This window comes from Buteo buteo, chromosome 3 (assembly GCF_964188355.1).
Source record: "Buteo buteo chromosome 3, bButBut1.hap1.1, whole genome shotgun sequence".
Classification (NCBI taxonomy): domain Eukaryota; kingdom Metazoa; phylum Chordata; class Aves; order Accipitriformes; family Accipitridae; genus Buteo; species Buteo buteo.
The window spans coordinates 53,961,879-54,250,236 of NC_134173.1; the positions used below are offsets into that span (position 1 = coordinate 53,961,879).

At 40.7% G+C, this 288,358-nt stretch overlaps 7 protein-coding genes, 1 long non-coding RNA gene and 1 other non-coding gene across 14 annotated transcripts; 5 read left to right on the top strand and 4 right to left on the bottom strand.

Annotated features, from left to right (window-relative positions):
- Window positions 1-9,821: 9,821 nt before the first annotated feature.
- Window positions 9,822-47,440, top strand: MTDH (metadherin). Its single transcript, XM_075023658.1, has 13 exons — window positions 9,822-10,523; window positions 17,317-17,421; window positions 21,756-21,837; window positions 22,309-22,488; window positions 23,981-24,049; window positions 27,710-27,961; window positions 29,879-29,965; window positions 31,979-32,077; window positions 34,450-34,574; window positions 35,139-35,258; window positions 37,622-37,741; window positions 42,280-42,436; window positions 44,137-47,440. Exons 1-13 carry the CDS (start codon window positions 10,119-10,121, stop codon window positions 44,205-44,207), a joined length of 1,872 nt encoding a protein of 623 aa, XP_074879759.1. The 5' UTR covers window positions 9,822-10,118; the 3' UTR covers window positions 44,208-47,440.
- A 17,641-nt stretch (window positions 47,441-65,081) lies between these two features.
- Window positions 65,082-127,934, top strand: LAPTM4B (lysosomal protein transmembrane 4 beta). The gene is made up of 7 exons (XM_075023659.1): window positions 65,082-65,344; window positions 81,803-81,914; window positions 89,047-89,120; window positions 89,717-89,839; window positions 98,567-98,665; window positions 106,372-106,467; window positions 125,794-127,934. Exons 1-7 carry the CDS (start codon window positions 65,249-65,251, stop codon window positions 125,866-125,868), a joined length of 675 nt encoding a protein of 224 aa, XP_074879760.1. The 5' UTR covers window positions 65,082-65,248; the 3' UTR covers window positions 125,869-127,934.
- Window positions 127,935-142,550: 14,616 nt separating this feature from the next.
- MATN2 (matrilin 2) lies at window positions 142,551-219,321 on the top strand. 4 transcript variants are annotated; one of them, XM_075023661.1, is made up of 27 exons: window positions 142,551-142,704; window positions 152,896-153,063; window positions 166,465-167,034; window positions 171,494-171,616; window positions 176,029-176,151; window positions 182,838-182,960; window positions 190,407-190,529; window positions 194,446-194,568; window positions 196,696-196,818; window positions 199,213-199,335; window positions 199,488-199,610; window positions 199,970-200,092; window positions 200,185-200,307; window positions 200,522-200,644; window positions 203,768-203,890; window positions 203,989-204,111; window positions 204,198-204,320; window positions 204,493-204,615; window positions 204,818-204,940; window positions 205,082-205,204; window positions 205,372-205,494; window positions 207,620-208,033; window positions 210,624-210,776; window positions 214,862-214,933; window positions 215,499-215,609; window positions 215,855-215,950; window positions 219,010-219,321. In XM_075023661.1, the coding sequence occupies exons 2-27, from the start codon at window positions 152,910-152,912 to the stop codon at window positions 219,060-219,062; spliced, it is 3,837 nt and encodes a 1,278-aa protein (XP_074879762.1). In that variant the 5' UTR covers window positions 142,551-142,704; window positions 152,896-152,909; the 3' UTR covers window positions 219,063-219,321. The 4 variants fall into 4 exon arrangements, with proteins under 4 accessions (XP_074879762.1, XP_074879763.1, XP_074879761.1 ...); XM_075023662.1 differs by lacking the exon at window positions 142,551-142,704 and adding an exon at window positions 143,143-143,159; XM_075023660.1 differs by lacking the exon at window positions 142,551-142,704 and adding an exon at window positions 143,363-143,436.
- On the bottom strand, window positions 204,942-215,492 carry LOC142029205 (uncharacterized). 2 transcript variants are annotated; one of them, XR_012649868.1, is made up of 2 exons: window positions 212,419-215,492; window positions 204,942-208,012 (listed from the first exon to the last, which is right to left on the bottom strand). It is a non-coding gene; the product is annotated as an uncharacterized LOC142029205 (long non-coding RNA). The 2 variants fall into 2 exon arrangements; XR_012649867.1 differs by having other exon boundaries at window positions 204,942-208,015.
- A 1,609-nt stretch (window positions 219,322-220,930) lies between the features above and the next one.
- Window positions 220,931-224,956, bottom strand: RPL30 (ribosomal protein L30). Its single transcript, XM_075023664.1, has 5 exons — window positions 224,846-224,956; window positions 224,693-224,743; window positions 223,590-223,735; window positions 222,321-222,451; window positions 220,931-221,098 (listed from the first exon to the last, which is right to left on the bottom strand). Exons 2-5 carry the CDS (start codon window positions 224,711-224,713, stop codon window positions 221,049-221,051), a joined length of 348 nt encoding a protein of 115 aa, XP_074879765.1. The 5' UTR covers window positions 224,714-224,743; window positions 224,846-224,956; the 3' UTR covers window positions 220,931-221,048.
- Window positions 221,326-221,460, bottom strand: LOC142029596 (small nucleolar RNA SNORA72). The gene has a single exon (XR_012649959.1). It is a non-coding gene; the product is annotated as a small nucleolar RNA SNORA72 (small nucleolar RNA).
- A 9,820-nt stretch (window positions 224,957-234,776) lies between the features above and the next one.
- LOC142029512 (uncharacterized) lies at window positions 234,777-244,434 on the top strand. Of its 2 annotated transcripts, XM_075024370.1 has the most exons (3): window positions 234,777-234,862; window positions 238,632-239,051; window positions 244,182-244,434. In XM_075024370.1, exons 1-3 carry the CDS (start codon window positions 234,787-234,789, stop codon window positions 244,202-244,204), a joined length of 519 nt encoding a protein of 172 aa, XP_074880471.1. In that variant the 5' UTR covers window positions 234,777-234,786; the 3' UTR covers window positions 244,205-244,434. The 2 variants fall into 2 exon arrangements, with proteins under 2 accessions (XP_074880471.1, XP_074880470.1); XM_075024369.1 differs by lacking the exon at window positions 244,182-244,434 and having other exon boundaries at window positions 238,632-239,251.
- Window positions 244,435-250,316: 5,882 nt separating this feature from the next.
- On the bottom strand, window positions 250,317-258,752 carry RIDA (reactive intermediate imine deaminase A). Its single transcript, XM_075023666.1, has 6 exons — window positions 258,609-258,752; window positions 254,761-254,866; window positions 254,154-254,208; window positions 253,210-253,278; window positions 251,571-251,626; window positions 250,317-251,139 (listed from the first exon to the last, which is right to left on the bottom strand). Exons 1-6 carry the CDS (start codon window positions 258,671-258,673, stop codon window positions 251,077-251,079), a joined length of 414 nt encoding a protein of 137 aa, XP_074879767.1. The 5' UTR covers window positions 258,674-258,752; the 3' UTR covers window positions 250,317-251,076.
- A 263-nt stretch (window positions 258,753-259,015) lies between these two features.
- POP1 (POP1 homolog, ribonuclease P/MRP subunit) lies at window positions 259,016-284,659 on the top strand. The gene is made up of 15 exons (XM_075023667.1): window positions 259,016-259,214; window positions 261,766-261,948; window positions 262,777-262,952; window positions 265,368-265,616; window positions 266,172-266,259; window positions 267,139-267,314; window positions 267,935-268,185; window positions 268,318-268,411; window positions 269,209-269,320; window positions 270,276-270,395; window positions 276,848-276,963; window positions 278,339-278,530; window positions 279,427-279,581; window positions 280,408-280,749; window positions 281,569-284,659. The coding sequence occupies exons 1-15, from the start codon at window positions 259,094-259,096 to the stop codon at window positions 282,227-282,229; spliced, it is 3,036 nt and encodes a 1,011-aa protein (XP_074879768.1). The 5' UTR covers window positions 259,016-259,093; the 3' UTR covers window positions 282,230-284,659.
- Window positions 284,660-288,358: the final 3,699 nt, after the last annotated feature.

Genomic DNA, 288,358 nt, shown 5'->3' on the forward strand with positions numbered 1-288,358 from the left:
TATATTGCAAGCAGTTACTACCACGGCTGATGAAGGGAGCACAGGGGACTAGGTGAAAGGTTTCTTTTTAAGTCATCCCAGGCAATTTCCTGACACTGTAAGTCTCTGTCTACCCTTCATTCTCTTGAACTGCCCTTCTCCAGCATGACAGCATCTTCTCCTTTTTCCTGAGAATTGAACTACTCTAGTTCTCCCTTTCTTTAGGAGAAGACAGTTCCAAAAGCTGATCTGATTTCTGCTGTAATTTTTTGAGGCTTGGATAGTTATCAGCCTAGACAGACAATTTAACCCGGCTGGCAATGTGCCAGGTGCTCTCTAGCAGCCAAGACAGATAAGAGATCTCTAAGGAAGAGCCAAAAATGGAGTACATGAAGTCAAATTCTCTTTATTTCAGGATGTTGTTCTTCTCTAACACATGTAGCACATGGAGCCTTTTCCATACTTTTCCCAGCCGGACTGATCCATTCAAGTGTTTGGGTCCTTACAGCAGTAACTAAAAGAAACATTGCAGAGATGCCCCAAGGCACATCATGAAGGGGATGCCAGTGTATCCGACCCCACAAAAAAATGATAATGATGCATCAAAAAAGGTATTGTCTTGCCTTGAACAGCTTGCACTATAACACAGACAGGATAAAAGCAAGATGTAACATACACGTGGAGTAACTGGAGTAAAGGCTAGCAAACTTTATATTATATTTTAGTTTCTATTTTTTGTTCAGTGATGTTATATATTATAGTGGCATATGTTTAATAAAAGTTAATAAAAAATTAAAGAATGAGTTACAGGGACTACGGAATTAGGAAAGGGCAAGAGTGCAGGCATAACTCTGGAATGAAAAACGTGGCAGGATCCAGGGGAAGAGGAAGGGCTAGGAGGAAGGTAAGTCAGAGGACAAAAAGATGAGGTTGCAGAAATGGCAATAAAAGAAACAGGGCCAACAAGAAGGGAAAAACACCTAACATCCACTCTGGAGCACACAGTATGTCATTTGTGCCCTCTTGAAGAACCATCTATTGGCCTTTTTAAAAGCCTCCTCTCTTCATTACTGTTTGAATGCTACTGCAAGAAATGCAGTATTTCAGAAGGATTTATCCCAGAGAACTTTGGGAAAAATGGTCACCATAAATAGAAATATTTTAAAAGATTATCCAGACATCAGCATTAGGAATTGCATGTAACTGTTGGGGGCACTTTGGCATCTGCATAATTGTATCACCTTAGATTTTAATAGGAGTCCATTGTCTTGTAAAGATTTTTAAACATCTGTTATTTCTTCCCTAATGCACACAGACTGCTGATATCCTGAGAATATTTTGTTATTGTTGTTCAGTATAATTCACCAAATAATATCTCACACTTCATGAGAGGATTTGAGAGTATGATTTTAATACAGGAAATAGAATGTCTATTTTAGACACTGTAAAAATGGAGCAGCAATTGTTGAATAGTCTCCATAAATTACATGTAATAAACCTAAGTATCATAAAAGTTAGTCCTTAGGATAGAGGACAGGTTTTGGATTTTTTTTTACTTCAGCCCTAGGGACTTTTCAAATAAAATGGAAAAAAGAAGACAAGGGGATGTGCAGAATTTTCTTGAAGTCAAAGGCCATAGGCCAGTAAGACATGCTGATAGCATGGAGACAGCATAGCTGCAGGTAGAAAGCTGAAATCTGCTCACAACTTTGGTGTGCGGTCTGCAGTGTTTGCATCATACTGGTTCATGATCATGAACATGCTTTGAAAAATTTGTGGAATTAAACACCTGTGACTTTTTAGGTCTTAATTTTTTTAATAAAACATTTAGGCCTATTCACCTTTTGGAAGCTATAAAATGCTTCTTAAAGTTCAACATACAGAAGAATCAATTAATAGGGAATATGGTAAAATGGAACTAAAGGGAAGTGTTTATGAATTTGAGTCAAACTGCTGACTCGCAGTTTTAGCTAGAAGACAGGGTGGAAAATCCATATAGGTTGAAACAGTTCAACTTCTTTGCAATAAAATATTTCTGTTCAGAAATGCCAAAAGCTTTAAAATACAAATTTTTGTTTCAAAAGAACATTTTCTCATTTTAAAAATAGCCTAAGTTAAACCAAAAAAGACTAAGCAAAAGACATAACTCTAAATGAAACAGGAAAAAAGGCATGTTTCCCATTTTGATTGGCCAAAATTGTTTCTGCCTTTTCAGAAAGGAATTTTTGCCATTGTCCCCATTGTTCTGGTTTAGCTTTCAGCCCAAAATATCTGTTTACTTCCCAGCTTTCTTTTTATTTGCATACTGATTTTCAGGCTCTATACTGTATTTTCTCAGTGTCAAATTCACTGTTTTCTCAGTATTTTTTCAATACTTAGAAGGCTGGAGCATATGACATAGAAGGAGAGTTGGCTTTGGTTTGCCTGGAGAAGAGAAGGCTAAGAGGAAATTAATTGCTGTCTTCAGTGAACTAAAGAAGAGTTATAGAGAAAACAGTGCCAGACTCTCCTCAGATGTGCACATGCAATGGCTGCAAGCCGCATCACAGGAAATTCCAGTTGGATAGAAAGATAGTATTTTTCACAAGAGTGTGGCCAAGCACTGAAACTTGAAACTAGAGAACCTGAAAAATCTCCAATCTTGGAGACTTTCAAAACCTGACTGGACAGGGCTGAGCACCCTGATCAAACTTCAAAGTTAGCCCTGCTTTGAAAGTGCAGGATGGGAATAGACAGGTCACTCCAACTTAATTTACTCTGTAATTCTAAATGTGAATGTTTTGCATAGTAGTGCTCTGGTTTAGATCAAAACCATACACAGAATGATTAGGTAACAACTACAGGATTACCAGAAAGCATTGGCCTGGCAGCTAATGCACAAAACTTCATAGAAATCTAGGTGGTCTTTCATGCTCTACTTCACTTTCACGTTGAGCTTGGCTAATGTCTAGGAGGAAATGTTCAAAAGCGAACACTTCTTTTCATTACCCATGTTAGACATTTTAGATAGGTCTACTTATATAAATAAAAGAGGACAAAAAGTACATTTGAATCATTTACTCTGAGCATTCAGAGTCCTTAACCATTAGTTTGCATCCTGGGTTTGTTCTGGACCACTCCAGCTAACTTTCCATCCAAAATTCAGGCAGTGTGCTCAGGATAGTTGACTGTAAGCACTGTTGACACTGTTTGGCTTTGTCTGACCTACACAGTCTTCATGTGTTGAAACATCTTCACAGATCCTTAAGGCGCACAGCAAAGCATACACCCCTTAATTTCATTCTATCAAAACCTTGCTCTGGTAAACTGCAACACAGCCCTCACATTGTTTCAGACAGTTTGACCTAAAAAAAACTACCAAAAAATAGCAGTTATCTCTTAGGGTCATAGGAACCTAGACCATGGTCACATGGTACCCAGACGAAACCCAGAAGCACAACCTATTCAGTATGAACACAACCCATCAGCTATAGCAGTGTGGGTGTGAGCCAGTGTGTGCCACCCCGGGGCCAGGAACTGAAACAATCCCTGGGATTACTTTATTGAGCACTCTGGACATACACACTATAGACAGTGTGATCTTCCAGGGAGTCAAGTTTCAGTGAGTTTTAAATGATGCTGAGGTTTTTACTCTTTATAGGAATAATTTCAATCTGAAGTAGAGTTTCAAATCGGGAAAACTTTTTTCCTATTTGGTTTTCTAAAAAGTCTAATCGGTATGTAAATTGTCATATTAAGAATAACTAAGAATGCCAAATCAAGTACCCAAAAGTTAGGAAATGCCATCTCTAGCATTGACGGTGCAGACTGAATTCACATATGCTTTATGTATTATTCATAGTTTCATGACTGACTGGTGTTGGGGTTTTTTTCCTCCTCCCATGGGACTATACAGCTTTCTACCTACTAAAAAAGGGACTGAAAAACCATGACATCCTAGCTCAGGCAAGGGTTTGGGTTTTCTGGGTTTCCAAGAGTACAACTGCCCACAACAGGTCTTCTCTGTGGTAGACATCACAGCCAAGGGTGCTCAGGCTTCACAGCACCACGGTATCTGAGCCATCAGGAGAACAAGACTGGATTAGGCTTCCTGTGGGGGCCCCAGTTGTGCTGCATCAAAAGCTCACTGAAACGGAGACATTTCCCTCCATGACTGTCATTCCCCTGAACTGGAGTTTTCTGGTAACATTTGGTATTTTGGAATATTCCCACCTACCTCTGGGTCAGGATGACAGAAACCAGTCCAAGCCTATAACAAAATTATTTAGAGTAGAACATATAGGAATAACTAAAAGAGCTTGACTATGTCTACACTGATGTCCCTACTGCTTCTGTCACTAGCTAGCTCAGGTGCTGATAGCGCAGAAGAGTCAGCAAAGTAGACTGCAATGCAAAAGCCTGAACGCATAAATGAGCCTGCACGCGTGGATTCTGTAATTGTATTGCTAATAAATGAACCACATGGTTTCAAGTTAACTTGGTGCCATCTGTATGAACAGCAACCACCTCTTGATTAAAATGCTGTATTAGGAAAACTGTCTTGCCTGTAAAATAAAGCTGTGAAAACTCTCCAAAGATAAATGTTAGAAGACATATTGCAGGAGATATTTAATGTACACTTGAAAAAATACAGAAAACAATTACGTATAACCAGTAATATGAGCTAATAGGCCTATAATTTGGTGTTTGCTTTCCATTAATTCGAAGAGGTTTTTTCTCAGCTGGATAGCAAGTCTTTGCATATTTATTTTTCTCAGTGCTTAGGGCTGATTGATAGAAATTTGAATGTGAACAGTCTGCCAAAGTGTTCTTCACCTCCAAAGACACTCATGAGCTCTATCTGTCATAATGACAACTTAGCTTTGATGACTAAACACTATTTATGTCAAAGGTTTAATGAGAACAGACTTATCCTTTGTAGAGAGAATTAAGTTTATGATTTTTGTCAGAATGTTTCTATATTTGAATGATATAGTTATGCACAAGAATGTGAACTATAATGAAAAATAATGTAAAATTAAGAAAGATTTTGAAGAACACAGCACTCCTTAACAGTGAACTTTGATTTAAGATTTGGTATCAGCTCAAAAAGCTGATCGTGTCAACAGGAAAAATAAATAGCGTGAACTTCCGAGGTCAAAGCGGGACATGGATTACTCCTCTAACTGAACTGTCCTCTTCCTCTCCCCTTAGCTGGGAAAGAAATCCTTCCTGAAGCACTACATCAGAAAACCTGAAATTGTTCAAAGATTTGCTGAAGTCATTCACTACTCTGAGAACAGGAGGTCACTGAGCATTAGCCCATGTCCTCCAGTCATAGCCCAGATGTACAAGTTCTCAGGGGACAATTTTTTTTTTTTTTGCAACCTACACCTTCCTTCAGCAACCTCCTTCGAGTCTCCCTCCAAATGAGTTCTGTGCTTTGTCCTTCTCCAAACCCCAAGTCTATGTGTTGGTGGAGACTTAGCCCCAAATACCCCAGATGTTGACAAAATATCCTAGCCATGACTCAGATAAATATGTCCTCATGTCAGCTGAAGCTCAGCACAAGATCACAGCCATGGCCCAGGTGGAAAAGATCTCAAAAGACAATTCTTTTGACACTCCACTCTTCCCTTTGGCAGCCCCTTTCCAGACCACTAAACTGGAGCTCCCACTCTTTGTGTCTCTTCTAAACCTTACCTCAAACTAGGTGTAAGGTAAGCTCTAGCCCAACATCCCCAGCCATAGCCCAGGTGAACATGTCCTCAGGGGACAATTACTTTTGTCCCCTGTCCCTTCCTTTGGCAATCCCTTTCCAATCCCAGTCCAAATGGAGATCTAGGCTTTCTCTCTTCTCCCAAACCTGAACATAACCAGATCCCTAACCATAGGTTTGGGCTGAGACTTAGCCCAAAGCCCCTAACCATCAACCAGATGAGAAACTTCTCAGAGGATAATTCTTTTTACAGCCCCTTTCCTGCCCTGCTCCAAATGGGGATCCAAACTTTGCCTGTTCCCTGTCCCTAAGCCGAACTGTAGCCCCAACTCTAACAACTGATATGAACAGAGACTAGCCCAAAACCCCAAGCCATAGCCATGATGATCAAGTTCTCAGAAGATAATTCCTTCAGCAACCCTTTCTTAGGTTGACTCAAAGTGGAGCTCTAGGCTCTGCCCTGTTAAAACTCTAACTTAGTCTGAATGCAGAGGATGGGCTGAGCCTTAGCTCCAGACCCTGAGCTAGCACTCAGATTAAAAAGATCTCAGGGAAGAATTTTTTTTGCAGTCTACCCCTTACTCTGGCTGCTCTTTTTCTGCCCCACTCCAACTGCAGCTCTAGGCTTCATCTTTCTCCCAACCATATCTGTAACATTAACACTCACCCTAACCCCAGACATCAGCTGAGCCTCCTGCAACATGCCCAGCCATGGCCTGGATGAAAAATATCTCATGGAAGAATTCTTTTCATGTCCTACCTGTCTTTGCCCCCCCTCCTTGGTAGCTCCAAGTGCATCTCTAGGCATGGTGACTCTCCTGCTCCTAATCCAATCCTTAACTCTAACCCCAGTCCTCACCCTGGGCTGAGTCTTAGCCCAAGGCACCCAGCCACAACCCAGATGAGTAATTTCTCAAGGAAAACTCTGTCTGCAGACTGCTCATCCCTTTCATGGCTATTTGTTAACATTGCCAAGGATGGTGATTGTTAGATAGGGGATTTTTTGTTGTTGTTCCCCGCTTCAGGATAAATAATGAGTATCTGCCTTAGTATTTTCAATGAATTATGTACTGAGTTCACCTTAAGGCAATTTGGAGTCATGATCTATGTGAGATAGTATAATTGCCTGTTGTTCAAGATCTCAACTTCCTGACACAAGAGAAACTTTGAATGTGTTTTGTTGGGATTTTGCTTATTTAACTGCTGAGAGACTTAATTTGCTTCTGCTGTATCCATCTGACTTCTAGTCTAAAGAATATCTACAAGACACGTGGCTTCAATATTGTTTGAGATAATCATAAAAACCAGATGGAACAGGTATTTTGAGTTCTATGAAGCAATAGTTCCTTTTTCCTCATGCCATGCCAAACGGCAGGTGCTAATTTTTAAATATGGTTGTGGAAAGGTATTATATAGGGTATGTCTAATAGCAGTTGCGGTAAAACAAGGAGTGTTTGCAGGGACAAGAGAGATTACATTTAGAAAAATTAAAATTAAGCTTTGTCTTCATTCTTTTTTGTTTTGTCATTATTTTCTCTTTTGTAATGTGTCATTCAACCTTCTGCTGTGATCCTTCAGAGAAAGGACAGCTTGAGAAAGATGTTTTATGTTCAGCACTGCCAGAAAGAGTCCTTGGGGTATCTATTTAAGGCATCTGAAGATTAATGCTAGACTTATAACAGTATCGAAATTAGTATGAAATAGAACGTTTGCTTTATTTGATGAGTACTGTGAGACTGATACGTTTCTTCCTGCCATTTTTAATGAGTCACACAAACTTTCCTCAAAATATTTCAATTCGCTGCAAATTGCACGCCTATTTATGGCTGTATCTCATTAGTTCAGAATAAAAAGACATTTATTAGTTTCACATTAACTTGCTCGACCTGCCGAATCAAACCGAAAGTGGCTATTTTCAAGTTAGGATCTGCCACCTTTCCCCCCGGCCCCCAAATGTTTCCTCTGACTGCTCGGCTATTCACGATGCTGCCACTCGGTGGTGCCACGGTGCTGCGTTTAAAAAGTTTCAGTGGGTCTTAAAGTCAATTGCTTGCATTGTGGAATACAATCTCACCGGGTTCTTGCAGCGCTTCCTTTAAAATGAACAATAGCTACTGTTCTGTAGCCTCGGTTTAAACAAAACTAAACAAAACATCCACTGTAGCTGAATGATGCTTTCAAATTTGTTAGGTGTATTTTTTCAGCTAATGTATTTAATACTAAAACTATGTGACCACTGTTCTGTCGCCTCTATCTATATAGGGCAACATCTTAAACAAAAATAACTACTTATAGAATAATTTATTTGGGATGTTAGGGTGGCTGAATTGTGCAACAACCAGCACAATGATAGTTAATATTTTCTGATAAATGTGCACGGTCTGTGCTAAAGCATAAAGGGCTTATAAAAAAAAAAGTATTATGGCTATGAATAAAAAAAATTAAAATCTTCTAAAAGCATATAAATGTCTACCAGTAAAATGTTCTGCCTGCGATTGTGGCTACCACTAATTCCAGCAATATCCTTTGTTCCAACTGAAATCAATTAGAAAAGCAGTACTTGACAGGCTGGTGGTATCATAAAAATAAAAAAAAAAGTAGGACTTAGAAGCAATTTGGGAGTACTTTACTAAAAAACTTTGAGAGCAGTAAAAACACATAAAATACTTGTATGTGAAAGATATATTCACTTTACAAAATAAAGCAAAGTTATGATTATATGAAAGCAGTGTAAGCGATCACTGTGTTGTTTAAACAAATGAATTTTATTTTACTACATTTTAAATTTCAATTATCCCATGCAGATTTCAATGCACTAAACCCAGATATTTTCTTAGCAGGCTGTGAGAGAGGAACACTTTTTATAAGTAGAATTGCAAGTGGAAAGAATGGGACACAACATTGCTTTCCAGCAACACACCACTGCAGAAGACTATAGTCACTGTAAAGCCACTCAACAATGCCAGCTCTGAGGTTCTGAGAGCTCAAATTCTGCAGGAACTCTGGATGCTGTGAGACCGGATTTCTGAAAAAAAATCAAGACATGCATTTGGGGTCAAATTTTTTAGGGCTCATTTTTAAAGTATGTGGAGAAATGCACTTTTGCAGTTCCTAATGACAAAACAACTCCCACTGTGATACACACTGCTGTATTTTTCATAAAGCTATTTAATTCGGGTGTATTAAGCCAGTTTGTGGGAGTTTTTAGAAAACATGGCTCTTAAAAAACATCTATGTTGTTATAACACCTTGTCTAGCATATTTAGAAATAACTAAAAGCACAACGGTTTGGGGTTTTGGGGGAGTGGTGGGTTCGTTTGGTTTTTTTAGCAACGTTTTCAAATGCCTTTTCTGCAGGAGAGATGGCCGCTGCGGGGCCCTGATCCCGGCCTCCGAAGCCTGACAGGCAGGAGCATCTACCTGCAAAGCCCAGAGACCCCTGCCATGGCCCCAGGGCTGCTCCTGGAGTTCCAGCGGTGGTAACGGCACCCACAAACCGGCAGTTAACGTACCCGCACCGGAGCTGCGCCGCCTCTCTGGGGCAACCGCAAACTAAAAACAGAGCTGGTTAGTGACCGTTACCGTGGAAATGCACCCACGTTGCCGCGCGTGTGGGAAGGCCCTGCTGGGGCCGGGACACGAGCGCCGCGGCCGTCCCTCACCCGCTGCCTCAGCACCGCGCCACCGGGGGCGGTCCGCTCCGCGCAGCGCTGCACGTACCACAGCACGGGCACGTTTCGGGGGTGGGGGAGAGGCCCACGGGGGAAGGCGCACGGCCCGCCGAAACGGCGCGAGAGGCCGACAAGCGCCCACCTCAGGCCGCCGTCCCCGGGCGCAGCCTCCCGCCCCGGACCCCTGCGAAGCGCCGCGGGGTTTCCCGCCCCGGCCGCAGGGGCGGCGCGGCCCCTCCGCTGGGCGGCTCCAAGCAGTCCCGCGGCCCCGGCCGCTGCCCGCCCCTGCCCCGCTCGCTGGCTGCCACGTCGAGGTTGCTCTCCGCGCCGCCCCCTGCCTTGCCCACGGCCGGCGCCGCCCTGAGCCGGGCAGGGCAGGGCAGGGCGGAGCGGAGGAGGGCGAGGGCGCCCGGCGGCCGCTGAGGGGGCGGGAGGCGGGGAGCTCCGCGCCCGCCCTTCAGGCGTCACCCTCCGCCCCGCGCGCGGCGGTGATGGCGGCGGCGCGCTGCGGCAGCGGCGGGCCCTCGGCGGGGCGGTGACGTTGCGCGCGAGGCGGAGGGCGGGGAGGAAGAGGAGGAGACCCGGGCGCCTCCGGGGCTGAGGCAGCTGCGCCCCGCCGAGGTTCCGCTCGCGTCCCGTCCTCTCCCCACGCTCCCGGCGGCTCCGGCTCGGGCAGGCGAGCGCGGCTCTGCTGAGGCCGCGATGCGCTCGGCCTGAGCGCTCCCTCGCCGCCCCGCCCGGTTTGGGCCTCTGCGGGGCAGGGGGCCGCGATGGCTGCGGGGAGCTGGCAGGAGGCGGCGGCCCAGCAGGCCGAGGAGGCGGCGGCCCGGGTGCGGGACGTCCTGTCGGGCGGCCTGGGCCTGCTGCGTGCCGAGCTGGGCCTCGAGCTGGGCCTCGACCCGCAGGGCCTGCCCACCTGGCTCGCCCTGGTGGTCCCGGCCGCCCTGGGGCTGGGGCTGCTGGGGCTGCTGCTGGCCGTGGCCTGCGCAGGCGGCCTCCGAAAGAAGCCAGCGCGGAGCGCGGCGGAGAAGAAGGCTGACGAGGCGGCCGGCGCGGGCCTGACAGCCGGTGGAGGTCAGGGCAAGGCGGCGGGCCCGGGCCCCGGGCAGCTGCACCTGAAAGGCGACGAGCAGAAGAAGCGAAACAAGAAGAAGCTGCCGGAGAAAACGGCGCGGGTGAGGGGGGCTGCGAGGGCCGCGCCGCTCGGGAGGGAAGGGGTGAGGACACGGCGCGGCGGGGGAGGGGGGGATGAAAGGCTCATTGACAGCGGCGGGACGGGGACGGCGGCGGGGCGGGGGGGGGGGGGGGGGGGTCTGCAGTGGCACCCGGCCGGGCGCTGCGAGCCCCCTGCGGGAAGGCGACGGCGGGGGTGTGCGTGTGGGGGGTGGTCGCGTCTGGCCAGTGGCCCCGAGCGCGGCTGCCTCTCCCCAGCCCTCGTCCCCCGTGCCCCCTGCTCGGTAAAACGCCTGCCGCTCGGGTAGGCACCGGTGAGAAGATGGGGGGGACCGACCGTGGGGTCTGGAGGCCGCAGAGCTCCCCCCGAGCCGCCGTGCTATTCACCTGGGTGATGTTTGCCTGTGGAAGGGATTGGGGGGGGGATCCTGACTGCTCTGGAGCCGTCTCGTGTCGTCTGGGTTACTCGGTTGCTTTGAAAACCTGGAGGAGCAGCGCGCACGCACGGAAATTACACGTTAACAGTCCTGGGTGATGAGGAAAACGCTCGTTTCTTTTTAGAAGGTTTTTAATGGAAACAAGAATTATATGAAAGCATTATTTTTTATTATTCATCAAATGCTTGCGGGGTTAGGAACCAGTAGTGGAGACCTTAGTATGGCTTAGAATTTCAAGCCAGGAGTTGCAGTCCAGGCAGGTATAGACTATTGGAAGCAGTACTGTAAGCTCCATAAATGCTGTGATGATTCAAACTTGAGTAAGGCTTTTTGCTGTGTCTTTTCAACAGAACATGTTAACATCAATCTTGTGGTGAGCTTGCCTCAGTAGGAATATGTCTAATTTAGTTGTTACAGTAAGGATCATCTCCTTTAATAAGGAAATCTGTGTCTTAGCAGCCCCTTAAAAACAGATCATTCCTGTCATCTTTTTTTTTTTAAATCCTCAGTATGTGGTGTGGGAACCTTCCATCTTTGACAGTGTGCGTGCACTTCATGAGAATATTAGTAGAATGCAGAAAATACCAACTGTCCTAAAGCTTCCAGTTATCGTAGTTTTGGGGCTTGAAGGGATTGCTTCTATAGCTTTTATATTGTTAGTGTGTTTGTAATCTTATTTTTGTCCAAATGGATTATAGGAACGAAAGTGCAGCAGATGTCCCCTGCCTGTTACAACTGTGATTTTAATTATATCTTTTTCTATAAAACCTGAATTTTTTACCTAATGATCAGAAAAAGGAGAGAAAATGGGTTTGTACCTTCATTTGAGTCTGTGGCAGTATTTAGACTTGAGAAGTTTGGGGTTTTTTTTTAATGAGAAGTTAAGGCTAGAATATCTTAAAAGAAAACAAAAAAAAGTCTGCATATGCCACCAACCTGTCTTTGAGCAGTGGACTACGGAAGTTGATTCTGGAAGTTGCAAGAGACCGAACACTGAGCACGGAGAAGAGGAAGCATTGTGATTCAGAATCTTTCCAGTGTAGCTAGGTCTCCATTTTGGAGGAGGCACATTAAAGATGCAATTCTTCTTTCCATCTTGAAAGCAAATCCTTCAAGATTTAGTAGACCTGTTATGCCTTCTTAAAAACAAAAACTAATCCTGGAAATAATTTAGATTTTGCTTGGTTTATTTTCTTTAAACTCCAATATAAAAACAAAGCATAAACTCTTGCAAGTCATCACTGAAGACATTAAAAAATGCCTCAACAGAAGATAGACTGAAGAGGTAAATACGCTGTTAACTTAACAATGCCCTGTAGTGCAGGGCTTCATAAAAGCAAGCTTTGTATTAATTGTGTATAAAACTTAACCAACTGACATATTTGGTGAATATAAATACTTGCCATGTTTCAAGCTTGGTTTACTCAGACACAAAATAATGAAAGTTAAGGCTATGTAAGAGCAAATATTTTCATAATCAAAAAAGTAAAAACAGTTTTTCAGCTGTCAGGCTGTCATTCTGTATTGTTAAGGTTTTTAAAGTTATTTTTCTAGTACTTTGTATTCATTATTTCCATGCAGAGGTGAAAAAAAAAAAAAAACCCACCCCACCTTTTCCACAAAGAAAATGCACAAACTGAATCATTAACTGTAGTGCAAATAAGTTCATACCAGTGGCAAAGTTTAAGAGGCCTGCCTCATGTTCTTTTTCCAAAATAAGTTCGTAGAAACCTGTATTAGCATGTCCCAGTATTTTCCAACTGTCACATGAAGAATTCCCAAAATAACATTGGAAATTTAAAGATGAAACAAAAATTCTTACTGATTGCTGCCTGGTCATTTTTGTCTTATGTTTTTGTATGCCGTGATGCTAATACTTATGTCTGTGAATGGAAAAAAGTAAGCCTATTATCAGTAGATTTACTACAGGGCTTGCTATGCCAGGGTCTAGATTTCCATTGTGGGCATTTCAGAAAGCTTAGAGCAACTGGTCTGTGGCATTAAAGAGCACGCTACAGATGTCTAATTAAAAGCTGTAGGGTTACTTTAATACAGGATTACTGAACTCATCATATGGCAGGTGATGCATAACTCTCATCAGTCAAGATCAGATGTGTTCTTCACTGTACACTTTCTGAGGAAGAGTATTATTGCTTTGTTTCTTGCACGTAGCTTTATTCAGTTCCTGTATAGGTAGGGTACAACTTACCTGATATTTTTAGTAGAATAAATTTAGTTGAATAGCACCGTGTTTACTGGATATGGTAGCAACTATGAGATTCTCTTTATTTACTTGCTTTGGGCAGGCTGAGAAAAAAGTGAAGCTGAAACGGTGTAGCATTCATTAATACTACGGTTTACAGAGCCAGTTCTGGCTTTCTCCAGCTGCTTGGAGCAAGGTAGTATCATGGTATCTTTCCTTTAGATTCTATGCAGTAAACCTGAAGCCCTTTTCTCGTGGTTTTTTTTTTTTTTTGTAGTTCCTGGCAGGGGCAGAGCTCTTTGTCTCCTGTCACAGAGTTCTTTGGCCCCAGTTAAGAATTTTTTTTCTCTCCAAAAATCTCTTGATCTTTACTTTTAATTCCTTTCCCTTCTGAGTAATTGCTGTGCCTCTCTCTTCTACTTTTTAAACCTTCAGCAGAAAAAAGGTGAAACTGTTCTTATGTGGTTTCTGTACAATTGGCAAAACACCATAGAAACTTGAGTAACAGTCTTCTGTGCTCTGCTACAGCTTTAGAAAGCAATTCATACTATCTATTTGTGGATGCAGAAAATACCAAATTGACTATGTACTTCCTATTATTTGTAGTACACCTGGACAGTAAATGCTACACATTTTAGTAAAAGCATTTGCATCGATCTGTCAAAGTTCCTACTTAGTCTGCTTGAAAGAACTTTTCAGGCTATGACTTATTGCACTTAGAAGTAGACTGCATAAAGACTTTTTCATACTTTCAACTGATACTCTGTCATGGTTTAAACCCAGCCAGCAATTAAGCACCATGTAGCCACTCACTTCCCCCCCACCCAGTGGAATGGGGGAGAGAACTGGGGGGGGGGGGGGCGGGGATAAAACTTGTGGATTGAGATGAGAACACTTTAATAGGACAGAAAGGAAGATAATAATAATAGCAACAATAATAAAATGACAAGAATAATAAAAGAATTGGAATATACAAAACAAGTGATGCATAATGCAGTTGCTTACAACTTGCCAACCGATGCCCAGTTAGTTCCTGAGCAGTGATCGCTGCCCAGGCCAACTCCCCCCAGTTTATATACTGGGCATGACATCATACGGTATGGAATACCCCTTTGGCCAGTTTGGGTCAGCTGCCCTGGCTGTGTCCCCTCCCAACTTCTTGTGCCCCTCCAGCCTTCTTGTTGGCTGGGCATGAGAAGCTGAAAAATCCTTGACTTGGTATAAATACTACTTAGCAACAACTGAAGACATTAGTGTGTTATCAATGTTCTTCTCATACTGAATCCAAGACATAACACTATACTGGCTATTAGAAAGAAAATAAACTCTATCCCGGCCAAAACCAGTACATACTCGCATGTTGGTTTTGTGTATATGTTAATTGTCAAATTGCAAGAGAAATAGGGCTGTAGGATTTGCCAGTGCTCAAAGAGAAAATGGCTTAGTTTATTTTCTCTTAAAAAAGAATATTGGTAAACATTGGCCAAAGATATTCTAAGTAGGCATATCTTTATAATGTGGAGCTAAGGGCTTTGGCTAATACAGCCTTGTAAAACTCAAATGATAGCAATTTCATTACTGTGATTTGAAGTGTGAAACTGAGTTATCCATTGCACTGGACCATATTTAAAGAACAATATTTTTTTTTATTTTAACAGCCTTAGTAAAACCTTTATTCTAATTTTGGATTATCTTAACGCCCTTAAATGAATGTGTGTGGAAAAAGGTTTCTTTAAATATTGGGATTTCAAGGTCAGCAGGCAAGAAATGCATTCAGAAATCAGTAGTGTTATTGACAGCACTATTTCTGCCTTGTTGCATCTTCCCTGTAGCTTTTAGGATGAGGAAAAAAAGATGGCAAATAATAAATTGCACAGTTTGAATGAATTAATATTGTCAGTGGATGTTTAATATATTACCATAAAGTTTTAAACTTAGGGGTTTTGGCTATAGTTGTCTTTTAAAAAAAAAAATTCTGAATACTATAGGAAAGCTTTTTTCTTTCCCGCTTCTGTTACTATCTTTGGTATACCCCAAAATGGTCACATGAATTTTGGTTAAAATTCTATGATTCATCTGTGGGCAGAAAATAAATGTGGAAAGCTTCCACTGAAAAGGAGACTGTTACAATTGAGGGATACATTCAGGGAGAAATGTATCAAAGTACAAGTTTTTAAACATATTTCTCATGGTTGTTGTTTACATGATCAGATGATCACACAGCATTTTAAAGTCATGTGGATTAATTTTTCCAGAGGGTTCTTAGTGGATATGAATTAGTTTATTACTTCAGAGAAACAGCTGATTTATTTTTTTTTTTAAATTAAAGATTAAAACTTTTATGTATTGAATTTTTGAGAGAGATTAAGAAAGTGGTTTTCACTTTCAGGTATATATGTAATAGCAAAGAAGCAAAGCGAAGTTCAGAACATTTTTTACACACATCCAATACTAGATGCAGCAAACCTGTTACCTAACTCGGCTGCTAAATAACTTAGAAATAGTGATTCTTTCTCCAACTTAAGATCTTAAACATCACGGGTACTGACATGGATTGAAAGACCTGACACCACTAATAACATGGCTGTGCAGTATCTGGAGAAAATAGAGGGGTTCAAGAACTGATTTTTGGCAATGGGTTATTTTCAAGATTGAGTATCAGGTCTTTGGTATCCCTGTGGAATCGAGTACTGTGAGCTTTGTTGAGAGGAATGTTTAGAGAGAGTGTTGAGACACAGATCTGTAAAATATATTTCTTTTTCAGAATGCTGAGGAAAGTGTACAGCATCTTAGATATGAAAAGTCTAGTTTAAAGCTGGTTGTTGTAGGAGAAGAGGTGACCTGATCTTTCAGTTTCTATTAATAGTTACAAAATAAGAAGTTGGCATGCTGGCTAACTACAGTAAGCAATACTATGTTATGCACTGGTGAAATTATGTCAAGGGTGATTTGTAAGTGTAATATAACATGGCAAGACTTAAATACCTGTACCAGTTAAATTGAGGATCAGACCTGATATTTGAAGGAAGAGGTCACACTAAGTTGTAATATGGCCTTTGTTTTAAAGCAGTCAGGGTCCTGTGATGCAGAGGTAAAACATCTTTTGGTTTTTTAATAACAAAAATAACTAAAGATAATATAGTTTGAACTTTATTTTAAAAGAAATTGTGGAAATTAAAGCACCTATGAAGTAGTTATTTATGCTTAATGTCTTCTTTAATTTTCAGTCTTTAATTTATCTGAATCATTATGAATGTGAATCAGTATGAAATTTGACAATTGTTTTTCACTGAGTGAAATTAAGGGCTAACAATAGTATAATGCTTTGTTTATTTTCATCTTTTCTGCTGTCAAGTGCAGTAACTTCAGTCAGAGCTTTTTGTTAACAATGAACATGACTTAAAAATTACTACATTTTTGCATAGGGAATATGTAGGCTAAGGTGTATGCCTTCGCTGTCAAAGGTGATGATAAAGACTAATTTAATGACTGTCCAGAGTTTTAACTTTATATGTTAAATAGCACATGCTAATTTTGTTTCCTTTATTATGTGAGGAGAAAATGGTAGACTAACATAATGCCTATAATCAAGTCTGTCTGAAAAGAACAATGGGATGTCATGCTTAGTCATGCTTCGTGTTTGACTTCTAATTTCTGTTCTACTATGAATTTTAACTTGTGAAGGAAATGAGCTGTGAGGGATATGCATAGGTAGATATTGCAGAAATTTGGTCAAGGTAGAAATAATTTTAAAAATTCAGCCCATTGCTGAACTGCTACAAAGTGGTAAATGGGTTCTTTTAATTAGATAATTTATGGCACACACAACTGTATGTTCTGAATCAGTCTCTGTAGCTGTTCTGAAAGCTGGTAACTTTGAGAAATTTACCTTTTGATAAGCAGTTCCTGTGTTGAGTAGGACTGAGGTGAAATGAGGAGACCTGGTTTCTTTCCTTTCTCCTTTCTATGTTTGGTAAATAAAGAATTGCAGTGGGCATTTTGAGCACCAATCCACAATTCTGTCTGCTTTACTTGATAATCTTGCAAGCATTTTTCAGTCAACAAATAGTTGCATTTCAGTTGATACTGTAATTTGAACATTGCTTCATCTGCTTTCTCCAAATTTTTTATTATTCACATTTATTGTTTACACAGCCTAATGGACGGTCTTTCCTTGATGTATCTGAGGATGAAGTAATACAAACTGTGCGTAAAGAAAATATAAAGCAGCCTGTGGACACAGAAAAGAAGAATGAAAAGGTCAGTTATGGATATGAAATGGCAATGTCAAAGTTTATTGCACGTTATTTCAATTTCTAATAACTGTGATTTGAAATCCTGTTACTTACAAGAGTGGAGAGGCATATTTCTTACTATGAAGAGTACTAACCTGATTTGGTGTTGGAAAGAGCTAAAGTAGTATTTTCTTAACTTCTGAGATCATGCCTTATCACAGAATGCTTGCATCAAGCAAACCCCCCTCCCCGCCACCCACCCCCTCCCCCCAAACACTGATATCTCTGTTCACCACTTGAAAATGTTAAGCCTACAGAAATTAAGTTTGCATTTCATCTTTGCTGGCTTCTATGGAGATGCAACATAATGATAGTATTGCTAAGTGGCTTGTAAATGGTCTAACAGTTGGGGGAGTACTATTCAAAGGATTAAGACCATGTGCCTGATTATTTCTTTTGTCAGATGTATCCATTAGTGATTACAGTTCTTAATTTCTGATCACAAATATGGGCTTTGAAGTCTGGTGTGAGCTTTTTGTTGTGCAAATTGAACAGCTACATTAAAAACATCTTTTTAAAGCTTGGTCTGTAGCTTTATCTAAAAACGATACTAATGGCAATGTTATTTTTTGCACTGTGAGGACTGACATCTTCTAGCCTTATCATAAATGCTATCATTTGTAGGCAACATGGATATATTTATGATAGGCCTTTCATGATAATTTTTTGCTTGGTTCTTTTGCTAACATTGTACATGAAATTCTCCTGCTGTCATTGATTTCTGATTTATTTTCTTCAACAAAATGCATTTGTTCTAACTATACTAAGGAGTATTGGAAAAATAAATGATTATGTGTAAACAGTGAGAAACCAGTAGCTGATTATTGAAATTTGTTTAGCTTGTTCAAGCTTTAATTAACTTACTTGACTATCCTGTAATAACTTCTTTTGCAGTTAGTATGTTGGCTAAAAGACTGTGTCCTGTTAGTTGGCTAGAGGGCACTAAACATTTTTAGCATTGGCAAATAGAAAGACTTTTCTGTGAAATGGGTTTGCCTTAAAATTTCATGCTGTGCACTTCTTTCTCTTCTCCATGTGTCACATACCAGATTGACTTTGTGGGTTTGTTTTTTTTCAAGAACATAATAAAATTTGGTCCTGAAGGAACAACTATAATTTTCTTCTCAACTTTCACTTTATCTCAAGCAGGTTTTCAAGTAGGTAAGGTGTTTAAATGCTAAACTCGAGCTTTACCTTAAAATTGCAAACACAGTGATCTGAATTTTAAAATGTTAAGTTGAAGCTGCAGCTTCAGGAAATCAGTACCACTATATGGATATGGATGCTTATTCAGCTAATTATGTTTTCATGTCACTTTGGGGAGCCCTGGGCAAAGCATGATTGCCTCAGGAGTTAATTGTTACCCTTCAATTAAAAACATACCCAAGAACTTTCTTTAAACTACAGGTAACTTTACAGGCATGTAGTTATTTGATTAAGCCTCTCAGGGTATCTGTTACATTTGTAACATTATAAACCTGCTAAGAAGATTGTCAGGGGTCCTGCCTATTCTGTCTTTGTATAGCTTGGGATAGGTGGTAAAAGTCAATGAGTGGGGTTTAAGTAGTATGTGCATGTGTGTAGATATATGAATATATAGAATCTATGACCTGAAGGGTTTGATTTTTTTTGTGCGCTTGAATATATGCTTTCAGTGAAAATCGCACTCCCTTTGTGGTTCTGTACTTCTTAGCTGCTTCAGGGTTGTGAATTTTATGCATGTTTTTTCAGGATAGTCATTTAAGTTGTATCCTCTTGTTCTGCTTTGGGGGAGGGGAAGCTTTGGGTAATGCCTGGATTGTGGCTGTTCATAGGGTTTATGATTCTCTTGACACTTTGAATAGTTTCTTCCTTTTTTTTCCATTTTAGTGACTTGCACAGTACAGGGGATTTTTTTTTTAGTTTTTAGCATAAGTTACTGTATCTAAGAAGTGACTCTGTGGATGAGAGTTCAGGATGTTAAAACTTCATTGCCCATTCTGTTTGCAAACACACAACTGCCTTGTCTTGAATACTAGAAATAAACAGACCATTAGGGATGAGGAAGAAAGGTTTATTTTTCTATTGTTCTTGCATGGGTGACAGTACATCTTAAAGACTTAAAAAATTTTGGCAGGCCTGCGGAGTTCCTCATGTGCTCTTTGGCTGGTGGCAGAGCCAACATTGGCAGAAGGTGACACTTTGAATGAATAGGCTTCTGCAAAATGACCTGTTAGCTTGCTCAGTAACCTTTAATGTCTCTTGCTGTTTCAGTCAGTTTGTTACTGAGATAGTGACTTCTACAGCACTAAGTTTAGCAGGTGGTGAGTAAATTGGATAACTAATTATGGTTCTAGTTTCTCAGATCGGGTTCTAGTAACTCAGGTTAGGAAAGTGTATTTTCAAGATTTGAATTATTGTTTTTTTAAAAAACAGTGTTTGTTAGTAAGAAATTAATTTTTAGAACTGTTGAACTTTGATGTTTTCATGAGAAATGAAAAATCTGATGTCAGTACCTCTGTAGCAGCTAGTTATTTAAGAAACTGGAGTTATAACTTGGAGGTGCAGTCATCTTAAACTGCTGTCTGGGAGACTTCTGAAGTCATTTCAGGTGTTCTCTTAGTGGCAGAGGACAGTTGGGTAGTTACGGCTTTGTGGGTGGGAGGTTCGAAGACCTCAACTTCCATTCTCAGTGTAGCTGAAAATGGGAGACATAGGTACAAACTTACTAATCTTTCCTCTGCTTGAGCTCCAAAAAGCAATTCGCAACTGTTTCCTTTTTAATTCTTTCCTTAGAAGGTGCTCTGGCAAATTATTTGTCTTGTTCATGTTCTTAGAACCAATTCTTCTCGGGTTGCTTTTGAAACAGGCTCTTGTCTTTTTGAGACTTTTCAGAAGTTAGATAGCTGGTACGTGGGTAAAGGTAGTCTACTGAGCAAATAAGTGAGATAATTCAGTTTGGGTGCATCTGTATTGTGGGTCCTCTAGTGCAGTAAACAATGAGTTAACTGTTCAAGTCAGTTCCCTAAGTGTTATAGGTGTGTTGGCACAGCATTGCATATAGGCAGTGAAATTTTTATTATCTCTGGTGCTGCGTTAACAAGCTATACTGCTTTCAGTACCTATATTGAAGCTATGTGACACTTTTGGGGCATGCTAACTCAAAGGCATGTGGACTGCATGCCATTGTGGGCCCATAGGACGTCTGCTGCAGCTGAGGTGATAATTTAGCTGTTACCAATTCTGAATTCTAGAGAGATTGTTATACTCTTCTTGGACATCTAAGACTAGAAAATTATATAGTTTGAACTCGGGTATAAAGCTGACAAATACTAGTCTTATTCTGGCAGAAGCATGTATTCCAGAAAGATATCCAGCATTCTTAGCATATTCTTATTCGAATATTCCAGAGACAGTAAATCGGTGATTAGTTCCCCTTATAACATTTGAGTAGATAACCATCTTTCTTTAAAAAGTCTGGTTTTTTTCATTCAGGTTGCCTGGTAGTTTTCACACCTTTCTTCACTAGATTGAAAAGGTTTTCAGTACTGTATTTTCTTTCTAAGAAGGTAGTTAAGTCAATTTGCTATCACTTTAGCTTATCAAAAGATTAAACTCCAAAGCTTTCTGCAATATACTCTCTCCCAATATCTTGGGTCATTTTGCATCTTTTTTTCTCAATATTATCTTTTTAACACTTCATGTCGCTACCTGTTGCACCAAAACTGCTTGCAGAAGTAGTCATCTCTGTTCTTCTTTGTTTATCTCTGCTTGTATAGCCAAGAAGCCATAACTGGTGAAACATTGGGAAAAAACCCTGTACATCTGTTAAATGGGCTCTAATCACAGTTCCTGTTTTGAAGTCATTTTCCAAGCTGGAATTCTCTTACCCACTTTTTTTTAAAGGAGTCACTGGCATTATTTATTTCTCCCTGTATAACTTCATACTTGCTTCTGCACAAAACAAATTTTGCCAGAGTGGGATCTGCTTACCAAACAGTTCATTACTCCTCTGTGACTGTGATGCCATCAGCATAGCTTCTTCCACCAGGCTTTGTGCTCTGTAGCATAAGTAGTCATTCCCCCCACCTGCCATTTGTGTACTACGTAAGACTTTCATGTTACTTCAGTAGTCTTAACCTATATTTAGCAATTAGTAGTGTTTAGTACTTCTTTCAAGAGACTGTCCCTAGTGAAGGTTGTTCAGGAAAATCTGTTTCAGATTTACTCCTGTATTTCAGTGGGAGGGGTGGGATTCTAAATCACTATGACAAGTGATCACTAAGTAATTATTAAGATAATGTTTTATTTTTATTCTAGTCAAAGAAAAAAAAGAAATCAAAAGGAGATGCTAAAACGGTTCAGGATATGTCACGTCTAGATGGAAAGGAAGTTGATGAAGGTACTGAACACAAACACACACAAAAATGCAATTAGACATATTTTTGCTTAAATGCTGTTTAAGATTTACTTGTTTGTACTTCATAAAGGAATACAAGGAACTCATTTTGTCATAACTCCATAGTTGCATATTGTGTCTGGAAATCTGAAACAACGGTATTTAATAACTTCAACTGCCTTTTTTTTTTTTTTAAGTTAAACTTACAAAAAATGAGAAAAGCCCTGAATAGTAGGGCCCTCATGTTCTTCATGTTTTGCTCTGTGAAGCAAAATATTATTGCATTGCATCCAGAAAAACTTACCTTTGGCCTGTTGTCCATGTTTTCAAACTAATGTTGAAGTTGACTGCCATGTCTGTCATTTTTAAGCTGAACCTGTACTCAGACTTCAGCTTGATATGAAACAAGCTAAAACTCTTCCCTTTTTGCTCTCTGACTTATTTAGTGATGTTTTCATTTGGGGGATGTTTTAGGAACCTGGGAAACAAAAATCAGTAACAGAGAGAAGCGACAGCAGCGTAAGCGAGACAAGGTGCTGACCGACGGTGGCTCAGGAGAATCAAATCTCCAAGGAGTGGAAAATACAGTTACTGTATCCATTGAACAACTGATGCCTACATCATCCCTTCCGGTTGTTCTCAGAAAAAATAAAGGTATGATGGTCAATAGGTCTGTGAATGTGTTCTAGAAAGATAACTTTACTTGAATGCTTAAATAGTGACTCTGTTTTGGAAGTATGGTAGTTATATTTGGAGGTGTAACTCTTGAGGAAATTATTTCAAGCTGTGTAAAAGTACTTTTCATTGTGCAAAACTCCCTTTCTTTTGAGCCACACTGTCAGGGAAGCTCAGGAGAGAACATTCTGGAGTAAGTGGCTGAGACACTGGCATCCACACTGGTCCTCTGTCAGTAGCTGCACAGCTGCATAGGCATATGTCCCCATTCCTTCACTTGTGCTCTGCTGATTCTGCCACTTGTGTTTCTGGAAAATTCAAAGGCACCCTCAGCACTGCTGCAAGCAGCACCAACTCCTTAACTTTTTGAACGCTTGCTTGTAGGGAGGTTATGCCCATGAGTTCTCTTTACAGATCATTCACTGCTTAACATGTAGACATTTTAACATAGATTAAGCAGTACCTGTACAAAAGCTGTTCATAATGGTGGGACACACCTGGCTGAAATTAGTAATCAATTATTATAGCCAAGGATTCAATAAGCAAATGTAGACTTTACCTTCTATGGCTGCTACTGTTTCAGAAAAAAGTTGTATGGGCTGGTTTAAACTGTGTGTAGGCACAGGAATTCATATTTGGCTGCAACTGAGAAATGGTTTAAGAAGCTAAAAGAATCTGAAGACACAAACAGTTTAGTTTTCTGACATACTTTTAACCTACTGATACATTTGGTGCTTTAATTACATTAAATTTGATGTTCTAGCAAAGTGACAAAAAGACTGAGCTTAGCAACTGTCTGGTACATAGTAATGACTTACTGAAATTTGCATGCCTTACGTGGTGTGTTTATTGACACTTGTTTTCATCTTGACGGAGTGCATGATTCTTGTCCTTGAGGACTACATCAGTTGTTTCCTGTTTTCTTTTTTTCTGTCCATTTACATACAAACAGCTTAAAGAAATGGGGCTAGCCATAACTACTGTAACCTCTCTAGACAGAGTCCTTTATTGTATGTTCTTTGCATTGTATGATATCACCTTGCACCAAACTAATCTGAAAAGAATTGAGCTCTATCTAGTGTTTTCATGGTAAGGTAGAAGTTAGAAATAGCTATATATTTCTGAAATACTTAGAGCTGCCCTTTGCTTGAAAATGACAGCCTTTGTTTTAGGTTTCTCCTCTCTGTTCTTGGGGAAGCTAGCTAGAGTTCTTTGAAATCTGCAGTTACTTGGTTTATAGGCCCTAACTCAGTTTTGAGTTCATTCTGTCTGCAAAATAAACACAAATAATAAAAAATAGAGCATTTTAATTTTATTCTTAAGTTTTCTGGAAATGTCTTCGTTTACTTTGAGGTATTGATGTTGGGGTTTTTTCTTAAAGTATCAGTGATGGATACTCTTTTAGATTTTTACAGGTGTTGCTATTTGAAAAAACTTACTCTAGCTCTGTTTCCTCTTACTTCTTAATCAGGTGATATGCTTCTGAATGCGCAAGTTAGCAGCTCTAAACCTGCAAAGGGGGAGTCATCTATTCCACAAGGTAAAAGGCTTTCGTTATTAGGCATTCTAAGTAACTAGAAAAGTGTTCTACAGAAGTGAAAACACAAATTGTCAGTGCAGGATTTTGTGAAGTTACTGATCTGGAGCTTTATTATGCAGCTGGCTTTTTTGGCTATGCAAATGTTATATTTCTAAGTTGCGGTTACTTCTTAACAGGTTGAAAACGGTCTCTGTTACATGTAGAAAAAGGATTCAGTATCTAGAATTTTCAGACATTACCTATGGTACAAATTACTTATAGAACAATAAAGCTTATTCTCAGGCTCCACTTAAAAATCTTTATGCTAGCTTTTTGAACTTACTTTTTTGTGTTAATGAATCGATTATTTGCTCAAAGAAAAAATTAATACAGATAATAGCAGAGCTCAAAGATACCAATCCTGATTATTGCAAAGATTGCACTTGTTTCAGATTGTATACATGAGTTAATCAGTTCTTTACATTCATTTTGGAAGTACTTAAATAGAAGTATATGTTTATAAATAAATATGCATGATATTATATGTCATACATGTAATTATTAAAATATTTGGTGATTTTTAGACTGTGATTGACTAGTGAATCTTAGCAGTTTTCTAGTAAGAGATACTGCTATAGTAATACTTTAGTATATATGCTAAGTATACTTAGTGACTTAGTTTGGCACAATGAAATCAGGATGGTTGTTTCTTACTCATAGCCAACATTAGTGGTGTTGCTTTAACAAAAAGTAGTTAGTGTAATTAAACAAGTCAACAAATGAGTTATTAAAAGCACCCAGATCCAGAAAGTGAATCACTTTCTGCTAGATTTTGAGAGCTTTACTTCACATACAAACTTCCTGGAGCATAGCACAGAAGGAAGGAGCTGTATTCTTCAGAGGTGCATAATGGGAGGACAAGAGGCAATAATCAAGCTTCAGTAAGGGAAATTCTGACTGGCCATGAGGAAAAAAGCTCTTCATAAGATTGCCTAGAGATGCTTTGAACTGTCAGCCTTTATGATTTCCAGAATGTGAATAATGTGGTATAATTTTGAAGTTAGTTGTGCTTTGAGCAGAAGGTGGAACTAGGTGACTTCTGGAGGTCCCTTCCAATTTTAAGTTTTCTGTGATTCTGTGAAAACTTGCTGGTCATATAGAAGGTAAATGTTTGTGATGGGAGAATAGGATGATAAACACAGAATAATCAAGCTTCTGCTTCAGGACTTAAGCTGCCTTGCAGGTTTCCAAGTAGGTGAGGTTGCAAAAGAGTTTTTCTACCAGCTAGTTTGGTTTATGTGTCTCCGCTGTTTTTGTTGTTGCCTTCCCCTAAGACATCATATTACACTTAGAGGATGTTGACTGACATGAACAATGTTAGTGCTGTGGAGAAAGGGCAGTGGTTTTAGGTACAGCGATGGTGACCTTACAGACATCTGTGTTTGGAAGTGATTTGTCTGAGAAAATCTAGGCATGTCTCACCTAATCAATTCCTTGCCAGTGAGGCCACTTTGAATGTGGCATGTTCATGCTGCCTGAGGTATGAGTGCATTTGACGAATAAAATACTTGGTATGTAGTTTTTGTTGGCATGTGTCGTGGTTTAACTCTAGCCAGCGACTAAGCACGACGCAGCTGCTCTATCACTCCCTCTCCTCAACTGGACAGGGGAGAGAAAATATAACAAGAAGTTCATGAGTTGAGATAAAGGACAGGAAGAGATGACTCAACCAATTACTATCACAGGCAAAACAGACTTGACTTGGGGAAAATTAACTTAATTTATTGCCAATCAAACCAGAGTAGGGTAATGAGAAATAAACCCAAATCTTAAACACCTTCCCCCCCACCCATCCCTTCTTCCCGGGCACAGCTTCACTCCCAAATTCTCTACCTATCCCCCCAGCGGTGTAGGGGGGATGGGAAACGGGGGTTACGGTCAGTTCATCACACATTGTCTCTTCCGCTCCTTCCTCCTCAGGGGCAGGACTCCTCACACTCTTCCCCAGCTCTGGTGTGGGGTTCCTCCCACGGGAGACAGTCCTCCATGAACTTCTCCAATGTGGGTCCTTCCCACGGGCTGCAGTTCTTCACAAACTGCTCTGGCATGGGTCCCTTCCATGGGCTGCAGTCCTTCAGGCGCAGACTGCTCCAGTGTGGGTCCCCCACGGGGTCACAAGTCCTGCCAGCAAATGTGGTCCAGCGTGGGCTCCTCTCTCCACAGGTCCACAGGTCTTACTAGGAGCCTGCTCCAGCGCAGGCTTCCCACGGGGTCACAGCGTCCTTTGGGCATCCACCTGCTCCAGCATGGGGACCTCCATGGGCTGCAGGGGGACAGCCTGCCTCACCATGGTCTTCACTAGGGGCTGCAGGGGAATCTCTGCTCTGGCACCTGGAGCACCTCCTCCCCCTCCTTCTTCACTGACCTTGGGGTCTGCAGGGTTGTTTGTCTCACATGTTCTCACTCCTCTCTTCTGCTGCAGTTTCTGTGCCACAGCAACTTTTTTTTTCCCCTTCTTAAATCTGTTATCCCAGAGGCGCTACCACTGTCGCTGATGGGCTCAGCCTTGGCCAGCAGCGGGTCTGTTTTGGAGCTGGCTGGCATTGGCTCTATTGGACATAGGGGAAGCTTCTAGCAGCTTCTCACAGAAGCCACCCCTGTAACCCTGCCCCACTACCAAAACCTTGCCACACAAACCCAATACAGCATATGATATTGACTGACTTGTGCATCAGGTTTGGGCTGACTATTTAAGTGTTACACTTGCAATGTGCAGGTATTGTGTAATTGTTTGTAAATGAGCAGGTTTTCTGTTGTTTACACTGCATGTATAAAAAGAGAGAGAGAGGATTTGATATACAGAGCCCTTTGAGAAAAGTTTGTGATATATAGGTCAGGCTGGGTGCACCAGGTGACCATTAGCCTTTAAGTTTTATAGGGACATAAATTTCAAAAAAAAGTTTTATAATGATCTTTATGTCTCAGTGTACTACTGACTCAAAGTATATATTAAACTTGCTATGGCTAGTAATTTCTCATCGGGGTAGACTGTTGCAGTCTTGTGGTCTTTTACCTTAGTGTAATGCCAAATATATTGCTTATTATTTTGAAAGCGTTACCATGATTTTTTCCTCTAACCTTGATGGACACTATGGCCAATATGATAGCTATGCTCTTTGTAAATCCTGTGTAGTGTTTGGGAAGAATTTTCTAATCCTTGGTCACTTCTTCTACTTCCTGTTTAAAAAACTGCTTTATGCAGTTATGAAACAGAATTTATTCTCCATTTAGTGCGTGGGGTTTTCTACAAATCATCACCATACTCTGTAAGAGAAATTACATGGCAGTGTTGGAATCACCCCCACCCCATTTGTTTTTTAATCTAGAGGCACTGGTTCATCAAGATATCAGCCTTGTAAAGAAAGGGATGCAGGAAAGAGAGTGCAGTTGGTGCTGGTTTTCCCTCACTCTCAAGTTAGTAGACAGATGGTGCGTATCATCTGAACTGGAAAATCAGCTGAGACAGAGCAGCAGCTCTCCTGTATCACACCGGTGTAGCAAAGCTGCTGTTCATTTGTACTTTTTTTTTTTATTGTTAAGTGTATGTGCACATAAAGTAATATTTTAATTCTTCATCCAGTTCTTATTTTAAGTAATGCTTTCATTATGCTCGTATTTAAGTTTCTCCAGGATTGAGTGAAAGCCATACAGTAAATGGAGGAAGCTGGAATGAGAAGTCTGTAAAAATCTCCTCACAGATTGGTGTAGGGGAGGAGAAATGGACATCTGTTCCTTCAACTGCAGCTGGGAAGAGGAAGACTGAGACATCGGCTTGGGGCCAGGACACTGGCGACGCCAATGGAAATGGAAAGGACTGGGGTGTAACCCTGGTAGGCAGGCCCTGGAAAGAGCGTTCTTTGTTCACTCCTATTGGTAAGCTATTCTGAAGAAAACTTGCTTTACTTAAGCATTTATACATAAGTGTATTTTTTAGTAGTGAATTTCTTAAATAGCTTTATGTTTAATTATTAAAAAAATCTTGGAGTGGTCTAGTGAAATGCGAAGTAAGCAGTTTCTCTTTACTGTAAGTTCTGACGGCTTAACATCTATGTCTCTGTTTTTAGTTTAACTTTTTTCTTAGTTTATCTGAAATAAAATTATTTCTGTGAAGGAATAAAATTCTTTATGTCACTTTCGTAAAATTCTGAAAGTGATTACTAAGTCATTTTGAAGTGTAACTTCTTTTTTTAATAAATGTCTTTAAAACCCAGGCCATAAGTCTATTCTGTTGCTCCAACATGATCAAATCAACTATGTTTGGTTTTGGCAGACGTTTGTTTAGGCTCCAGGCATAAAGATTGTTCAGCTCTTGTGACATCTAGTGTTACACTGTTTTTCTCATTAGAAATTGTTTTTAGCCTTCTCCAGTACAATTTTTTGCCTTTATCACTTGTACTGTCCATAATAATAATAGAGAAGAGAATTCTTCATTTCTCTCTGGGCAACAATCTTCAACTTATTAGCAGATGCTGTAATATGATCCTTCCCACTGTTCAATCTAAGTTATCCTAGTCTCTTCTAGAAAGCAGCGTTCCTTTGTAGTCAGCAACGTTGCTTTAGTCTAGACCTGTTTTATTTGTCTCACATATTGTGAAACGTGGTTCCTGAGGCTGGACCTGCTGTACAATTGGAAGCTTTATTATTGCCAAGTAGAGGCAAAGGGCTTTTTGCATATTCCAGTTAAATGTATTCTGCTGTATATTCTAATAAGGTAGTTCTTCGTGACTGTGACCAGCTTGTTGTTTTTTTTTACCAAGAATATATCATGCCTCACCAGGCTGATTTGCTTCTGGTAAAATTACTAGTTTTGTGAGTGAGGGGAGAGCAATGGACGTCTTTTACGATGACTTTAGTAATGCTTTCAACACTGTCTCTCACAGTATTATTGTATCCAAGTTAGGATGATTGAAAAACTGGTCAGGCTCAAAGGTAGTGTTTACTGAGTCATCTTCTACCTGGAAGGTGGTAACAAGGGGGATATCACAGGGCTCTGTACTTAGAGCTGTCCTGTTTATCATTTTTATAAATGACCTGGAGGAGGCAACAGAATGTCATTCACATCAGATTCCCAGATTACACCAAACTTGAGGCAGGAGAGGGGAAACAGTAGATACAATGCAGATTAGGGGTGCCATCCAGAGGGACCAGCTGGAGGAATGGGCCAACAGGAAGCTGAGGAAGTTCAACAAGGACAAATATGAAGTGCTGCACCTGGGTAGGAAGCAACCCTGGCTGGGGACTGACTGGAGAGCAGGTCTGTGGATAAGGAGTCCTGGTGGACAGCAAGCTGGACATGAGCAGCAGCCCCAGCAGCAAAGGACACCGACAGTATTCTGGGCTGTATTAACAGGAGTCAATAGATTGGAGATAGTGATTATCCACTTCATGGACCACATCTGGAATACTCTGTCCAGTTTTGAGTGCCTACCCCCCCCCCAGTCAAATAAATGTAATTCTAAATAAAAGCTACAAGTAGTTGATTGGGGCTCAAAACATAATTTAGTTTTGTGAGAAGTTTATATATACAAAAGGCTGTTGAGGGAAGAAGACCTTAGAAAGCTTGAAAATTGTTTCAAGCTGAGTGTTCATACAGTCACATCTCTGTCAGCACTGATTGTCTGATCTAATAAGCAAAATAATGCCCTCAGTTGTGTGAAATGTTAACATGGCTGGAACGTCCACTGTTTTCCTGACCCTATTCGTAATTAAATAGCTAACTTTTTCAATGTGGCCAGCAATGTGAAGTTTGGTTGTTTTTTGTTTTGTTTTGTTTTGTTTTTTTCCCCACAGCTGCTTGGAATGTGGATGCAAGGATTAATACCTCTGAACAGAATTCTACTTCTTTCTCTTCATTTGGATTAACTCCTGGAGTTTCTGGTATGTATGCCCTTCCAAAGATTTTTCCACTCTCTGCTGCTCCACCAGCTGGAAATAGAATTTGCCAAGTCTTACTAATATGCATCTTTATCATTGTTCTTTGAAAATAGTACTGGAAACTGGAAACAGGTGGAAAACATGTTTGATGAAAGCCTAGAAAGCTTTTTTTTTATGCTGAAATTATGCAATAAAGTAACTGTTTTAAATTGAAAATCAAAATCTAGATCAATAAGAAGGTGATACTTCTTACTTAGCCTTCCTGTTTGTGTGTTGAGTAAATAATGGGCATAAGAGATTGCTCAGTGTTGCTGTGTCTCAACTTGGAGATCTGAAGATTGCTTTCTAGGAAAGTCTTTCTACCCTGATCTTCTGAGAGATTTGTTATTTGATGGTTACATTTTTCCCCTTCAAGGAACTGAAGCACTATTTTCAAAATATGTTCCATGGGCAGGATTTGAAGTCTTGAGTCTTTTCTCTGTATGACGGGTGGGAAAGCTGAGCTCTGGGGTTTTCTTGTTTTGAAGCGTGAAACTGCTGTAGAGTGCAAACCTGGCTTCATAACAAATCTTGTGTGTTAAACAACTGACATAAGTGCTACAGTGATTTATTATACAATAAAGGGATCATATGTCAGGTTTTCTGCTCTTGCTTGCTTATTCCAGTTATCTAATGAGCTTGGCTTGGCTATTTTCTTTTAGGAAGTAGCTGGCCAAGTGCTTACGCACTTGGGCTATGCTTACTTGTGTTGCAGTTTACTTGCATTGCAGTTTACAGTCTTTTAACTGTGGAACTCAAGCTCAGTGTTCTACAGCTCACGAGTGCTTCATTCTCTGGGCACGTCTGAGCCAGCATAACAAAGAAGTTAAAATGCCAAGGTCTAATTTATCAGACTTTCCAAAGAACAGTTCACTTAATAAAAACTTACAGAAACCTTGTCTTAAAGAAAAAGAAGAAACAAAGTCTTAATTGTATGGAGAGTTTTAATAAAATAACGTTTCCCAGGGAGCCACTTGAATTCAAGTTCAGTCTCTAGCCTAAAACTGAAAGTTTAGTTAATAAAGTGGGATGACAGACTGATCTAAGGTTAGTCTGCAATACCACCATTCCAACTTTAATCGAGAGAGAATTGTGAGGATAGTGAAGTATAGTCATCATCTTTGATGCACCTTAGCCAGCAATGTTGTAATGCAAAGTGACCACGTGAATAAGTATTTACTTCTTACTTGTAACTGGCTAGCAAAAAATGAGAATGTGTCAAGGTTGCCATCATCTGAGGTATCTTTTGCAGAGGTGTTTATAAAATAGAGAGACCCAGGTAGCTATGGTCCTATTTAAACTTCATTTAAAAAATGTCTCATCATAAAGTAATATAGTAATTTCTTTCAGTCTCACAGTTAAGGTTTTTTGGTTTTGTTTTCTTTATAAAATGGTTTCTGTTTGCTGATGCCTTATTTTTCTTAAAATAATGATGTTATGTGTCTAACACTTTGTGTTATCATGACTGGTATTGGCCTCACTGTTGTTTGTTGTGCTGCTTTTATGTTCCTGAAACCTTTTACTTGAAATGAGAATTGGATTCTTAGTAATGAATAATATAATTGTGATATCTGCAATGTAATTTATGAGGTTTTGTTCTAGTACTCTTTTCTTTTAAGCTTCTCCCTGTAAGACTTCTTACTGATATAGGGTAATAATTTCACTACCTGTAAATATTCATTGTATTTTTCAGTTTGAGGGGACTGCTCTAAGCCTTATAGACTGCTGTTATTCACCCTTCTTATCTTTTTTCCACATTCTTCTCTGGACTTAATTTTGTCTTCTTTCTTCAGTTCTGTTGTTTTATGAATATCTCATTTTCAAGAGCCTTGTAGTTTTCCTGTCCTGTGCAGTCCTTAGAATCAGACTTTTTTCTTTGAGCCTTCTGTCTTCCTTTCCTAGTTTGGAATTTCTTTACCCAAGAAAACTCAGGAAGTTTGTTAACTTACGAATACAATTCTATTTATTCCCTTTCAGGATCCAACAGTGAGTCCGTTTCTCAGGCTGGTACTTCTGATTTTCAGTGGGATTTAAGTCATGCTCAACCCCCTGTTGATGACGAATGGTCTGGGTTAAGTATGTTCCTCTAAAATGTTCATTAACAAAATTCTGTTAATTACTGTTACTTTAAAGTGTAGTTACTTATATTAGCTACTTGTATTAGCCAGCATTGAGCATCTGAAGAAAAACCTGGAATGTTTCACTTCTGTAAAGTTAATCAACAGTTTGAAGACAGCAAGAAAAAGTATTTTGACGAATGATAATAGAAAATGGTTAATTTTTAGGAAAAATACTTGGATATTAAACTCAGAAGTGAAAGAGAGCTCGTGCATTTTAAGGTAGTTCTGGTTTTTGCTAGAAAATTTTGGTAATCGACTTAAACAGTCAATGCAAATGTTGAGAAAAATGTGCTGCAAGTCTGCAAAAGATGCATTTAGCAGATTGTATTTGAGTCACAGAGTTTCCTTTTACATGTTTGTTTCTTCCTGAAAACTTAATGTGACATAAGACTCTGATATTTAGTATAACTTACTTTCTTATTTAGCAAACATTAGGAAGTTCTTATGTGTATAGAAAGCATATACATGATAGAAATCACTAAAGTTGCTTGGGAATTGTAGTAAAATTGTTGTTTACTATCCCTTTCCCCTCCCTGCCAATTTCACAATATTCTTGTAGTTCTTACCACAGTCTCTACCTAAGCAGGGCTGTAGTATAATAAAGTTACAGCCATTCCTAAGTATTTACTAGTGAAACTGTACCTGTGAAGAAAGCTTTCAGCCTTAAATTGACTTTTTGAACTGCCTTGTAATTGATAGTTTTATTCAGTCAGATGTAAGAATGTTTAAGAAAAACAGTTTAGTGCCTCTCATTAGGTCATTGACCCGAAAAATTGGTCAAGAAGTTGACTAGAAAAGCTGCCTTGCATGTTACCTTCTCTCTAAGAACAATTTCTCATTTAATGACTGCAGAAGTGGAATGGTTTGGTGCACTCCTTGATTCCACCAGTTGTAGCATGACTGTTCTGATACCAGATCATTTTGAAACTTATCTTTTGTCTTTATCTGGTTTAAGGATAAGGGAAGCACATTTCAGTTTTATCATTTGAAAGTAATCAATTTTACATATTATCAAAAGCATAATACATTCACGTTTCTAAGCATAAAATCTTTATGGCTATAGCTTGTGTTAATAGGGTAATTCGGTCATAGATATCAACTAATTGAAGTGTACACTAATAGAAGTGGGGAAATAATGGATGTTTAGACCAGTGTGATACACAGATACACATTACTGCTTTTTCAGGTTCAGGACAAGGAAATTAACTCTATGTAAAAATGCTACTAATTTTTACTATTAATAAAAAAGAATGAATTTTTTTTCTTAAAGCAACTAGTGAGAGGGCAGTAGATAAACTGCAAAGTGTTATGTTGGGCAGTAATTGTTTTTCCAAATCAGTAAATTTTAGTGTCCAAAGTAAGTGTAATTAAGGTAATATTTTTATATGAAAGCAAGAGCTGAAAAAGTATTGTAAGTAGTTGTAAGATCTCTTACTGTATTTTTGGTTTCATAATGTTTGCCAGTAAATTTAATCAGGTTTATTACTGCTTTTCATTTTTACTTAATTTTCAAATGTTTAAACTGAATCCCGCTGTAGTTTGCAGACCATGTTTGCCTCTTCTGCAGTTTGGCATAGACTGAGGGTGAGAAATATTTGTGATGTTAATATAAATGTGAAATGAAAGATGATCTTTTACAAGGTCTTCTGTTTTAAAATCGGCGTGCTGTAACTTTCTACTAAACAGACAGTCTTAAGGCTTAGTTCTTCCCTTCAGATATTTTTAATTTTTATATAACTGACCCTTTAAATCTGTCATTTCTGTGTGACAGCATAAATATGTGCCATCATAAATGAACAGTAGCAAAATGGAGTAGGGACTTAGAGTCTTGGAGAAAATAAGGTTATTAAAAAATGTCAGTGTTACAAGATGACTTTTGGCTCAGTAAGATTTACACTTTCAGATATATCACTTGTAAAGGATTCTTACTAAGGTAAGATTGATCAGTGTTACAGTTCATATTAATTTTTTAACAAACTAGGAAGGATGTTTAAGATAGAGAACAACTCTTAAATTTGTCCTTTACATAGTCTAGAAAAGTATCTCAAAGCAATTGCATCTAGCTAGCTGCTGCTGTGACTAGTTTGTAATCTGATTGCTCTGTAAAATAACCAAGTCTTACTCCTTACTCACAAAAGTCTTCCACCGATTTTTAAAATCTTTAAATTTTTTTCAGAAATACAGGAAATGAATATTTATATCTTGATATCAGGAAGTGGTTTTATGCATAGATTTTTGGGGTTTTTTTGTTTGTTTTTCATCTTTAAACTGTCAGAGAGCACCTGTAAAGTAAGGAGGCATTCCTGAAAATCTTTTTAATCTTTGTAGATGGACTTTCTTCAGCTGATCCCAGCTCTGATTGGAATGCACCAGCAGAGGAGTGGGGAAACTGGGTAGATGAAGAAAAAGTTGCTTCTGTTCCTCAGCCTGAAGAGATATCTGATGTTCAGAAGGTAAAAGGTGATATTTAATCCTTAGCTCCAAGATTTTGCCCTTACCAGTGCCATTTCTTAAAGTAACTTAATGGTGGTGATAAAGGTAATCTCTCATCTCTTTTACACTGATAAGAGTAGCACAATTGTGTTTAATGGGTACACAGAGAAGGAAAATGCTGAACATTGTTATTGAGAAAATAAAAGCCACTTCATTCCATGTCAGATCTTACTGTCTCACCATAATATAAGGATTACCTTCTCATTGTAGACTAATGGAGGATTTAGATTTGTTTTCGTAAATACTTCTTAACAATATTTAGTTCTCTGTATGGAAAACAGTATTTCCATGCCACCAGCACATGATGCCCTGTTGCCTTTTTCATTCCCAACTCCTGTACCTATATTACCAGATAGCACGTAAAGAATGTGGCCTTCCTGAAATGAACTGAACGGATAAGGTTGTGTTCATTTATACTTTTATATGCAATTAAATTCCTTACAGCTATTAATTTGTGTTTAGTCTATAGAAGGCATGTTTCATTGTCATTTGAAATGCTAAATACCTTATATTCCTGCATGAAGGCTTCAGATAATGAAAGAGAAAAAGCAGAGCCAATTCTTCAGAGTTCTACAAGTGGCAAATCCAAGAAAAAAAAGAAGAAAAAGAAGAAGCAGGGTGAAGACGCTAACTCTCCTGCGCAGGTAAATGGAACAAAATCTGGACAGTCTGAAAGGCAATTGTGAGCAATTCACAAAATCACCCTATTTTTGTATATTAGTGTCTTAAGCAAAAATTATTTTGGGGAAATTAATTTCCTTATGGTATTGGATTGTCTGCTATTTTTTCTGAAGAGTTAAAGTAATCCTTGTCTTACTCGTATTTCCTTTAATTTTAATTATTCCATGTTTGACTTGTGAATACAACGTAGTTTTGCTGGATTTATGGAAAGCATGAAATATGTGGAAAGTATTTATCCTGAATTACTTATTTTCTATCAAATCAGTATTCTGTACTGTAGGGATGCTTCAAGAGGAACTCTCCTCTGCATGGGAAGCCGCCTTCTCCTGTCCTTTGAAAGACAGCTGCCTTGGCAGATAGAGCTAGTTAGGAGAATGAGAGAAATTGAAGTTTTCTCTTAAGCTGTTTTAAAGTACAATTCTACGAGAATATAGTGGTTTTCTGAAGTACTTTCATAGCTTGATGTGAAAAAGCGAAGTATCAATGCCTCGAACTCAGTAGGTGGAGCTACATTGTGAGTCAGATTTGAATGAGTATTTGCACACTGAGGATGGTTGGAGTTTTCTCTGTTACTTGAATAGCTTTTGAAGAATTACATTGAAACAGATTTGTTGTAAAAAATAGCAAGAGCAGATTGCACTTCACTTGGCAATTGAATCATGTTTGAATAGATGAAAACAAGTACTTTTCTAATAGGAAAAAGCTTTAAATAGCTTATGCTTAGAATACATACTGCTTCTGCTCATAGTGACAGCCATTCATAAGTTACATTCTTTACAAAATGTTAAATGCTCAGTTGAATCTGACTAGGTGAATTGGAGAGAGGGGGAAAGCATTACTTCAGTCATTCTTGCTTTGGATTTGCTTTTTATGATTATCATGTTTTCAGTCTGAGATTTTATTAAAACAATTTTAAAAGGTTAAAGTCCTATTACGTAGAATTATTTTAAAATTGTCTGTGTGGAGGTGGATGCTTGTGTCAATTTACAGTGTTTTGTTTGAGGCAAATTCAAACTGACTGTACTAGGACTGCAGCTTTTTTGTAATTGAAATCTGTCATGTTCTGGTATCTGCAATGACTCCAAGTGTAAGTCAAGATTAATAGGTTATGGTTAACAGGCGTTTGCGGATATCTTGCATGGATCTTAAGGTCAGTGAATGCATTCTGAAATTATTTTTTTTCCGTGGCCTATGAGCTGCCTTTAAAGTTGTATATGTCAAATGCAATCTTACTGTCCATATTAACATAATCAGATTCATTTATTCTACCCATTGGTCTCCAACCATTCTGATTTTGTTACTTTTTCTTTCAATCTATCAGTCTATGAGATCATCAGTTTAAAGATGAGTATTTCTCTGTATTAAATTTTTATGGAAAATTGAGGGGTGTTGCTTGATAGGAGCAGACAGAACTGCTAATACATTCGCAGATAAGTTATCCTTGTTATAGCAGTTTAGTAATTTAACTTGCCAATCCTACTTCAAACTCACTTAAGCTTTCTATATTTATCCTCTGAAAATTGAGCATGTTCATTTAAACAGTATCATTTTTGTCATTGATTATACTTAAGTGTTCACACTCGTATTTGTTGACTTCAGTGTTTGTCAAGGCAGTGGAAGCTATCTTCAGAGCTAGATGTAAGGCAATATATATTCTTTCCTGTCAAGAATCAACAGACTTAGACTGTGACTGCGTTTTCACAAGGTTCCAGGGGAAACAGGTGAAGAAACAATGTCTCAAGAGGTACTTTCAGCTTAAAACCAGAGACCTGTATTCTGTTTACTGTTCACCACCACAGGATTCTTCTGGTGCTATAAAAAAATGTAACTACTCTAATTCCTCATGCAAAATGAAAACCTTCCACCATTAGAGTTTTTAAGGAGTAAAGGTTGAGACTCCTCGATACTTTGGATATATTTTCAGTTTCTATACCGAGAGGTTTGTTTTACAGGCATCATGACAGACTAAATTGTGTTGCAAAAATATTATTAGAGCTTAATATATGATAGAAGACTGAACATGATAATATGCAGAGCTTGCGTTTTAAAACATTTTACTTGTAGCAAACCACAGAAATGAGAGCAGTCAAGTCTTATCATGATACTTTTACAAGGTATTTTTGGATTATGTAGTTCTATAAATTTTGAGTGTTAGCATAGGCTAATATTAGCCTACTACTTTAATTTTTTTTAGATAGACTTTCTTAGTTATAGAAGCTGATTATGGCAACAAAATTGATGTGCAGGGAAGAAGAGTCAGAACTTCACTGCAAACACAGGCTCTTTTTTTCTTTTTTCTTTTTTTTTTCTCCCCCCACTTTTGTAGGACACTGAAGAACTGGATAGAGAAGCTGGAGAGGAATTTCAGGAGGATACCTCAAAAGTTCGACCACAGCAGGAAATAGCTTTTTCTCTGAAGACCATAAGTACTAGTGAACCAGCTAAGGTAGGGGTACAAAACTGGGTATATGTTATAATTTCTGATTTGGCAGTGCTCAAAGTCCATTGAAAAATTAATTTGTGTAGGTAAGGTTACAGTAGGAATACTGCTTCAGGGTATATGCTTATGAATATAAAGGTGATTGAGAGGTTGAGTTTTAGATAATAGGTCAGTTACAAGTTTTAGAAAGGTTGTCTACTCTGAAAAGCAGTATCTTCTAAATCAGTAGTCACTTTCATGACTGTCAAGTTATTTTCTTGTTTGAATATTCAAGCAATAAACTTCCAAAACTTTGAAATCAGGAAACCTAAGAACTAACAGGTCTGAGTGCAAGACTAATAGCATATTTTACTGATTCATTGCAACAGAATGAAATGTTACCAACTTATATTCTGACTTAATGCAGTCTAAATTTCATTTTTAATGGCTGTTCTGAGCTTAATGACTGAATATGGAAAGTTTTTATTTGAAGCAATTGTTGTGGTTTAACCCCAGCCAGCCACTGAGCACCATGCAGCTGCTCACTCGCTTCCCCACCCAGTGGGATGAGGGAGAGAATCAGAAGGAAAAAGGTAAAACTTGTGGGTTGAGATAAGAACAGTTCAATAGAACAGAAAGGAAGAAACTAATAATGATAATAATAACAATAATGAAATTACAATAATAATAAAATAATTGGAATATACAAAACAACTGATGCACAGTGCAATTGCTCACCACTCACCAACCGATGCCCAGTTAGTTCCCAAGCAGTGATCCCCCCTGCCCCACTCAGCCACCGCCCACCCCCACCCCCCCCTCCCCCGTTTATATACTAGGCATGTTGTCACATGGTATGGAATATCCCTCTAGCCAGTTTGGGTCAGCTGTCCTGGATGTGTCCCCTCCCAGCTTCTTGTGCCCCTCCAGCCTTCTTGCTGACTGGCCATGAGAAGCTGAAAAATCCTTGACTTGGTATAAACACTGCTTAGCAGCAACTGAAAACATCAGTGTGTCATCAACATTCTTCTCATACTTAGTCCAAGACACAGCACTATACCAGTTACTAAAAAGAACTTTATCCCAGCGGAAACCAGGACACCAATTCACGAACCAACTGTTTGCTTCAGCTCACAGTTGAAACAAATAATCTAGAGAGTACAAGTTCTCTCTAATCTTTCTCCAACTAGCAGCTTTTTTAGGTACTGTTGTCCTACAAGCATCACAATGTAGGAAGAAGGAAAGTATTTAATATTTCTAGTGGTATTGGTTTTGTGTTCCATAAAGAGTGAACAATACCAGTGAGACAGCAGTTTGGTACCACAGAATATCTGTCAGAATATTGAGTTTTACTTTTTAATTGCTAAGCATTTGTTTTATAAAGATAACAAGGTCTTAAGATTCAAATGAAAATATTAGAATGGAATCTTTTATGAGAGGCTGCAAGTCACCAAGGAAAAAGTACAGAAAGTGTTTACTGAGAACATGTGCCTTGAAAAGCATATTCTGACATACTTTTAGCTTATTCTAAATATCCTACATTGCAGTAGAGCTTTTACTATAATTATTTAGTTTAGGTTCAGTTCAACCTTTATTCAAGGTTAGCAACAGCTGCCTAGTCTATCTGACTAGTGCACAGTTGGGTTTTGTGGGGTTTTTTGAAGCTGTATCTAAAAAAAGACATCTGCCTATGTGCACAAGTGGCTTTATTCCTGGCTGCGTGTTTTTTAAAAGACTTAAAAGCAAATACATTGTTTTGTGTTGGAGGCCATAGTTGAAAATGTGTAGACAGAAAACTCATATTTGGATTGTGACATCAAGGTGGGTGTTTTGACACCTAGAAAGAGGTGTACTGGTGCATTCCAAAAGGCTAGCTTTTGCTTTTTAGAAATCTAAATTAATTTGAAAAATACTTTTAAGCTACATGTAATGATTCTTTTGATCTGCAGTTAGATATTTTTTTTTTCTCACAAGGTGTTGGCACTGCCAAAATATCAGCCCAGTTTCAGTAGACTTTGCTCAATTGTTTAGTCTTTAAAACCATACCCAACTTCTGAGGTGATTCGATCACATCAGCTCTGATGTAGACCTACGCTGTGAACTATTTTTGGGGGGCTTGAGTGCTCCTGTTACTCGAGTCTTAAATTCCATCTGTTCGTATGTGCCTGTGTATAGCTGTGAAACAAGACATAATCTGTATTAAACTTGGTCTGGGGCAAAGGACAAACAAAACTATTACTAACAACATTCTCTGGAAGTTAGTTGGGCTTTATAAAGGACAGTTTGTGAATTGTTGTATCTGACAATGCAGATGGTCTTTCAGTCTTTATCCAGTCTCCTTGCCATCAGATTTGGCTTCATTGTAATTTCACATATGCAAAGATGCCTTCTGATGTTGTTTGACTTAGCTGTTCCAAAAAGTTTTAGAACCAGTCTGTGACTGATGTGTGAAATGGATGACTTGGGTTTCCAAGATAGGTAATCTAGTCTTGAGCAAATGCTGCAAAACACAAGAACCAAGTATGAGGAAAAATAAACTGAGTACAAATAAGTTACTATCCAGAATATCCTCATAAAGACCAGAAACAGCTGAATGTTGAACACTTCTGGTTTTTATCTGGTGATATTTTTACATTATACATTGGGCTGCATGGAAACCTTTGGCATTTTATCAGCAGGCATAAGTTTTAAATGAAGAGATAGCTTTGGAAATCCTTTATTTGTAACAGTTTCACAAGTCACTACTTCATTAATAAATTGTAGAATTACACATATAACTATTTATATTATCAAATAGGCTTTATTAATTGTTTCAGATTTCCTTTCTGAACTGTTTTGTTAACACAGAATATGCTAGCAAAGAGTAGTACCCAATTCTTAATGTTTGGTATCGCTATCCAATTTCCCTCATCCAAAATTCAGACAGGAGTATGGTATTTGCAAAAACATCCAGATAATGCTGTATGTATCTGTATCATTACATTTACAGTAATACTGCATGCTTTAACTTTCAAGTTGCAACATGTTTGTTAGTCAACCTGAGACAGCTGTATGCCATTTAAATCTTAATTGAGTTGCTTTACCTGCAAGTGGAGAGTGACTCTATCCTAACAAAACTATGATACCAGTGACCTGAATCAATTACCTCACACAACTAGGAACTTTAAGTCCTCCTGTTTTAGAGGCCACATCCATTTTGTTAGAGTTCATGTACTTATGTAGCTAATGATTGCCAACCATTAAACAACATTAGAATTGGCTAAGCTTGGAAATCCTGTAGGATGAGAGTTCATTTTATCAGCATGGTTGATATTAAAAAAATTTTCGAGATTACCATATTTTCAGTAGATTAAAAGAAATACTCCAATTATAGTTATTAAAAAATTTGTTTCTGTTGATGTGTAAGGGCAAACTCCTCTATTCATGAAAGTTAGAGAACTGCTACCCTCTAAATTCATGTGTTGGGTTTTTTTAATTAAAGCTGTTTAACTTCTTACTCAGTATGATATGATTAAAAAGAAAAGTAAAAAAGTGTCTCTTTTTGCTCTTTTGTATGTTCTGACTAGATTTTTGAGATGCTTACATTACAGTAATGGAAATAGTACAAACTGGTGACTATAACGGAGGATCTGTGTACATCCACATCAAGGGCTGGATGTAGACTTCACTGTTTTGTTCCAATAGTTCCAGGTCCTGGCTGTTGTGGCCCAACTATAGCCATGACTTCTTTATAACATCCTAAAGTTTGGGGTTTATTGCTTGACTGAGGCACTGTTTTCTAATATACTCCTGTTTGAAGCCTCTTGTCAGTAGGTCACCTGCTGTGGGATCATATGATCTTTATGTTCTGACTTCCCTATTGGAATGTCAGAATGGTTTTTGCATTTTGACTTCTGTTTTACTCTACTGTAATTCCAGTAAGTGCTACACAGTAAGCTACAGTAACATCTTGTCTCCATTGTGGGAACCTTCAAAGTAGACCAGATAATTGGAAAATACTAGGTGTATCATTTACTTGGCAGTTACTCCTACAGTAGTTTCCACTGAAGTACTTTCTGACAGCTCTTGCAAATATCTGTTATTCTAATATAAGCATACAGAGTGTTTTGAGCAGTTGATAGGAATGACTGCAAATGCTTTCTAAGTATTATAAAAGTTTAATTATTTTGGCTTTTGAGTTGCATATTTGAACCTATACAGCTTGCTTGTTTGCTTTGCAACCAAATGCATGTGTCACTGTCTTGCATCTCTTCTGAATATGTATGCTAGAATCTTTTTAGGATCTTAGTGATTTTTAGATTGTTCTTTCTTTGCATGTCATGTATTTTAAGAATCCGTGTGGTTTATATTTGCTTGTGTGCAACTAAAAGTTTTGGCGCTAGATGGCAGTCATAGTCTTGCAGCCTTTATTTAAGATTTTGAAGGATTTTAATATTGGCTTAATTTTTCAATGCCATCTTTTCAGCAGCCGCTAAGTATAATGCCAAAATAACACTATATAAGAGTGTTTTACTGTTGTATGACTTAATGAACTTCTGGAAACTTTTTTTCTGTTTTTCAAATAGCCTGAGGAGGCTCCTTCGCTTGCTGTTTCTACTGAGCCATCTGTAATTGTATCAGAGAGCGATTCTGACAAGATCGCTTCCCAAGTGCCACAGATGCTGCAAGAGACAGATGTTTCTAGTCCCAATATTAAGCAAAACAGTGTGCCTCCTCCACAGAGTAAGTATCTCAGTACAATTCATTCATCTGAATTCAGGGTGTACTTTTTTCCTATAGAGCGTATATAGTCAGAATGCTTTGCCTTGAGGTTTGGGTTTAGAGTGCCATATCAGGTACTTATGTATTTCATTTGTATATCTTGACATATTTTAGCTTTCGTTGAAGTACTTTGACAAATGTGCTTTCACTGTGAGGAAAAACTGGCTTCATATGCTTGAATGACTGAAAATGTCTGTTGGCCTCGTCCAGTCCTTAACAGACATTTGGACATACTCTTCATCATCAGGACTGGAGCTCCATGCTGTGACTAAGTAGTTCTGCCAACACCGTTTCAAAGGGCTGCTTGCAAGTCTTCAGTGGAACAGATGGGTACTAACACAGCAGTTGACAGGATGTTTAGCTACCAAAAATTTGGTAAAAATACAAGCAATTCAATTTTCAACCTACTGGGGTTTTTTTGACTTCTCAACTTAGCTCATTAACATCTTTTCCATATGCTTCCATGAAATGTAGTAATCATGGAGGAAAACAGTTGCTAATATGGGAGTAGAAAGCTATTGGGAGATCAGCTTATTTTTGTTGTAGCCTAACAGTACATACATCAGGCTGAACTACTGCAGGTATATTGCTTTTTAAAAATACACCATGCCCAGAGGTGTCAGGCGTGTCCTCCGTTTCACTCGGCAAAAGTGCTTGTACTGAAGGACTCGCCCAATAAGACAGAAAAATTAGAAGGGAAGTCAAGGTGTGAAAGGCATTGCTTTTAAAAACAAACAAACAAACCAAAACCCCACAACCCCCCCAAAAAAACTAACAACAACAACAACAACAAAAAACCAAACCCCCAGTTGTTTCAGTTAGACTTTTTAATGAGATTAATAAATGCTGACATTTTGTAAGAAGTTCCTGGCTAAGTGTTAGAGTGCTAAACCAGTTTTTAATGACTGCAGAAGAAATTAGATGATTTCATAATATTAGTCTCATTCAGCTGCACTAATTGGCTTCTTGGGTTTGAATATATTAACAGTCTTTCAAGTCTATGTGTTAACTTACAACTTTTTTTTCTGGTTCTAAAATATGAAGGCTTTTGTGACTGATTCATGCCTCAGCAATTGAAAGAACATCTCTTATGTTCAGCATATAAAATGTTTTACCTGATTTACCACTTTCGGCAGCCAGCATGTTTTAAGGCAATCTGTTTTAATAAAATAACATAGTGCTTCTTTATTTGATTATGGATTCCATGTAACCACATCTTTACGTAGTTATTTTTGAAAATACTCTTCTGACATGTCACTTACATTTAGTGGTTAAAACCATTGCAATTTGATAAAAGTGAACATTTAATGTCAATTGTGTACATGTACATTACTTCCAGTTAGCCAGAAAATAATAGTGACTACTGTAAATAATAGATTTACAAAATGAATTCTTTTCATTGTGTATTACTATGTGTTTGTGGTGTAAAAAAGTAGCTGTGGTATAAAAAAGTAGTTTGAAATTAGCAAATGTTGGTTTAGATGCGCTTCAAATTAGACTATTTGGGAGAAGCAGGTAAATATAACTCTCCTTCAAAAATCATGCTGGTTGATTGTTCTGAATTACTTCATAACAATATGGGATGTACTGTCCAGGATTTTAAAAGTCAATTCTGTGTAAACTTTCTCAGTCCTAACACTGGAGTTATGTTTTGTTTTTAGCAAAGTCTGAAGAAAGCTGGGAATCCCCCAAACAAGTTAAAAAGAAGAAAAAAGCAAGAAGGGAAACGTGAATTTCCTGAGATGGACATGTGTTGCTGAATATTGTCATGAAGATTATGCTGTTTATGCAATAATTTGTGAACATGTACAGAATTTTATATAAATTTCAAACAATTTTTAAAAACAGAACTGCTGTGAACACAAACATCTTTAAAAAGGAATCAAAGGAAAGTAACTTTATGACATAGCAAACAGAACATGCTACATTTGAAAGACATTCTGAAGAGTCTGTTTTTCCAACTTTTGGAGAGAAATCTTAATTAAAAAAACTGGTTTTACAACACAGTGCCCTGTTTACAACAGATTATACTCTCATCTACAGCTGCGGATAAAAGATTAATTTCAAGGAAGGGTTTTCTGTAAAAATAATTGTCTGTACAATAGTGGGTGTTTCTTGCCTCTCTTATGAGTGATGCATTAGAAGCACAGAATGTCAACCATTTGAATTTGTTTCATGCCTAAATCAAAGTGCTTTGATTAAATACGTAATCTGCCATATCTTTACAGTAAGTTGGTTAGCAAGTCTGCTAGCTATTACAGGAATCACAAGTGCAAATCATTAACCATTTGTACAGTCAGACCTTCGTGGTTTATTATATGAAGTTAACACAATAAAACTGCTTTGGGTTAAAAGTTTGAGAATGTGATTTGAAACTTGAGTATGGTTCATGAAGTTATTTTTTATAATGTCTATTACCTTACTTGAATTATTGAAGATAACAGTATATTTTTAAGAATGCAGTAATGTGCATAAAATTGGTTTTCTCCTTCATTCCCTACAGTTCTTGATTGATTCAGACTCCCATCTAAAACTGTATTCTTTCAACTTTTAAACTCATGGAATGAATTGAAATCAAACGTTCCTTTCCCTTAACACTTTTTAACTTACCATACCCAATTCTATTCTGCCATACCCAATTCTGTTCTGTTCTCTATTACTAAAACTCTGAAGAAAGCAAAGTGAATTTTTTTTTTTCACTCACAAATTATTTGGGATTTCAAAGATCTGTTGGAGAACTGGAGTGGCTTCAGACAGCTTTAATTGACATTGTCAAGACCAGTTATCAGGAACACATTTTTTTACTGCCTTAACCTGTAGTATGTAGAATGTGTCTAGACTTCTGGACAGGAGTTAGTGTTTTTATATAAAAAAATAAAAATTCATGCAAGAATCGCAGTTGTAAAATAAAGACCATTTCCCGCTTGAAACTGTTAAGTAAAATGGTGTTTAAGATGTGTTGTCATTTTCAGGCACTGTGTAATTACATGGTATCAAACTGGCAGATGTGTTTGTGTCTGTAAGGTGCATGCTCAGCCATGTACACTGTAAATAGCCTTTACAAAAATTTGTTTGATAAGGATGGTAATTAACATCACCTGGTAAATTCAGTTCAAGAAGAGCCAAGATGTTTTTGGTTTTTTTTATAAATGATTGACTCCTGGTTTTGTGGCACAAACAGAATTGTTAACAGCTGTAACACATGGTACTCATCAACAACCTTGTACTCTTACTGTACTTGACTGCAGTTCAACAGTATTGCAGGGCAAGAATAGTTAATGCAGCAAGCTGGTTTTAATTGTACTGAAAATGCACCTTGCTAATGGAGAGCTTTCCTAATAAATGGATACTAACTTGCACAGGTATTAACCCCTGTGTATCCAGAACATGTGACACTCTATAAATTGATTTGTTAAAATAAATGGAGCATATTGACAGTATTGATTTATTTACTGGGAGGGAGTAATGCCTGAGACTGATACATGTCAAGATTAATGCAAAATAAATTTGGAACTGAAGTACAGCTTTTCAAGGAGTATCTTAAGGCAAAGACAAAAATAGGATATTACAAAATCATGCAGAGTCCCTTGCATGTAAATAATACTATAATTTTACTTGTCCTCTTCATAGTAAAGGTGAAGAAGAATACCCTTTTAATTCAGGTTTGTAATGTATGTCCAAAATGTCTGTTTCCAATCTGTATGTTGTGCTACAACCCTCGTTTGTAGAAAATACACAGATTTTGTGTAATGACAGAGACTGCCCCCAAGGGCTTTTACTGCATAAATTCTTTTTTTTTCCTCTTGAAGATAAAATTGGTGGTATTTCTGGGTTAGTAAGCTCTAGCTCTTGAATAGCTTGTCATTCTGGAAAAAAGAGATAAATTAGCTAACAACATAGGAACCCTGCTAATTAACTGCTACTACTAAGCAGGATCATATAAATACATAGCCTTCCTTTCAAAATGTTGTTACCTATTTAGCAGCACCTCTTACTGTTTTCTTAATGTGCAGTTTCAACGTCTTAGCAAGCGAAACTTGCTTTATTCGACATTCATTAAAGAGGTAGTAACTGTATAGCATATTGTCTATAAATAGAAACTTGGTTATCTATGTACTGTCATGTTTCTATGACTCAAGCAGTGGTTAGTCTTAACGATACACTGTATCCAGACTTTGGTACTTGGATAGAAAGAGAAAACACCATTTAAAGAAACTTGTTCATTTTTTCTTTTTCCCTTTTTTTTTTTTTTTTGTTGAATGCATGGAATGGTTTCATAAATCCAATATGTTGGGTTTTTCTAAATACTCTGGAATTATTTGTATGCGTAATTTAAACTTGTTGTGATGATGTGTAATTGGATAGTCATGGCATATTTTTATTTCTTTTGTGGGGAGGGAAAGGTGTACAGAGTTCATATGTGCTTGTTACGAAGGTAACAACTGTGCATTGGTTTGGAGGGGGGTGAAAACTGTATTTCTGATGCCCTTTTAGAAGTCTAAAGAAAAAAGTGCAGGAGAAAAGCACTACTTTAATATTTACTAAGAAAGAATGTACATATTAAAAACATTTCAAACTTTATAGAAATACTTGTAGTACTGTTGTGTTGTAACTGATGTATTTCATTGGAAACTGCCTTATTAATAGTTCCTAGCCATGGGATTGTCCTGTGAATAAGGCTTTTGAAAAGTGCAGATATCAGAATACATGGTTTTGCCTTTCAATGACTCAGGTTGGTTGTCAGTCAAGATTTCAGTTGTTAAAAAAATGCAGGTCTCTTGCAGCCACTTGTACCTGTGGGTCTCCTGGTGACCGCCGAGTACCACTGAATGACAGAGTTTCAGTTTTCCAGGCCAGTACTGAAAGATTTCTTCATTGTTCTACTGAAAATGGAAGAAAAAAAACAACTAAAAAAATGGAATTACATCTTCAAAGATACTTCTAAAATTATCTTACTGTTAAAAATCCGAGTGAGTTGCTTCATTTAAGAATGAAGAGCATAAACTGAGTCAATTTGGGTGGGGTGAAGGACCAGGAAGGGCTGCGTGGCCAGTAGTTCTTAACCTGAAAGTAGTGTGGTATCACCATGAATTTTATTCCCTGCAGGACTAACAGAACTGCTGTTAGTTGGGATGGATGTTGGGAACAAAGTGGGAGAACTCTTACTTTGTCAGATGGGGGGGGGGGAATTACTGTTTCCTGTACTCTGTAGCATGTTGCTATTAATGGCTCACAGGCTGTTCCTATTGATTGCTAAAATTGTCTAGTCTCCATATTGGGTCCCTTCAGTTTATGAAACTATTGAACTTCTGTTCTTTTAAATCTGGTTAGTTGTACCAAGCTGAAGGTTTCTGGTTTACTGAAAATCAGTTTCTTTACTGAAACTATGATGTCTTTAATTTTGGTGTATTCTGGAAGGGTAAACTGCATTTAAAACTCTTAACATGAAACTACTGGTTTCAGGGTTTCATACAATGCTCTTAAAAACATGCTTAGGAACATCTGCAGCTCAAGGCAAGTACATTTTCTATCCTAATCGTAGCATCAAGTGACCTCTTAACTCTACTCAGTATTTTTAATTCAGTCCATGGCAAAGGGTAAGTCATGGACTACTCAGAACCAGATCACCACAATAAACTCATAAAACTGACTAGTTCAAGATGGTTCCCTGTTTTTTTACAGATAGCCAGTCTTTTACACACACAGCGTTTCCACTTAGCTGTTCAATAGGCTCTGACTTGGAGTTAAGATTCCTTATTTCAAATATCTGATGAAGTAAGTATAAACCAAATACTTTGTTACTGAGAGCTTTGTTTTCAGAGGCCATTCTGACTAAGGCTTGTTTTTTCATGATTGTACTATTTCCTTGACCATCCTTATCTATGTAGCTAACAAACAAAGCCGTGCCTTGAGCTACGTCTGCAAGTGAAGCTCTGGATGGGAGATAACTCATCTCTGATGTGAGACCATAACTTGGACTCACTTACTCTTGGACAGCCAGGCTTTAATGTGTCTTTTGAAGAGGCCTTCTGGACTGGAGATGGCTGTCCTTCTGAGCCTTAGCCAGTTAGCTAAAAGAACAGGAGCTGTATCAACTGATGGTCTCTGCTGTTCAGGAGCTGAGGTGGCTGGGTGCGTATCCAAGGAGATGTACAAGCTTTGCTTCTGCTCTCAGAAGTCTTTGAAGGCAGCGTGAAAGATGGCTAACCTTGCATTTTCACCCTTACGTAGCCATTGTAGGTGAAAAGTATCTGTAGTTATTTCTGAAATTACTACAGAATTAGTTTTGTCAAGAAGTTGCCATTGTTGGAAGTTTCAATCTGACCTTATGTGAGCAGAGTGCAGTTGTATGTGAAATTAGTTTGATGGCCCCTTCTGATTCATAATCTGGTTACTAGAAACGAGGCAACATCTTTCTGAAGGGGGGAGAGATGATGCTGAAGCTGTCATTACAATTTATGAAAAGCTACAGCCTGGATTCTAGATTGTCTGCCACAGTTAAATCATCTTGATTCAAAGTTATTTATAGCTCAAACTAAATAACTAAAAGTGGAAAACTAATCAGTTTGCTAATGAACAGCTATGTTGAATTCCCTATTTGTATACACTGTGATTAGGTATTTCCTTAAACTTTTCATTGCCTTGAAAACTGAAAGAATTGCCTGACAAAAGGCTGAGAGGAGCTCAGGCTGTTTAATTTGCTCTCCCTTCTTCTGACCCCCCCTCACATTTTTATTGTCGTTTGATCTCCACGCATACGAATCCTGAAAGGCTTCCAAATATGCTTGTACCAGTGTCAACCACTATTGCCTTGTGCTTGCCTGGGAAAAGAAGAGCTGCATGAAATAGGTGTATCCATAATAATCCCTGCCTTGAGAGCTGAGCTATTTGGGGGATCTAGCACGTGCTGGAACTCTTTGTTTTCTTCATTCTTTGTTCATCTTTTAGTTCCTCATCTTGCTTATTCAAACCTGACAGGCAAGCTATGACTGGCAAGGTAATCTCTTCCTAACTGTAAGCTTGAAGTATCCCAACATCAAAAACTAATCGGCAAAACTTTTTGGAGCCAGAATCTTTTCCTTAAAGCTTCCCTTCCAGATCTTTATCCAATCTCGGGGGGGGGGAGGGGGAAGAAAACTTTTAAGATAAGTTTGTGGAGCTCTCATCCGGAAGAGTTGGAAGACCTCAAGTGTTCCTCATGCAGGCACCTGTTTTGGCAGGCAGCCCAGCGATGAGTCCTCCTCTGTGCCCAGTGACTTTGGAGATGTATATTGTGCCTTAACTGAGGGACTGTGAAATCAGAAGATATCTCAGACTAAACAAAAAAAAATGACGTTTGAATTAAAAAGGATTTCCTTTAAAAGAAAAAAAAAAGAAGCCATAGTTAAGCTGGCTGGTTATGCTTCTTTTTCTTCTTTATTGTTTGAACGTAGTAAAATTACAAACAGAAAACAGACTATTATAAAATTCCGTGTGACTGCTACCTGGCTTTCCATGTGTGTGTGGGAGGGTTCTGTGGTATGCATAAAACACATCTCAATAGTTGTATTTTCTGTCAGTCAAATCCTGCATGGACTTTTCAAGGTGGTTTTCTGCAGAGTTTTGGTTGAGAGTTGGGGAGGTCCATGTGTTCTCCTTCAAAGATTGTACTGCTTTAGACTAATGCAGTGTGAAACAGCGTCCTTTTCATAACCACCAAGCGTTTAGATACTTCTGAATTACAAAAGAATGTGATCCATCAGTTTTCACTTTTCGGGGAGGGGAAGGGGAACCCTAGAAATTCAGTGAAACAAAGGCTGTGGTCCTGGCCTAACTGAGTTTTGCCAGGCACAGTTTAGGATGGAGCAGCTACCTCAGGTGCTTATTTCAAGTGACCTGTTAAAAGTAACCCTGCCATGCCAGCATCATCTTTCATTTGACTTGAACTATTTTGTTCCAGTTTTGTGTCTTAGTTACACTGGCCTTTAGTTTGGCTGGAAAGCTAGAGTTTTTCAAGGTCTTTGAAACTTTTTCAGCTAAATGTCTTCCTCTGTGCTTGCCAGCAGGGTCCGAGTAGCCACTTCAAGAACCAAATCTGAGATTCTTATTCCAGCTGGCTCTCCAGTATTTCTGCTGTAAGTTGTGTCTATGGGCTGTGTACAGTAGGGTTAATATTGGCATTACTTTAAGCATGAGACTTTCACAGTTTATTTTAACGTGGGTTTTCCCCCCCCTCATAGATAACTTCCTTTTTTTTTTTCTGTCACAGTCATGCTTGACTGACTATTTTTAAAACTTTTGAAAGTCTTAATCATAGTAAAGATTTTAAATATTTTCTTCCTTTTTGGTGGAATTCTTTTCTGCAGGTTCCAGGGACAGAGATTCAAAAAGCTGTCTGCTCTGAACTAATGTGATGATTTAATTAAAAAAAAAAAAAAAAAAAAAAAAAAAGAAGAGAAGAAAACTTGCCTTTTAATAAGCAAAAATAATGTTACTTAGATTTGACCTAGGGATTGAACACTTTTGAACAGTAGTAGTAGTAAAATGTATTTAAGTGCTTTTCTGGAGTGGGCTCAGGATGCTCAGCACGTGGTAGAACTGGGCTGGAAAATCAATATTGTGCTATTTTATATTCATATACTCCAGAGATGCGGTTCAAAGTCATCCAAGTCACGCATCCTGCTGTTAACCGTGGAACTTCTTTATGGTGTTTCTGGAGTGTGTCTCTTACTGCAAGTCCTTTGTAGGCATGCAGAACAGCAGATTCAGTGATCAGTTTTGTAATGATTAAAGCACTTCATTTTTTACTGCCTTGAATATAAAAAGTACTTTGTAGACTGTGACAGAGACACATAATTGATGGGTTCCAGGGTCTGGCATGTTGGTGACTGAGAGGGGCAGGTTTTACATATTCGAGGATTTCCATGTGGTTTGAATTTCTGTAGTCACATCATCTAAGTCCTAGGCTATGGGAAACTTGAGGTCAGAAGTTGGGTGTGTCACATCAGAAAATAGCTTTTTTGCCTGCTTGCTTCCAGGCAGAATGTCTGTCGTGCAGTACAAGGTGAGCATGTGGAAGCAGGATTGCAAGTGCTTCATTTTGCATTAATAATTCCATCATTAAAAATCTTTACTTTGTGTTAGTGTGCCACTGGGATTCATCACCCTGTGCTGCCAGAGAACATCGTGCTGGAACACATTTTCTTATGTAAAGATTTAATGTAATGCTGACATCTCTTGAGATTACCTTACATTGTCTTTCAAAAAGTGTTTTACTTCTGCTTCGTGTTGCTACTGTTATGGAAGACATGATACAGTTTGAGACTTTAAACTCTTTAGACTTAATTGTTCCAAATATTTCTAGAGAGGTCCACCTCAAAGAAGGTATTTTGACAGGTTAACTGGGGAAAGAATTCTTAATTGCAAATTGTGTTCTGTAGGTATGGCAAACCAGTGGCTCATCCCTGCTCCAAATGAGCTATCAACAGGGTGTTCTGCTAAGGCTTTAAGGACATCTCCCTCGGCATGGTAAAAACTCTCAGCAAGGGGTGCTGACTAGCTTGCAAATATTAAGGTGCCCTGTGTGGCAGTTAAGTGGTTTAAGGGCTTATATACACTAAACATCAAAGGGGCAGGGGAAAAGGCGCAGATGTGCATTTTTCAAAATAAGTTTGGTTTTGGAGAATGTCATGTTGGTGATCAGGATTTTTTGTTAGAGTTGAAAAGGAAGTTGGATGCTGAGAAGCTGAGCAAACAGTGTTATGTACCTCAGTACAAGAGCGTGTGAGGAGGCTGAAGAATGTGTAGTAAGGGCACTGTACTGTTACATACCTACTGACTCGTCCCAACAAGTCTGACTTAATTTCAGAGCACTTACAGATTCAGAATCAGTTAAAACATTGACCAAATGTTCATCAGTTCACAAGCTGAGAGTGCACTGCTGTACACTCATTATAAACCTCAGGCTGAATTCAGCACTTGAAAACCCAAGTCCTTGCATGTTATCTGAGCTCTAGCAGGAGGACAGCATAAATCACAACCGAATGAGATGCTGAGTTAGTACAAAATAGGAGGTGCTGCTCTCCAAAGTGACAAATGTGTATCATTCTGCTCTGCAGAGACGGGGTTTCCATATGCCATGCCTAAGCCACTTGTGTTGCAAAGGTTTGTACATAGATGTTTGACGTTAAATGAGTTGCAACAGAGATGATGAGTTAGAATTGTGTGTTATTGCAATTAAACTTTCTCTGTGCTTTTACCAGTCCATTACTGAATACCAACGTGAGTTGGGAGATCTCTGCAGCATTGGGTCAATCAGGATTTCCCAAAGTTCCTTCAGACTGTAATCAAACACATTCAGATGTGCATGCCTATAAAATGTTTTATAGTCACAGTACAGGAATATACTTTATACTGATAACCTACATAAAGACAGACAGCAGAAAGCAGTATGAGTGCACGACATGCTTTTCTGAGTGATGTTTACTTTGCGATCAGTTGCCAAATAACGCTATCTCAGGAGAATTATATTGTTGTTTGTGATGCTATTTGCTATAAAGTGGAGGATTAAAGGTTAGGCTTATTATTTAAACTATCAATCTTTCTTCTGGCATGAGGGATCCTAAGGGGACATTTTGCACACTTGGAGGAGCCTGTGGTGAAGAGAAGCCAAGAGTATCTTTGGTTTCTATAATTAGAAGAACATTAGCAGCCTTGATCTGTCTTAGAAGAGACAGTATAAAATATACAGTACTAGAGAGCTTCAGTCCCACACACCCATACACCCGGTACTGGTGGCTCCATCTGATGTAGCTTTTAATCTAATTTTCCTAGCTGCATTTCCCAATACATACAGAAGATTTATAAATTGGGACAAACTTCATCCATTTAAATTTTCTGCACTACCAGCACCCAAAAGAAGTGTATATGAAAGGTGTTACATTGCATGTACAGTATTTGCAGTTTGCCTCTGCATGGGCTACAGAAAAAGGCAAATATTGGCCAACTGTGTTTGAATCACTACCGTGCCCAGCAGGTCAACCATCAAGGGGATTCAAGACAGACTGCTGAAGGGGGCAAACCCAGCTGGCATTTTCACAATATAAAGCCACCAGCTACTGTGGCATGTTCTTCAGGCTTGGCTGGCAAGCAAGTAATCTCCATTGGTGACTCCATATTAAGCAGTAGATGGGTAAATTGGCAGGGGATGTGACACTAAGAGGAAGTTGAGCATGGAAAAAAAAGAACGTGTGTGAGACTGGAAGTTTCTATAAAGCTCTGTGGCAAACCTCTGTCTGCAGTGAACACCGGTGAGAAGAACTGGATGGCATGTCTTGGCATTTGCTCCAGTCCAGCAAACTTGGAAGAGAGCAGGAAAAGAGGAATAATTCCACAGATTCTCAAAGTATTGATGGTGATGCTATTCAGTGGCTTTAAAGTTGGTGATAACTCAAAGCTCAGGTTTTTAATGCTTAATGTACTAAAGAACAAAATGGACCAGGGGAATATCTAAGAAGGCTCCCAAGTAAAGTGGTGAGTTACTGCTTGAAACCTGACTAGCATCTAAAAAGGTGAAGCTGGAAAGTGTTCGATCTGTAACTTACAGGTAGTAATAAATTACAATTATGGAAGATGTGTTGGTTTAATTCCTCTTGACTGTACTTAAAAAAAGTGTTGGTTCTCAATAGGATGGAAGACAATGATTGACATAGACTGAGATTGTTAATAAAAGACAAAATGATCATGACTTCTACTAGAGAGAAGGGAAAAAAAAAAAATCCAAACAAATATGTAAACAAAACATGCTTGATGAGCAAAACTGGAGGGGGAGGGGAGGAATATCTACATTCTTCTACGTTAAAAAAAACAGTGAGCTTTTAAAGAAAAAAGGGGAAAACCCATAACTGCATAATGAAAAAGGGAATAAAATCTGGCAACATTCCCAGTGTTGAGCCATACTCAAATGAATCCATAAATTAAACATTAACTAATCTAACTAATGGAACTAAAAGGAAGCAAATACTATTTGATGTATATTAGCTTTTCTTAGAAGGTCTGCCTCTCCTATCAATCAGAGACCTGTGACCTCCCTGACTGCAAATTCAACACAGCATTAAAAACTGTCACCAAGATTTCCTTTGCTCAAGCAATCTGGCAAGCAGTAAGACACTGCTGGCAACACAGCAACCTCTTTATCCAACAGCTCCATCCCATCCTTGTATGCTGTATTTCATGTTCTATAATTGGCTACAGACTATGGATAAAATGTACCCATCTGTACCAGTCAGTTTAATACTGTGTCCAGCATAAGCATTCAGGCCAAAAGAGCAAAAAACCTCCGAGCATGACCTTCCACTGGGTTGCTGTGGTGAAAAGTCAAGTGTAAATTCCGGGAAGTTTGAATCTGAGTAGTGAAGAGGAACAGGGGATACAATCCCAATACTGTGTTCATCGATTAAATAAATACTGTCGTGTCTGATGACTGCAGTTTTAAAGGTTTTTACAAAACTGACTAGATTCCCCACGCTAGCGAGAGAAGTAGTAAGCGTACTTAAAGGGCTGGAGGCAGTGTCTGATAAGTAGAGAATTAATTTATCAAAAAGACCTGGAGAAGACTTCATTGTAGAGTAGAAGTTACTAGGATGCGAGGTGCTAAAGGGCTCATTAGCCTTATGGAGGAAGAGAGGATGAGTTTGAGCTGGATACAAGACACCTGTTCTTACAAATTTGGTTGATAAGGGTTGGAACCAAGCTGCCAGGATTAGTGGTGCTGTCTCTACTCAGTATCTTCAGGCACACTGAGCCAGTGGAGGGGAAAAGCCAAAGCTCTTCCACCCCCCTGGATGTAAGTGGGGCATGAGGTTCACTGGCTCTGTTCAGCTGGGAGAACTAAAGTTATTGCAGAAATTCACGGACTTCCCGAGGCAAAAGGAGAGAGAATTGATGTTCTTTATTGCTAAGGTACTGGTTAGTGGTATAGAAACGCTGCAGGGTAGAAAGTTTCAAAGAATAAACATGCTTTTAACACAACACACTCTATTGTTAGATGTACTTTTCAGACTCTGTTTGACTTTATATACTTTACTTTCATGTATTCATCTTGTAAGCATTTTTACTAACATCAGTTATCTTCAGTTAAACTTGCATTAGCACTTTTAAAATTTCCACTGAACTTCCAAATTATTACTAACCAAAAATGACTGTCGTGAGTAACCCAAATGCTCAAAATTAGTAAACTTGTGCCTTTTAATCGATATCTAGATCAGTCCAACCTGCTTCTGTAACAAAATAGTTTTTGCGTACCATGTGGTAAGGTTCGCTTATGCTGCATGAATTTCTTTGGTCTATACCTTCTGTGTTTGGGTGTTTAAGAAGGAGAACACGCATGTGTCTCCCCATGATGAACACCAGAGCCAGACAGAGCTACAGGACACTTGAAATTTTCAGACCCGCTGTGACGTCTACTTTAGCAATGTCACTAGGCAGCAGCTGAGACTTGTGATTGTTCCTGTCTAACCCCAAGGGAGAAAACCTTCATTATGAGCCACAGCCAGGGTTTCTGGAGGTTAGTGACTGCAGGACCTGCTATCTACAGACACTCTTGTGTCCTGGCTGGCTGGCTAATTAGTATCCCTTATTTTTGTTTTAAGTAGTTGCTCCAGGGGAAGCCCTTGGGCATTGCTTTCCTTGGTGCCCCTGTGTGCTTTTATTAGAAACTACCCAGTGAGTTGAGCAGGTGACCCACGCGAGGCTGAGGAACATGCATAAGAAGGAAGGAGCGGCCAAAGGAGGCAGTTACGCACCGCCCCCAAACCTCTGGTGCTGCTGTGAAACCCCAGGAGATCAGTGTGCTCTGCTGCCACGGGGGGCCTGGGGCTTGCTGTATGCTTCTGGTGTGGCTCTGGAGGGACCAAGACCCCTTTGTAGCATGGGGGAATTGGGCTGATGGTCAGCTAATGGGTGGTGGCTCAAAAGAGCAGAGCTCAGGGGAGTCTGGGGCCTACGCCCCTTCTAAACACTGCCCTGCACAAGGGAGAAGGGCTTTGGGGTCTGCTGATGGAGGGAAATGTGGAGGAATGGTCCAGCTCTGCCAATCCCACAAATGAGATGCCCCAGTGAAGGGGCTGGGAAGGAGTTGCAGTTGCTTTGATTGCCAGAGGACCCCTTACAGGTAAGGGACCCTGAAACAGGGGTGAACACTAATGCCATGGCCCTAAAGCCCTGACAGCTAGACACGGTTACAAACCCCCCTGGGCTATCACCTGATGAGCTGCTGGGGCAGCCTGTTGGTCAAAGTGGGATCTATAGGTATCAGACTGGGCGAGCTCGCAGGAGGAACAACTCCATTAGCAGCATGGCCAAGAATAATACAGAAAATCCCGTAGTGCGGTTGACCTTGAAAAAAGTGTCAAGAAAGGCTGAAAACTCTCCATGCTCTCACCCTACAGGCTGGGACTTACAGATCTTCCAGAAAGCCAAGGGAGAGGCCATGGCAGAGTGGGGCAGAAGGTCCTTTGGAGATCTGGCACCATGAGGCAAAGACTTGTACAGGGAAAAGGTCAGAACTCAGCTGCTGGAGGAATTGGAGCAAGAGATCAAATCTGTGTGATGCATAATTTTACTCCCCAAAGAAGGAAATTCCCATACTGCATTAAGTGAACACTGTTTACTGCTCTCTTCAGGTCTGGATGAACTCCTACTGCTATAGGATTCATGAGCCTGTTGGTACCTTCTGTAGTAGTTTTAATTGTTGCTCGCACCATATGAATGATTTGCTTGTTTTTTAAAATCTAGTAAATGACTTAGACATTATATCCTTGGGTTTGTATTTTGCAGGGGCAAGAGGTGAAGTTTGTATTAGATACTTGTTCAGTCTGTTAGAGTGTTAACCCCTGTAGCCTGGTCAGCAGGGAGGAGGGATGGACTCTGTGGTAAGCATATGTTCAATTTGTAATAGTGCAGACCCCATCATCTAGTTCTAGGGATGGAACGTATTTGGCATGAATTGCAGGTTTATCGTAGCTGGGGGCTGCAGAAGTGCCCTGTGTGGGAGGATGCTGAGCCCTGTGCTGGTCACAGCCAGTGGCAGATGGCACTAACTCCAGTGTAAGTATCTTCTGCGCAGCAAAACTTCAGTGAGGGGAGCCTGTGGCAACCATGTGCAAGCGGGCTTAGGAAAGAACAGTAGGGGCAAGGAGAGGAGAAAGGGAGGGGACACAAAAGAGCCACCTGAGGACAAATGGAAGAGACATATGGAAGAAGACATTGCTGGGGACATGACAGGGCACCTACTTTTGGAAGGAGGTGCTCTATGGCTGGAGCAGATATGCCTCTGAGGAGACTGCACCCATGGATAGCATATTGTATCTGACACTGAAGAAAGACTTCCAGTACATGTTACCAAATTGCAAATCTGCTGCCAGGCAAATAATTAGATAATCGCCTAACCTATTTTTGAGGTTTCTAGTGAATGTAGCACAGATGGTTTCTTCTCATCCAAAATGTTAAAATTAATCTGCGAGGCTAGCATGAATGGAAAGGCCAGAAGGAAAAAGCAAGAGCTGGATCTCACTGTAGTCCAGAGCTCACCAGCCTTTCTGTGAGTCCTATATCTTCACAGCAAAACTGAGAGGCTTTCAAGTGGGAAAAGGGGAAAAGGAAGGAGGCAGTAAAGCAAGTTTTTCTTGGAGAACATTTGAGCTCTTGGCTTTTCTGATTTACACGGGCAACGTATCAAAATATTTTAATGATACGTTTTTTTAAATTAGCAACTTTAAAACAGAATTATGAAGACATGGCCCAAGGGAGATAGAGTTGCAAAAGCAGTTTACCATCGTGAAAGAGAATGTGTAAGTATATCAGTTGTCTAAGAGATTAGAGGCAAATTATGACAAAATATCCCAGAAGTGAGCTAAAAAGGTCCAGGCATTTCTCTCAACAATTTTTTAAAGGTCAAAAGAGAACTTAGAAAGAAAGAAAAAAAAAGAAAATCATTTGTTGTCCATTGTTTGGTACTGAAACATGAGAATTTAACTAGCTTTATGCAAGTGGTTGCACACCAAGCTGTGTCACTGCGATGGCTCTCTTATAGGCTTCTAAGATGTATTCTGAGTTGTAACATGCTGGAGAAAAATACTGTTCTCACTCTGATCTTTTTTACATGAACCAGGAGAATGAATGAGCTCTTGAACCCATTTTGAATTGTGGCAGCAGTCCTATTTTATTGCACATTGGCCAGTCTATGTGGCAGAGAGATGGTGTCAGACATTTATTGGAGGGTTACTTTTTTTAGAAAGCATGGGTGTTTTTTAAACTTTGTTTCATTAAATATTTCTGTAGCCCTGAATACTTGAATCATTTGCAGCCATCCTGAAACACAGGCTCTGAAGCAAGCCGAACAACAACTTGGACTCCTAAAATGACTCTTTACTACAATCACAGTCAATTTCCCAATGTTGTTACCGCCCTGTGCCCAAGGACAATACCCAGACCTTGGTTTCTGGACAATGTTTAACCCTTTTCTTATCTTGTCTTAACCTGGCCAAATACAAAACAATTAACTTCTTCACTCACTCTGGAGCACGTGGCTAATCCTGCAAGCAGAAGATGTGGTTCCCTTGAGCTGCTCTTTGGTGTATGTGCTGTAGGCAATGCTGGGCAACAGTGTAACCGAGTTATCCAAGGCAAACTGACCTATGTTCCACCATCTCTGTGGACTGCAAGTACAGACAGAAGGTAGGAATGATAGGCAGCTTCCAAGTCACCTCAAGCAATCTTACTCAGATAGGTACTAAAAAGGCTGGGAAGAGGAGTACTAGTTACCAATTTCAGAGAGCTCTAGAAAGCACAAGAAAATGCCAAATGGATCCGAGCATCCTCTGGCAGGAGGGAGAAGTTGTCCCCTGGAGTAAGAAGATCACGAGGGACACATGGGGGAGTACAGAGTAGAAGCAGGACACGAAATATACTGGTGTTTTTTAACAGCTTGCAGCACAGAGAAGAATTGGCAATGAACCGAAGCTGGGCTGGGTCCTTCCCAGCTGGCTAGCGTGGCTCTTGGGGTGCGCTGCGTGGAATGAGTGGCTGTAGAAAATGAGTTCAGCGACTTGCGGCTCTGCTGTGGTAAGGAGGGGGAGGTGGGAGCCATGAGTCTGCATTTCTCTTCTGGATACGTCCTGCAGCCTACACGCCAACCTGTGTCTGAGCAAGAGTGTGTCAGGTTTTGACCCTTGTGCAGTGTTTAATTTCAGAATCAAGTGTTCCCTTGGAAAAAATCTCTAACCATATCATGGATCCCACTGAAAAGTTTATCTCTTTTTTCAGCACAACTAAAAGAAGTGCTTGTGAGTAGGCTGTTGACTCACTTGAGTTTATATCCCTTTTTGAGCAAGGCAGCGATACTAGTCCTGTTCAAGGTTTGATGCATAAAGATGATAATCCAGAGTGTCTCTTGTACCTCTAGGAACCTTGACAAAACTCAGGTGTCATCCAGTTCAGAAGTTGTACCTGGTGCATCTTAAATGATCTTCCACCATTCTGGGTGTAAGATCAGATATGGTGGATTCACAGCCATCTCTGTAAGAAGTGTTTGTCTTTTCTTGTTTTATAAGGCAAAGTGAATGGCACGGAGACTCGAACTACTGAGTTGTGGTTATGGGTCTGTAACTGTGGCAATACTCAGGCTCTGAAACAAATTAGTAAATGCTGAGTTTTGTATGCTTGCGAGCGCTTAATTTCTGTTGAATTTCTCTCTTGATACACACTCGACAGCATACTTCTAAGGCCATTAAATGTTTGCTTAACAGTACCAGTAAGTGGGTTTCCTTCTGCTAAGTGGTGGCTGCTGAAGGCCGTTCAGCATCACTGTTAGCAGAGGGATTCACAGCAGCGGGGGGCTGTGTGTGTTGGTGGTCAGGACTGGAAGGAGGAGACCAACATGGTGCCAGCAACCGCCTCCGACAGTAACTGCCTCCGGGTGCCAGTGTCCCACCAGCCAGCCACCCTTCCACAGAGCTCGCTCAGAGCCGAGGCAGGAAAGCAAATTCTCCTCTGCATGAGGTTTTGCAGAGAAAGCTGCACGCTTGACTTCTCAAAGTCCATTTGCCTGCAAGAAAAAAGGATTGGTGTGCATTGGAGCCCAGTGACCTCATGCTGTAATCTGTGTTGTGACCACCCCTGCTTTTACTGAGCCTTGCATCTTTTTGTTTTAATTCAGTTTGCAGCTATGTCTTTGCCTCCACAGCTGGTAGCGAGGGGAATGAGATGGGATCCGTCGGTGGGTCTCCCCAGAGCTGGTGAGGCTCCACACAAGTCCACAGCAGTGCTTGTGCCTGTGCAGTCTGTTGCTGATGAAAGCTGAAGGCTGTAATTGCTGCAAGGCAGGGACTAGGTCTTCTATCTGCAAAGTACGTAGTATGCCACAGAAATAAAAATAGAAAGGAGCAGATAGGACCTCATTATTTCTCTAAACTCTGCCTGTGATTTATACTTCTCTGGACTTCTAGAGTCAGTGTGGTGGGTTGACCCTGGTGGGTGCCAGGTGCCCACCAAAGGCGCTCTATCACTCCCCCTCCTCAGCTGGACAGGAGAGAGAAAATATAACAAAAGGCTCATGGGTCAATATAAGGACAGGGAGAGTTCATTCACCAATTACCATCACAGGCAAAACAGACCCAACTCAGGAAAATTAATCTGATTTATTACCAGTCAATGAGAAATAAAGTCAAATCTTAAAATACTTCCCCCCCCCCCCCCTTCTCCCCAGACTCAACTTCACTCCCAATTTTCTCTACCTTGTTCCCTGCCAGTGGCACGGGGGGGGGCAGGGAATGGGAGTTGGGGTCAGTTCATCACACATTGTCTCTTCCGCTCCTTCCTCCTCAGGGGAGGACTCTTCACACTCTTCCCCTGCTCCAGCGTGGGGGTCCCTCCCACGGGAGACAGTCCTCCACAAACTTCTCCAATGTGGGTCCCTTCCATGGGCTGCAGTCCTTCGGGAGCGCACTGCTCCAGTGTGGGTCCCCCACGGGGTCACAAGTCCTGCCAGCAAACCTGCTCCAGCGTGGGCTCCTCTCTCCATGGGTCCACAGGTCTTGCCAGGAGCCTGCTCCAGCGCGGGCTTCCCACGGGGTCACAGCCTCCTTCGAGCACCTACCTGCTCCAGCGTGGGGTCCTCCACGGGCTGCAGGTGGAGATCTGCTCCACCGTGGACCTCCCTGGGCTGCAGGGGCACAGCCTGCCTCACCAGGGTCTTGCCCACGGGCTGCAGGGGAATCTCTGCTCTGGCGCCTGGAGCACCTCCTCCCCCTCCTTCTTCACTGACCTGGGGGTCTACAGGGTTGTTTCTCTCACATATTCTCACTCCTCTCTTCCGCTGCAGTTTCTGTGTGCCCTGCAACTTTTTTTTTTCCCTTCTTAAATCTGTTATCCCAGAGGCACTACCACTGTTGCTGATGGGCTCAGCCTTGGCCAGCAGCGGGTCCGTCTTGGAGCCGGCTGGCATTGGCTCTATTGGACACAGGGGAAGCTTCCAGCAGCTTCTCACAGAAGCCACCCCTGTAGCCCCCCTGCTACTAAAACCTTGCCACACAGACCCAACACAGTTGGCTATAAATCAGGAGTATGATATGAAGCCTGATGTTTCCTGATCTTTCCCATCAGGCTTTTTGAAGGGAAATTAATAATTATACAGGAAACTGCTCTGAAGTAATTAGTGTTCACCTTCTCATTCTTCCTTCCTTTTTCTTCCGCAGCTATCCAGATTAAGGCCATTGATGGGAAAGCAAAAGAAGACATGCTGTTAATTTCTCCTTACAGAGATGAAAGCTGTGCTGGGGCATGTTAGAAGCAGCTACTGCCTCCGGGAGCTCCAGAGCCTGGGGTTCCTCCTGCCCGGCTCCTGGAGCCCAGCTTGTTATGCCCATCCCAGGCTGATGGATGTGGCGGCTGCTTTCCCATTTGCAGGCACAGGACACTGACGGGGACGGCTACGCAAATGGTCACAGACGAGGTGCTGCCTTCAGCTGTGACTCCTACTTGTAGGACTTGCAGCAGACCTAAGTACAGACCAGCTGGTCCAGCGTGACATTTGCAAGCCAATAACACACACACACACATGCGGTTTGGGACAGGTACAGACTCTCACCCCCCCAGCAGCCAGCCCCAGGCACACAGGCTGTGACCCATGATCCCGCTGAAGCCTCCGGCACCGAGCCCCTCGCTCCCCTCACTCACACCGATCCCCCCAGTAGCTGGCACTTACTCCTTGCAGCCTCCGCACATGCTGTGTGGAGAGTGAGAGTACACAGAGAGACAGTTAAGAAAGGTTTTATAAGAAGAGAGGGTGATGGGGCACAAGGCTCAGTCAGACAAGTGTACATTACACACGACCAACCCCTTTTACACCCCTTTGTGCCTGATCCCCACTCTGCTCCTTCCCGACCCCCTTCCCCTAATCATTCCTTCCTAAATTTTGCAAAGTCCCCCTCAAATAACCCAAATCCTCACGGTCCTCTTGTTTGCCTTCCTATCAGTTACAAAGTGCAGGTGGCCCTCTCCAAAGCTGCGCCTGGAGCTCTTCAATGGCCCATCAATCAGTAACCGGAGAGTTTGGGTCTTTGGCATTGCCTCCATTGTCCCTTGTCTACCAGGTTTGCATCTGGGTGTCCTTGTTTATCACATCCCCCTTTACTTATTATCCCCTTTGCTTTGAAAAGGGCAGGTCCTTGGTCAGATAACCTTCATGAAGCAGATGCTTTTACCTTCCACGTACACTTACAAGGTGTACATACAAGGGTTTGCTCTATAGCTTGCTTACTTTCTGGTATTAAAGGACAAGGTCTCTCAAGGTTACCAGTGAGATAGTCCAGACCACATTGTTTGGGATTTTCCTTTGGTCGCTCAAATATTTGTTTAATCAATATGCATGTTTCATTTTACTAGCATTTTAGTGTTATTTTTTAATATGAATCTTGAAAATACAATATTTGGCTTATGCATGTAATCTAGTCAAAATTATAAATGCAGTGCCAAGTGGTTTTTCTCTTTATGCACAAAAAAATCCCCAACACCCCTGGAAGTTTTATAAGGACAAGCTAAGAACAGAGGTTATATAAAGGTCATACTTAAAGCATTTTTAATTTAATTTACTATAGTGGCTTTACAAGTAGGGATAAGGCATAGTTAGAAATGTTCCTCCATGCCAAGTTAGCTTTTATCTTGGAGTTCCCATTCTATGCAGATGTATGTATGAAATAAAGAAGAGCCCCAAAGCAACCATATAGGGAAACATTTGAGTACTTTCTTAGTGCTACGTTTTGATGATAAAATGTGGGATTTGGTAGGAAGCCAAGATAGATGGCAGTAAATAAATTATTCTTAGGGTCAGGCTAGGCATACAGAATTCCGGGTAGAATTTTCTTCGTTATTTCCTCTGGAGAATGATACAAGTCTCAAATAATAAAATATGAAAAAGTCAGCTGCTTGGTAGCAAGTTTAGCTTCTATGTGCATCAGTGCTTGAATACACAGATTTGAGTCCTTCCTCCTGATGCTGCTTCCCCTACCACCATCAGGGCATTAACTACAGGTAGTAACAATGAGGTTAATGTTAACTCGTGTATCAGTTACACAAGGCAATTCCAGCCTCCTTAGTAGCAGCAACTTTGGGAGTGGATTAGGAGGACACTGTGAAAGAAAATGAATGCTCATGGCTTCGGAATTTGGGGCAAATCCAAAGCATTCCATGATCTCCTCCAATATTATCTTTATAGTGAAATGGAGTTTTATTTCTACTGGTTTGCCAGTCAAGAATTGCTTGACTAGTGTGTGAGCCAGCACAGGCAGGATGCAGGAGCAACCACAAAACCACGGATGAAACGCCAAGAGTAAATTTATTTTCGTTACCTTGCCAACCGGGGGATCCCCAAAGCAGCACCCAGGCAGAGGCACACAAGCGGGGACGCAGACACCGTGGAGCTCGGTCCATGCTAGAGGGCTACTGAACCTGCTGGCTTTGCCTGTATTTCAGGGATTCATTCGCACAGGCGTAATTTACCACCGTGCTTTGATCTTTCCTGCAGCAGGGCAGGAATCTCAAGCATGTTCGATAGGGTGCCTCTAAGTCTATCCCAGGCCTATGTTATCTAAACACAGATGTTCCACCCGTCCAACACACGAGACCAAACAACAATTAGTAGGCTATATGTGCTTTTTGACAGCTCGGCTGCGAGTCACTTGAGCGTGCTTCCAATCCTCCTCGCCAGTCTTCCGTTATTTTCCCACAACGAGCTACAAGCTTTGCTAAGGAAGCACCGTCACGGCTTCGCTCTTATCCCTCTAATTCCAGGGGCAGCCCTGCCTGGGAAGGGGGGGTAGGACCACCAGCAGAATGGCACTTTTCCACCGCCCGTGACACGCTTGGGGAGACGCAGGCCAGGCTGCCAGCCCACAGAATTCCCTCAACTTAAGTATTTTAAAATCCTTCCGTGCTTTGCCGTGACTGCGCCAGCGCCCTGGGGTTTTGAAGCGGGTTGCTCGGTGTCGGTGCCCGCACGGCTACGGAGGGGCTTGACGGCGGCGCGGCGGTCTGCAGAGCGGCGCCCACCCCCCGCGGAGCCGGCGCGGACTTCATCCCCGCCCGCCGCCGCCTGGGCTGGCCCCCTCCGAGCTCGGTCCCGCCCGCCGGGAGGGGCGGCCCCGGCCCCGGCCCCGGCCCCGGCCCCGGTCCCGGTCCCGCCTCCGCGGAGCGGCGCGGCCAGAGGCGCGGAGCGGCGCGGAGCCCGGAGGAGCCGCGGAGATGCTGAGCTCGCCCTGGGCGCGCTTCTACTCCAACAGCTGCTGCCTCTGCTGCCATGTCCGCACCGGCACCATCATCCTCGGCATCTGGTACCTGGTAAGCGCTCCCCGGGTGTGCGTGTCCCCGGCGTCCCCCCCGCGGGTGTCTCCCCCCGGCCCGGCCGCTCGGCGCCGGCTGCAGGGGCAGCCCCAGCTGCTGCTCCGCGGAGGGGGATGCCCGTAGCAGCAGCTAAGGCTGCCTCTCGGAGCTCCGGCGTTTTTTTGGAGAAAACCCTGCGAGGAGTCATGTTATTATTAGCAGCGTAATGCTCGGCGAGCTCCGTCCGGCGCTTCCCCGCCGCTAAGGCACGGGCTACCCCCCGGTGAGGCGTTTAGACTCTGCCTAAATGGGGAAATGAAGCCTGAGTGTGTTTAGGGGCCGGGGGAGTGGGGGCAGGGGATGCAGAGCACGGGCAGGCTCAGCAGGGGCTCAAGCAAAAAGGCGTTCGGCAGATGAAAAGGTGATGAGGGAGGATCCCTGGAGTGGGGGGGTTTCCCCCAAACTTCGCAGTGGTGCTTCTCAGGCCGGGGTTGACTGCAGCACCGAGGCCCCACTGGCGCATGAGCTCCAGCGAGGCTGCCCGGACCCTGATCACATTGCGCAGAAAAATCTCGGGTTGTCATCTCTGGTCGCTGCCTCGTGAAGAAGTCGGGTGTTCTCGTCACTGCTGTTCCTTGTTTGTCAGATAACTGTTTGTCAGTAGTATCTTGGGCTGCCTGGCAGAGAGCTGAGAGCTTCCAGGCAGCTGCTCTCAGGTACTAGAAAGACTTTTTTTCCTCCACCAGGGTTATAGGACATGAGTGAGGAATTGACCGTCGAGGCACAGCTTTAATGGGTTATCATCAGACCCAGACGTTGTTCAACACCCGGTTCTTCAGCCAGGGGAAAGACTCGGTGAGGAGGAGGCGCATTAAGCCCTCGGTTCCTCTCCTGTCTTTGCCAATCTTTCCTCAATCCCTTGGGTAGCAATGCAGGAAAAGCAGCTTTCCCAGAGCCGGCCCTGCCATAGTCACAGGGTTTGCAAACATGTCACAAGAATAAAAAGAGCTGGTTCGTCACTTTGGGTTATGTAGATGCACTTCTCGGCCTGCTCAGTCTTCCCCGTCCCTTGGTGTGAGAAATCAGTCTCCGTCTGATGCCAAGGCCACGCAGAACTGTTTGCCAAGCATCATTTTTCAAATGACTGCAGACGGAAGCAGATTAGACCCAGGCTTATTTGCTAACTGCTGAAATTCCCTTCAGAAGCAAGTGAAAAATGCAGGGCTGGCCTCCATTGTAGGACAGCTCATTAAATAAATTCAATCAGCGTAATAAAAAGGCTAGGTTGACATTTATGTCCTAGAAATCATATAAAATTCTCTGGATCCTATAAAATACATATTTCACCTCTGAGAAAATGGCGCATTAGTTGAACTGTTTCTTGCTCCTGGTTTAATAAAATATAGTTAAATGCAATATCCACAGTCTGCAGTATCTGGAATACTGACAGTATTGAAAAAGATGCCCCTCTTTGCCTGGCTGCAATGAAGTTGCAATAAGTTTTCATATGACCTGAAAGCTTTTGAACATTTCTTCCAGGATGCTTATTTCTTTTTGCCTTCAGCTGAATGAAGCCTTTTCACATTGGCTCCACAAAGACAGAGATACAGATATTTTAGCTGTTCAGTGGACCTGAAGATATTTGAGGAAGAGGGAAGTAAGTGCATCAGCTGGCCTTAGCTACAAAGAAAAGCCTGACAGCCTTTTAGACTTCATTACCTATTGTGTTACTAACATTTAAATACCAGTGCCCCAATTCCACATAGTATTTTTCTGAAAAATCTGTTTTCAAATTTTCTTTTCTAACTAGCAGGTATTTCCTGATTTACACCTCTTTGTACTTCTTTTGCTTTCATAAATTTTTCAGGGCAGATTTCTGAATAACTTCAAAATGACAATACGTCATAACATGTCAAAGTGCACATTTCTTTCTGTGCTTTCTCCTCTATTGCAAATATTTAGATTTTTAAGGTTAACTATTAAGAATAGAAATTTAGATGCATGTTGATAATAAACACTAAACCTTTTGCTAGCTTATAAAGTTAGGAAGCAATAAGTAAGGGAGGGGTAGCTTGTTGAGTAAATAGCTACCCTGGTTGAAAGGTCTGGTTTACGAAGTCATATACAAAAATACTGTTTTATCTCAGAAGAACAATTATGATTTGTTATCATGTGCTATTGATGGTTTACATAAAAACAGATACTGTCCTGGTGGCAAATTTTTTCTCTGCATGCAGTTTGGGTGGTTGCATAGCTCACCACATGTGAGCTATGAGCATTACCTCAAATAAAGTTCAAACAAAAAACCCTTTGATTTTTCTCCACACCAACATGTATTCTGTAAACTGTTTGCCATTATGCTTTGCAGGAAATTATTTGAAGGAAAAACATGCCCCTAGAGAATGAATAGTTTTCCTGTTGCTTCTTCATATCTCGCTACCTGTGAAGTGTAAGTTTTATTAGTTCTGTGACTATGAATACAATGATTCAGTAGTAGAGGCTTCTGAAGGAGGGAAGAATAGTAGCTTAAAAGTTTTGGCAGGCTGTTAAAATAACATTTTTGCATGTTGAACCGGCTTTGAGTTAGTATAATTTCAGGAGGCAGAGTTTCATATCTGAGTAAATGTGGAAAAAAATAGTGCATTTCTCTGGGATGATGTTGTAGCTCTTTAGTTTTAATGTTTTAATCAGATGTTTGGGATGCTACAAAGAGTGGAGAGAGTGGAGAGCTGAGGGCACAGGGAGCCATGAGGGCTGCATGATGAGAGCACTTTCCATGTAGGTAAGGGGGAGGAATGCTGTGTGCATTTCCAACACACGCCCAGCAGCTGAGGACACTTACAATGGTCTCATAAAGTATCAATAGCTGGGAAATAAATATTTAACTTTGCTCTATTTTAGAACATAATGGATCTCAGAATGTTAATGTTTCTACAGCTATTGTGTTTCAGTAGTTTCTTCCTGGTAGAGCCATAGGTACTGCATCTAGAATAATATAACCTAATACAGCATTGCATGATGCTGCAATATAGCATACATAATAAAATATACATATGATCACAGAGCACTGAGGTACTTCAACGTAAAAAGTAACTTGTCATGGGTGGAGCAGCCAGAGGAAATTTCCTGAAAAAAATATCTAATCGGGTTGCAGAACAGCCTGCTCTTCAGGAACTAGTGTGCTGCCTTGGGGAGAAAAGCTTAAGAGGGGGTGCTGCAGTGCTGAATACAAACTTTGTGCTGAAGATTACAATGGCAGCAATATGACTGGCTGGGTGCTAATATTTATTTCAAAACCTGAGGACCAGTTTGGTTCAGCTGGTTATTGATCTTTTATCCCACTGGCATGGACTTCACACTTTTCTGTATTATAACATGAAATCAGAGGTCACAAGTAATAACACAGAGACATTTGGGGGCACAGGAGTCTTACAAGTGTCACACTTTGGAAAAAAAAAAAAATTGAGGAAAATGAGGAAGTCACTTCCAGCAGCTTAGTTTTGTTCCAGCCAGTTGTATCAGCGTGCTGTTCAAGGCAGTGACACTGCTGAAATGAGCCAGCTTCAGTTCTGATCTCCCCCAGGTGCCAGAGTCCAGGGGAAAGCCAGCATTTTTGTCAGTTCCAAGTGACCCAGTCGGTACCAGTGAGTCAGAATAACATCCCCATCAGTAACAGCATTTATAAACACAGCATGACTTCTTCCTGAGTAAATGGACTCCACTTTCTTTATCTAAAATACAGAGAAGCAACAACGTCAGATGTGCTGACAGTGTCACGGAAGGATTTTCCAGTGTCACGGAAGGATTTTCCACTCTCCCGGCACATGGCAGTGGGGTTTATGCACACGCCGAGGCTCCGCTGGCACCATCTGGGACAACGGGAATTATTTCCCATTGACTTGGGAGGGGAGAAGATGAAACTTTAAGGCATCAGTTCAGGAAAAAAAACCCCAAAACACCCCCCCCCCAAAAAAAAAAAAACCAAAATCAAAAAAACAAACAAAAAAACCACATTAAAAGCAGGAGCTCTCATTTTTGGGCTGCAGCAGTGCCCCGGCCACGGGCTGCTGCTCCCCGCTGTCCCCCGGGAGCCCCGGGAGCCGCTGGCGGCCGCGGGGTCGCGGCGGGAGCTGTCCAGCCCCGGCGGAGCTGCCCGCGGCTCAGCCCCCCAGAGAGGGGCGGAAATTAAGAACTAATGGAAGGCTGAGAAGCTTTTATAACGGCTGGTTATGGAGTTGTGCGGCTCCCTCGGAAGGACGCGCGGTAAGAAGGTGAATAGAGCGAGCCGAAGTTTTTAGCCCCGGTGGCTTCAGCGTTCGAGGTGCTATTTGTGGAAAGCTCAGAGTGAATTGCTAGTTCGTGACATTTCGGTTCTGGATTTTTCTGGTTATATAGTTGAAAGCGTGCATAATTTCTGCCTGCATCCCAGACGTTTTTTAATAAAAGGATTGAGTCCTAATGGGTGAAAAAGTGGCCTCTTTATATTGTAAAGCAAAAGAAAAGCACTGCTTGCTATGGCCTCATTGATTGACAGGTTGAACACCCTGCTGAGATCGGTAGAGTGCACTTGACCTGATGTCAAAAAGAGAATCAAGGTATATATTTTGCAACTGGGCCTCACTTATTTCCCTGTCTTTTTCAAGTCCCGTGCAAACAGTATGTATGGCAATGTGCTTAAATACCAGTTAGAAGATTACTGATATCTTGGCTTACTTGGCAGGGGGTTGAGATCAGCACTGGCTACTCATATAAACAAAATATACCTATGCTGGTGTCCTTCCAAGCTGCTCTGTCCTTACTCCTGCAACCTTTACGCTGTCTGAGAGTGCTCACATCAGCAAGGAGTTGTAAGCAGGGATCTCCTGAACAGGGTGGAAACACCCTTTCGGGGAAAATGAACCTGTGAGAATCGGGAGATTTTGAAAACTGAAAAAGATCTGACATTGTGAAAAGGGGCAAAGTGCACCATTAGAAAGCCTGATGTTACAGGGAGTTGGAAACTTTGTTATCCAGTGCCAGGTTGTGGGAATTTGCATGAATGCAAGTATGAGGCCCTGTGTTTTGCTTAAAAAAATAGCTTTCTTTTTGCCTTTATATGGAATGAAATTGGTTAAGTATAAAGGATCTCCAGCTTTATCTCCATATGAATGGTCATAGTATACCAGCCAGCTCACTGAAGGCTCTGCTCCTTCATATCAGCTAGGGATGTCACTTCCCGTGTCATGCCAGTGTCATATAGCTGGGATGTTGGGTCAGGTAATCCTGCAGGCAACGCTGCTTTTACCACCTCCACTAACAATCCAATACTGGTGGCACTGGGGAAAGAAGTCTTGCAGAATGGGGCTCGCTGTGGGTTCACCAGGTGATTGCCCCTCCATGGCCCCGACCTGGGCAGTGTATTCAGGGGGAAGAGCTGTGTGGTGCCAATGACATGGCTAACTCCCATCCCCTGGTAGGAGATGTAGTGGCAGCAGCAGGTGACATTTCTCCACTGGCAGGTGAAGGGGTCATGATATAATCTGAAATTACTTGAGATTCCCTATTCTTGCAGTGGGAATGGCTGCAGTGACTAAATATTTATGTCCCAAGTGCCATGTCTATAAAATTATCATTATTTTTTTTATTGACTGTACTTCCTTTCATAAAATAAAAGCTGAGATCTTGAAAATAACTAGTAACATTCCCAAGTAACTCATTGGAGACTCCCTGGGCACATGCTTGCTCTTGAGGAAAGTGGAGAGAAAACTTGGTATTCATCATGAATAAAGGAAAATATGAATCCTACTTTCAAAGGCTTCCCTGCATGATTGATGTACATGTTGAATATCCAATGGAGACTGCAATCAGAGGAGGTTTAGGGTATTTGCTCTTGGAGTGGATCACATCCATTTCATTATCTTTTTCAAGACCAGCGGGAAATAAATGACTGATCCTGCACACAAATATCTGCTTAGGGCCTGCATAGTATTTTCTTAGGAAACTGAAAACATATCTATTCATTTTAGACATGATAGAGCAAAGAATAAAGACCAGCACTGATCATTAGCATGAACAAGATATATCTTGTCAATAACCACATTCTGACTGTAACTTATCTAGAGAGACAGTGTTAAACAATATAATTGTTCAATTGCTTCAAGAATGGCTTCTGGAGAACTCCTTAAAGAGCTCCTCCCCACCATGCACAAACCCAGGTTGGTTTCTTCAGTGCAGGACCTTATCCCACCTCCTATCTCCAATTCATGCTTCAGACCCTCTTCAGTTCAATCACAAAATAAAGTACCATATGAGAGAAATTTAGATTGCATAATCAATAAAACAGCTTACAAAGACCCTAATCACTCACCTCTGGGTGACAGAATCAATCCATGAACAGGCCAGAATGATTATCTGGAAGAAGGATGGATACATCAGTACACCGTATCCCAGGTTACCTGGGCTTTCTGTTCCAAGTGAAAATAGCCAAGTTTGTGTGTTTGCTGTGTTGCAGAGAGTAGCAGAAACAGTATTTTGTCAGTCCTCCCCAGTCTCTGTCATACATCAGTGTGTTTATTAATGTTTTTTTTAAAAAACTTTTTAAGTCATCAGAGGGATAAGATTTCTTGTAAGCATCTTTTGGACAGTCCTTGTGTTTACTGAACTGTTTATTAGTCAGTAACACAACAGAAGGATTTCTTAAAACATCTTTAAGCTCTAATCCCCTTACATATGCAATTTTTCTTATATCCCAAAATACCACACTAGGATTTTTCACAGAGTATATGAATTATTGCAATGATAGCTGATAATCTGCATCAGTTGCCCAGGATAATGACACAATTCCCTCTTCTAATCAACGGAGTTACCAATTCAGAAAAAGCAAACCTTTGTAAAATGTCCTTTTTTCTTAGTAAGGCCTTCAATTGGATAATAAATTTTCTGGCATCACAAGGAACAGTTGTCTCCCTCCAGTGAAAAAACAGATGGTTGGTTGTAAGGGGAGCAAAGTTTACATAAATGCTTGTTAAAGGAAAGAAACCCATTAAGAGTTCAGTATGCTATAATTACATTTGGTTTTTATACAAAAATCATGAATGTATTTATGGAAAGGAGAGGAGGTATTACATTAATCAAGTAAAATATGTTTAGAAGTGCTGTTGAAGGTTAATATGTATCTCCTAGTGAGCCAGAAGAGAACACATTAGGCTTAGTAAACTGATCGTTGATTAGGCTGACGTCAGTGAAAATGCAATTAGTCTTATATATTCCTGGACATATGGAACGGATGTTGCAAAATAGCCAGGAATTAATTTCCTTGATTGCTTTCTTTTTCTCTGGTTTTACTGTGAGGCTCATACTTTGACTGTAAAACTCTGGAAGTTTAAACTGTCCATGGCTTGAAAATCTGCACAGGAGTTTCCGGGATGTTCTGCAGCTGGGCTGGAGGTTTAAAGCCCCAAATCCCCAAACAGCAGGATAGGAAAAGAAAAACCACACTCATTGCTGAAGGTGCAGAGTGTTCCTGGTCAATCTGTGGCAGTGAATCTGCCAGGAAGGCATCACTGAAGAAATAATGTGGACGTGAGCCTAGCGCACTGCTCCTGGACCTCCTGTGGGTCTGCTCTCTTTCGGATGTCTGCAGTCAGCTCTGACTACTGTCATCCTAGTCCTCTGCCTTAGAAGAGCTTTTTAAAGTGCTGTTGCTGTTTTTCATTTCATTGCTTGCTTGTGCTGAGCAAGGTCTTCTTCTGTCAGGAGATATATTAAGCTACTTAAAACAGACGGGACAAATGCTTTTGGCAGAAACACACGTTTGTGGGAGATTTTCACCTTGCAGAGGTGCATTTCCCAACTGTGAAACAGCTGTGCCTAGACAGATCGGATACGTGTGATCATGTTGTTTACTATTTCAGTAATTATCTGTACTGTACCATCCTTCGTGGTGTGCCCACTTCCTCCTTACATAACTAATTCCCTGCCTTGGGTTGCAGGGTGATGCAAGGATGCAGTTTCTGGCTGACAGCCCTGGTCCCTTGCATGGCTTCTGTGGATATTGCCTGTGGTGACTACATAAGAATAATTGATCAGAGTTTTAGTGTGTTTTGGTGGTTTTTTTTTAATTAAGTGGGCATATGTGGCTTGCTGTCAAAAGCTGGGGCACACTCCTCTCACCAGTGCAGAAACATGTGTCCAAAGAGGCTAGAGGTGAGTCCGAAGAGGCTAGAACTAGTTGTGGGCTGGTGTGGGTAAGACACACGAGCTGCCTTGGGCAATCCAGCCCAGGCGCTCGGTTACAGCTGCGTTGACTGGCCCATCCTCTGTGACGAGTCCACACTAAGGTTCAGACCCAAGGGAGCTGCCACAACTCACATCAACATTGACCCTTCAGCAAGTCTGCCCTCAACCTTTCACAGTCACCTGCAAGACTCAAAAATCCATTTTTGGAAGCCAAGGACAAATGCAGAAACCAAACAAATCCCAACTGGCCAGTTGAACAACTCATTTTCTATAAGGTTTTAATGCATACCAATTCTTTGCTAGCCCTCCATAGCATCCTGAACCAAGATGTGCTTTAGTAGAAATTGTGAGTTGGTCTGGCAACATTATAACTTGAACATGGGTGTATGATTATATTTCTCCAGGGCTGGGCAGAAGACCTCAGCAATCATTTTCGGGACTTTCCTCAGATACAGGTGCAACTTTCTTTAAATACAGTGTAAAAGTAGCAAAGAATCCACTGATAAACTTGCATACAAATATCCTATTTCCTTAAACCATGAAAGGACTAAGATTAAGTATGTAACAAATGAAACTCTATCTCTAGGGAGGAAGAAACCTCCAGTGTGCATTCTGCACAGCCTGTCTATCTGATTTTTTTTTTTTTAATAAGTTTAGCCATTACCATATTTCATTAATAACAGACCTCTTGTGGTTTGGGTTTTAGTAATGTTAAAAGGCTGACAGTAGGCAGTAGTTGAGTCATTTGTACAGAATAGTGCTGATAAATTATGCTGGACTTCCTATATCAATTTAATCAGCACAGCCTTTAAAGTTCAATGCTTAGTGTCATTATAATAATCAAAGTTGAAATTACATATAAAGTCTGATTAAAATATTTTACACAGCTTTCTATTATATGCTCCCTATAATATGCACTTTGTAATATGCTAGTCTGAGCCTGCCTAGCTCATTCTTTGACTTCTCATGAGTAATATGGAAAAATAAGCAACGAGATTTGCAGACTCTACTCTGTCTTCTCCAGATTAAAGAACATAAAAAGTTAATTGCTACTTCTGATCTCACTAATGGTCTCCCTATTCCAGTGCAGTATTTCAGGTAGCAGCCAGAAACACACACTTTGAGAAAACACACAGGGAAGTAAGAAAGAACAGCTTCTGCAGGAATAACATTTTCTTTTATTCTCCTATTATTTTAAGGTTGGGCAATAACCTGAAGCAGGAAGACTTATATTCTGGTTTTAAGATGCTTTGTAATACGACTAAGTACTTGCATTTCCTGAATAAACAGCTCATCCTTTTCTGTATTCCTCCAACCTTTTGTCTTCAGTAATAATGTCTGATAATGAGTTTCGCTGGTGAAAGGGTTGAAGGATTCCCTTTTAAGCCAAATTTATGTGGCCATGATAGTCTGTTTCCCTTCAGACTGTTATGTTTCATTGGATGAAAAGATAACTAAGTGTGGCTGGGTTTCCTTCCTTGGACCATTCATTAATTTGTATATTACTAACACATCTGCAGCTTGTCCCCCAGCACTGGAGAGTTGAAACATTTTCATTAGCACAAGGCGGAAGGCTTACACAGCAGAAAAAAGAGATATCTACTTTGACAGCCAGGATTCTCCCGCTCCTCCTCTCCTAAGGAGTTCAAGCCACTGACTGAGGTGTGCTCAGATGTAGCTCCTGGGTCCTGCGTGCCCTGGGGGGGAAGATGACTGGCTCTTTGCCATGAGATCTGTAAAGAAACTTGGGCACACAGGGGGACACCTCATTCCTGCTCACATTGTTTGCCTGCTCTCTGCAGCAGTCAGACAGCTGTAAAACCTTTATTGCTAAAATTGCCTCCTTGTTTCCTCTTTAATCAGAATTCAGAAAAAAAGTACACTTTACCTAACAGGGAGAGAGAGAGAACAGATAGAAAAATCTGCCTATACAGGGCAATAGATCATAAACCTGAACTCATCATCAGTGCTAACGAAGTTTGGGACAGGCACCCCAGATAGTGCAAATCTACCCTGAAATATAGAGTTAAATTCCAAACTTGATATATTTTTTTCCTTTTGTAGGGTTCTTGTGTCCTCTTAATAAACAAGTGTTCTTGCTTTTATTAATATCTTCTACACTAAAAGAAAAAAGCAAGAAAAATGCAAAGAACATGCCAAGTGGGAAGGCAAAGGTAGATGGGGAGAATTAAGGATGTTAACTTAGCTTAACTGTATATTTTCCATACATTCTTACTTTTTTTAATAGTAATACTGACTTCCAATATCCAAGTACTATAAAATATTCTGCTGTTGTTAGTTTAGTTTCAAGGAGCAAAAACTGGGGGTTAGTTTCTATAGAGAACAAGCACCTAGAGTCATAAACTTACCTTGAGTTTTCTGAAGAGAGATAGACGGTATGAGGGTTTTGCTTGAGGCTTTCTTCAGTTTTATTACAAACATTTAACATTTCTTACTAGTAAAATTAATGTCCTTGGTGACTTTGCTTCAATAGTATCTCTGTAGAGTGCAACAAACTAAACCCTGCCAGTTCTGTGGGGTATTAAAAATAAGCTAGTATTTTGTGTGCCAGTTCAAAACCTGGCCAAGGTGTAGGAGCCTTGGTCAGCAGCACCCTGCGACGGCTCACCATTCAAAGTCCTCAGAGAAATCTGCTGTTATTTGCTGCTCAGTCACAGCGATTTTTGTTCAGAAACATCATCTCCTCTTTCATCTGGTAGCTCATACTCTGCCAGATATGGGACTACAGAGTAAACTACAGCAATGTTTTTGGTAACTAGCTGCCCATATCAATCACGGTATTATAATTCACTAATACAGATTACAGAAAGTTGGGGGGTTAACCCAGAATGACTGTGTTTTCATTAAATCTATTTCTTCATTATTTCCTATATCATAAAAACAGAGTTTATCTTTGCAGTTTTCTGTTTTTCTCCCCTTATCTAAAAGTATTGAGGTTTTATACCTATGTCTTCCTGGGGTGTTCACTGTCATTTAACCAACTCTCTGGAACCATAAAGGGCCCTGGACAGGGAGCACAGGCAGTGAGTTAGTTCTCCACCAATGCAGAGATTTAAGGAGTGTGCTTAAATGGATCTCTCTTGAGTTCAGTGAGGCCAAGAACAGACACAGAGTTAAAGGTGTACATACATCTTTCACTGCACAGACAGCATCCAGACTATTACATGCATGGAGTCAGTTATAAATTGAATCCTCAATATAAATAAAGCTAGGGGGTTTGCCTCACCTTTTCCTGTAAATAAAAGGATCTCTCTTCACCACATTAGGGAGAACTGTAGTAGGATATTTGTAGAGGGGACCCTGTGGACTTCAATAGAAACATTGGTGTATTTTTAATGCAGTGTGTCATGTTAAAGTAAGCTTAATATTTCCTCTTCTAAACTCCTTTATCAAAGCAATTGTATTTCAACTCTTCACTGTAAGCAGGAGGAAGGCAAGGAAAAATTAAGCCATTGTAACTCTTGACAATTATTTTAGTATTTATGGACATCTGTGTAAGTTGCTGTCTTAAGCATTTCTCTGTCTGCTCAAGTTAGGAATTGGCAAAAGATCTGTGTTAATGGCATGCTCTTAGGGGCTACTGGAACTAATTTTATTTTAGATAAGCTGGGATAGATACCATGCAGCTGCACTTCTGTGAAGGGTCTGAAATTACTGTGGTACTCATTTTCTCATCACCTGTTGATGCAGTGGCTCCTGACACCTTCCCTCCCCTGCATTTTATCTCCACGGGTCACCACAGTTCACTGCTGATCTCTGGAACAAATGAAGTGCAGAAGAAGGCAAGTCACTCATTAGTGGCAGAGGTCTGAAATTTTGGGGCATTATATAGTTTCTGAAGGCTGGATACTGTCTGTGGAAGACATGAGGTGGTTTCCTTGCATCATAGACACTGCATGTTCCATAGACTGCTGGTTCTTTATCACAGTACAGATGGAAGCAGCAGCAGTGGCTGGCGGTGCCAGTCCTAGTCTCAGCACGTGCTGCCTTTCTCCCTCATGCCTGCATGCACCTTCTCTCACACAGTAGCTGCTGTTCAAAATATCTTCTACTCAAATCCAAAATTGTGTTTTGTAAGCCCAGAGCAGGAAATCCAAGTAATGCTCTAGTATTTGGACTAGCTATCTCCTCCATAATATTTCCTGTTTTGCCCTTTTCATTATACATTCTGGGGTCTCTACAAAGCAGGGTTATTTTCCTCCTCTACACAGATGAGAAGTTGGATGTACTCCATCTGGTTGCCAGAGAAGCAAGACTTGGGGATTTTTTTAATTATTATTTTATTTCTGCATCAGGATAAGGGGACAGTTGGGCATTTCTAGGACTTTCTGTGGGATCTTTGTCCAGTGTCTCATTAGGGCAGTCTGGGCACCATCCTGTAGGGGCTGAGCCCAGGTGCAGAACTGGGCGCTGGTAATGGAGTCCATCAACAGCCCCCAACATGGCAGGTGATGAACCCTGGCCAGGGGCCATCCCATCCAGGAGCAAAAGGGGATGAGACCGGCGGGACAGCTGGAGACAAGCTACAACATGCATTTAAGGGGTCCATCCAGGAAGCCTGGCTGGAGACCAGCACTCCTGTGGTGCCACTGGGGCAGGGACTGATGATCCCAGGCTGAACTGGAAAGGGGGTCCTGGGCCATGGGCAGGGGTGTGGGGAGGCCCAAGGTGGGGCTGGACAGGGCCAGTAAGGCCTGTTAGTGGCCCCGGGGCTCCTCTCCTCTAACTCTGGGTGGCACTAAGGCCGTAACCAGCAGCAGGACCCAGTGGTCACAGTTCGGACTTGATAGTGCAAAATCTTGCATTTTGTTCTTACTGCTGAACACCACCCCGTTGCATGTTCATGAACATGTTTCTGTTTCTCTATCCATAAAAGGAGGAAGACATATCTCATTGGGAAGGTATAGGGCTTAGTTGCTTACTGAAACTTTGCATAATGACAATGTTTTCTAAGCATTGTTAGTTAGTAGTTACATTATCTGTTGCTGAAGGAATGAAAAAACGACTTGAAGGAAATCTTAGCCCTATTGAGAGAGCAGAAAAATCTCCTTTGTTTTTCCTAGAACAGAGATTTCAACTCTCATACCAGCTGCATATATCAACAGGAAATCACTTTATGCTCTTGTCCTTGATTATGTGTCCTTGGAAGATGCTACATCAGTAAGTTTTTAGGCACATTAAATTTATGCATTAAAGCATTTTTCAAAATTCAATGGTCGCATCACTTTCAAAACAAAATAAAAACCCTAACAAATACAATACACCCAACTGTGCACACTTTTTTTTCCTCAGAGAAAGAAGGTGAGCAAATAAATACATGGTGTATTTCACTTGCACTGCTGACAGCACAGTTGGAAGGTGCTCAGAGATCACTGAGGATCTTAAAGGAACGACTTGATAGAACAGAAAAGTGATGCACTAAAGAGCATTAGAGAGATTCCTACTGACCACAGCAGACTTCAGATCAGGCAAACACAATGCGTCTTATATGGAGACTTAGAGGCAATGCTGACAAACATGTAATCTGAATCTGGACGTATCTATACAGAGAAAGTAAAGTGCCTAGGTCAGTATTTTATGAATCTTCCTGACTATATCTGTACAAAAGATTGAATTTGTGTGCCTCTAAAATAGCAACACTATATACATTTATAGTTTCTGATTGCTTGGTTATTTTGAGTACTCTCCTTAAGTAACATATTTATTACTGGCATATGTCCTCTAGCTTTCCACAAAGGAGTATAAAGCAAGAACTGTATTGCAGTATAAAGTTATACATAATGTTAAAATTTAATAGCGTTTTGAATCTTGACGGTCATCTGATCTGTCTTCAAAGTCAAGACAAGACCATCTATGGCTACAGCATTCCCAACACAAAGCTATTTAACTGTTCTATGAAAAAATGCTGTAAAGAAGATCTCTAACTTTCTCCAGACAATCTCTTCTGCTGTCTGATTGTTCTTACTGTTCAGCAAGCTGCCTAACCAAAATTTCCTTTTACTGTAATTTAAATCTGTTACTTTACTTATCTCCCAGAGGATCTGGAGAAAAGTCTATTGCCTCCTTCTTTTCCTTGCCTTTGTGCACATAAAAGACTAAGAGCATCTCCCTCCTCCTTCTCCTTGCTAAGCAACCCCAGTTTTTTTCCCTGTCAGTCACTCTTTCCAGGTGTCTGATCACGCTCTGTTCTGTTGCAGGATCCTCCCCAGGGTTTTTCTTGGTACATTTTAGAAGGACTTTGAACTGGACTCTTTCTGCAGAGGCCCTGTGGAGGACGAGTGGGAGGATGACTTGTGCATCTAATACCTGAGTTTCTGCAGTACTGCCCACCACCATGTAGCTGCAAAGATGAGCTCATGGGATGGCACTGAGTCACGTTCAGTTTATTCACTGTCATACCCAGACTCCTTTCTGAGGAACTGTTACCTACTCAGTTATTTCTCCTCTTGTTCTTCTGCAGTTTGTCACAAATGTGATGCTCTATGCTTGCTGGTACGGAATTGTTCTCTATTGTCTGAATTCTGCCATAGTTGATCAAAACCTTTTTAATCTTATCTCCTGAAGTCCTTACAGCTTGGCATTGTCTGCAAATTAAAGAAAGGTACAAGTCACAAGTGACTTGAAATACCAAGTCTTTCAACGATACTGGAAAACCCTAATCAATATACCTTCCACACTGGCTCTGAATCCTTGACAACTGTTCTTTCATTACAACTCTCCAGCTGGCCGTGCATTCACCTTTCAACCAAACCAGGTTTTCCTAGCTCATTTATGAGAATCTCATAATGTCAAAAGGCTTGCTAAGATGCAAAGAGATGATATATACTGCTTTTTCCCTGTCCACAAGGTCTCTTAGCCTGTCAGAGAAGGAAAAAAAGATGAATTAATTACAGTTTGTCCTTGACAAGCCCATGGTGATTGTTGGTTATAAACATGCAAATTTGAAGTGCTAATGGGGAGACTGCTTGATTGTCTGTTCTTAGGTTTATTTTATTCTTAAATCTCACAATCTAGCTAGAAATTCTTTACATGGCCTTCCTGCTTTGAAAAGGCATAAACTGTGCTTGCTCTTTCCCCGTCTTGTGAACTCAATCTATTGTCAGCAGTTTTTCAAAGATCATTGCTAGCAGAGCTGGTATCAGCTAAACATGACGGAATTTGCCCTTCACAAAGCATTTATCTTACCCAAGAAATTCTCTAGCCTGTTATGTCTTATAATAGCCTGTGTTCCTACACCTTTTTGTTGCTGTTAGTAACCTGTGATCAGATTAGGATGACTTCAAATTGAGAACCAAAGCAATAAAAATCCATCGTTCCCAGCATACTCTATTATCAGCTTTCTTCTCTCCATTTCCCTGTTCATCAGTTATCTTCCTAGTTCTGTAGAATAATCTTTTAGCCAGGCTGTGTTATTTCGTGCTGAGCAATCTTCTTTTCTGCAATTAGCCCTCTTCACTTCAAAGTGATATGAGCATTTTGTTCAGATTTGTTTTAAAATATCTCTTGGCTACCTCTGCATTCCTCTCATAGCTGATGCTTGACAATCCACTTCTACTGAATCACTTGACACTATATTCTTGCATTTTATTCACTTATTGCATTTCATAGCCAAGGCTTCAGTGTATGTGAATGTCTCTCTGTGCCATATGACACAGGAATGTGCGCATCAGACATTGGGCTCACATTGCCACCTAGTCCCATCCCCCCCAAGGCCTCCTGATTTAGCAGCTCATGTAATCAGCTCATCACTCATGGCCTCTTAAAATTCAGCCTCTTCCAGCAAATCAGCTCCTCTGATCATCTAGCAATTTCACAGGGCCTGTCCCAAATTCCAGCTCTACCATGCTAATAATCCTTGACTACAGCACTCATTTGTAATAATCTCAAAATGATTGGTTTTAATTGATTTTAGTTTTTGCAACAGAACAAACTGAAGTGGATGTGCTAATATGTTTTATAATCTGAAAGAGCAACAGCTTTTCTGATGGTGTGAGGGAGAGTCGGAACGAAAAGAGGTAATCCACATTTTGTTTCATTTTCCTGCCACCACTTGGGGAAAAAATAGGTCCTGCTTACACAAACCCAAAGAAATTAAGTGCAGTGTTAGTTAAATACTACAGTTGTACAGTTGGAAAACAGCCTCTGGCATAGCTGGCATAGACTGTGGTGGGTATATGCTGCCCAGAGGTTTTTAATGGATTACTTTCACAGACCCTTTTCCCTTTTTCCTCTCTGTAGATTATCAACTCGGTGGTATTGTTGATTCTGCTGAGCGCCCTGACTGATCCTGACCAGTACCACCTAACCAGTGCTGAGTTAGGGGGTGAATTTGAATTTATGGATGATGCCAGTAAGTACAAACTGCCTAAATACTAGCATTCATTGCCCCAGCATTTATGTAACTGTCCTATCATTTCAGTAATTACTGTCCTTTAATTATTGCTTCACCTTGGTATCTTACAGATGCATTTTTATTGTGAAAGGTGTATTCACGGCACAGTTCAAACTGGTTACAGAGTAGTAACCTTATCTGCTACCTATTAGTAATCCATCTGCTCTGCTGTGTCTTGGCTTGGCAGGGGCAGAGCCAGCCCTTGACATGGAGATGTTATCCCTGAGCATGATGCTGAAAGCCCCAGGGAGATTTTGCAAGACACAGGGAGTGTGTCCCTATGAGTCTCTGCACCTCCCAGCACCACGTTCCGCAGTGCCTGCACACGCATAAGAACCCATATTGCTATTTATGTAACTGGCTGAATGTGTTTATTCATGTTGTACATATTTACTCATCCCCCGTGTGCACATGGCATGACTTGCACAAACCTGTTGTAATAGATGCAAGTATAAATACTAACTGGATAGCCATAGGCATATTAGTGATAACACAGACCTGCTTCCTTCTCTCACCAAAAGGCATCGTAGAAAATCTTCCAACAGAGTTTCAGGGAGAGGTGAGCCAGGCCATGTATGCCTCCTGCAAAAACCTCCTGTCTTTCACAAATATTTCTTAATTCCATGGCTGTTTCAAATTATTTGGTGGTGTTTGGTTTGTTGATTTGCTTTAACCGTTTAATACATAGCTAGAAAAGTTTTCCCTCAATGTGATTTTCATAAAAATGTCTGTTTATTGTCATTTCTGCTCACAAGATTGTTACATTCAACATTTCTCACAGTAATCTGAAACAAGGTCTCCTGCTAGTTACACTGGTGTCTTGCTGCTCAGAATCACACTCATCCACAGCAAAAGGCTCTAAGTCCTTTCCTCATTCCTACTGAAGTCAATAAAAATATCAGTAGGAAAAGGAATAGCCCCACATGTGAGAAAAATAACTGCATCCATGGTGTTTCAGATCTGCTGGGTATCAGTTAAGAGATGCTTATTTCCACAAGGTCTTTAGTGCAAGTATGCCTTGAGGGTCTACATTTAATTAATAATAAGGGGCAACTGCTACTTTATTGTGTCTTCATTGGAAAACCACCTACAACTTCCAACTAAAAATCTTTTTATATAACTGGATTTAAGAAAGTAAGGACCATAGTACATACAGATGGGCTCCTGGCTGATTCTGACATATTAAAACTGACTGCCTTGTCCTAATTCTCAGAGATTAACCTTGGTAATGACTGTCTGTCAGTGTGGTTTTATATAGCCGACATCAGAGGCCTGCCAGTGCCCAAGGCTTTAAAATAGTAATTCTGTTTTGTAATGCAATAGCTGTCAGATCAAGTACATTGGGGATTTCCATCTACACTTTGAAAATTGTATTTTCTATATTTTTTTTATCGAGGCTTCTGAAGTGAACCATGCAAGACTGTAAAAGGATGGCTTGTGGGCCAAGCAACCTCATTTCCATTCGGTAAAGGGAACATTTCACAGGCAGTTAAATTACGAATGAACATTTGAATTAATGTCTCCTTTTATTCTTTGATTCCCTCCGGTTTAATGCCTTACTGAGTAAAGGCAGCTGAATCAAGCTACTGGCTTTTATAGTTACTGGAAATAGCTGGCAGGAGATAATTTTTTTTCTTTTTTTTCTTTAAGTATGACTATATTTGTTCAAATCTGAGGAAATGTTTTCTTATGAGATAAAACATCAGACAAACTTCCACATGCTCTTCTCTTGTCCTACTTTTATTTGTCTTTTTTGAAGAAATGTTTCCCAGGCTAGCTGCACATGCTGAAATTCTTAGATGTGAAACCATGTGTGTGAAATACAGGAAGATACATCAATTTTTATGCTAATGAAGGTCCCAAAGTTGCTCTCTATACGTACTTGTGTTGACAAATAATAATACTGGAAGTACTAGTAGCTGTTATTCTCATTACTACTTCTGATGCTCCTATCTATAGCAAACAAAAAAAATGCAGACACAGAGTTTGCATATAAAATTGCCCTTTCCCTCCCTCCTCAAATAGGCTCCTTCATAAAAGATCTGAAAATGTCAGCTGGAGATAAACTTGTCAGCTGAGTCACAGGAGTGGCATTATGGCTAACCTGAAGTTCATGACAGATTTCCCTTGACTTCCAAGAAAAGAGTATTCCCCCAATACTTGTATTCATATTTATTTCTGGCTGGGCTCAGGCCTGGTTTATGGAGAATTTTCACTTTTCTGTTCCAGCAGTAGGAAAAATTCCTGCCACGTGCAGAACCAGAGCCAGTCTAGTGCAAACTGCTGGAAAATGCTGGTGCAGCATCAGTTCTTCTGTGAATGGCTGCTCAGCCTTAATTTCAGGATTTAGCATGGTTCCCAGGGCATTACCAGAGGCTCCAAAATGCCTGTTTGATCAAGCAGAGAAAGGATTTACCTGAGCACTTAAAAAAACCTGTAGGTTATAGCTTTTCCCTTCTATTCTAGAAAAGGAAACAAGGGGGAAAAAAGTCTGCCAAGACTTGCCATGTGGCAGATGGAGGTACTGGAAGACACCAGTGTGTGTGGTTTGGCTGGCTCTCCAAGATGTACATCTGGGAGCCGGGGAAAATGCTGGGCTTCCTCCTGTGCTGGATATTCAGCTGAGCCCATTTAGTCTCATCTTTCTTTTTATTATTTCCTTAGGGCCTGAGGGAGTTCATGAACAAGAAGCTGGACTAGGAAAAATTAGAAATGTGTAAGCTGCCCAATGTAATACTGCTACTGTTAAAAGATTAATAATCTCTGGGCAGGAGATGGAAAAGCCCTATAAATCATTTTGACTTCCCAGAGGGTTTCACCTGAGCCTCCTGCTCAGCTTCTCCAGATACACAGACCATGATCCTGACACGTCAACAGCCCAAACAAGCAGTGAGTGTTGCTTGGTTTTATTTACTGCCTTCACAGTGTCACAGATGTGTGTGATACTTCATAAGCCATATGACAACAAGGACTGAAATTTTATGTGTGCTCTATAGAAGCTGAGGGGAACTTTGACACCAATGTCGGCAACTCAGGCCAAAAGCTGCCTGTGTCCCTGCTCAGGGATGGGCAGACGAGACGAGCAGAAGTCTCAGGGCAAGGCAGGATAATGTGATGGTCTCTCTGCTGAACATGACATGCATCCAGGGCTTAAAAAGATTAATTCAAATAGAAAAAAAATTCAAGAAACCTACAGATAGCAGGCTTGGAATTCTGTTGTGGGGTAAATGGAAGTAGTGGAGTAGGTACCCTTCCTGCCCCAATCCGTTACCACCACTCCATGAGCCCCATGTCACAGGGAGGGTGAAAAATCTAGATCCCTGCCCCAGCATAGCATATTCAGGGCTGCATCTTCCCCTCTAGTCTTATCCTCTGGAGTAAATCAGCTGGGCTTAAAGTGCAGAAAACTCTTTCCTTCTCATTGGCCTCCTTCCTATGCCAGAGAGAGAATGCCACCGCCGCATGGGTTGTGACCCAGGAGGCTGCATGGCGGCTGGCAGCAGCAGCAGCACTGAGGTTGCACAAGCAGCCCAGAGGAGAGATTGAGGCAGTAATCCTTAGCTGGCAGTAAGGAGGCCAGGTTGCTGGATAAACAAGGCTAGAAGGGTGGGCAAAACTGCCTGAGGATTGCAGGCTGCTGATCAGCAGCTTTCTGGTCCCTGCTGTCGGAGCTGAGAGCCAGCGATTAACTCCAGGGCTGGGGCAGGTGATGAGCTGGAGGATTTGAAGTCTCCATCACTCTACACAGGCCCTGGCTCAGGGACTGGCCTCACTGGCTGCTCCTCCCTGTCCCCGCAGCACCCGCCGCCAGCCTCCTCTGCAAGAGGAGAGGGGAAGGCAAAGAAATACTTGTGAGATGGGTTCAAGGGAGCTCCAGCTGCAGAGCTTGCCATGCGTGCAAGTGCCCCACGGCAGGAGCTCTGCTCAGCCCCAGCAGAATCTTCTCCCCAATGCGGCAGGAAGGGAGAATCTCACTGCAAGGTATAAGAGGAAAAAAGCCAACTGGTTTCTTTAAACCCAAGCAGAAAACTCAAAAAGCCATCTAGGACAATAGGCTGTATAACCACTGTGGTGGTTCAAGTACAGCCCTTCTAGCCATGAATGCCATGGACAGTACAGCATGGCTGGAAAAAAATATCACACACCCCTGTTAGCTTCTCATTTAATGTGCTACATATCTAGTTTCATTCTGATTAATTGAAGCCGACACAGCTCAAAAAAACCAATGAAGCCTTAAATGAGAAAGAACCAGCTTGAGCCAACTAGGACTTGGCACAACAGAGCACAGCCAGAGAGACACGGGAGAAGGGGAGCATGAGTGTGTCAGACCAGAGCTTCAATGTCAAGTTTATCGCAGTTTGCTGGGCTCTGGCTGAAAACCAGTACTGCCGCTGTCACAAGCAAAGCAAGGCCTGTGACTGCTGCATCTGCTGCAAATGACAATGACAGCAGCTTCCCCTTGGATGCAGTGAGTAGGTGACTGGGATTAAGAACGGGCAGAATAAATACATGAGCAATGCCTTCAAACTGATGGTTAAAATAAAAATATTGATCCAAGAGCCTCTGTTGCAAGAGGTTCAATTGAGGTTAGTGGCTATAGGCAGCCATTTCCACTTCTCTCCTTTTCTTTCATTACCTTGATTGTGCCTGGTCTATTCAAAATAATTTTGATTTCACAGGATGTTTGTGGGCAGCCAGAGTAAATGACCACATAGGCAAAAGTGTCTGAAGAGGCTGCGGAACCTTTTATTAGTACGGGTTTGTTTTGTGGGTGGTTCTTCCTCTTGAGGGCAGAATTCAGATCACCTCTAACAAGCACGGCACACCCTTACAGCTCCTAAAAAGCTGGAGACTTGTCATGGCAATGCAGTTCAGATCCCTGCACTGAATGTTCGGGTTCTCTACGCAGTCAAAGAGGAGAAGGCGGTGCCTCTGAAGAGCAATTTGGGATGAAGAGCAATTTGGGATGCACTGAGATGTCATCCCCTCCTGAATTATAAGCAGGGAGCCCAGCTGCCTCCCAATGGCATTTCCAAGCACCCACAAGCCGAGCTGCATAAAGCCACCAGCTAGGAAGCAGTGAGCGCAGGGGTGCAGCTAACGCCAGAGCTGGGTGCTGGTGCCTCTCCTGGGTGAGATCTGCTTATTTTGACAATAAGACAAAGATTCAAGCATTTGCACTGTGAGGAAGGACATCTGGATTCCAGACCCTCATCAGACTACAGCAGTTTAAATGTGCTTCTCCAAGTGCCCAGGAAAGGGGCCCATCCATTAAATTAGGAAGTAGCCTGCAATAGGGCTTCTTCTGCTGCATTTGAGTCCCTATGCAATCAAAAGGACAAAATCTGGGGATGAGAGAGAGAAAGCAAGAAACCTGAAATCCAGGACACAGGCAATGTCTTGGAAAAGGGGAGGCCTGGGTTCCCAGGTCCTTAATCCTGCCATTGGTAGGCACGGTACCCAAAGAGCCTGTAGCCCAACGTACATAAGCACCCTCTGGAGATGCCCTCACTAGCCAGCAACAGCCTCCTCTTGTTCATTTTTCCATCAGCTTCACAAGTCTTAAGTTTGTCTCTTCATCAAGGGCCAGCAGAAATCTGCATTAGTGCCGGCAGGAGCTCTGCACTAGTGCAAGGTTTGTGTTCCCTCTGGCGGAGGAGGATCAAGGACTGGGTCCTTTGTCTTCTACATGGATGATTGCACTGATAGGCTGGAAAAAATGACAGACAAGACTTAGTGTCTGTCATTCCTCTTTAGGCATGACCTGGGTGAACGTGCACTGCTGCCTGGTGGTGGTAGGTGAAACCTGTCCACAGCTACCAAATCAGGACCTTTCATGGTCTTTGATGAAGGCTCCGGAACACCTACACAGAACCTCATTTTGATGCAGCCAGGGAGGTGGTGGGACTGTCCCATGCTGTTTAGTGCTTCTCATCATGTGCTGGAGTTAGATGTTGTGGCAACTCTGTGATCAAATGGAGGCATCTTCACGCTTTGAATGCCTCCAGAGTCAAGCAGTGATGGGTAGTGAACAGCCTGAACAGTGTCATGGATTTGTGTGTCTCAAGTCCACCAAATGCCTCATCAAGGCAGGTAGTTTAAGTGCACCTGGTGACAGCAATGTGAACAGCAGGTACCTCAAAAATACCGACAGAGGTGGGATCTCTAAAGTCACATCCTATATACCTTACATCCTCTCTCTTCTTTGTGCACTGGCTTAGCCTCAGAAAAGTGGTTGCAATGTTCAGTTGCACTCCCAAACTCACTATAAGGTCGAGTTCAGAAACACGCTTCTGATATCCTGACTATGACCTGTAATATCAAGGGAAGTGTATACAAAAAGACCAAACATACGTAATTTTTGCCCCAGGATTTCCTTTCAGCTGTTCGTGGCTTAGGAAATTCTTACCTCTATTGAAAAGTTAATTGAAAGCTGAGTGGCAATAGAATAAAAAGATAGGAGTCCTGTAATTACTCCAATCAAAACCTTAAAGAATATTTTCCTGCCTTTACTACTTCACCTTTCCTGACAGGTATACATTTTCATTAATAACTCTATATCTCTGTAGTATTCTTGGTTGAAATGAAAATTTTCAAGATGTTATTTCTGCTCTAAGATGCCTCTACCTGCCAGTTTTGCTTTTAAAAATTCATTTCTCCTTTTCCAGAGTTTTTAGAGATATATGAGCAACCGTATACAGCAGCTATTAGTACAAAAACAACCTGCAGTGCAGAAAAGCAGACACTTTCTGACTACAGATGTCATCATCACCGGCAAAGTAGTCTTCTTGTCAAGACTGATCCTGATTTTTGAGAATCCTCAGAAAAATTAAACCATTCATGGCATCTCCACAGACTCATAGAGGCTGCGGAGGCTTGCATGGTGTTATCACTGTCTGTGCTTCTCATATTTAGGAGATTTCCCACAAAAGCCAGAGATTTCCTCCAGCAATGGGTGAATGATGCACTTGACCCCATCTCCACCCACTTCCCACCCTGCCCTTTGAGATGCTCTGCACGACGTAGATAGCAAAATAACTGAACCAAGCTCTGAATTTATTGCTATTATTTTTATGTGTTTCTCTTCCAGATATGTGCATTGCCACAGCAATTTCTCTTCTTATGATTCTGATCTGTGCAATGGCTACATATGGCGCATATAAGGTAATTCATTATATTCGGTGAAGACATGAATCAAGTGAACTACACAACTCTGTAGAAACAAAAATAAGAAAATTGCTTTCCAACAATTTCTTTAGTTGTTTAGCTGAAAACTGAGAGGAAAAAAAAAGTCAAAGAGCCAGCAGAACTGATTGCTTAGATCAGTGGTACCCCAGGACGCTGTGCTGCAGGCAGGAAGACTGCCCAGTTGTGTTGATTGTCTGCAGTTTTAAATATGAGTAAGCTCTGGGCAAACTGTGAATTCAGAGAACTGAATCTTGTACCTACCAAAGTTAAGGGTTTTTTTTTCCCATTCAACTCCCAAGCCTGTGGTTTGTCCCATAACTAACCCTATTAATTAGGGGGAAAAAGTATTGCGTGGTTTCTAAATGTCCTAGTATAGTGAGTTGTGGGACTTACACCACATATATTACAGCAGCCAAACTGGCTTGGCCAACCCTTTTGGCTGAATGTCATATTTCTTTCAGCTGATTTAACACTGCATTGTGTCAAATATTCCTTAGATTTTAGTGCAGAAAGACATATATCCTTCTATTTTAACTTGTGGCTGATGAGTTTTTATTTTATTTCTTTTTTAGCAACATGCAGCTTGGATCATCCCTTTCTTCTGTTACCAGATCTTTGACTTTGCTCTCAACACGTTGGTTGCCATCAGTGTACTCGTCTATCCCAGCACAATTCAGGACTACCTCCGCCAGCTGGTAAATCACTTGATGTTCACAAACCTTTGGGGGCTTTGGGGGGAAAAAGACTGTGCAAGGTGCACTGTTTGTCCTGTATTTCTAGCCAGCAGTTTCCTGTTGACTGCCTATGCAGTCCTTGAAAAGTCCTCTCAGTCCTAGCTAGTCCGTATTCAACATCCTTGCAAGGTTACATTACTAACTCATTACAAGATTTGTGCAGAGCTCTGGAGTTTTACAGTGTTGTGGAAGCTCTCAGCACCACTTCGTTTGGAATGAAACTCATATTGCAAGACACAGGTAATAAGTAATTGCTTTTGGATTCAGAGTTATTGTGTTCTGTTGTGGTTTAACCCGGCAGGCAGCTAAAAACCATGCAGCTGCTCACTCACTCCCCCCGACACATTGGGAGGGGGAACAGAATCAGAAAAAAAGTAAAATTCCTGGGTTGAGATAAAGGCAGTTTAATAGGTCAGAAAAAGAAAGGATAATAATGATAACGATAATATAAAATAATTGGAATATATAAACCAAGTGATGCACAATGCAGTTGCTCATCACCCGATGACTGATGCCCAGCCAGTTCCCAAGCAGCATTCCCCAGCCAGCTTTCCTGCTAGTTTATATAGTGTGCATGACGTCCCATGGTATGGAATACCCCGTTGGCCAGTTTGGGTCAGCTGCCCTGGCTGTGTCCCCTCCCAGCTTCTTGTGCAGCTTCCCCACCCCCCACCCCACCTTTTTGCTGGCAGGGCAGTATGAGAAGCTGAAGGGTCCTTGACTTAGTGTAAACAATTCTTAGCAACAACTAAAACATCAGTGTGTTATCAACATCCTTCTCATCCTAAATCCAAAACAGCCCTATACCAGCTACTATTAAGAAAATTATCCCAGCCAAAACCAGGACATGTTCATATCCAGTGGCTTATTTGGGTGCTATTTGTTGCTCTTTTTAATTTATTTGGTGGGTTTAACACAGATTTCATTAGGCAGGAGTTTGATTCAATGTAGGTTTGGTTTTGCTAGAAAATATTTTTGGATTCTGACCTAGGGTCAGTTAGAGGCTTCCTTCTTGCCATGGTCTACTTTGGCCAAACATCCATAACCAGTATTGCATAAGGTTACAAGATATGATTGCAAGCACCTAAAGTAAAGACAAGAGCCCACCCACCTTTGTCTCATCACAGGACCACATGCCATGTCCAGCAGGGTTCAGGGGGAGTTGCAGAGCTCTGGAGAAGCCAACGGTGCAGCCGTCTCTGAAAATCTGCCTTGAGAACCTAAATACAGATTAGCTTGGCTGTGAACTTTGTTTTGTGGATGGAAAACTAGCTAGGGCAGTATAAATAACAGGTAATGAGAAACAGCAGGCAGATAAGTAGCCACACAAATCTGCGGGAAGAGGCAATGTGTCAAGCCAGCGGGAGCTGGGATGCATCAGGGGCCTGTTATCCTTTGCCTTATTTAATACCTGCCTGCATTCACAGCTGATGGTACACTGGAAGAGAAGCAGAGGAATAATTCAAAAGGTTCTTAGAAATACAAGTGGAAAAGAGCAAATTACGGCCATCACCTGGCGAGTGCTTGAAGCTGGCACTGCCACTGGCCGGAGCCCTCCTGCCCATCCTTCGCCTGCAGTCCCTCACTTCTGCAGCGGTGCCAGCCCTGCTCTTGTGGCAGCCCAAGTGTCTGTGTGGCTGCAGGTACACCCCCCCCTTCCCAGAGCATGAATCGTAACCAGGTTTTACTCAGTCTTGCTCACTGTGCGAGAACGTGAGGGGGACAGGAGCAGACTGGGAGATAAGCACCAAAAAGTCCCCGCTCTTCTTCTGAAAACCTGGTGTCACATCTGGAGCCGGCTCACTAGAAGGGCAAAGAGCAGCTGATTCTCTCAAAATGTCTGCTAAAACATCACTGCCGTTCCCACAGATAAAAAAATAATAGGGCCTTCTGTAGCAGAAATACAAGGAGCAGTCCTTGGAAGGTATTGGGAAGGGTGCAGCAGAGCACTTTGTGAGCCATGTTCCTGCTCTGGAGTGTTAAAATCTCTGGTTGGACACATCTTTGCGTGCTGTTGTAAATCATTTTCCAGACTGGTAATGAAATGCTGTAAAACTTCAGGAGTGCTAAACTGTCAGTGCTCAAAAGGGCAAGGGGGATTTCCAGGATAATTATAGACTGATTAGCCTGACATTGCTACCAAGCAGAATAATAGCAGAAGGGCTGAGAGGAGAGTCAATTGATAAAGGATTAGACCAGAGGAATATGATTAATGACTGCCAGCACAGTTTCATGGAAAATCAGTCCTGCAGGCAAACTCATTTTCTTTCACTGACAAGATTACTGGCTTTGTCAATAAAGATGGGCAGAGGCATAATAGACTTTTGTGAGACGTTTGACTTCGCAGCATGATGCTCAGAGCAACAATAAAGCACTGGATCAATAAAGGATGTATCAAATAGATTAGGAGAGGTTAGCTGGCAGACTACAAAGGGTTGTGGTCAAGCCGACCATCTGCCAATAAGTTTCTATTTTGGGTAGATGAAGGTCTCCAGGAATTGGCAATAGATTTCATGCTCTTCCTGACTTCCATTAATAACCTTGGTACCCACGAGGCCATTCACGAAGGCTAACATCAACCTTGGGAAAGCTTCCCCAGGCTCACTGTCTAGAGGGATCGAGTCCTCTAGCGGGAGGCTGCAAGCAGGAGCCTAACCTACCTGTTCTGGGTCACCCTCTGAAAGGCGCTATCCCTGCACTGCCCAAAGTGAGCACATCTCTGCATTCCCCAGAAGCAGTACGTGTGACTTTTCCCAGCAAAATCACTTCTAATAAAACTGGTGGCTGACACAGAGATCAATGAAGAAGTAAGTAACGCTAAGGATGGAGCCATTAATCAGAGGGAGCTAGACTGACTGAGAACCTGAGTTCGATCATTAATGTGTGCTACGTTGCTAAATGCAAAGAAATGTGAAAATATGAGGAATACGGATGAGCATACAGTATGGCAACTGTACCTGGGATGCAGTGACTTTGTAAGCAGTCTAAGGAACTAAATGCCAAAACAAGAGTTCCCAGGGTTTTTTGCTATTTGCAAAAACTGTTCATGGGATTTGTGGACACTAAAAACCAGCGATGAATAGTAATGGAGAGGAGACTTCCATTCTCAGTTGGTGACATAGGTTTCATCTGTCTATTTATGGTGTCTTTATGTTGTAAAGAACAATACTTAAAAGTCAGAAAACATGCAGAAAATTTCCTCTAAAAACTATATAAAAGCTGGGTATATCGTAGTATGACAAGACACAATCAGCTTTTCCTCCTTAGTTTGCTGAGAAAGGAGACCAAGAGGTGATACCATTGAGTTTTCATATGCAGAATAGTGAGGTATTAAAAAGCTGTTTAAATTAGATGAGAGGCATAATAATAATGAGTAGCTAAAAGCTAGTCCAAGTTAAGTTGATTTAGAAACAAGGAGTTCTTTCTATTTTACATTCACAGTGGAGGATAGCGATTGGCAAAAAGTACCAAGAGGTGCGATGAATTTTGTACAGTTAATGTTACCTATTCAACAAAGCTTTGAAGCTGGTCTGAAGCTGTTCTGCAACTGCTTTGGAGCTGTGTCTTAGCTGTGTCCCCAAGCACAAGTGGCTCAGCAGGAACCCCTCGTACCCTTACCTGGAAGGGCCACATCAGTTGGCAAAAGGTTGTTGCATTTGGCTTGGAGCAAATACACTCTGTCTGAGGGACCAAAAGCGAAAGGGAGCAGTGAAGATCACATCCACTGATATCAGGTACTGAGACACACAATGAAATGAAACTAAAAACAAGCTTTTCAAATTTTTAGCCACAATGCCATCAATGCAGTGCTGGCGCTCAAATATTGATAAACAGGCTTGTACCCATGGACTTGTTTCCCTACCTTTTAATAAAATTCATGGTAGATAGGTTTGTCATCTCAAACACCACGTTTACAGCAAGACTGTGGTTAATACCCTTGTCCCTGTAAGTGAGACCTGAGTTATGCCAGTTGGGTGTGATCCCTCCTGATGATTTATAAATAAACCCTAGAGTCATCTTGCCCTCACCCTCTTTGCAGAGGTCTGCCAAGGTAGGCAGAAAGCAAGGGTTGTGTTTCTTCCTGGCATTCTTACAGTTTTTGTTCCTCTAAAACTGCTCTGAATTTGGGGAATGATATTTTAGGGAGCACAGGGAAATGAAAGGGAAATGAAAAATCCCAATCGTTCTTCAAATCCATTATTGAATATCTGGAAGAAGGTGTGCATTAGATAATAGAATATATTTGGCAGCTTCAGAAGAACATTTTTTGCTTGCTCTAAGGTGAAAAGCCCATGTTCTTAACCATTTCTTCTTCCCCATGCTAGTATCTGGCATTATGTTATCTATTCAGTTTGATGCACATCTTCCAGATTTCAGTCTACCAGTGATGAGTTGCAAGCTACTGTGAAACCCTCCATGTACTTTTAGCAAGATGATAAATGAGTACCTATCAATAGGCTAGGCAGAGCCCTAGCTGAAAATGTTGCAATTGTAAAATACAGAACATTGCATTCACAGGGTATTTGGTAATGTCATCCTATACTGGATGTTTCTTTCAGAAGCGCAAGTGTCTTTGGAAACTTTTTGTTGCCTTTTAATACCTAGTTGCACACAGGTGTGCCACTTAATTCTCATAAATTGCAAGAGCATCCCAGCATGAAGGGTCATGTAAAATAAGTAGATGTTACAAATCTAGCATTTGAAATGTTGTATGGCCATCACATGTCGTAAAACTTTCTAAGGTTTATGTTGGACATCCTGGTCATTATCACTGTCACTAGAAAACCAAAAAAATTCACATACAGTAAATCCAGCATCTGTAAAATAAAAATCATTTTGGTTCTCGGAGCAGTAGTGGTGGTCTAAAGCAGTTTGATCTAAAGCACATTTCTTTTCTTTAGCGCCGCTAAATCTTTGATATATGGGCTTTCTAAAGCCTTCAAATTAAACACTTTATCTTCTGTCATCTGATAACAGTACATGAAATGAATTGAAGCAGAGGTGCAGAGCAGGCTAGTCTGCAACTGAGTTATGCAAACTTGTTTTTTATTTAAGTATAGGACTATTACAGTTGATCTAAAGAAATTTCAAAGTATATTAAATAGCTTTACTATGGGACTACCTGCAATGCTGCTGTCTAACAATTCAGGTCATATCAGTCATGCTTTTAAATCCTAGGGGAAACATCTAGAGAATGTAAAAGAGATTAAACCTAAAGAAATTTTTCCTGTAAACTAAAGCTTAGAAAGGGAATATCCTTTCTGACATTTTTAATGCCATTTTATAATTCCAAGGAAGAAGTACTACTAACTTCATAGCAGAGATTTAAAAATTCTACAGACACATTACTGTTTTCTTTCCGTTTTGTAAGATTCTGATACTTGGAGGATTGTAACTGTTGAATGAGAATCCACACCATCTTTTAAAGTCTATTTTTCTATGGTCCAAGGGGAAGGAAAACATGAAAGGTTATGCAAGCAGGCTGAGGGAATGAGAAAGGGCTTCAGCCTTGGACTTTTTATTCTTCTTGTGCATTTGTACAATATTGATGCAGTAGATATATACTTTCCATGCAAGTTTTAGATTCTTTTTAAGTGTCTAATAGAGCTTTGCTATGTATAAGCAGTAATTTTTTTTAAACTGAAAGTTTACCAGGTATATTATGCATGCAGCCCTCTCCATGTCCATGACAAAGTTATAAATGACACTTTAATTATGACTTTAGCATGCCAGTGCCACACCACTACAACTACCTCTTGTTTGTATAGAAAACTTCATCATGTCCTGCTGCAAAATCACTCCTGTATTTCCAGTGTCAGGCTTGATTTTTCCCACCCAGCCATATTTCAGTCCCAGCTTCATCCAACGTTGCACAACGTTTGACACTGAGCTTTTCCCAGAAGTTGCAGCACCAAGCCCAGTGCCTGGGGCCTTCCCAGCAGCAGGATTTCAACTGCTGGTCTCCCCACAGGAGAGCAAACACCCAGCACAGGAGCAGGATTCCTCTTCTCTCCTCATACACCCACATGGGTGGTTAAGCTTATCACTGCAGTCAGCGGAGGGCAATGGGCCTTTGATTCATCTGAACCACTGTTGGTACCCGTTTTCTGTGGGAGTGAAGGAGATTTTGGGAGTGGCCGCTGCTGTAGGAGGATCCCAAGGGCCTCCTGATGGCACCAGCTCCATGATGGTGCCTGCACCAGGCGAGCCCAGAGCCAGCTGAGATGCTTCCCACCATCTTTTCTGCTTCTTTGCCAAAAGCTGCACGTTTTATAAATTGTTTTTCCTACTGCACTGAAGGGGTTTGTAGTTGTGAGTCAAGATCAGACTGCTCATAGGCCAGCCTCAGCAAAAGAGCATTAACATCTTCTGGTCGGCAGGTGCCACCAGCCCGGTTAGCAAACAAAGGGAGTTTCTTCCATGCTGAACAGATGGCCCTGGGCTATTCATCACAGCCCTGAAAGCTTTCTCTCCCACACAGCATGCTGGGAAGCTCCAGGAGGGGCTGGCTTCAGTTTTCACACCCTACACCAAGATGTCCCAGGCACTTGTGGATGGGGGTGACCACCACATGGGTGCAGCACCTACCGCCCTGCTGGGGCTTGCTTACACCTCACGTCTCTTCAGGATGGAGACACAGAAAGCTGAGCCTGAAGGGGAAAAAAACACAGCATGTGCTCCTCACGTGCTCTCCTGGCTTGCTGCTTTCAGTGCTGAATTATTGTCTTTTCATCTGAAATGCTGCTGAGGTAAGGGAGGGCCAGGTGCTGCTCAGCAGCATGTGCTGCTCCCAGACTTGACCAGGGCTCATGGCTCCAGCAGATGTTCCTGCTCTTTAAGGTAGCAGGAACTTTCTTGGTCATTCTCCCACCCTCCTCTTGCCCCCACGCAAACCCAAGCTGAGCTGACATCTGGAAACAGGCCGTGAGGTTATGGCCAAGACCCCAGCATGCAGTCATCCAGTCTTTGACTGGTAACTGATTCCCAAAACTCAGAGTGTAGGAAGACCAAAGCCTCACTAGGAGTTTTTTTATTACATTCACAAACCAGTTTGACTAGTTTTTTAAGGGTAAGTACTAAAAAAACTGTTTAGGGGCAGTTTTACTGTAACTGTCTTTGACTGGACCTTCTAACCATGTGCATGGCCTCCCTCCTGCAAGCAGGAGAGCAAGCTGTGTCATTAATACTTAAATTTTCTGCATATAAGGTTTATGTTTATTCTTCAGTGCATCTTTTCTTGGCATATACTCTTGCTTTCTTGGTCTCTGGGTGATTGCATCCACTATATTTAGCAATAACCTTCTGTGGAAAAAAAAAGAGCAACTTATTGAATTATAGCAAGCTAGTTTCCTACAAAAGCTGTACCTTGACAAAGAAGATAACGTGATAAAAACTTCAGCCACGAAATTCAGTACAGGAACAGAAACATTGCTGTCAAGAAGCGGAAAATGTGCTTATGTAACATTTATCTGCAAACGGTTACAGCTGCTGTTGATGTTAACCACTCTGAACAGTTCATGGAAGCGCTAAATAAAGAGCAGCTGTCCAAAAAAAAAAGATAATTTCCTGATGCACTGGGCCGAGTGCTGGTATAAGGGGTATTAAGGGGTTACTCTGGATTTACACCATCCTCGCCAAGAATACAGTTATAGCTCGGTCTAGTTAATTGTCCTGACAAGGATGCAGAACTGGCCTGGTTAAGTAATTAGACCTGTAAGGGAAAAGGGGGTTGTGTGTGGAAGGAGCTAATGCATTCAGTTATAATGAGCTACTGTTGCAGCAGAGCTATCTTTTGTGGAGAATAGCTCTGTCTGTGAACAATGGTTTATTCTAACTGAAACAGGAACTTGTGCCTTGCAATATTTCAAAACGATTTGGAACATTCATTTTAAAGGGTGTGTATTCTTTAAGCAATAACAAATACAGTAAAACACTCTTAGAGGTTGTTTTTCAGCCAATGATCCTAATGTGTTTCACAACTGTAAATCACTAGAGCCTGCGCTAAGTAGGAAGATTAATTCTGTCACCTCCATTTCATATATGAGGTAACAGAAGGACCTGGAGCACATTTTTATTTGAAATCATGACATTGCTCCCCTGTAGGACCCTTGCCTCCACAGGGCATGCACTCAGCAGCACTAACAAGTGCTCCTGGAGAAGTAGTCCAAATTTAGCCAGAATAAGACAGAGCAGAATAGACCCAATGTCTTTTGATCAAATATTTAGGTGAAAGGATCATGCTGTACAGCTTTTCCTGCTTTGACTTTCTGGAAGGAGCTGCCACTGGTCTTTGGCAACCAATGCCAGTATAATGATTAGTTAATAAGTACGGAACATGCCTGCCGTTGCCCAAGATGGCAGGTTTCCTACTGCAAAGCTCCCAGAGAGATGTCCTTTGCTAGTTTGTGTCAGATACAAACCCAGTGTGCATGGAAGAAAGGACAGCCCACACCACATACAAAGCAAAATGCAAATTCCTCAGCCCTCCAGGGAACGTTTGGCAACTGAGTCTTCACAATGCCTGTTCCAGCTAAACTGACTGAAACTGGTTGTTGGTGCAGAGAGCTCCCGATTTAGTAGTTCACAGGAAGTTTTGTAAGCTGTTAATTATGGAGTGCGCTAACTGAATGGCTCTTAAATGACTCGTGAGATGAACTTAGAGTGTTTTGCTTATTTTTGCTTATGCAGCCCACCAATTTTCCCTACAAAGAAGAGATTATGTCTGTGAACCCTACATGTCTGGTTGTGATTATCCTCCTCTTCATAAGTATCATTTTGGCTTTTAAGGTAAGCACATTACTGTGTATACAGTCTACTTCTGGTCATGGGTGGAATGTCCTTCCTGGGAGGCCTGGCTTTAGAAGAGATCTGGGGAACTACAGACCAGGCAGCGTGACAGCTATACAAAGCAAAGTGATAGATATTATGGCAAAAAAGCAGAAAATCTCATTGACAAACACATGAACATGTAGGCCACAACCAGAAAGCATAATGCTTGTAGGGGGAGCTCATGACACATAAATCCTTTGAAGGAGCGGGTCATCCAGTGGACAAGGGAGATCCTGTTGATACAAACTGCTTGGTTTTTCAAAAGGTGTTTGGCAGAGTCTCTCATCAAAAGCTTTAAAAAACACTCTAAGATGTGTAGTGACAAGAGAAAAAGTCATCTCACAGACTGAAGCTAGGAAATAGAGAATAAGGATAAATTATCAGTCTTTAAAAAGTGAGACCCATGCTGTTCAGTACATTGATAAAAGATCTGGGAAGGGGAAGAAAATCTAACAACAACATTTTTTGCAGTGTCATTCAACATACAGAAAACAATCAGCCAAGAAAACTTTGCAGAAGGATCTCATGGCACTGAGTGACTGAGCAATGAAATGGCAGAGAAACTTAGTGGTGATAAATTCTAAGTAGTGTACACAGAGGTAGCACAATCTTGTTTCACAGACACTGCAGTTGACTCTGAACTAAGTGTGACCACCTGAAAAAGGGATCTTGTAGCTGTAATACATAGACCTGTGAAAATATTAGCTTACTGCTCAGTTCTGGTTGAACTAGTAAATCAAATGCTAAGAATATTAAGAAAGGAATAGAAAAAACCAGAAATCTAAAGATTTCTTTCTCAGTTTTGATGCCTACCAACTCTGGAACCATGCATTCACTTTTGGTGCACTATCTCAAAAAGGATATTGTAGAGCAGGTAAATAGATCCACATAATCCCTCCTGGGAGGGATAACATAAAGGACTGTCACAGCAGGCAGCAAAAAGGCACAGGGAGTGATGATTTGTTTGCTGTTATGCAAACCTCGTGGGTGAGAGGGCTGGAGGTGGCAGGTACCAGACGAAGGGAAGATGTAGCATCACCCGGCGCAGCCAGAAATGGCTCACATGAAACCACCGCATCCAGGTTCATGGTCTAGCGAGGTTGGCCCCCACCTGCTCTGCGGGGCAGAAGTCCAGAAGGAGCTCAGAGTAAGATCAGACAAATCAAGGTATGAAAAACAACCACCTGTGGCTCAACTAGTCCCCTGAGCCTTGGGCCTCTTGGAAAGTATGGTGGTATATTTGCCCTCTTCTTGCACCCTTCTGAAAGTTTCTCACAGAGCAGTGCCACCATTCTTGTATTACTCATGATGGGTTTTATTTCAGAATAGTTCTTGCTCTTTATCTGCAGAGCAATTATGCATTAAGTTAGAGAGCTCCCATAGAGCCACAGGGACACCAGGGATGTTGCTTCCAGATAGCACATTTAACAACACAAACAGGGAAAGTTATTGTGAAAAAAAGAGGTTGATTAGGTTATTGAAGCTACTTCAAAATTGAAAACAAACAAACAAACAAACAACAGATAGGGTATTTTAGGGTGCTGTTGGAAGTGATATTCACTTTTTTTCTGTGATTTAGAAACACAGTTTAGCCTTCTGGCTTTATACGTTCACAGCCATCTCGTTGATTTTGTTTGCACCTTTAAGAAGTATGTATGAATGTAATAAATACATAGACCTGCCAGGTGCAACAAGGGATGTGCTCTTTAAATTTCTCAGATGCAAGCATTAGCTCACTTTTTACCCCAGGTGGGTCTGGTATTTCATTGACTAAGTATGGCAAGGAAGTCTCCAGCTTATAAAAGAAATGCAATTAAAATTGGAATGGCAAAAATTCTTACTACAGAAAAAAGAAACCTAAGAAATTAACAGTGCAAAAGACTCATTTTGTTTTAAAGTGGCTAACAGATGTTTTTTCCAAGAATATAAGTGGCTCATACAATGCTCATTCTAGCAACATATTGTCGTGCAAATGAGTCACAAAAAATATGACTCACACAGAAACACATGCTAAATTCCAGTTAGCATTTTCATTTGAATTTCCTGTGTTTCCAAAAGAGCTGCTATGCAGATTTATGGAATCTGCCTCATGAAAAGAAAGCTGGACACTATCAGATGCATCACACTTTATCACTGATAGACTTAACAGATGGTACCACGTTTATATACTGAAACTGAAAAGGTACTGTAGATAAAAAATATGCCTGAGCTCCCTCTCTCTCTGGAGTTTGACTAGAAATAGGGAGAGAAACCAAAACACTGTAACCTAGGAAAAGCTACAGTAGGAAAAGCTGCATTCAGCTGGTGGGAAATATGAAACAGAATCACATAATTCCTCAGAAACTTTTGGCACCATGACGCTTATTTAGGGTGAAGCTACATGCAAAGGAAAACTCTATTTAGCAGAAATCAAGATATAGCAGTATTAGATGGTGGGTTTGTGCTTTGCAGTCGTGGGATTGTGAAAAGGGAAGGGGGACAAGAGAGGGTAGTAAGAAAGCGAGCCAGCTAACCACACACAAGCACTTGTCTTTTTAGTCCTTAGGATTTACTTGGATCCAAAGCAGCTAATGGATATTTCAGGCAGTTTCACACAGAATCTTTTTCAGAGTAGACCAAGATGTGTTATTCCATTTACTGTGTTTGTCTAGAAAGTGAACCAGAGTTACATACCATGAAACATAGGTGTTTCCTATCTGGCTGAGGAAGAACATCCAGCAGCACAAATGTATTTATATATATATGTACACAGGACTTCAAATGGCATATAGCCAGCACAGTGGCTTTTGAATCACGCCCTCCTCTGCATCTGGTTTGGGGAACAGGGCCTCGGGTTCCACTGGCCAGGCCCAGCTGCTGAGACAGAACGGTTGAGGCTTCAACCGCCACCTCCCCACCGTGGGAGAAGTCCCCCAGGCCCAAATGAGCTAGGCTCAGGGGAGCACAAACACAACCAGAATAAGCCTTTCCCCCAGGCTGCCCTGAGCACTCTACAGCTGCAGAGTACGGTCTCCTCTTCTTTTTGGCCCTTTCTTTTTCCGGAAAGGAGGTAGGAAGAGGTAGTTACCAGTGGGGCAATCAAAATGTATTCCAGTTCAGTGAGACAGACTGGTCTTCAGCAAGCTGAATATTAACCCTGGTCTCCACAATATGCCTATAACCTGTGTGTACTAGGTGTCAAGCCTGGAGATGAGACCACTCTGCATGTCCTGGTGTCCTCAGCAGATGGGAAAGGGTGATGCAGAATGCAGTTCTATGCTCACCCTGAGAGATTTCATGTCTTAGCCCAGGGGGATGCCTCCTAGCAGGGGGAACCCTGACCCACAGCGCATTGTCCCGATGTCTGCTACCTTCCTGCAGGGGCGATGGAGCAACAGTCGGGACCATGAACACAGCCCCAACAGCCAAGCTCTGATCCCTGCTCCCAGGAATGGCCAGCGCAGAGCCACGAGGTTGCCACCTGTTCCCCTAAAACCTGGGACGGGTCCCATCACTGGGCTTGCTGATAGCAGGGTACTTATAGAAGAAGCATCTCTAAAGCAGGGGTCATTTGCTTTAAATTGCATACCCCAGTATGTGTGACTGTGTGCCAACAGATGGTGTCCTGGCCTGTATAAGGCACCATTTAAAGTGTTGCAGGCCAGTGGTTTGGTTTACCATCATTAATTCTTTTCAGTCACAGCATTTCTCTGCAGTTATAAGGAGTGGTTCTTGTACAGCCTTTTTATATTCACAAGATACATATTCTAGCACGCTGAGAAGATGGATTTAATTGCAGATTTCATCAGCACAGCAACCCATTGTTTCTACTTCTGCAGCACCAACATGTGAAATACACATGGCCAACTGGTCTGCCATTAGCATCACTCTGAAGTCTTCATATAAATTTCAGTTTGTGTAGAAATCTTTGTCTCATTTTCACCAGTTACTGAAGACCAGACCAGCTCTGCAAATAGAAAATCCAAAGCAGCTGGAGAATAAAATGGGACTTGGTGCAGACGGCTCCTAACCCGAGGGGGCTCTGTCGGGTCTGCAGCATTCACCCCGCACTTGCTGCCAGGGAGGGAGCTGCCCAGAGGGCTGCTGTGACCCAGATTGGCACAGAATTTTCCTTGCTGTGTTACAAGAAACAGCAGGATACAGCAGCCTCTGATTTCCACAAAGATGCTGGTCAGTCAGCTGGTCGGGCACGTGTCTGATGAGCAGAAGTCGTGCAGTACATTACTGCTGTTATGCCGCTTAACAAGTGCATGTGCAATAACAACGGTGAGAGGCAGGGTTATAAAATTTTGTGGGTTTCAGTTCCTTATGGGCTCAAGTCATTTCCCACCATTTAAAGGGGAAGACTGCAAGCTAGCAGAAGTAGGCACGGTGCCTGTTTCCACATTCAGCCTTTCTTGCGCACCCATCCTTTCACACGGTGGCTACTTGGGGCTGCCCCCAAAAGGTGTCTGTCAGCAGCCTGTGCTGTGGTATGTGGGAATACCACTAAGGGTGGATTAGGCTGAAGTGACTTAATGCCTTTTACGTAGGGCCTATTCCAAGTGTGAACATTTGTCTCCTGAGAGAAAAATCGATATATTTATATACTGTGTGTCCAGCCACACATTTTAAAGCATATTTTAAATCTCAGCCAAGATTTTCAGGGAAAAAATTGGTAACTGAATCAGCAATCCAATTTAACTGTGTAACAGCATCAGTAGAAAACAACGATTAGGAACAAGTTTAAAGAAGTTACAGGTTGAGGAAAACAAGTTTCCATGACTCATGTTTCTCAGGCCAGCAGCACGTGTCCAAAGCACTTCAACAAGGACATGCTCCGAGCTGCCGCTGCTTTCAGCCATATGTGGGTCAGTGTCTCGGGGCCAATTACTTGGTGCGTGCTGGCTGATGACCTCTTTAATTCAAGGGCTGGAACAGACCTCACCCACTGAGAAACAGCCCGTGCATGCAGGAGCAGGGCTGATTAGAGCTAGGGCTCAGGGCTGGAAGAGCTGCAGGGGTTCATTGTGGGCTTAAATGTGTTTTATTCACCACATGTAATGGAATGGGAGCATTGAAAAATAAATCTCCCACTACATTCTCCCAGATAATACTGTATTATCTGAAATGGGGCTTCCCTCAGTTTGGATTTTGACAGAAAGAGTATAGAAATTGGTTTGTAAATAGGTAGGCTTAATGTAAAGTGTTTCTTATAAAGATGGGCTGTGTCCCCACAGAAGTGTCCTTTATTCAGTCTCTGTTCTGTACTAGCTCTTACGCCTTGCTCAGCCCGTAGTATCTGAGCATTGACAGCTACTGAACTACTTATTACTATTAATAATTAACAAAGGCATTTTATTTAATTCTGGAAAAGATGCAATTCTCCATGTATATGCCTTTACTCCACTTGTTTCAGTAGCGTGGGGCAAGTTTGCATAGCCCATAGCTTGGGCTGTAGAGGCAGTTTAACATTCCCTTGGGACTCAGCTCACTCCAGAAGCCTTTTGCTCTCCCCATTTGCTGGTCGAAAGTATTGTCAAAGTCAGCAACACCTCCAAGTCATCCAGGGTCTGTAAGATGCTGTAAAGAAGAGGAAGCAAGCTTACTGGATTTCAGCCAGCTTGGCCCTGGTGGAAAAAACTCTTCCTGATCTGCAAGCAAGCCATCAGTGAGTCATGTGGCATCCTGAAAAACACAGCTCATGTGTGACAGCTCTGGAGAGGGAGGAAACACAGGGCAGCTCAGAAGGATAAGAGGCTTTTGGAAGGTCATCAGTGCAAGTGAGTCACAAAAATATGACTCACACAGAGTGAGACACACATGCAAATCCAATCAGCCCTGGCAGTTTAATTTGCACGCGCTAAGTTTGTGAAAGAATTGCTATGCAGAACCTACTAAGTAAAAAAATAAGTTGGGCACTATCAAAACACATTGTTCTCCTCATGACTGTCGTGTGTGACTACGTGGGAAGCAGAAAGCTCCAGAGGAACTGCTGAGGATCTGACTCCTGCTCCTCCACATGTGTTACTGCCTCCTGTCTTCATTCCAGCCACTTTGCTCACCTCTGCTGGCCAAATGGAATCTCTCCTGCTGGTGAAGGAGATGATGGATGTGAGCACTTTGCCCAACCAGTTAAAAAAAAACTGGACACAGCTAGTTGTTTGCCAGGCAGCAGACCTACCCAGAGCCAAGTGAGCTCCAAGAACAAAACCAGTGATGTTTATGATCCTGCGGTATGGTTATTGCTGCAATAACAGGTTTTTTGCTTTATACTGAGAAAAAAAATGAAGCATTTGTAATAACAGTTAAAAGGTCAGAAGTAATTTCAGATTTTAATAAAAACTTTTATACTGGCAATTTTCTCTAGTCAGGCAAGAATAAGAAGACCCCAGACCATTCCAGTCATATGGAATACATTGATTTAATGTCAGATTAAGTGAAACAAGTATTGAAACAATGCAGGTGATATACAGAATCATCACATAGTTATTGGCCAGACTTCCACTCACAAGACAAGAAGGGTTTCCTGTAACTTGCTTGATGATTCTTCAGTCGCCAGCGTGCTTGTGCTCTTTTTACTGGGGTTTTCTTCCACTTTCTAATACTACTAACTCCCAGCTGACAATATTTAAACATCCTTACCATGGAGGAATCCCAAACTGGTTTCTGTTTATTTTTGCTGCTGTCCCTGAGACATTCTGCATCTGCAGCACCTTCTGTCTTTTGTCACAGTGTAACTTGTACCTTCATTTTGTGCTGTAAAACTCACCTCTGCTGGTAAGCAGAATCCCATGCAGAGTAACGAGTTGTCTGACTGAACTCATACCTCTCTGTATTTCTAGAGAGGTGTAAAAAAGCAAGCCAGCATACGTGACCTGCTCATTTAAGTATAATGGAGGTTATACACACAAAATGACATTACTTTAGCTATATTCAGGCCCAAAGAAACTGTTTCTTTTCAAAACAATTAGTCTACATTAAGTATGCTGTAATATTAAATATCTGGAATAGTAAACTTCATTCAGATAGGTCTAGATTGCAGTATCTCTGCCTAGATGGAGCAGCTCATAGTGCAACACAAGTATCCATAATCACAGAACCATATAATCACAGAATGGTTTGGGCTGAAAGGGACCTTGAATGGTCATCTAGTCCAACCCTCTGCTGTGGGCAGGGACGTCTTTCACTAGACCAGGATGCTCAAAGCCCTGTCCAACCTGACTTTGAACACTTCCAGGGATGGGGCATCTGCAATTTCTCTGGGCAAACTGTTCCAGTGCCTCACCACCCTCATCGTAAAAAGTTTCTTCCTTACGTCCAATCTACATCTATCCTCTTTCAGTTTAAAACCATTGCTCCTTGTCCTGTCACTACAGGCTGTGGTAAAAAGTCTCTCCCCTTCTTTCTTATGAGCCCCCTGTATATAAAGGCCACAGTAAGGTCTCCCCAGAGCTTTCTCTTCTCAAGGCTGAACAACCCCAACTCTATCAGTATGAGGAACCGTGTTGGATTACTCACAGAGCCCCTACACGTACCTACAGTCACTGCAACCAGAAAGTGACTGTCCCGTGCTTCTATCAATCAGGCTCATATTCTTATTTATATAAGAATGGAAATGCCCTAACAGAAAGATGTGTATGGTTTATTTTCTGCACAGAATAATAAATCTCTTTTCTTTTCAGGGTTACTTGATAAGCTGTGTGTGGAACTGTTACCGATACATTAACAGCAGAAACAACTCGGATGTGTTGGTGTACATTACCACCAATGACACTGCGGTAAGGATGTTAGATTGCAAATATTTGCCTAATATTATGCATTTAAGAGCTTTATTTTATATTAATTTCTGACTTCTTAATTAACCATCTTAATTCCTTTGAGAGTCCTCATCTGTTGGTTATGTTTAGACTTGAGATTCAACAGACTGGTGTGCTGTGATTACAAATCACATGTATTACTAAAATACTGGGTTTATTTTATGCATATAATCTGTTAAAGAATCTGTGTTAAGCTTAACCTATAGCTTACCCCGTGGCCCCAGGAATTAACCCCAGTTCTGAGCTCTCCAGCTGTGTCATGATCTGGACAGGGGAGGCGACTGATTAGGACCCAGGGATGCTATGGTCTACACCTGCAGAGAAATGTGGATTTAGCTGTAGAAACTGTGATTTAGGACATTCAACGTCCGGTGTAGTGCTTTACACACTCACAGAGAGGAGCTAAAAGGCAACAAAAGTTCAGTGATTCATCTCCCAGTGCATGATGGGTTTTGTATAGTAAGGAGACAGAATGAAACAAAGATTGACATGAAAGAAATGAATAAACAGATTTTAACCTCAAAGAATGGAAGGTGTCAGTTCACTTTATAGTAGTTTAGTGCTGACATACATATGTGCAGGGCACAACTGTTAAGCAATATCTTGCTTGTTGCAGAAGGCAGTGAAGGAATACAAGAAGAAAGAGTCCCTGGAAAGAGCTAACAGTGTTTGCAGCGGTTATCTCCGTGGAGCTGCTCGGTTCCACCCAAACTACACACTGAGGGCACTGTGTCAAATCAGTCCCTGGGGTGACTCCGCTGCCTTATGTAATGAGGGTCTTTACATCATTTAATGGAATGAGAGCAGCATGAACTTGGTCCTTTGGATCATCAGGGTAAAATTTCAGGATTGCCTTCCTCAAGTTTTTCTAATTGTGGGTGGTCTCCACACGCTGAGGTACTAGACCATCAACTTTAAACCATTAGAATGAGTGATTCCTGTGCAGCTGCAAGGACTTAGAAAACTATTACTACTTTTATATGAAAGTTGTAACTCTTGCATAGTTATTTGTCTTCAATACCTGGAGCTTTAAGAAAAGCGTAAGAAGTTTTACGGACTATGATCAGGGCTGGCATTTAAGTATAAAAATATGGGTTTATTGAAAGCTAAGAAGTATTACTACTTTCCTTACTGGAATCTATGTTGAATAAAACCAGGAGTTTTATGTGAAATAATTTTGATAGCTCTTTTGTTCAGCCTGTGTGTGGTTGTAACTCAGCTTCAAACATGGCTAACTCTACAGCCCACAGAACTGGCAGGCTCAGTGGTGTGAGAGTGTCAGCTGAATTATCTGGGAAACTAAACTTACCAAAGCTTTTTAAAAGCTACGTTAAAACCGCTTGCTCCACTGCTGTCTTTACAAAGCAAAGACTTTGGTTTTCAGAGATGCCTGGTTACCAAAACTCCTCGCAGTACTTTTGTATTTAGTAATTACCAAAGTGCTCTGAGCTGCCTCCTCATCTTTAAAGCACTTGTATTTTGTGAGGAAAGGAAGCCCTTTTATCCCATTTGCAGATGACGTATTCTTGCACTGAGAGTTTAATTTATGTTTGCTTATCTTTATCTTACAAGACAGCTATGGCAGAGGCAGGTTTTGAGAAAGGCTGTGCCTTCCTAACTAGTACCCTGACCATAGGACTTGTTCTTTCCTCAGTATTTACACCTCCTTAATTTGAATATGGTCAGAATCTCTTGCTTTCAGGTATGATGCATCTGTTGTTCATTCTTTCTAAGTTCAATGAGATGATGTTAGATCAGGTCCTATAGAAAGAGCTGTTTGGGAATCTATCAGCTGACCAAAAAATTCACCCAAAAATTCTTGTTCAGGAGTACAGAAAGGCTCTGGAGCAATGCTGCTGGGGAAGAGTTTCTCAGGGCCAGCCAGAGAGGCAGGAGGAGAGAGAGTCACTAACAGCCTGGGTTTTCAATTATTTATTTGGGATGGAGGCAAGCCTCATTCAAACCCATGACTGACTGCTCCTCTCCAGTCAGGATGAGCTCCTTCATCCCTAGGTGACACAGTCGGTCTCCATCTCTTGCACATCCTTCCCTGACAAGCTCCATGGATGCCCACCAGCACAGTGCACTCAGCAATATGATGGAGGAGCTGACATGCTCCTGAGCAACCTCTTTCTTTTTTCTGCTCATTGCTGAGCTTCAGCAAGGAACAACAGTCTGTAGGGTTAAATCCTCATCATCCTCCACTGTGAATCAGAAGATTGTTCTTCCCTCCCTTCACCCTCCCAAATCAGACTCAAAAAGATTTTTTTCTATGTCTACATTGAGAGACATCAGCAAAAACACCTCTTCACATGACTGTAAAAAAGTAAGCTCATCGCAGTTGGATAAAAATGGTTTCAAAATGAAGTGCAGAAGAATGGGACTTTGAAGTTGGGTGCTGAGGACCTTTGAGAATTTAGGACTCTTGAAGAAACCTCATGAAATTTTGAACTGCTGTGATAGGTCACTGCTGTCTGTTGAATTGTATAATATTCCCCCAACACTCAAGTGCACTGTTGTATTAAAACAGTTTTTTTCATTTTTAGTGATGCTGGGAAACTTCTTTTGGCAGGGCTTCTTCACGCCAGCATGCCTTTAAATTATAAACTACAAGTTTCTTAAAAAATGTGAATCAATTTCTGCCCTCTGCTTTGAAAGAAATGTGTCATTTTTAGAATCAAACCTGCTACCTGAATTCCAGCAGAGCTGCAGGTCATATCTGCAGGGCATATTCTTGTCTTCAGGTATGTTTTTTTTATATATGCTTATCATCAGCGTTAGCTGAAAGAATACCAATCTGTACAAATGGAAGTGAAAATCTAAGCTTAAATATGGAACTGGGCATAATAGGTACAATTTAGGGTAACAAGTTTTAAATATACCCCAACACTTCCAAAATCTAGAGATCAGATCCCAGCTGCTACCTGCTAATATCCCTTGTACTGCATAGTAATTAATGCATCTCATCTACACTCCACACACAAGATTTTCTTTTTTTTAAGTTATTAGGTTTGCAACTGCTAGACACTGTATTACAAAAAACATTTAGAATGGAGTTCAGATATGGGCTAGAGTATGGGTTAGTTTAGTGCCAAACTTAAAAGATCTGTTTTATGTATCAGGATGATTGGAAATTCAAAATCTTTCTGCAGTTACATAAATATTTTCAATGAAGCTAAGAAATTTGTTACTACAAACATTTTATTACTGTGTCTTACAGTTTTCTGGGAGAGCTGTCTTTGAAAAATACCTTGAAAATGAAATGTATACCTTATTTCTATTATAATTGGCACTCAGGGGGAAAAAAGAAACCTCTGCCTTCAATAACAAATCATCAACAAATTTATCCTTGAATTCAAAATTCAGTATACCTGCAGGATTTATACTGAAAATGGAAAAGGATTGGGTAAACCCCTGTCCTCTAATAACTCTAATTACAGACAATTAGATAGCCATAAACAATTGCATTCATGTTATGATTAGTTGATGATTGTTGTATGGAATTTTTTGAAGGGACACCTCTGTCTGTTGTAAGAGAAGGCATGTCAGCTACAATAGTTATTCTTATCTCTGGTCTATTAACAACTTGGCAAAATCAAATTCTTGGATCTTCCATTGCCAGATAAATACAAATTTACTTATACCTTCATAAAGATCATTATTTTCCCTCTTCTAACTTTTGAACTAGGAGTTGCCTGGTTTACCTGCTCAGAACCCTTGAAAAATATATCTAAGAGTTTCAATTTAAATGGGAATATGACATTAATGACTGAGCTTTTCTCAAGAAGAACAATCAAATCCTTACTAGCTGGGATGCTGTCGCACAAGAGATAGGAAGGGTCCACAGCTACTTGCTGGCTGCAGCAACTGTGAACCCTTCTAAGATGTTTGGATTACAGGTCTCTTTCCTAAGAAAGAAGGAAACTTCTTTAATATAGAGCACTAGGATATGGTTCAAAAGAATAAGAAGCTGTGATTGTATATAATGATTATCCAGTCCAGAAAGTTGATCTGAAAATAATAACCAGATTATCTTTTGTTTTACTGCATTTCTTAATTTAGCACTGGTAAGGTGTGTAAGCACATTTACACATCACATCCAGATTCGATTAGGAGAATGGATAACTCCTTAACCACAGCTGTGCGAGCCTGCTTCTTGTTCTTCGTTTCTTGACTCTCTGTGTTCAGGAAGTCCTTGGTGGGCCTCACAATTAGTTTCCCCCATTTCTATCTAAAGCAAGTCCATCATGACTCTGTAAACTCATGTACATGAGCATGTACAGGTCTCAACAGCAGTCTTAATCCATCTTCTTCTTGGTTGGTCACGTGGTGGAAACCTACTGATATGTCCTTCCAGGAGATGAGCTTTTGTGTTTTCTGTCCCCATACAGGACTGCTCTACCAAGGCTGGTTGCTGGCACTCCCTTACCTTCTCTCACGCTCCTCGTGAGTTCCGCTCTATAGACCCCTCTCTGTTATCAGCCCCCAATTCAGTAATACTTTACTTAAAAAAAAAGTTCAGCTGTCTCTCTGCCTTCCTACTAACCATCTAATTTTCATACCACTAAAAGCCATGAGAACAACTGAAGTATGGACTGATCTGGGGGGGGAAATTCCCAGCACAGAAGTTTCCAGTTAGTTCCCTCCGATCAAACTGGTTCTTATAAATAATCCTCATAGATCTGAACTGTAACTAACCTGATAGCTACAGTTATTGGCTACCAGATAATCTGATTTTTGTCACTCTGTGTAAGTGGTTTAAGCCATCCTTTTTGCCAGTGTGCCATCTGGAACAAACGAACATCCTCCCCCCTGCAGGCTGTGAACGGGATATTCCTGCTGCCCCCGTTAGGCGAGAGGTCCTCCTTCTGTGGCCCTTGATCGAAGCTGGACACCACATGAACGTACCTGGCTTGGCTCCATGAACAAACTGCATTATGGGGTTGGTGCGCCAGCTGGGGCTGGGCAGGGGAACGGTCTTCCCCAGTTGGTGGGAAGATGTGACCCTCTTATGCTCCAAGGGTTGATAACGCCAGGACCTGGGGATCCAGCTGTGTACCTCAGTATCAGCAGAGTCACTTGGGGATATGGTATCATCTCCCTCCTGTAAGTGTTTTTCCAATACTTCTCTCCCCTCAGTTTCTGGACTTATCTGTAGGAGATTTTGGCATAGCAGTAAGGTGCCTCCCCCGCAGTGAACCGTATTAACCTGAAGATTATTTTTTCCACTTTCCCAATCTGGGATTGCTTTTTCCTGCCAACTGCTGAAGCACACCATGGGTGAAGATTAATTTTCTACACTAATTTAAACTGTGACAGCAGTACCATGGAAATGTTCATCCAGTTTGGAAAAACTGCCACTGTAGAAGTGCAGAAGATAACCCAAAGTTAGATATTTTCTTCTCTGGAGCAGGAATAGCTCCTTTGTGCTCTTGGACAGCCAGAGGATTTCATTTTGTTTATTTTTAACTCTCACTGAAGCCAATCAATGGAAGTTTCATCTCCAGTCATGCTGGCAGAGGGGATAAAATGTAAAGCTGTAAATCTCTCTTCAAAGTGGGATTTAAATCCATACATACTTTATCAAATCACTCCAGTGGATCCTATCTGACATACATTTATCCACAACAGTTCATAAGTTACTTGTTTTTTCAATGCAGATACATTCCTTCTGTGGACATGACATCAACTAAGTAGCCTGTAATTAATCTGTCAACACTTTTGTTTGCTCTCCCTTTCTCAAAGCAATAGGAGACCTATTTGAGAAGTGCAGGTTAGGTCTTTCATTCCTGCTGGATGATTCCTCTGAGCAGAGGAACCATATTCTTTGGTAAGGTTGGAAGAGCCATTCTTTGTGTTATTGTGTTTTTCTACTGTCATGGTTTAACCCCAGCCAGCAACTAAGCACCATGCAGCTGCTCCCTCACTCCCCCCCCTCGCCAAAGTGGCATGGGGGAGTGAATCGGAAAAAAAAGGTAAAACTCATGGGTTGAGATAAGAACAGTTCACTAGAACAGAAAGGAAGAAACTAATAATGATAATAATAATAATAAAAATGACCATAATAATAAAAGGATTGGAATATATTAAAAAAGTGATGCACAGTGCAATTGCTCACCACTCGCGGACCGATGCCCAGTTAGGTCCTGAGCAGTGATCCCCCCCAGCCAAGTCCCCCCAGTTTATATACTGGACATGACATCACATGGTATGAAATATGCCTTTGCCCAATTTGGGTCAGCTGCCCTGGCTGTGTCTCCTCCCAACTTCTTGTGCCCCTCCAGCCTTCTTGCTGACTGGGCATGAGAAGCTGAAAAATCCTTGACTTAGTATAAACACTACTTAGCAACAACTGAAAACTTCAGTGTGTTATCAACATTCTTCTCATACTGAATCCAAGACATAACACTATACCAGCTAGCAGAAAGCAAATTAACTCTATCCCAGCCAAAACAAGGACATCTACATGTGTGGAAGGTGATTAGTTTGGCTATGGACAGAGGGAAGGACCTTAGACTTGTGCCAGTTAAACAGACTGAAGCATAAGGTGGAGCCCAGAGGCAGACAAACCTTGCACAAGAGCTCTTGTTTCTGGTAGGTGCTTTGGGACCTGTGATTTCCAGCTACTGACCCAGTTTTAGGATGGTATATATCAGAGTAGAAGACAACTTGGAGAAAAATACTACTTTTTTATTTTCCATAGTGTGACATAAAAATCCTACCAACTTGGCAATGTTCATCAGGTAGCTGACCTTGTGTGTCAGTTTGTATGCATAATGTTATTACTGAGCCACTAGATCAGAGGCATCTTTTTCCAGTGAGTAGTAACCGTGAACATACTTTAAAGAGAGCGAACACCACAAATTAATACCGCTGGCATGACTCACTCTCTGAGCCCTTCTCAGGGCCTCCAACTGAGTCCAGGCAAAGGACGTCTGACCTTCCTTAGTGGAAACTGCCTGATGAAACCTGCAAGAGGGAAAGCAGGTAAAACAGGAGGCAGAGAAGAAGAAGCAGCAGCAGCAGGGGCAAGAAAAAAAGGGATATAAGCAGAACTGCCCAGTGCTTGAAGTAAAGGGGGTGATTAGTTAGTAACCATATGCAATAGTCTACATGAGACCTGGGAGTGTGCTTTAAATGCTGGATCTGGGTTTTTTTGCAGAATTGTGCTTAAAAACATTCCCAGAGCAATGTCTTTAATCAGAGAATCTTCAAAGGTCTCAGGCTCCACATGGATGCCAGCATTCACATCTTGCTAGTGTGCATGTGTGACGTGCATTTTCTCCTCTTCTGTTTGATTTTGAGTTGCAGAAAAGTATAATGACAGCCTGCATCTGCCAACAAACAGCTATTCAGCTGCTCCAGCATTGCACATTGTACCTGCAGTGAAGTCCCATCCCTTGTCAGTTGTCCTTTAATCTTAGCAAAGAGAATGTTTTTTCTTCTTTCTTTTTAACTTTCCCATCTTATCATCTATACTCAGCTCTTTTTTCCACTACTTCCTTGTTTATGGAAAGATTTTGTCTTAAAATCCAGCATTTCCTGTGGTCTGAATTTCTTCATGCTGCCTGTTAGTTGCTTAGTGCTATTTGCTAATCACGCTTCTTGTTACACGTCTCACCTGTTACTGGGTAGGTGCTCTCAGAAGCCAGCTGTGCTGTTTGGAACAGGCTATTAACAGTGTCAGTTTGGGGCAAATACCCTCTTAAGTTTAAAAATAAGATTTCCAAAACATTTTAACTTGTCATTAGAGTCATTAAATTTACTTACAAGTTAAATTACAAGATCAAAATATACATCTTTATCTATTTTCCTCAGATTTTTATTTTAAACACAAAAACTGTATTTGTTTGCAGCTCAAATACTAGTTATTCTAATACATGACAATTCATAAGAGATTTGCAATAGAAATAGACAAATCTGTTCTGTGTTCATAATTAGATTAAAAAGAAGATATGAAATGGGGATTTAAATCTTCCAAATATTTTTGGTTCCACTAATTGGGACTGTTGCAATGTAGGAAAAAAAACAGAGTGTTTATAGATTTGCAGTGTTTCTTTACAGACCCTTTTTTTCTAACAGGCTTGATTCATTACCATCTGACAGCTGCTGGATTGTGGGCTTCAAAAAACAAGTCAAAGTCTTCAGTATAATTCCAAGGATGTGTATCAGTGCGGCAAAAGCCGATGACAACTTAAATCCCTGTTGCCAAGGCTATATGGGTGTAGAAGCTGAGCCATGTGTGAATTTTCCAGGTCAGGCTCAAGTCGTAGTTACACTGTGCAACGAAGGACAGGGAGGCCTGAATTCACTCAGGCAGGTATTGCTCAAACAGGGAAATGCAGCAGGGTGCAAGAGGCAAAGTCACGGCAGCCGTTAGCCACATTATGGCTTTAGAGCCATATAGTTGGCCCATGCTAGAAGCCCTGCCCTTCTGCAGAGCTGCTCTTCCCAGAGGCGGTCCTGCCTTCAGCTCCAGCACTAGCTCATCCAGTATCTTTGCATCGCATCCCCTTGCAAAGCGCAAGCCTGGCCTTTGCCAAGCGGAGGAGGAACTCCTCACACGTCCCAGTCCCTCCAGCTCCGAGCCTCTCTGCCGAAACTTACCCAGCACCACAAACTGTGCAGATGCAGAAAGAATATCAGCCATCAGTTAGGTGGGAGGGAGGCTGGTGGTTCAGTAGATGGCATTGTTCTCTCGGAGACTGCGTGAAAGCAGTGCTCAGCTCCCTGCCAGGGAGGAGCACCCAGCTGCGGTTGTTTTGCTGAGGGTGTGACAATAATCGAGAGGTCTGGCTTCCTGCGGTTCTTAATGACTTCTGGTGATTTCTGGACCATTCCTTCAGTCTGATTCCAATTCACTTTAACGGCTCCCATAGAGCAACCGCGCTCTGCCCAAGCATCCCTCGGGACTCTTTATGGACACAGGACTGTCTGCGGTGGTCTGTCCTGAACTGCACAGCACTTGTGGTTTTGGTTTTCTTCTTATGAGCAGTGAAGAAAGCGAGGTCTGTTTTAAACGAACTCTGTGACAAACACTCAACTTCAGAAAGAACAAGGCTGAGTGGGCATTCATGTACCAAATTTAGAAGATCTGCAAAAGTTTGTGGGAGTTTCTGGTTGACAGGTGCTTTACAGATGTGATTTACTAACATTAATGGATTTTTATATAAGCATAAGACTTTTCCCTCAAGCTGTCAGTTCATCACTTTTCATGACACTAGTCCTTTGTAGTTTTAACACAGTATTTTAATAATTTGGTTATAAGCGAAGTCTTCCCTTCAGCATTCACTAGGAAATGCCTAAATACACTGTGCAAGAAAAGCTGGATTTTATATGGCAATATTATGACTTACTTTTTAATAGCGATACCAAAAGAATGTGTTTGTATAAAAACAAAAATTAGTGAAAAATATGTACGGAAGACAGAACTAGAGGTTGGTCATCTCAAAATCCCAGATCTTACTGCTCCCAAAAGTTATAATGAGACTTCAAAACCTACCTCCAAACTTTACAACTGGCCCATCTCTCTGTTGTGGTGCCCAAAGACTGACATCGGGTCATCCCACGTCCCTAGGCATACAGACAGGGAGAAACGGTCCATCTGGTGAGATGAAGATAAGACAGAAGCCTTTCCAGCAATATCTGTAATGCAAGCATGGTTGTGATAACCACGCTGTTGGGAGATGACCAGTCCTGTCATACAATTTGGCTGCCCCATGTGAGCTATTCCTAGGTTCCTGTCATATTAACTCTTGAGTGGGATACACAATGTAATTGTAGGAGAAGATAAGGTTAGAAAAAGGTGCAGGTTAGTGATTAAAAAGTCCATTGAAATATTAGTGCTCTGTTACAGTCCCTGCACCCAGGACAACACATCAACCATTTGTTACACAGAGTCAAAGTATACTTCAAGTCTTCAGTACTGATGACATGCAGGCAAGTACCCCCGGAGAAAGCATGTGCTCATCCAGCAAATGCTCATTAGGGAAAAATTGAAAAAATAAATATGTTCTGTCCATACAAAATCACGATGTGCAACTAGAGATGCAGCAGTAGAAGGCTGGCCAAGATGTAGGAAAGACTTCTGTGGCCTGAGGTGGACTATCTCTCCATGTCTTTGAACGGAGGGGGTAATTACACCATTATTCTGGATGACTTTTATAAGGTTGCACATGATGGAAAAAACCAATAGTTTCCTGAATCCAATTTTCTTCCCACGCAAGGGTAATCACAATCTGTCCCTAAATATTGTTGTGTCCTAGTAATATATACATTTATTCCTCTATCTGGAGTGCTGAAAACATTGTGCTGCTTCATTACAGAAATCCATAAACTCGTGTAAAGTTTCTTAAATAGTGTCTTGGAGAGCTGGTGGCTTGGAATAAACAAGCAGTTTTGTCACAGGAAAGCAAAATACACCAACTCTAACTTTGCACAGATGATTTTGCAGCATTGAGGCCTACTTCTTCACTAAATGGGGTTATAAATTATCTCTGAGCTATTCTGCTTCCAGTTACACCATCTGTAATCATTCTAGTGTGGTTTCTAAAGGAAATGCATACATATAAACATGAAAATACTTCCTGTCCATGTTGAGAAGAAGGTTTCTTGGGATTTATTTGACAAACAACATATCATGAAACCCTTAAATAGTAATTAACTAGCACATTTTGGACAAACTTTTCAAGCAAAAGCATCTGTGCATTAAGTAAAACATTTCTCCTTTTATATTAAATATGATTTGGCTCGGATATGAAGCTTTGGCCCTATACCCAAGGCTTTTTTATCTGATGACAGGGGAAGGAGAAAAAAAAGATGGGAAAGGTTTTTTGTAAACATTACTCTCTGACTTCCTCAGCAACAGTTGCTTTGACTGGACTTATTTGACCAGAGCAGCCATTTATATTGTAAACAGCCACCTCTGAAGCAGATATTTATAAGCATTTATCAATAAGAATTGCTTCTAAAGGGCAGTTGAACTCATCTGGAAGAAAACGTAACACAGGTCAGGCAGGTGAAAGTCCCTGCCACTCTCCTGAGCACAAAGGAAGCTTCGTCCAGACGGAGGTCAGCTCCCTCCTGACTGTAATGCTTCTTCACATGCCTGGTCTTGGAGCTCTTTCTTCAGCCTGGACCCGAAACTGTCAAGTGAGTTTCTTAGTATGAAGAAATTAACTGTGGACTCCACTGTAGGGGAGCAAGGATCCTTAGTGGGATGAAAGAGTGACAGAACAAGAAAGAACATGATAGAGGTCTTTAAAATCATGAGTGGCAGAGGAGGTAAAGGAGGAACAACTGCTCACTGCCTTAGCAAAAGAACTAGGGGACATTCAGTGAAATAGCTAGTGGCAGGTTTCATAGCAAACCAAAGAAGCTATTTCTTCACCTAACACCTAGATTAGCTGTGGGACTGCTTACCACGGCACACTGCAGGTGCTAAAAGTCAACATGGGTTCAAACACAGGCTAGAAAAATCAGTGGAAGAAAAATTCCTGTAAGACATGACCAGTAATTCAGCAAGTCCTTGACATTCAAATTTCTGACAATTTGGAAAACATTCTGGGCAAGTTGTGACTATATATGCTTGCACTGCTCTTTCTTAATTTCTTTTATTGTTCTGTCTTGCACTTCTCTTTCTTCATCTTCCATCACTGATTGCTGTGATCTGGATGGACATTTCACCTGATCCAGTAGAGCTGTCCCTACGTGCACATGCTTAGCTGCAGCATGATGAAAGCTAATCCCTACTTCTTTCTCCAGTGCTTATGTTGTACGCAACATTTGACTGCTTCTCACTACAGAATTATTATTGTTATTCTTGTTTCTTCACTGCTAGGAAAAAGCTCCCTCTTCTCCTGAAGTCTTTTCATACAGTCAGTGTAAAGTGTGCCTTCATGTTAAGGGGTTAAAGAGAAAACTCTGAATTCTCAATGGATTTAATTTTAATACTTCCTAACTGTTTCAGTCAATCTCTCTCCCTTGAGAATTTGAGTGTGCATGATCTACTGTTCTTCAGGGCCAAATATCACCTACTTTTCTGAAGTTACCTCAGAGATGACCAGATCAGATGACCCAAAGGTGCAGTTTATGAACTGGATTTTTAAAAGTAGCGGAAGACCTTGGGTGACTCACTTCTTAGATATCTGAAAAGCCTAGGGCTTAAAAACTCTTGAGGACCCGTTATAGAAAAAACACTTTTCTTCAGAAACTCTTAATAAACACTACTTCTTCCCACCCTGCATACAGAAACATCAGAAACTTTTGAAGAGTCTGCCTCAATAAAATCAGTATATATAGTAACTTCCAGTAAATTTTGTACAGGAAATGAAACATGTGCTACATTGATAGTCTTATTTCCTTTAAAATAAAATACAAAATTAATTATATAATCAGTGATATTTACATATAGCCCAGTGCTCATTGTCATACATAGCACTAAATGAAATAGCTGCCACTTGGTGCATTGAGCCTCCGAAACAGAGCTCTACCAAGAAGATCTGGAATTCTGAAAATTTTAAGCAAAAAATACATCTTAATTTTACATTTTCCTCTGTAGTCTCAGATTTCTCAGAAGAAAACAACATTGTCAAACTTGACAGGAAAACGTTGCAAAGAGAGAATTATTCTCAGCCTTTCCTGCATGCAGAGTGAAGCCATCAGCCAACTATAGCTGTTTATACACACAGAAATCTGTTTTCCCCAGGTGATCTTCATAATATTTGTGTAGCCAAGAACCCAACAGTACACAAGGGCTGTTGGGACTATCTTGAACTGGACAGGCGTCACATCGGCAGCCTCCCCTCTAGAGCTCTTTGTAGGCTCACTGCTTGCTTCACTGCAGCTGAACATGGTTTAGGTTGCAGTTGATGGCTCCTCAAAGCACCGCAGCTGTGGGAGGAAATTCCACTCCTCTTGGCTGGGTGAATGACAGGAGAGCAGGGAAGTAGACAGGAGAGCAGGGAAGTAAACATGAAATCAGTAAATGTGATTGCATACCATTAAACCCTCTCCAAACTGCGCAATGGTATCAAGATTATAACAAGTTGGCGGTCGGTGTTGGGCTGGAATCACTGAGATGAAATGAACCCGGAGCAGAGGACTGGTGCAACTAGGCATGTGCTGCTTAAAACCTTGTCTTTCAATTCGGTTGTCTCTCAACATGATGCATCAGCCCTGTGCTACATTGAAAAGAAAATTTATCCCGAATTAGGAAAGGCATGCGGTGACTGTATTTCAGCCTACAGCTGTGTCAGTGTTCATCCCATCACCAGGCCAGGGGCTGCACGTTGGACAGAGGCTCCCTGACGAGGAAATTCCTGTGGTTCAGCACTTTTAGCTGTGAAACGGTCCAGCACTGACTGTGGCATACTCTCACCATCTGCCTACCACTATTCACTTTGTGGTTACACTCCCTCCCTTTTTAAATAAACAGAGAATAAGGCCTGAACCCACTGACACTTTTTATGCGAGCTGTGTGAAAGAAAAGGCTCCCTTTGCCCTCTCTCCTTTTCCTCCCCGCGTATTCACAGAAGCCTCCCATAAGGATTCCTGATAGCGGTTTGGGTGCCTGAAATGTAAAGTTCACTTCTGCAGAAGAATGATACATAATGCACACATAGCTGTGGTGAAGAGGTTGGGGTAAACATTTCCAGGCATAGGCTGAAATTTCTGCAAATATATATTTAGCTTGTAAATATTTCCACAATTTAGTCCCTGTCTCATACAGTCAGTCATGTGCAAGTTTCATCCAAGAGACTTTTAAATCTGTCTTAAGGTTTCCAACACTTTTAAGATATTTCAAATAATACGCCTGTTTTACAAATGGGAGACCTTCCTAAGGCAAAGTCAAACAATTTGTGAAAACTCAAAAGGTCAGCAACAGGACCAGTATTAAATTGCAGTAGTGATGACCTTAATTCCACTCAACTACTCATTGTCACCTGTCCCTGTCTATACACTGTGTATTGATGCAATGTGAAGTCCTCCAGCATAAAAGACGAGTTTTTATTGAAAAGCTAAAGTTTGAGAAAACATCCTGAATGCTCACTACAACCATCAGCACTTACTATAGACATTTTTAATCTATAGCTTTTTTGGCATTATTAAGTGCATTTCTGTTCTAGAAGTTGTCAGAGAAAAGTATGTTAGAGCTGTCTCTAACAATGGTTGTTTCTAACAAGACATCAAAAAGGTATTTTGCCATAGGAACTCACAGAAGTTTTATATAGCTGCCAGCCAAAATGCTGTTCTATTGGGTTCAGTGAGTTTTGGGTGAGACTCTGAAGAATGCAGAAATAATCAGTTAATCAAATATTTAAGTTTATTCGTACAGGACTAAGCACATTTTCTCCTCTATAAATGTACTAGACACCAAATAGATCTAAGAGCTTGAGTTCAAACAGGAATAAATGCAGCAAATATGAGGAAACTTGTACATATGCTGAAGAAAGAAAATTTTCTACTGGAAGTTCAGGTAAATGTGGAATCAGCTGTAAAAATACAGAGTGATTATTGAAATTATGCAATTCCACCCCCCAAAACCACCTTTGGTCCAAGATTAATTCCAAACTGTTTGAATATACAAATATTTGCCTGAGTTTCTTCTTAGGCATATTTCTTAGCAATGTCTTTAAAAACCTATTCTCCAAAACCAGATTAACCAGGATGTAAAAAATAAGAAATGACATATGCTTATATTAACTGCATATGTTCTAGCCATTGGCAAGCTTTTATGGTAATTATTTCTTCCAGAGAAGGTCATCCTGTATCATGTGCTTTATAATAGAGAGATGCTTATGTAATACAATTATCCAAACCACTTGGATGACACCAGCTAAGTCAGGACCAGGATTTCTTTTGGGTCAGTTCTGGATTATTTCTGCATATTATACAAGTCTGCTTATCACAAAATGCTTAAATGGTATTGGGAGCAAAGCCCAGCACCCAGGACTCCCTGTCCCACTTAAGCACCCTAACCATGGGGCTACATAGCCACACTTTCTCCTGTTTTCTTTCTTTCCGCATGGATTCTTGCATACTTGGCTTCACTGTGACAACAGGAGGGTGGAAAATGGTCATTCCAACCTAACTGAAAACCTTGTGTCTGGAGGATTCATATGGCAGATAGGACCTGTGGGTTTGAACCCTCTTGGTTCGGGACCCCCTAGAGCTCTGATCTCAGAGTCTCTGTGCAATGCTTTTATCACCAGATAACTATACAAACAGCGAGTAACGTCACCTCCTCCTCTGGCTGCATATTAAAGGATGATGTTAAAATGCCACATGGTTCTTAAATACAGTTATAGGGGTTGTGAAAGAAGTTAGGAGCTTCTGTCCTTTGGATTTTAGGCATCCTATAGGACTGAACCCTGCAACCATCTAATCTTCCAAACTTGCTTCCTGGTCTACTGATAAAAAGCCAGAACTTCTTTTCACAGCAATCACTGAGTTCCAAAAAAAATGGAGGTCCTTCATACTTTCTTTTTATAGTTACTTGTAGGTGACAATCTCCAACACTCTGTAAACATTAGTCCCTGAACATCCAGGGGAGCTAACATACATTTCTCTCAATTCACAACAAAGAAGCAAGGAAATGTTCAGGTGTCATGCCTAGGAAGCAAAATGTATCAGTTGTCCTAGTGGGTATTCTGCCTTGGGGATACCATGGACCTAAAATATGCCTATATTTTTGTCCTCATGAATTATTTTAGACTGCATCCATTCTAATCAGGTTCTTAGATAAGACTGAATAGTGAGTTTCTATTTTTCCAGTTTCTGAATTCACCCTTTGGCTCAGTGACTGGCTTCCATTTTATGTCTCTGAAGAGCATAATGTACTGCCTGAGTAACTATTCTGTTTTATGTCCAAGGCACTTATCTGCTTCCATTAAACCATGCTGAAATTTAAAATTAACACAGGAGAAGGGAAAACTGCTCTGATTGAGATTTTCATCTCAGCTACTTTGGTATAAACTAAATGATTAAAATTCTAATGGAATTCATTTTTCCTTGAGATTTTTTGTAAATGGTTACCCATTTCAAGTGTAAACAGTTAAAAGCTGAAATAATTCAAGTTTTATCATATTTCTTCCTTTTGCCAAAATAGACTTAACTGAGAAAAGATGGAAAAATTATTAAGAGCAAGTAATGGCCTGAAACTCCTTTCTTGTTCAAAAATAATTAAAAGGTAGTCTTACAGAGGCCGAGTTGCAAGATTTGTAATTATAGAGTGGTTGAGGAGTTATTCAAACTGTCATGGAAGCTGAAGGATGATTATTTAGACTTACAGTTGACAGATGATTAAGTAACAGTGACAAAACCACATTGACTGAAAGTAAAACAGTTAAATTAGTTTAAAGGACTTCTACTATACTAGTGACATGAGATACTTGGGGTCCCAGCCAGTGCCATGTATTCCACAAATTTCAAGTGCTTTCTTCCATGTGTTGTCCATCACGTTCAGTCATCTTAACCTTTGTTTAATATCCTGTCCATATTTTCTTTGTCTAACTCAAATGCTGCTAGGCGAAGGTAGTAATTTTGAATTCTGCTCATTCTACACTCATTGCTTTTTATCACTATTCTGTTCATATCAGGGAATGTAAGATCAGGATATTTAAATATTTAAACACAAAAACGTGTGGGAAGTAAGCCTGTAAAGTCATCACTGATAAAACTGTTCAGACAAATAATCTTTTCCAGCAATAAAGTGACCCTAAACCTCACAGACATTGGGTAAATACTCTTTAGCCTTCCACTGTATATATTTTCTTGTGAAATTTCTGAACCTTTTTAGTGGTGTCCCCAGTTCATACCCCACATACCTTGAATACTCCTATAGAAATCCATATGCCTTAGGATTTAGCCAGTGGCTTCTCCAAAATGGCTCCTGTAGGTATTCCTGTCTCCCCTCACTTCTCGTTAAACGGTTGATAACTGAGAAAGCATCTTCTGAGGTTCCTTGGGGCCATTGACCCATGTATGAGTTTTGGGTCCATAGAGCAAAGCAGAGTGCTCACCTCCTAAGAGGTAAAAACCTCACCAGGAGGCTGTTCTCCTACCAGACAGATTTTGTTTCATACAGGAGTGAAGGGAATGAAGAAACTCACTCATATCAGTAAATCCTCCAGGGCACCTACTGCAAATGACAGTAACTTCAATGCTGAAGTAATAAAATCGATGTAAGTACAGTAGTCTTAGGACACATTGATCTAAAAGAGGATCAGAGCACAGGAATAGGTATTGTCCTTTATTAATCAGCTCGTAGACCTGGAATATGGACAGCTTTTTGGACTGTATCTGCTGTCATTTCTTATCATGACTGATGAAATGGATTCTGAACCAGAAAGGACTGGACCACAGCTTGGGGCTTAACATTACAAGAGTACAATAAGACGGCTAAATCTTCACAAAGTGAACTTGATTCATTTTCAGTCATCTGTAGATCAGATTTAATTACTGATTATATTGCTTCATAATCATCTAATGAACATGTCTCAGTACATCTGAGAAACTAGTACCTTTTTTAGTAACACAAGCACTTTACTAGAAACCCTGTTGTTAAACTAATGATCAGCACTAGGGAGAGGATCTCAGCTGTAGTGTTTTTCACAGTTTATGTGCCTTAGTGGTGTGATTTACTGAGGTTACATTGCAAAATATATTCATGATTTTTATCACAATATTTATTTGAAGTTCTATACGTTGTCCTAATTTCACTAGATATGTAGTCTGCCATAAGCTGTTTGCACCCTTTAAAGTTGACATAATTTATTAAATGTTTTTCAATACAAGGTTTTTTTAGATTATGTAGTGGGTGTGTGCATAGTATATTGCATTTACAAGCTCAGACATATGGTATTAATAAAGAGTGATGGCTCTGACAATTTCCTTTTCTAAATAATGAAACTTTTTTGATTAAGGGCTGAAGATGCCAAGATAGCCATTCTGTAATCTAACAAACATGTACACAGATGTACTTGAACACATGGTCATCAATGCATGTCTGTAAACTCACATAAGTATAATGTGAATCATGCTTGGAACCATCCTACAAAAGCCTGTTCCAGAGTTGATTTAAATCTGTAGAAAGATTCCCACTGATTTTGTTACGTTGTGAATGGGGTCCAAAAGGGATGATTACAGATGTTTCTTTGCAGAAGGCAGGTTATCAACTTCTTTAAGAACTGGTGAAATCCTCTCATGGCAAAACTTCCATTGACTTCATTGAGATCAGGATTTTCCCAATGTATGTTTAGACAATCAACTTTATGTGCTCTTTAATGACCAAGAAGTGATGCTGATAAATCTGGACATTCCATCATGAATAATTGATCTTTGGCTGCGTAAAGTATCTCTGCCAGTGCACTACAACTGATATTCTTACACGATATTGAGATATTTTAGGGAATGTGCACTCATTCTTCATTCAGACATCTATTTTATCCTCAGTCCCTGCTGAGATTCACAGAGCAAGTGCTCCTTTGCCTTTTCACATGCAAGTTAATTAATGTCAGTGCTGGTGCCATTAAAAATTGCATGATAACTAGCATGCTTGCTTAAAGAAGTAGAAATCTTGGTTCAAATCCCTCCTCTGCCCTGTGTGGCCTGAACTTGCATCTCCCGTGTCCTAGGAAGCTGCCTGGACTCCTATGAATGGGGATGAGATATGATTAAAGCTATCTTAATTTCTATCAGATGTTTAAGTATTCACTGAAGGGCTTATGGGAACATAGGTCTTCCTTCTCATGGCTGAGTGCCCCAGAAGCACAAAACTGGAGATTTATTTAGACATTGGGTAATTTGTACTCCATTTGCTTTTTTTCTCCCCACCACAAAATAATTATTAGCTCTTCCAGGGAAACCTCAGAAAGAGAGATTTTCAGGACTTTCCTCACTCTGGCTTAGCAGTTTGAGCACTCCTCCAGGAGACATGGGTTAAGTGCTCTTGACAGAGGAGAGCTGCAGAATTAGCAGCTACTGTCACTGCCAGATTGAACCAATTCAGGTACCAACAATGAATGCTTTTTGGCTGAAATCAAGCTGTCACTGGAGTCAATAAGAAATGAGAAGAAATTATGTTTTCCTTCGTAATGAAAACAGGCATACAAATTGAAAATGAGGAACCTCAAGCTAATACTGTTTCATTTTCTAACTATTCTGCTCCTGCTACTAATTTACTCTTTTTTCTTATTTTTTAGGATAAGGCCTTAAGGGTTTTCTTTTCCATAAATTTTATCAGCTTGCTTCTTTTTAAAAAATATAACCTTTTTTCCTTTCCTGCAGGTCCTGTTGCCACCATATGATGATCCTGTGAACGGAGCTGCTAAAGATCCACCACCACCTTATGTGTCAGCATAAGTGAGAGTGTGCTGTGTACCTAGGGAGGATAGCTTTACTTTTCTGACATTGGAGCAATAGTTTGATAATTTCACTTCCAGGATATAACCTCTGTGGGTTACACTTTGCTGTTTTGCTGACATATTGAAACTAAATTGTATGATTAAAATTCTGTAGATAGTTTTAATAATTTGCTGCAACTACAGTAGTGTTTCAGAAACTAGTGAACTAGTTTCAGAACAATTCTGGGTAGCGCTAAGGTTACAGTAGTCACTGAATAGCTTTTCCCACCATGTCTGACATGCAGTGATAGAGAACATAGAACTTTGCATTTTCAATCAGGTTCAGAGTGTGACTTTCTTTTTATTATTCGTAAAACTTCCAAAGCATTACAGATGTGTTTGTCAGATGCCCACTTTCACCTTCAGAATACGGACCAAGTCCAAAAAAGTGACATTCCACTTCATTCCTGTTCTGCAAGAATTTATTAAGTTGTTATGCTATGAAGGATTATGATTGCAAGAAGAAGAATGAGTCTTACACACCATTCTCATCAACCTGGCTAATGGGAAACAAACTTAATCAGGAAGAATAAGTGTGGGAAATGAGAGTAGACAAAGCACTCTGTGATGTGTAACAAGCCAGAACCTGCAGTCTACATGGACTCACTTCGTCCCAGCCCGCAACCATTCTAACGCTCAAAAAAAAGAGTTCTTACCAACTTCTGGTAATTTTCTTTTCCTGCCTACACACCTTTTTCCTCCCCACCAACTTCACAGATAGTATTTTGAGGTCACAAAATCCCTGCTTTTAAGGTCCCATGGTTACATGACAAAGCTGCGTCTTTCGCACTCAATGTGCAAATATTTTCCCATTGGAATGTGCCTGTAAATATTGCAATGTTCTGCTGAGTGTGAACTAAATTATGCAGATTCTAAGATATATGTTCCCAACCTATGGGAAGCTTCTGCATGTAACTTGCTCGAGCATTAACAGTTATGTTTTGTGTGTTTCTCGTATACATCAACATGGGGATTTTAGATTCCTTTTATGACTGAACTGGTTGTTGCTGAGAATCTTTCTCATGGGACTCATCCATCCATGAATGCTTGTCTGAGGTATTTATTTCTTCCCCAGAGAAGTGCCTCCTGCACATGTAACTTTTTGTTGTTGATGAAGGTTCTACTTTTAATTGAAAAGGAACAGGAAAAGGGAATATAATGTGTGTCTCTACCTCTCACCGTTTCCCCCTGTGTTGTCTTCTCTGCATTTGGCATGATTGAACAGGCTGAAGCTAGACTGATGCCATTGCACACCACCCCAGGTAAAGGGCAGTGCAGAGCTGAGGCACAGTTTTGGAGGGGCACCAGAAGAAACCAAGGTGCCATCTCTCCTGTGACTGGGCTGGCACGTGAGTCCACACTCTTCCTAAGGAGGACACCCTTTCCCACCCTCAGTGCATTGACTCCATTCCGCAGACTGAAGAAGAGTGGAGCTTTTCCTGCTTTTTTCTGGAAAAGAGCTTTCCAGGGGAGCACAGGACCAACAACTTGTTTTCATGGAGGTTGCCACTGTGACCTGTCCTTGTAGAGGCCAGGGAAGGAAGGGCCAGACTCGTTCTGCCTGACTCTAACACACCCCTGGGGAAAGGCAGGTCCCCATCTTCTTGTTGGAATTTTACTTTAGGGTTCATCTACTCTGAGATCAAACTAAGCAATGCTTCTGACTGAACCAATCCTGAGGTCCATCCATCAATCTCTGTCACAGTCCTATTGCTTCCTTCAGAATAACTCCATGTATTATTATCTCATTACAGTTATCTTCAGGAATTAACCTGAATTTGGGGGTTGGGCTGGCTGGCTGGGCTTCTGAGCTTCATTTTCTTTCATTCTTGACAGATTTGTGAAGAATTTTAAACAGTCATCTGTTTGAGAAAGCTGGTTGTAAATACATCGCATCTGTGTATACAAACTTCTCTATAATAAAAGGGTGTTTCCTCAAGACTACGGAAATAATTTTTGCTGGTTTTCCAAGCACAAACATAGACAAATTCCTGTCCAATCAATCTGACATGGCAGGATTTTCTCTGTAGATGACCCAAACCACAGTTTTTCAGTACACTCACCAGCTTTCCCTCCATACTGTATAAATGGAGAATAGAACAGTAAGTTCTATAATTTATTGTACAATTAAAAAAGAGCTAATTCAAGCTTTTAGTTCATTGTCCAGAATTGCAGGCAGTTTTCCAGGTCTGGTGAAGTGTGTGATACGGAACAGGGCTATACGGAAAGCTGGGGTTTCTTTTTCTCCACATCATTATAGGAATAATGTTGTGTTAATTCACATGAAATTTCTGTAGACTTTAGCTTATCTTACTAAAGAATCGAGACTTCTTCACACATACCATACGTGCATAAGTGGGAGTGCATGTGTCCTGCCAGTACTCCTAATACCTTTTGGATTTTGTCCAATTTGAGTTAAAGAGGGCAGGGAGGTTATGGTATCAAAACCATGACATTCCTGCACATAGTGTAAATAGGCAGCTGGGTAGGAGGGAGCAGCTAATGTAATGTAAGTTCAGCTCTGCTGACGTATCAGAGGATCCATGTGGGAGATGAGTTCCCCCGCTCCCAAAGAAAAATGAGATTCTCTGGGTTAAATGAAGAGATACGAATGCCAGCTGAAGGTTTTTTATCCTCAGTTGTTGAATTCACTCTCCATTTCCATGTCTAATCCTGGGGAATTCACACCACAGCTTTTCTATAATTCATTTTTAATAGTCAGTCATCTGTGACACAGAAACCCATTAAAAACCTGGCTTCCTAAGTTTCTGTGCTATGGGAACTGCTTGCTCCTAACAGTGCTTTTTTCACTATCCCTTGCATTTTTTCCTTTCTCCCAGATATTAGGAGCATACTGTTACTCAAGTTCTGTCCTGTTTTCTTATCTTAAACTCTAACATAGCAGTTTATTATTAATAATTTCTAGTATCTTAAGAGTGGAAAGAAAATATTTTCAAGGTATGTTGACATGGAACATCATAAATATAGGACCAAAACCAGCAAGTAGGAATCTAAACCTTCATAGTACCAGAAATATAAGTTGAACTTTTGCTGAAATCTTCTCAAATTTTTTTAAGTATCTGTTATAAGGCATTGCAGGCTTCACAAAGCCTACACATGCTAAGGCACAAATCCCATTTCCCTCATCTGTGCCTGATGCTCTTATTCTTGATGGAAAAATGCAGCTTCCCTTTGTGGTATCCATGCATCGTATTGGAGAAAGCAGAGAGGAATTCATAGTGGTGACCCAACAGTGTGGCACTTGTGCTTCTAAGTACATTAAATTTTCCAAAACAATTATTAAAGACCATTATTTTAGGTGTTAGCCTGTCTGTACATCTTTGGGAAAACCTCTGCTTGGTAAAAACAATCCAGACTTTATATGTTACCAAAGGCCATGTCAGATCGATTTATGGCCAGAGAAAAGATTGCCAAGGAAGCAGAGGGAACGATAACTAACCAGGGAGGTCCCAGAGGACTGGAGGCTTGCCAGCGTGACTCCCATTTACAAGAAGGGTCAGAGGGAGGATCTGGGGAACTACAGACCTGTCAGCCTGACCTCGGTACTGGGGAAGAATATGGAACTGTTTGTCTTGAGAGCACTCACATGGCAAGTCCAGGACAAGCAGGGCACCGGGCCCAGTCAGCATGGGTTTACGAGAGGCAGGTCCTGCTTGACCAACCTGACCTCCTTCTATGACCAGGTGACCCACCTGGTGGATGAGGGAAAGGCTGTGGATGTTATCTTCCTTGACTCAGCAAGGCCCTTGACACTGTCTCTCATGCCATACTCCTTGAGAAGCTGGCATCTCATGGCTTGGACAAGTGTACTCTTCGCTGGGTGAAAAACTGGCTGGATGGACAAGACCAGAGGGTTATGGTGAATAGGGTTAAATCCAGTTGGCAGTGGGTCACAAGTGGTGTTCCCCAGGGCTCGGTGTTGGGCCCTGTTCTGTTTAATATCTTTATCAATGATTTGGATGAGGGGATTGAGTGCACCCTCAGCAAGTTTGCAGATGACACCATGTTGGGAGGCAGGGTCCATCTGCTTGAGGGTAGGGAGGCTCTACAGAGAGATCTGGACAGGCTGGATTGATGGGCTGAGGCCAATCGTATGAAGTTCAACAAGGCCAAGTGTGGGGTCCTGCACTTCAATCACAGCAACCCCATGCAGCGCTACAGGCTTGGGGAAAAGTGGTTGGAAAGCTGCCTGGCAGAGAAAGACCTGGGGGTGCTGGTTGACAGCCGGCTGAATATGAGCCAGCAGTGTGCCCGGGTGGCCAAGAAGGCCAATGGCATCCTGGCCTGTATCAGAAATAGTGTGGCCAGCAGGAGCAGGGAGGTGGTTGTTCCCCTGTACTGGGCACTGGTGAGGCCGCACCTCGAGTCCTGTGTTCAGTTTTGGGCCCCTCACTACAGGAGAGACATGGAGGTGCTGGAGGGTGTCCAGAGAAGAGCAGAGGGGCCTGGAGCATAAGTCTTATGAGGAGTGGCCGAGGGAGCTGGGGCTGTTTAGTCTAGAGAAGAGGAGGCTGAGGGGAGACCTTATCGCTCTCTACAGCTACCTGAAGGGGTGTTGTAGTGAGGTGGGTGTTGGTCTCTTCTGTCAGGTCGCTGGAGATGGGACGAGAGGACGTGGCCTCAAGTTGCAGCAAGGGAAATTTAGGTTAGATATTAGGAAAAATTTTTTTACTGAGAGGGTTGTCAGACATTGGAATAGGCTGCCCAGGGAAGTGGTTGAGTCACCTGGAGGTATTCGAAAAGCAAGTAGATGGGGTACTCCAGAATATGGTTTAGTGGGCATGGATGATGGTTGGACTCGATGATCTTGAAGGTCTTTTCCAACCTAAATGATGCTATGATTCTATGAACTAATCTGAAACAAATTCCAAATTCTGTGCTTTCAAAATAGGGCATTCCTCACCACTACTCTGTTGGCCAAAGTATAGCAACTAGGGACACAATGGACAGTTTTAACAAATTTTTGCTAACATCAACAAGTCTGCACACTGATGCTTGGAATATGCAAGGTGAAAGACTTGGCTACTGGTAAGGGAAGAACGGAGAGAAGAGTGGCAACAGGGACAGACCATGGGAGGGCAACATTCATGTATGTCCTTTAAACAGCACAGAGACAGATGTCACTGCATTGACAAGGTTCACTGCTATAAACCTGGTTGGCTTATGTGCTCTCTTTCTCCTGTGCTATGGTCAGAAGGAAATATAATTGCTCCTGTAATCTGTTACATTAGCTGTTATGCCAGTTCTGTTTCAGACTTTTGTCACTGGAGTGGATGATACCTTGGTCTTGTTGTATGGCAAAGACATCTACAGATTCATTTTTCTAAACCCAAAGAAGCATTGGTTAAATTCCTGCCAAACTGCTTCTCTGGAGCGAAGTTACATCCTTAGAGGCTGCTTTCCTTAGAGGCTGCTTCTTTGGAGCTGAGTTATATCCTTCCCATTTACAAGTCTCTAATAGTTGCAGAAATTGCAGTCAGGTACCACGAAAAAGCATTTCTTTCAAAATTTATATGCCTATGGCTACAGAGATGTTCCAGCACTATCTTAGTTCACAGCTCTGAGAAACCCAAACCAGCAGCCATAGCTATCTAAAGAGAGGTTTGGCTCTGATAAATCAGCATTAGAGTTCTTTCAGAGAAGGACTCTGGTATTTGTAAATGATGTCTCCACACCCATGGATTTGACCCAAAATGGTTCTGCAACGTGGCCAGTTTTTCAGCTGAATAGCTCAGCAGGGTGTGGAAGCCAGATCTGTGACCTTCTGCCTGCAGCCTGTGTCCACCTCCAGCAGAACAGGATACCAAAGCAACAGCAGTGAAAACCTCATTATCACCCAGCCAGCAGATATAAAGTTATTTCAGAGAAAAAAGGCAGTCCTACAAGTATATCCTAGACAATGAGCTATGACAGTAGTTTATTTTAATGAAGAACTTATGTGAAATTTAATGCAGTAAATTACTTTTTTTCTTTCAGATTATTCAAACCTTTCAAACAGGATAGTTTTCAGAAAGTCATGAAAGATTTGTCCATTGTAGCCAGAGCTGGACTTAACTAATTAGTCTGAGCAGAGGACACAGGGTCACTTGGAAGGCAGAATAAACAGCAAGAAGATGAATCAGGCATGCAGCAGGGCTGGCTACTTGGCTTACAAGAGATGCTTGCTAGCCAGCAGAGACAGAAGAGCTGTGAAGCTACTCTGAGAGGGAGCTGCAGCACGGTGGAGCCTCTGCAGCCATTTCAGAGGACTTCTGTTTGCTCTTTGAGGTCAACATGACCAGCAATAACAGGGATGAGCCACACACAGTGTTTTAGTCCAGAACCTGGGCTCTATTACGGTATCTAAGTGCATCCTGCTAATAACTATATCTAACAGGTTTCTGTTTTCATATAAACTTTGCCCAAGTATCCAAATACTTCCAGTTTTCTGAGGGGTTGAGATATTTTTTTTTACATTCCTCCTACTTCAACATCAGGAACTCTGTGGCATTGATCACCTGTAATTTTGAAACCAGTTCCCCCTCCAAAGTGCCCCATTTCAAGTCCCATCATGACAGCAGAGGCATGAATGCAATTAGAGACAGAGGTCCAACATTGGTAGACTTTTAGCATCGAATCCTCTGAGGCCATTCAGTGTCAGGATGGGCAAGGTGTTCTTAAAAATATAGATACCATCCTAATAAGACAAGTATGTTTTACTTTATGGATGGCAGATCTTGGGGCTCCTCTCTGGGTCAGAGGCAAGCACAAACAGGCATCCTGTCTCTTATGGAGAAAAGGTGGCTGGACAGACAATTACTTTTATAGTTATATTTTGTGTATCACCAGTACACCAGTTTAAGAATGCCGAATAAACAACAAATTGGTGGGACTTTCTGGGAGATTGGTACTACTTGTATGAATGCGGTCATTCTTGGCAGTTTCAGGTGCACTCACCTGAGGGCAGCAAGACCAATGAAAGTAAAGGAACAAAGGCAAGGCAAGAGCTGGCAATTAGTTACAAATATTTATCTTTTGTGAATTCATAAAGTCTTCTCTCCATCAAATCGTTAGAAAATTGGAATGGGTTTCATTTCCTTCATTGCACTAGAGCTGAGGATGAAATTAGCTTTATCAGTTGCACAGGCCAGCTTAAATTTCCTGCTATTGTGTGGTCCTGCTTCTTTGCTTCTCATGAAGAAAAAGCAACTAAAGCAGTTCAAAATGCTTTTAATGAACCAGCCTAGTTGATACAGTAGTTGGGGGGGGGGGGAATCTTCCTCCAAAAATATTGATGTTTGCTTCTTTTTTTAATGCAAATGTTATCCTTTTAAATACAGATATTTAGTAAAGATATCTGTGGCCACATTTTCATCTTAGGAATGGGCTGGTTTCTGTTTCAAAGGTGTATTTTCTTTGTGGTTTTTTATCTTGTGAATTAGAAGCAAAAAAAGCCCAAAGCACAACATAATACACTGTTACCTTTTGGTTGCTTTTTCCTCTTTTTGCAATTCAATTTTTTCAGCCTGGATAAAAATTTATGACACAGTAGTTTGAAAAAATAAAGTACAATAAAGGCAAAGTATTATTATGCTGAACACTGTAAACACTCCAGGGGTCCAGAAAAGTAGGCCCCCTGTGAAAAAGTGAAGCTCAGAAAAACTCATCTGTAACTGTTGTATTCCTATTAGTACCAAGCAACATAACATATGTTTCCATAATTGCCGCTGTGCGTCTGTGCAGCAGCAACATTGAGATGTGGGCTACATTTAACCACCAGAGCTGCCTTATCTGTGGCCCTTGTATGAGAGGCTGCATGGGCAGCACAGTCCCAGTTGAGCTGGGACCAGTTCATTTTACATGAGCAGCCTGAGGACGAGCTACAAAAAGGGTGTCTGAGAAAAGGAGGGAGGTGAATGTTTGAGGAAGTATGGCTTTATCTCAGGGGTTATGAGACCAGAAAGAGTCACAAGCTGGGAAAGTTTTGAGATGTGATCCCTGATCATGTTTGTGATGCCTACATACACCCAACATATGATGCCTTTTCCAGACATTTTTTAGTTTCTAACTAGCATTCCTGTATTATACTTATCACAGATAACAAAGTAGATAAATGATTCTTCTCTGCTTTTGAAGCAAAAAGAGTTTATTCATCTTACTGTGAGTGTAACTTTTCCCTTTGGGTTCAATTCAGTGGCAGTATTAGCAGCATCCTTTTACTACCTAATGAGGTTTAACTCAGCTACAACCTGTGCCAAGGTTACTACAAATCTTCTTTGGCATTTCATACTTTTATGACAATTTTCCTCTGTTGCCTTTTTCTGTGAAATACCATCTTACATTTGGGTGGATTTTCCAGATATTTTGGGGCGGGGAGGGTTGAGGACTTTTCTTGAACATTACTAGGAACACATTAGGTTATTTAAGACATTCTATATCTACAAAATCTACTACTATATCTAGTAGTATTTTCAAGAAGCCTTTCATCCTTTCCCCTTTCACTACAACTTCTTTTTCAAAGTTTTCTTCCTCTTCAGTCTTTAAAAGCACAGTGATCTGGTGCAGAGCCAAAACATTGGCAAATGCCATCACCACCACCAGTGGTGGTACTCAAAAAGCATGTTTGGTAGAATTCCTGAATTAAAATTTTTAAACTTCAGGTATAGCAGAAGATTCATCATACAAGGCTATAACTTAGAGAGGCTGAACACGATCCTTGGGGATTTTATTTTAGGTCACTTCCTACCTAAATTTTTCCATAATTCTGTCATTTAGGGCATTACTCAGAAAACTGATAATAGAACACAGGACTGCTTGGGGAAACAGTCTTTATTAAATTATCCTTTTCTTCTTTTTTTAAAGGGGCTACGAAATGGATCAATATGAGGTCAAGTGTAAACATTACACACTTGGACATTTCTTAGGCACTTTACCTGATACAACACAATATTTTGACTAGGGAACTAGAATGGTATAGCAACAGCATTGCACATATGAAATAGATTGCAAAACAGCCAATAAATCTCGGCTGTATGTGAGCAAGGAATACTCAGTGAGTGTGTTTTAAGAGAAATTCTGCCAGGATCAGTTTTTGACTCTATGGTGCTTGAAATTCTTCATCCATAACTTTAAAGAAAGCATAAATCAACAATAAATAAAAAAAAGAAAAAAAAAATCTATTTTCCCTACACCTTAAAGCTGTAAATAATTCAAGCAGAATGTTTAAAAAACCTTGGAGTGGGTTAGCAAAGAGCTGAAAGAACCATTAGAGAGTTGGAAAATATGCCATCAAGTGAAAAACTCAGGAAATGCAATGCCTTTAATAACTCAGATTTAGGAGGTGACTTAAGGATGCCATATAAGTAAGTACATAGGGAACAAAACTTCAATAAAAGGTGTCTTCAATGCAGCCAACAGAAGTGTAACAGCACCTAATAATAGAAACCTGCAAATAGAAAAATCAGACTAGAAACAAGCTGGGTTTCTGCTCTTCTACATCTCCATCCTTCATATTTGATACCATTTTGTAAGGGATTTTTTTTCTCCTTGGCAATTTTTTGAGTAATAAAGGACTGTTTTTGTAAGGCAATCTATACATTAATTCAGGAATTAATTAATGCAGAGAAGTTCTGTATCTTTTGGTATGTAGAAGGCTCAAAAAAGAACTCAGATGTTTAATTCCAAAACTGATGTCTAGACAGCATGTTCAATGGCTGCCCAACCTTTAAATGCTTCAACTTGCTTGACGTTTCATTGCTCCCTCGGTGCCTGGAGTTCTGCATTGTGGACCCGGTTTTCTCCAGGCTGTGGAGCTTGGCATTCACCTCCTGCCTTGACCCAGGGAAGTCTGGTAAGGAGAAAGACCTGACAATTATGTTTAACACACTACCAGTTTGGACAGGGCTGAGCAGGTTGGTGCCCAGCTCATGCACAAGCTCCCTGAAGCCGTTCAGCCACCTGAGTCCCCATGTGCTCTTATAACACACCCAGCACAAACCAACAGAAATCTGCTCCTCACAAAATGCCGAAGTGGCTTCTAGTGTCGTTTGCAGGACAGTCCAAGGTGCAGGTGTAGCTTGGCTGCTGCTAACTGCTGTTTGCACAGAGGCTTGGAGCATCTGCCCTGAAAGTGTTCCTAAGAGTGAGCACGGGGTGACCAGCACAAAGACTAGCAGATGGTCGGGCAGACCTGCCGCCCTTTTTCACCTCCCAAGGTCCTCTGCACAGCCTTGGCAACAAGGACCAGACTTCTTTTCTTAAGGGTTTTGGAACAGGATTGGCAACAAAAGGAATTAACACCTACATTTCCTTATGCACTTCATGAACCATCAAGTTTTCCCAGGGCCATTGCCATAAACCTAGGTGTTGCAGGGCCAAACTTTCAGGAGTCAAATATTTTCTAAGGTGATGATTTTTTTAAGAAACCACCAAAAACTCCGAACACATGCTTAGCTTGAAGACCGTGAGTAATCTCCTTTAAATCTAAGTTCAGTGCAGGCTTTGGTGCCTCCTATTATCTCCTCAGGATGGTTCACAAGTCAAACTTAACTGAGGGTTAGCATCATAGCTGTACCATAGCCAAAAGAAAAGATGATTCCAGTACACAACATTTAATCAAAATCAAACTGGTTCATAATAGCTACATTTCTCTGTATTAATTAATATACATTACCGTAATAGCCTTTTAACAGAATATATTTCAGCTGGGTCATTCAGAGACAGGCAAGTTTCACTAATCATATTTTTTTTATTAACTTTTTTTTAAATACAGACCAGTGTATGTGTTTAAGTACTGCATTTTTGTTGATACCTGCTATGAGACAATCTACTTCCTTTTTAAACTAGTAATATCATCAACTAATTTCATTCAAGATGAAATCAGGGTAAATATCAAGTCAGGAGCCACAGCAATGACAGATCAGTCAGGCAGGTGTTTCTGCTGCAAATGATACCACAAAAGCACCCAGGGATCTGGCTGGATTGGCTACCATTTGGTTGCTTGCATCTGAATCACCAAAATTTAAATGTTGATGTCATTTTCTTTTTTTAATCTTTGATCTACATAGTTCTGTACGAACACCATTAGATCAAGAGCCAGGTTGCCTAAATTCTGCCAAAGTTGTTGTTCAGATGAAATTTGGGTGCCTATTTTGAGCACAACACAGACATTACGTAAGATTCATGAAGAACCTTGTTATTTCGCTTAAGATCCAGACACGGGTGAAAATTCAAACACTTCGCTACATTTACAATATTTTTCATTGTGCAAGAACTGATTTAGAGCTAGCAACTTGCATGCTTTCTGGATCATGTTGTAAGATCTAAGTTCAGCTCCTTGGGTATGTCATCTCAATTTTGTCCCAAGAACTGAGTAAAAAACCATTGTCTTAGATTCTGAAGGAAAGGAGAGTTGAATTTAAGCATGGCATGGCTTAAATTACCAAGAGAAATGCTGAAAATGCAATTTTACTGTCCACATGTTGAACGTTACAGCAACAGTAAAGCCTGTGAATATACTTGGCAGAATGGAAATCCCAGGACAATTTTTCAGCTAAAGTAGGTGAGTGCTGTCCACAGATGAATTCAGTATGTATTTTATCAACAGCATATAACTTAATTGAGTCCCACCTCTGATAATATCATATATCAATTTTTTTTTCACCAGTAAACATTGTCCAGTCTGGACAGTAATCATAAGCTACCACACAATTCTTCTGAAGAAAATGAAGAAAGGACGTAACCTATACATGAGGAAAATGCTTGCTTTTCAGGTACCAGCTGCAAGATTTCTCATTTTCTTCTTCTAAAATATTTTAAAGTCAAATTGAGTTTCCAAGAGAATTTCAGTAGGAAAAACTTTGTTAATTGCAACATCTGGGCTTCAATAAGCAAAACTTTTGCCTTTTGCCCACTTCTCTGAGCCACTGCAGTTGACTTTAGCTGCTATCCATGGCAACCAGAAAGATGGAAGTCTGCAGTGTACTGAGACAGCAAAGCAAAAAGGGCTCAACTGAGGTCATGCACACCAGTAAGTTATTTGCCTTTTTCAGATGCCTTAAGAATATGAAGTGATTCTTAGAATTAAGTACAGAGCCAGCCAAGATCCTAATCCTCAAACATCTGGGACTAAAACACAGAAAAATCAACACAGAAGTGTGGGAGAAAAGTAAGTGCATGCTCTTTACAAATTCATAGTCCTTCAAATCCTTTGATCTGTTTCAGTTCCCTTGGTTTTATATATGTAATGAAGTTCACAAATGGTGAACTGTGAAAAGAACTGTGCAATTCATGTATCATCGATCCATCACTAACACTCAGGTGAGTTGTCTTTACCACAAGTAAGAGAGAAACACTTTGTCATTACATCTGTGTTTGAATCTTTACTGAATTTGTTTTTAAGCAGCAGCACGTTCCTGGAATTATGGCGAGTGTCAGCTGAATGGAAAGGATCCATGTAAGAAAACAGTATGGGTTTTCAAAAAATCTCTCTCTTAATTTCTTTTTAGAGGCTATATACTGTAGCATGTACAAATTAGAATCATGTAAGTGCAAGGAGGTTGCTAGCTATGGAAGAGATGCTCGAAACAGCAAAGAAAAGAAGTTAAGCACACACCTGAAGTAGAAAGGGCTTGTGGAAATGGCAAAAGGATAAAGTTTTGGGGGCGATGATGGGATATAGCATATTATCTATCTACTTCTTCAGGAAAAAAAGAGTAGATACAGCCTTGAACCCTATATTCTTATCTTTCTTTAAGTGATTTTAAGTGATAACAAAGGAGAATGATAAAGTAATTGACCACTACTAGCCATCTATAACACACGTGCTTTACGTGACAGTAGTTTTAACCACAGCAGACAGCTAAGCCAAAAATAAAAACCTCAAATCTGTCTTGTCTTTATTTAGGAAGAGTAGTAGAGAAAGAAAAGATTGTTACAGTTTTACTTTCAAGCTATTGTAGAAATTTGAAAATCCCACTGTAACTAGAAGGAACTTGCCTTGTATGTTTTCTAAGATACCAAGTAGCTGCTCATCCAGCACTTCAGGGGTCAGTGGAGACAGCTTCATTTCAGTGAGCACTGGACCCAGGAAAGGGTGTCTCTTCTAATTATATAACTAAGGCTGGTGCTTCCATTGATAGACTCCAATTTGCATATACATTGGAAACTCTGCTTGATTAATTGCAGTGCAATGTGCTTATAAACGCTATGAGTTAATATTACATGTACACGATAACATTTCCAATCATAAGGCTGTCCGATACAAACTTTTGGAGTGATTCAAAAAATATGGTTTGATTTCTCCATAGACTAGTCAATACACTTAATAGTACAACAGTTTTATGGTCCTATTTATAAGCATTTCAAGCCTTGCATGTCAATAAATAAAAAGCTGAATTCCTCCACTGGCAAAAAACATAGACTGTTTATTGCACTAACAACCATTATTATGTATTTATTTCAACTTTTTTACTGAGATCTAAATACTTTCTTGTTTGCAATAGAAACTAAATAAACTTTTACCTAGGCCTTTGAGAAACCTGTCTTGCTTCTGCTTGTCTACCCAATGCTGAAAACTTTGCTATCTATAAATATTTTATTACAGTCAACACAGACAAGGGCAGCATAATAAGCAAGAGCAGCAGCAAGTAAAAGCAAGGGAGACATGAACTTTAAAACACATTCATGTCAAAGGGAGTAGACAATTTCCATCCCAAATGACAGCACAGGTATCATACCAAAATTTCGTAACAATTGGATTGAGTCAGATAGTGCGCAATTAAAAGCAATTAATACCTTACAGGAACTTGATTTGTACAAATGCCATCTCAGCTTTTATTCTGATCCAAGTAGTACTAAAAACTTAAGAACAAATTGTGAAACAAAGAATAATTAAAGATGTTGCAAAACATAAACAAGTGATAAATGCAGGAATAGTTTCCCAGCATTAGGTTCTACTTATCTAACCTGGTTTTTTTTAGGCAAAGGAAATGCAGTAGATCTAATCTGTCTGCACTTCAGAAAAGCATTGCCACAGAGGACATTACCAATTGAAATAGGAACTAGGAGAAGGACTGTAAGCTAAGTATGGACCTAGCTCATGGCAATAGGAAAATGGGATGAGGGAGTGTTCAAATGGGAAAGTTAGAGAAAAAGTTATTAACAATTACTAAAAGATCAGTTTATTTAACGTTTCACTTTTTCATTCATGAAATTGGCAGGCAAAAGCAGAAGTTTTCTGATAAAACATAGGTGAGTCAATAGGCATTGTAAATATAAAGGAGAAGGAGGACCTCATTTGGAAAGAACTGTATGATCTTAAGAATGAAAGAACTAGAAGAGAGATGAAATACCATAGTATAAAATGAAAGATCATGTATTAGGTAGGATTTATCCACTGGTAAACAGGTGCGACTGCATATGTAAACTGAAGAAAAAGATGACCATCAGCCATCAATGGTAAAGCAGCCACTGAAAATTAAAATTAAATCCTAGATCACATCAGGCAAAGTATTTTCAATAAATAGAAATGGTCTAGTGAGAGCTTGTATGGCATATCGTGTTCAGTTCTACCACACACACACACAGGAACTAGCTCAGCAGATACAGAGTGAGAGCTTGCTTCTTGAGTGAAACAAGAGTGAAGGCTGAAAGAGAAAATGATTGATGTCACTAAATACATTAGCTAGGCAAGACTTGGAGAAGAAAAAGAGTGGTTTAGGTTGAAAGACAACATTGGTACTAGAAAATAAATATAAAATGGCCACAAATACATTTAGGCTGGAAATTAGTAGAAAGTGTCTAACTACGAGGAAAGTCTGAAACAGTCATTTAACACCAGGAAGAAAACCAATTCACTGCTGTTTTACTAAAGCACCTGCCGTTAAGATGCAACGTACTTTCTGAAATGTGTTTTTTACATTATGTGGTTGCCTGTGATAATTCAAAAGCAGCCTACATCACTGGGAGTTTCAGAGACTGAGAGACTGAGAACTATCCTTCCAGGCACTAAGAGAAGCCAGGAAAGGAAAGAGGAGACTCAGAAAGCCTCTGGTATCCAGTTAGCAATCTTCAAGAAGCTTAATAATTGCCTGCAGATCAAAGCATGGCTTGATAGAAGCTTGGCTTGATAGAGTCCAGCTATTTCTAACATCTTCCAACTTCCCTCTACCCATCCTCCCAAATGTCGACAGACTGAACAACATCTCTCCCAAATCAAAAAGAAGTCATACCATGGAAGTGGAGGATGGAAGCTCATCATGTGAGGAAGGACAAGTGGTGAAGAAACAGAGAGACTCTGTAATGTGGGGAATACACAGAACTTCTGGTAAGGTATTAAATAAATAGCAAAGTTGATTAACAAAGTCAAATAAAAATCCCCCTATCTTCTAAGCTGTCTCTTATGAAACAAATAGATGCCTTATCATGCTGACTCACTGCCATCATATCCTTTTGCCCCATCTGCAGCTGGCTTACCTTCTGTGTTCAACCTGCCAACAGCAGCAGGCTGCATGGCCTCTGGGAAGAGCTAGTGTTGAGATTACTTATGCTAAAGCTGCCAAGCCGAGCCTCTGGGCACTCATGTCATCTTCCCACCACAACACTTTCTCACCTGCTTTTGTCCTCCTCTGGCAAGTCAGCTGGTGCCTCAAGCCACAGCACAGTGAAATCTTCAGGCGTACAGATTCTGTATTTTGAGATGACAGAGCATTAATTGGGACCATGGCTGGGGCCTCATCCTATGCTACATTACAAAGGATGAAACAGAATGGGTGAACTGTTCTGTACTTAGCTCTTCTGGGTTTGCTACAATGTCTATCAATGTTCACCTGCCTTTTTAATTTTCCCCTTTCCCCTAGCTACAGGAGAGGTTCAGGAGCCAGTGCTCAGAATGAAAGGTGGGGTGCATCTGGCCCCTTTCAGTTTGAGATTTGCTCATCATTCACACACCCCCTTTTTAGGGATTAGATTTTGTACACCCACCTCACAGACAATTAATTGTGCCTTACAAAACTTCCAGAAATTAGCTCTGCTGATTTCCAAAGTTTGCTCACCATGCCAGCAACTCTGGGGGGGTACAAATCTCCTGTCTCAGACCTCGCTGGCAGCTGGCACCTAATGCACCCAAATTGGCATGGCTTGGTGATTTTATCCCTTTCCTGTTGGACGTGACAATGAGCCCGGCTCACCTCTGCCGTTTGGAATGGCTTTCGCTGTTGGTTTGTTGGGGTTTTTTTCCAGGAAACAGAAATCACAATTGCTTTGTAACAAAGCAGGAATTTTGTTTTTCCTTCTTCATACATAATAAAACTGTAAGTGTTGATATAAACCCCGCACTCAGTTTTTTCCACCCGGACTATTGACCGCGCCACCGCCGTGACAGCTGAGGAACAACGGTCCCTTCTACCTGGCCCACTTATTTCATGCCTCCCTCAGCGTTTTCCCCGACGGAGGCTCCCACAGGCTCGCCGCGGTGGCAGACACCCGCATGATTCACCAGGGACTGTTTGCCTTGGCCCGGAGGTCCCCCGCGCGGGGAATGGGATTTCCATTCCCCGACGTTTCCCTTGGTCCGCTTCCCTGGAAGGGAGCGCGGGCCCGGCCCGGGGAGCACGGCGCTGGCCGGGGAGGGATGCCGCCGGCCTGGCGCTGAGCCGCCAGACCAAAACCACAGCGCTGTCCTCTAGCGGAGACCCCACGGCCCTTTCCTGCGGGGAGAGCCCACTCGGCCGGGGCAGGCACTCCTCCTCGGGGCTACAGGAGCTGCCCTCGCCGCCCCCTCACAGCGCAGGGCCAGGTCTGACAGGGAGGAAGCGGTGGCGGGGCCGACGTGCGCGGCGGGCGCGGGGCGGCGGGGCCGAGACGGGGCCACTGCAGCCGGGAGCCCGGCGGGGCGGGAGGGAGCGGGACGGGCAGCCCGCGTCCCTGACGGGAGGGACCGGGTCCCGCGTCCCTCGGGGGACAGGCGGGACGGCGTGGGGCCGACGTCCCGTGTCCCGTCAGGGCCGTCGATCCCGTTTCTCCCCGCACGGCAGGCGGGAGGGAGCCGGAGGACAGCCCGCGTCCCTCACGCGGGGCGGGCGGGAAGGAGCGGGACCGCGTCGCTCACACGGGGCGAGCGGCAGGCAGCGGGGCCACAGCCCGTGTCCCTCACGGGGCGGGCGGGAAGGAGCGGGACCGCGTCCCTGGCGGCGGAGGCGGCCGAGGAAAGAGGGGCCCGGCCACCCGCGGCTGCCTCCCGGGGCCGCGCGGGTAAGAGCCGGCTCCGGAGGTCTGGGCAGGGAGGCTGGTGTGTCCCCAGCGGGACCCCCTTTTCCCTCCCCTCACTACGGCTGAGCCGGGCTACGGCCGCTCAGGGACGGGGCTGGCGGGAGGCGGCGGCTCCCCTCAGCCCGCGGCTCTCCCGGGGGGGGGCGGGAGGGGGAGCGCCGTCCGGGGCCGCGCCGAGGGGGGAGGAGGCGCTCCCGCGCTCGCTCCCGGCCGCCGCCGCTGCCCGCCGCCGAGCGGAGCGGCCCCGCCAGCCCCTCAGGTAAGCCCGGCTCTGCCGCCCGCGCTGCCCTGTCCCGCCCCGCCTCGCCTCTCCCGCCCGCCAGGCGGGTCCGCGGCGCCCCGCCCGGGGGCACCGGCAGCCCCGCTGCCTCCCGCGCCGCCCGGCGGGGCTCGGCATCGCTGACACCTCCGGGGCACGGCGCAGCCCGCCGTCACCCCCGCCCCGGGGCCCCGGCTCGGCGGAGGGACGGTCCTAGCCCGCGGCGGCGGTGCCCTGGGGGCCCCTCCGGGTGAGGGGGCGGCCGGAGAGGGCCCCCGCGGCCGGCGGGGGCTGCAGCGCGGGCGGCAGGGGCCTGGCGGGGGGCGGGAGGCCGAGGCAAGGGGCCGCGGCGGGGTCCGGGGCTGGGTTAGATGGTCGCTTGCTGGGTCCCGCTGGAGCGGTTCGCTGCTCCTGTTTCGTCCGCGGGAGAAATGTTTCCCTTTCCCTTGGACTGCATGGGTCTGAGCAAACCCCCCATATGCTCTCTCCCCCGTGCGTGCTTCAGTAACTCATTTAACAGTGTGTGCGCTGTAAGGAGAAAACCCACTATATTTTAACATCAGTGCAGAGTCGGAGCCAAGCTTTACCTAGAAACATTTGTCAGTGAGTAGCCTGCAGGTGTCTTTACCAGCTTCCAGCAGGACAGGACGCGGCTTATCCCCGTGCAGCCGGTACAGCCCTGCAGGTAGCTCTCTCTGCCCCGGAGCAGTCACCTCTGACATGCAGCGTGGGAGCTGCCCGGGCTTCCTGAGAGCGGGGCATTTGCTGGAGATGGAAGGAGGGAGGGACGGTTTGCTGCATGTGATATACTTACCCTGGAAACCCAACCTAGACGGTACTCTTTAATCTTATAAAAACTGTTGTGGCATCTTTAATGACCACATATTCCTGTTTCAGAAGACAGTTCTTTCCGTGTCAGGCTGGCCGCTGCCACTGTTTAACCGTGGGTTAGCGTTGACTGAGAGGGAAGAATGCAACCTACTGATTTATGTAATACTTCCTAAATGCTTGGGTTTTCTTTTGGGGCCATCATTCAAGGGGTGAATGATCCTGACTGAGATCTGAAAAGGTGGCATGCTGTGTTACGTGTTATAGCTGTGCTACTGTCAGGCAGCTGACTACTTCAGAAGAAATTATTATACTGAATCCCATCATAAATTCTCCTTAAATCAAGAGCTTACTAAAATACACATATGGCTTTTCCATAAAATCCTACAAAATCTACAAAATAATTTTTGAATTATACACTTTTCATGTAGATGTGTCAGCTTAAGCACCGGATTTTTTAAACTTTTCCTCATGTACTGTATATCACTATGATTATAACTATATTCATCAAATTAAATTTGATTTATTTTATGTCTTAAGAAAATGTAGCACTTGGTTACACAAGGCTGCAGCTAAGATCCTCAAACTTGCACTCAATATTCACACCTAATTACTTTACGTGAGTCTTTCCATTGACTTCACTGGGATTTCTCATGAACAAACTATAACACACTCTAGTGCTTATGAGCTGGGACCCTGGGACCCAGCTGTACTACTAAAAGATGTTTTAGTCAGTGCAGGCAAACTAGGGAAAGGCCAATCAGATCTCAATACTCTCCCATGACTTATAAACTACTTCCATGGGAGGGTAAAACACTAAGTACTGCTATTTAATTATAATCTGGACATCATTAACAAGCTCCTTTCATACAGTGTACACATTGTTAGATCATGTTTTCATTTTGACCAAGGAGTATTTGGAATGGAGTGGTTTTAATCCCCAAATTATTGTTTTACACTGGTGCTCGTACTGGGGTCAGTGTGGGTTTGCAAATAAGTTTCAGAACTACTGTATCTTTTTTTTTAAAAAAAAAAAAAAGCCTTTCTGTTTGGAATTAACAGTCTGTTATGGTTTGTGACTGTACTTCACAGAGACAAAACTAAGCAGCTCACATATGTATTACATGTCATATAATATATGCTTTCATATAAATACCTACTCTTCATGGTAAAAGCAAAGTTTCTCAGTTTTCCCATGCTAGTCTTCTGGGAACTTCGTGGAAACTCTGATGTCTAGATCAGATTTGGAACCAGAAAGTGCAAATGAGTCTTCCCCAAAAGATCAAGATAATGAAAAGGTCTATTGTCCAAGTGGCAACTGAAGAAAATCATAATGTGGAGATCGATGCTGTCATAAAATAAGAATTCCCACTGCTAAAGCTTGCTGTCTGACCACTGGAAACTATGCAGAGTAAACCATACTGTGGGTGCACTGTTCTACAGCATCACCCTTAACTTTTACACCATGAGTTTCTGAAATTATTGAAAAGGTTGTCACCTTCAGTTCTGAGCAGGGGTTGGACCTGATGACCTACAGAGGTCCTTTCTGACCTAAATTGTTCTATAATTCTATGGTTTAGTAGTTATTAGTTGTACAAAAGTGATATCAGGAAGTCTATATGTGATTTAGATGAATGACTTAAAAATAACTAATAGACCCCTTAACATTCTTTATTTCACTAGAGTTGTAGAAAATTTAATTATACATGTAGTACATATACTCTAAGCCCTTTAGATAACTAAGTCCATTGTGTAAAAGTCCTACCATGATATTTACACCTCACAATAAAATTTAGCACTGATCTTTGCTCTTTCTGATATGCTGTATATTTTGGTGTGTATATTCATCAAGACAAGTGTGTGCTTCTCTGACCTCTGTGCTTGGATAGGCAAACTGTTCTTCCCTCATGCCCAGCACTCTTCTGATGGCTTCCAGAATGCAGTTGCCCTGCTGTATCCTGTATCACTCTGTGTATGGGTACTCATGTACAGTGTTGGGTTTGTGGGAATATTTGGCTGATTACCAAATGTCATTCACCTCCCTTCTAGGAACTGCTCTATAATGCATTTTGGGTCTTCCCTTTACTGTTTTAAAATCTAAGTTAATTTAGTCCACTGTCACATTTGATTGTATTAGTCCAGGATACAACTCAGCTGTGTGCATTTGTAGCAACAGGCAGAATAATTAGGTACTGATGGAGTTTCTTTCAGCTGCAGCCCAATTGCTATACAAGGCAGGGGGATGGCTCAGTACAGAGAGCACTGGAATACCCTTTTAGCTGCTGATACAGGGATGGATTATGTGCTGGATGAGGAGTACCGTACAAAAGCATAGGAAACAAAGCTGGAAGACTTTGCAAATCTGTGGTTGCCATCCTGTCCCCATCACTATGTAGACATGCCTGGAACAGGCAAATGGCCATTGCATGGTAAGATTGTGCCTTTCTGCAGATACAAAACAACAACATGTGGCTGTAAAACTTCCTGTGGGGAAGTACACCTTCATGGACCCATGCAAAGAATTTGTCCCAGTCTTCTTGTGCTGGAGTATGCCTCTGGTCCTAAACCCACTGCAGATTTGGGTTACTTTTACTCTCTAGACAATCATTATTTTAGATTGATAAAAGACTGATGTTGCCAAGTCAACAGTTAGTTTTGTTATTGTGGTGGCTTGCTGTGCTACTATGAAAGCTGTTTGCGTTTGGGTTGTCTGTCTCAGAATACACTTGAATTACCAGTTGACTTTTAGATGATGAGTTTCCCAGATTCATCTGACACACTGACAGCATGAATGGCCAAAGTTAGCCTCTTAAAAGGAGCTAAAGGATGTGTTAACAAGGGAGTACTGCTCTGCTGCTTTGCAGGACTTGGTGCAGTGGTGGGTAGGCTCATGGGCACATAGTGCCTACCATCAGGGTTGAGGAGCAGGTGAGGAATTTACAAACCTGGTTTCTTCTTCGTGATTTAACCATATTGGTGAGATGCAGTTGACAGCCATGATTTAGGGGAGTTCTACCTGTCCTGTGCTGCTGAGCCTAGTGAAGCACTCCTTGTGCAGCAAAGAGTCGCAGAAAATCCAGTGCATTATTTGGTGGAACAGAATGACAGTAGAGTGCTCCTTTGTAAGGATCAAGGCAAGATGGTGCTTCTTGCTGATGTGCTAAATATCATCCTCCTAATTGTGGTCAGCTGCTGCCTCCACACAACACCTGCATAGCTAGGGACAGATATGATATTGGACTCTGTGGGACTCTATAGCTATTTTTCAGAACTGGAAAATGCCTGTGTCAGCAACTGGTTGAGAAAGACAGAGGAAATTATTAATACTCTATGTCCTGTAACCCATGCCACACACAGTGATTTTAATGACTAATGCATGTGGTGGCTTGTGGATAGCGAAGTGCCTTGGAACATGTTGTACCTGATAGTTAACAGGGTTTTACAGTGCCTGCTGTCCTTAATTTTTTTAATTTCTAAGGTGATGGGATTGAGAATGAGATATTTTGTGGCTTTCATTTAATAAGAGCTCATTGGTTTTCCAAGTAACTCACTGTGCTTGCTAACTTGGGGACACAGACTCTGATTTTATTGACTTACTTATATAGATCGCTTGCAGTTCCTTTAACTTCAGTAAAGGCTTTTGATTTGATCACAGTTTCCTGTCATCTTAAAAATGGGTAGATAATGAGTGCTGAAAGAACTTCAGAATGTTTTCCCTTTTATGCACTTACATTCTTTATAACTTAAAACCACTGAAGTTAGATGTGCTGGCAGCTTAATGAAAGTAAATGGCTGTCTCTCTTTAACTATCAAACAAGGAAAGCTGAAGGCAGCTTCTGTAGTGGTAATAACTGCTGCCTTTGTTGCTTTTTTTGTCTTCTCTTTCCTTCCCATCTATGATGAGAAATTATATGGGTTCAAGAGAGGGGATATTATCTGCAGTTACTAAAGGTGTTGATGTTCCAGGTAACTGCTGAGAATTTACCCTTCTGTGCATTGTGCCAGTTTTGGTGGCAGCTGGAGAAGGTGGAGACATAGGGGCTTGTGGAGTTCATGTTTCTTATTTAGCCTTGGAAGGGAACTTGTACTGCAAGATGAGGAAGGAGACCACCCAGAGGAGTAGGAGGCATGAGCTGAAACATATTAATATCCTGGTTTTCCAATTTCTTTTTCAGCATGATCTGCCCAGCAAGGACAGGTACATTTTTAAGGTACTTGAATGAAATAAAGGTGGCCTTCCAGGCAAGTGGAAGGGTTTCCCAAATCTGTGTGAAAGAAATTTCCCTGAAGTGGGCTAAAAGATGGAAGGACACTGACTTCAGCATGAGCCACAGAGCATCTCTTCTCCCTTGACATTATTTAAGAGTTATCACAGTGAAGAGGACAAATCTTAATAACATGCACCATGCAGTGGAGAAGGTCATTGATTTATCACCACTGACACTGAATATTCAGTACTGTCTCTGTCCAAAACATCCATCAATCTCTTATGAGGAGACTTCAATGGAAAGACATTTGAAAGGGTAGAAACAGGCTTCTGTTGTTTGAGTGCTGTGCAACAAATGAAATAGGTCATTTAAAGATGAAGTCCCAATTTAATTTTTCAGTATTCTTACACTGTAGTTCATGAAAATTGAAAATCTGTAACAGTGCATCAGAAAAGTTATTCTGTTGCATGGGTATATGGCTAAGCCAGCACAGATAAAATTGATAAGAAAAACACCATGGAAAAATTTAGCTCTTGACTAGCAGCCAGTTAGGGAGCAAGGGAAGCCTGAAAAGAACCAGAGAGCCCATCTATCTACTTGCCATCTTCTAGGATAATCTCCTCCTTTATACCAACCTTCTTCAAGACAGCTGCAGCTATTGCAAGCAACCCTCACCAGATTGTACCTCTGTGAGCAGCAGTTACCTGTTCTCTGTTAGGAGTTTCTTCACATGTCCAGCAGAGCAGTGTGCTGCACTCACTGTTCCAAGGTTGCTGTGAAAGCCCTGCATAGGACCCTCTTCTTCCTCTCTCCATGGGTAGAAGAATGGAGCAGTGGAAGCTGGCACATCTGGTGCTCAACCTGGTTGAGCCCCATGGATTGCCCCACTTCCTCTTGGTGTCTTCTGCTTTTGAGGTGTTTGGGATGTTTGTGATACAGTGAATTGGTCTTGGTTCTGCCCAGGGGAGTTGGCTCCTGATGGTATAATGCTGAATATTCCTGCTGCGACAGCTGGAATCAAAGTGCTTGAAACATATTTTCCAGGTAGCCACAAAAATATGTGTTTGCAAGTTTGGTACTTTCAGAATGTGTTCTCAGCTGGTAGAGCAAGGGTCAGCCAGCAATATGAAGCTACAAAGCACTGTGCCAGCAGCCTGGCTTAGCCTGCTGGGAAAATGAGGTGCTAAATACCGAATGTGGTGCAATAAACACCAGCCAGCTTCTAGAGTGAAGACAGGGGACCTTGCAGAAGACCCAGAAAATAAACAAAGAACTGTGGGAGGTCTGTATGCTGAAGAGCCATGCAACCACAATACAAAGTGGTCATGTAAAAATGCAAGCAGTGTTGGACACAAATATGTACCTGGAGCTAGAGCAAAGCACATAAGTCCAGACTGTCATCACCTTAGGAAAGCAGCACAGAAGCTTTTAGTGTGGATGAAGGGGTGGCAATAGGCTTGGATCGGTGGTGTCTGTTATCACATACACAGCCTTTGGCTTTGGGAACTTGTTTATTTTCTCATTGAAAATGGATGCAAACTCACTTTAATTTTTATTTTATATTATCTTATATATAAAAATTGTAAGATGAGGCAACTAAAGCTCTCCTCTGTTAAACATTTCTTTCTTTTGAAACAGTATTTTAAAACACTGTTTGTGAGGGTAGGAGTGTGTTGATAAATAGATTTTTTTAATTATTTTTTTTTAATGAGAAATGGATCTTTTTTGGTGGAATTGTAAGTAGGCTTATTTTCTGGTTATCAGGGTAAAGATATTGAGATATAAGGATCTAAGGTTTCTGAATCAAGTTGAAGTACTATTGAACAATAGAAGTTATGTTAAGTTTTAATAAAAAGATCCCCAGAAAACTAGGCACTGTTATTCAATGCTTCTGTTTCTTTAGTACCCCCAACCTTACTTTTCAAAGGGACTGGTAAAATCACGCAAAATTGAAAATTTACTGCTTTAATATGTTTCAGAATTCAGTGACAGCTAATGAATGATTATGCAGGCATTTTGGTTTATATGGTCAGCTAATGATATGATATTTGCATGCTATATAAACATTTTTCTAACAGAATTCAAAGGCTTAAAGTCACAGCAAACAAACAATTTTTTTTTCTTATTTCTGAACTTGCTTGGGGACAGTTGTGAACCTAATGAATTTGAAATTGCAACCAAATATCAAAAATTGCTACAAAGTTATAAAATATGTCAAGTGCCAGAAGGTAAGAGGGTTTAATTTGGGATACTTTGCAGAGCTGGTAGGACTGTCCTGAGTCACTTTATCAGTTTCCTTTGGCATCATGCTGTTACTGGATGGTTCAGCAACAGGTTGTGAAGGTGCTCTGCTGCAGTATCCTTGGTTCTCCACTAACGTGCCATCAGGAGCAGGTAAAATGGCTTTACTTAGAGATTAGCCCAATCTTCACAGCTCTTTAGGATGGATAGGAAGGAGGGATGAGTTATGCCGCTGATAACTAGGTAACAACCAGATAGCACTCTTGAACAAGCTGTTCATGCCTGGTTCCTGTGACAGCCTTGTAAGGAATATATTTCTCTACACTCCTTAGCTCTCTGAGCTTGGCTTCTATGTTTCTAAAACATAGGTGCTAGAACTGGCATGTATCCTTGAGGTCCATTTGCCTTGTGTGCTGAAGGAACAGGCCAGAGAGAGAGGAGGCCCCCTTGCACAGACAGCCCTGTGTTTGTTGACGATGCTCTGAGAAGTGAGGAGACAACCTGGGAGAAGCTTTTGTTGGTAATCTCCAGCAGTAACAACTGTTGCGTCCAGCAAAATTTTGTCCCATTTTCAGTGGTGCATGCTGTTTGCAGTGTCCACCTGTTTCTGACTAAAGCACTGGAAATACTCTACCAATAATACCATCTAGGTGTCCTTGCTGCTAGGGCTCCAAAAATTTAAATTTTTGTGGCCACTATTATAAGCACCAACTATTTACATCTCTTTCCTAGTTTGAATGTCCTTAAATCACATATTGACTGTTACTGGATAATACTGAACATTTAAGCAAGGCCAGGCATTTTGAGTGCAAAGAATCAGTTCATTTTGCTCTCTCGCATATACACCAGAACATTGTGTTTACATTTGGGGATGCTGAGTAGAAGACACAAAAGGAAAAATTGATTGATGGACAGAAAAATAGATCACTGTGTAACGGTTGTGCAGGACAGACTAAAGAATAATGTATAAAATCTTTTTATTAGAGAGAAAATATTTACTTAGAATTTTCTTTTCTGCCAGTGAGTACCTCATGGTGGGAAAAAAATCAATTATCTTTCTGAACTGGGGTATTTAGTTGCCTTCTGTTACAGATCTGTGGTTCTATCCGCTTATCAGGTTTAGGACCCTATTAAAATTGTTTTCAACATCTTAGTTACTTAATGAAGAATTACTGTTAAAATTTGCACTGCTTCTAAAATTTCCACTCAGTTTCAGGTAGAACAGTTCTTTGTTGTGAAAGTCAGTAGTTTTATCCATCTCCTGCACACCTAGAGGAGCTCTTCAAACTTCATCATATCACCAGTTCCAAGGCTGAATCTAGCTCCTGTGAGATGCTCTCTTCACAACTCACAACAGTAAAGTTTTGGGGGGAAGTAGAAGGAATCACCATCTGAGGAAGCCCACCAACAATGGACATGGCCAGAAGATGAGCTTTTAGCATGTCAGTCTTAGCTTTCTGTTTGTGGGCAGTCAGCCATGGCTTTTGATGGTGTGTTAACGAACTCCTGGGCAGGAGTCATCTCTTAGTGTTGGACTTTTGCCTGTCAATTTGTTCTTCTGTATGACAACAATCCATAACCTATGGCAAGCTCATTGCCAGTCCTCAGAAGTCTCCTTGAGTAAACAAGATTCATCCTGCAGTGTTATCGTCATGCTAGCAACCACAGATAGTCTTCTGAAAAGGAAGCATGAGCTGTTACTGGTTCACATGTATAGTTGCTGTTTCTGGAATATATTCCCTTCTCTTAATTCTCCAAGATTTTCTGAAGCAGGTATCCCTCAGACTACAAGAACCATTAAACTTCTGAAAAAATGCAACGGAGTGCTGAATAGAATACCGAAAATATATTTCTGTCCTCTTCAAACCTGTTTTTGGTGACAGGCTGACTGAAACAAAGTTCCTTTTCTTGCTTTGAAAATACATGATTATTATGAATGATTGTAAAAGTTGATACATTTTAAAAGTTAACTGTGAACTTCAACTGACAATACTTATAAATGCTATGCAGGGTCTGCTAACTGCTACTTTATTATGTAGATCTTTTTTTGTAGGTGTAGGTATTATTCCATGCCAGTGTATCTGCATGTTTGTATGTGCTGGGAGGGAAGCAATGCAGCTGGGTGGCTGACAGTGTATCTTTTCGTGTAATCAAATCGCTCATCTCCTCTCCTTTATTGCAGTTTCACATCCTTGAATGTCCATCTGTTTCCTGAAGATGAAGAAAATGATTGCATGCTTCTTTCTGCTATTCGGACACACTCTGCTTTCTACGGTCTCTGTCATGGCAAAAGATCTCCCTGGAGGACATTTTCTCCGAAGAAGGGATGTTAACTCACAATATCTACTAGGTAAGTTACCAAAAAAAAAAAAACCCAAGCCCCACAGAAAAACAACTACACATCACCACCAAAAGCCATTGGAAATACAAATTGTAAAAGGCATAAGCAGCTGGACAAACGTTGGCTGAGATAGTTTATAATAAAAAGGAGATTGCCATTTGCAAGCAGGAATATGAGAAAGTTTGTTGACCAGTTAGCAGCTGTTGAAAGAAGGTGTTTACTTTTGGGGTAGTAGATCTACTTTATGTAAGTGATATGAAATAAATATTTACTACAGGACTGTCTTGGAGAAAGGACCTTATTTTCACTGTTTAGAGAAAATACATATTGGTCCATGGAGGTTCTGTCAAAGCTTCCTTTTACGATGCCAGCAAGTTTTAGCTGTTTATATGTATGTGCTTTGTGTAAGGATGATTGAATGGAAATCAGTGGCTATTGAAATGAGGCTTGTCATTACATTATTGATGCTAATCTCTTCATTTTGTCAGGTTAATTTTCTTTATAATGAGTGGCTCATTTTTCCTCTTTTGCCAAAAAAAAAACCGAGGACAGGATCTAGCAGTTTTAGCTCATGGCTGTCATATTTTAAAACATAAGGTTCATGTCTCTCTTGTTGATCATTGCCTGTACATCATCAGGCAGTTTGCTGGTCAACTTTTTCATCTGCTAACAGTTTGTGATTTAGAATCAGTTTCTTTTGCTTATTGTTTAAAGTAATTGCCAGAGTATGAAAACACAGCATGGATGGGGCTTTGGACACAGCCCATCATTAGGGATTCATGATACACCTCAATAGTAGATCTATTCAGATATCTCTCTCCAGCCACTGGGAGATGTTAAGTTGCCTGCCTCCCCATAAAGGTCACCTAACCTAGGTGAACATGAGGAATGTGAAAGGTACTGCAGAAGATGTATTGGGAAGAAAGAAGAAGAAAGCAAGCCAGAACGTGGGAGAATGGGTGACAGAGAGGGGAGCACCAAGTTTTATCAGTGAAACTCTTCTCCAAACAAAACATAATCCTTTAAATATATAAAATTTCATAAAGTACCATTTGCAATCTGTCCTTTGTTAACTTAAAAACATTGGTTTTCAATTCCTGTAGAACAAATTTAAGCCAAATGACAACAGATTTCCCTGTCTTACTCATCTTTCTCAAAAGTACTTAATAGATGCGGTCTTGAGACACTTGGGGTTCTGCAACTGAAGGCTGAAAACCACAGCTCTGGAAATCTAGTCCACCAAAAAACATGGGTGTGGAACAGCAAAGAGAAGTACCCACATTCACGCCTTACTGAACAAGACTCTCAAACTTTCTAAAATCCTAAATTCTAAAATGTGATTAAATAGCAGCCCCTCCTGAATATTTTAGTGTCCCCAGCAAATACCCTAAGTGAACTTATTACTTTAAGAAATAAACTCCCTGTCTCTAGAAAATGAATACAATAGCAAGGTGTTATGTAGAGAAACTAAAAGGTGTCACGTTTCTCAGCTTGCCTTTTTTCCCTATGATTTTTTAAATTGCTTTTATAGCCTCTAGTGGAAAATGTATGAAAGGAATTAGCACTCAATATAAATCAAAATGTATAGATTAAATTATTTCTTTCTTTCAAAAGCCAAGCAATTTGTGGTCCCTGCATTTGGAAAATCCTGGATCCCTATTCACTTTGGCATGTGCAGGATGCAAACAATTCTGGCAGCTCTGGCTGAAAGAACCTTTTCAAGACATTAAATGATGCAAGAAACTTGGGACATTTTCTGGTCCAGCCCATAAAAGTACGTGGCAGTTTGGAGTCAGACTCTTGGGCCTTGCATTCTGTTACAATAAATCAGGTCACCTGCTTCAGATTCAGCAGTGCATATAAACAGTGGCATGGTTAAAACGTGCCTCTCTGTAAAGAACAGAATGTGTAAAATGCATGCCACTCTGCTGGAAAGCTGTAGTGTTCCTTAAATGATATGAGAAAGAATGGGGCCAAACCATGGTCTCAGTGACATCAAATCTATTGACTTAATAAAATCCCTCCAGAATTACAGCAATTCAGCAGGGATTAGAAGCTGTCCTGTTCTACATAATATGTATATTATAAATAGTAGTGGTGATGACAATTGCTGCTGTTGTGGAAAACGTTGGTTGGCAAGCAAAAGTGAACAATATAGCTGCAAAGAACCAACAGATACCTGGAAAAGTAATAAAAGTTCAGGTTTTGGAGGTTTTTTTGGGTGGAGCTCTCTGTGTTTTTAGCACTAAAATGAAAGACTATGCTATGTAAATATTAGTAGCGTTAAAATAATTTTATTCCTTTTTTCTTCCTTTTACCAATTTCTAAAACAAGAGTGTACTGCTGTGATGACTATTTACTGGTAAAATATGAGTAGTGTCCATGTACAGAATTAAAAGTCCTTGCTCCAGGAAGCTAACATAAATAAGCAAAATGGAATGGATGAAAAATCCTGTGGGATTGTCCATATAGATATAAAAGGACTTTAGGATCCAGCTATAGGAGTATTTAATTTTTTGGCAGCCATGCACTAATATGTCATAGATTTCTTAATTGTCTTGTTAGGGCTAATAGCTTACATGTTTTAATGAAGGTTTCAGAAGGAATAAACTATGTCTTTTCTACGTTTCTTATCCCCAGTCTTTCTGCTAAAACTCAGTGTGTGTTGTTCTAATTTGGCAGATCTTTTTTATTGCTTATTGTGGTTTAAAACTATTATTGCTACAGCTAATAATTTCCATTAAAGGTCTGAAATCTTTTGTGCAAGGATCAATTTCACATAAAGTTTTTGAAACTCTCTCTGTGGCCCTTGAAAGCTGAACTGCTTTGCAGGTTTTTCTTTCTTTAAACACTGAATCAGACTTCAAAGTATGTAAAACTTGTCAATTGTGCCAATTTATTTAAATTTGTTAACATTTTCTTAAATCTTTCTTGCAGCATATTAGTTGTAGAACGTGTAGTTGCTTTAATGATAGAAAATATACATGTATTTCTCGTAATAACAGAATTTGTATTAGAGATTGCTGGAAAAATTTTGTTTTAATGTAGGTGTATTTATGTTTTAAAGGATTGTTTCCATAGTCCTGCAAAATCTTGCGAAATAACAGAAAGAAATAGGATGGTCCATTTGTCTTTCCTGTAGCAGAGGGCGGTCGCCTCTCCCCTTACATGACATATGAACTAAATTTTGCCTTCTCTTTCCCCTCATCAGTTAATTTGATCCTGAGTATCGGATCTTTGGCCTTACCCTGATTCCTTAAAGGAAATTCATCTTTTGTTTTAGAATCTTCTCTTTTAAGGGCTTTATCAGAGCTCTGAAGAGTTTTTGCTTAGCTCTGACAAAATCATTGTTCCTGCTGAGCACAGCTGCTTTGTTAGATTACACACAGATCACTGAAAGCACAGTTTGCCAGCTTAGAATTTCTTTTTGGATACTATAGAAAAGCAGTAATGGAAATGTACTTGGCTACTTGGTTATAAAGATAAAATTATGTCTGTTACATTAGCAAATTCCCCTCAGATATAACTGAAATGGACTTCTGCACCTAAACAGATGAAGAGCTGTGTGAGATGTCCATAGTGGTTTCCATACTGTGATTTCAAGGCCACGGTCAGAGGTCCACAGCATCTTTCAGCAGGTTCCATGTTGAGAAGCAACATGTGCCCGGTTCTTGCAAGATGTAGCTTTTTTTGGTGTTTGATGTTGTGGGGTTTTTTGATGGAGGGGATTTGGGACTTATACCCTATTGCATCTTAATAATTTATTAAAAAAGAAAGCAAAATTTCAACACTGTGGAAAAAACACAAGTTTTTGTGGTTTGTTTTTTTTTCTTGGTGAACTCTGTTCTTGTAAACTGGGCATGTATTTCATGTCACATGGGCATATTTCTTTGGAGAGCTCTCAGGTGGACGCATGGGAATAATTGAATAAGCTGTAGAATAATATTCTAAACAATAACATTCCTTCTGTTCCTTAGGCATATAAAATATGCACCTACCTGTTTTTGAAAACAACTATTTATGTAAGGAGAAAAGCTAATTTAGGGGCACTCCTTTAGATACTATGTGATATTACAAGAAAGAAACTACAAGAGATTAACTGATACTGCACAAAATTGAAACAGAGAGGGGAAAGGAGGCCAAGAAGGAAATGTACTTGGCTCCTGTTCAGTAGAAACTGCTGCTAAACACAAGTGTCCCTGTCTGTGTTAAATTATATTTTACAGCAAAATATATAACGATTTATCTCTTGGTTGTGTATATATGATTCCACTAATAATATGAAGGGAAGTAATATGAAGTACACAGGGTGCTCACTAAATTTATGAATCACTCGCTACAGTCAGTTAAAGTTATTCCAAACATTCTTATATCCAACCCAGTTCTTAAACGTGTGATGTAACTTTAGGGCTCAAGAACTTTATCAGGTTAACGATTCTGGGTTAAATTTTAGCCACACATCAGAGGGGAAAATATGTGACAAAAGTGAGTCTGGTCTATGATGCTTCTGTGGAGTGCAGATAAGATTTCTTTTTAGTTTTGGTTGAATACATTGTACATTTATACACTAAGAGCTGGCCAGAGATCTCTAAATCCTGCTAATGTGGACTGCTGAACCAACATGGGATGATAACTGCTGTAAGAAACTCATTCGCAGCCTCAGCATATGTGTGTATGCATTATTTTTTCAAATCAATGCAACCCTGCCAAATTTTTTTGTCCTCAAACATGTTAAGTAGATTCATTGTAACTGAAGTCTGCATTGCAATTGAAGTCAGAATTGTGTCATGATAACTACATAATGTGTTTGACATACTATGCTGGTATAGTACTTGGGGACATCAAAACTATTCCAGGCAGTAGATAAAGGTAGGAAGAGGTTGCAAATTACATCTTTTGAATTATCACGTTTTTAGTTAAAATATAAGCAAAATCCTAACCAAACTTTTATAAGGATACAAGGTAATCAAATACATATCAATTTAGACTCTCTCTAATCAAAACATAAAATTGCCATATAAACAGAGATGTGTTACATATGGAAACAGAGAGAGCAAAGCATTTTACACTCTGTGAAATCACCTGTTTCTTCCTTCTGAGGTGTGTAGGTACATCTTACAATCGTTGTGCCTCAAGGCAATATTAACAATTGCATGCTTTGCTTCCCAGTAGTGATTGTCTCAATAGCTGAGAGGTCTCCCATAGACTTTATGCCAAGTCTTGAAACTTCAGCTTTCATCTTAATCTCTCAGCTGTCAGCCTCTTCCCTGCAATAGCTGTTGTCCATTATCTACCTGGCTGGGGTCTAAAACAGTAGCAGGAAGGTTGCACTTGCTCAGACCACCCCACTCTTTCAGGTTTCTGGGTTTTGTTTGCAGTGGGAGACTCTCTGTCTGTGGCTCTGAGGCTTGGTAGCCTGGCTTGTGCCTACCCAGCCCCTAACAGAGGTCCTGGGGTCTGAGAAGGCAAGATCTGAACAGTGATTATATCCCTGCCCAGCCATTTGTTCCCTGCAGAAGTTATCCCTTAAGCAGGCCCAACTGATGAGCCATGAGGGCTAGCTGGGACCATGACAGACCCCAGGGATTTGTGTCCTATTCTGAGTATGCTCATCTGCAGCCAATTATGGAGATCAGAAACTTTGGAATTTGGTCTGAGTTAGCAATTTTTAACCACATAACATTATGCTTGCCAACTGTCGTATTTAGTATTCATTATTAATTTTCAAGTCATGTATCAAAATGGCATTTACTTTTAAGCCGCTTAAAGGGCAATTCAGTAATTAATGTTATATAGGCTATAATTCTATTTCTAGCAGCACAAGAAATTTTCTTGTGTTCCTTTAATGTATAAGTATTTCCTCTAACAAAGCCTTTTCTTTTCCCTTCTTCCTCTCTTCTCTCTTCTCTTTGTTTTTTTCTTATTCTTTTATCTCCCCCCCGTTTTTTCCTTTTCCCTTTTTCTCTTTTCTTTTTTTTTTTTTTAAAGTGATCTGTAAGTTTTCCACAAGGAGTAAAGAATATCTGCTGTTACAGAAAAAAACAAGTCGTGTACTAAACTTCAAATGCTCTTCGTGTTTCTGAAGTTGTTTGTTACAACGCCCACAAATTACTGTGAAATACCATTTCTGTTTGAAAAAGTTTGCCTTGACAATAATTCACTAAGTAAAATTACAAACAGTTTTTATGTGTAAGTTCTCAAAGAGCTCAAAGCCTCCTCTGTGTATTTTGTCTTGAAGGAAGATCAGGCCAAATGAAAGAACACTGTATGTTCAAAAGTGTGGTGTTTTTGGCTTCATTGTGAGTACTTTAGCTTAATAATTAAAAAAGCACATATGTGCAAAATTAACTTGAAAATCCTGGAAACAGCATTTGCATAACTTAAGGAACACCTCGTTTTATAGGCATGAGTAGGTAATCAGACACTATTGTGAATGAAGACAATATGCCTTTAAATTGCTTTGGAAGCTAGAAGACACTGTCTACTTATTTAAGTACTGGTGAAGTGGTAGAACTAATGGTTTGGCAGTGGGCATGATGTCCCACATATTTTGAGGGGCAGGGGGAAATGGTATATGGCACTATCCCTTGGTGCTGTTTCTGAAACTATTCTGGAAAGGAGTCTGATACTTAGACTGTTACCAGTAGATAGAAATATGTGGTTTCAGGTCAGCTGATCAATGAGTAACGTTGAAGTTGCTAACAGCTTTCCCTGTAAACAAAGACATGGGCAACTTTAAAAAAAAAGTATGGATAGGAGTTTTTAAAAAGTTATGCTAATGTCCTGAAAGCAGAACAGCACGAACTCATTAAGGTTACATTTTTTCACTGAGTTTTCTACGCTGCTACTAACAGTCATTTACTTTCTCTATCTGTTCTTTCTGTAATAATTTCCAACAGCGCCCCAAGTAGCTCAGGCAAGATAGGAGTTTCAGATCTTCAAGGAGAAAGATATGAAGATCATCTTGTCCCACACAATCACCTTTTTGTGTGTTGTGATTTGCTGTCTTACAGATGTGTGCAGGAAGACAGTCACAGGCAAGAGTAAATGCCTCCAGGCTGTCCGTGGGAACTGGATTCAAAGTAGCACTAACTGTGTGTACTACAAGGTTTCTCCATCATAGCTCAGAAAATGAGTTCCTACTCTCTCCTGCAACCTATGCTCAGCTGAGAGCATGTAACGTTTGTTTCCATCAGGAAGTGGTGGGTAGATGATGCTGCTGGGACTGGCATGGGGATATCAGGATGCTTTACCCCTCTCTCCAGGTGTTCCCCTGCCTGCAAGGGAAAGCAACCTGCTCCACGGTCCTCCTGATCATTAAAGCAGGTTTGACTCCTGTCAGAAAACCCAACAGTTTCCATCTCAGAACAGCTGAAATATGCAAAAAGAACTAAGAACTTGAGAGTATCCCTACACCATACATCGGCTTCATGCCAGAGACAGCACCAGTCTCAGTAAAGAAATAGAGAAATACTAGAAGTCAGTTTTGGGACTCTGGAATTAGAGACACTTTATATTAATAATGACCTTGTTAATTTGGAAGGGATGACAGGGAAGGAATAGAAATGGTGGGGAGAAATGAGAACAAGGTAATGGACCCTTCTGCAGTGACTGATAATGAAGCATTTGCGTGTAGAAGGAAATGGAAATCTGTGGACAAGAGCCTCCTGCTGTACAGTTCTCCCAGAAATTTTGGAAGTTCAGAAAAGATTTTGTCAGAGGCAATAAAGAAATGTCTGGGGGCTGTGTTGCATTTAGAGATTGTTCCCAGATGAAGAAATTTGTAAGGAGGAATGGGTGAGCTGCCAAACTCATAATGAATCTTTGGGTTAGGGCCAGAGGCCTGTGAGTTTGGGGAAAGTCTCAGAGCAAGGATGGGGCCAGGGAGTATGGGGGCAGGTCTTGGGGCCAGGATCTGTCCCAGAGCTGGCAGGAGGTGGAGTCACCTGCAGAACCAAGTGCAGCACGTATGCCTGCCAGGAAAGGGGTAATGAGCAGTTTCTAATGTTTATTCAGGAACTAGGTATGATTATATCTGAAATGCACCATACCATCCTTTGCCCTTCTTTGAATTAAAATGAGAAAAAAGAAAGGAGTGGAAGGTAACTTGCACAGAATGTCTAACTAAAGCCAAGAAGTGCTTGGAATTACTGCTATTCATCATTTAATCTTGGCAACAACCATAAAATGTGTTTTCCAAACAGAAACAATGTTACGTTAACTGTTATGTACTTCATGCTTGATCTTTGCAAATGAAGCTACTGCAGTTTCCTAGAAGGTGTATGTAGGTAATACATAGATATGTCTTTCTTCCCATCTGAGTGTTTTGCTCTTAGTATATTTATGAATTGCAAACTTGAGCATTCTTTTCTTGTATGATTGTATGGCAAGAAGATTAAACCTTCTTGATGAACTAAGAAGTCTTTTGGAAATACCTGAGAACCTGTCAAATCCAATCTTGCTAGCTGGATATTTAGCTAGGGAAAACCAGAATTCTGGACTTCAACAACAAATACTTGACACCCAGCAAGTTCATACATTTTGAAACAAATTTGGTAGGAGTTATACTGAGATTTTTAAAGAAAGCAAAGATTTATAAAGTTGTAAACAAAAGAGAGGCAAGTAAGGTTGAAGGCTAGAGGGAAAATGAAATAATAAAATGGCAAAGAAAGACAAAAAATTTAGGAAGAGGTTTTAAAATGTGCTAGCTGGGAGAATAGTTTTCTCCTCTTTTATTTTATTCTGAGTGAAGACTTTTGTTCTGTTAGTCAAAGATAAAATCTAAAAATAAACCTGGTGTTATTGCTGGCAGTGTAGCAGGACATGTAATTTTTTGTATATACATTACTGTGGAGTGAGCTAAGAAATACAATATATTGAGTCTTAAAATTGCCATTAATGTGTTGCCTGCTCAGGCAATAATTTTTCTATGATCTCATTTTTTCTTAACTGATCTCATCCCCCCTTTTTGCTTAAATTTTCTTAGTCTATAGCAAACATCTTCATGGAACTAATATTTACTAGTTATAAATTACTTTTTCAATGTCTTAACTTTGCTGTAGTATTTACCAAATTGCGCTAACCTCCTTTTGCTTTACATACAGCAATAGCTTTCTTTAATATTTATCCATTCTCATGTATTAGGATAAAGACCTACATAACCAAATAAGTAATATCCAGATATAAAAAAAAGTATTAAGGAGTCATAAAGATGTAGGACAACAATAGAAAATAAATAACTCATTTTTAAACAATCTTTTCAAGGGAGCTGGCTTGCAAAAACTTTTGAAAAATCACCGTCTAAAACTTGGGCCCTTTGAATATGTTCAGTTTGAATATCCCAAAATGGAAATGTTTAAAGAAATTAAACAGTGCCAGGGGACCTTCTTGGGAACTGGGACTCTACCATTATTGTTGCTTTTAAATTGCTGGAACTGTCTCTGGCCCACAGTGATTAGCACTCCCCAAGCAATCTCTGTGCATCATTCAGAGGCTACAGGGGGACAGGGATTACTCTCAGTAGGCAGCTTGCATACAGCCACTCTATTTTAGCAGGAAGGTGAGTTTAATACTGTGGATGCAGGCCAGCTGGCCTCTGAGCTTAGCTTCTATCTTAGACTGCTCTCTGGCACTGAGACCAGTGGTGTAAAATGGCCTGCTTCCGTACTACTAAATACCCCGAGTCTGCAGAGTAGTTGCATCCACATTGCTTATTAGGATGGATTCCTGGCTCATGCTACTTCCCATATCATGCCTGAGGACTGTTTGAGAAAACGTTAATTGTCCTAGGACAAACAATACCAGGAACCGTTCTAATGATTTAACAGCCTAGAAGAGTCAATTCCAATGCCCAGGAAAACTCCCTGGCTCTGCTTTAGTTATATTAAGGCAATGTAGCATTAATTAGAAATAAGCTGAGAGGGTACAAACACACTCTCAGATGGAGACCCTGGGTGGATGAGCAAAGTCAAAGCAGCATGAACTTCGTCAAAGCCAAAGTAGGAGTTCACGCCTGAGCATAATTTGCTTTGAGAAAGGAGTAGAAAGAAACCTGCAGGCATCAGATAAAATAATTTAATAGAATTTTCAGCTTTAGAGGAAATTATGTGACATATTCTTTTAAGGTTTTTTTTATGTATCTCTTGGTAGTTGGATCCCAGCTGGAGTCTTCTAACTGGAACTGAAATTTCCTTGCATTGTTAATTTTGCAAAGGTGGCATCACTGTGACTGTCGTTTACAGAAAAACTGGATATTGAGTGGAGGAGGAGAACTATTGACTTGACCTGTCCTTCCTTTGCCTTGTCTGTCCTTGTCTTGCCTCTTCTGGCCTTGCCTTTGGATAATACAACTCACACTGAGGGTTTTTTTAACTTTTGTGTTGGCAATACAAAACCTCTGCTGACTTAGAAGCAGGTTTATGGATGAGTAGCTCTTTTCAATGAGTATGTCACTTTTCATAAGAAGAGTGGAAGGGAATTACTTTGGGGTATGAGGATGTTTGCCAGTGTTGTGAGAAAGTTCCTTGTTTAAAATGAGAGCTGGTAAGAGGAAGAGGTTATAGTTTACAGAGCAAGTGCAAAAGCATGCAACTGCTAAAAGGAATCACTGAAAGTTTATCTGAGGGTATGAGTGTTCAGATCTGTTAGTCATTACTGATTGCCACTCTTCAAAATACCACCCAGCTGGAGTTTTCTTAGTAAAAGAGTTACATTTTATTTTTCATGGAGCCCATCTCAGTTAAATCAACTTTAATAATTACAAGGTTAATAAAAATTCCCACCAATTCAGAAGACAAAGATTTTAAATACAATTTAATTTGGAAATGTTTGGCATTTCTATAGATAGAATTTTGCTAGTGGAAGTAGTTTTGAAATATACTGTATTACATTCAGACTGATAGATTTTTCTTAAGTCATTTAGCACAATGGGGTGTGTTTCTGGTAGTACTATCCACTAACACCATCCAGGATTTTTCCCACCAAGATTCATGCCTGACTTCAAAGTACATAGCTGAGTCTCTTCAGACTGGGATCCAAATTTTTATATTCAAATTAAAAGGATGGCTATAGTTTTGACTTGTTTTAAGGGAAATAAAATAGCAGTCATTTTACTCTTCTCCCTTCTCTGTCCTTGCCCTCATATACACACACATATTCTTAGCATTTTTTCTGTAATTATCTTTCTTTTCCCTTGCTCTGCTCCCACAAATCGTATCTTAGTGTTATCTTTGTATTACAACTGCGCTGGAGTATTTCATGTTATATTAGTAAAAATAATTAATAATTAGATATGCCACTAAGATGTTAAGGTGGAAAATAGTTAATATGTCAGGATATCTGTATCCCATTAGAACTGGAATTTTGTTTCTGTTCAATTTGGCTTGCATTCAACATCCTCTGATTTTGAAAGAATAAGCAACCCGAGCATATTCCTACGCTTCTGAATAAAGCCATACTGTAGACTGCACATGAATAAATCCAGGCAGTCATTTTTATTGTCATCAAAGAGTATTTTTATTCTATGCCCACAAATGTTCTTGATAATCTATGAAAGAGGCCTCTGAGCTAACAAGTGAAAACAGGCATCTTTCTCACCCCTTGCCTTGGCAGAAGTACATGATTAGCATTCATCAGCAGTCACAAGTGAACTCATGTAAAGGCCTGTCTACAGACAGATGTTTTTCCAATTGAGTCTTTGATTGGCCCACTTGTACTTGTGCAGTATGACATGACCTTTAATTATACAGTCAAATACTACTTTTCCACCAAGCATTTGCCTCATTCAGTGTACAAGATGGATGAGAGTACACTGGGAATTGAATTGGGTTGGGCAATAAGGGAGATCGCTGATTAGGAGTATCTCAGTTTAGTAAGATGAGGATGCCACTGCAGTTTCATGAGTATTCTTGCCACCTTTAATCTTTCAAGCCAGGCAGACAAACAGGCAACTAGCTACCTCACAGGTTTATTCATAACCACAGGAATTTAAGAACATGAGCAGACACACTGATTGAAGCCATAGGTCCATCTAACCCAGTGTCCTGTCTCTGACAGCAGTCAAAAGTGGATGCATATGAAAAAGTTTAAGGACAAGGCAATACTACCTGCAGGTATTCCCCCAACTGCCATGCTTTTGTGGCTCAGGGATTTCCTAATCTGGATGGGTCTTTAATGTAAGTATTAAACCTCAGTTGATTTCTCTTCACCAGCGTCCCATTAAGCCCTTTAAAGTCCTTTTAATCTTTTGCCATATGCTGCCTTCTGTGGCAAGGCTCGTGGCTCACCTCCCCCTGCTTGCCTTAAGCCTGCCATGTGCTGGCTTTCTGTGAATGGTCAGTCCCTATCTATTCTCATTATGCAACTCATGCATATGTCTCATATTCTTTCAAAAAAGAAGGATGCTGAGCAGAAGCCAGAGGATGTACTCAGAGTCCCAGAAAGCTTGTAGCATGCCCAGAAGGCAGCCAGCCTTCCCTTCTGCTGTTATCCATGACAGCTTGGCCTGCCCGTCTCTGCTATTGTCAGATATAGACATACATTGTGGTATTTCTGCTTCAGTTGCTCTTGGAAAAAAAAGACTGCTGATGGCTGAAGTAGAAGATTTCAGGAAGTGTATGAGTGTTCTTTTGGCGAAGTTGAGTGCCCCTGTAGACAACAGGGTTTTCTCTCTGATGCAGCCACAGAGTTTCTGTGTGATGCTGAGCTAGTCCACTAGAGGAGACTTTTCCCTGATGGCCATTAATTATGTGTTTGAAATCATGGGGTTTGATTTGCAGAAGTGCTGAGCACTCACAGCTGCAGTTGACGTCATTGAGAACTGTACTTTGTACATGTGAAGTGCTGCTTAATGCCAAGTTCCGTGAAAAATCAGTCCCTTCCCATCTCGTATCAGTCACTGCAATTAAGATACTTTTGACCTGAATTTCTTTGTGTTCTGTTTTCCCTGTTTGTAATGGAGGACTGATACCACCCTGCCTCATCAGTGTTAGATTTCTAAATTCTCAGGCACTACCACAAAAAGCATCACAGTGTAGCCCACTCTAATAGTAATTATGTAATTCAGAGGGGGTTTCCATCCCGTGTGGGGTATGAAGTCAAAATCTCAACAATGACAAAAGGGGGTACAGCACAAGTATCTACCCATTCCACTGCCACTAGCCATTCTGGGCACTGATCTCAAAAGAAAAAAAAAAATACTGATCACATAACAGGCAGCTTTTGTTATTTACTGGAGGCTGAACTTACATTGCCCAAGTAGCCTTGGTTCTGGCATCTCCTATTTTTCCTGTATTTTCCCAGCACTTGGCAAGGTGTTTGTTCAGACAGCATGCTTGAGACATCAGGTCAACCTGAACTGATTTGCATTGTGAAATTCTTCTAAAGTATTTCTGTTTGCATTTTGCCTTCCAGAAAATACTTGCAACAATAAACGTCTGGACCTTGTCTTCATCATTGACAGCTCTCGCAGCGTTCGTCCTTACGACTTTGAAAAAGTGAAGGAGTTCATTTTAACCATCTTGCAGTTTCTGGACATCAGTCCTGATGCCACCCGCGTAGGTCTGATTCAGTATGGCAGCACAGTCAAACACGAGTTTTCGCTGAAGACATTCAGGAGGAAGCAGGATATCGAAAGAGCAGTGAAGAGGATGATGCACCTGGCAACTGGCACCATGACTGGACTGGCTATTCAGTATGCAGTGAACATTGCATTTTCAGAATCAGAAGGAGCTCGACCTCTGAAGCAAAATGTGCCCCGAATTATCATGATAGTGACAGATGGGAGACCTCAGGATCCAGTGACAGAGATTGCCACTAAAGCACGTAACTCGGGAATCTTGATTTTTGCCATTGGAGTGGGAAGAGTAGATATGAACACGCTGAAGTCCATTGGGAGTGAACCGCATGAAGAGCATGTGTTTCTGGTTGCTAATTTCAGTCAGATTGAAACACTGACCTCTGCCTTCCAGACTAAACTTTGTGGTAAGGTTTTTATCTATAGTTTGAATGCATATATGAAAGTAAAACACAGAAAAAAAATATGCATTATAATAAAAAATTTTTTTTACATGGAACTTTATCTGTTAGAATACATATAGTGAAAAAAAGGGAGACTAACCAGACAACATTCAGAACAGCAGTCATATATATGGGGAACAACTAATTCTACTGCTAAGTGCCATAAAATATGATCTAATTCCTAGTGGTCATAAGCAGTGAGGCAAACAGACATACCATGATTTTCCTATTCATTGCATAATAGCAATAAATTTACAACCCTCTGCTATTTGAATATTAGATAAGTTGTTTCATCTATTGATTTTAAATGTGATCTCCCTTACTACTGAAACGTCAAACTGATAAACAGTCTTTTGATTATTTAAAAAAATTCTATGGAGTTCATATTAATTCTATGCAAACAATTATCTTTGCACATGCCTTGTGACTGGAATTAAGACACAGAGACATGGTAGTGGTTTTTTTCCATCCATTTTACAGACAGAAAGTTAGGAAAAGCCATTACAGTTATTTTATTCATTCATACAATAAAGTAAATAATATTTTAATAGGTGTTAATTTACACTGAGAAATCGTTTCCATCTGTAATCCCCTGATAAGAAATTACCTTTTACAAATATCATGGCATACATAATTCATTTTATTCAATCTGTGTACTTAATAGAATTTTCTTTTTTAGTTTTTCCCGAGATAAATAGAAAGAACTTCATACAGATTTGGCATTAAACTGAGGCATTTTCAGCTGAGTCCAGAAAAAGAATGCATGGTGAGATTGAATGCTCACTCATCTCTAGGGTTGCTTTTGCCAGAAAAGAACTGAGGCTTATTGTCAGGATAGTCTGGAGAATTTTCCTTACTTGGTGTCTTCCAAAATTGTTTCAAAGAGCAACAGGGCTCCAGCTGAACAATATCAGCACAGAACACCATCACAGACATTCATCAGATAATAGATTTTTTCCTATTTCTTCCTTGCCTATTATTAGCTGGCATAGTAAGATACTTTTAAAAACCAAGAAAGAATAAACTAAACATGGAATGAGAGTTTAAATGGAATTAACAGCAAACGCTTCAAAGCTTGATCTTACTGAATTTTTTAATTGCATTTTAGAAAGAAATCCAGTACAAATACCACTTACTCTTTTTTCAGACTAGGCAGTGTCCAGTAAATGTGTTAGAGTTTTACAGCTCACTTTTAATCCAAATACATGTGATCCTCTATAAAACCACCTTCAGGTGGAGGAGTATGGAGGTGACAAGGTGGCAAGGATTGCTGCTGCCTCCTTTTCTCCACAACATTTGCCGTCTCAGGAATTGAAGGTGAGATCCAAAAATGCACTTAAAAACCCAGGCCCAGATGCAACAGAGAATTTAAGCTGTTAGATTCTTATGGTTTTCAACTTAAGGGACTAAATTGCAGATAGGATCCTTAATATTTTATTGAGTCTGGGCTGTGAAGCAGCGTTCAGCTTGCTGAATTTCAAGAGAACAATCTAAGCACCCATAGCCTCTGCTTCCTAGAGCACCTACATTCCTCCTGGGAAATGTGGTTAGTTCTTTTTAAGTCCTCCCCAGTGTGGACCCAGAGGCAATATCATTGTAGCTCAAACATCTGGACACCTTGTTTCTTTGCTAGAGCAGTTGAAGGCATCCCTCTGTTCGAGTCTCCTGACATGCAGTCTGCTGGGCTGCATGCTGTGGGAAAAGACCTTGGCACTGGAGCTCTCCTCGTGTCTGGATTGCCCTTATGTCTGTGGGAATGTGTCTTCATGATTCCTGTGAAGATAAGAGAAAAACCTGGCCATGTGATGAAGCTCTGTGGGGAAAATATAAAGTAAACCAAATTAACCACTGTTTACCCATGAATGGCAGAGATTACCCAGTGCATAGCAGCTATATTCTCAGAAGAATCCATATAAACTGGCTGTGCCTCATCCTCTGCTAAGTCAGACTTTCCCTACAGTTGCTGCCTCTGGCTGCTAAAGATTTGGGGCTGTCAGAAACAGCAATTGAAGCCAGGGGATCCCAGGGGCCTCTTTTTATTACCAGTCAGCAAGGTAAAAGAGAAGCAAACAGTAACCTGGGAAATCAGGGGCATGAGGAGTGAAATGAGTTGAAAACTCGTAAGAGAAACAGAAATGGTGACAGAATCCAGGAAAGGAGGTGGAGATTGAATAGAAGAGTAAGAAAGACAGAGGTTGGGATGGAGCAGTCAGGAGCAAATAAAGTCTTTATTATTATTCTGTGAAGTAGATAGTGGTGTCATCCCTATTTTACACTGAAGGAACAGAGGCACAGAAACAGGGTTAAGACTGTCAAGATCGCCCACTAACTTTAAATATTTGACTCAGTGCAATTCCTGGTCTGATTCTCTGGGGTATTTAGCATTTTTAGACTAATATAGACTAATATAACATACCAGTCACTTGCAGCTGAGAGAGGCCTGCATTCTTGCAAATCCAGATTCAGGTGTCTCTAGCTGAACATATACAGTGTGAAGGTTGATGCTTGCTTGAAGATACTGATATTATTGGTTTGCCCAGAATCAAATAAGGACCCTGTGACATAGACACAGATAAAATCCAGTTCACAAGGCTCACATTCAAATTCCTTAACTATGAGATCACCCTTTCTATTACTTCAGTCCCTGGCTGTGTCCACCAACACCTCCTGCAACAAATGAGGTTGCAGAAATCACGCATACAGCAGCCTCCTTCACCACAGAAATCTGACTGGTGACCAGAGTACCACTGATTCTTTGAAATGGGTGCAACAGAGACACTTTGGAAAAAAATTTGTGTGATAGTATATCAGAAGATTGGTAACAGATGGTAACAATATATTCTCAGAAGGGACTGAGTTATTGGAAGGCCTATCATTGAATGCTTCTTTTTTCTTCTTTTTTTTTTTTTCATTTTTTAGTACTCTGTTTTGCAACCTTATATTCTTTTGGTATGGGAAGACTAACTGTTTTTGTAGTAACATTCGATAGGTTCACGTTCTATAGCATTAGTATATGGTAAGATTCTCTGATGCTTAAACTACTGAAATTAGTATATTTTTGTTGTATTTGAAAGTGCTTCTTTGGTCATAACAAGCTATACCTGATGTTGAAACCTAGTAAAATACAGCCAAGAGGAAACTCCTTTTTAGAAAGTATCAAAGGTCATAAACTTCATTTTCAGAATGATAGAAAGATGAAAAGACAAGAAGTCCAAGCAGGTCTGTATTCACTTAAATAAAAGTACTTGAGAGGTTTTATTGTGGCAGAAAATTATGAGATCCAAAAAGCTGCTTAAGAGTTTTGGGAATTGTGGTGGTTTGTATATTAGTAATAAATGCGTAACTGGTAACCATTCCAAAGACCAGATACATAGTATGTATCTCAAAACCACATTTTTTTTTCCACAAGTACCACACATTCCACATGTTAAGTTATTTATCAGGCTTCTGTTGTGGCTGCTAGAAGATTACTGTTAATATCTATTCCATAAATTTTGAGCTTTGTCAACCTAGCACATAAATCCCTAATTGTTGTTGAGCAAAATATATTATTTTCCAAACAATGTTCTCCGAGAAGTAATTCACCTATGTATTACAGAAATTACATACAAGCAATGCTCCAGTGGAAAGAAAACACCAAGGAGATTTCTTGATTCCCAACTACTGATCTGAAGAAAAGTAGTTCAGCAATGAATTTGACACAATGGGCCCACTATTCTTTTTCTTTCTTACTGTCTCTGTTGTATTTCACTACTTGCTATTAGAGGCATAAAATACAAACAGATTAAAAACAGACTCAGAAAGACTATACTCTGGAGTGCAGCTCACCTCAGCTCCCACTTACTGAATCTTGGAGATGCATGACTTCAGTGTCATCCTGTATTGCTTTTATGTTCCTCAACATTAATAACTAAGCAAGCAAGATTCTTTATCAAGTTGTTTTCTAGTCATTCTTCTTTAGTATTGTGCTGTGTGGTGATTTTCTTCATTCAAGAAATTGAATGTACTCTAGAATAGTTTGTAATTAAAATCCACTTATTTTCTAAATTTGAATGTGGTAGGTTTGCTTCATTGTCTTCTTGGGACCACCAAGTAATTAGTGTTTCCAGATACTCTATTGTATATTTTTGTTTTGTTTATATCTCTATTCCATATGTAATTTCATGTCCAAAAACATGCCACCAATGTCAACCAGATAGAAAATATCTAAATTCATACTTTTTTTAGGAATAAATACATAGAACTGCTTGTTAAGGATTTTTTACAGTGTTATAGGCTTGAGCTTCCATTTTTGTCTTTACTATCAACACTTAATTTGAAATTTCTGAATTACTTCAGTAAAATTTTCTACACTATTTTTTTTGGTTGTGACCACAAGTAAGAAAGACCAGCAGTTAATAATGTTTTACTTTTTTTCTTTCAGTGCCCCATATGTGCAGTACAGTTGAGCATGGCTGTGATCACTTCTGCATAAACACCCCTGGCTCCTACGTATGCAGATGTAAACAAGGATACATTCTGAATGCTGACCAGAAGACTTGCAGCAGTATGTTATCTTTCTTAACTCCTCTTTTTCATGCTCCCCAAAAGTGCTTAACATCACATACCCTTTTTGTTGGGCTCATAATGAAGGACTGAGCTCAGTATATCATTAATGGTAATCATCAGAAAGAGTCTGAAAAGGTGAAATTGTAATTCCTTTTCTTGTTTTGTGTAACTGAAGTTCTTATAAACCTTTCTGAAATACAGCAAGCTAATCTTTATACACAGCTCTGCAGAGGTACACTGTAGCTACCTAAAATTGCATTTTAATTTTTTGGTGTAGTAAGTTCAACAATGAAGCAACAATCAAAGAAAGAACTGTTTTATCATCTCACATGAAGTGAATCCAACTACTTTAGTAATTTGTCCAGATAGCAACCAGTACTAAAGAGTACAGAAAAGTGCAATAAATCCCATATTAGAGAACTATGAAATAACTTGCCATTCTGAAAAGCTATTCCTAACTGCTGCTTGAAGTATAAGGGTTTGCAACTGTTCAAAGAATAGACTCAAGTCTTGCTTATGCTCTCATTTCCTTCTTTAAAAGAGTTTACTTTTTACAGTTTTAAGTAACTGGCTTTATAATTTATAATAACAAAATGTATTTCACTTTAAATGTAATCTTAAGCAGTATTTCTTTTGTCCATTTTAACTTGCTTCCTAGTAATTAACAGCAGACTATGTTAGACGGGTATGCCAAATTTATTTCTGCATCCACCATTATTTTAAGGAAATTAAGTAATACTATTTTTAATTACTTGTGGAAAAGGTATTTGCTAAAAATGCAGTTTCTTATCCCACAACAGTGCATGAATTCAAGTGAAATTTGCCTAACTGATTGTAGCCAGAAGAAAAATTTTGGAAAACGTCTTTTCAAAAAGCTGGAGGAGAGAGTCATGGTGAGAGCATAGGATGTACCCCTCATAATTGATAATTTAGAATTAAGCTGAAGGATGCAGGCTCAAATCCTATCCTTGTGTTTGAACTCACATGTTCCACATCTCAGGACAGTGCCGTAAAACAATCGGGTATCTTGGGATTAGCAGGTTTTTAGTCTCTCTTGCTTAGTGTTGTATTTTATATCAAATACTTAATGATTACTGAAACAGCGACAGTATGTCAGTATCTGAGGTGACTCTGCAGCTTGGGGATTAGAGTCCTTACATATGCAGTGGGACACATGGTTTCAGTCAGAGCCTCAGTCAATAGGAACGGGAACAAAAGGATGTCAGCACCGGAGTGATCTGGGCATTCTCACTGTTGTGTGGAAGCGTCTTCAGATGCTTTGGGCTACAGCAGGAAAATGCTTTTGAGCTGGTCACCTCCTATACTGTTGAGCTATGCTATGAGTTACTTCTAGGAATCTCTGTTTTCTAGTCCTTCTCACCAGCATCCTTCACCAAATGTAGACATTTGTCAAATGCATGTGTGTGAATTATAGGGGAATGTTTTGTGTTAAATGGAACAAATTTAACACTTTATTCAGTTTTTTTGTTTCCTCAAGGAGGTGCAAAAAAATTCAATCCATTCTGGAATATTTCCTAATTATTATTTGGTTTAACAGCTGAGTGAAGACAAGAATAGTGACAAGAAGAATTTTTCACACAGCCTGTTTTCTCTGCTTCTACATAGTTACTATAGCTCTTCAGAAAGAGGGTGGTCAGAATCCCAAATGATGACTCCAACTATGTAATCACGTTTCAATAATACTCTCTAACCTATTCTTTTCATTGTGTCCCTCTTAAAATGCTTCTCATTTAAAACTTTTGTATCATTTAAACCTTTCTTTTAAACCCTCCTCATGCTATTAGTTTTCTTAAAGAATTTTTAAGAAGGAATTCTTTTGTTTTCAACTATCTGGAAATTATTTGAAATTTAAAATTTCTCCTTTTTTTAATTTCCTCTCACACATTTTCCCTATCCTCACCCCTAATATCAATTTTGACAATTGAATTTTTGGGGGAGTCAATTCAAAAAATTTTAATTACAAGTATGAAAAGTTCTTTCTTTATTATGTCTTCTTCTTTTTTATTGTGTTACATTTCCATGGTTTTTATCAGCCAGTAGTTCAACTTTTGGGCACTGCACCGTTTCAAATTACAGATTTATTTCCGAGAGAGTTTTGGAACTGTGGTAGTTTTCCTACTGGTGACCCATGCACAGTAGTCCTCAATATGTTCCCTCTCTACCATTTTTTGAAGCCCATTGCTGCATTGCTTTACTTTTTTTTTCGCTGTGACTCAGTCTTATATTCGTTTTCCCCACTTACCTGTCACACATTATTTGCTTGACTGTGTACTTGTTTTGATCATCAATCAGATGATACTACATTGCAGTTTGCTAAATATGAAAGGGAAATGAGTCATTCAATGTGTTTGTAGCCTACTTCTAATGGACTTTTTTCTACATCATGAAACTATAAACTAATTTTAGCAATTAGCACTGGAAATCTAATATTGAGACCCATCACACTGGCCTTAAATGTGCTAAGGTAGCGCAAATCATTGGTGAAGGAGGGAGATGATACAGTAGCAGTCTAGACAAGGTCAGATCATTATGGCTAAAAACTCCCCAGAGAAGTAACAGAATTCATGAGGAAAGGGGACCAAACCCGGACGAACTGGGCAGCTTATTTCTGCAGGGAAGGGGAAGTATGGCGATGGAAAAACCCACAGTCTGTGACCTTTTTAGTTACTTTCATTGGCTGCTGATTGTCCACAAGTGCAGAGAGACATGTTCCTCACCTGACCTCTCAGTAAAATAAATCTTCATCATGTTTATGTTTAATGCAATACATGATCAACATAAACCAGATGTATTTATCTAAGATTTGGATGTATTTGTCAGCTCTTTCATGAACAAATAGTTTCCTTACATATCTATTTTAACACTTTCTAAATTAAACCATGCAGAAAAGATGAATGGTATGTACCTAAAGTTATACTTTCTTTTCATTCTTCTGTATCTAAAGTTATACTCTTTTTTCATTCTTCTGTTCCCTTTTTTTTATGTTGTCAGAGTACACCATATCAGTATGCAGTTCTTAAAAGCCCTTAACCAAATGGTTTCAATCAGCAATGAATTGATAACTTTGCTTCAGGCTGGAAAAGGGTGCATTTCTCTTTTGAATAGGTGATAGTTTTATTCCTTGATACATTTCATTATAACATTATTATAACATTATTTCCTTGCATTGAAGGGAGAAAATCTGCCATACTTGTGATTTGTTGCTTTCCACCTGGGGGGGAAAAAAAAAGGGGGCAACTTGGCTATCTTCCAGAACAAAACTAGGGGAAAAAAGTTCTTTTGTTTAACTTGAAATATTCTTACATTTATTTCATTAAGATAGTTTTGCATCTATGCAAAGGATGCTCCTTTCACGTTCTCTGATCTAACTTTTCTAGAGAAGAGTGGTTGTGTCAGATAATGGCTATTCTTTACTCATTACGCTGTATTTGTTTAACTTAATCTCTTCCATACTTCTCTAGAGATGTTCAAATCTTACATTAATACACAAATTAGTACAAAAGAGGAAATGTAGCTGAAACAAGCTGGAAAATTATCTATTTGTGTGTGTTTATACTGGAACAAGAGAGTTAAAGAACTGTTTATGCTGTTCATCATGCCACTTGATATGAAGCAGACAGCTATAAAGGAAAACTCATATTTGCTTGGCTAGTTTCCTCAAACATGTTCCAAAAGCCTTTTTTGTAGCTGTAAACAATCATTATGTGTTGAGCAGTCTTTGGGCCTGATCCTGAGCAACACAAAGTACTCTGCTTTCCAAAGATTTCATGGGGAAAACTTGGGGTTCTCAGAAAGCTTTAGTCTATTGAAAAGAAAGCCCAATGTGCTTCATTCGGCGAGGTGCAGAACTGAATTCGTTTGTCTTAGCAAATTTCCTAATGAGATCTTTTGCTTGGGAGGGGTAACTTGCTATGGTATTTTGCACAAAACTGAAAAATTATAAAACTCAGAAATGAAATATCCCCAAATCTTTTGGTGTTGTGTTTTCCTTTTCTTTCCCTTTCCAAACTCATCATCATTTATCTGGTAGGGTTATGCAAAAAAAAGAAAAAAAAAAAAGACACAAAGAAACACAATTAGTTTTTTTCCATAAAAAACTGAAGAATGCTCTTCAAACTTTTTAGAGAAACATACAGTGAAGAAACTCTACTAGGCACCATTGGCCCATCAATAGTTGTTGCCTTTGGCTGAAGGAATGAGCTCAGCTTTGAGTGATTTTTCTTGCTGGCATAAGACTTTCACTGTAACGAACATTGGCATGATCTGTGTTAAAATGAGCTCATCTCTAAAAAGCTGTTCATAGCTTTCTGAATTTTTTTTTAATCTATAGTCTACTCATGCATAATAGAAGGTCAAAGAATTTCATATTCATGCAATTATGTTTTGTAGCTCAGGACCTTTGTGCTGTGGAGAAACATGCCTGTGAGCAGATTTGTGTGAACACACCTGGGTCTTATGTCTGTCAGTGTTACGAAGGGTATGAGCTTGATGCAAATGGAAAGAATTGTGTCGGTGAGTATGAATTTAGCAATTCACATTTATCTCTTGACACAAACTGAAGGGAAATTCAATGTAAATTAATATCCAGTTTAGTCTTAGACAATGATGGGAAGCTCTCTTCTCCAATATGAGTGGTAGATAAGGAAGAATACATATTGGCATGTTCGTAGGCCTTTACTGATAATGAATAGTGACTTGGGAAAATTGTTCCAACTAATTTCACACAGAAAGTAACATTACTCTTTTGAAACAACACACCAGATGATTTATTCTAGATCCATGTAGGTGGCCAGCAATGTACTGACATGATATATGTGGTCATTAAAAAACAAAGCCAGACAAACTTGGTAGCTCCTCTTCAGACAGAAGTTATACATGGAAAAACTTGCAAATGGACAATTTCTTGCTATTTCTCACTTGTTTTTATGGTCATGCCAGGAGATATTTCAAACTCTTTTGGGGAAGATGACTTTAAGGAAAGTTTAGCCCTCCTTAAGAACCCATCCACAATGTGCCTTTAATTTTCGCTATGGACAGTAAAGAAGCAAACATCAGCTCTGAGAATTACAACTCAAAAGAGTGAGTGTGGAAATACAGTATAATAATATTTTAAACACAAAACATACTTCCCTCTTTATTACCACCTAAGTATCTCACTCTTCTTCCTCGTTTATACACAGTAAATACTTCTAGGATAATCTCCACTAGCCTATTAACCTTCTCATAAACTTTTCATCCCATGCTACATTTTGGGAAAATACTGTCTTCTGGTATCCACCACAAAAAAACCCTAGTTAGTCCTTGAAAAAAAATCACCTTATTTGTTAGGTATTCTCTTCAGGCAAGCACTTAAATGCATGCTTAATTTCCAACACATGCTGAAATCCCATGGAAGTGAATCCAAGTGAATCCTTGACCCCAGATCTGCCACAGGCCACCACAATGCTTTTGTCCAACAGCTTACTCTTTCTTGTCATTTTAAACAACTCTAACATAATATAATCTGTCTCTTACTACCTTCACAGAGTTATTCTCTTGCAGGATAATCCTGTTTTGAGGCACAAAATAGATGACAGTTTATGGAACTGAACTTTCTGCATGTAGTTTCACATGGGTCACACAAATGAGTTGCTGAGGATTTTTAGACCGAGATAACATATGCAGTTTTGAAGAACATTCACTCTGTACTTACTCTTCAGAAATGTTTCCCTTACTTGTAGCTTCATGATCTCAGTACAGGAGTCTTTAAATTTCTCAGCATAATTTACCCTCAGCATAATATGGCCACTAATATACCATTTTAAGAACCTACTTTCTGAAGTTGAATTGTTTTGAAAATGCAGCTAATAATGACTATTTAGGCAAGAAGGCCCATTAGATGTTCTGGCCCAAATTTCTACATCTAACACTCCACAGAAGTTCATCCAGTAACCTTAGCTAATCCTCATGACCTTTAGCTGTGTTAGAATAAAGCATGTATTTCTCTGCTACTGATTTGACTATATCCTGAGGCAGAAAATCCATGACTTCTGTTGATAGGTTCTTTTATCACAAATTCTTTCCTACCATATGTTCTAATCCGAAATATTCATGCTTATTGTCATCAGCTGTTGTTACCATTTGCTCTCTATTAAGTTGAAGGGTCCTTTACAGCCCAAGGTATTCTTATCAGGAAGATAGCTACCATAGCATCATAGGGATGAAAATAAATTTTGGTGAAATTCTTTTTATGTCAAACCTAATATTATCCTCTATAATAAATACAAAGCCTATTTTTCTTATTAAAAGCTTCAAAATATTTCGTGCCATTTATTAAATTTCTTACAGTGGCGCTTGTTTTTTGCCTGTTAATAATTCCTCTGCAAAGTCTGAAGAGTGCTATTTGGAGATGTGATACATCTTTAACATTTTTTTCTCCCTCCTCACTAGCTCTCTTCAGCATGGAAGGATACAGGCCTATTATAAGCTCTATTGATGACACTTGAAGCTTTCATATTCTCAATTATTTTCAATTATTTTCAAAATACAATTCATGCATGGGTTCACTATGGTATCTTGTATTTTATAGCTGTCTTTCCTCTCCACTTGTTTTCTATTCATTTATAACTAGTTTAGCAAAAAAACATGAACTCATGCTATTCATACCCCTGCAATAATTAGCAGTATTAACTGTGATTTTAAAGCACGTTATTAGCACTTCTATTTTTCAAGTTTCTTTTGCATTTATGTGACCATTTAGCTTTTTCATTTCTTACTGATGCAGATGAATGGTTCAATGTATATTAATTATGTTTTACCCTTGCAGAACTTAGCCTCTCTACATTTCCTGGACAGGAAAAGATTGACTGGGTAATTTGTGGTTTTGATGCTAATTTGTCTGCAAACCATATAAGCTATCAGTCTCCAGAATTTGACTTTTCATATTTGAACGATTTGAGATTTTTGAGGAATATACTGCTACCAAGAATGTACAGCTTCCACAGATGTGATCACAAAAGAATAATCATCCTTGCTGGAAAATCTTGTAAAGGAGACTATGTATAGTTCTGAATCAGTAGTGATAACTCTCAGTTTTCATTACTCTTAAGCTAGTTAACCATTTCTTTCTGTGAAGTATTTATTATCAAATGAGCAGGATCAGAAGAAAGATCTTGAAGTACACATATACCAGAGACCACCGAGTACAATGACAATTTTGCAAAAAGCAGTGACTTCATTAAGATTACTCTCTCCTCTTCATCCAGAGAATGAAGAGAGAATTTCAGTAGAACATACACATTGCAGTTCTCTGAAAGAGCCAAAGGTTTCTCTCTAAGATATATAAGACTTCTAAAACTTTAACTCCAGCAAAAGTAAATGAGGGTATGCAGAAAACTCATTTCACAGGCAGGTTTACTAAGTTCCCTTCCTTCTTTCTGATGGGCTAATTTCTCTGGTTAAGGATCAAAGGCAATACTAATTGCTTTATTGACACATGTCAGCCAGTTACCTGAATAGCAATAATTAAATAAAATCTCACAACCAGCAGCTCACAACATATCCATTCAAAGTGATCACTGAATGGCCAATGACTCTGAGTGTTTGCAACACACTGTTTACAAACAAATTTGTAGACTAAACAATATTTGAAACTGTCTGCTCAGTGATAAGTATGGCTGGCAGAGCACTATCACTTTACCTTTTTAAACAGCATTTCATGTTAACTTCCCTTCTTTCACATGAACAAAATCCTGTCAGTTAAAGTTTGGTGGTAATGAGCCATTCTTTCTCCATCCTGCAGCTGGCCACTTTGTCTCTCCACCTTCTTGATGTTGCTGGACATACTGTCCTCTCTTTCCTGGCACTGGTGCTAGACTGTCTCCATATTGCTGCAGCTGTTGGGCTTGGGAACTCTTCTCCTGGCAGTGGTCTGGCTACTGGCACCTCTCTGCAGTCCTGGCACCGCTAGATTTTTTTGGCTGCTTCTAGGTTCTTACGAGTCTTCCATGAGTCTGCTCTACTCTTCCCCTGCATTCTTTTTCATCCTCCTTATATGCGTTTACTTATTCTGTCACTTTTTCTTCCTACCCTTTTCTTCTACCTTTCTGCTTAACTTACTTCATTTTCTTATACCTGAATAACCTATATAAACATCATCAGAGTAAACCAACAAAACAATAGAAAGGTGGCTTATGCTGTCCACATTTCAGAGAGGGCAGAGTAAGCACCCAGAGAGCGGAACTGGTAACTGGAAGTAAAAGACGGCTCTCATCACTTACCAACTAATTCCAAGCAAGAAAAACAGGTTGGAACAAACATGGGCAGATGACAACAAATTAATCGCTTGCTCACTAAAAAGGTCATTAATTCATCCTTTAGAAAAGTTTCTTATTGAAATAGGCATGGGCTAACATTAAAAACAGTGAGATCTCTAAGTGTTCACATTCTAGTGTATATCTCATGACTCAGTACAGAAATATGAAAATAATATAACTTAAAAAATTAGGAAAATATTCTGCTTTGCTCTTATACAAACTGTGTATTTTCCTCATACCAACTAAAGGATTACAGTACTTCAATATAAGAAATAGAGATTTATAATTTTTCTCAGTCTTTTCAGTAAGCTTTAACTCCATAGACAACTTACCTACTTGCTGACTGGAATGCTGTTAACAAGTTTCCCTTCTAAGCAAGTACCACTGAAATGAAACATGAAGCTGAAAGTGAAATGAATTTGTAGGTCAATTACTAGTGCCAGTCTGCAAGGCTAAGCCTGCCTGGAATTAAGGCAATTTATATATAAAAATTATCGAAAAAAGGGAATAATACTTACCCCCAAAAGCAATTGCCAAAAGAATGTTCTCACTTCTTAACTGTGTTAGTGGAAAGGCATTATTTAAGTTGGTATGCTCATGATTCTTACAGGCCAACAGACCTACTTCTGTAAGAGGTCCCCAGAAGGCTATTAATAGGAAAAAAGCAAGCCTGTAAAAATTAGTTATTTATTTTGTTGGGTTTTTTTCCTTTCTGTCCACAGTACATTAGCAGCTGCATAGCCATAAGAAGGCACAGTTCCTCCCTCAAGAGATTGTCATCTGAAAGCGCTTAGGGTCATAGTTGCTCAGATGTTGCTCACATTCTAAGGCCTGTTTAGTTGTCCCTGTTTCCCCTGGTGAAAGGACTGGAAGGAATGTCCTATGAGGAGCGGCTAAGGACTCTGGGTTTGTCTAGTTTGGAGAAAAGGAGGCTGAGGGGTGACCTCATTGCTCCCCACAGCTTCCTGAGGAGGGGATGTGGCGAGGGAGGTGCTGATCTTTTCTCCCTGGTATCCAGGGGATAGAAGGCATGGGAATGGTTCAAAGCTGAACCATTCAGGGCAGGTTTAGACTGGACATTAGGAAGCATTTCCTTACCGAGGGAGGTCAAACACTGGAACAGGCTTCCTAGAGAAGCGGTCAATGCCCCAAGCCTGTCAGTGTTTAAGAGGCAATTGGACAATGCCCTTAACAACATGCTTGAACTTCTGGTCAGCCCTGAATTGGTCAGGTAGTTGGACTAGATGATTGTTGTACGTCTCTTCCAACTGGAACTATTCTATTCTGTTCTATTCTATTCTAAACTTTATCATCATTAGTCAGACATTTGCAGGTATTGTGGTAGAAATGCATTTCACTAGGGTTTAAATGCAGAGGAGGAGGTGACTTTATGGAGCGATCCATATGGACTGTTTCCCAGGTATGATGCTAGATAGAAAAAAATCATATACTCTTTGGCCTACTTATTTCTTAATGTGTCTTTTAAAACACTTGAAAATGTGCATGTGGTTAGAATTAATTTAAGAGGAAAGCTGACTAATTGTATGACCCATTATAACCTTGAAATATATATTCAGTAAATACATTTTCATATGAAGCTATTCAGTCTGGAAACAGGAAGGCGCTTGCCAGGAAAATGGTCTCACATAGTAGCCAGTAAGTAGTCTAATTTGACATGATTCAACACAAATATTCTGAAGCGTTAAAGAAGCTCTTTCAAAGTAACTGAATGGATTACCTGCTTTCCTCACTAACTGACCTTGACTAAGTATCTTAGCACACCTGAATATATGCATGATTTGCAAAGGCATGGCTATTGAAGAGGGAACAGATATAATTAAAACAAATTACTCCTCTTAGAGCAATTCGGAGGCTCAGCAGTATAAAGTAATGAAAAAATTACTCAGTTGGCAAAGAAGGGGACCCTGTCTCATTAAATGTCTGTGTGAAGCTAAGCATGTTACTGTCTTCTGCAGAAAGAATCAGGTAAACTTGCCTAATGTGGGCCTGGCAGCTCTCTGGGGACACAACACCTGTTTTGTGACTTATCTTTAATTTCTTCTAAGAATTTCTTTGTGAAGAAACAGCTTAACCTGCAAAGAAATTAAAAAAAAAAAAAATTTAACTTCTTTAGCACTTTTGAATGGGCTTGACTGAGTAAACTCTAAAGTATTACCTTATTAACCTTTGGCAATCTATCTTGTAAATATGGTTTTGTGTAATAAATGCACAAACTTATGAAATAAGTGACGGATGAGCTATGATATTTTATTTTGCTCATGCAAAAGGTGTTATATAAGCAAAATATCAGTGGTGAATATCAGCCTGAAGCTCTCAGGCTTCATAGCTGCAGCTGCTTTGTACAGGATGAATCTGGAGCCCATTAGAGGGAATGAATGCACTGTGACAGTTCTTGATGTAGAAGGTATCACCATGGGTCTCCTAAATACTCAGGCTACAGGAACAGCTCTTGAGAACTAATACAGCTGGGAGGGAACTAAGGAAAAGTAGAGCAATTCCAGGACTGGGACTGGAGAGACAGAAGACAGAACTAAATCAAACAAACTTTGCTACGCCCTGGTCTACAGTGTGAACATCTGGACAGAGTTACTGACTGAGGCATGGTTTCCAGATCTGAGAAAACATGTTGAGAAGGCTCCTGACAATCTGAGAGCTGATAAATATTCAAAGGGTAGGAGAAATGATCCAGGATTCATATTAAATATGATTTACCGACTGGTATTGAGAGTGCACTACTTTCTGCAGAAAGGCTCTGCAAGACAGAAATTATGTCAGCTTTTCCTTCTTTTATAGCTACTCTGTGTAAATAGTACCATAATATCTATGCATAATAGTTCTAATTTTGTTTTTCTAATTGTGCACATTTGTCTTGTTCTTTTTCAGTTGTAGACTACTGTGCTTTGGATAACCAAGGTTGCCAACATGAATGTGTTAACACTGAGGACTCCTACTACTGTAGATGCCACCCAGGGTTCATTTTAAATCCAGACAAAAGAACTTGCAGAAGTAAGTTGTGATAAGGTTTAATTATGAACAGTTTGTGCTTTTGTCTTCCAGTTCTCAGCAGTAATACTCCCATTGGTCCTGGGAACACTGAATAATATGTCAGGTATAGAAAATGTTGGAGCACCCTGGAAGCCAAAGGTCTTGAAAGCAATGCAAGTTTTTGGGGGGAGTAGTTTGGGGTTTTGGGGGAGGGGCTAAGGGTAGGAGTCCCTCCTATGAACAGGAAGCTTTTAACATGAAACCAGGGTCCTTTTCAACAGTAAAAGGCCAAAGCTTTGTCTTGCATAGTCTCTTTGATTATTCAGATTTTTCAGTTAGAATATCATGTCCCTAGCTGGGTAAACAAACAAGTCTGTGCAAGACAATTTATAATCTGCTCGGTTTGTAAGACAAGCTACAATTAAATAAGAGTAGTTCCACAATCAAAGGAAACATTGCAGCCTATTTTCCTACAGATTTTTCTCAAGAGTGAGTTCTTTGATAGTGTGCCAAAGCTCTGGCAACATCAGTATCTTCTAGCAAGCTTCCATGTTTCCATCAGGTTATAATAACTTCATGGCTTTGCTTGTTTGTTGTTTGTCAAACTAGATTGATACCAGGCTAACAAGCTCAAAAATTACCAGAGTTAGGAGTGGATATAAAGCGGAGAGGAATTGACAGACCAGAAAGTACTCTTGCCAAGGCTTCCTATAATTGGGAAAATAAGCTAAAATCTCCACTGTGTTTAATGTCATAACTCACTTTCATGAAATGTGAAGGGAAAACCTTAATGTACCTTCCTAGTTACATTTCTTCATACGTATGGGCCTTGATAAAGAAATGTTACTATTGTGTCTGTAAGCAGACAAACTCCATTAGTTTTAGGTGAGTAGAACTGCTGATGCTAGTGGTGAATTTAGCCCATATTATTGAATAATGTGTTCAAATATTATTTCTCAAAAAATGCATCAATATAGCACTGCATTTCGGTGTTTTTTACAGCCTTGGGGGCATTTCAGTCTTTATGATGAGAGACTATGTTAACCTATAGACTGTATTGTATATTATGCTTGGTATCTATTTCACTTAAATTTAACATTTAGAAAGAAAGCATCTAACCCAGGCTGTACATCTGACCTTATGATCAAGGAAAAGAAACACACACTTCTAGAAGGTGATTGCTCACTGTTCTGACACAAATTTATGGAAGTGCCTGTATTTTCCTTGACTATGCAGGGAGCCTGAATGACTTGCCAGGCTAGACACCTAATTTTCAGATGGTCAGAGGCAGGGGAGGTGAATTTCCTGCCTCCCCAAGGGCCAGAATACAGTTTGTACTTGTTCACATTGCTTGTAAATTGTATGAATTTGCCCATTTCTCAAGTATCTGTCAGCTAAGGGCTGGCTAAATTGTTTTATACTTCCACGTATGCTTCTACATCCATATATTTTTGAAATCGTACTATAGCATAAGTGCTTTCCACTGCACAAGCACAGATTTTTGTAATTCCTTCTATTTAAGAAAGTGTATTATCAGCAGTGTTTTTTCCCCGAGTTTGAACTGAACAAAGACCTTAAAACTGCATAAACATTTTATATGTCTTGAGTGGTTTTTAGCTTATAGTCTAACTGTATGAATTATTTTAACCTGTTTGAATTGATGATGCACAAACTGCTGGAAAGTGAAAGAGTGTTCTGGGAAAATAGTATTTCAGGCTTGTCCTGTCTCCATCCTCTTACTTAGGTATACTGTGCTTAGGTATAATGTGCTATGCTTGACACAGCACATTGGGCTATATAGACTGTCAGTCTGGCCATGGGCTGCTGTCTATGTTGGAAACATGAAAGCTTTCAAAAGCTGGTTGGACAGGATCTCTGAAAGTCATGTACTCCAGCCTCCTCTTCAAAGTGGAACTGCCACAAGCTGTGGATCGAGTCAGCTACAGTTTTGTCTAGTCGAGTCTCAAAAAGCTACAGTGGAGAGTCCACAACCTCTCTGGGCAACCTGTTCCACTGCTGCACTATCCCTCTAGTGAAAAACATTTTCCTCATGTCCAACGCGAATCACCCAAGCCACAGGTGGTGACCATTGTTCCTTGTTACATCATCTGGCACCACCAAAAAGGGATTAGCTCCATCACCTGTGTAATGAACTACAAGAAGTAATTGTAGGCTGCAGTTAGATACCTTCCTTTTCACCAAACTCAGTAAGACCAGATTCCTCAAGTGCACAAGTCAGGTGCACTGTGTCCCAGCAGTAGGTCTCTGTTGAGCCCTCTTCAGTTTATTCCCTTTAAGTGCGGGGAGAAGGGAAGGGATTGTTCAAGAACTGGACAAAGTATGCCAAGTACAGTCTCCAGCTGGGCCTGGCAATAGCCCTTGTTGATCCAGAACCTGACCTGCAGACTGACTTCCCAGTTTGACCATGGTGTTGCCCTGCTGCTATGGACCTACCCAGCGATCACTGGGCTGTGTCAGACCCTGGCTGCCCTCACCCTCACCAGCAGTGTCTTCACCTCATCCTGACATGCAGGTTGGCTTCCTGACTTGTCCTCAGACCTGCCTCAGCAGCATGTATTTGTCTGATGATCTGGACTTCTGGTTAAACCTGGCTACCATTTCCAGGCCTGCCCTGCTCACCTTGCTTGGGTACTGCAGGGCAGTGCCTGTCTGGCAAGGCCCCTGCCCTGCTCAGCTGTATTGTTATCCTTGGCTCCTGGCTCTCATCCCTTAGGGAGCAGCTGGCCCATGCTGCTTCTTGACAGCAGCTCACTTCCCAGTTTGTGAAAACTATGGTTTGTTTCCAACCCAGGTGCAGAACTTTGCAATTCTCCTCGCTGAACTTCACAAGACATCTTCTGGTCCAATCATCAAGTTTATCAAAGTTCCTATGTATCAAAGTTCTGCTATTTGCTTTCAGTCACTGTCCCTAATTTGGTGTCACCCACAGATTTGCTGAGGGTGCACTTTGTGTCATCATCTATGTCACTGAAGATGTTTAGCAATGTGACCCCCAGTACTGTCACCTGTGGTACCCTGGTCATTGTCAGCAACCAGCCAGACATGAAGCCATTGATCACTATCCTTTGAAGCTGGTGGCCTGGCAAATTTTCACCCCACCTAACAGTTCTTTCTTCCAGCCTATACTTCCTCAGCTTCCAAATGAGAATGCTATGGGAGGCAGCATCAAGAGCTTTACTAGTGCCAAGGTGTATTACATCCACTGATCTTCCCTTGTCCACAGATGCAGTCATTTCATCATTGAAGGTGAACGGGTTGGTCAGGTGTGGTTTGCCCTTCGTAAATCCATGCTGACTATTCCCAATAATCTTCTTGTCCTTCATATATTTGGAATCTGATTCTGAGAGGATGTGCCCCATGGCCCTGGGACTGAAACGATGCGCATTGGTCTATAGCTCCCTGGATCTTTCTTCTTGCCTTTTTTTAAAGATGAGTGTAATATTAACATTTTTCAGTTATCAGGGACCTTTCTCAGTCCCCATGAATTTTCATACATTATAGATAGTAGTGTCACATCATCTAGCTCTTTCAGCATCCACAGGCGAATACCAGTCATCCCATGGATCTGTGTATATCCAGTTTGTCTAAGTAGTCTCTAACCAATGTTGCTAGCCCCTCTCCTTCCCAAATGATGCTGGTACAAATGGAAATCTGGGAGAAGGCTTTGTTTGTGAGAACCAGGAATAAAAAGGGCATTACTTTTTTTGGCTGTTTCTGTATTGTTCATCACTAGGTTGTTTGCCCAACCGAAAGACCCATGTTTTCTGTGACTTTCTTTTTGCTACCAGCATATTTGTAGGCTCCCTTCTTGTTACCCTTAGTGTACCTCAGTAGTAATAGGTCCAGCTGGGCTTTTTTTTGTTCCAAAGTGCCTAAGCAATGCTTTTATACTCCTCTTTTTTTCTTGGTCCTTCTTTCTCACTCTACTATTTTGCCTCTTTGTGTTTTATTTCACTGAAAAGATCTTTGATCTTCTAAGCAGATTTTCCAGTACAATGGGATCGTTTGTTCCTGAGGTCTTAGCAAGTTTTCTTTAAAAATCATCTAGCTCTCTTGGGCATTCTTTCTCTTCTTGGCTCTTTCCCAGGGGATTCTTCCTAGCAATTCCCTGAATAATCTGAAATCTGAGCTTGTAAAATATGGAGTCTGGATTCTGCTGTTTCCCCTCACAGCCTTCTGGATTGTGAACTCAAGTCATCTCATAGTCACAGCAGCAACACAAGAAGAACCTCACCCCTCAAGAATTCGTGTTAGGGAGTTGTCACCAAGTTGGTGCAGAAACTTCCTGACTTGCCTGCACAATGATATTTTACCCTCCCAGCAAGTGTTTGGCTGGTTGAAATTTCCAAAATGAACAAAAGCCTATGAGCTGGAGACTTCTGCTATCTGTTTGTGAAAGCCTTATTCACTACAGCCTTTTGGTCAGGTGGGGTAACAGACTCCACAGTCACATTCCCAGCGTCACTTCCCCTCTGATCTTGACCAGAAACTCTCAGCAGGCACATCTATGGTTTCATGTTGGATCTCTGTGGAATGGAAGAGATCTTTAACATATAACACAAAAGTACACTGCTCCACAATGGAGTGCAAGTTGGGAGCCAAGGATGGCTATAAGGCAAGCAGGGTCAGTAATCTCTCTGACAAGGGCTTTGGTCCCACAGTACCCAAAGAAGAACAAAAGAGATCCCATGACTAACCAGGCTCAGCCAACACCCCAGTGATCACCAGACAAGTCCATAGTGTCAAGAGAGGTCTAAGATCAATTCAGGAAATCAAGCCAGCCCATTAGCAGGTCAGCATCAGCAAAATGCAAGGCTAGGCACAGGTGTACCTCTAACATAGGTCAAGCAAGAACCGAGGGTGAGAGCCTGACATTGAATGCAGCTCCCAAGCCAAGAGGCAGAGGCCACAGACAAGGCCTCTTAGAGGTCTGTGCACCTCTGCCATGTTAACTGCATTCTGTTTTGTTGTAAATGCTTTAAATTAGTTTACAGTTAAGGGAGAAAATCCCATCAGGTTGCAATCGGGGAAAAATCAAAGTGACTGGACATGGTAGGCCATAGAGATTGATTCAGAAGGAGTAGTCAGGGAGGAATGAGCAAATACTATGTCAAATCAATCTCTTTCAAGATGCATGTCCTGAGTCTAAGCATAAGTAAAACTTACTAAGCCACTTTTCGTTACACTTGATATCTTCTGAGCCTTGCTAGTAAAATAAAGCATGAATGAAAGAACTGTGTAGCTCTTAATGCTGCAAAAGTCAAGACACCGTGAGAGCTTTTCAGAGTAAAAGTGTCCCCTAGCTTCCATATGTTATGAATCATGCTGCCCTTGACTCAGCATAAACAGCATGAAGAAACAAACTTCAGATCACTGGATTTAAAATGTTTGTAAATTTAAGATCTTTCATATAAATTTCTACATATTTGGCTTACATACTGAATCTTGGGGATGATCGCCAGCTAGCCAAGACTCACACCCATGCCAGACGAGATCTCTGCATCAGCAAGCAGGCCTGGGCCTGGGGCACCAGCTCCCAAGATCTCGTGATTATCTCAGAATCCTGGCTTTCCTTTCAAAAATAGAAAGTAAGCTTTCACGCTCAAGGCTACAAAGAAAAGTTTGAAAATGTAAATGTTATCAGTACAGTTGTGCATATCTGATGAATGTTTTCTCTGGGAATTACTCCAAACTTCTTAGAATTAAATACAAGGAACACAGCTCTTGAGGGCAACCCTGCCAACACCAGCAGAGAACTCTATGTGTGGCTGGAAGAGAGCAGCAAATCAGATTATCAGTGAGACAGGAAGAGATCATTCTTAGCTACTAAGTTAACTATTAAGGGGATTTTTGTCACTCTTGCTGCTCCTCTCAAGAGGACGGATGATAGCTTCTGCTTGTACTTAGGGGTGCTGAGCCTCAACTGTTGTTCTTTAGGGAAGGTCCCTGTTTGAGCTGTGGGCGGGTTCACATGAGCTGTAGCTGGTAGAGGCCTTCTGTTAGCAACCTTAATCTGGACAGTGTTAATGAAGCCCTGTGAAATATGGGTTTAGTGTTCCCAACATAATAGCCTCAAGGTTCCAACAAAGATAATAATACATATATTTCAACTCTTGTGGTCATCTTCAGAATCATTTACCCAGGAAAAGTCTGTCCTGCACACTTGAGTTAGCAAGGATTTTAGCATGTAAATGCAACACAGCACTGAGTAGGTCCAGAAGGCATACAGCCATATTCCTCTGGTGCACACATGTGGCTTTATGGTTTCTGTCTCTTCAGTGCACTCTCGAACAAACTGTATTTTCTAATATTTTTTTCAGTAAACAGATAAGATATCCCTGTGTTATGTATCTGTGTATTTGCATATGCTGTCATAAAAAGCTTTGGTAAAGGAAATGTTCTATAAATATATGAAGTAGAGTTCATAAATTATAAAATACTCCTCTCAGGTTTTCTTAGAAAGTCATATTCCACTTTGTTTGTCCTGCAAATATAGGTGGTTTATTATTGCTAAATGCTTTCATCATATGTAAAGGCTCAATTGCATTAGCCCACCACCCATACAAGGAAAGAACAGTTCCTGCCTCAGGAAGACAGTTACCTCTGGGAATAATAATTAACCTCTGAATATCAGTTTTCAGGTTATGTAATGAGGTGTTCAAAAGTGCCTGGATGTCTTCACAAATGTGACTTACTAGGTTTGTGACTTGTTTATGTATTTTTAGCAGTGCTCAGGGGTTAAGGCCATTCTTTCACTAGTGTAAGTTAATTAATTCCACTGATACAAAACTAACTAATGGCCAGACACTGCATCTAAGTGAATGTCAGGTTCTTTGACTTCACCAATAGTGGTAAACACTATGTGGTAAATATCCCAGTGCTTACTGCACAATTACTTTCCTTTTTAAGGTACTTTTTATACACAAGTAGTAGCTGTTTCTAGACTTTGCTCATCTTCCCTTTCATGAGCATTTTAAATGGAAGAACTACATAGCAAACACCCAGAGCTGTTAAAACACCTGTGCTCCTGATGACCTGATTGTTCTGCTTTGATCTAATGAACGGCATTCAAAAGCATGTTGGTATATTTATTACAGATCACATCTAACTTGCTCTGAGTAAAATAAAGAGACAATTTTGATGAGGCAACGTATAGGACTTAGCTGCAAAATGTTAAGAAGTATTTAAGATTCTAACTTCTCTACTGCATGTAGTACATGTGTTCTCAAAGAATTCATTGAAGTGTACATATCAGGTATTCCTAAGTATAGCAGGTATTTGGAAAAAAGGAACATTTTATTTTCCTAGTTTGGAACAATATGGTAAGAAGTCAGAATGATGCCTAGAAAAAAAAAGGCAAAAGATAAGAAAACAAACTAACTAGTTTTTACTTAGCTTATTTCTGAGTAATTATATTCCTCACTGACACAATTTTTTCCCATTTAGGGCCAAACTATTGTGCTCTTCAGGACCATGGCTGTGAACAGGAATGTGTTAATACAGATGATTCCTATTTTTGTCAATGCCAAGAAGGGTTTAGACTTAATCCAGATAAGAAAACATGCAAAAGTGAGTAATCCCTTGGACATAATAAAGTTCATCTGCTTTTTTTTCTTAAACCTGCTGTGAATCGTTCCCATTCTGAAAGGATGAAAGTTTTCTCTATCATTAAGGTTGAAACAAATGTTTCTTTATAAACTTGAATTTTGACTGAGCCAGTCATGCTGGAAAAATATACTGTTTGCTGTTTTGTACAGTATATTGTATATTAGATGTTTTCTGTAAAGATTTATGGAAACCTCAGGAGTAATACAGGAACCAGAGTGGCTCAAAAACAATAAGTTCATTACTTGTTTGAAACTTTCTGACCTTGTCTAGCAGTGACACAAACAACTTTAAAAAAAAAAAAATCACCTTGCTTTGCCCAGTTGGTTTAGCAAAGGACAGATGTATTTCATTAGCTTGGGAAAGTATTGCTACTAAAATCAACTTAAAGTCACACATGAAACCCCACAGTTTCCTAAAAAAAAAGTAAAAACAGCCTCAGCAATGTCAGGGTTCTAAACCAATCACACATGCTATTTACTTTAAAAAGACTTTTGTGTTACAGCTCTTCTTGCGTGGGGGCCTAGAATCACAGCAGATTTTCAATGTAATGTTGTTAAAGTTTAAGGAGAATATATTCAGCAAAAGGAACTAGCCTGATCTGGTGACTCAGTTCTTGGGGGGCAGAATTGCACTGCTGATATTTTATGAATAAGAAGCTTGCCTGGAGCAACATAATTATGCTTCTAGACACTCATAAAATTTATCTGGTTTTGGAACTGTATTTTCTTTCCATCTTAAAGATACATTCTCATGAAGCATCTTTGTCTATACAGTGCCATTTTTACAGCAATCCATGCTATACTGGTTTTTATTATCTATATGGTATCTTAATACATTCAGGTTTTTATAGATTGGATGTGCCTTGGTGAGTATAGGAGCAAAAGAACAGCATTGTGTAGAATATTTATTGCCAAGAATAATTGTGAATTAGAGGCAAATTGTAATTCACATTTAGGGTATTTTGCCTTAACTTTAGGGGGCTTTGGATTTGGCTGTAAACCTGGTGACATTTCCAGGATCAAGCTCCTATTCCAAACCTTGTTATAACAAGGCTCATGTTAGAAAAGCTTGTAAAATAAAGCAGAACATTTGCATATATGCCCTCATTATAAATCAGGGAGAATGTATCACTGGGTAACTAGCACTAGGCATTCCTCCTTCACTACGATGCATGATTTCTGATCACTACAGGAGCAGGTCTGTGGGAGTCAAAGTCAAGTCTGGCATAGCCAAGTATTTGCAATCCACTCTTAGGTCCTCAGCTCACTATCAGCTTTAACAGGTGTCCAAAGCACAGAATCCAGTATCATTTAAGAAAAATGAGTTTTTAAAGCCTGTTTTACTTCAGAAACCCTCATGGCCAGCTTGAATTCTTCACTGTTTTTTTCTCTTCACAAAAGTAAACTTCTGTGCTTTAGGTCAGCATGACTGTGAACATGAATGTGTTAACATGGAAGAGTCATTTGTGTGCAAATGTCATCATGGATACGCCCAATGACATGATGGCAATACGTGCAGAAATGAGTGTGTCTCATGAACTGCAGTGACTAGTTACTGCAGTGGGGCGAGGTGTGAACAGAAAGAGAAAATGCTCCTGGGTCCCTTTTGAGATCTTTCTGAGCTATGCAAACCTGTGTTACTGTAAAGTCCACCATGAGCCAGTCCTAGTGAAGTAATGCTATAGTGAGATCCTTGATCTAATAGAGAACTAAAGCATCACCTTCTTCAAACCAAATAACTGGGGAATTGTCTAACACAAAGCCAGTGCTTGCTGTTGAACATCTATATCATTGCTATGGGCTATGTAAACTGCAGCACACCTGATACTGATGTATGCTGATATCTGAAGATATGTAAAGACTTCCCCCTTCTACATGTTTACACTTTCAGTGATCTGTTTGATAAAATGTCCTCTTTTTATAAGAATGTTACTATACAGAGGATCAGTGTTGCACCAGAAAAAAACAACATTGCCCACTTGACGTCACCCAGTTTTTAGAAGATACTTTTATTGCAGAGAACCATTTTGCACATCATCAAAAATACTGGCAGCATTTTCCCCTGATGTACTTATGACATTTTTCCAAAGGAACTCTCAGTCACTGAAATTAAAAAACAGTTGATAGGCCAGGGAGTAATTATTTTTAAATAAACTGTTTGTGATAAAGCCATATTTAAGGAAACTTGGTTGTGTTGCAAAATCTCAGAACTTTTTAACAATTATGGTTTTAGGCTATCGCAAGTTGAATATTTAAAAATTAATATATCCCAAAACACTCATTGTTTTTAAAAATACTGAGCCTTTCCCTGTCCCTTCTCCTTCTTACATTTTTTTTACACATGTAGAAAGCACACATGATAACCAAATTTACAGTTATACTAATTTCTAAAGCCTGGTAATTAGCAGCTTTGTAATTACTCCACTCTTTGAAAGAGTGTGTTAAAAGATTCTGCATAAGAACCCAAAGTATTTAAATGTTAAAATTCACATTAGTGTGGGTGTTTGTATTGTAAAAGATGGTGCCAAACAGATGCAATTTTTCATAGAGAATATGGGGGGGATAGTTATTTTCTTTTTTTTCCCCACATTTTTGTGTGCTCTGAGAAGTTACACAAGCCTCTTCACGATGATGTAAACTCTTGGAAAAAGGAGAATGTTCCAGCTGGAACTTACTTTAGCTAGTAAAAACTGACACCTCAGCTTCACTTTTTCAAGCCAACGTTATCTCTATCTACGTATAATGGTAAATCTGGACCAATTACTGCAAACTCGTTGCTTAGTTAAATAAACTAATAAACAGCAATATTTAGAACTAAGTAATTTTACATTAAGTACAGAATTTTTATTACATAAACAAACAGCTACAGACATGCCTGTTCACATCTGTAAATGATTTGCAAATAGCGACATATGAAACTGTTTGTGTCTGAGAGAACTCCACTGCTTTTGATCAAGTTAAGCTAAAGTAATTTGGGCCTATATAACTAAAAATAGCCATTAACAAGTCAAACAAATATTATGAGGAAGTTCAGTATAAAGCTTTTTTCCTAAAATGTACTTTTTCTGTACTTACAGAGTCAGCAGATTACATAGTACATCTGCAAGGGCACGTATCTCACCCTACTGCTTTGCTGTTCATTCTATGAAACAATATAATTTTTAAACCCAATTCACACCTCTCTCTACCTTCCCCCACCCTTCATCTTTCACACAACCAGTTGCATACAAGACTAAAAAAAATATTCCACTTTATCTTACTTGGAATAGGAATAGCAAAATCAAAGAAAAGGAACATATTAAGACACTCTCACACTCATAATTTGTATCTGTCCCCCACTAGGCTTTAACTGCTTGAATCTGTTGGCAGGTTAAAGTTCTAAATTGGTGATTTCTCATCCTGTTGAAAAAGAATTTACTGTTTATGAAATAATATGAAAGCCATAATTTCTGTTTCAAGAGTTACTACTATTCATACTTTCTGAGAAAATTTTATGATGAACAAAAGAGAGAGTCTTGCTTTTTAAAGAAAGAAAGCATGATTCTGCAGGTAAGACTAGGTAGGACTTCAAGGTTCTCCCTTCACTCCTCATTAGTTTCCCTTTGTGATTTTTGGCAAGGGAAATCTGCACTTCATCAAGTTTGTTATCTGTCAAGTGGGGTTGTTGTATTCATTTTACTTAGGTGTTGTTAATTAATTCAAGTTACTCAAATAGGTGGGGATACTGCATAAAAATAGGTGGGGATACTGCATAAATAAAAAGTTGTACTGATCTTTTTCCCTTACTCTGCAAATGCATCGTGTACTAACTACAGTGTCATAGTGTGTGTATCTAAGGCTCCAATGTGATTTCTTCAATTATTAACACACATCAATAGGAGTGGACCACTGTGCTGAAAGCAATCATGGCTGCGAGCAACTGTGCCTAAATACTGATGGCTCCTATGTCTGTCAGTGCTCTGAAGGATTTGTCATCAATGAAGACCTAAAAACCTGCACACGTAAGTCTTGTGGGAACCTCCTTGATGTCAGTTCACCCGGGAAAGGTTTCTGTTTTCATACAAGGAAGAGGACACACCTTCGATTTATTCTTACAGTCTGCATTTCAATAATACTTTAATAATTATTTGAAAGCAGGAAGACAGAAAAAGGACTTAGGAAAGGATACTTGTCAAGATAACTGTAAATAGTCACATATTCAAAAAAGTTTTGGAAGATCTGTTCATCCCCAGGTGTTAGAGACAGTTTTTCATTCATATGACAAATGTGTCTGACTGACAGGTCATTCTTGACAGTAGTGTCCCCCAGGCAAACTACATTAGCTTACCTGGGGCAGGAGGAAAAGTGAGAGTCCCACACTGAGCCTTACATTTTGCATGGGAACCCTTAATAAATGAACAAAAGTTGTCATGACAGCTCTTTATAAATCCAATGATCATTGAGAATCATTGCAGTTTCACAAATAGCCAAATTGTCTCCTTCACTGGAAGAAGAGTATATAGAAAGGACCAGGAAAAGAGGAATGTGAATGCATTTTACCTGGTGACTTTTCCTGGACCTCTTTGATGAGAGGGTTTTGGCTGCTTTTTCTACAGATTTTGGAGATACATTATTTTTCAAGTTTGTTCAGTGTCAGAGTAGCTCCAGAGTTTGCTCCATTTCTTGCACTCAGGCAACACAGTTTTAACAGAAGTCAAACTGCAAGTGCTCAGTCACAAAAATGATCTAGGGAGAAGTGAGGCAAATCAGTAAAGGCAATTTGTCTTCGTCTTTAGCCTTGTCTTTGCCTGCATGCTAACCTTTTTAGCCCTATCCAATGTCTTGACAGACTTTGTTTCTGTCTGCCCCTTCCTAGAGAGCTGCAGCGGCAAAGCAGAACTAGTATACATGTAACAGTGATAGCGTCTGCTAGAAACAATTTATCTAGACGTTTATCTAAAAGAACCACTGCAAATTTAGAAACAGACTAACTATGGAGTTTTATCAACTTGCATATGGAAAAATCCCTTTTCCTTTGTAGTAAAAAGAGGTGTTTTTTTCACTCTTTGAGTTATTTTCCTCCAGGCCGTACTTGGAGACCTATCAGCAGCATTAAAACAGTGCTGCAGCTTCTGGAATCCCTCCATGCAATGAAACTGAGCCCTTTTGAATAGCTCCTCTCCTCATATATATTTAGGAAAGAGATTTGTCCTATTCCTGAGCTCCAGATGAGCTGTTGAAAACTCGTGGATGTTTTCAGGCTATCATGAAAAGAGTTCTGGTACTTTGGGATTTCCTGAATGAGCAGCTGAATGGAAGGGATTAGCATTTAACATATACCCCTCCTAATGGGAAAACATCTGGGAATTACAATTCTGGTGTCATATACACAGGCACAAGTATCTTTAAGGCAGCTGTGGGAACACCTGAATGGTAAACAGGTTTCTACTCTAACAACCAGTTACAAAAAAATGAGTGACACTGTCTGTGTAGCCAGTAGATAGTAGCAAGTGTTGCCTGCGGGATCCCAGGGGTCCTATGTCTTTGTATTACAGAGAAAAAACACTTATGAAATTTAAGATGAAAAATGGACCATATTTGACAGTACTTGTCATTTGCAATTCTTTGCAAAAGCTTGAATAGTCTAAGCCAAAGCCCAGTGAAGTCCCTGAGAGGTTTTCTGCTTGCTGCCACAGCAGCTGAGTCAGGTGCACAAGTGAGTTCTGGGGACTGCCACCTTCACATTGGGCCATTTAGAGACTGTATTTAAAGAAGATTGTTCACAAGGTAGCTTTTATGTCTTTGCCACTGTCTTATATAAAATCACTGCTAAGGTGTTTTGTTTTGTTTTGTTTTTAAATTCAATTTGTAAGTATTGAGACGTGGACTGGACTCTGTTGAGCTATTTTAAGCATAGGAAAGTATGATTTCTCAACTCTGCTTAAAGCAACCAATGGAAAGTACACCACAAGGCCCTCTTACATTTTATTGAAGCTATGTGTATATCATCGAATAAGGAACTGGATTATTGTTTAAGCAGTTCAATGTATTTATATTTACTTGCTTATATGCAATGCAAATATTAGAGATGAAAAATAATTGATTCATTATTTGTTAATTTTTTTAAATAACTTCAATTGCTCCTACAGGAGTTGACTATTGTGCTCTGAGTGATCATGGCTGTGAACATTTGTGTGTAAATGGCGACAGATCTTATACTTGTCAGTGTTTTGAAGGATACAGGCTTCGTAATGATGGGAAAACATGTAAACGTAAGTCATTATTCAGCACCTCAGAGTTATATTTTTATTACAGACATAGAAGAAATCTATAAGGTAGGATTTGATTGCCTAAACATTGCTGTTCAATGTCATTTTAAATGCTCAAGGATTCAAAAAGGTCATAGTTTCCACTTTGGTGTCATATTTGCCAGCAGTATGTCAATATCTTGGATATGCTAAGGCATCTAAAGTGGTACTGGATGCATACTTTTAGGCACCTGAATCACACCCTAAATATCTGTGCCATTTAAGTAGTAGCCCTGAAATTGTACTGTTGTGGATTCAAAACTATTTTATTCTGACTTACATCCTTATATGGGACAACTGTAATTTTCTTCTCAAATCAAGGCGAAAGTATATAAAGTTTCTAAAGCCTGATGCAGCATGAAGCTTGCAATATTGTTAATGGAAAGTTCATTTTGTGCAGCATGGGATAAGGATGATTGAAAAAGAGGTAATTGCATTACACATTTGACTACATTATGCAGTTACGATGAGTGGCAGATATCAAGAAAAAATTAATTGCAGATTTTTCTCCATTTTTATAGCTTAGATCATTAAATGATCAAAGAAGAATCATGGATAAGTCTCTGAAAAACACATAGGCATTAAGTATTTTGTAACTGTATTCCCAATAATACCCATGGATCTCATCAACATCTGCTATTAAAAAACATTTACAGAAAAAAAAAATTAAGGTCATACAGATATTACCATGACAAATGAAAAGCTACTTATTCTCAGTTTGTGTATCACAACAACACTCTACTTTGTTATTCCACACAAACAGAGACAAATTCTGCTTGACTCAAAAAGTACTGTCACTCTAAAAGCAAGTGAAATGTTTTGTCCATGCAGAAGTCCAGAGGGATCTAGATAGATTGGAGCATTGGGCAATGATTAATGGAATGAAAGTCAAAATGCTGGATTCTGCACCTAGGACGGAGTAACACCAGGCACAAGTATAAATTGGGAGTGGCTGAAGAGCAGCCCTGCAGAGAGGGATCTGGGGGTGCTGGTCGACAGCAGGCTCCGTATGAGTCAGCAGTGTGCCCTGGCAGCCAAGAGGGCAAACTGCATCCTGGGGTGCATCAAACACAGCATGACCAGCCCGCCAAAAGAGGGGATTATCCCACTGGACACAGCGTTGGTGCGGCCTCACCTCGAGTAGTGTGTGCACTTCTGGGACCCACAATTTAAGAAGGATGTGAAGGTCCTTGAATGTGTCCAGAGGAGGGCAACAAAGCTGTGAAAGGGCTGGAAGGAATGTCCTACGAGGTACAGCTAAGGACTCTGGGTTTGTCTAGTTTGGAGAAAAGGAGGCTGAGGGGTGACCTCATTGCTCTCTACAGCTTCCTGAGGAGGGGAAGTGGAGAGGGAGGTGCTGATCTCTTCTCCCTGGTATCCAGGGGATAGGAGGCATGGGAATGGTTCAAAGCTGCGCCAGGGGAGGTTCAGACATTAGGAAGCATTTCTTTACCGGGAGGGTGGTCAAACACTGGAACAGGCTTCCTAGAGAAGCGGTCAATGCCCCAAGCCTGTCAGTGTTTAAGAGGCAATTGGACAATGCCCTTAACAACATGCTTGAACTTTTGGTCAGCCCTGAATTGGTCAGGTAGTTGGACTAGATGATCGTTGTAGGTCCCTTCCAACTGAAATAGTCTAGTCTATTCTAAGTCCTTGCAGGAAAATAAAGGGTGTGGGGAAGAAAGTGTAAGCAAGATGTTAGTTTATCTAACATTAATTAATAGATTGTATTTTATTTTATTTTGAAATATGAATTGTATCTAAATTCTGTATCAGAAAACACCATTGAACATCTGCTTGCCCAATTATAGCTGACAATTTTCCAGAACTTCACAGCAGGAGGATGTGATTTGTCTTTCTCACTACCCTTAAATACTACATACACCAAACTTTTGTAATCCTACTTTACAGAAAAATGACAAACAACTTCTGAAGTTAAGCACAGGGGAAAAAAAAGCATAACTATTTCAGGTTTGAGCAGGTTCATTAGTGAAGATAAAATATGATGATAGAAAGATCTGTTTCTCACCAGAAAGTTTACTTGAAATGTGGATGTGGGATTTAGGTGCCTTTGGAAATCTCTGTGGGTCACTAATCTTCATGCTAGGTACACGTGAAATGCTACAAACTCTAGAACTGGACCAGTGGACTTTTCCTTAATAGTAAGGTTGTAAAATTAGCAGGACAAAGATGTACTTTTTCATTACAATAAAAAAATACAGCAGGTGCTATAAATGATTTGCAGGATTGAGTCCAGTACACTAGCAAGGACAAGAACATTGAGTAGCTGGGAGTTCTAAGACTTTGAACATTTTGCCCTTAACTAACACAATTTTTTATCTATTAAACTATTCCCAGGTAAAAATGTCTGCAAATCAGTCAACCATGGCTGTGAGCATATTTGTGTTAGCACAGACAATTCCTACATCTGCAAGTGTCGTGAGGGATTCTCACTGAGAGAAGATGGCAAGACCTGCAGAAGTGAGTGATCGGTATCTATTGAACATTTTTGCACGTGCACCAGGCAAGCAAGAAAGGGTTTTTTCACTTCTTACTGGAAAAAAATCTTCCTTTTGATACATTTTTTTAACATGTTTTCATTCAAAACCTGTATTTATACCAATCATTCCTAGGACGGGACATCTGCAAATCAGTCAGCCATGGCTGTGAGCATATTTGTGTTAGCGAAGATGACTCATATGTTTGCAAGTGTCATGAGGGTTTTCTTCTGAGAGAAGATGGGAAAACATGCAGAAGTAAGTACTCGGATAATTACTCATAGGCTTTTATCTACAGTATGTAGATTTGTGGAAGTGTTCTAACAAATACAACAACAGTTTACTATTATAATATAGGATTAGTATTGTTATATCTGCCAGAAGCTTGTAAGAGACTCTGTGAACAAAAATAGTGTATTTTAATAGCCAAACTGATATGACTGGAGACAAAGACAACTCACAATTTTTCAGGTACCAAGAGTAAGAAGTGTTTGCTGCCTAAATTTTTGCCCATTTCTTCCAGTGATATCAGTAGACCTAATAAAACCTATTACTTCTCCCTGCTTGATACATTCACTGTAGATGTGCTTTAACCAAATATCATCAACTGTTCTCAGATAAAGACATTTGCAGTTCAGTTGACCATGGCTGTGAACATGTTTGTGTTAATGCTGATGAGTCATACATCTGCCAGTGTTATGAGGGATTTGCACTAAGGGAAGATGGAAAAACCTGTAGAAGTAAGTATCCTTATCTTTAATTGAAGATATCCTTTATAATCTGTACATTCATACACATGTTTTAAATACTGGCAACCTTGTCTTTTTTCCAGATAAAGATGTTTGCAATTCTGTTGACCATGGCTGTCAGCATGTTTGCGTGAATACTGATAGTTCATACATGTGCCAGTGCTATGAGGGTTTTGTGTTGAGGGAAGATAAGAAAACATGTAAAAGTAAGTTATTTTATGTTACTGTATTTTTTGCACTCAGAGGCCTACTGAAGAAACATATTGTGTTAGAGGTAGGTCTTCTTACAGGGGATTTTGCCTGACAAAAAGGAGGATAAATTCTTTATTATTTCTAGGAGCTTATTACTTTTAGTCTTTAAAGTTTTGGAAATGTTCTCATTCATCAAACTGTAGTAAATAAAATCTAAATTATTCCTAGATAAGGACATCTGCAAATCAGTCAGTCATGGCTGTGAACATCTTTGTGTTAATGGTGATGATTCATACACTTGCCAATGCCATGATGGATTTGTACTAAGGCAGGATGGGAAAACATGCCGAAGTAAGTAGCTTATGAATAAAAGAAGAAATTTCATTTTCCTTTTATTAGGAGGTTATTCACCGATTCATAGTGGTCAGAACAGAATATTGTTCTCTATAGGTCATAAGACTTCTATAAATTAATTATTGTTTGAAGTAAAGATACATTTCAGAAAATCAGCCCATTTTAAGGTTTGAATGTAGCTTTTAAAATGTGAACTTCATTTCTATATTGAGTACGTTGAGTTTTAATCTTGAGCATAGGATGTTGCTGCATTTTACTTTGATGGGCTGAAGTTCTAATTGCCACTGTGTCATTCTGTGTATATTCATGCACATCATGACTTAACCTGTTCTTTAACTTAACCTCTTAGCATGTTCTTTTATAAATGATAAGCAGATGAAACTCCTTCAGGCTCTTTATATATTTTCTAATCTTTTCATAAGTCTCTTCTTGCTCCTCTAAAACCTCTGCTATTTATCACCATCCTTGTGGGGTCACCACAGTGGTACAAAGTCTTCTAATAGGACACACAGCAAGGTCCAGGGTAAAGGAACAATAACTTACCTAATTCTTATTTGAATCTACCTATCCTTATTTATCTTTTTTTTTTAATCTGTCTTTTTTTTATGACCAAAGATACCATTAGTCTGTGACCAAAATATTCTGTTAGCACTTGTGTTCTGTTGGTTATCTACCATGATTATAAACTGTTTAAGACTCTCAGTCACATAGGTGACCTACATGCTGTAAGTACAGCCTTCATTCTTTGTTTCTACATGTATAAGCTTAGTTCTGGCTATTTTAAAATACATATGAATTGCTGTTAACCAGCTTGCAAAAAGATCATGTCTCCTTATATCAGCAGCTGCTCTATTTTTATTTACCATTCTCTCAAAACTGGAGTAACCTACAAACTTTGTCAGTGGTTATTTTGTATTTTCTTTTGGGTTGTTCATAAAAATGTGAAGTAGTAGAGGAGCAGGGCAAATTCTCAGAAACAAAGCCACTTGATGTTCCCTCATTTACAATTTAGTCTGAAGACCTCTCTAACCAGTGTTAATGCATATAATGTTGATTCTGTAGTCTATCTATCTCCTTAATCAAAATAAATACCAAGACTGCTGCCTTACTGAATGTTCCATTGTATGAACAGCATGAGCTTTATGAACGATCCTCAATTAAAAAAGGTATTTATTTAGTGTTCCAGGATCTATTTTTCCATAACACCAAGTTGATTGATATTAATCCTCTTTCTTTGATTTTACTCTGAATCAAGTTCCACATTATCTATTCCATTATTTTAATGCAGATCAATGTCAAGCTGACAGGCTTACAATGAACTACTCATCCTTTTCAAACACTGGAACAATAGTATTTTTTCAGTGTGTGTGCATATACTGGGGATAGAGACTGCTCAGTGTTTTGGGGCTTCCTGAGAGTTCTAGGAGTTACTGAAAAGTAACAAGAAGTATCCAAGATGTTCTTCAGCCAGCTCTTTTACAACTCTTCACTGCAAATTATCTGGAGTTACTGATTTAAAAATGTGTGTGTTCAGTAGATGCTGTGTGACCTGCTTCTCAGCTGATGAAACTCTTCACTCCAACAATGTCATCAGTAGCCTATTTCATAAGTTCAGATCTGAATACACTAAATATTTTTAACATTTCTGCATTAAGATTGGCAATTTAGCATTTCTATTAATTAACAATACATTCTTAGAATACTTTTTGTCCCCAATAGTCTTTAAATAACTTACTTATACTATCCTTTATTTTGTTGGCTATGCACCTCCTTGTCCTTTATCGTATTATTTCAGTGTTTTCAAATTCCTAATATTTTCATGTTCAGTAAATACTGTGAATGTTCCTTTCTTTCAATTATTATTCAAATCTTATACCTGTTTTCAATCTCGATTTCTAAATGAGGTTGCTTTTTTTAACTACTCTGACATTCTCTTTAGATTATTTTAGGGAGTTATCTAGTAAAATAACCTTAAATAGTGCAATCATTGACTTCTTTTATTTTTTTTTTATTATTTCCCCCTATCCCAAAATACTCTGATTCATATTTGCTTTCAGCTATGTAAAATTCATCCTTTTGAAGTAATAGCCATGTCTGCTGCTGGTTTGTATTTGATTCTGTTTAAATTTGATTCTGACAAATGTGTCTGAGTTGCACACAGCTGTGTATAAGCAGATGCTAATTTTTACTTACATGGTAATTTCTTCTTTATCTGCTATAATGGGATCTAGTTTAGATTGTCATGCCTTAAACATAATGCTTGTCGAGTTAGAATATTGTCCTCTGTAGTGATTTTTGGAATTTTTTTATTGGCAGCATGAGGCCTCCAGGTAATTTGGCTCAGACTGAAGTTCTTGTAAAAATACAAGTTTTTTCTTCCCTACACTTTAAACCTAAGTATTTTGCTGAAGAGTTAATCTGTACTTGACTGTCAGTACTGTTCTACATTCTATGTAAAGATAGTTCTCCATTAGCAATTGAGAATATTTTCTTTTGTGTTGCAGTGAAAAAGAAAGGGAATGCTGATAGATGGCTCCACTTCCTTCTGTACTTTCTCCCCATCTGTCCTTCTTGAAGAGGTTTTAACCAACTGGTTTTAACACTGCAGTCATACAAATCCTTCCATCAATTTTCAGCAATACCAGTTAGATTTTATTTATCCTCTTAAATGAGTAGTTCCTACTCTTCTGGGGTTTATGCAGACTCTTGGCATTGATGTAAGGATGTTAAAGAATTATTTTGCTTCATGTCCTGTAGCGTTTTGCTTAATTTTGGTTTTACCAGCATGAATTTGTGCTAAATGACTGTACTAAATTATTCCCTCCTTTCACTCTTACTGCTTTTAATGTAAAGTCCTCCTCCTTAATCTAGTCAGATTAATCCTAAAATGATTTATTGTCAGTGGGAGGCCATCCAAACCATGCAATTCTTTCTGCTCAGATGGTACAGAATTTACGCTGCATGTAAGCTAATCTGTCTATCATTTAACTAGCCAGAGATTTGCTTTCAGTTTGCAGACTTCCAGCTTTCTTTGCTCATGGAATTACCCCCCCAGTCTTTGTATTTATAAAAAAAAGTTAAACTAGCAAACCACATTAAATATTATCTCACTATTCCCAGGCAAGGATATTTGCAAATCAGTCAACCATGGCTGTGAACATGCTTGTGTTAATGCTGGTGAATCATTTGTTTGTAAGTGTCAGGAGGGGTTCCTGCTAAGACAAGATGGAAAAACATGTAAAAGTAAGTAGTCTGATATTTATCAGCATACTTTCTGTCTGCAGCTCATTCATGCTTGTGTAGAAATGCATTAACTATCAAGAGCTGTTATATGTTTTCAGATAAAGATCTTTGCAAATCAGTCAACCATGGCTGTGAACATATTTGTGTTAATACTGATGACTCATATATCTGCAAATGCCATGATGGGTTTCTACTGAGAGAAGATAGGAAAACCTGCAGAAGTAAGTAGCATGAGGACTTTGATGAATTACACATATAATCGAGGCCTCTGCTGATGTATGTTGACTACCACCTATTCTGTTTGCAGACAAGGACATTTGCAATTCAGTCAACCATGGCTGTGAACAACTTTGTGTGAATACTGAAGATTCCTACATCTGCAAGTGTCGTGAAAAATTCATACTGAAGGAAGATGGAAAGACATGTAGATGTGAGTAGCCTGAGCTATAAAAGTATGTTTTTATTTGAGTCTTTTAAGTGTTGTGGCTGTGAGCATTTGCACATGTGTATGTTTGCGATTTCGAACTATCTGAGCTGGTTAATAAAAGATATTATCTCTTCCTAACGAACCTCACCTCACAAACTCCATCCACTCTTATCAGATAAAGATGTTTGCAACTCAGTTGACCATGGCTGTGAACATATTTGTGTTAATACTGAGGATTCCTATATCTGCAAGTGTCATGAGGACTTCATACTGAGGGAAGATGGGAAAACTTGTAGGAGTAAGTTGTTTAATCTTTGTTTTGTACTTTCTGATCTGTTAACGAAACACACCATGCAACAGTAGTGTGTTATTTGTGTCTTTAATATAGAATCAACTTCATGAAGTGAGCTCCTTCATGGAAGATTATTGCATAATTTTTACATTTTGTGAAAGTTATTTACCTAGCTAACTGTGCTAAATATAATTTTCATTATTCCAAGGTAAAAATATCTGCAAAACAGTCAACCATGGTTGTGAACATGTCTGTGTTCCAACTGGCGATTCATACACGTGTCAGTGTCACAAGGGATTTATATTGAGGAGAGACAGGAAAACATGCAGGAGTGAGTAGCTGAAACTTTTATGGGGAATATGTTTTTTCAGTCGTAAAAGAAATAACAGACTTAATTACACTCAGAGCTTGTTTGTGCCAGTTTTGCATTTAAGAAATCATCTAATAAGGAAATTCTCTTAACAATTCTCAGATAAAGACCTGTGTAAATCCATTGACCATGGCTGTGAACATGTGTGTATTAATAATAACAATTCATACAGCTGTCAGTGCCATGAGGGTTTTGTCCTGCGACAAGATGGGAAAACATGTCGAAGTAAGTAACTCAATATGCCTGTCAGCCACTCTTCTCTGGCATTGCTACATAAAAGAACAAAGACGTTATACTCCTTTGTCATACATTCTTTAAATATCATGTTCGGAGTCTTCTAATTTATAAATATGTTAAATGGGATACATATAAATATTTCATTTTTTTCCTAGATAAAGATGTCTGCAAATCAGTTGCCCATGGTTGTGAACATATTTGTGTTAATAATGACGATTCATACATCTGCAAATGCCAGGAAGGATATGTACTAAAAGAGGATCAGAAAACATGCAGAAGTAAGTACATTTTATTTAGAAAGCATTTGTTTGCTTGATTTCTAAAATTACTTGACCTCACTTCAAACGCCTCACTTCAAAAAATGCCTGACTTCAAAAATGATATGATATTTGAAAGCCCAAAGCATATGTGAGTGTGATGCAAAATGTCTTGAACAATTAACTTGATGCTCTCATAAGCAAAAAACTAACAAATTGGAACGTTTTTTTTGGTGTTGCACCAAGTACAATAATAATTCTTTCCAAACATCAGGAAAAAAGCCAAAGTGAAATCTGATTATCAAGGAATGTGCACTTTAATCAGATTCATATATTGTGAAGCTTTTATCCTTATATACTCCATTTTAATATATGATTAATTCTATTTGCTTTTCTTCCAACATGACATGCTTAGAGTATGACATGCATTTATCTCATCACCCCTTAATACTTGGAAGAAAAATTCTTCTACTGGAACTCAGTAAAAACATTTATTCTGCAAAAATGGATGCCTTAGTTGGGGAGACTGTTATTACCAAAAGAATGGTAACATGTTCATGGCTGATCTCAATCCTAACTAAAACCATTCACCATGAACTGCTGCCCTATCTTAACTTACGCAATGATATTGAGGTGGTTCTGATATTTGTATTCATTGCATTTCCATTGCCTTAGTATGTGTGACACATCTTTTCCTCAGATGACTGCAGAAAGGAATTCTTGGACAGCAGTTTTAAAATTGAGCTACAGTGTAAGAAGAAAAGCCCAGGCTTTAAAGCTGAAAATTCCTTATTCCTACACTGACTTGGTAACAGTAATTTCTGCAGTCAAAGTAATGTCTGCTGCACAGTTCTCTCTTGTATAGCGCTTACAGCGTTCTTCCTATACAAACATCAGAGATGAGTGGAGGTCAAAGTTCATTTGCTCCAGACTAAGATGCAAATCTTAGATTCCTTAGTATGGCAAATTCTCCCTGGAAGTTATATTGATCAAATAGGAGCTGAAAATCTCTGCAGCCAGCCCCTTGCACAAAGTGCACTAGTCTATGCCTGCTGGAGGCAATTGCTTTCCAGAATAAAAAAACACCTGGCAGAACCAGTCTGCAGCTTCAAAGATATTCTCCAGTCCCTAAATTCCCTAACCTTGTCATGGATGCACAGTGCCTACAAACTGCTTTGATTTTTGTGTGTGCACTTGCCAAAAAGTATGAGAACTCCAAATTTGTCAGTCTCCTGACAAACTCCCAGCTTTAATGGGTAAACAAGAAAAGGTTAATTTCAGCAATACATAAGCCTTCTAATTACAAGACTGTTAGAGAGTTACAAGCAAAAAAACTTATATAAACAACTCTGATCCATGTTTAGCAGCTAGGCACACTTCTAGCATTTAGTCTCTCACCTATAGTTTTTTTAGCTGTTTTTCTGCCACTACAGGTTTAAGTTTGTGCTATAAAAACATGTGCATTGTCTGAATTTTGTCCCCAGACTTGACCCTCATCCTAAGCCCTAGGACAGGCTGCCTAACCCTTCTCTTCTCGCTCAGCCTTCCCCAGGCTCTTTGGCTTTTGCCTCACTGTTCCCTGCCACTCTAAATATGACTTCTAGATTTTCACCTTATATACAAGTGTGGTTTCACTGACTCATTTCTTTGTACCACCTTTACCTTTTTGCTACTTCTGCAACACAAATACAGCTCCAATGATTCTCTTCCATGTCTTTTAGTGCTGGTCATCTACACAAATGCAAAGTTAGCATACTGGCCTATCCCTGAAAGAAAATGATGGCAGCTGTCTCTATATCCTAGCTATGTTCTTCAGTTACACAATTGTCTCCACTTAGCAGTCATTCTTAAAATTTGCTGATTGTTGCTGTATTTTTAAGAGTTGTAGTATTCTGCTAAGCAGCATGTCTCAGTATGTATTCTGTCACACATCTGTGATTATATTTTTTTTTAAACTCTTGGTTATAGGCACACTCTTAGCTTTTGATATAGACTGTACACAACATCTTTAGACACACTGGCAAAGTCGGATGAGCGAGAAACTCAGGTGATCTCTAAGTTTATACAGTCCCTGGTTACCTAGGTCCCTTTTTCAGCTTTGTGAGAGTTTTTTCATGATCTGAACACTCTGCTGCTTATTTCACAGGATGCACTGAAGGCCCAGTTGACCTGGTGTTTGTGATTGATGGATCAAAAAGTCTCGGCGAGGATAATTTTGAAATTGTAAAACAATTTGTCTCAGGAATCTTGGATTCACTTGAAATTTCACCCAAAGCTGCTCGAGTTGGTTTGCTTCAGTATTCCACTGAAGTTCGCACAGAGTTTACATTAAGGCAGTTCAGCTCAGCCAAAGACATGAAGAAAGCTGTATCGCAAATGAAGTACATGGGGCGAGGTTCCATGACAGGACTGGCTCTGAAGCAAATGTTTGAGAGAAGCTTCACAGAAACAGAAGGAGCAAGACCATTTTCAGCAAACGTCCCTCGAATCTCCATTGTGTTTACGGATGGACGAGCCCAGGATGAAGTCTCCGAGTGGGCTGCTAGAGCAAAGCGCAATGGTAAGTGGAGATGTTTTAGACTCATTCTAAAAGGCAAATATTGTTAGAAATAAGATGTAGTAATAGTGTGGATGTGCTACAGTATGTACTAATCAAGAAAGGATTTGCCAGAGCAGTTTGGCTAGTACAATGGCCACTGTAGCAGAATATCATATCTTTGGCGTTCACAGGAGCCTTTGCTACAAGGCATGTACGTCATCCTAATGCAGGACCCACGATGAGTCTCTCGCCACTGCAGTTCCATGCCATCCACAGGCAGTGGTACTAACCACCTGGCATGCCATGCAGTGCCCTGAACATATCCACTAAAGGTAGACATTTGATACAGAGATTTGGGAACATTGGAAAGTTCACCAAAAATTCTAAGAAAACAATAAAAAAAAACCCCAACCTGTCTCTTCAAAATACAGAAATCTATCGTCCTGAGAAATACTATGGTAATAATTGATTACTTTATATTCTTATTTACATATATCCTGTATTTTTAACCAATTTTATAGTGCTGATGGTGTTCTGGAAGGAAGATGCGTCCTCTTTACAAAAGGATATAGCTGTAGTGCTGTCTATCTTTCTGTTTCTATGTGCCTTATCAGGTGATATGCTGAAATGTAACTGAAAACTGGTGATTTTTAATTTAGAATATGTGTGGGCATAAATCCATCCTCTAGCACACCTGTACCACAAATCAGAAAATTTTCAGCTGTTTAGCAGAGTCAACTGAAAATTTTCAAAACTTTTCAAGAAAATAAAGGAACCTTTTTTCTTTGCAAAACATATTCTGAGAAACTCCTTCAAGAACCGTGGCTGATAGCCCACAACACAGAGAAAACAGCCAGACTTTAGAAGATACTGCACATCTTTTTTCTGTTCTTGTTTTATTGACTTGATATATCAATCATAACTTGATACATGATTAGTATACTGTTGGTCAGGACTGATACCTCTCTGTAAGGAGAAAAGGGAAAAATGTCCAAGGGTATGAGAAGAGCATGTGTTAATAAGGGTGCCATTACAATGAAATATAAACAAAGTGGTTTTTAAAATATTAAAAACAAAACCAAAGATTATATGCTAACTAGTGAGATTGGAGAAATTACATGGAGGATTTACAGGACTGAAGAAGGAAAGAAGTACAAGCCAACCTTGCTTACTTGCTGAATGAAACCTCAGCTCCGGACTGCTTATGCTGATATTTGTAACGCTACAAGCCAAATCCATCCCCTGTGTAATTGCAGTGTAGGCAATGTAGTAATGCTGAATATGAAATTGGCCTTGACTGCTTTATCACTGATATCTCCAAGTCTTTAAAAAGCAACAGACCTCAGCATGACTGGTCCATTCATTAAATTGAATCAGCTTCTGGTGAATGCTTTACTTTCCTGGCTGAAGTGCAATGGTAGGCAGATTCACGATGAAAAGTAAGGAGATGCTTACATTAAATGTTAAAGAGTTGGAAAATGTGTATTTTATGATGTTATCAGGCCCCGGATTCTTCAGCAAAAGGGTTAAAGTTGCAATTCAGCGAGTGTCTAGCTGTGATAATAAAGAGATATCAAACCTCCTCATCCTAAGTTTTATCTGAAACCAACCAGCTGAGAAGGCAGCTTCTGCACTTGAATCTTATAAAAGAGCATGAAATACTATGAAGCTAATAGTTGTATTCTGAATTACAAAATCAGTACTAGTTCTGGACACTTTTTAAGCCAGAAGTGATGTAAAGAGAAATGTTGTATCAGAACAGTTGTTCACAAGAATAAAAAAATAACTGCTGAAAAAGGGGATACTGAAGATCACTATGTTTTGTATTCATTGCTTTTTTAAAATCTGTCTGGTGAGAGGGCTGTGAACCGCCTCTTGCTTCTCTGCTTTCAGAGTGAAGAAAACTACAAATCCTCATTTACTTTCTCCCTAGCACCTCTGCTGGAGAAATGCTTGTCTGGAGCATCCCTGTTATGAGGCTGTTTCTCTCCTAGCCCCACAAATAATTTCTTTTCCCATGTTCTTACCCTCATAGGTCTGGGTACCTTTGCAGTGCCTCTCAGATGACTAGTGTCCCTTAGAGTGCAAGAATCTAGTCTCAACGTGCTCTGAGGATTTCAATGAAAGACTACGTATTTATATTTTTCTTAAAAAAAATACTGCCATCTTTCAGGATTCTGCCCCTTTTGCTAATATATATAATAGATCTTCCCATCAGTAATTAGCTCTATTGCACACACCCTACATACACAGACACACACAAACCAGACACTTTCAGTGCAACTGTGAGGCTGACTTGTGTGATTCTCTTGGATGTTTTGCAGCACTCTTTCTGGGTTCATTTACTATCAGTAGTGGCCAACCAACTGTCATATCTAACTTTAAAACTATCTGCTAAATTACAGCAAAGCAGTGAGTTTCTACATCTCTCTCAATAACTAAAGCATATTAAGCCTGTTCAAAACCAATTTTGAAGTTACATAGCATACATTTCTTATGCTTTTCCCTTCTCTCTCTCTCAAATGACTAATGCTCATATTTTCCTTTCATGGCAGAACAAGGGTTTAGAACTGCTGATGTAATAATTATGTGCAATTTCTTTTGAATCTAGGTATAATTATCTATGCCATTGGAATAGGAAAAGCAATTGAGGAAGAACTGCTGGAAATTGCTTCTGAGCCATCATATAAACATCTCTTCTATGCTGAGGATTTCACAGCTATGGAGGACATCAGTGAAGAGCTAAGAGCCCAAATCTGTGAAGGTAACTGTATTCCACTTCCATTGAGATAGAAGAGGAATAAATGCTTATAGATACTTTGCAGGCCTAAAAGGACAACTAGTGTCCTAGTATAGGTCATAGATCATTGGTGTCAGACATCGCAAGGCATAAGTCACTCACTGAAATTTTTCTGCCCTTTATTACATGAAGAATATAGACCCTTAATCTATCACCAAGTAAAGGTATATAATAATTGCCTTTCCTTTATTTTCATAAAGGTTGCATAAGGTGTACACCTCTGTGCTCAGAAGAATCAATTGCTCCCTCCCCTTTCTTTTTGTACAGATAAGTCAGCCATGCATTGAACCCCACCCCACCAAAGAAGCATGATCTACTTCATTAGGCTTGTGGGAAAATAATCAGGGATTTGTAATGTCTTAATGAGAATAAAAAATTACTCTTAAGACCAGTGGCAAAAACCTAAACCACAGCAAAACAAATCATCAAGAGCTGTTGTGCGTATTTATAGAAGACTAAAAATAGTTCATTGAACATACATTCACAGCCACAAAGAGTGGATCTCAGTTGTGCATAAACTCCAAGTTTTGCTCCACAAACGTGGAAGGTTTGTTCCAGAAAGCACCCTTCCTCACTCTGGCACAAACAGCCTCTATATAAACATTCCCAGCTGAAGTTTTGCAAGGGGAAGGGGGAATGTGAGCTGGGACAAAAGCTATTCAGCCAGAGAGAGGACAGCATGTCTCTCCCACTCAGACATTATGCATTCCCAGGACTTAGTATTATTTGTACACTCAAATTGGTACCTGAAGCAAAATTCAGAAACATCACTGTGAATAGTATTAGAAATAGCACTAGAATTGTGCAAGATGATTTAATTTTCACTAGCTTTTATTTAGTTGTTTTTCTTGGAATTAAACGCAAAAAGGTTTTATTTTCTTCTCTAACGTTACTGTGTAAAATTGGCTGGCAAGCAGCAGTGCATTTCTTCCTCATACAGATGTCAAGGAAGAATCTGAAAAAAAGAATCTAAGAATATTTCTTAGGTTGTATATTCTTTGCATTTCTCTCAGTTCTACAAAGTCCTAGTTCCATCTTTCTGAAACACAAAATACTATGGTAACATGAAACCAAGTCTGTTCAATTAACCTTCTTATTAGGCAGATAATCTGCTGATGATAGCATATCATCTTAAAAGCTTGGGGAGACACCAAATCCAAAACTATCTGGCAACCGGTATAATTCTCACTCATTACCAAACCCCAGAGCTTGGTGATAAAAATGCATCCTTCAGGTACCCACAGCAGTATTTAGCAACCACAGTTTTCTTTTTTAACTACATTACTTACCATATGAAAAATAAGTAAAACCTGCCCCTTTGTGGCAGTTTATAGACTACACCTCTAGTAACTGGGCAGAGCTGGTGCCTCTTGGCTTCTGTCCTCCTCCTCTCTCACCAACAGGTAATGCCTCACACCTGTGAAATGAGGAGCCAGCCTTGTTTTTCTGGACACTCCAGGACTACCTATTGCTCATCAACTCACTCCACCAGAAATTCTGCTTCCAACCCTGTTACACAAGCTGAAAGTTCACTTTTTTACAGCCTAAATTTTCTCCCTCTTTGCAACAGCAGTAATTTAATTTTTACTCCAGCCTTGGTCCTTACCTGAGGACTTCTGAGGCTCCAGCCTGTGAGGGCAGTGGGAGACCCTCTGAACCTCATGGACTCCACTGACAAAGCCTCTTATCCCCAGTCCCAGCTGTGGATGGGCTGCATGTTTCCAAGTAAAGCAGAAGCCCCCAAATCTTTCAGGGTAAGGCTTTTTCCTTTCATTCTGCAAGAATGCATCAGCCTCGTAGAATAGCTGCCGATTACTATTATTCATTCAAGATGACTAGTAGAAAAAAAAAAAGTGATTTTCTCTTTTGCCTCTTAAGATGAATTCAGTCAGAAGGTTCCCATTCATTGCCTTGGTTAATGTTCATTTCTCATCTGACTGGAAGCACTAACAAGGCTGCAGCAGCGTTGTACATAATACGCACTCATCATGATTGCCTCTTCACCCGTTCTGAGCATGTGCATTATGGGAGCCTTTAATTACATGGTCACATACTATTTTTGTCACAAGACCCCAGCCGTGATCAGATGACAGTACTCGGCAGCCTTGCTGGTTAACATTCTGTTCTCCTTCCAAATTGCAGATCATTATCACTGCTGCAAATAGTCAGCTGCTGCTTTTGACATGTTTGAAGACGCTTTCTCACAGGCTTTTCCTAACAGAATACTTAGGTTTTGTTATAAAACAGAACACTAAAAACAAACACCTAACTTTAGCATTGTTCCCCAACAAATGAGTATTTATGTTCACTGGAGTGACTTCACCAAGGGACTCAGTTCAGGTTAGCAGCCTCTGTTGCTACTTGCCAGATTATTTACAGCTTTACAGAGGTGATTAGATCAGAAATCCTTGGACCCCTACCAGTTTCTGAAGCCTGAAGAGGAGTTTCTGAAACTCCCAGTTCCCGTCCCAAACTGGAAACCTTCTGCCACACGTCTACCAGTCTTCTTTCTGTCCCTTACATCTGAACTTTAATTACTTGTCTATACCAGCCCAGTGTCCAAAGCTCAAAACTTTTCAGGTCAGTTCCTCTGCCCTTCCTAGACAGCGTCCTCATTAGCCTACAGCTCTTGAACAACTTCTAGAGCAAGTCATTACCCAGGGTCAAACACTCAAGATTCATCTTACCTGTTTCTTCCCTCCTACACTGGAAATCTCACCATCCTTGTTCCCAGTTGATCATTCTTCTGCTAGATTCCTCACGCAGTTTGTTTCATTCCTTACCTTGTGATCTCATCCCACACCTCTCTGCCCTGAACTCTTCTTCAAAATCTGTGTTGCTTCCACCAGCTAGTTACCACAGACTTTTTGATATATATATTGTAGTTCTTCCCACTGAACTCTGGTCTTCTTACTCAACCACTCATCTCCATTCACTCCCTGTTGCTCATGTTCAGTCATTCCAGCCAGCCCCAACCCAGAGGGTCTTACCTCCTTCCCAGTGCAACTTAGCACAGCTGCATATATATTATTGCGCATCTGTCAAAATTCAATAGACCAACAGAAATCCCAATAGCTACAACAAATCTCTGGGGCCCAGAAGCATCTTCCACCTCCCTTCATGGCATATCTGGAGAGTTTGCACCATCACCTTTTACCCTCACACATTCACTTTCAGTGAAGGAACTCTGGGTATATTTGCAGGGAGGGAGTCCCAGATGTTCCATCCACTCCCCTGGCATAGTTGATCAAGTCATGCGGTTGTTAAATATATGTTCTTCAGTTCATCTGGGCCATTAAGGGCTCCACAGTTAATTGAAGGTAAAGCATTTATTTTCTATAAAAGAACCCATTCTTAATGAACGAAAGGTGCCTCTACATTACCCTCTTGCGGCAAAAAAGGGGTAGTGCACAGAACGACTCGTGGGTATACCTGCATATAAAGTTTCCATTTCTTTCCAGACACCCTTTGACTAAAAAGATGGGTATGTGGAGTCTGAAATAAACTCCTACATTTTAAGGGTGTGCTTCATGATTTTTTTTCTAATTTTTGCTTATAACTGTAGTGCATCAAATAAACTCTGCTGCACTCTTCTCACCTAAACACTCCCAACTCCCTGATCAATGTTTCCCATTATAAAGAAGAAAATTGAAGGAAAATAAGAAATTTCTTCCTTCTTCAAGCAGTTTTTTGTTCTTATCAAGTTCATTCCAAAGGACTCATGAATGACAATGAAACATGCAAGAATTTTCACTAAAGGACTCAAAGTAGTCATTTCAGATTGCTTCACTACTATTAATCTATTCGTAAAGCACTTCTTGTTTTGGAAGAGTTCCTCCGATAGTCTGAGTTGAAGGGCGAATCCTGGAGTTTCCATCAACACTGAACCTTTCTAAACTGCATAGGTATGAGGCATTCTCCATGTGTTACGAGAGATAGAGAGAAACACCAAGTTACTAATAAGAAACATCTCCGTTTCTAGGGAATGTGAACGTTTTTATCGCTCCTTTTGTGATCTCATTTCCTTTGGCAATTTCTTTCTACATCAGCCTTGAAAGAGTCAGCTCGCCAGCAGGATCCATCATCTGGGAGGCTTCGCAAGACTGGTCCACAGCCTTCAGGTTTGCTGTTTTAAGTCAGTGTCCTGCTGTCTCCCCAGATCATTGCTAAATTGCCTCTTTATGCCGCCTTCTGTAAAGAACCCTTAACAATTCACCTATAAGAAAATTGTTCATCCCATTCCCTTTCCTACCCTGCTCCAAGCCACCCTCCTTTCTGCAATTCAAATCTGCTTTGTACCAAAAATTTGAGACTGACTGTAACAAACACATGGCTGCATGCTTCTTACACCATCCAAATGAATTACTTCATGGGGAAACTTGTATTTCAACACTGTGCTTGTTATTTTAAAGCATGTTCAGCTTTCAATCACTTCTGTTTCTCACAGGAACCTTCACAACTCCCTTTCAGTTCTGCAACCCACAACTTAAATCATGTATACAGTAAATACAGCCTAACAGCTCCTTCACATCTTTGTATCCCTAGTCCTCTCCATGAATGATCCTCACTGCAATCAGTGAGATTACTCACTAATTAAGGAGAACTCAGTGCATGTGAGTAGAAAAAAATACTGTATAATTAAGTGAAGTGGGTTTGATTTTTAGACTTTTGGGGGGTTTCCTGCAGGACCTGAATCAACCACAATAGCCATCACAGATGTCATTGCCTGTCCCAATCTTGCAATACACCACAAGTATCTTTTTGAAGACAGTCACACTCACTCAACAAGAACAACAGGTAATCAGGTTACCTTTGTTTAGAATAATGCAGACTGCTCTTTGAATATATAGGCCCAAGTGTTGTGTACTATTTCCCAGTATTTACAAAATCTGCCCCAGAGCATTCCTTTGGATGTTGACCTGTTTTGAGAACAGGAAGCTGTATTAAACCTGCTCTGCATTTATAAGTCCTTGTCATTTCCTGCCCCATCCCATTTGATTTATTCAGCATTTGGCCTATGCTTGACTGTTTCTGTTTTTCAGCAAAAGCTTCAAAAGATAAAGACCAATGCAAATGTGAAAACCTTGTGACATTCCAGAACTACGCAACCAATGAAGTAAGAAAACTCACCCAGCGATATATCCTTTCAGAATAATTGTTTCTTACATACAAGACAAGTGGGGCAGGTTAAAAGAAACTAGAACACATCAGGTCTAAGCTGTCTCCATAGCTCAAATGAATCTACTGTAATGAAAAGCTAAACTACTTAATAGATAATGTTAATCTCCAAGAAGTAAGGCTTTCAAGACTTGCAATCTGCCTCTCCTTCATAGAAAGGACCACAATATTAATAAGGATCTTAACTTTTAATAATCTCTAACAGTAAACACCTTCAGGGACAGCAAAGAAATGACTGGTCAAATTCAAGACTAACACTCTTTGCTTTGGGTTATTTCTTCAGATGGCATCAAAATAGCATTTACTGGCTACAGGAGTCACAATACAGGAGATGTTTCCCTTCTGAACCGCTTGGTAAAGTGCCAGATGCAGCGAGTCATTTAAAACAATACTCCAAATGAAGAGGAATTCACAGGACTGAGACCCTATTAGTTTTGCATAAAAAATATGCAGATAAAAATTAGCTAAGTGCACATCAGCAGCTTCCCCCCCCCCGACAAGTTAGTCTGTCTTTTCAAGGAAGCTGTTTGTACAGTAGCCTTTACACTATCTCTAACATCCACCAGATGTCTCAGGAGACAACAGCAGCAAGTTGGCAATACAACTGTCTGCATTATTTTGCATCATGCAGTATTTATGCAGCAAATTCCTGCGTCTTCTTCATGAAAGCTGCTTCTGCCTCATCAAATAGTAAGACGACATCATATCTTGTATTTAAGTTTTGTAACTGTGTGAAAGAGCAATAAGCACTCTGCACTTCTTGCACAGAAGAGTGCAGGCATACCAACAGCTCTTAACTGTGTGCTTCCTTGAGAAGAACAGCTTCAGACTGAGGAACCTGTGGAGTTAAGTCTGTCCAGAATCAGGCTAACAGAGCCCTCAGTGGTCATGACAACAGGCAAGACCACAGAGGGTTCTGTTAACCTGATGCAAAATACTGCCTACCAGTTCAGACTTACCTTCAGCTGTAACTGCAGCAGCCAGCCTCACTCTCTCACCTTCCCTAGTGAATCCTTCAGCAGGTAGCTTAAGGAATCATGTTCTGATCACTTGATTAATTTTAAATTATTCTATGCAAAGTAGAATACCTTCATAAAGGGGGGAGAAAGCCATTGCATAAGGTTATTGCTAGGTGCTTGAAATGCTCAACATATATACTTCTCTGAAGGGACTTCTCTAAAGTCTCCAAATGACTTCAGAGAAAAATTTCTAGGTCATTTCCCACATCCTTAAGAGCATTATCCAGACATGCAGTTCCAACCTCGATGCTGACAAGAAAGCAGACCGCTCCTTCCCCCTTCAGCAGAAGCCATAGCCTCTTCACTGTAATCTCCTGCAGCTGGGCTATGAGGAGCTCTGAGCTTACTCAGAATCAAAGAAAACAGTTTAGCAACATGTGTGGTTTTGCTTTACAATTTAAGCAGCAACCCTGACATATGAGAAGGACTCAAAGTGATGGAAAAGCTGCTGACACTAAGCTGGAGACCTTTGCATTTTGATAGAACTGTGCCAAGCACTTCCCCAGAGCACTGTGCAACCACTGCTTTGAACAGAGTAAGAACTACCCAGTTTCCTCTCCATTACAAACCTCATTTATCTGCCTTAGCAGCACAGATACTGAGTGATATACTAATTCTTGATAACTGCAGAAGACTGCTGGCCAGTCCCCATCCCAGTGATCTGGGGGGAGTGCAGAGGAGAACTGGCTACAAACCTAGCTCCAGCTACAGAATATAAATTTAGAGGAACCAATCCAAACTGTTGATGACTTGTATCCAACTACATTTAACTTCTTCTATCAGTAGATGAATGCAGTTTCTACTGCTTGAACTTTGCCTCTTGTAAACACCTGAAACATTGATGTTGCAAAGAAAGCAGCTCAAATGATGCTGGCATGCATCTAGTAATCCCTTCTGCATGACAGCTGAGGAATTACCAAACCATAAACCTGATGTACAGGCAGGCTAGTCCCCACAGAAGCAGGACTCCCACTCTTGGCTCCTTACTAGCAAGAGGATAGATTCTCCTGCTATCAATGCGACTGAAGGGGAACACACATGGCTGTTCTGGCCAAACTCAGAGGCTGAATTCAATTTGCCAGCCTACCCTCACCAATTTCTAATAGCCCTTTGTCGAAGATCCCGCTTGCATATGCCCAGTTCTCCATTCTTCCTTGCGCAAGACCTTAGAACGTTGAAATCAAGACAACAGACAAGCAAAGACTGGGGTACACCAACTTAGTCCTTCTAAGGCAGGCCTCAGTGCCTTCAGTTCTCTCCTGATGCTAGGTCCCCTCTTCCTCTCAGCTTCCCTCGCTCCACCCTTACCATGGCTCTTGGAGAAAGGTGGTCAGGTAAGCAGTACCAATCCAACCTCCTCCTGCAGCAGAGGTAGCATTCCTGTCAGCTGGAGGCACTTATCAGGAAAGTGATACTGTACACTGCTTTGCATTGCTCCAGCTTCTTACTTTCAGTGGAGCCAGCCCTAGATCCCATGGAGCTTGTTGTGCTCTACTCCACATCTGTCTGGAAACCACTGGCTTTGTAAAAACAGTACACTACGCTACACCACCAAAGGGCAGGAATGTAAGATCATCAGCAGACATTCTTACTGCAGTCACAGAGCTCCATACAGTTTTATAATCTACTGTTAGCTTACATGTTGATTAAGTGAAACATTTTTTTAAACAGCATTAACTAGGATAAATATTTAGTTTCCCTTTAAAACAGGAAAATGGCCAGTTTTCAGAACCACCAGTCTTTTTAATACGCCGCAGCATGAACTACATGTCAAGGTATGTCTGTTACTGAATGGGACTCCACACAGCTTCCTCAATTCAGCTGATAAAAGCAGAACAAGAAAATACAGGGTAGTATTAGATCATAAACTACTGGGAGTCAAAGAGGGTAACAAAGAGGAGAAACAAGGGCAAGTTTACAGACCACAGCAATCAGGCAGCTAACACTTTTTTCTATCAATGTATCCTATCAGTAGCTCTCTTTCCTTAACATTTGCCTACTGGAAGAAATGACAAAGAGAATGGAAGACTTGGAAAACAGGCTAAAATACTGATCAAAATTTGAAGTGATATACTACACTGTGTATTTATACATACAAACTTGTCAGAGCTATTTTCTTAAACTGGTTCAAAGTAAAACAACAAATCCTTGTTTCTGAAGTTGAAGAGTGTTTTGGATCCCTGCATCTATATACTGTGTTCTGTCTTGCATTGATTGCAGATAAGAAATGTTGAAAATTTTATATATATATAAACGATTTAGTAACTAGCAAAAAATCTAATTAAGCAGAACTAAACAACTGAAATAAGCTATGCAAAATAATAAAGTGCTGTTATTTTTTGAAGTGAAACCTCCATGTTTTGAAGTACTTTTAGAGTATGAATTTATTTGGCTTGCTTTTCTGTATTTTCCTCCTCCACTCACTCTGCTAGCAGTTTAAGCACCCTATCTGTATGGAGATATATATATAGTTCTATATATACATACATATATAAGAACAGAACAAGTGGGACAGCATTCACAGCAATTAGGTTTCACCTGTATTCTTCAAAAAGTAGACTACTGAAATCAGTTGGAAGTAAAAATACAAATTTATACATTTGTGTTGAAACTGATGAAAGTAAATGCACAAGTGGGAAGTCTGCTGGATTATCAGGGTATCACAATCTAAAGTTTCAAGTACTTTTTCTCTTACCACATCCAGACCATCTAACTTCTCCCTACTGTTCCTTGGTCAGCATTCAGCGATTCTCTAACTTTCCTGAATGCAACTAGTATTTTAATCATGAAAACATTCTTTGAGCAATACAACTAGCTGCACACCTGTTTATCAAACACTAAGACACAAAACCAGCAAATGGCTTCCAGCCATTCTGACCAACTGAACTGCCTTATAGTTTTACTCCTTCCCTTTGGCAGCAACGGCATGCTTCTGCTAGCTTTACTTTCACACCTACAGCCGTATCTAAAACTATCTCTTGAACCACCAAAATCTGTGGTTTAATAAGTAGAGACACCAGCACTTCCTCCTTTGCTTTGACACACATTGGTTTGCCTCTTTTCTATCTCCAAATGGAAATAGACAACTTCTGCTTCTGGTATAGAATGAATGAAGTAGTTGCAGCAAAACTAGATTAAGTGATCTCAGATAAGCTAATGAGTGTGCACAGATACATAACAGCAAGCTTTAAAAGGTATCTTGTGCTTCAGCATATTTTGGCAAACAGAATGCAAGTTCTGCAAGCAAACCGGTAGATACTGATATTCATTAGGTGTTTCTTTTACTGCATGTCAGCAAAGCACTGGCACCTCAAGTAATTATCACTAGTAATAAGGAACATCCTGCAGTCATGGTCTTGCACAAAACTGGCACAAATCTGTAAGATACCAATGTCCTCAGCAACAATGACTTGAGAACACCAATTCATGTCTCTAACATAATGTCTTCAAAACACTAAAAAAATGGAGTAATTTAAAATCAGCTTTGAGAAGTTAACTGGTTATCTTATTTAAAGTATGATATTATACATCATGCCTAGCAGCTATCTTATTTGCCATTTGACAGATATATATTCTCTTGGAAGGAAAAGACAAAGGCGATAATTTGCATTAGTACTTTGTGTCATGGTTTGACACTTTGTGATTGACTTGGTAAAAATAGTGTGCTTTTTTTAGTGTAAGTAAACCCTTTGGGATCCCTCACCAACATCCCAAATTTGCTACTGTGCCTCACATTACTCCTTGTTTTTGCATTAGCACTCCAAAACCAAAAACTAAGGAAGCCCTAGCCTGATTTGGCACCATACTCGCCATCATCAAGTCTTCCTCCGCTTACCTCTTGAGATCCACAATTTCTAGAGAAAGAAACAGGCAAGTTTTGTCCTGTGAGGGTTATTTCTAACAAAACAGGAAACACAGCAGTGGTAATGAATCTTCATTTATATAGTTTGTTCCCTAAAACCAGCAAAGGTATAATACAAATTATTCTTAAAACAGATCTGTAACCAGTTTTATTGTAGAAATAACACCTTTACAGCATTTACTTCTCACTGGTTTGTTCTGGCATGCTTCTAATGATGTCAGAGTCACCTGTAAAACAAAAATACATTGTTAGAGGAGGACCCACAGAAAGATGTTTCAGGCATAAGCCAAAAAATAAAATAAAAACAACCAACGAACACACTGATTCTACAAATAGAAAACAACTTACAAGCAATACAGTCTACGAAAAAAGCAAGTAATTTTGATGGCTTGATAAAAAACACTTGTTACTGTATTTTGCTAATCCATACACAATATTTTTACAATAATTATGTACCTGTCACTAGCATGTACAAAGCCAGTACTAGAGCAATAATCTAGTCCTGGAGGACACAATGCATAGCTTTAATATAGCGAATGTCTAGCCTCCCCTGATCACAAAAATATCAGGACAGCGAGAATATTCGCATTACGTCACGCAGCTGTAAGATTTACTTGCAGTTCCTTCCCCACCCAAAATCAAACCTAAAATTTTTAAAAGTAAGTTTACAGCTAGTCTTTGTATACATGCAAGCTAAATAAAATTTTCTGAAGTAGCATTGAATTCAAACCGATGTCACTTGGCAAGCATATGGTGAAAAGTTATTAAAGAAATATTAAATCCATGTGTATGCATTTTGGTCAACAAAAGATTGATTTTTCTCTTAGAAGATTCTGGAAAGAGCACGAGAAGTCACCTAATTAGCAGTCTGTACAAGGAACTTGAGCAACTCTCTGGGACAAAGAGTGCTACCAAACCACAATAATTACACACAGACTTACACTTTTAAAATAAAACGTTTAATATAATTTTCAACTCTGGATTAGTATCCACCTGCATATAGGTTATTTTTGTATATATCATTCTGGGAAGCAGGACAACTCACAATCCTTTGTCTTAGATTTAGGTTGACATAAACAGCACGTTGCACAAGCTCATATTCTAGCTGATGAGCTCAGAAACATGTACCATAAAGTTGCTTCCCAGCCACTGAAACCTCATTACAGACTGACAGGTAGACAAAATGCATGCTCAAAGGGTTTAGCAGTAAAAGGAGCTGTGTGCAAACACAAGCAGCAGTAATTCCAGGTTCTGAGAACCTAGGACTCAGAAAAGAAGAACAGGATCTTGGTCAGAAGAAACTGTAATTAAGAGTTAAACCTGACAGAGAAGGACAGCAAAATGTGTCATCACCCCTGCACATTACTTGCTCAGTGCTGCTACTCACAGGTGAACAGAGGAACCACTGACAGATAGCCATTCGGTCACTACACTGTAAGAGAGACATACCTGGGTCGATGATAGCCAGTGTACACACTCTGTAGTATTTTCCACATGCTGTGCCCAATTCGATGTTGTTGCCGCTATAATGGTGGACGCCAGTCTTGGCAAGCATAGCGTAGTACTCAATCTCTGATTTTCTGGAATTCAAAAACTAGTGGTGTTACAGTACTGACAAACAATTCTGACTCCAATACAGCAAGGACAGCTTTAACTCCAATCACACTTAAACCTTAGAGTTTTCATTCCCACCCAGAAAAACACACCTGTTCCTTGCCAGACAACATCACTACCATATTGGGGCTAGGGAACCCTTATCCAAAGTATGCTGAAGGTATGTAATGGCAAACCCACTTTTGGAGTACAAATCCTTGAGATTGCTCCTACATATGCTCATTTCTACAGGAAAGAAGGGGATTCAGGACTTCCAGACTTCTGAAAGGTTGTAGGAGCTAAGCCAAAGTGCATAAACGATGACCATTATTAATGCTGATACCCAGTGGCCAGATGCTGAACAGACATCCGGCTACTGCTAGCTGTGAATGAAACTGTGTATTTCTCTTAAGAAAAAAAAAAAAAGTCAATCTATAGTCCCTTCTCTTCTGACTTCCATCAGGAGATTCTAGTAGTCAATATTGTTCCTCAAGCACTTCTGGGATCCTCACTATCATGTTGCCTACTCTAACAGTCCTGCCATTTCTCAAGCATCTAATTTTGGTTTTCTGCATTTGGAGTTTCTTGAATCTGTCAATATCCCTTGAGGACAAAAAGGGCTCAGAAATTCAACACGACAAATGTCAGGAAGCTAGTAAAGATTTCATTCTCAAAATAGCAATTTCACTGGTCAGGAACCTAAATTTATAAAACTTACTTGGACAGCAAACTTTGTGTGCTTCAAATATTTTAAATAAGGGTCAATTACCAGTTTTGCTACCTGTAAAATTATTTTCCCATACACTACTTAAAAAAACCACAGGAATTTAGCCCCATTATATGAATGCTATCACAGTGTGAAAAGCCTCCAGTCTCTTTGCTAGGGCAAACTCTATGAATTAGAAAGCTAGAAAAATGTCAGGAAGCATCTCAATGCATCCAGACCTGAAATCATTATACACCAAACAAGCCATCACCTATTTCATAGCACTCTGGAATATGCCAGCTAAGTACTCTGAATTAATAATTCACTGTAGCAATTAACATGAAGTGCACACTGTGTTTGTACAAAGAACCTATCTATCTTAATTTTAAGGAGAATTGGTTTTTCATACATCTGCTTACCTCAAAGCAGGACAGTTGTTGGCTAGGATGACCAACTTGGCTTTGCCCTGCCGAATCATTTTCAGAGTCTGTTTGTATCCTAGCACATATTTACCACTTTTCATAACCAGCTGAAGCCTAGAGTTTATTGACTCTAGGGACTTTTTCTGAAAAAAAAAAAACATAGAAAAGCATTATTGTATGTTACTCTACATTTTGCAAAATGCTGGACAACACAAGAAAATTAAGAAATTCCAAATACAAGCAATCTTTTAATAATTTCCCTATAATTTGCAACGCAGAATAAGAAAAGCCAGCCTACCATCTGAGTATGAGAAAGCTTGTGGATAAGGGGGTTGCTGATACTATGTTTTCCCAACTTCATAAAAATACCTCTTACCCACCTATCTTACAATAGGAAAACACATCTTAAAGCATTGTTGCTGCTATCTGCGTTAATCAGTAACATCCGCGTGTATGTGACAGGCCTGTATCAAAGCTCAGCTAGTCAAGTCCCAGTAAACACCACCTCTGCGTTGCAAACCTAAACCAGCTTTGGAGTATGTCTCTCCCTAGGGCGCACACCAAGAGCGTTATACCGGTTAGCAGAAACAAGTAACCACATGCAGTACGAGCTGGCACTCCCACCAGGAGAGCGTGGTGCTCGTGGGAACAGGTAAGTGCATTTGCAAGGACGAACACCACCAGCCCACTAACACGAAGCCCATCCTTGCCAGAGTCGCTCCAAGAGCAAGGCAAGAGCGCGGCAGGAGATACAACAGCTCAGCTCCACCCGCACTAGGAGGTCAGCACCGGCTCCCCCTTCCTCCAGCGAGCCCAGGAGCCCCGCAGGCAGCCCGGGAGAGCGCACAGCCGGGAACCGGGGACAGAGAAGCGGGCGGGAGGCGGCCGCAGGGCGCGGCCGGCAGCCTGCGCAAGGAGGGCACGGCCCGAGCTCCGAGGGCCGCGACAGGCGCCTCCGGCGGTGCCCACGGCCCCCCCCCGCCACGCCCGGCCCCCGGCCCAGACCCACGCCGGGGTCCGCTCTGCCCCAGCGCCGCGCCCGCCGCTGGCGGAGGCCGGGCCGCCGCCACGTGAGCCCGACGCGGCCCGCTCCCACTCACCGTCTTCTTCGCGGCCACCATGTCGCTGCCTCGCGTCGGGTCGGCCGGTAACTGGAACACAGGGGTGAACGGGGGGGGAAGGGTTAGCACCCGGCAGCGGCCCCCCGCGCCCGCCCGCGCCGCCCCAGCCCGGCCCAGCCCAGCGCCACTCACCGGAGACGCGCCGCCAAGATGGCCGGGCAGCCAGAAAGGAGCGAGCCGCCGCAAAGCATCGCGGATCCCCGCGCGGCAGCTCTCGCGAGAGCCGCGCGCAGCCTCCCCCCCTCCCGCCGGCTGCCAACGCGCCTGCGCTCAACCACGGGGGGGGGGGGGAAGGGGGCCAGCCCGGGCGGGGCCTGGCTAAGTGAGGGGCGGGGCTTGGCTGGGCGAGGGGCGGGGCTAGCGAGCGGGGCAGGCGGGCCGCCGCCATGGCGGCCGGGCAGAGCCGAGGCGGGGCGGGTGGGGGGTGGCGTGGCCGCCCGCTCCCTTCGCCCTCCCCTTCCCCAAGCGCCGTCTGCCGTGTTTCACAGAGCGATCTGAAACGCCGTTTCCCCCGTCACAGCCTTGCGGGAGGCTTCGGGCGCGGATCAAGGAAGCCCCTTGCAGGGAGAGTCCCAAGGGGCCTGAGCGTGCCGTCCCCTGGGGGACTGCCGCTTCTGTCACAGGGTTGTCAGTTAATATGTATAATAGGACGGAGATAACCAGGGGACTGCTCATTTCCTGCGTACGGCCCCCATCAGTTAATATTTAAAATAGGGAGACAATAACTAGACATGATTCAGGGTTTAAGAACCAGCCATTAGACAATGGGGCTTTATGTCAGAAAAGGTAACGGGTTGTGGTCTGGTCAATAAACGTAGAAGAACCGCTTGGAACTGCCAAGGCTGAGTAGGAAGTAGGTAAAAGGTAATTCCTACGGGGGAGATCGTGACCACCGACTCATTGACCACCTCCTCAAATGATACCACCTACTCAAAAGAAGACAGTGGAGGAAGAAGACAAGAGTCTACGCACTAGTTTACGTGAGGGGCGAAGAAGAAGGAATAGATCATTAAGGGAAATAATAATGAATGTGTATTACTTCAGTATATAAATGTGGGAATTTTTGAGACAAGTGTGTGCTGTCTTGAGACAGGCACCTGTTCATACGCATCAATGAAATTAATTTGAAAATACCTCGACTCTGTGTTACTGGCTTGCACAGCGGGTAAACGAACCCCCTCTGTGGGACAGCAACAGGGCTGATGTGGAAAACGACGGTATGGAGAAAATAAATCTCTTTGGCATCAGAAGCCACCGCAGCAATAGACATGTGTGCTGGTCTGACTCCACGTTTCCCCGCTGTAAGTGCTGAGCACGCTGGCTTTCCATAAAGCAGCAGTGCCTTCGTTTCACCGGGCCCGACGGCGTCCGACTGCCCTTAATTGTACTGCAGTCATAAATAAACTGTCCCAATGAGATACAGCCCTGAACTGAGGAAACACCTGGATTTCAAGCGTTAAGCGTGCCCCTGAGCTCGGGAGTGGCTCCGGGCCTGAGGCTGGGGCCTGAGGCTGCCTGCGTTAGCGGCTTCAGCTCTGGGCGCTCCTAAGGAAAGCTGCCAGGTTTGCTTGGGGCGACGGCACTTCTCTCCCAGCCGGCTCTGTGGTGGCTTTGGCCCCTGCGAGGGCAGCCCAGTCCTCTCCTGTGCTGGAGTCACGGTGCAGGGGAACCTCCTCCTGCCCGCCGTGGGCTCTGGAAACCAACCACCGGCTTGAAAATCAGCTTGCTGAACACCCGCGCGCTAGCTGTGAAGGCAGCTGTGACACGAGGTCCTCGGTTTCAGGCCAAGAACAGTTGCGGTCAATGCCACGGTGGTGTCCAGCCTAGGACAGTCACCCCGGGTTGGTGGCAGGAGGGGCAGCGAGCAGCAGTCCAGCCTGGGCGTTGCAGGGATCGGCAGTGTGGGTGTTCGGGGTGCCAGTTTGGGGGGTTCCCTGTGACACCCTCCCAGAAGGAGGCCCAGGGGCCCACCCACAGGGCAGCAAGTCTTCTGCCGGTACGACTTCATGCTCTTAGGACACACCACACCAGAAAAGCACCCCAGCATATACATTTTCTTAGGAAATTACAAAGCTAGCGTAAAAGCTTTTCTAGACTCGCCCGGGTTAGCACAAGCGTGGGAGAGTGTTGTTGGCTTTAGGAAGTTCGATGCCTTTGCTGATACGGGATATGTAGCAACAAACTAAAAAGGCAAGCCAAAACATGTGGTAATCAGTTATTCTAGTATGCTTATATTAATAGAGTTTATTTCAAATAAGGAAAATAATTTATAGCACTATACCGTTATGCCTTCCTACTGGTCTGGCTACCTCCATGCTAACTTTTTTCTGGTATATGATCACACACCTTACCAAAATTTTTGTAACAGGATTATCTTCTCAGTGACAAGCAGCCATTGGTCAAAATGCACACCATCATCCCAACCACTTTTTCTGTGTAGACACTGCGTAACAACCTTAGGTTTTGACAGATCAGTTTAAACACCTAGATTAAGATCTAAGCTGCTAACACTGAGATAAAGATGAGATAAAGGTATGTTAGAAAAAATACCACTAAACTTAAGTGGAGCTTAAATATCTCAGGTGAAACTCAGACATTGGTCCATCTCTAATTGTAAAGTCCTCTGGAATTAATTTCTACATTAAGCACATATAAATAATATATCTACTATATAAATAATGATATAAAAATGTTACACTTTGATGTGTCTCTATAGTCCAATTTCACTTACTGAAACAAAATCATTTTCAGCCCTTTACAGAGTATAATTAAATCAATTTTGACGTGTACTTCAAAGGTGGGGTTTTTTGGGCAGCTGAAAAGTAAACTCCATTTTATGTCTCATTCTTTTCTTGTTCTCTTCCTCTCTGTGCCCCAGCACTCAGGTGCATTGCTGTTACTCCTCCTGTCAAATTGTGACTTTGCTTTCAATTCTTTAAACTTTTACCTGCTTGCTTGGAGTCAGGTGAAGCATTCGTCTTTTCTTGCTTGTTGAAATTACTGGCAAGAGAATATTACGAGGCTCAGTGGTCCTCGGTGCGATTCCTTTTGACTATGCCATGTTTTATGTTATCTTGCAAAATGTGGGAGCTGTGGACGGCTCCGGAAGAGGGAGCTGTTTCCAAGGGTACCCTTGCAACCTCCGCTCAAATTAGGAGAGAATGCAATACTTTCCTCAAGAGTTTATAAAACTAGTTTTTGCCAGAGATGTGTTTTTAAAAAAAAATCCCGCATTTCCTAAAAAAAATTCTGACAGACATTTTGGTCGTTGGACCCCAAATTCTGTCCCTAAATCTGGGTGCAATAAGGATCTGGGGGGGGGGGGGGGAATACATGCAAAAATGGGCACTATTGTCTCTCACCCCTCAAATCTCCCTTCTGTGGCTGTGAAGGCCTCTCCTGGGGGTCTGTGGTCCAGAAAATGTCCTTTGTAAAGGCAAAGGGCCAGTCCAAGTCAGATGAAAGCAACACTAGAAGGAAGAAGAGGCTTTGGCCCCACCAAATTTCCTTAAACAATATGATACAGCTACTCTTTTGTTAAAAATCAGCAGCTGGGAGTGGATGGGCATTTACAATGCAGGTGTTTGAGAATTAAAGCATGGGGAAAGGCACATCAGGCAGAGTTTGGATCCCAGGCACTCTTCCCAGGGGATGGTGAGCTCCCCTCCATGATGAGGCCATGATACATCAGAAATAAAGGAAAGGCAGGGAAGCAGCAGACAACGTCTCCATCTCCAACAAACAAGTCTCAAGATGGAGGATCCAGGGAGCAGCTGGCAACCTCAGGAAAAGCAGCATTACTTCTCCCAGCACGAACAGCAGGCACCGTGGCTACACCCAGCCCTCCTGCCTGCCCTGCCGGCCACGCTCAGCCAGGGAGATCAACCCCTTCAAGGGCTGAGTTGGATATTACACTGGCTCAGGGGCTCTGCAGGCTGGTGCTCAGTTTGGCAGTGAAGATGAGAATGCAGCGAATGTGGGGAAAGCAGGGGCAATCCTCCTCCCTTACTGCTTCTCCCACCCTGGCCTTACTCTGCGCTTGCCTAGTGAGAGTGCAGGGGCAGGGTTTCCAATGGAGAGGGAGATAATTTAATTCAAATCTGGAGAGCAGTGGTCTTGAAGGAGGTTTCTCACCACCTTCCCCTGCCTAAAATGCTGATAAGGTTGTGTAAGAAAGCACCAGTTAGAGGTATGAATTAGGAGAGTAAGAGCACGGCGAGAAAAGTCACTGGTGGAGCATTGACCTATCCCAAATATTGGAGAGCAACTTCATAATTTTGGGCCTGGAGGAAAATGGAACCAACTCAGTGTGTCTGAGAAATTCTAAGTGGTCTAGAAGATGGAAAATATCTAAGATCATAAAGAAGCCTTATTTTCTTTGAGTCTGGACATGCAATCACAGATTGCTGAGTCATGACTGGAGTAACAGTCTGATGGCCATCCTTTAGCTGGGGCCATAATTTTGTGATACATCGACTTCAGTAGAGATGGCAGCTGAAGGAATTCCCACCCTGAGCCTTTTTTTATTTTTTCAGAGTTGTTTTTAAGTCAAGTCCGTGCTTCATTTGGTAATGCGTCCACAGCAGTACTGACAGAGCCGGTGGGATGTCCTGCTGGGGGTGGAAACATGCATCTGGGGAGGGGGGAGACGGAAGGGAAGGAAGAAAAGGAGATCCTATGGCAGCACTGACACCGACGCCAGCGTATCAGCAAACGACAGTGCAAGCTCTGGTGGCCCAGTATACTCATACTTGAGGACAGACAAGCAAGTTTGTGTGTTTTACTTCACAGTTGGGGCTGGCTAGGATCGCCCATGGGGTGTCTTGCAGCAGTTCAGCTGCAAGGAGTAAGCACTGGGCGTACTACAGGTGTGGGCCCGACTGTGCAGCACAGGCTAATGCGTTTCTGCAGAGAAATCCCAAAGAAACTTTTTCTCCATGTTATGGAGCCCCAAACATTACCCCCCCAAATGCAAGAGTGATAATACTGTCAGCTTGTTAATAGGGTGGTCTCATCGCTCATAGGAAAATGACATGTAATCCAATGACAGTAAAATGAGGCACTAAGAAAAAAGGTATGTGTGCTAATTACGTGTGCTGTTGTAGACAGTGTATAGTTAACTGCAAGAAAATGTTGGAGCTCCTTGTCAGAGCTGCTGGGTGCCTGAGACGGTAACAGGTACTGACCCCGTTACCTGTTGTGTGATGTGATGGGGGGGGGCGTTCAAGTTGTAATCCCTGCTAAAGCCCCTGCAAGGGGGAAGCAGCATATCTTTAGCTATCCTTCATGTGCCAGAGGCCACACGCTAACCTTGAAAGACAAAATGCAATTCAAAAAAGAAGACTGATCTTTTGAAAAGCTGGGCCAACATCTTCATTTTACCAAGATGACCAAATCATACTATTTCTATAGGATGAAAATATGCAAAAACACAGTCCTGTTCTTTCTTGCATTTTCAGTCCTGTCAAAATCTCTGCACAGTTACACAACAATGTTGTGTGCACACCTGCAGCTATTACTTTCTCCTTTTGCACTTGTCAGGGCTATTAAAAGTGACAGACTGTGTTCTCTGATAATCATCGCATTTACAGCAAATGCAAACATGTTCATCCGATTTTCACAGGGTCATGCACAGAACTATACCCTGTATTGTCAGGCAGACAAATGCAGCTCTTTGTTTCAGATCGCTGGGAATTTGGAATCCCGGTAATGCACAGGTCTGCTGGATCCAGATGCAAACCTCTCCTCGGCCATCCTTCCAGCAGCTTCACTATGACAAAGGAAGGAAGGAAAGAAAAGAGCTATAGGGGAAAATGGGCCAAATGCGGAGAGGTTATCTTATTAGGGAACAGGAAAAATCTCGAGGTTAAATACTGTCTATCATGAATACCTGGATATCTGCATACCTTGGATATATTTTCAGCCAGTAAAAGGATGCTAAGGAGTATCTGTATGCACATATATAACTATATACATATAAAAATACATACATTTGTATACCTGTATGTGTAGCTAGCTTAAATACAGTGCCAGTGCAACAAGATACTTGCATTTTCTAAGGGCCAAATTTTGCAGAAATCCACAGGTGCAGATTTCTGAAGATAGTAATCACTCTGACAAGAAGATTCCCTCCTTTCCAGGAAATTACAAGGTATGTCCTAGGAGCTAAGTTTCAAGGTCATTGCCATCCCAGGCAAAACAAAAATAGCAGTTTCAGAAGGCAGTTCTCTGCAGTTCATAAACCAGCATCACAGAGCAGCCTTCAGTGGAGCTACACAAATTTGCATCAGCGGAACATTTGGCCTGAATTATCTGCCACAATAAACAATTTAGAGCATTTTATTGCCTGGTCGGTACTGGTCTTTCTGTACAAAGATTTGAGAAAAGGAGTCACAGTTTAAAAAAGAAAACTCATTATTAATACAATGTTTTGAAAAGTCTCCTGTGATCTGGAAAGTCCCAGGATTTGTGTCTATCAGAAAGTAGGTATAAATTTAATAGCTGCAGTAGGAATCATATCTAAAATATTCAAAATTATTAATAGCTAGTGAGCTCTGGAATGAGCGAAACAAGTTTGATCATGTACTGGCCTGGGGATCTTAAAAATTAGAGAAGTCTTTACGAAGTTTGCTTTTGGAAGTATATTTCTGCTTGTGTGTAAGAGGACATAGGTATTTGTTGCTTTACCTCTGGAGATACAGCTATCCCTGAACACTCCCAGTTTACATTTTATTTTAATTTCCCAATTTATATTCCTGAATAAAATAGTTTTCTTTTGTAAGAATAACTAATTCAAGATGATTGTTTAGTTTGTTTGTTGTTAAAGGTTATTTTTAGCTACTTTGGTACTGCCTTCATTTGGGGCAGTACCAGGGTGGTTCAGATCAGAGAAGGCAAGGAGTCTCTGAAGAGGTGCCATGCCCAGGGGAAGGGATGGGAAGTCTACCAAGGATTTTCACCTGCCAACATGCTGGATCCCTTGCAGTCATTTTTGGGGGGCTCTGTACAAGCAAGGAGCATGGCTTGTGAGTGCCACTGCCATATCGCCTGCTCCCATACTCTCTCACTCCCTGCTCCTGCCTTGTCCCACCGCCTGTCACACACCCAGGAATCTCATCTCATTTTCAGTCTCACATTTATGCCTCACTTCCCCAACTCTGAGACTCCTACTTCCAAAGCTCCTCACTCTGCATCTTCACTGGAAAGTACATGTCACTGCCACTTACGCTGGCCAATAGGTGAGCATGCTAACACAGTGATACACACTATCTAGAAAGTAGAAAGAAAAAGTTTGAGCCTAACTGGCATCAGCCCCAGCCCTATCTTGGCCTCAGTGGTGCTTACTTGGATGTACAGAGGCTTGAAGAAGGGAGTGTGCACCAGTTCATGTTTACACAGTGAACTCTTGATCTACATCAGCAGGTGTAACCTGCCCCCACGGTAAACCCATGGAGTTACCACTTTTGGTGGAGGGATGATCATCTCGGTGCTCCCATCAAGGCAGGACAGTGGCACAGAGGCAGCTGCAGAGCAGCGTGTTATCCCGTGGGAACGTGTTTGTGCTGAATGATCTGCAGAGGGCGAATGTTGTCCAAGCCTGACATGGTACGTGGCAATACAGCTGATACACTGAGGTGCAGCCTTGTCCTACCATGGCCCTGTCCATGTCCAGCTCCAGCGCTGGCTCTGTTGTGTCCAGCCTTCCTGCTGAAAAGATGCAACTTCTCCTTCACTCGTGGGAGGAGGGAAGATGACCAGGAAACTGTTATTACTGATTCCAGGAGTCACCTGCCACAGGGCCCTTGGGTTCCCATTCCTATTTCTGTACCTTATCCAAGGCCTGTTTAAAAAATGTGAAGTACAGAGCAGCCCTGCGCCCCCCCCCCGTGAGCACCCTTGGATGCCAATACACACCCACACATGTTCCCTCTCTCTGGCCTTGTACATCTTGAATTCCTTTCTCCACTGTTTCAGTAATATGAATGGTAGGTGCACTCTGCACAACTTACCCTTTGGTTAGAACATGGAGGGAAGCAGGTACAAAGCTCCGCAGGCAAGAGAAGGAACTGAACGTAGCTTTCCCTTTTTTATTTTCTTCAGTGCCCAGTGCTTGGTGAGTCTGTCCTGGTGGCTCGGGCTCCTTGCTTTGTTCTCTGAAAGAACATTGTAGAAGAGAGGTGTGATATCAGATACGTTTGCCATCCCTCCCTTGCGTATGTGCTGTCTGCAGCTGTCTTCCTCAGCTGCCGGGACTCCTTTGCAAGCACAAACTCCCACTTTCCTACCGGTGGCAGCAGAGCCCATCCCAGCTGGTAGGTGCCTTCAGACACTCGTCCACCCGTGACACTGAGGCACCCGCATCTGTGCTGTACAGGGAACCCACAGGTGCCGTGTAGGGAACCAGCCTTGCTCCCACCACAGCACCATTGGGATTTCACACCAGCATAAACATTAGAGGTTTCTGAAACTAACTTTTAAGTTGCTAAGCCCTTCGTTGCACTTCTGCTTTTGTGCTTACACAGCAGCACGCTTTGCTAATACTAAAGTTACCGGCATTTCACTGTCTGGAGTCTGCTAGAAATCTTATATATAGCCACAGAGTAATCTATACAGCCTATGTTTTTTTCTATTATTTTAAAAAAGCGTCCCAAAAATGAACTCAAGCTGAGGAAGCAGAAGTTAATATGTTTAGGCTTAGGTGGTGTATTCCCTCCTGTGTTGCTCTTTGTGCGTTTGCCAGATGATTTCCCAGAGTGACACAGGTACACTGTGTGCATTGCACATGCAGTGAGTCTGATGGCTCCAGGATACAACTTATACCCATACAATACATAGTTTATCTGTATCAGTTTTTCCCAGGTGTGCCACAGCTTGACACTTGTGCTGCAGTGATAGTACACATACCATGTGGTATACCACACGTCCAGGATTTCCGTATGTCTGCAGCCTGTCTGGAGTTATTGCTACTGCTCCACCTTGGCTGCAGGACATCAACAAACCTGGACAAATGTCCAAAGACAATATGATTTGTCTGGACAAGTTTCTGGATGGATAAAAACCCATTTATTTAGAAGGATGGGTGATTACTCTAAATTTGAAGTACATAATGAAACATGTCTTGGGTGCAATAAATAAAACACACTGGACCTGCTCATGCAAGCAAATACATGGTGAACATGCTTCATTCTTACTCTTTGGAAAGTTTCTAAGCCACCCAGACTTCCCTGGACATCTGCTGATTTGCCTATATGCAAATATAAAAATCCTATTATCTTTATTTTACCTTTAAGGCTGGTGGTAAGGACGTTACAAGTGGCTGCTGAGTCCAGAGGACTCTGCAACCTGGGGATTCCTTCTTGCCTCCCAGCTGCTGAGAGCCCAGAGGTCTCCCCACCCCAGTCCCCCGGGTGCACCCGTGGCTGTTCCCGTTTGCAGGGAGGGCCAGTAGCGAGGCTGAGCCCCCTGGGTGTGTACAAGCACACCCCCCCCGGCATGCTAAGACAGAGCACTGCATTTAGCAGCACCTACATACACCACATCCACCGTAAGTGCAGATAGCCCGGTCCCACCAGTCCGGACTGGGGTTCCCTACAGAAACCCCACGCCCTCAGTCTCAGGCTCACAAGTGCAACCACGCTGAGGGACCCTCAGACATCAGCAGGGCCTCCAAGTCCGTCTGATACCCCTGCCCAGACCCTGGACCCTCTAACCCTATGGGACCCTGCCTGGGGGTCTCCCTCCACTCGACCCCAACCTGGCTTGAAGTTTGCTGGCGCGTTCTACCCACACGTAGGCGCACCCAGGATTAAATTCACGGCGCTCCACCCGCTGCCACTCAGCCCCGCCGTCCCTCGCTCGGCTCCCGCCGCTCCGACCTTGTGGCAGCCGCACCCGGCGCGGAAAAACGCCTCGAACGCGAAGGGGCCGGGTGGCCCGGGGGTGGCGGGGGGAGTGTTCTACGGCACCGTCGCCAGGGCCACCCCTGCTCCCCCCCCGCCCCCCGGCTCCGCACGGCGGCACCTCCAGCCCCTCCTCACCCCGGGCAGTCGGGACGAGGCCGCCGCCGCCCCGCCATGGGCTGCTCCAGCAGCGCCCGCAGCCGCCCCCAGGAGCCGCCGCCCGCCGCCGCCGCCGGGCCGCCGCCGCGGGGTGAGCCGGACCGGGGGAGGGAGCCGGGGCGGGGGGCTGCTGCCCGCGGGGCCTGCGGGGGGCGGGGGGGGTGGAAGGGGAGCCCGTCGGGTGTCTCCCGGCTTTTCCTTCTGCCCCGGCTGCCGGTGGAGCTGCGGCTGGCGAACGATGTCCCCGTCAAACCGCCGGTTCTTGTAAGCGGCCGAGTTACCACCTTCCGTTCCTCCCCGCAGACTTTTGGGTTGGCTTTGATTCACAGACCGGCCCTGCGGTTGGTCCTTTTGTATAATTCCTTGTACATCCAACGCTTTTTCCCACCCTTTAAAAATAATAGCGAATAGCAATACCTGACCCCGCCATCCTTCCTTTCTCTTACAAAATCTGTACCTCCACCCCAACGCAGTTACAGCACCGGCAGCACTCCGGTCGCTTTGATTTGGCTCAGGCCAAGGAGGATTAATTTTGGGTGCAAGCCGTATTTGTAGGATGCACCAAAAGAATATCCTCGCTATTCAGTGGAAGTTGAACAAAACTTTGTTTCCGTATTCAGGTTCTTGTGAAAGCGTTTCCAAACCTCCTCCCTCTTTGCTCCAAGGGAGGTTTGGAAACACTTTTACAAGAACCTGAATGCTGCTGCAGTTACAGATATTGGCCTCTCCAGAAAGATACATCCTAAACATAGATACATAAAAGTTGTTTGCCCTTCATTGTACTGCATTTCTTTCCTGTATTCTTGAATTATAAGTATCATCCGTTGCTGTTATTCTGGCTGCAGCATCCGTGTTTTCTGTATGGGTTTATTTTCCATCTGCTGCCTTGCAGTGTTGTGGTTTGGGACTGCAGAGGTGACAGCAGGTTGTATGGGGTGAGCGTTGTCTGTGCCACTATGGAGCCAGCATACACCTGCAAAACGAGGAGCCCCGCTGAATATGTCAGCGGAAATCTCTTTATACTGTACCTGCTGGTCAATGTACCAAATTCTTCTGCCTTTCCATCCTCTTATGGAAGATATTTTGCACAGGAACACTGAAGGGCTCAGGGAAACAACTGAAGTAATTTATTCTGAGCATTTTAGGAATTCTCTCTAAAAGCCTGTTCATGTTAGGATAGGTTATGAAATGTACTAAATACATAAACCAATGTCATGGTAATGATAAAGTGCAGTTTGTAATTACAGCTGAAAGGTCTCCATTAATTGGGCAGTTACTGGCCAGATATGTTAGTTACGTTCTCATTTAGTTTAGTAAGAGGGGATAATTAGAAAGAAACTTCTCTAAATGTCTTAATAGGGAAAAAAATTTATTTAATTTCCTTCCATTGATGTGTAACTCACAAAAAAAGTGAGGCTTTTCCAAAAGGAAAGAAAGAAGGCAAAAGGAAAAATACTGTAGCTATGGGCCACTTAAATTCACTGTGCTTTTCATTGCTTCTCCAGCTGAAATTGTCTACAGCAAGGAAAATAAAAATTATAAATTTAAAAATAAAACAAAACTAGAAGGCATCCTAGGAATGTTGACAGCCACATGATGTTCATTCTTCTTGGGGTTAAAGGTACTGAACAGATTACTGGGAGGATTTATTTTTTCCATATTAGAGAATTCTTTGCATTTCAGATGAGAGCAGAGGAATGCTTCCAGGGTTTCCAGCAGTCCGGGTCTCGCATTGCATGGCAGTATTTTATAATCCAATTTATATAAAACATCCTGATGAAGAGAGGGCTAGCTAGAAGTTACAGGGCTGGTGTTTATAGGAGCTGCAGGAGAAACCTAGTAATAATGGGTTTGAATTGTTTCTTTTACTGGTAACACCAATTGAAAACTCTGTATAACATGCTAGTTTTCATGGCTTATTGATTTCTGTCTGCAGGTTTTAAATGCTCCCTGTTCACCTGGTACCAAGCAAGGTGAAGGCATGAGAAGTGTCTAAAGGGATAAAAAATAAAATGTGAATAGATCAAATCTCTGGTCTCTGAGCATACACTGCTTTTTTTTTTAGTCATTGCTTAGAGTAGCTTAAGTTTAAGACTTACTTGCTGTTATTCTGATGGGGTATCTGTTTCACATTGAGATTTGTGTTAGGAAAAGGAGTGCCTGGAAGACAAGGTGGGATAGAAGTCTAGAGAAGGTAAACAGGGAAACGTGTTGGCTGTTTCTTGTAACACAAGAGCTATGTCACTTGATGAAATGACTAGCAGCAGAGTCAAAACCAGCCAGAACGTGTTGTACAGAGGGTGTAAGTGGGCTGTAGACCTCATTGCCGCTGGTCATGGTGGAGGCTAAGAGTGTAAATGGATTGAAAAGGGGTTTGGGCAGGTTCACAGAGGAATGTCCACTGACAGACTGAAACCTGTCCCCGTGGGCTGGGTCCCTCTGCCCTTTCCGCTGCCCCTCAGCAGCTGTCAGAGGCAGGGTGCTGCCCCGGGAGGGTCTGCGGTCTGGTGTGCGTAGCTGAGCTTACCTCCTTTTTTTGAGTTGCATTATAAATAGCTATACCTCTGGGAATTTGGAGGGGTTGGTTGGACCTTGGATGGTTTTACAGTTCCTGGCACAAATGGGATTTTACGTGTCCCATAGTCAAAGTTGCTTTCTGTCTGTCTTGACAGTCCAGATTCCCTGTTCTTGTTCTTCTCCTGGCTTAGCCATCCCTCCCTGGGTCTGTAGGCACACGCTAACCAGGTGACACTTGCTGGGGAGGTGTTTTGCTTGAGTGCCTCTAAAGAACTGTGATGTTATCTTAAGAGCAGCAGTATTCAAGCAGCTGTTTTAAGAGCAGGATGTATTACGTTTTTTTGCTGTTCATCTATGTGTGTGTGAAGCATCATACAGTTCTGCTTACTGACTTTGACACTGGAATCATCATTCTCTCAGAAAATACAATTTGTCCAGTTTTTTAATTATTATATAAACAGATTTTGTACATGAATTCACAGGGTTTTCATCCTGACATTCCTTTGGAGAAGGTTAAGTACAAGCTCTTGTCAAATTTAATTTAATCAGAAAGTTATTAAGTCAGTCTGAGAGGTTGGTATAGCTCATTTTGAGTCTTCAACTCTTATCCTTAAATACCTGTCAGAGTAATTTTGCCATTTCTTTATTCATAAATTTTGTCTGCCAAAATGGCCCGTTGCTTTACTTATCTAATAAGCTGATGAAAGACAAAAGAAGTGGAAGTTTTAATTTGTTTAGGCTTCCTGTTCTTGAATGTTTTATTAGACAAAGCATACTATGAATGGTAGTTTAGTATTTAAAAAGACAGTCAAACAGGATTTTGTTTTAAGAAATGGGCCTTGCTCACCCTCCAGGTTGAGAAAGTTCTTCTCGGTGTTTTTCATTCAGCCCATCCAGAGGCACCACCAGCAGTTTCCCATGTACAGCCCAGGGCAGCACCTCCCTCCCGCTCAGCATCTTGATTCTGTGCTTGTTTTGGGGCAGGAAAAGGTGCTTCCTTGCATAGCGTGCAGTCACCAGCAAACCTTCTGCACACTTCAGATCCGTAAGGCAAAATGTAATAGGACATTGACCTGTAAACAGATCAGCTCTCTTCATATAAAAATATATGATATGCCTCAAGCCAATGCTTCTTTTTTTAATGTAAGAGCAGCACCATCCTGTACTGGATATGTATAAGAGCAGCAGACCTCTGAAGGAGTATTGTCCATAGCCTTGTGGGAGCTCTTTGACAGGTAGTGCTTGTGCGGTCCCCTGTGGGTCTAGTTCTCGTCTAGCTTACATGCCCACTCACCAATTATCTGTAATTCTTTTTTCTTTCCTTGCCCTGCCATAACTAAAAGCATCACCAGGTGAAAACACCCCAACTGCAGATGATCATGAAACCATAGCTGACCAAACACAGTTGGACACGGCAGAGGATGTAAGTCTTACCTCTGAGGAGACAAACCCGGGTGAGCATCTGCCAGGAGAGGAGGCTGCAGCCGTGATTCTGGCCATTGAGGGGAAGATCGATTCGGTCAGTAAAAGGGAGGAGCCGGAGGGCACTGAGCCCCTGCCTGCAGGAGTGGAGGAGAGCTCTGAGCTGCCATCCACGTGGCGAGAAGAGAGCAATGGGCCTTCACCTCCAGCACCGGGAGAAGATTCTGGGGCACCACTGCCAGGACGAGCAGAGGACAGTGGGCTGGTGGAGGGCAGTGACAACTCTGTAGTGGAAATCGTCGAGAAAGTACATGTTACTGAAGAGGACCACCTCACTGAGGGTAATATTTGTGCTTTCATAAATTCAGGAGACCAAATTCTGCCTCCACGGTCTTGTGCGTGGGTCCTTTCGGCTTTACTGAGAGCCTTGCCTGAGCTTCTGGAGTCAGAACTTGGTCCTGGGAGTGTGTACAATGTGGGGCATAGAAGAACGTGGCTGGGGAAGGCTCAGACTCACAAGTCCAAACTGTAATAAATTTAATCAGCGTTTCCAGTCATTATCTCTGCTATTTCATTTCATGTCCTTTTTGTTCTTAGCAGGTAAAATGCCCCACCGTACCCCTCATTTAAAATGTGTTTCTGTGTAGCTCAGACATTTTCCTCAATATCTGCAGAGACCAAAGGCTCTCTTCCTTAGTCATATGTATTAATTAAAAAGCAACTGTCCCTATGCACATGAAGTTGGAGGGTGCTTGCCTGATTGTAGAAGAAAAAGCATCTCTTTGATGCACCCTTGGCATATCCAGTCTGTCTGAGAAGTTTGGCTACTATACAAGCAGAACAGAAGTAGTAGTGGAGGGACATAGGGCTGGGCTTTCCAAAAATGTTTGGAGATGACTAGCTGGGGAGGAAGGCTGTGTGAGGAAGCAGTGGTGTCTGAGACAGCAGGTATTTCCATGTGCTGTGAGAGGGACTTTTAGCAGGAGGTGTGCTTGTTCACAGAGTTTGCAGGCTGTGCTCATCTTTGGGTTAGCACCTGGAGGACGTGTGTCTCCCATGGACTGCACATGCAGAAGGTGAACACTTCACAGGAGGAATTGGTTTTCTCCTAAGTGGTACAAAGAAGCTCAGTGAGGAATCAGATAATTCCTGGGGGAGCATTTCTTCAGGGAATAAGCAGGTGAAGCACATGAGAAATATTTCTCTGCAGGGAAATGTGGTATCAGCAGCCTTCTTCACTCCACATTTGCCTTGAAGAAGTGCAAGATGCAGGAGAAGGGCTGATCTGTGTGAAGCCCAGAGCCGATTACATGCACCACCACTAACCCTGTGGCTTTGCTGTGCACACCTCTGAAGTGGCTATATAAATCTGACTCTTTGCATCGCAGTAGCTAAGCACAGTGGTTGGCTTGTCCTCTCCTGTGTCTCTTCACAAAAGACTTTTGAGGTTCTCTCTAAATAAAACGGGCATCTATCCTTTGGAATAAAGTCTCATTTTATGTAAGCAGTCAATGACGGGATGCTCACTTGTGAAACACGTAGTCTTGCCCAGCTGGAAACTCCAATTTTGTTAATCACCATTTCTAAGCTTCATGGTGTAGTGCTGGAGGTAGAGCAGTACACCCTGAACATTGTGGTAGGACCTCATGTCCATGGAAACACGTTTACAGTTGATGATTTGCCTGAAGATCAGTTATGGGGCTTTGACCACCAAGCGGTTCATGCTGCTTGCAGGGCAAGTGAACAAGGCTTTTGGGAAAAATAGTTTTGCTTCTATTTGTTCCAAGCTAGAAGTAATATCATAACTTGTGTGCATTATCTTTCCATGAGGCATATGATGAAGAAGGGACCTTCCATTTTTATGCTGTGGTGCATATGATACTTAGTATTTGTTTTGCTTTCTGTTATTCTTTAGTAGCTGTGTGAGTCAATTAATACGATAGCAGCTTCCCAGGGAAAGCACGGTTTCAGCCAGACTGGCATGTTACCGTGTTTTCTGTTTCTGTTTTGTTCTAATCGCAAATAAAACTGCACATATATGAAATAAAAATCCAGGAAAAATAATTTGAACAGAAATAGTACTCATGAAGTATATTGAATAGAGTGTCAAGGGGATTTTGTGAAAGCATCAGGAGAACTTTACAGGTGTGAGGCACGCATGTAGCTGAATGATGGAAAGTGACTGGGAGCATCCTGCGTGTTCCCTATAGATTCATTCAGGGGTGCTTTGGTAAAGGACGTTGAAGAGCTGACAAAGCAAAATCAGGTTTACAGAAAGGAGCTGGGACACTTGGTACTTTTCTCAGTGGATCCTAATTTGATCTCCATGGTTACTGTTCCCAGGTGAGATGGGAGAACAGGTGGAAACTGAGCTGCTCAGTGAGATAGTAAGCGGGGGGCCTGAAACAAAAGAAGAAACAGGAGAAGCTGTGGATAGTACAGCAGCGACAGAGATAGGTATGTTGACAGAGGAGGGAAGGACTGCATAGGTTATTGTTTAGGAGACAGAAAAGACTGTGCTGTCCTTAATGAGCACATCTTGTCATCCTGCTGCTGCTGTACAGCTGATTTCTGCAATTTAACACAAAAGAATCATAAATATTTTTGTTTACATTAAGAGATATTTTTGGAAGCAACCAATTGGAGGTCATGCTTTTTACATGGGTCATCTTTATATAACACACGAGTCTTATCGGTGTTAAATTATCCCTCTTTGGGGAGAATGCTAGACTGTAACATGCAGTCTTGGAAAATAAAAACCTATGTTAAAATCATGACTTTCCTTGTTATTATTTGCAGGCTTGTTTTTATGAGCTAATGCCTTAATGCTGCTTTGTGATTTCCATTCCATGCCAGACAGTCATTTTAGATCCCCTTGCTCTCCTTATCAGCTGGAATCAGCAGCTGGGATGAAGGCACATTGCACAGCAAATGCAGTCACATGGTGGGAAGGAAAAATCACAGGCCAAATAGAGTGCCTTTGAAAAATCGTCATACCAGTGAAGAGAAGAATTCAAGGGGATAGTATTGTCCCACTAGCAGACATGGAAATTATGTTTACAGTTCTGTTATCACAGTCTTTCTGCAAAAGTTATTTCTTCTTCCTCCATGTTCCCTAAGAATCCCACACTCATTTATTTTGAGTTCATCATGTAAGGTATTCACATGCACCAGAAGGCAGTGGTTACCCTGTGCTATTGCTGGAATGTGGAAAAGGATGAGCAGGCAACGCAGACACCTCCTCCCTTCCCCCAGTGAACGTTACTGCAGTGGCTGAAACCACTTTCCCCTCTTCCCTCCCTCCTAAACCCTGGTCTATGGAGCCATGCTCAAAATCTCTCTGGGCTAGTGAGTACTTCTGTAATTCCAAAGAGGACAGCTTTAGCAGGAAGGGTGGGAGATATCTTACACCAGCACCTTTGATGACTTCCAAATGAACCTCTTACACCTGGGATGGTCTTTGGTTCCTTCCCAGTGCTAGTATATGCTCAGGCTTTTGAGCTGATAGCAGCAAGCCAGCATGTTCCACCTGTGCTGCAGGACTAAGAAAAATGGTTTGCAGCATGAGTACTGCAGCCTGGAAGACCATTAGAGTGGTGGTCAACCAGTCTGGTCAAGGCATATGTGCCTTTATGACCTTGTGATTACTGAAGTAGAATTAGATAGGCAGTGATCAAGAAAAAAAGCACTCACCTCCCTTTAATTCTTATCCGTTTAAGAGTTGGTCACCTTTATATTGTTACTTTTTAAGCTAGCCTGTGAAGACAAGCTATTGGTGGCCATTGGCAACTGTGCTCTTGCAGGATCTTTACGTTTATGCCATATAGTTTTGACTATGAAGTCTGAAAAAGTTTATTCATTCAACTTGTTTTCAGTGTGTTGCCCCTATGCTTTTGCAAAGAACTGAAGAGTAAGAGATTGCATCATGTGATGATTACAGCTTTATTGAAATACTTACTTTCTGCATTTGCCTGCCTTGACGATATTCTCCCCAACAGTTTTGTATGGGAGCGGGAAGAGCAACCCTGCTTCTATGTCTGTAACACTTTTCAGATGATAGGGGTGTACCGATGCAGACAGCTCAGAGAACAGCTGTGGGCAAGAAGAGCAAACAATGTTAAGAACAGAACAGGGACCATTTAAATCTGGGATGCTGTTGTGTAAGGGAGGAATTCTTCCATCTTGAAAGGATATTGAAGAACTAAAACAAGATTTTGGGCAGGGAAGCAATATTGCTAAAGGGAATGGAAAAATTCTTACTTTGAGAGAGGTCAAAAACATTCAGAGCCTTGCTTCTGAGAGGGTACGACTAAGAGGATATGAGCTGGTCCTAGTGCAAAATAAACAGTGCTCTAAAGGTAGCTGAGGTCCATCTCTGAACAAGGGAATGGTCAGTGACAGACTGTGTGTGCTGAATTCAAAACCACTAAAGAGAACTTTTTTTTCACATTATATTAGCAATGTTCATGCAAATTAACTGTCAGACTCTGTCACAAAGAGTCACTGCAGTTGGACATCTCTCTCTCATCACCTGCATTCCCGTGCAAAATTCCCACCTTCCCTGTGTTCCCTACACAGCCTTGTGGAATACCACCATTCACTGCAAGGAAGGCCCATGTTCTCATGTTCCCCATCTATCCTTGCAGGGTCTTCTGGCTGAGAAAGAAGTACTTTGAGCTGGGACAGTATGACACTATGATTTCTGCCAATCATCCCCTCAGGTACCATCTCTTAGCTGTCAAGGAAGCCAGCAAGACTCATAGCTTCTCAGCTGCTGATGGCCAACACATGTAGTTTCAGGGGCTGCGTGTAGTTCCTCAGCCATACTTTATCATGGAATAGTTGAGGTAGGAAGGTGCCTCTGGAGATTGACTAGTCCTGCTCAAAGCAGGGTCAGCTGGAGCAGGTTGTCTGTTGGGTTTTGAATATACCCAAGGATGGAGACTCCACAAATTCTGTGGGCAGCCTGTTCCAACTGGTCAATTGCCCTTACAGTAAAAAAAAAAAAAAAATAAAAAAATTCTTACATTTAAATGTAATACCCTGTACTTGAATTTATGCCCTTAGTCTCTTGTCCTTATTTAAGATTTAATGTCTGTGAGATCTCTGCCTCTCTGTCAAACATGACTGAAATTATCTAGTGATTTCAAAAGTTGTTAAGAGAAAAGGCAGCAGGGTGGGGAGGAGCATAAAACCGTTGTGGTGTAACTAGATTTCACATAGATGATATTAATGTCTGTAAGAGGAAGACTGTGTATGAATGAGATGGAAGAAGAGGAAGCAGAGCCAGTGGCTGCTTGCGGCTGTTCCAGCTCCACACAGAACATCCTTACAGATCTGGGAGAAGAGCAGATACCCCCTTCATCCTGTGATGCTTCCAGGGAACCTTCACTTTGAATTCCTGTAAGATTTAGTGAATATCAAGTTGTACCCTCAATTAATTGTTAAATTAATTTTTCTGTGTGTTTCAGAGACAGCTAATAACAAGGAATAGAAGTTATGTCTCTATGATCATCCTCTTCTTGGGCCTGCTCTTCTGTCCACATGAACATTTTTTAATTTTGTTGGGTTGGGAAAACAGAAAAGCTTTATGGATCGAGCCACAAGCCACAGACATGAATAAGAGGCATCAGAAAATGTTTTATATAATATCTGATTTTTGAAGTCAAGCTGCCAAGACTTCAAGTGTTTGAAATACCTGCACTTTCACCCCCCTGCCACAGAGTGCCTTCTGTACATGGCTAGCACAGCAGGCTAATTTTCCAATGGCAGTATAACCATTCAGTTTTCAATTAGGATTTTTTCCAGGTTCAGATAACTAACTTCAAACCTTTGAAACCTTCAACCAGCATTATATAGGATAAAGAATACAGTGTAGCTTTTTTTTTTAATGGTAATATGCAGGCAATTTCTCCGAGCGCCTGGACTATCAGTGTATGGAGCTGCTGAAGTGTATAGCACGTAGAGGACTGGAAGATGAAAGTGCCCATTTACCAGGCTGTAACTAAATGCAAAGGTTATTTTTCCAGAAAAGGGAAGATATACAGGGTGAGGTGTCCAGGACCCAAGTGGGTGGCTGCTGTTCACTCTCCGTTTTTAAACATAAATTTATTGAAAGGCTAGTAGTACAATATATGTGATGACTTCTGCAAAAACAGGGAGAAGAGGGCATTTTTAACTATGAGTAGGACGTTTTAGTCTTATAAATTGTCACACTTAAAATATAAAGATAACTTCACAGCTGTTAACATTCATGGTGATTAATAGCCTGTCTTTAGCTGTGTAGTTCCTAATACGCATTTGTGGCTTCTAAAATAGATATCTAACCAGAGACATATATAAGCCTGTTCCCAAAGGAGAGGTCATCTATTACATTTCCCTGTAGTGCTGTCCTCCAGGAGAAGTATGCTATCAAGGACTGTTTGGGATTTTTTCCAAAATGCTAAATAATCATTTTGGAGCTGAAGCTGAATGGCAAAGCTTTCAAACAAATTTCCTGTGAAAATGGGTCCCGAATCTAATTGGTGTAATGGATCAGATAGAGAGTAGAAATTTGTTCTGATGGTGAATGTTGCAAAGTGACTATATATTATTGGGGACTGCGTTTACAGGATTCTCTGGCATAAAGAAGTAGAATATGGAGAAAAGTTCAGTTATCTGAAAAGGGCAAGCACATGTTGCTGTTTTCTTAGCGTTACTGTACAAAAGGACTTCACAAAAAATTTTACTGTCACCAAAAAATTATACAAATCCCCTCTAATAGCTAAATTTTGTGCTGCATGTGCACATCTGACTCCAGCTGACTTTGGTTTGTATTAAATAATTTAACTAATATCCTTGGCCTATCAGCCTTTAGTGTAAGCTGATATTCCTTGGCTATCTCACTAAATCTAAGGTTTTCTGCTTATCAGCACTCTTACGAACTTGTCAGCTTCATTTAATGTTGACTTCCCACAGGCAACACCATCAACTTTTAGAACTAAAATGCATAGTTTGGGGGTTTCTTAGGGATTTTTTGCTAGGTGGATGCTGCAGAGTTTTATTTTTTAATTTTTACTAGCCTTCTATAATAGAGAAGTTAAAATGAGCAGCTAGTTCTATTAAAAATCTATAGACATTAAAGTGAGGATTAAAAATTCAAACAGAGGTAGTCAAAGTTTTTGTCCCCATACCCACATCATTCCATGACAAAAAGGCATGAAAAACATACCATGCACTTTGGAGAGCTGAAGAGTGGGGGAACAGGTACTGAGTGGGATGAGGACTCCCTGGGGTGATACAGGACTGGGCTGGGCGTACAGCCAGGGCCCAGGATGCCCCAAGAATTTCCACCTTCATGAGCTGCATCGCGTGGCTGGTTTCCTCCTGTGAGCTGGGAATTTGGTTCAGCCACCAGCACCTGTGCCAGCACAGTCCTGCTCCCAAACACAGGAGATTAAATCAGCAGGGGAGCCACACTGACTGCTTGCAAGTTGTGTGTTAGATCACGAGTTGCAGTTTGACCAGCTATATTAAACAATTTTAAAGCATAAACGAAGAAGAGTTCTGTGACAGAGATCAGCAATATTAATAACAACAGAGGAGGCTGCACTTGGAAATAAAATATGAAGATACAAGGGGGTCAAGATAACCTGCTCACCTCAGAGTCACTCTTTCTACCACTGTTGTTACAAGGAAGACAGATGAAAATATATGTTCTTACCTCACCATTCAACTTTTTCAGGTCATTAAGCAATGCTAATGGAAACCAGAGGAATATAAGCCAGTCAATGACTCAACAGCATCAGCTCTTCTCAGTCATCTTCAATCCTCACATATTCTATAATTACAACATATGAAAGCTATTTTTCCTTTTCCTTTCTAAAAGATGAAACATGCTTGACTCCGTGTTAAACATGAAATGTTAAATCACCTAGATTACCACAAGATCAGAATGTGGCTGCTATATGCATGTTGAACATCCCTACCTTGAGAAATATACTGGGGTTTAGTATTCATGGTCTGTAAGCTACTAAAGCATGTACCGTGCTTAAAGGGCCAAAATAAGTGCAGCTATTTGCCTCTGCAAACCTGGGACATCACAGAGGTTGCCAAGGGCAGAAATTGGTCTGTGGATCAAAGAGTTCTCACGTTAAAGGCTGAGAAGAGGATATGCTCCAATATCTGTACATCTCCAGAGATAAGCTAAGGTATATTGCCCGCCCCCCCGCTTTTTTAAACATAATCAAAATACAAAACGATGTTCAAAAATGTTAATCAAAAGCTAGACAATCTTCAGCCCTTAACTTCATCCAAGGTAGAAGTAATCGTTCCATGCTGCAGGGAGTGCTGGGCAGGACACTTGAAGGAAAAAACTTAATTTCCAAGCTAACAATAAAGTTCTAGTACAAATTTTGTTTCAATTACCAATAAACACAGCCCTAGAAGAGGTTAAATTTGCACCCTGTCAGCTCTGTGCAGACACATATGCACACTGTGCTAGGATCCCAGAAGACACTTGGCAATCTGGCTGGCTAGGGTTGGCTCTTTCACTCAATGCAGAACCACTTTCAGGTAAAAACTGCAGCAAGAGCAAGGTGCTTGTAGCAGAAGATTAGGGCAGTTTAACTTTGGTTATGTGCTTTAACAGAACACAAATGTTTAATAAAACTAGGTACTGAACTTTATTTTTGCACTGTTTAACCTGTAGAGAATACAATCATTTGAAGAAGAAAAAAACCTACTAAAAGAAACACCTGGTAGAACATGCAAATTTAAGTATTACTTTACTTTCACAGAAATAAAGGATTTTTTTTTTTTTTAAGTTACATGCAATTGAAACAAATTTTAAATGGTGAAATTAGTATGCCACAAGCTGAATTACAACTTCATATTTTGCATGCTAGCGGCTCAGTCTAGCAAACAAAAAAACCCCCCTAAGTTTAACTTATCTCTAGTTAAAACAGGATTTACTAAATGTTTGTGTATTTTGCTGAACTAAGACCTAAGAGATACCCACAATACTTGCTTTTCATATTGGAGAATTATGGGGTTTAGCCTTTTTGTTTTAAAAAATAGAATCAAATAATATAACTCTGCTTAACAAATAAAAGTTTTAAATCTCTCTAAGGAAGGCTGATCATTTATGTTAAGAACTGCTACGTTAGAGCTGAAAAAGTGAGTTTATTTCAGTCATTCTAGAATGCCTGTACCTGAAGAATACCTATTTAAGCCGAGCCATTCAAGAAACTGTGCAGCTGGTCCCCAGCTAAAAGCTAAAGAATCATAGAGCTAAAAGTGGATTTTAGTTGCCGACTTTTTGCAGAATGGCACCTACTTATTGATAGAAACATTTTTAATGGAAGTAATGTGTTGTGTCTTGTTAGCTGCATCCAGCATGCATTTTTTTCACTTACATTTCAGTCTCAGACTGTACCTTACTGGGGAAAGCAATGGTGTATTCACACCCCTTTGTACCAGTGAGGTCACCCAAAGGAGTTCTGTGAAGAACTTGCATCAGCAAATGGACAAGTCAGCACACAAAAAAAGTACCAAAACTGCCATCTAGTGTTAGGTTCAAGGTTGACAAAGAGGCAGCATAGCACAAGGCAGTGAAAAATGAGAGGTAAGAAGGGATAACCGCAGCGATTATACAAGGCTGAACTTACCTCCTGTTCAACACTACTGAAATCTGGGAAGGTGAACTTTAACTAGATCTGCTACAAATAAGTGAAATACATGCCAGCAAAGTAATTATATGTGAGCAAAGTTGGAACAGAGAAACACAAATATAACTTAGGAATCTGTTTAAATGTAACTCCATTCAGTTACATTACTCTAAACTGACAAAGTGAACCAACATTTGCTCTGTGTTTCCTAGAAGGTCATATTCATGTTAGTACTAGCTCCTTCCTAACAGGCTTGATCATGTTTTTTCTTAGGTAGGATTGCTTCCTGAGTCTGACCTATAGAGCGTAAGAGACATTAATAGTATAGCCTAGGAGAGAGAACAAGAGCAGAAGCCAAGACTAATAAAGTTTATGTGTAGGAAGTTTACATGCAGAAAAGTCAGGTACTTTTCAAAGGTTGCTTCAAGTTCACCATTTGAAATACTGAAAGCTTTATCTTGCCTCTAAGAAAAATGAATATCTTCCATTTTGTCAAAGGAAAGCAAGATAATGCTGTAAAAAATCCATACATGTGTACATACTTGCTGTGACAACCTCATTATTAATCTTTTCTTCTATAAAAATACAATTTAGAAGCTCAGTAAAAAGCAGGAGAAATGGTCACTTCGCATCCCATCTGGAAGGGGTAAATAGGGCTGACTGTTCTCACAACTTTCCAACTGCCCTTCTGGTGTATGCTAAAGTGATACCAGGAACACATGAAAAATACAAAATATAGTTACTGCAAAAGTACAACTGAAGTAACGAGAGCTGGAAAGCATAGCTGACAAACAGGAAGGTAAGAAACCACAAGTAGGACACTTTCAGTTTATCCAAGGATGGAAAGATGATTCACACAATGTGGCTGTGGTATTGAATGCAGGGGGATTTTCAGACAAGGCATATCTGCATGTGCCATGCAAAGGTAGACAGCGACATGGTACTGCCAGATTGCATTTTTCTTGCATGGTTACCATATGAAAATCATAAACTGATTAAAAGTGTGAGATGATCATCAGTAGGCATTATACACAGAAGACAAATGATACATAGGAGAACTGAAGTTTGGATTTGAGTGGTTGGACAGCTGAATGCACAGCATTGTGACTTAACCTGTAGCAAACCAGCATTATGCCCTGTTCCTGCTATACTATAGCTGCTTTTGCAGCTTACCAAAATTGCCTGAGTTTGGTCACACAAGATGGGACTAGAGGTAGCTTCTGAAGCACTGTCATGGCACTCTGACATACAAACAGTAGCCTCTGGAAGGAGCAGCCTACAGGATTCCCTCTCACAGTACATTTGATAAAGCAGGTACTTGTTTCTACCACTGAAATGGTACATTCTCCAAGCTGCTGTATATTGCTATTTTTACTTGCTACACAAAGAAAGTGAAGATACAGGGACAGTAGCATCCCATACGTAACTGGACAGCCATCTTCACAGAAGAGAGCAAAACAAAGATGGTTGAGGCAGATGACTATAACAGAAAAGAATTTCTGCTCATTTCCCCCTGAAAAAACCAATACTGTGCTTAGTCACATGGCTGTGGGAAGACAGGGAATCAACTCTACAATGAGGTAGCCAACTTTCAAACTAGCTCCTTAAAAACACGGCATCCATTTCTACTTGGTTAGAAGATAAATGCAGAGGGGTGGCATAACTTACTAGCATGACCAGTCTGATTTTTCAGTATTGCTTAATCACCCCATCAAGCAGATGCTTCTGTCCTTAATGGCAGAGAGAAAAATGCCAAGAACTGTAAAGCCACAGTAGCTGAAAGCTTCCTGTCTTGGAGGATTATTTTCATCCTTAGCTATTAGGAGATAGATAATAAACCTATTCTTTTGGTTTGAATTATTTGTTATTGAATAAGCAATATAGGGACTTTTTTGTAATGGAGTACCAAGGCATAATCAGGAAAAGAAAAGTTTGTTCCCAGAACAGACAAACACAGTTTTACAGATGCAATTATCATTTATTCTCATTAAACAGAACTTTTTTTTTTTTGGTGGTTTTTTTTTTGTTTTGTTTTAAATCAAAAGATAGTCAAACTGCTATGAAAAAGATTACAGGCAGAGATCAATTTACAGCTTATTTATAAAGTTAGCACTTTACTTCAGAAAAGCATAATTTTCTTCTTTCTGAAATTAATATTAACTTTCTTAAGCAATTACTTCCATATGAAAAAAATGTGAGTCCCAACAGTAATCTATTCTGTAAAGAAAGCTTAAGACAGTTCAGAGACAAAGACAGCAAAATTCCCCAAAACACAAAAGACATACACTAAACAATTCAAGTGTTCTGTTTTCCCATTTCTGTAATTTGTTCTTATTTAAAATTGTTACTAAAGACCTACTATTACAAATCATTAGTTTTCCATGTCCAGATCACCCATAGTATAACTGTCATACATCCAACCAAACATGTACTTTAATACCTGAATATCCAGTCAGCATCGCAAAGGGCCCTGTCCCGCAATCAAGCTCAGCTGATTTTAGCAGGACTCCCAGAGGTTTCAGGGTTTGCCAGCAGAGAACTCACTGTAAGTTCCTATTTTAGAGGATCCAAAGCCACAATCCAGAAGAAAGCACCCATCCTCAGTAAGTTTAGATTTCAACTGTATGTAAATGCTGATAGTCAATTGTAGGAATAGGATGTAAGGGAGAAGTATTAAATCTAAAACTGCTGTCATAGGATATTCAGTCTCTATTTATAGTCAGGCTGAAGCATCTTGGAGGGGTCCCTGAATAGCGATAGCTTCAATCTCAACTCTGGCACCCTGTGAGAAAACAATGAAGAAATGAACTAGGAATTTAATATATCTATTTTATGAAGAGATTGGATGTATAACACAAGCTTGTAAGAACAGAGTGACATTTGAGGGAGTAATACAACTGTCAGAAGTATAATCTAATTTAGCAATGTTAAGTAATATTGAAAATTCACTTTACTCTTACTTAAGTATCATAACCCCTTATTTCTAGTGTTGTAGCCCTCTTCCACCATAAAGAAATGTATCTCTCCTATTCAGGTCTCTTATATGTGGGAATAAGACTGGTATACTTAGAAAAAAACTAAATACTTAAGAGTCTTCATTAAAATTATTGCAGCTGAAGCTATTCCAGAATAAGAAAAGCTGTTAGAATACTTCAGAAGTAAGGAATTTCAGAATTTTTTTTTTTTTTTTGTAGGCAGAAAAGTGACACTTACTTTGGGCAAAGCAGCAACCTGATAGGCTGCTCTGGCTGGGAAGTTTGTCTTGAAAACTGTAATTTAAACAGAAACATCCACCAATCACTTAACTTTGCTTGATAAAACACAGTTCAAAGTAATCTGTATAAAAAGCAGTCATTGGAACAGTTTTAGGTTCAAGGCTACAAGTCAAATAATCTTCTGTGCCGGCTGTCGTTTCCCCCTTGCTGGTTTTTTTTTGGTCACTGACTTCTCTAACATCTCAGCAAGCTACCATTCATCACCAAGAAGCCAGCTACAGTTGTGATCTAGTGGCCAGTGATAACTTGCATTCTGCTGACACTGCATGGCCTTAACACCAACTTGGCTGAAAAAGAAAGATTAAATCAAAATGGTGATCATCCAATTGCAAACACCAGGGAGTGGGAGAGGGCTCTTTCACAAAAAGAGCAAAAGGGAAAAACAGGCCCTTGCCAAAAGAGTCATGAGCAAATATCTGAGGTTTGCATAAAGTCAACAGGGGGCCAGCCTTACTTATATCAAGGGAAGACAGAGGAAAAATAGGCCCTTGACCTATTCCTCCATTCCCAATTAGGCCTGGCACTCAAGGATATTAAAAGAACAGGGGGTGGGTGGGAAGGGGGGGTATTGGTAAGGATATATGAGCTGAATTTATAGAATCATAGAATAGTTCAGGTTGGAAGGGACCTTTAAAGATCATCTACTCCAACCCTGCCCCCGCCACAGGCAAGAACATCTTTCACTAGATCAGGTTGCTCAAAGCCCCATCCAACCTGACCTTGAACACTTCCAAGGAATTTGCATAATTAAATTGAAGTTTTACTAGTGAAAGTTAACACTAAGCTTAGAAATAGTAATTTCAGGGTCCAACCAAAGAACAGCAACAACTGCTTTCTTGAACTACAAGTAGGAGGCAACAAGTAACTAAGTATCCAGCAGGTCTGTTTTTACCCTGCTTAAACACACACACAATTCCATTTTGACATGCAGAAGATTGTGTTGATAGCTCATCAATAAAAGACTTCATTCAAGACCAGATGTTGCTATCTAATTAAAAGCCATGTAAATAAGGAACTTCTGTGCATACTTGCCCAAATTGTTCTGCACAATATGGCTCATTGGAATCACCTTTTTCAGTCTACATTGTTTTATTAAGCAAGCATTATTCTGGTTTTTTGTTAAGTGGAGCAATGTGGCTCACCATTGTATAAAAATGAGCCCTGTGTCATAACAATAACCCACAAATCATTCAAAGATGCAAATAGACATTAAAGAAATGGAGATACAAAATCTGAAATTAAGCATTTGAAGGCTGCCTACAGTAGAATTATATTAGGGACAACACAGCATCTATCAAGTTAAAAAGGCATGGAAGATCAATCTATAGGGATAGCAGGAGCTGATCTTCACATGACAGTGAGTTAGTGGGATGCTAGGACACAAATTCACAAGAAATTAGGCTATGCTTGATCTGGTGCTTGCAAATTGAATTTTATTTTTTTAATTGCTTTATTTCTACTGGAATTTTAAAGAATCTGGAACTACATCATCTGAGTCATTAAAACACTTTGCTTACTGTGAACATAATTTGTTCCACAAGCCATACTGGTAAAACAGAAACAAAAGATCTACTTACATTGTTTGTAAATATCATTAATATCATTGAAGTCCTTCATGTCTGCCATCAAAACTGTAGTCTTCACAACTAGAAATTACATAACTGCAGTTATTTTAGACCTCTGACTTGTACATAAAAGTTCAAAATCTTCAGTGCATTTCTTCCTTTTATTTCATAAATTTCCCTCAAGTATTCTAAGCATTTTGAAAAGTTTTGCAAATGGATATTGATCACTAGAGCTACTACCTAGAGAACCACCTAAAAAATCCGAATACCTAGTATGTAATAAAACTTTAAGGAATTAGACATTCCTGACCATATCTGAAAATACCTGGTTTAAATTTCATTCTAAGCCAAATTCTTCCAAGAGGCACACAACTGATAAGCAGGTCTATTAAAAAAGCTGTTCTTAGCCAACTGTTGGCAATAGATTATATCACACGTAATATCTGCTACCAAAAAAGTCCCTAAAAGGCCTGAAAATATAGTCCACGCTAGAATTTTTTACCCATGGCTGCCCAAGCCAGCATTAATCCTGGTTTGGCTCCACTATTAGAATCCTCTCCCCAAAAAGTAATGAAAGTGCCTAGAATACTAACACCATAGACAGAAACCTGCTTTTACCTGGAGCAAAGCATAGGGTGCTTGAAATATCTGTAGTCAGTTGCAGCTCTGTCTATACCTGAGCTTCCCTAGTTAGAGTTAAAATATTAGTACCATGAGCAGAAACTTCTGGTGAAAGGCAGTGTTCCATTGATACCCATCACAAAGACTTGCACGTTGATTTATTTCTTTTATTTTTTAACCCAGACTCATGATTCCTTTTGTTTCTTCCAGCTATTGATACCAACTGAATGTTTAGCAAACAGCTTTTTTTTTATTTTTTAAAGGTCATTTCATTTTTTTTTTTTTAATCCAGGTAAAAACAACCACTTGTTTGCCACCATCACAGCAGCACTTACCATTGCCATAGTCACAGCCTGCAGCTTTCAGGATTTCTCCCATGTTTTTTAGAGCCTAAAGAAAAATGAGACAAAAATCTTTAACTATCAGCAGGGTTGTCTTTAGGTAAGTATGTATATATGAGTTGTAACTTGGCTACATCCATGTTATGGTATAAGTTCACCCAGCAAATCTTCAACAGTCCTCGGTGGGTAAGCAAAGTCAAAAATTAAAAGGGAGCTTCTAATAAATCACAAATATTAAACCATTTATTAGATGTAAATGCATGATGCAGCTCCACCTCATCCTATTACCTTACACCACCTCTTTGCTGCTGGGGGAACAATCTTCCCCTGAGTCAAGGCAGGGTTTTTACTGGGATCTGAACCTTTGTTACAAACACTGATCCTTTCCTACTTTCCTACATGAAATACAGATTCCTCACCTGACCTCCAAGTTGTTCAGGTGGAAAATGACAGGGTTAGGATGGAAGGGCTTCCTCCTGCTTCTCCTTCATCTTGGAGGATGTGAAATGTGCTCTCTAGATCTCTTCAATTTCTCATAAGTCCATGTCTAACTAAGCATATGCCAACTCCATTACAAGTCTATTGCTAGAAGACATCTTACCTGCTTAGCTTCTTCCTTTGCCCCTCCAGAGACAAGTTGCCCAGTGGAAGGTTCTATACCTATCTGTCCTGCAATGTACATCGTTCGGTCTACCAGCACTGCTTGACTGAAAAAACAAGTGACATTTTAAGTTTAATGTTTCCCCATCAAAACATTTAAGTATCTGAAAGCACATTTCACATTTTCTTCAGTAGTTTATAATACCTCAGACAGATAGAGGACTGAGGTTATGCACGCACAAGTCTGTACACACAGTCATACATTCAATCTCCTTATGGTTTTGGGAGAGGTGAGATTAGACCACCTAGGGAAGCGCATAGGTCATTTTTTTAGGAAATAAACCTTTCTTCTCACAAAGACACAAGGTATAAGCGCAGCAACAAAACATTAAACTGAGCTACACAGCTTCCACACTGCAGATATCACAGAGGGGAGGCAGAGTAAATAAACACATTTTTTGCACCTGCCCAGATAAACATTCCATCCTAGTTTGAGAAGTAGACAATACCTTTCATCTACATCTCAGCTGCAGAGCAATGAAGGCAAAAAAAAAATAATAAAGAGGGCTGATTAGAAAATTTAACATTTTTCTTCTCAAACAGGCACCATGATAATGAGTCACAGCTGTAAGGTGAAGTACTACACACTAGGTCTCTGGCAGCATTCCTCCAGAGTCACAAAATTGGCCAGTCAGCACACCACCTTGATCACTCCATTCCCAGAACAATCACTCTCCTCTCACCAAATAACCTGAATGACCTGCTGGCTGGGTTAATTCTGAAGAATGCAGAATTCACAAAACATTTTTATATAAATGTCAGGTGTGTTCTTGCTGAAGTAGAGTTGGCAATTATTAATGTCTCTAATTACCACAAAGAGATTAAAAGATTAAAACAAAGACTTAAACTACCTAGCAAACATTATGCAAGAGACATAATTTACTTCCCTTCAGCTGGTGATTAAAAATATTTTGCAAAGAAATTAGAGAAATATTCTTTTGAAAGTGTTTGCGGTGTATTAACCCTGTTTTTCTTATCTCTTCCCATTCCACAAGAAAATTGTTTTGACAGCTCAACAAGCCTCTCAAGTTGCACAAACTAGAGTTAGGCACCTTCCTGAACTACCTAAATTAGGAGGTTAGCTTCCCTTTAATGTCAATGGAAAAAGAAAGGGACTCTGAAAGAGAACATTTTTATTACATCTCTTAATTGAGATTGACTCAGTTGGATTGTCTCAATCCATTGACTTCACAGGGGACCAACCTAATTTAGGGACTCCGTAAAATGATTACAGTTAGGCAATCCAAACAGTGCCATCACTCCCATCTTTCCTTTTATCCCTGACTTACATTCTCCTGTAATTTCATAAGGGGAAAAATAGCCAGTAATTTATCTGATATGGTAAAATATCTTACGTGGTCATCATTTTCTTTATCATCAACTAACAAAACTGGAGTAAATCACAAAACTACACCATTTAAAGAACAGAAACTAGTGAATGAAGTAGTTTTCTAGCTGATGCAGTCTTGTTGATAGAAAATGTGTGTATGAAAATTAAAGAAGTATGTGTGTTTGGTTATTTTCTTTTCTACCATGTCCTGCTTTGTTTGAGGCATAGGCCCTCAGGCCACAAAATTCTGTTTCCATTTGAAGTGCAGAGAACCATGCAACGAGAAGGTACGAGCTCTCTAAAAAAAGACATTGTCTTGTACTGCTTCTTATAAGCAAGTGACACGATGAAACATTTGTCCCAACAGAGGCCTTCTGACAGTCCTAAATCACAAATAATTGGGGAAAAAGCAAGCTGAAGCCTTCTGATACCACTGCCAGATCAACATCTGCAGCAGTCTTATTGGGTCTCCTTCTCTGCTCCTCAACTTCCTTCTCTTGGTATGCTTACTAGTGGAATCCTCCATTCACTGAGACTATTAACAATTTACCAGCTAAAGCATATACTTCTACTGCAGTCAAATGCATGAGCGGAGCTCAGAGAAACTTCAACTACACAAACCCCGATCATGTTTTAACTGCCGATGTATCCTATAACTAGGGTCAATCATAGTTACTCATTAATCTCTGATTCAGCAGAGATCTGAGTTGTGTGCCTAAAGTCTTTCAGGTTTCAGTATACCTAAGTGCACAACTAGATGGACATTATGATGTTAGAAGAACATCATTCATCAGAGAGATGGTGTTAAGAAGCACGTTTTTTAAAGACAAGGACTGCAAAGTTAATTGGATCTTCTTTACACAAATGATTATTGATAAATACAAGAACAGCATCTCTGCTGTGCCTTTTAAAAAGTTTAAAAGCATTAGAGATACATATACACATACATACTCACACATATGTGCCTTTTTATATATCTATCTACCTACCTCAAGGTACTGGAAATTGGATGCAGTAAAGAAAATACAAAACCACGGTAAAAATAGGTCACCAAAAATCACACTGAAGGGCTGTGGGAGAACTGGGAATGCAGCCCATACATCCCAATTCTTCATTCCATATTAAGCCCTCATTCCTCTATTACCATGCTCAGACTCCACAGCAGAGATGTAGCAGTTATTTCTTGTGCAACTTTTGCTTACTGGACTTTGACAAGTTTCCTGAAACCTGATAAACTAAGTTAGTGATAAACTTACTGATGTTAGACCCATCATACAATTAACAGGCTGCACAATAAGCAGTATTTCATCAAGAACTACCAATAAGCACAAAATGTTGGAGTGCAGTTAATCCACAACAGAAGTGGAGAGCTATGTTGAAGGCTAGGCCAGTGGCATTTGTTTGCAACTGAAGAATTGTTGCCTTCCCATGTGTTAGATGTTCTCCTAACTACAAGCAATGCCAGCCCCCTGGCTGCAATCCACCAGTAGTTTATTGTTTACAGAAATTAACCTTCATGTCATGTCTCTCTGCTTCTACACTTTGTATTTCTCTTTCTTTATAATTCCTATAAAGAACACATAGTTTGAAGCTCAGGAAGTTCAGTTTCAAAGTAATAGAGACAAAAACACACCTGGAAGGCACTCGGATGCTACCAGTAGAAAAGTTTAAACCAACAGAGTCTGTGTTTATATTGGGAAAACAAAGCCTGAACGCAGAAGTAAAAATTCTTAGAAAATGCCCTGGTAAAAATCCCTCAGTACCTTAGCTATGAGAGTCTACTATAGTTATTGAACATTTTTTCATACCCAAATAGCAAAGAAAAACCTTTATGCAATTAAAATTGGGATTTTTTTTTTAATTACATTTGGAACTGTTGCAGCAACTTACTTGTGAAAACGTTGAACAAGGTCTTATATATTTTTACAGCAGTTAGTTTTTAGACTGAAAAGCATTTATAACCTGCTGGCAGTCACGTTCAAAATAAGAAGAGATTTGCAATTCCCATGCAGTGAACTCTCCAACTGCCAAAGCACGTCTTGGGTCGGCTCAGCCTCCACTTTGCATCGCCTCCAGCCGGCATTCGCTGCTCACTTCCCTATGCAACGTGCTTTCTTCTAGGCAAGCATTTTTTCCTTGAGAGGAATTATTCCTGCGGTTTTTTTCATTCAGTGCTCATCACTAATTTCAGAATTATTTTCCCAAACTGACTTTTTGAGGGACGTTTTAAAAGCCTCACCTAAAGCGACTGGGACTCCCCGCCGCCCCAGTCAGGCTGCAGTGTGCCGCTAGCACTGCAGACCCCTTCGTGCTGTAGGGCCTCAGGTGTCCCTGGGGGGTTACTGGGGAGGACACCAGTCCCCTCTCGGGGCGGGACGGGGGGGGCACCCTCACCGCAGCCCCCAGGGCTGCCTGACAGACCCCCCTCCAGCGACCTGCTCCCTCTCGCTGAGGCATACCTGTAGGGACCCATTGCAGCAGGAGCCTTAGCAGTGCTGATTATTTTCTTCACGAGCGAGGCCATAGCTGCTGTCAGCCCCCTTCTGCCCTCTCCACAGCGTCCCGCCAACTGCCGCCTTTCCCCCCCCTCCCCCGCCCCTCTCCTCTCTGACGGCACGGCGCGCACGCTGCCCCCGCTACGCACACCCCCCGCCGCAGGGATTTCTGGGAAATGTAGTCTTGGTGGGGGGTGGGGGTGGCGTGTGGGGGCTGCGCCGCGCGCATGCGCAGTGCGAGGGTTCTGGCGGCCGCGTGTAGTGGGTGGAGGCCGCGCCGCGGGTGAGTACCGGGACGGTGCCGGCGCTCGCTCCGCCCGCTGCTGCGCCGCTCGCTCCGCCCGCTGCTGCGCCGCTCGCCAGCCCCTCCGCGCCTCTCCCTCCCTACGGAGAGGCTCGGCAGCCCCCGCCGGCCGTCTTCAGGCCTCTCCCCGCAGGCCCTGCCGGAGATGTCTGGGGCGAGGGAGAAGAAGCGGGCCAAGAAGATGAGGAACCAGCCGGCCAGCGTGACCCTTCCCGCAGAGCCGGGGCCCTTCCCTGGCGGCGGGAGCAGAGCCTGCCCGCCCTCAGGTACGGCTGGGGGACCCCCTGCCCAGGGCCGGGGTGGGTGACCGCGGAGGGAGTGCCCCCCCCCCCCGCCTCAGGGCTGGGTGTCCCGTCCCGTCCCGTCCCGTCCCCTCACCTCAGGGCTGGGTGTGTGTCGTTCCCCCCCCCCCCCGCCTCAGGGCTGGGTGTGTGTCGTCGTCGTCCCCCCCCCTCGCCGCCTCAGGGCTGGGTGTCCCCCCTCCTCAGCCCCGGCGGCCGGCGAGGCGTGCCCGGTGTGGGAGCGCCCCAGGGCTTGGTCCCCTGCTGTCGACTCCTTTAGCTCTGGTTCTGCCATAAATCTCGTCAGTACGTGCTTCTCTGCATTGTCCCTTCGGTTACAAGACAAATCCCTCTCCGGGCGCTGCGATTTCTCGTCTTAAACTGAATTTGAATGTTACACCCCACCCAGTGACCTCCCTTCTCTTTTCTGTCAGACCTAGGAGCTGCAGGAGGAGCTGGTTTAGCCTGCTGTCCCTATGATAAATGCACTGTTTTTTCCATCAGAGCAGCATGCCCAACCTATTTGCCTTTGTGGTTCCTGTATCTATGGAATAGTATTGGCAGGAGGCAGCAAGGCGTTTCCCTAAAATGGCAGTGTTGCTAGGTCATTGCTGGAGCATTTTGTGCACAGGTGACCTTTGCAGCTGAAGACTGAAGGATCCTGTCAACCTGTATGCCAGATGCTTTTTTAGTCTGCGTGTTTTGACTTGGGTCCTGTATGCTTCAATCGGACTTTGATTTCCGCACCCACACCCCCCATTTCATGTTTTTATTTTGTTACCTATATTATTTCTGGAGAAAAAGCACACATAAGAGCAGGGCTTGTTACTGTGAGGCCTTCAGAAGTTGACAAATTGCATCTTTGTGGTTGAACAAAAAAATGCTTAAGTGTCACTGTCTGTGTAGGTGACTGAAGAGTTCCTAAGCAGACAGAATGACATAGCAAATTGTGGTCAGCCCTGTCTGAAGATTTTGGAATATCATTACAGGAGCATTGCCAGATTAAACACATTTTTCTAACTTTATTTGTAGCAGGGAATTTCTAAGATTACGTGGTTATGTTCTTCTGTCCTGTTGAATAGCATGCATTTTCATCCCTATAATGTTCTTCTGTAGTGTGAGTATCTCAGTTTTACAGGGCTATTTTGTAGCAACAGGGAAGACAACAATCTAAATAGTAGTTATAAAACTATGGATCTAGATAGTACCTGAAATAACTTATTTTTTCTGACTGAGGCAGCATCTACCCCTCTCTCCCAGCTATTTCCTTCTCGCATTCACCCACCTCACTGTCTGGACAGTGCTGCTCTCAGTCATGTGGAGAACCCAGATCAGGGAGTTATTCCACAGAAAAACTAAGTTCTGTTTCCACCTCAAATTATTCTTTCATCTGAATTACTGAAGTTCTGCGTGATGTGTGGTTGCATCGGGGCTGCAACAGCATTGCTGCTGAACATAAAACTTCAGCTTCATGCTGATTTGAAATGGAAAAAGGAGGTTCTTTGCCATTTTAAGTTCACATAAATTGATGATACTGGAGGTGAATCTGCTCCTGGCTGTTCCTCATGCCAATGGTAGCATTTTTGGGACAACAAGATAGGCTTGTTTAAGAAGCTGATCAACCTGAAAACTGATTTTTTTAATCTCTTACCCCATTTCTCCTGACAGACAGGTTGATTTTTCACTACAGAAGCACCCTGATCTGTATGGCCCATGTTCCCTCAAGCATTCGTCTTGATGCAGTGGGTGGGGTGGTGGGAATGGCTGGCTGGGCCCTTCTTAGTCCAGTTGTCCAGCATGAGCTGCCTGAGAACCATATCTCAAGTAGTGCTAGAAATCTAACCAAGACTTAACTGAATAGGTTAAATAGAAACTAATCTTTAAATATGGACTTCAAGGCCCTCTTAAACTTGAAGTACTGTTAGGTGCTTATCACTCTTGAAAGGTATTTTAATACCTTAGGAAGCTTACTGTAGACTTTAGTTATTTAATTTCGATGTTAAATAAATGCCTGTACCAGAAAAGTAACTTACTGCACCAACATATATGTATCATGCTTACCTTATTTATTGCTGTAACAGAAATACATGTAAGTGAGACAAGAATACATTTGCTTATGGGAAAAAAAATAAAGGGGCAAGAGGGAAAAATATTAACTTTGCCGGTTTAGCACTAAAACCCTGAATAGATAATAGTAAAAATCACTACTGATGTTGCATAGACCAATTTTAGTCAGGTCTTTCCTATTGGGTCTGATAGATTATTGAAGTTAAAGTCTGGATTGGGTAGCATTTTCAGAATGTGCAAAAGTTACTTAATCTACTGAAGGCTTGCTGCAGGACAGTGCAAAAATTTTATTTCTTCCTATAAAAAAGAATTTAACTCTTCTGATTTCTGATGGCTTTTTCAGGTGCATATATTAAATATAAAAGGAGGAATGTGCTATGCAATCTTATGAGGAAAGACTGTGTATAGTTACCACTTACTCAAACTGCTTTGCGTTTCTGTTACCTCTTTTCATCTCTAAACCCTCCAGGAGATGTTCGTTCTGAGCAGCAGTATCATCAGCAGAAATTTTCAAATCAGTCATCTGGGCCTTCTTACAGGAAAGACCAATATTTTCCAAAAGGGCAAAATAGAGGAGAGAGAGGCCGAGGAAGGGGAGGATGGCAAGGAGGATGCCAGAGCGTTTCTGAGGAAATGCCAAAATACATAACAGGTTTGTATATAAGAAAAAGGTCATAATTTATGTGTCCAGGGTAACTTGCTGGTGATTGAGTTTGCTGTCTGTTTTTGTGCAAGAGCAAAAATTAGAACTGATGCTATGTTCTTCTGTTTTTCCTAATTTTCTCCAAAATACAGAAGTAGTTGTGTGCTGGAATAAATGATCAGTTTTGTTCAATGAGTCATTTCAGACTTCCGAGTTAAAAAGTTGCACTTACTTGTAATGAGGGATATGCATTTTGGTTTTTGTTTGCCAGCAAAATGTGTACTGAGAGTCATATGCTTTTAATGTAGCCAGTGAAACTGGTTTTGCCCATGATGTGAGTTAAAGACAACTTTTAATCTAACAGAACATTTTTTTAGGAGAGCAGATTAGCTTTTCAAAATGTGGCAGTGCTCTGATAGTAGATACACTTCCATAAGCATAAAACAAGACCAATTTATTTGATCATTTTAAAACAGTCTGTAATATGATTACTGCTTCCTTTTTTTCCGTGCTGAAGTTTTTTTATCTCTCTGAATATCATCTGAAAAGATTGCTACTCTAATTTAATAAAGAAGTACTTAAAGCAAGTAGGACTTGTTGGTTATACCATGGCTTTCAGAATAACTTGTGTATAACTATTTGCTTAACCATATCTGTAAGCTTCAGAATGTCTAAAGAATTGAAATTTCTTCTGTAATAGTGTACAGTATTTTTATCTCAGGGAGTCATTAGACGGATGTACTAGGAATACTCTGCTGGAATTCAGTAATTTACGTAGTGTCCCCTTCTTTGATCTTTGCCTCTTGTCACGCTCTGATGCAGTTCTTTTCATTCCAGTGTCTACCTTTGCTCAAGCTCGTGCTGCTGAGATCAATGCCATGTTGAAAGCAGTTGCACAGAAGTCTTCAAACTCTCTAGTTTTCCAGACTCTACCTAGGCATATGCGAAGGCGAGCTATGAGTCACAATATTAAACGCTTACCCAGGCGGCTCCAAGAGGTTGCCAGGAAAGAGGTATAAGTTTGTTTTATAGTATTTGGTAAATTATGTAGTGGGCATAGCTATTGCACATTGTTCAGCTGTACATTTATTAATATTCAGACCTGAGCTTATCTGCAAAACTTCCCTGCGTACACAGGTTCTCAAACTTTGACTGACATTTGGATTCAAAAAGCAGGAACACCTCAGTTTTAGATGGCAGCTCAAGTAGATCTCACTAACCACTTGGCTTTGTGATTACTTGACGTCTTGAGAAGTTATTAGAGTAGTGATGATGAAAGGGTCCACTGCAGGAAGGGTGGTTCAGGCAGTGCATTGATCCCAGGTGATCCAGGAGTCCTCAGTAACACTTGTCTGCCTTGCACCCCACCACAGCTGTGGGCTGTGACCCTGCCAGCCTCAAGCCAGCACAGCCTGTTCATGACTGGTGCAATGGTTCATGTGTTATAGCTCAAATGTGGGAGGTACGCTGGAGTTGTTGCCAGGCTGTGTGCAGCTTAAGACTTACTAATTGACTATTCCTGGTTGCTCATGAAACTCTCTCATTTTGTGGCAGTATCTCAATGCTTAGTCAGAACACTCCTGTGGAGTTACTGGGTCCTTGCCCACCGTGCCTTCCTGTGTGTTTTTGAAGAAAAAAATTAAAAAATTGATTCAGCAGGATATGTGTATGATGTTTAGCATTGATCACTTTATCGTCTCTAGACACTTCTTAAAGTGATCAAGTGAGTTTGCTTGGTAAGTTTTCTATGTATTAAGGTTGACTGATGAGCGTATTTCTTGCATTCTATTTTCCTTGCGTTGTCTTTTTTAAGTTCTTTGAGACCTTATCCACTCCACCCTGAGTTCCTGAAGATACTTGTTCATAATTCAGAAACTGCTTTGGGTACTTCTCACGTGTTCCTTAGGGCATGTTTTATTGGATCTTCATAACCTGTATTTCTTCTTTTACTGCTCTGGCTGGCATTCTTTTTGCTTTGTTAGTTGTGACAAGAGATGCAATTTGGCCTGTTTTCTGAGAACTGAAGGAGTAAGGCATGGGCTGTTTTGTGTAGTTAGTTATGTGCTCTATCCTTCTTAAATAATCTGGATTTCTTTAATGTTTATGCTTGGTTCTTCTGTGTCCTGCTTTTTTAACTCCTTTCACATGATAGCCTTTCTAACTTCTCTGTACATGCTTACACTTATTCTTCCATCCTTGTTCCCACTCCTTGTATGATTCTTGGATTTTTGAGATTATTTAATTGGCCCTGGTGCAGCTGTATTTCTTCTGCTATGTTTTCTCAGTTTTTTGGTGTAGTTTGTGTGTTTGTACTGGCTGTTTTGTCTCATATTTTGTCACAGCTTATCATATTTCCTGTGCTATTTACTTTTGTAAACGTTCTGCCTATTACTTTTCAGTGTTTGAAGTCTGCTTCTTCAAAGTTAACTGTCCTGATTCTGCTACATTTTCTTGCTTTTTCTTAGATCCTTTATCATGACCATTTTCATCCAAAAATTTACTTAGACCATCTCTTACCTCTTCATAAGCTTAAAGACATACATTTTTCATCTACAATACCACATTCCTTTTTCTCTAATTGTCTTTCTGAACCAATCAGTCACATACCATTGGTCCAGTGGCTTATATTGCCTTCTTTGTGGTAGAATAATGGGTCTGATGGGAACATATTTTATTTTTTTGTGCATTTCTATTTTGATTTCATGGGTTGCTTCAGTGTCTTCTGTGCTCTTGGCAGTGATCTTCTGGCATTCTCATTCCTTTGTTATTCTTATAACCAGTGGTCTATTGTCAACTGTTCCTTGGTGAGCTTACAAAGGACATTCTAAGAATTTTTTTGTGTCTTATAGTCCCTATTTCTTTCTACCACTTCTCTTCACAAAAAGGCAAATCAAACATTGATTGAGAGAGTCAAGCCTTCCTCTGCAGCCATGCATTCACCTATAATAATTTAGGCCTTGACTGGGTATTGGTCAAGGAATTTGTTCAAGACATCACCACAGTCCTTTCTTGTTCACTTCTACACATTGTAGAATCCTTAGGGTCCTACCTGGCATACTGCTTCTGTATGAGCTCAAATCTCCAGGTGTTCCTAATGTCCTGTTCTTTTGTTCTTGTGGATATATTGATGTTGGGCAAAAACTTCACACAGAAGTAGCAGATCTTACTGTTCACTGCTAAGTTTCTGAATGTGTGGGGATTTTGGTTTATCTATGGGTTTCAGTCAAACCCTGATCCACTTGTGTGGATGGGGCTTGTGTATGAACTTTCAAACTGTTAGTTAGCCTCAAGAATTGTGGAGAACTAACATAAGAATAAAGTATAACCTAATGCTAGTGCTTTCTGTATCCTTACGTATGTCAGCCTTTTTCTTCTACAGAAGTTTGTCCTTTTGAGATTTACTTCAATATCCTCTCTTTTAAAAACAGGCAGAGAAAGCTGTACATCAAAAAAAAGAGCAGTCAAAGACTAAATGCCGCAAAGCTAGAAGGCGCCACATAAATTTGGTAGCAGAGTTTAATCGCAGGCAAAGAAAGAATATTTGGCTGGAGACACATGTTTGGCATGCAAAGAGATTTCATATGGTAAAGAAGTGGGGATACTGTTTAGGAAATAGCCCTACGGAGAAGAGCTACAGGGCTTGCTACCGAGCCATGACAAAACACTGCCTTCTTCAGGTACCACGTTTACATCTGTTTTCTTTGTTGTTTTGCCAGGGTGAAGTAATCAACTGTTCAGTTATAATGAATATTTGTGTCTCTTTGAAGTACTGTTCTGTCAGCTAAGTTAATAACTGCTAAGTATGAAATGAGTGATTTCAAAATTGTAATGAAGGTTGGTGAGTATCAGAGAACAAGATGAACCTTTAGAAGAGTCTTATGGTAACTATGACTGAAATACTACATCTTGAGTCTTCTCAAGAGCTAAGAGATTCAGTTAATCCCTGCATTATCTTCTTGAGCAGGATGCTATTGAAGACAGGCACTTTGTTCCATGTCCCTTTTGGTCTGTTGGTTTGAGAGGCAGGTTGGCCCTCAATTGAGAAATGCCTGACAGCTTTCCCATAACTAACAATTTTAAGCTAAAAAAAGAAAACTTCTTTCTGTTTGACACAAATTTTAGTGAATGAAAAATTACTACTTCAGTGTAAATTGTGAAGTTCTGTCTGGTTCTTCCTTGCCAGGCTCACTTTCAAGAGTTATTCTCACTTTACCATTATCCTGTTGTTTCAGGACTTATCATATTATTGTTGCCTGGAGTTGACTGGTAAAGAGAATGAGCTCCTGAAGCAACTTGCACGAATATGTAGCATTGACACAGGTAAAATTTATGTAGTTCTGTCCTGGGGCTGGGATAGAGTTAATTTTCTTTCTAGTAGCTGGTATGCGGTTATGTTTTGGATTTAGTATGAGAAGAATGTTGATAACACACTGATGTTTTCAGTTGTTGCTAAGTAGTGTTTATATCAAGTCAAGTCTTTTTCAGCTTCTCATGGCCAGCCAACAAGAAGGCTGGAGGGGCACAAGAAGCTGGGAGGGGACACAGCCAGGACAGCTGACCCAAACTGGCTAGAGGGGTATTCCATACCATGTGATGTCATGCCCAGTATATAAACTGGAGGGAGTTGGCTGGGGGGGGTTGTGGATCGCTGCTTAGGGACTAACTGGGCATCGGTCGGCAAGTGGTGAGCAACTGCATTGTGCATCAGTTGTTTTGTATGTTCTAATTCTTTTATTATTATTATCATCATAATAATTATTATTTTTTTCCTTTCTGTCCTATTAAACTGTCTTTATCTGAACCCACAAGTTTTACTTTTCTTTTTTTTCTGATTTTCTCCCCTATCCCACTGGGTGACAGGGCAATGAGCAAGCAGCTGTGTGGTGCTTAGTTGCTGACTAGTGTTAAACCACAACAAGTTCAAAAAAGATTCTGAATAGACTAAAGGATGACCCATCTTTTTCTTTTTTAATATCCTACCAATCTCAGTAGTAGTAACACAGCTGATACTGAGTTGTGATTTTGGTTGAAAAACATAATTAAAATGTCTCCTACTAGGACTAGATCTTATTTTCAGTTGCTTATTAGTAAACTAATTGTGGTACAGCATTAGCAACCCAGCAGCCAGACTGAATTTCAATTTTTTTGTTTTTTAAACAAGAGAGTATTTTGTTTTTCAATAAGTATCTTCTTCTTTAGGATTAACATTTGAAGAGGCTTGTTGTCTGTCTGGAAGATTTGAGGGTTCCCTGAATCTTTACCGAGCAGATCACTATCCTAAGGATATGCTTGGTCCTGTTACATTTCTTTGGAAACCCAGGGATGGGTCTGAAAACAGACAGTTGTGGATCTGGGTGCATCCAGCTCTCAAACAGGTATTTTTTTTCTATATAGTTGAACTCTGATTTCTTTATGCATTGTACATTTTTAATGCTGAAGATACCTTCTCAAAAGTGTAGAAGCACTGGATATAATACATGGCTTTAGGAATTAAAAGTTGGAAGACTGTTTCTGGTCTAATAATGTTAATATTCTGCAACTTATTTTTATAAAGCTTGCACAGAAGGTGCATGCCTCTGAGGGTTTTTTTTCTGGTGTTTGAGCTTGTTAAAAGTTTTCTAGTCTCACTTGGTTCAGGATACATTTGCAATATGATGTTGCTTGATTCACATCCTTCCCACTGGCACCCCCAACAGGCTAAGTTTAGTCTCATCACAGATAAACATAATCTGATACTTAGCTCTGAACTTTAAAAAAAAGTAAAAATTTGTGCACTGGCAATTTTTCTTATGTTAATTTGAGTAAGAATAAATTCTTAGCAACATTCAGTATTACTTTCAGCTCTTGCTAGCAAGTCGTGGACTTCAGCAGAATGAAGTTTATTCTCTTAAATCCATATAGGCAAATAAAATAGTAGGTATAATTCTTAAAACTGTACTTAAGTTTTGCAAGGCACTGCTTATCATCCTAATCCAAACTTTTCATTTTTCTTAAGGACATACTGAGAGAGTTAAAAGCAATTTTTCAGTGTTCAGAGCCTGAAGAAATCTATATTCCTGAGCCTGTTGCGACATCAATTCAAGAGGAAAAACGAATGGATGTTGTTCTGACCCTTGGCAAGAAAAGAAAGAAAGAGGATAAAGAAGGAGAAAAAGCTGTGCCAGTGAAAAAAATAATTGGTGACGGCACTAGAGATCCATTCCAGTCCTACTCTTGGATCTCGCAGACTACTGGCACTGTCATCAGGTTTGTTCATAGTAGAGTCAGAAGCTGTGACCCTTAGCCACTTAACATAGCTGAATTCTGGCTTAACAGTAGTGGGGAAAAAAAATTGTGTGTTGTACAATTGTACGTTCACCTGAAATTTTCCTGTTTCAGTGATAAAACCATGGAGATTCTCAGATATCGGCTGATTGGCCCATTATCACACTCCGTCCTTACAGAGACCTTGAAAGCTGCTTCTCTCCAAACAGTAAGGAAGTTGGCAGTTTGGATATTATTGTAACTTTGATAAGGTTTCTAGAATGTGCAAGCTTGTTTTTGCTAGAAAGAATCATAAACTATCTCGCCTTACTTATTATAAAGGCTAACCTATGTATTTCTACTCTGTTAGCTTCCCTATATTGAGCCTCTTGACTAACACTGATCTCGGGAAGAACTCCGATCTGGATTTTGAGTGGGGGTAGGAAGAAAGTAGAAGCACTGGTGCTGTTGAGCAGGCTATGTAGTTTCTGCTGTAGTGGTGTATTCTGCTGAGAGGTCTAGATAATTCATATCCTCTTCGACAAACCATAGATCATGTTTCTCGAGCAGTGAGCTAGAGCACCTAGAGCTAAAGACATGTAAGGTATAGAAAACTTTTGTGTTTTCAATCAAACATGCAATTTCTCCAGGATTTAGTATTTTGTCCACCTCTTGGCGCATAGCATCACTGAGGTTTTAATGGGGTTTTTTTTGTCTCTTGCAGCAAACATGATGAGGTCATGAAATCTCTGTCTTTCTGTAAGAAATAATTAGCCACAGAATTAGGAAGCATTGTGGATTGCTTTGTTTATTTTTGGAACACAAGTTAAACTGAACAGCTTATTGGGCGTTACTGTAAAGTGGAGTATAAGAATAGACTGCCTCAGGGAAAAATGATTTTGGTTTGAAACTTGAAGAGGAAGAAAGTGACTGTAGTGGTCAAGGCAAACTGAGAGTGAGTTCATACTGATAGAAAATACTGAATAACCACTTGAATTTAATTAAGAGATGGTGGATGTTTTCCAGGAGATGGCGGATTCAGAGACAGAACTGAATAACTGGTGGGTAGAAAACTGCAAGGACTCTGAAAAAGTATCTCTTCATCAACGTCAAAGTGCTATCTTTGAACTATTAGAAGGTATTTGGGCATGTGGGTACTATGGGAGGAAGGGGAAACTCTTAAACTCTAATGGTCAAAACTGGCATGCTAATAAGTTGACTTCCATTTGGAAAAGCTTATTTTTTGCTTGATCAAGAGAGTGATGCCATTGAGCGTGTGCTTGGGTAATTATCGTGACATGTCAAAGCTATGAGAAATGTTACATTGGGAATTTTAACCCTCTGTGTAGTCCAGACTCTTTAATAGATAAACTGAATCTTGTTCCTTATCTTCATGAACTTATATTTGAGGTTTTTGGTGGTATATACAGTCTGACATATACTCTCACTCTCTCCCCCCATACACACCAAATTAAGGCAATAAGTAGTATAGTACCTCCACAGATAAAATGGTAGGCTCCTACCCAAGGTGAAAGTATTATACCTTGCTTTATATATTTTTGTTTCTAATGAACAGTTGTGTATTTGGCTGAGTTGTAAAGTATTGTAAAGTTAACACCATTTCCTCACTTTCTAGCACTGAAGCAGGTAAGGAACTGGGTTTGGTTGATCTCACACTATACTCGAGCTATCCAATGTGAGGCAGTTAAGCAGAGATGAGGTAAAACTTTTAAAAAAGACTTTTTCATTTCCTTTTTCTGGAAGACAAATGTAAAACAAAGGTTGTTCGTTTTTTAAGAGATGTGCCAAATGCAAAGGATGAATTGAGTCTGTAAGTTGTGAGAGTGACCTCACTTCTATGCTAAGCATAAATATAATTGCAAACTAAGTCTTGCTGCTATTGTTGTCTTTTCTTACTGGACATTTAACAAGCATTGACGAGTTTTCAGAACATGTTAAATTGAGTACTCTGCTTCTCTGGCTTACAGGGGTGTCACACCCCTGCAGGCAAAAATGCACAAAATAGTAGTGCAGAAAAAGATCACAACTTAATTGGTGGTTTCATGGCAATGTTCATCTGTGTATTTTTAAAGGGATAAGTTCACCATCAGAAATGCCACCAGGTACAATACTGGGCCTCACTGTTGGAGATCCTCGAGTCAATTTGCCAAAAAAGAAGACAAAAGCCATGCCAGACTTTGAAAAATACCAAGGTAAAATGCCTTGCTTATATTATGCATCTGGTGGAACTGCCAAAGGCAAGAGATTCAGTTTCTCTCTACACTTTTGTTTTCATTTACTGTCATCTTCTACTGATTGACTCTTGCTGTTTTCCTCTAGCATTTGATTTCAGAATGTTTCCTTCCCCTTTCCACACCCCCTGGCAGAACAGAAACAGCTTAAAAGTTGCATAGGTTTTAGAATAGCAGTTGTGAGGGAGGGACATGCACCAAAGCTGGTCTTGTGCTCAGTGGAAGCCTCTGTCTGACCATACAGATGATCCAGGTTCGAATCCTGGCAAGGCCAACCAGGTGCTAAAAGCTACTTAGTAAGTTTCTGTTTGGTGTTTAGTCTTCCCGATGCTGTTTATCTTTCCAAGAAGTTATCTGCTGTTTCTGGTTGATAGTCCTACAATGATGAAAGTTGCGATTCCACTACAAAAAAAAAAATTACCATTGCAAGATTAGTATTTCAGATGGCCAAGATGCTGGTTATGTTAAAAAATGAAACATGCAAGCACGACTCCTGAAACTTTGGTTTCAATGCTGACTTACATGATATTTCAGTGCAAAATTCAAATTCAGTTGAATGTGAATGTCCTTGAAAAATGTGCAAGAGCATATACAGTATACAATGGCACTTCTGTATAGTGCTGTGTAGGCATTTCCAATTAGGTTGACTGGACACATACTGCCTCACCTAATATGAGAAACATAATAGCCAGCTAGCAAGCAGTAGCAAATAGGACAAGTTGAAGGTTCCCGAGACTTGAAAATATTTCATTTCCTTGGTGGTGTGTTTACAAGACACTAGAATAATCTAGTCTTACTTTTTATTTAATCAGTTTGAACACCTATTTCAGTTACTGCCTTTTAGTTCTCTGCACAGCGCTCTGTTATTTGGGTTTTCTTACCTCCTCCTGTTCTACCCTCTGTATCTAGAACAGCTTTTCTCCTGTTAATTAGTTCTGCTCAGCTAACTTTGTCATCATTAATGTTCCTGTTGGAAATGCTGCAGCATACATGACCTCTACTTTGGTTCCTTCCTGCTGAGAAGTAAGGTGAGCTGTATAGCACTTGTTTACAGATACTGGTTTGAGCTGGTAGAGGAGTTAGCAACTACAAGAACTAATTTGGCTCCCTTCATTCTGCTTGTCATGTCTGTGAAGATGTGTTCAAGAAGGAAAGATCAGCAGAAGGCATCTAGGCATTGCAAATGTCTCATAGTAGTTTCTCTCCCACTGCCAGAGCTGGTTGTCCCTCAGGAAGGAGGGCCAATGTAAAGAGGTAATGATGTAAGATAGGGAGTCAAGAGGAAGAAAATACATATGCCTTTTTTCCTTTGGCTGGCTAGAAATGGCCATCTTCAAGATCTTTCTACTTGGTGTTATCCTTCACTTGCAAAGTCTTCTAAATCACAAACATTCAGAAAATCTAGTGTTGCTTTCTGGTTCACTTCTGACTGTTTTTTTTTGTTTCATCATGAACTTAAAACTGCATCTGTCCTCTCTGACTTTTATTCAGGAGAGGGGGAAGGTCCTTGTTCAGCTAGTAAGGAAAGGTAAACTGCATGATACCTTCTAATTTAGGTTCTGCTAAAGGACTTGATGTTACACACTACTAAATAAGTTGAGTAGGCAGAAGGATAAAAGATGACAGACAATACAGCTGTCTTCTAGTAGAAAATCAAAAGGACATCATGGTAAGGGAGTAGAAAAGGAGAGGGCAGCCCTCCTACAAGAAGCAGTTAAGGAGAGAATAGGAAGGACTAATGGTTCAGCAGGGAAAGTGGCTGCTGTTTTCCACGTTTCCCACCTGAGTGACTTCCTAATGCCATCTGGAAAGAGTTACATGATCATTCACAATCTCCTGCATAGCTATTACGTGTGCAGTGGGGGAATCCTGTGGCATCGTAGTTCATCTGTCCTACCTGAGAAACTCAGAACTGAGGTCTAACTGCCGCTCTACTGTCTCCCTCATTGAGTATTCCTAGGTGTTAGTTGGAAAGAGAGGCTATTGTTACTCTCCAAAGACTGTTGTTCCTAACCTAATTTTGTAGCTGGCTATGTGACAGCTACTACCTGTGCTATATCTCTGCCTTAATGGGCCTCCTTGTTCAAGTAGTTAAAAGCAGAGAAGTTAATTTTTTTTAAATACTTCTAGAAAATTAATCCATGTTAGATTATTAAGATAGGATGCTTTTATAATTTTCTAGTCAGGGGAAAGCATTCAAGTGCATTTAATTCTTGGTGGTTTTGAAAGAAAAAGTAAAATTGCATATGTATTAATGAGAGGAAGCCTAGACATAATCAGTTATTGTGCAGAATGCATTTTATGTGTAATCTGTTCTCTCTATGCAAGCATTATGCTTTCTTGCCACTGTTCACTGTTTCAGAATCCATTGTAAGGTCTTCCTGAATTCTGTCAGCTTAGTTTGTAATCCCCTTGGAGTGTGGGGTCTTGTTGCATATTTCACTGCCTCTATATGCCAATTAGATTTATTTCTTTTTTCTATAAGCCTCCCTGATTACCTGGCAGGTTTGCAGGAGTTAAAAAATCAGTTAAATATATGAAGGAGAACCTACCGAAGGCCACTCAGTGCAAAAGAATCACCTCTAACTGAAAAAGTCTGTAAGCCACAAGTGGCTAGGAACTGGCAGAGTAAGGAAATGCCACACTACATACTGATTCTAGTGTTGTACTCTTCCCCAGGACCCTGTTATTGGCCACACTTGGAGTCAGATTACTGAAATATCCAGCAAGAATTTCATCAAAAGCAACATATTCCCAAAGATTATTCTAGTTTGATTTAGCATTTTTGCCAGCATTTTTCCAATCAGTTCTGTCCCCTCATTCTACTGGTTCTTTTGTCAAGAGTGACCCAGGAATGGAACTATACTCCTCTTCAATTCTTTTGAAGGGCAATTTGTTTAATCAAAACCGGAAGGAATTTAATCACGGCACATTAGTATACATCACTACAGCAATAGTATTACCAACATTTCCACAGTAACACCCACCCAAAAAACCCATAGATTTCTCTAAGATCTGTAATTCCATTTGGGTGGTATTTGCCCCTCCTGTAAGAAGAAATCTTTTTATGAGCCTTAGAACTACATAAACTTTCTGAGCCTTGGTTTTGTTGTAACCTTACTGAGATGTGGTAATATAGTGAGCTGATCTTTACTTAAGAAATGCTAGTAGTCATTCATTTGCCTTAATGACATGTCACGTTGATTGAGCAATAAAAAGGAACCCTTGCTGTATTCCAAACTTTTTTTTCCCCTTTTTGCTTCCCGGATATTCAAATACTATTAGGATTAGTATTAGTAAGATTGAAATGGCACTGCATATGTTAGCAGATTCTGTATGTGCTTTAGCTTCTCTTGTTCTTTAATGTTGTATAAAAGCTAACAGATTTTCTTAGGAAATCTACTAATTTAAAAAGTTGCATTGTTTGTCAAATGAGTGAATAGTTTAGGTAAGTTACAGCCATCATCTTTGCTTGTAGATTGTCATCCATGCAATCTGTGAAATGATACACATCTGTCCATCTCTCTTTTTTTTTTTTTATTTTTTAAATGCTGTTCTAAGATATGCCTGTGTAGTTTTCCCCTTGTGAGTGACATGCTAACAAATCAAAGGTAATTTCAATCTTGCCCAGTTATTCTCACTCCTGAATGCATATGCGTGTGTGCAAGCTGTGTGCTATAGACACATGCTGATGGGATTTAATTAAAGAACTGTCCTCATTTCTTCAGGCTGGGGGATAGAAATTTTGTGAATAAATCACTTTTCACTGCCTTCTCAGCAGGTTTATGCCTTCTGGAAGTCAGGACTCCCAGTAAGCAGTCAGTGCTTACAAGGCTGCAAATTAGTGCTGTTCTTTTCTCCATTTTAAAGTACACTTCTGACATTTTGATACGCTTTTACTGTCTTCTATGGGAGAATGTGAATTCCATTGCCTTAAAAACTGCTCAACACGGAGTATGGTGGAGCTTTTAAACAATCAGTGAATGAGATGCATAGAGGGAGAATGCAGACACAGAGCCTGAGTCCTTGCCTGTAAATGCACTGCTTGCAGAGGTTTAGGTATCTGGCATCAGTTGTCCAGGTACCATGCACCCCTGCATACGTATGGCTCTGAAACTGCTCCCTAGCAGTGCTTATATTTTTGCTTTTACTGCTATTTCCTCACAGAGGGAAGGAAAAATTTCAGTTAGAACTCTTGCTCTTAGGCCTGTCTTCTAAGACTGTTAAGATAATCAGCTACGCTAATCAGAACAGCTTGAAATGGAACAAAACCTTCCTCTATCTGCCTTTATTGTCTAAGCACCAACCCCTGACACCAGCAGAAGGAGATAATGTGCTGATTGTCTCTGAGCTTAGTGTGCTTAGTAATACAACTCCCTATTTCCTACTAGCTCTAATGTCTTACTTCTACTATCATCAGCAACTTATTCATCAGTAGGGTTATTTCCCCAGCAATCTTAAAATGTGGACTGAAGAAAACAGGAGAGAGGTAAGAAATAAGAGAACTGGTGTGAGGATTTGGGATTATGATTTGAATTATAGTATGCTTAGTAGAGAGATTAAATTCTCCAAGTTCAGTGGGGATCAACGAGAAAGAATGTACTAAGTCAGAGAAGGATATTTTAGGGTGGTGAGGAGGATATTGGATGGACTGTGGTCATGGAAAGAGACTGACTTAAAAGGGCTTTCTAAAGTGGAAAAAAACATATTCATGCCATTATAGAATATAGGAATTGTAAAGAACTCCAAGAATATGGCAAGGATAGACTGCCTGAACTGTAGTAATAAAAAGAAGTGGTAAAAAAAATTCAGACAAAGTTACAGTGAATAATTTACAGTTGAAGAAACTAGAACATGTTTAAATAATTTAACATGAAGAGATTCTGGTGTTCACGAATGCTTTCTGTACAGAAGATGGAAAAGTCACTTTCCTTATCTTAGGTTTGCTTGTAATTATGTGCCCTTCCCCCTTGGTTATCTGTAAGAGTCAGGAAGGAATTCCTCACCACCCCTACACACGGTTTTGTGCCTTGCCTCTAGGAGTGTTGAGCTCCTTTTAGGTTCATGCTCAGGTTCCTGTCCTTAATTTTTAGTCTGAGAAGGAATTATTCTGGTTTAGTTGGCAGGGAATTGGCAAGGATTTCCTTTTCAGTTGTATCGTTCTTAATTTGAAGGAATGCCACCATAATCTGATAATTTCTTTAGTATTTCTTCCTCTCATGTAAATGTAACTCATCAGCAAGAATGCATAGCAAGTATCAGCTTAATAACACCATCAAACTGTCAGGAATGCTGCTGTATTTAATATTTCTTTCGAAGGATTTTGCAACTCTTGGTAGCATGGACATCTTAAAGATTATAGATTTTAAATAAATCATTATTGCAATTATGTTTGGCAGTACCTATTGTATTGTTAGTACCACTGAATGATCAATATCTTCTGTGCTCAAAGTCTTTGTCAACATTAACTGGAAAAATTAGCTGAATTTCTTTTGAAATACTAAGTGATTTAAAAAACAAAACAAACCCCAACACCTTATGTTCCTTTAATATATAATCCCTTGTAGATGACAAAATGAGCAGCAGTCCCTATAAGTTTTAATCACAGAACTATTAATAAGTTCATTTTATTGGTAAGAATTATTTTACTTAAAATATGGGTCAGCATGCATTACATAATGTACACTGAAGGCTTTTAATCCATAGAGCACTAAAGGTAGGTATACATTTTCTCTGCTTTGGTTAGATTGCAAAGCTGAAGAAGAGTTAGGTTATTTAATACTTCAACAACCAGTTTTAAAGATAGAAGTGTTATTTATCTTCAGAAATGCATACAACTGTTGGTCTGTGCATAAGCAAAGAATAGTCCCTTCCTTGAAGTGCAGAGCCTGAAAAGATCCAGAGTGGGAAGCTAGTGCTAAATAAGTAGTTGCATGCTAGTCATATCCATAAAAATATTTCTTATATGTACATTTCTTAAAGGTCAGCCTCACTTCTCTTACAAGTTTACTTAGGTGGACTTATTTCAGGCTTTGTAATGTTGCTCTTTCTGATTTTCACCAAACCTGTTGAGCTTCACACTCTGCCTGAAAGGTCAAATTCCAGAATATTAAAGGTGGCATGCTGAAGATGTAACTTACATTGACAAAGGTGATGTCATTTGTAATAAGAAATGCCTGTAAGAGAATGCCGGGTTAATGCTTCTAAAACTAACAGTTTACTTCATATTTTGTATTTGGAAAAACATGCGATAGTAAGATATTCCAGAAGCAATGATGTTCGTTAAGCTTCTAATAGTCTGTTTCCTTAGTTGTCTGCTCATTGTACTTATGACAGTGGAGTGGTTTTGGTAATTTGACACTTGAGCCACAAGAATTGTTTTGATTTTGTTTGAAGGTTCTCTTCTTTTGTAGATAATGATAAAGTTAGGCAGCTGTACCTGGAGGGTGTACCTGTAGACTGTGCACACAGCTTTATCTGGGACCAGGATATTTGCAAGAACGTCACCGAAAATAAAATCTCGGAGCAGGTAACTAAGAAGGTGGATTGCCATGGAGAAAATGTCTAATGGTCTATAAAGTCCATATAGCAAGACTCTTGAAACTTGTATAAATCCAAGAGCAGTAGTTTCCTAATGTCATAGTATCTAGCTGCTGAGTTGAAGTGTTTATTTTGTAGCCTTTGTGTAATGTTCTTGCACAACCATTGTTCATGATTCAGTTAAAAGGAAGCTTTATTGGATTGTCTACAGACTAAATAGTTGTAGGTTTATTTATCAGAAAGGTTTGGTGTTGGATTTTCCTACATCACCTTGACTCATGTGCAGCAGATAAAAGGGATGAAGTGGCACAGAGGAGTGCTGGCCATTCACTTCTCAGTCATAGCCAGGACGATTCTCCTGACAAAAGATGTGTGGAAGTTGGAAGGAAATAAATCCCTCTGGTTCTGAACTGCAGCCCACCGTGTTGTGGGCGTTCTGGGCAATAACCTGTGAATATCTAGAGAGCTTTAAATGTGCCATTACAGGTTTGAAATCTCCTATCTTGATACTTCCATTGGCAATGGAGGAGCAAACCATAAAATGCATGGGTAAAAAGGTGATTTAGTCACAAGAGGTGATGAACTTTCGGCATCATTGTAATCAAAAAGAGAAAATATTTGTATGGCAGAAACATCTCTCTAATGAAAATACTCTTTTTATGAAAATTAGTTTTGTGCTCTTTCAAACTGGCTGACATAGTGTAAAAAAGCGGAGTACTTACAAAATATTACACTAGCACATAACAGTTATTAGCACAGTCTTTTTGTACATGACAGCGTTCTTCATGCTGTCATAAAACGTAATGTTTACCGTATAAAACAGCTGATGCAGAAAGGACATGTAAAGAGGCAGTCTGATGGTCTATTTTTTTATAAATGTATTCTTAATGTGGTACAATGAAATATAACAACTGGTGATTGACAAAGCCTTGGTGCCAGCATGCTTTGTGTGAAAGTGTTTCATGACCAAATGTTCTTCCCATCTCCCTGGATGTATTTCAGATTTGCTCCATGTATTGACAGACTGTCTGAAAGCAGCTATTCAGTCTAGTCTGGTGCACAAATCTATAAATATCAAGTTGCAATACTTGTTTTTCCTCCTTCATCTGTGCTGTACATTTTTGCTCTGAGTTTCAGTACCTGCTCTCCATCAAGGTCATGGAAGTAAGAAGGGGAGAAAAAGGGTGCTTAGTACTTTTTTCTAAAAACATTTTTCATGCCTCAATGAAGGTCAGTTCAAATATGTAGCATATTACTAGTGTATTTTTCCTAGTTATAAGCTCACCTCCTCTCTGTATCTTGGATGGGTATCTGGAAGAGGGAAAAATGGTTACTAACTTTGGGAAATGTCTCCTCCTTCTCAGGATTTAAACCATATGAGAGCTCAATTACTGGTACCTGGATCACACCTTGATTTGGGTCCTTGTGAATCTAAGATTCCCATACTGTTGGTGCAGCAGCCAGGGAAAATGGCTGGAGAAGATCGACCAGGATGGGGGAGTGGCTGGGATATCTATCTCCCAAAGGGCTGGGGCATGGCTTTCTGGATTCCTTTTGTAAGTGACTTTCATCACAAATTGCAAGTAAATATGAAAAATTATATAATTTGGTTCAAAATAATCAATTTCAGAGAGTATACTTCACATTGTGTAACCAATTCACAATTATAGGATCAAAATCCCACTTTAAATGAGGGTGTATGAACTGGTTCATGACAGAGGCTTGGTCTTAAAATCTTAGAAATAAACAGTAGCTATCCATGTCTTCTGTTGGGTATAACTGTGCCCACATGACACTCTAAAGCAGGGAATCAGAGTGGGGAGTAAGGAGGGAAAGCTGATGCCTATAGCTCTTTGGTTTTGTGTTTTGACAGGCATATGCTTCTAAAGAGAAATCATTTCATGCCTGCTGCTAATCCATTTCCAGCTTGGCTATCTCCACTGCTCTGTCAACAAATTGGTTGCCTCTGATTTGAGAGAAAGCTTGAAACACAAAGTTTGAATTAAGCTTGAATACTCCTGTGGTGCTGTTTGGAGCGTTCTGCTTTGAATGTTCAAATGGCAGTTTTAATGTCCACAGTTGAATTTATGCTTTTGAATGTGCAGGGGGATTAATTGTAGTGATACCTATTGTATAGTTAAAATAAATTGGGCAGTGACTTTGTCGAAGTAATACAACATTGCTGGCAACATACAAGGTCAGAACCTGTGAAATTCTCTTCAGTTTTTTTGATAGCTTTTCAGAATTAAATTTAAAGAGCATGACTAAGATTTTTGTTGAAATGAGCATCTAGAACTGTGAAAACCATGCTTAAGTTTATTTTTTTGAAAGCTAAAGTGACAGACTTCCCATTTTCTAAGGCAGTAGCTTCTGGAGCATTAATATTTCGTTTCCGTTAGGAGCCTGGAATCAGTACAAACATTGCTTTTTTGGGTTTTGGTTTTTATAACAGATATATCGAGGTGTACGAGTTGGTGGCTTGCAAGAGGCTTTAAAACATTCTGAATATCAAAGAACACCTCACACTCCAAATGATTTCCCAGACTGCCAGGCAGGAATGCAGTTTGCCAAAGAACTGGAAACCAGTCTTCTTGAAAAATTCAAACGGTAATATTAACTTAAAAATTGATTGCAAGAATGAAAAAAATGAATACTGCTTAAAATATTCCCTTAATTATCTGTTGTGTTCATTTAGACTTGGACTTTATTGAGATCTTTCACTAGTGTTATAAAAAAGAAAAGAATCCTAGATATATTTAACAGAAAAGCTCTGCTTAACAGGGCATATAAATCAACTAAAACCTTCTATTCCCAGAGATATGCTCAGTTATAAGGCTATAACAAGGCTGCATAACAATAAAATAAACAAAGCTGTTTCAAGCTCCCTTAGCAGCAAATGAGGGAGGAGGTGGGAGAAGGCAAAGGCAGAACATCAAAGTATGTAATAAGTGTTAAAGAATAAAATGAATGAAGAGGTATATTTCAGTGCTCACTTTTTAAATACCAGGTATTCTGAAGTTTGCCTTCATTTTCACTACAATAAACACAGAATTTGTAACCATGAGTATGGAGTAACCGGAAGTGTCCTCTGCACCAACTGGTGTCTGTTCCCCTTCCTGTTAGGAGGGCAAAGTAGGAGAAGTTTAGAGGAAAAGGTGGTGATGTCAGTAACAGGAGATAGAAATATCCAGCATAGCTGAAAGGATATGGTGGTCAGAAATACAGCAGCGTTGTCTAGAAGTATAACTATAAAATTCTTGTTCAATGAGATTACAAAGGGAATGCACAGTTAACTTGCTGTTCTAAATACTTGGTTTTTAAAATAGAAAACGTTATTAGGCCAGCAGGACAAAGTAGACAGCCTTTTGAAGTGCTAGGGACTGAATAAGGGTCCAGGAAACAAATATTCTTACCTACTTGATTTATCATTTAGACGTCCACCTGCAAAAAGGGCAAATTATGTCAAGCTGGGCACTCTGTCCCCTTTCGTCTGTCCTTGGGGGCAGCTGACAAAGAACTGGGAAGTAAGAATGAAAGCTTCAGGAGAATTTATACCTTCTTCCCCACACCGTGAGCGCTGTGCAACTGAAGGGCATAGCTTTTGTTACCCCAAGGAAGAAGTGGTCAAAGAAGCTTCCCCCAAGACTGGTGAGGCAGAGGAGACCATGGAAATAACAAGCTCTGAAGGTGCCCTAAAGACAGAGGATGTTACAGACACCCAAGACTTTGGTGAGAGAGATGAAACTATGACAACAAATGACTTCATTGTTCTCAGGTATGTCAAAATGATATACGTGTGTGAGGTGTTATTTCTTTATTGGGAATTACTGAATTGGGAAAGACCTCAGGTGCGATTATTTAGATGAGAAAATTATTTGATCCAAATACAGTGAGGAGATTAAATAGTTTTGTTGTGGATCAGAATTTGCTGTTGAGTGGAAGTCCTTCTGCTTTTCCCCAGCAAACTTGGTGACTGGATGAAGTAAATTTCTTAAATTATTTTAAATTTTAACACTCTTGAGTTTAGTGTGTTCTTGGAGTTGGCATATTCTGTCTGCTTCCAGGCAGATGGAGCTTTTAGAGGCTCATGTTTGTGATTTTGAAGCTGTTGCTATGTAAATGAGCTTGCATTCTCTTTTCTAATACATCACCACAGGTGGTTCTTGTACTACTTAGTAAAGGTCTATAAAGAAAATAGAGAATCCCCTGCATTCCAATGCAACGCATGAGGGCAGCAACAGTGTTTGGAAAGTGCCTGAATGCAGGTCTTTCATTTTTGTGTAGTTATCAGGGGAAGAAAATGTTGGCAGTTCTGGACTGCATTAATGTCACTGAAGGCCTTAGAGCATTTGTGTTTTAACAAGTTTTGGGGGTTTTAACAAGTAATGTCTCCTTCTGAAGAAATAGCCTCACATATGAATTCCACTCACCCACGTTCTTTTTGTGCTAAGAGTAATACAAATACCAGCTTGGAAGGTTACAGAAAGTCCCAGGGCTTTTTTTAATTATGCTTTTGCAAATATGCAGGGTGCTGGATTTCTGTTGTACTACTTGTTAACAACTATCCTTGATGTTTATTTTAAAAACTTAATAGGAGCGAGAAACTACTAATGCAGTTATCAGCCTGGTGCTATCCCACTGCTGGAAGAGACAGGCGAGTCCGCCTTGTTTCTCGACTGGGACAGAAGGATATGACTGAAGACATGTTTTTGCCAATTTTGATGAGCTATCCAAGGGCTCTTGTATGGGTCAACTTGTCCCTCTTGAGAAAAGGGAACCCTGAATTACATGCCATGATTTGCATCCCAACAGAAGATGACTTGCTGCATCTAAGCAAAGACAAACTCTTCTGTGGTCCTCAAGAACCCAAACATCGTGATATATTCAAGCACAAGGTACAGAAGCTAAAAGAGGAGAAGAAGAAGAAGAAAAAGGATAACACGAAGGCTCTAGAAGGTGACCCTCCAAGCATTCCAGATAAAGAAATAACTGAGGAGCATGAAGACCTCATTCTTGGTCTTTGGTCAGACGCTCTCCCAGATGTTACTTCCCACTGCTCCAGAACTCTCTTGGGATATGTTACTCGAGGGGATTTTTCATTGGCTGCGGGCTGTGGAGAAGCACTGGGTTTTGTTAGCTTGACAGGGTTACTTTATATGTTACACAAACAGCCAGCAGATAAAAAAGGGCTTGTTTTGTTAAGAACTCCAGCATCTTTACAGTACAGATTTGCAAGACTTAATATTGAGGTTTAAGTATCATTGCAATGCAGTAGAATGCCAAAACCAAAGAATGTCTGTTTTGTCTTCTGTGGCCTTTCTGATATGTCTGAAATTTGAGGTGATTCTGAGCCCCAACAACGTCTTGAAGATTATGAAATAAATAAAAAGCTTTGTAGCATTATTCATGAAAATAACTAATGCATAAACAGACCTAGTATTACTTTTGATGTCTGCATTGCTAAGGATTTCTAACAGTAACGCATCCATTATCATGATCTTCTTTATCTCTAAAGAAGCATATTGTTCATCTTTCACCTCAGAGCAGTGGATGCTATAACAATACACAGAAAATAATTTCCTTTTAGAAATCTTTTGGTCAGATGAACTGTAACCTTCCAGTGCACTTTCACATGAAACTGCATGTGATCTGGACTAGTGTGTATAGCAAGTGGCTTTTCCTCATTTCTTGTGTCTGAATACATGTGGCTGCAGTGGAACAGAGCTAAGTAGAGAAACCTAGCCTAGGAATCAGAAGAGTACTTACTGTGGTGGAAAAGCTCTATGCTTAAATGAAATGCAAATAAAATATAGCCTGGCTATATAATCAAATGAAATGCAAATAAAATATAGCCTGGCTATATAATCTTGAATTATAGCAACTGGAGCTCTTAAAATTGGAAAGCGCATCAGTCTCTCTAGTTTGGGAGAGAAAACTCTTATTTTTTGAAAGGTAATAAGCCTTTCAGATGCAAATTGCTGTTGGTGTGTCAGCATACATTTTCTGTTAATAATAGGGGATATTTTGGTTCCTTAAAACATGAGATTATTTTTGTATGGAATGTGCTAGGATTTAAGGTTTTTTCATGTTGCAGTACGGTTTATGAATGTTGTTCAAACAGTCATAAAACTTGTAAAGTATGCTGGAGCGGTGAGGGGAGAAAGGTGTTTGATTTGACTAGGGTGGTGTGGGTTGTTTGGTTGGTTTTGGTGTTTTATTGTTGTTTTTTTTAACAATAGCCTTAAGCTTCTAGCCTTTCTTGAGTTAAGCAGCTTGAAAACAAGTTTACAATAATACACTGTAGTTTAGTAGTAGCATGATACAAATATATGCCAGTTGGTAAAATTACCCTGAAATGATCATGTATAAATAAAAATGTAATCTATTCTTGATTCAGGAGTCTATTGACTAAGCTTGATTCTTTAAGAAATTAAATATGGATCAGTTAATGACTTTGTCTTTGTAAGTATCAGTCTGCAAATTAATTCCCTCATTCACGGTTTTGTTTGACAAAGTCTTAGACGAATAGATTAATGTTGGCTGGAGTTGTTTGTTGGAGGAAGGATTGAGTACCTTACCCCCACAATTATTAAAATTTAGGGCCGTTGTTGGATTAAATATGGCACACATGTGGGGACGGGGGGAGAACATCTCTGATGGTAAGGGAAGTATTGGAAGTGGGGCAGGATTTTTTTTTTTTTTTTTTTAAGTCTTCAGAAGACTAATTTAAAAATTATGAGCTAGTTGGAGTTACAGCGGCATGTCGGACGGAAAGATGCAGCCTCCAGCGCAGCTTGGACTGCAGCTCCATGAGAAATCATGCAGAATGGCTCCAGCATCGCTCACCTTCGATGCACCTGATAAAGCAATCATCGCCCCAGAAATGTCCTGAGACGCGTCTGTGCGAAAGCCGGCAGATGGCCCCAGAGGAAAAAGCTTGGTGCTGCGCAGGGCTGGGATTCACACGCTCCTCGCTGTGTGACTGTGAGCGCTGCAGGCTGTAGGTATGTGTGAATAAGGAGCCCCTTGAACATTACAGCCTGGCCGCTGTGATCAAGTTCTCTTGTGGTAATAATCCTGTATTTAATGAACCTTTTGAATTGTAAGCCCGACTGAAATATTTCTAGGATCAGAGTTTCCAGAGCTGTGCTTCATGGGAAGAAAGGAAGGGAGGTGATGTTTATATGGCTTTTTCCCCCCTCGCCTCCCTCATCTTCTTAGTAGATACATATTTTCTTGCTTCCCTAGACCTGGCTTGTATGTGAGAAAGAAAGAGGAGAAGCCCCCCACCCAAGCTATCATTTTTTCTTTTCTGCTTGCGGATCTTTTGTTCACTGAATCTTTCCCAGGTTTTTATTTTTTTTAAAAACATCTGGAGTCTTTTTTCTTTTCCTCCTATTGGTAATTTCTGCCAGGTTTTCATTTTGACACTTCCTGTTACTTTTCTTTGATTTCCATTCTCTATTTCTGATTTATGATCCTTGTCTCTGGTGAGCTAATGAACAGAAACTGGAATCCAAGTGCATCCTGTTCTGTGTATCTTGTAATATTGTTACACAGTTGTTTTCCTTTAAGTCAATGATTTATGCCTTAAGACTTCACTCTCCTTGTAAAATGCACTGCAAGCTCGATAAGTTAAAAATGCTCAAAACTCTCAGCCAAAGTTTGTCAGAAGAATACTGTGACTTTATGTAGCTGCAAGGAAATTTTTATCTGTGGTTGGGACTTCCAGATTCTGAGCATTTCATGAGTTACTTAGTCATAAAAACCGTGTCAACACCGGATAATCAAACTGTGGATAATTAAACCTGTGTTATCTGTGCATCAGCTGGACAGTATGTCTGTGTTCATCATGTTGAATCGGGTAAATGCAGCACACATCTGTTTTGGGGCTGTATCTTACTGCAGTTACTACCTGTTGGTTAACTACCTCAGAGCATCTGGATCAGCTCCTGTGGGCTCTGAAAGATGAGCATTTTTGGGAACCTAGGAAGCTCTCACCCAGTGAAAGAGGGTCTCGCAAGCTCTCTGGCTCCCTTGCTGTTCTCCAGATAACCTTCTCAAAATGGATGCCAGCACAAACCCTTAGCTCTTGTTCCTTGCTTGGCATGAGCTTTTGGAAGCTGAAATGAAGCACAGAAGGCATTTCTGGCATTATCTGTAGCACTGTGAAGAGCTCGAATGCTAACGTGCTGCTCCTGTAGCTCTTCCTACAGCTCCCTCAGAACAGCTGAGTAAATGCTGTGCTTGAGACTCACCTGGCAAAGAGTCCCAGCGTGAACCACGACTTACATGGTAGGTGCCCACTATGTTAAGACAGGCACAGTGACTAATGGACCCAGCAAGCTAGGGGTCTCGTAGCTCTGAGATATGCATTCTTTACCATTGCAAATCCAGAAAATGAGGTTGCAGAGGATGGTCGTGATTACTCTGTGGAATGAAGTGAGGTGGGACTGTGGCCAGATTGTTGTGTGTTTGTTAAAGACGTTCAGGGCAATTGGTTTGTTTAGCAGTGTGTAAGTAATGGAAGAAGTTACCTGGCAGAAAGGCAGCTGGGGTTGTTGAAACAAGTCTGGGAAAATAATTGGCAGGGTGACAGACCACTCAATAGTGGTGGAAGCCTTGGGGGATCATGGCACATGCAGACAGAGGGTAGTCAAATGCAGCATGACAGTTTTCTTTCTGTGCTCTAAATCTGGAAGAGCCAGATATGTCAAACCTGATCCATTCATGTGAGGTAGGTAGTAGGAACAGAGCTCAGGGGAGTAAACTACCAAAGGCAGGTTTCTGAAGCGCTAAGACTGAGAAAAGCAGAAAAGCAGTAGCATTGTTTTATTTTCCAAAAATTCAACATGCAGAAACCCCCCACCCAAAGCCCCCAAAGTCCCATGCTTCTAAATGCTCCTCCCAGAAGTCAATAATCTAAATAGCACCCACAGTTTACCTCTTGCAAATTCAACTCAGCTGTACCAAAATTCTTCTTTGCGAACACTGGTCTCATGAAATACCTGGAAGATCAAGTAAACTTGTACTGAGTAATGAGAACTCTGGGAAAGGACAGAGGAGATGGGCTGAAACCATTTCATGGCAGCTTTGAAAGTCAGAGCGTGCTTGACCCTGGACAAAATAAAACTAATGTGTTCAAGGTAGTTTGCAAAGTAGATGGGGTGACAACAGAATAAACAAAACATAGCTTTCACTTACTGTATTGGGTCTCTTCTTAAAGAAATACAGTTTCTTCTATAGTAGGAAAAATGCCTACACAAAATGATTTTTTTTTTTTTTTTTAGACACTCCAAGATGTGAATAACATGTACCAGCATCAGCTTGCTTGACACATTTTAGCTGTCTTTTCATCATGGCCTTACAGCAGTGCTGCTAATCTGACAGCCTTGCACAGCTAAGCCCCATTCTTAAGAAACAGAAATCAAAAAGACATCCAGGACACAGCAAGAGCAAAGCAGAGAATGAAAAAGCCATCTGAAGGAAGAGAGCAGCTCAAATTTCATGATCCAAATATGTGAGGATTTGCTGTAATTTCTAGAAAGGATGGTGCAATTCAATATTTCATTTCATCTCAAGAAGATCAAACAAATAGCCAGGATGAGAAAGGCTCTTTGTTTCAGCTCAGTCCTTCTCTCAGCATCCTGTTTCTTAGCCCAGAAAATGTTTGCTTTTAAAAAGAATATGATGGTTGTGATGGATGGGAGAGCTCATGCATCTGTAAACCTGTGTGCCTGTCAGGGCTCACTCTCACACATCACTTCTCATAATTTCTGGTTTTGTTCTTTTTTTTTTTTCCACATTGAGTAATATAAAAAAGGCTCTTTCCTTTTTTTTGTTGTTGTTTTTTGTTTGTTTGTTTGTTTCTTGTTTGGTTTTTTTTTTTGTTTTTAGCAAAAGGATGAAGTGAAAGCAAATTTGGACAAGCAAAACCTGAGTTTAGAGCTTAGTCACTCAAAAAAGAGTTTAAATGCCACTCAGAAATAAGCCACCTCCTCCTCCTCTCCCCTTGAGACACCCCAGTTGTTCTAACTGTGGCTCTAGTGATGAATCCTATGTGTCTACAGTTGTAATTAATTATAAATATCACACATGTACTTATGAAAAAATCTTACCTGCATTGTAGCAGGTGTCACCCAAGGCAGCTTCACCCATGGGCAAAGCCAGTTGCTAAGAATGTGTTGGGCTGGGTCAGAAAGAGGGACCACAGGTGTCAGAGTCTGTTACTTCTCCTTAGCACTCCAAAAAATCCAGAGTATGTGCACAGAAGAACAAATTGTAAGTCTGCAATTAAAAATACACTTTCCAGACTGGCAGTTGCTTAATGCAGTGATTTTTAATTTTTGTGGAAGTGGTTGTGATACAGGCCAGCAGGGATTAAAGGGTTAACAATAGATAATTTATTTTCCTGTAAGACAAAGTGTCTTACAGGAATCAATTGCATCCAGGTTTTCTGAATATTTTTACAATGCAATAATTCTTGTGAGTTAGTTGGCAAATATATCAAGGGGGTTCCAAATGAAATCACAAAAACGTATGAAATTGACTAAGAACTGTAACCATATTTTTTTTCAAAGAGAAGTAGATGAAAATAAACATTAGTACATCAATAAAACAGTAGTCCGGGGAAAGTCTTAAAAGAGAATTAATTGTAGTTTCCATTAGTCCTTTTAAGACTTTCACTGAGCTACTGTATTTTGAGGCGTTAATGATCTGTAAGCATTAGAGTAAATTCTTTTTTAAAATATTAGCTGTAGTTTCTATTAGTGTCTTTAAGAACTTACTTTTATGCCTATAGGTAGCACACAGTGGCACAACTTCTAAAGTGGCAAGTCCAAGACTACAGACTTCTGTAGCCCCTAAAGTGTCCCCAAACCTGGCGGGGGGAGTGCAGAGGTTTCCAGGGCAGTGCCCAACCTGGGAGCGCATACCCAGCAGCCACGAGCTGAGACAGGTGCTGGAGCATGGGAAGATACCCTCTGTAGAAATTGCTCCTGGAGCAACATGACAGCACCCTCTGTCAAAAGCTATGGAAGCCCATCCTTCCTGTGCTGATGGTGAAGCTCTGGAGTCCTTTGATGTTGGAGAAGGAAGGGCGAGTCTGACAAATAGCTCGGAGATCCTGATCCCAGCGTTCTGGGTTCATTTGCCAAAAAAAAAAAAAAAAAACAAAAGAAAGGAAAAAAAGAACAACTTTCCTTTCTTAAGTTAGTAGATGTGCAGAAGGCTAGTTTTACTCCTTTTTAAGTTGTCCGACAAACGCAGAAATATCCAGAAAATAGCAATTCCCTGCCTGATGGCTTGTTTCTCACATCATATGCAATTAACCCCTTTTTGTTGTACAATGTGCTGGTGTAAAGCTAGAGCTCACCAATGTTACA

Bases quoted from the DNA above. Each gene is read 5' to 3' on its own strand.
- RPL30 (XM_075023664.1), bottom strand. From the start codon at position 224,713: ATGGTGGCCGCGAAGAAGACG. The intron at 223,736-224,692 runs GTGAGTGGGAGC...TTTTTTTTTCAG, and splicing joins TGGTGGCCGCGAAGAAGACG to AAAAAGTCCCTAGAGTCAAT. The intron at 222,452-223,589 runs GTAAGCAGATGT...TTTGAATTCCAG, and splicing joins AACAACTGTCCTGCTTTGAG to AAAATCAGAGATTGAGTACT.
- LOC142029512 (XM_075024369.1), top strand. From the start codon at position 234,787: ATGGGCTGCTCCAGCAGCGCCCGCAGCCGCCCCCAGGAGCCGCCGCCC. The intron at 234,863-238,631 runs GTGAGCCGGACC...CATAACTAAAAG, and splicing joins CGCCGGGCCGCCGCCGCGGG to CATCACCAGGTGAAAACACC.
- MATN2 (XM_075023661.1), top strand. From the start codon at position 152,910: ATGTCCATCTGTTTCCTGAAGATGAAGAAAATGATTGCATGCTTCTTT. The intron at 203,891-203,988 runs GTAAGTAGTCTG...ATATGTTTTCAG, and splicing joins AGATGGAAAAACATGTAAAA to ATAAAGATCTTTGCAAATCA. The intron at 204,321-204,492 runs GTGAGTAGCCTG...CACTCTTATCAG, and splicing joins AGATGGAAAGACATGTAGAT to ATAAAGATGTTTGCAACTCA.
- POP1 (XM_075023667.1), top strand. From the start codon at position 259,094: ATGTCTGGGGCGAGGGAGAAGAAGCGGGCCAAGAAGATGAGGAACCAG. The intron at 269,321-270,275 runs GTATTTGGGCAT...GTATTTTTAAAG, and splicing joins TATCTTTGAACTATTAGAAG to GGATAAGTTCACCATCAGAA. The intron at 276,964-278,338 runs GTAACTAAGAAG...CCTCCTTCTCAG, and splicing joins AAAATAAAATCTCGGAGCAG to GATTTAAACCATATGAGAGC.
- LAPTM4B (XM_075023659.1), top strand. From the start codon at position 65,249: ATGCTGAGCTCGCCCTGGGCGCGCTTCTACTCCAACAGCTGCTGCCTC. The intron at 65,345-81,802 runs GTAAGCGCTCCC...TCCTCTCTGTAG, and splicing joins TCCTCGGCATCTGGTACCTG to ATTATCAACTCGGTGGTATT. The intron at 98,666-106,371 runs GTAAGCACATTA...TTTTCTTTTCAG, and splicing joins GTATCATTTTGGCTTTTAAG to GGTTACTTGATAAGCTGTGT.
- MTDH (XM_075023658.1), top strand. From the start codon at position 10,119: ATGGCTGCGGGGAGCTGGCAGGAGGCGGCGGCCCAGCAGGCCGAGGAG. The intron at 29,966-31,978 runs GTATGTATGCCC...ATTCCCTTTCAG, and splicing joins ATTAACTCCTGGAGTTTCTG to GATCCAACAGTGAGTCCGTT. The intron at 37,742-42,279 runs GTAGGGGTACAA...TTTTTCAAATAG, and splicing joins GTACTAGTGAACCAGCTAAG to CCTGAGGAGGCTCCTTCGCT.
- RIDA (XM_075023666.1), bottom strand. From the start codon at position 258,673: ATGGCCTCGCTCGTGAAGAAAATAATCAGCACTGCTAAGGCTCCTGCT. The intron at 254,867-258,608 runs GTATGCCTCAGC...TTGTTTTTTCAG, and splicing joins GCTGCAATGGGTCCCTACAG to TCAAGCAGTGCTGGTAGACC. The intron at 253,279-254,153 runs GTAAGTGCTGCT...TGTAATTTCTAG, and splicing joins AGGCTGTGACTATGGCAATG to TTGTGAAGACTACAGTTTTG.